Here is a 288,358-nt window from a genome sequence, read left to right as displayed (position 1 = left end):
CCATGTGAATATTGTTAGCCTAATGCAGCCTTTATATTATTATTATTATTATTATTATTATTATTATTATTATTATTATTATTTGTCGCTTAGGCCTACTGAGGACCACGGGGCTCGTATCTACTCTTCGGTAAAGTTGTTACTTTCTTCTTCTTCCAATACTCCTTCATTGCTGACTATGAGCCAGCTTTCTCTCCTCTGTCCACTTAGTTCCTGTAGTCCTTTTACTTGTAAGGGACGTTGGGAAAATTCTCTGTCGGATGGCTCGACGGAACAGTAGTCGGTCATGAGTTTGTCTCAGTGGGATATCTAGTTGTTCCATATCCGACTTAACTGACGTGATCCATTTGTTCTTAGAAGCCTTGCCTCTTCCTGTCATTGTGAATATCCTGTTGGTGAGTCTTTTGGAATCCAGAGGACCCAAGAAGTGTCCATAAAAGGTCAGACGCCGTTTCCTTATAGACGTGACGATGTCGTCCTGGTGTTCATACAGTTCATCATTATGGCGGATTCTGTAAGTGCCTCCTTCCTCTCGGATTGGTCCTAATATCCTCCTCAGGATCTTCCTCTCTTTTAACTCCAGCTTTCTGAGTGGGCCCTTCCTAGCCATTACAAGGCACTCGGAAGCATACAGAACAGATGGTTTGACGACCGAGTTGTAGTGTCTGAGTTTGAGGTTCTTGGAGAGGCACTTAGATGAATGCCCTTTCAAACTTGGTACATCTGGCATCTATGGCTAGGTTCTCGCTCTGATTCGCAGAGATCCATTCTCCCAAGTACTTAACTGCAGGTACTTTTCGTATGGTAGCGTTTGTGAGAGGAATTGTAGAAAGATCCTCCTTGATATTGGTCATAAATTCAATCTTCTGGATGCTGATCTTCAGACCAGTCTTAAACTGCTACACTATAAAGACTCTGTAAGTTGTATTATTATTATTATTATTATTATTATTATTATTATTATTATTATTATTATTATTATTATTATTATTATTATCATTTGCCTTTTTTCGTAGTGGCGAAGTTAGGACTCATGGCCCTCTCTTACACTTAACCACACTTCTTTAACAGTGTACATCTGAGAAAAATATTCATAATCTTATATTACAAACTAGAAGCAACATGGCACAAATTACATAACGTTTGTACAATAAATATTCTTATCAGCCGAAGTGGGTGGACAGAGTCTGTCGAGTATCAGAAACTGTGTGTTAGTGTGATGGAGAAGAATGAATATACAGGGTGAAGCGTAATTCGCGCACTCGGGCGTCGCAGCGCGACTCCTCACGTGCCAGCAATAAAAAAATGTCTGTTACAAAATTTCGTCCTGCGAGTATATCCGGTAGAAAACGGACGTTGAAGAGTAGCAATCTGGCAACACTGTAAGCATATGCAGGGTAACTACCGCTGTCAGCGCGTTCTGGCCGTGCTGTACACTTGGTGCAGTGGGTAGAGTTTCTGGTTGGCATGCAGGAGATCGATGGTTCGATCCTGGGTTGAGGCGCATTTTTTATTTGCTAATTTCCATCTGACATTACCTACTGTAATACAGTAAGACACCGTTTCTAAGGTTACATGTATCCTACATTTACAACATTTTGTAACGCTGAAACAACAAATACCTGGTTAGACTAATAAGAAATAGACAACTGAAACAAATGACCAGTCATAGGACAGAATAAGTACACAAACAATATCACTTTCGATATGCTAAAGATGATAGCACAGTACAGTAACACAACGTCTACCTTGTCATTTACATACTAAATGTATAATAATAATGTTATTTGTTTCACGTCCCACGAACTACCTTTTTTAAGGTTTTCGGAGATGCCACCATACTACATGTAATATGCTCGCGCAGATGTAGCACATTAGCACTAATATTGTCCATATTAAATTCACGCCCACGACGTGGAAAGGGCGCCTTTCAAAGCTGACCAATGAAAACGATTGTTCGTCCATTTCTAGGATCGTATTATGTAAGTGCAAATGGTTTCTAGAGGACCCGCTGCAATCCCTGTTGACGATTAAGATGCCAGATACCATACCACCTGGACTACATTTACGAATTAAAAAACATACGCCTCAACCCAGGATCGACCACTCGACCTCCTGCAAGCTATCCCAAAACTCTATCCACTGCACCAACTGTTCAGTGCGACTAACGTCTGCTGACAGAGGTAGTTACCCTAGATGTGGTTACAGCGTTGCCAGATTGCTACTCTTCAACGTCGTTTTTCTGCCGGATATACTGGCAAGACGAAATGTTGTAAGAGACATTTTTTTATTGCTGGCATGTGAGGAGTCGCGCTGCGACGCCCGAGTGCGCGAATTACGCTTCACCCTATACACACACACACGTGTGTGTGTGTGTGTGTGTGTGTGTGTGTGTGTGTGTGTGTGTGTGTGTGTGTGTGTGTGTGTGTGTTTTGCAAGATTGCTGGGGATAGTACGAACACCTAGTCTCCGAGCCTAGGTAATGAACCGTTTAAAATTAAAATCTCTCGATTCGACTGGGAATCAAACACGGAGCCTCGAAGACTAAAGGTCAAGATGCTGACTACACGGCCATGGAACTAAACATTTAAGTTAAATGACACCTGGAAAGCCAAAGCATATATTTCGATATGATGGTGGTTGCGGTGATTATTGTTTTAAGAAGAAGTACAACTAGGCAACCATCCTCTATCCAAAACTAATCAGAGAGAGAAAATGGAAGGGATCCGACACTTAGAAAAATGAAGATATCGGCCAAAGAAAGACAAAGGCCACGAAAGGCGTGAAAATGAAAGACTCCCTAGGACTCGCAACCTAATACCGTGGGTCGAAAAGAACAAGAGCTGACCAAGGAAGGTCGGAAATGATATATGACATGACGTGATATGGCGTATGGCTTTTAGTGCCGGGAGTGTCCGAGGACATGTTCGGCTCGCCAGGTGCAGGTCTTTAGATTTGATGCCCGTACGTGATGAGGATGAAATGATGATGAAAGTGAGGAGCCTGGCACAAGTAAGTTTAAAATGCCAGGACTCAGCTAAGGGCCCCATGGTCGCCAACCCAGACCCAAGTTAACAGCCTCTTGCGACAAACAGGGGATACCGAGGGTGTTATTATAACGCCCCCATCCACAGGGGAGCGTAATTCGAGAGGAGAGTTACCTGGTTATGAAGCACGGTGACAGTATCGTATTTCCTCGGTTCTTTTCGCAGTCGGGCGAGGTCCGAGGTGTAGCGGTAATAGGTATGCCTGTATGCCTGCCTACAGCCCGAAAGCCTCGAGTTCGATTTTCGACCAGTCCAGATAGCCTCGTGAGACAAACATTTTTAAAACTTGCTTTACGCCTTATAACGACGATGGGATAGGAAAGACCTAGGAGTGGGGAGGAATCGGCAGTGGCCTTAATTATAGTACAGCCCCAGCATTTGCCTGGTGTGAAAATGGAAAACCACAGAAAACCATCTTCAGGGCTGCCGACAGTGGGGCTCGAACCCACTATCTCCCGGATGCAAGCTCAGAGCTGCGCGCCCCTAACCGCACGGTCAATTCGCCCGGTACAAACAGATTAGAGCAAATGTAGGATGTAGTAGTTACGTAGAAACGAAAAGGTTAGCAAAGGATAAGGAGAGCTACATCAAACCACTCTATAGACTGATGACCCAAATAGTAACAACAAAACATTCTTCTTCTTCTTCTTCTTCTTCTTATTATTATTATTATTATTATTATTATTATTATTATTATTATTATTATTATTATTCACGACGTATTTGGTATCCCTTGAGTGATGTAGCATTTTTCCAGTTCTTTTTTTTTTTTTGCTTTACGTCGCACCGACACAGGTAGGTCTTATTGCGACGATGGGATAGGAAATGCCTAGGAAGTGGAAGGAAGCGGCCGTGGCCTTAATTAAGGTACAGCCCCGGCATTTGCCTGGTGTGAAAATAGGAAACCACGGAAAACCATATTCAGGGCTGCCGACAGTGGGGCTCGAACCCACTATCTCCCGATTACTGGATACTGCCCGCACTTAAGCGACTGCGGCTATCGAGCTCGGTCCAGTTGTGTTTAGGACAAAAAACCGGAGCAAAATGTAACTTTACGAAGCGAGTGGTTGCGCGGTTTGAGTCACGTAGCTGTCAGCTTAAATTCGGGAAATATTGGGTTCGAACCGCACTGTCGACAGCTCTGAAAATGTTTTCCGTGGTTTCCCATTTTCACACCAGGCAAATGCTGGGGCTGTAATTTAATCAAGGCCACGGTCGATTCCTTCCCATTCCTAGCCCTGCCCTGTCCTATCGTCATCGCCACAAGACTTATCTGTGTCGATGCGATGTAAACCAAACTGAAAAAAAAAAAAATAATAACATTCTCATTTACGGCTGTGACAAAATGGAAGGTGCTGCGGTGTAGCACAAGTAATGCGTCTCAATGATGCGAAAGACGTTATTCAGAGGATGAGGTGTGCTACAATAGCACTTTCTGGAAAAGTGAGAAAGCAATGGCAAATTACATTATTTCTCATCTTCAATGTACGCCTCAGTATAACTCCGCCATTAGTTTTCCTATAACTGCATAACTTTCGGGGATCATTTGGGGATCCACCCAACCCAACGGTGATGATTTACAGTACAGAAATAATTAGATGGCGTTACAGCTGCACAATCGTTCCCAATCCACATTACGTTTAATACCGTGTAAACATTTTGTTTTGGTCAATTTTTTCCTAGTGAACTTTGAGAGAGCAAAATTCACATCCCATAGTCCGTCCACGAGATACGAACATCAATGTCATATGATTCGAAATTTAGTCAATTTTCTAAGAGAAGAATTACACCAGAGTAGTTCGTATTCCAGGCAAAACCGTACGTCACATGCTCTGCGACGTATCATTGGTAGCCACGTAACACTCCAAGCTTGTTTTGTTTATATTCCAAATTGGCAAGAAACTCGTCAAATCGTCAAGAGATTTGGTTGAATAGAAACTTCAAGGCAAGGTAAAATGTGGGGAAGAACAGAAAGGATGCACACTAGACCTCAGAAAGCCATGTGCGTGTCGCAGGAGAGACCTTGAGCACGCAGAACAAGCAAACAACAGACAGCCACCTGACATCCACCTACTTCAGACTGCCCACACCTCGAACGAAATAAAATATGAACGCTTTATCTTTAAAGTTATGTAAGCATGTAAAGAAAAGAACATTCATCGCACGAGATCGACTGCCCATTGCTAGTCTTCGTCCCTTGCGTAACTTATATATACAGTGAATCACCTTAATATTCGGACATCGGATGGCATGTGACAAACTGAACATTGTATTTGTATTTTCTTGAGCATACAGAAAGGAAAGTTTGACAATACAAAACACCAATGTTTCCAGTATGATTACATAATAAAACAAGTGTATCAGAACAAAAATGACTTGTAGATAAAAAATCAGTCGTCACCTTATCACATAACAAAACCACTTTAATATTCGGACACAAGGATCATAATGACCGAAACTGTAGCGTAACATGGAACTCAAACCAATCTAGTACCTGGTGGCATTGGCACGTTGTTTTATGACGGCTTTCAGTCGTTGTGGCACAGAACAAACTAACTTTTCCGCGTCCTTAGGGCTAATATTAGTCCATTCTCGTATCAGTCTTCGTTGGGAGTTCCTTCTTTGACGTTATTTTTGACTTCCTCGTTCTCTTGTCAAATTCAGTCCATAAATTCTCAATGGGATTAAGATCCGGGCTCTGGGGTGGAGTTTCAAGCACCTTTGGGCAGCTGAACAATAGCCACATTCGGACATTCCACACTTTATGCTTAGGATCATTATCTTGATAGAAATTAAATGTGTCCTGATCCCAAGCTTTCTAGCACTTTTGTGTAAATTCTGCTTCAGGATGGCTTGATACTGTTTATGGTCCATTGTATGTTCAGTAAACGACATTTCACCCACTCCAGCAGACGAAAAGCACGCCCATACCATTGCATTCCCGCCTCCGTGTTTGACAGTTGGTTGCAAATGTGTCGGTTTTAATTTGTCATTTGGTTTGCGCCAAACCATTCTCTTCCCATCCGATCCATAAATATTAAATTTGCTCTCATCACAAAATAACACATGTTTCCACCATTCTGTGTCCTTGTGTACATACTCCAAGAGTCCTGCGCACTGTTTCAGGGTACACTGATTTGCCAGCTGCTTCTTCTAACTCGCGTGCATGTTGTGGCGCACTCAGTTTAGGATCGTTTTCTATTTTTCTTAAGAGAAGTCTTTCTTCACGATCAGTTAGCTTTTTCGGTTGACCCGTTTGCGGTATAGACGCAATCTTGTCCTCTTCTTTAAATCGCCGTACAATGTCATTGACAGTACTCTTACTCATACACAACATTCGCGCAATATCTCTGCAACTGCGCCCCTTTGCATTGTGCAAAATAAACAGTTGGCGCTGTTCAAACGTTGTGTTTCTGCCTTTGCGCCCCACTGTACGTACAGACTAATCCCCGTCGTTCTGTACAGCGCTGCTCACTGCAGTGAAGTTCAGGGATACGTATCCTACTCCTTACTTTTCTCCCTTGCCGCAACTGGGTCAGGTAGTCACGTGCAAATGGAGTAACGATGACGTGTCCGAATATTAAAATGATGTGTAGTATCTCATTATTTCCTTTTCTATCACTATCAGAACACTTCACCAATTCGCCTGACATTTAATCTTGTTGTGATACGTGCGCTAAATACTCACGAATTGTTGGACGTATGTTTGTTGTATACACATTTGTTTACGAACGAATTATGTCAGGAAATATTCCATTATCTGTGTTGTCCGAATATTAAAGTGGCCCATTGCAGATTAAGTTTTAACATCCTGGTCTCCGAGCAGGTCGATCACCTTATACGACTCTACGGCCAGCATTCCCAGTAGCAAGACTAATAACTTCTTGTAGAAACATTAAAATGCCAAAAAGGAATTTTTTTCGGATGGACACCTAATGTGTTAAATCTCTTCGTTTCCCCCCCAGAAATGTGGCCAGTCCACAAAATGGTAATTATGAGTATGATAAAATATACAGACTAAAGAGAAGAGTAGAAATGTACGTGTTCTATTGCTCCAATCGTTCGTTCTAGGGCCTGCAGAAAACGCAGTCACTGGCAGAGTTTCTATCTTCCAGCAATGTATGTTATTAACTGAGATGATGACGTCGAATGACCTCCGGAGAAGCCTAGAGTAGGCCTTTATAGTTGACGCCCATGGGCGATCTGAGCATCTGGATGTGATGATGATGATGATGACTGTTCATAATGATTTTCTTTCGCAGGCATCAGCATAGAAAATATTACACATCGAAAATAATAAACAAATACTTACAGGTAAAGGAGTCAGTAACAAGCCAACCGCAATAACCTTAACAATTATGCACACACCTAAAAGATTTACCACTCTCCACCATGCTTAATTAAATCAATCTGCATTCAGTACAGCATAATATTACAAATTCCATAATTTTATACTTTATTAGTTCGTCTCTGTGGCGTAGTGGTTAGCGTGATTAGCTGCCACACCCGGAGGCCCGGGTTCGATTCTCGGCTCTGCCTCGAAATTTGAAAAGTAGTATAACAGCTGGAACAGGGTCCACTCAGCCCCCGGAGGCCAAATGAGTAGAAGTGGGTTCGATTCCCACCTCAGCCTTCCTTGAAGTGGTGTTCCGTGGTTTCCCACTTTTCCTCCGAGCAAATGCCGGGATGGTATCTCACTTAAGGCCACGACCGCTTCTTTCACTCGCCTATCCCTTCCAATCGCCCCATCCCCACCACAAGGCCCCTGATCAGCATAGCAGGTGAAGCCGCCTGGGCGAGGTAGGGTCCTCCTTCACAGTTGTATTCCCCAACACTCCAGGACACTGGCCTTGAGGCGTTAGAGGTGGGATCCCGGCGCTGAGTCCGAGGGAAAAACCAACCCTGGAGGGTAAAGAGATTAAGAAAGAAAAGAAAGAAAGAATAATGTATTAATTCGCTAATAGTAATTAAACAGCTCCTAAAATATTTCCACAACAGTCTAAAATACAATAATAATAATAATAATAATAATAATAATAATAATAATAATAATAATAATAATAATAATAATAATAATAATAATAACTGTACCGGGCGGTACACCTCCACGCCGCTTATTTAAACCTTGCGCCAGTTGAAACTCCCCTACTGGGAGAAGTCTGAACTTTGTCTTATGTGTTAATTTTCAAGTTACCCTGAAGATGCCACTACTTGGAAATTTTGAAGTTTCTGAACTGTGTTATTTTCGACGTATTTTTGTTTTGCTTGTAGTAAGAAGTGTGAACATTCTCTTCTAGAGGACACTACTGAAGAACTACAACGGTGCACCCTAGTGCGAAGTGAAAGAACTGTTTTTGTTGAGAAAATTTAATTTCAAAAGTTTGTTCTTTGCTAAATTTCTTTCAGTCATTGTTTAAGTTGGCAATATTAACCCTTTCTTTCCCCTTTGTTTTGAATTTAGCCAATCCCGAATTTCTCGAATTAATTTTCAACCAATAATATGTTTCTTCCTCGTATTGTGTAGGGGGTTTCTTGGTGAACCAATAAAATCCTTGTGGGAGGGTGTTCTCATTCCAAAAACGCCTCGAACTTTCCGCGAGAGTATATAAACTGCTGATTTTCGGGTCTCGAGGCCACTTCATTACCATCTTTCTGTGTGTAAAGTACATAGCAGGGGGCGGGAAGCGCCTCTTTCTTCGGGGAGCAGTTCAACACCAAGGTAATGGCCTTTTAATAACTTCTTTTCTTGCTAGCTCAGCAGTTTAACTCTCGGGGCGGGTCCGAAGCGTCTCTACCATGTAACCTTCCCTAAAATGTAAAGACTCTTAGCCTCTATTCTCTTTCAAAACTACATATTGGGATAGAGAGTGCTTAACCCTCTCGATCTCCCACTCATATTGCATTGAGGTGAACTTATTTTCACAACCGTTTCTTCCCTTCTAATGTAACGTAAATTGTTTCCTTCTAAAAGTCACCTCTTTAGTATGGGATTAGCCCTTGCATTAGCGGCCTAGTGCCAGATTAGGGTTTTAAACAAGTGTATTAGAAGTGCAGATCGCCTCCTCTCAATTGTTATTTTAGAGGTCAAGTAATTAACCTTTTTCTCACTTAATAGACCTCAGTAGGTTGGGTATGTTACCCCTGTGTATATGTCCTTAGAGGACAACTTGAAGGTGGAGTTTGGTGTGGCCTTTGATAGGCTTAAAGTTGAGAGCGAGGGGCTCTTTTTCGAAAACTGAGTGTTGTATGCCTCGAGGAGGCTTTACTGTGTAATTTGGAGCAAGTGCTCCTGGGCTTGATTGGGGTCTTCTGCCCCTTTGTTGAATTCTGTATATCGTAAAGTTGGGCTAATTGCTCAGAATTGTGTGTCTGGCTCTCGGAGCCCAAATCCTGTAATTGTACATTCTCGATTAGTGGTTTTGCTACTCTGTACCTGCCATTATTGTTGTTTCTTGTTTTTTGCTAAGAAAATATAACCTTGTTAAATTTTACATTAACTTTAATTTCGTAGTTTGAGACCCGTTCACACCCGCACCTTCTTTCACCTCTACCTACCAGAAAAATACGGTAACAATAATAATAATAATAATAATAATAATAATAATAATAATAATAATAATAATAATAATAATAATAATAGACTACGTTTACGGTTGCACATGGTCCGATGACGTCAGCAGATCATGACGTAACACTATATAAATTAAATTACGTATCATGAATGTCCACTAACATCCCTTAATCATTCAAAATAATTTAAAATAGGATATTAACAATGTATGTTAAGTGCTCAGCCCGGAGGCTGGTGTGATCCTCAACAGTTCCAGCATCAGCTGTCACAGGTCGCCTAGGTGTCAATGAAGAGGCGTACTAGGTAAATGAGAAGTGACGTAGTTTCACGTTGCTTTCCTCACTACTACTACTACTACTACTACTACTACTACTACTACTAATAATAATAATAATAATAATAATAATAATAATAATAATCTATAATTACAACTCCGCGAAGACTCAGAACGTCACCGGAAAGTGACGTAGCGGAAAGTTACAGTAAACAAGCCAGCTGGCTTACTGCGCGACGTCGCACTCCTTGGTGGGCCAGTGAGGAGAAAAGAACCACATGAGGGAGTACTTGATTTATTGATTTATCTTCTTTCCTTTTGATGTGATTTATGTCTTCTAAATAGGTCTTTTCGAGTGTGATTACCATTTACCGTTTTATTCTGTTTATCGACATCCTCGCTAGTAAATAGGGAGTGATTCTTAGTCATTACCGATCATTTATTCTGATGCTTGTTGTTTAAAGGGGCCTAACATCTAAGGTCATCGGCCCCGATCATTTTTTTTCTAAAACGCATTACATTACCTTGTTATTTAACTTCCGTCTTTCATTTCTTACAAGTTTTTTTAATAAGTGTTCTTGACGGGAATAACAGAGTGAAAGTGTGGGATAGGACTGTTCATCGGGAATACTATTGCACGGAGCATAGTTTCTGTTAGGCACGTAAATGAGAGATAGGTCTTATGGTAACGATGGGATAGGGAGTGGGAAGAAAGTGGCGTGGCCTTAATTAAGGTACATCCCCAACATTTGCCTGGACTGAAAATGGAAAACCACGGAAAACCATCTTCAGTGCTGCCGACAGTGGGGTTCGAACCGACTATTTCCCGAATGCAAGCTCACAGCCACGCGCCCGTAACCGCTAGGCCAATTCGCTCCGTGAGTACTTCATTGATATGGAATGAGTGTTCACAGGATGGTTTTACACTTCTCAATAATATACTAAGTTATATGAATTACAAAATAAAATGCATAATAATAAAAAGTGTGATTTTTGATGATGTTCTTTTAGGAACGAAACATGTCATTCTATTTAAATTAAGTTGTTCCTCTTCCAGATATTTTCTAAATACTATTAATTGCTGTAGTTCATGGTGTGGGTTAGTGTAATCTCGTCCGTGTACGTAAACCACGGGCAACGGCTGAGTGGTCTAGTAAGTTGGTCCTGAGAGTGGGGGATACCAGTTGCTAGGGAATGGGAGTGGGCATCTCGGACATACTCTGAGTCATGGCCCTCCTTGTGCTCAGACGGCTAGGACTATACAATCCACGGGTGGTCCATAACCCGTTAGAAGATGGACTGGGACTGTGTGTACGTACGGTAGCATCCTGCTTCACAGAATTTCTCACCGAGCACGCTCAGAACGTTTTAAGCAAGCCTCGGACCTATGGGAGGAATGGAGCCCCACTTCCATCTGACAGGCGAGGGACTCCTTAACTTGGCGAGCTATCAATATTTATTGGGTCCGGCTCCGTGGCTAAATGGTTAGCGTGATGGCCTTTGGTGCAAGCGGTCCCGGGTGATTCCCGGCCGGGTCGGGGATTTTAACCTTGATTGGTTAATTCGAGTGGCTCGAGAGCTGGGTGTGTGTGCCGTCTCAACATTAGAATTCATCAGAGGTAGGGTTCCATCCACACAGACGAGCAGGTTGCCTGAACGGCGTTAACTTAGAAGATCTGCACCAGGCCTCTTCGGAGGCCATACGCCATTATAATTATTAATATTAATGAGGCTTATGGAAAAGAAGAAGTAGGACTGGCTGAGTCAGCAAACAGGATGAGTGTGGAAGCGTTGGGAGTTAATATTCGCACCGGGCGAGTTAGGAGCGCTCAGCTGTGAGCTCGCATCCGGGAGATAGTGGGTTCGAATCCCACTGTCGGCAGCCCTGAAGATGGTTTTCCGTGGTTTCCCATTTTCACACCAGGCAAATGCTGGGGCTGTACCTTAATTAAGACCACGGTCGTTTCCTTCCTATTCGTAGTCCTTTCCTGTCCCATCGTCGCCATATGATCTATCTGCGATGTACAGCAAATAGAAAAATAATCGGATGAAGGGAGATAACAAGGAAGAGATAAGAGATTTTAAAGTGTTCTTGACGGGAAGGGCAGAGTGAAAGTGTGGAATAGGACTGCTAATCAGGAATACCATTGCACGGAACATAGTTTCTGTTAGGTACATAAATGGGCGTGAGATGTGGGCAGACTTGGCAGTTGGAGGAATTAGGACGAGGATTGTCTCAGTCTATTCATCATTTGAGGGTGCAGATGAGGAGTAAGTTGAACGCAGATTTCTTCCATGCTGGCATCGATGCCTTGGTGTATCGCTGGAGCAAGTGTTTGGACAAGATTGGAGACTGTGCTAAACAGTAATACTTATCAATGCCCCATTACTGTGTATTCTTATATCTGCCTATAACGTAAAATTTCTCCGTGCCAGCGCTTGTCACTTTTTTAAGCGCCTGTATAGTAGCAGATGCAAGTTCGAATATTGCGCTAGAGACCTGTGCAGCGCGGCGGATCGATCAGCTGTCATCCGGCAGAAGTGTCAACTGCGGCGCATAGATTGTGCGTGTGTTAGTGGTCTTCGCAAGTCGAAAGACAAGAGATGAATACTACCGTTTGTTTTAAACGAAAAACTCTCACATGAAAATGCCGGAAGTAGATAATCGTTAGGATCACAGTACATCGCCACAAAGATATTTCTTCTGAAAGTACTACTATTACTACAGAAAATTATCATCCCGATCCCTCCTCCTCTGCTCGGTTGGTCGGACGGAATGCAGAGCTGTCGAACCATGGACCAGCCGCGGCCACTTGTAGGCCGAAGCCTACTCTGCATCTGCCAACCCCGACGGTGCGTGATGTTTATCTTGTTGATAACTTCCTCCGAGGATCAGTGGTCGAGTGTCCGTCCTCCGATCCCAAGATCGTGAGTTCAAACACGACAGACGCCCTTGGATTCTTGAAGGGCAAAAAGAGTCCATTTCAGCCCTTCCTATCGGACAATGTCACAATATAACAGATCTCTGGTAACACATTTGGCGTTTACCTGACAAAATTAATTAACACACAGTCAAAGGTCGCCATCTAGTGGAGCAAACCGGAAACTGTCAAGTAGGCAGCCGAAGCCATACAATGATGATGATGATCTCAAAATGGAGAAACCAAGGAAGTTTCATCGCTCCGAGATCCAATGCTGAATAGCCCGATGCTGATACAAAATATAGCCTACTACTACATGTTCATCTTCCCTGCATTCTTCAACTCCATTTTGAGAAAATTATGGGAGAGTACTTTATGTGAAGTCTTGGAACACCATTATTCTGACGTAAACGTGTTAGAACTGGGTCTGCGTCTCAGAAATACGTGCAATGTATTCATGAACTATGCATTCTATATACACAAGACCACCGGGTTGGGTAGCTCAGGCGGTAGAGTGCTGGTCTTCTGAGTTCAAGTTGGCAGGTTCGATTCACTCTGTCCAGTGGTATTTGAAGGTGCTCAAATCTGTCAGCCTCCTATCGGTAAAATTACTGGAATGTTGAAGAACTCCCGCGGACAAAATTCCGACAATCGGCGTTTTCAAAAATCGTAAAAGTAGGTTTTTTTTTAATTTGCTTTACCTCGCACCGACACAGATGGACCTTACGGGATAGGAAAGGGCCAGGAGTGGGAAGGAAGCGGCCGTGGCCTTAATTAAAGCACAGCCCAAGCATATGCTGGTGTGAAATCTTTTTTTTTTTTTTTGCTAGGGGCTTTACGTCGCACCGACACAGATAGGTCTTATGGCGACGATAGGATAGGAAAGGCCTAGGAGTTGGAAGGAAGCGGCCGTGGCCTTAATTAAGGTACAGCCCCAGCATTTGCCTGGTGTGAAAATGGGAAACCACGGAAAACCATCTTCAAGGCTGCCGATAGTGGGATTCGAACCTACTATCTCCCGGATGCAAGCTCACAGCCGCGCGCCTCTACGCGCACGGCCAACTCGCCCGGTTGGTGTGAAATCTTAAGAAAAGTTGTAACATTGAAAAAGGTGGAAACAATTCAGCATCAATCGCTAATGCTTACGAAGCGCGTAAGGTTGATTCTGCGCTCGCCTTCTGTGGCGATGACTGTGGGATCGAATCCTGTCTTGAACGAGCGAGTTGGCCTTGCGCTTAGGGGCGCCGCAGCTGTGAGCTTGCATTCGGGAGATAGTGGGTTCGAACCCCACTGTCGGCAGCCCTGAAGATGGTTTTCTGTGGTTTCCTATTTTCATACCAGGCAAATGCTGGGGCTGTACATTTAAAGTCACGGGGGCTCCCTTCTTACTCCTAGCCCTTTCTTATCCTATCGTCGCCATAAGACCTATCTGTGTCGGTGCAACATAAAGCAGGTTGTAAAAAATATCCTGTCTTAAATGCAAGAGACAAATGCCAGGAGTTTAATTACCGATATTTACCAAGTCCCACTCCCAATTCAAATGAATAAGAAAGAACGAGCCGTATTAACATCTTATACTCAACGTGGTACCAACATCACTGCCCGCATCTTGAAAAAGGCCTATAACGTCATATGTAACAGATGGCCAGCTGATGTTATGTATGAAACGCCCAATCCATATACATCAGCTGGAACTTACTGCGTTCAGCGCCTTGAATACAATGGACAACTTCAGTACAATGAATTCAGCTTTAAAGTAGGTCTGGTTTAAGGTAATTCAAGGTGTACCCAGACGGCTGCGCAACTCGGATGGATCTTAAGTAGCTAGCGATTTTCAATGGAGTTCAAACAATCGTGATCTAGCAATGTCGACAAATTACAGTTTGTAGACTGACGTCAATAACTGTGCTGCTCAACCTAGAGCACAGTGAAAATACGAGAGTAACCCTAATGTTTTGTAGGTGATCATGTCAAGGCGAGGAACACTGCTTTATTTAGACATCACTTCACATTTTTCGACATAATTACTGACGCCGTTCAAATATTTGTCATAGCATAAAATGAAAGTATCGTTACCTTGACTACCACATAAAGTGGCGTCTTACTCGTTGCACACCTCTAACTAATTCAGCGTCACACGTCAGTCCTCCCACACTATTTCGTTAATGGCAATAACAAAAGTTTCGGATATTAATCGAAGCCACGCCGATGTCCGTCTTTCACAGTCGTCCGATCCTCTGCATATTCACGGCACTTGTTGGACAGACATCACATTCTCTCCATTTGCAAATACAATATTCTTATGAACGTTGACAGGCTTTTGACGGATCACTACACGGACCTCCTCCCGTGATAGCTCATCCAATAACTTCACCATTTTGCAACTGTTGCCGTGTTTACTGATTTGTACACCCCTGTGCAATTTAACGTTGTGAACTCCATTCCTTTGTTTCTGAGCAATAAAACAGGGAAACCTACATTCTGACTTACCGTCGTATACTGGTACTAACGGTTTTCTTGTGATATGATGTTATGACTCTTCCTTAATTAGTGGTAGAACGAAATCTATAATATCTTCGTTTTATGTTTCATCTTGTAACGTATTGCTTAAGTTAAGTTTGACGTTTTACATCTTTATATATTAGAACATTTCTCATAAATCTGAGTGTTATATTCCCGACTTCCTTCACCATGCTGGACGGACAGAGTAGCGGCGGCAGTAGCCATTTCAGAAATAAAATTAATCGAACGTTTTACTTGATTACAATTTCGCTTCGTAATAGTTCATTATACAATGTCGTATTGTCCTCGCTACTAACCATTAGATTCCCCCAGAGGCTAACAAATTGAGAGCATGTGTTGGTGATAACAGAACCTCTAGATGAGATTGAATTACTTCCATTTACTGTACCTCTCGGACCTCCCTTGGACAATTCCTACTTTCTTTCGATACAGACAGTATCAGGATTGCAAAGCCTAGAGAATTTTCATTCACACGCCTTTCTTGGCTTTTTCTTTTACCGATACCCTCATTCTTCTAAGAGACGGATCTCTATAATTGCATACTTTGAGCAACACTTAGAGCAGATTATTATCTAGGCGTATTCCTTCTAAAGCAATAATCACAAGATAGCTGTGAGCTTGCAAGCAGGAGATAGAAGGTTCGAATCCTAACGTCGTCAGCTCCGAAGATGGTTTTTCCATTTTCACACCAGGCCGTACATTAATTAAGACCACGCCCGCCACCCTTCCCCATCCTTCCGTCGCCGGAAACCTTTGATGGGTTAGTGCGACGCTAAACAAGTTGTAAAAAAGGTCACCAACACATACCATTAGATACGTGATGAAGCATGTAACAAACAAGTGATTTGTGAGAATCTGTACGGAATTTCGCAAATAACTACAGTACATGTTTCACACAAGCTGTAACATGTCCCTAGAATAACATTGCCCAGAAGTTGGTTTAAATGTGGACTACTGAGTGAGTGGCCGTGCGGTTAGGAGCGCACAGCTGTGAGCATGCATTCGAGAGACAGTGGGTTCGAACCCCACTGTCGGCAGCCCAGAATATGGTTTTCCGTGGTTTCCCATTTTCACACCAGGCAAATGCCTAAATTAAGGCCACGGCCGCTTCCTTCCCACTCTTAGCCCTTCCCTATCCCATCGTCGCCGTAAGATCTATCTGTGTCGGTGCGACGTAAAGCCAACTGTAAAAAAAACCTGCGGACTGTAACACCTACTGATGATAGAAAATAATTTGCACTGTTTTGCATTATGTTTAACTTTAACTTTGGTACTTAAAATGTACAGTTAAAAGTTTATTTTAATGTCCCACTATCTTTGACGGTTTTCGGATACGCCGAGGTGCCGGAATTTAGTCCCAAATGAGTTATTTTATGTGCCAGTAAATCTACCGACACGAGGATGACGTATTTGAGCACCTTCAAAGAACACCGGGCTAAGCCAGGATCGAACCAGCCAAGTGAAGAAAATAAAAATCATATGTGCACTACGTAAGGTATGAAAGGGCACAACAGCGCAACTACTGACACGCATCAGATATTAAACGAAGAATACCGAAATTGTTATTACTTTATAGTGCAACGCTCTGATAGTCTCCAGAAATCTCGCGTGTAAAAATGGTATTTTTAATTAATTTCCTTCAGGATGCATTTTCTTTTCTTTTTATGGCTGGATAAATAGTGTCGAGCTTTAGGAGCTTACTATGAGGAAGAACACGCCATTATGATGAATCAAGTGTCATATGCCACAGCCCGCACAACGATTCTGTAATGAGATTTGCATAACTATAAGCGATTCTGAACTATCGAAACCCCTAAAACGAATGCAACTCTTCTACATTACTGTAGAGCGGCTAGCTAATACTAGCTCCTTGTTCAATTACGTTTGCATTCTAACCTGGTTACCCGTATGTGCCACCTTCTCCGGAGAGATAGTGGTATGTGATGTACCGATACCGGTGCGCCCATTGACGCTCCTCTGTCGGTCTTAATATAAAAATACTTGAGTAAAATAACTTGGGAAAAGTGATTTAGTTATTCGTTTTGCGAATGTTAATTTATGCGTGAAAAAATAAATTGGACATTTCAGTATGTGTGTTTGTTGCCAGGGGTTCGGTTACTATTCTGCAATGGTATGGCTGACACAATTATTTAGTGTTACAGTGTGGTAGTATGGGACGATGACCCATCCGCATACTGACCACGCCGAGTGTTGCTTTAGTTATGTGCAACTGGCTTCACTGCAAAAATATAACGCTACTTATTGTACTAGAACGTTAGTAAGTTATTAGAGGGTGTAATATGTTATAAGCATCTGTTTAGCAGTTTTATGGCGCTCTGCCTCGGCTGTACACGTGGTTCCAGTGCTTCTGTTACGGTTAGGAGGTTAAAATTTAACGGTCTTGGTTCGTGGCTTGGATGGTTTTACTTGGAGTGTGAGTGGGGGGGAAAGTTAGGCTTGTAGGCTGTAATATTCGCTTGGTGGGGGAGGGGGTAGTAGGGATGTGTTTTGGGCCGAAAGTAGGTTTAGAAGTAAATATGGAGAAGAGTGGATGTGTCTTGGCTGGGCTGGTGGGTGTGGGAGGTGGTGAGAGGACTAGGGTTCGAGGGTGGTGAAATTGAGAGGCTTAGTACAGGGGGAGGTTTTGTGTACGTGTTGAGGTGTTTTCACGTCTGCAGGGTGCTTTTATTGCCTTTTTACGGAATGGGCAACCACGAAACGAGGCAGCATGGCTGCCCTGTCAGTTTGCACACCTCATCTGGTGCCTTGGTACCTTACAATGAGTGCGACGGTGAGAGCCACCACATCTGTTGCAGCGGGTGGGTTCTGAGAAAACTTGCATTATATCCTAATAGTGCCTAAAAATCTTTTCCCTGCCTATTAGCATAGACAAATAAAAATGTTTTCGGCAACGATGAGATACACGGGAGCAAAAATGAGAAGCCATGGAAAACCATATTCCAGACTGCCGTCAGTGGAGTTCGAAAATATCATTTCCCATGACCCATACCGCAAAACTAATTCACTCGCTCAGCAATGTTTTACGGGATTGATGACGTTTACAAGACCTTGGGAATATTTCATTTTAATGGCCTTCGTTGCTTTTCCCTTTCTTGAGCCACTATCTTCACTCTTCAAAAGATCAGACTTATTCCTTTTCCACTTCTCATTAGGGCATGATTGTCTAAATGTACTTCTCCTTATAATAATAATCACTACCACTACCAACACAATCCAGAGAGATTAGGGACACGCTAAACATATAATAATAATAATGTTATTTACTTTACGTCCCACTAACTACTTTTACGGTTTTCGGAGGCGCCGAGGTGTCGGAATTTAATCCCGCAGGAGTTCTTTTACGTGTCAGTAAATCTACCGACACGACGCTGATGTATTTGAGCACCTTCAAATACCACCGGACTGAGCCAGGATCGAACCTAGCAAATTGGGGTCAGAAGACCAGCACTTCAACCGTCTGAGCCACATACCCAAAGAACAAAGACAGATTATCGCTTATACATTATACAGTAGGTATGTTTATTCGAGATCATATCTGTCATCAGAACGTGTTGTTAATTATTTCAATTCAATTTGGTCAAATATTTATATATTACCAGTATTGCTTAATCTATTTTATTAAGAGCAGAAGAAATAACTACATGAACTTAGCTCATTTCCTAAGTTCCGTTTCTTATTAGGTGGCACGGGCGTACTACGTGTCCAGTGAAAGTATAGGCAAACAGGTTACAAAGATAACAGCGGAAACTCTCACTAAAATGCAAGTTTTCCGACGAGACAGCGCCACTAACGCTATCCGGCGGCCCGCGGTTATAACTACGAGCTTAGAGCTCTCATCTGTTCCTATTGGCTGCCACGACATAATAGTTGAACCAGATATCTCGACATTTTTCTTGTATACAAAAACGCACTGCTTTTAAGTTTTAAAGGAATTATGGAACGGATTTTCAAGTTAAAATGTTTCATCTGGGGTTATCACATTTTATTAGTCATGAGATAAGGCAAGAAAAGTAACATCCATTTCAGGCCTGCAGCTAGACGAAAACCACTTAAATTTACATGTGATAATGTCTTCAGTTTTCAGATAAGGAATGAAAAGTGAAAAATAACGTAACCTACTGTACACATGCTATTTTCTGCAAACTAAAGTTTGGACATGATAAATTACTGCAACAATTTAAAATATGCAATCATATTAGATATACATTTTTTTCTTTTTTGTAATTAGAGATTAGTTGTGTACAGTGGCAACTATGCACATATTACAATTATATGAATACTATAACATTAACTTGAAATAACATATGCGATATCTTTTGTAATTTGACATTCTTCTTTTTCTGTTGAGATTTAGGCCTATAGGAATCATTTGTTTTAGTTACGAAGGCTTTACTGAGGACTGTAAGGTACTTATGGGCCAACAGACAATAACAACTGACACACATACCGTCTACACTTGAGGTGCTCACGCTAAGCATTCCGTCCAGCGGGCACCCAGCGCTGTAAGTGGGGGGACAGACAGGCGATGAGCGCAGCGTATGCTATTCAGCCACAGTGACATGGCTACGTCACAAGCCATGAAGGTTGGGCGAAGTTCTCCCAGCCACTCTCGATCATTGCGGCGAAACTAGAGTTTGAAATGTAGGCAGAAAATAATGAAAGAAAGAGGGCAGAAATTCACGTCACTTTCAATTTACGTTGTAAGAATAAGTTATTTATGTTTATTGCAGTTTATGTATTTTGACCTGATACAATAAAGAGTTAGGCCTATAACCTCAAATATGTCTGCAATGTACGTAATGAATTACCATTTTCACTACTAACATTTAGGAGGTGCTTTAGAAGAATTTCTAATATAATAGAGTTAAGGTGGAATGGTCTGAATTGGCTGAATGGTCAGCGCTGAGACCTTCGGTTCAGAGGGTACCGGGTTCGATTCCCGGCCGGGTCGGGGATTTTAATCGCCTCTGATTAATTATTCTGGCCCGGGGACTAAGTGTTTGTGTTTGTTCCAACACTTTACTCTTCATATTCACACAACACAGTACACTACCAACCACCACAGAAACACGCAATAGTGATTACATTCCTCCATATAGGGTTGGCGTCAGGAAGGGCATCCGGCCCTAAAACAGGGCCAAATCCACATGTGCGACACAGATCGCACCCGCAACCTCACAGGTATAGGAAAAGCGGTAGAAAAAGAATAAGAAGAGAGTTAAGGTGGATAAGCTGTGACTTGTGGTTTCTTGGGTTTAAATTATCTGATAAACTCACCAACAATCCAATCATGCTTACCGAGAATAACATCAGTTAGGTGATTTATTTGAAGGCATACTGTACATCTATTTCGTAGGTACATTTACACTGTTGTTGTACTTTAATCCTGGATAGTAAATATCTATGTCCCACTGGTGATGAAACTCCCTCGCCATTTAGAAACTAGCTATTACCATCGGACGCCTGATAAGTTTTTAATAATATTTCCAAATTTAGTAAACAGGGAAATTAAAACAACACAACAGCACTGTGCAAAATCAAACAGTAAATTTGTTGAAGTATGTAAATATATTACTTTTTGCTGAATTAATAGCAGGAATGTTACTTTTTCAGAAATGGAAATACCTGTCATTCCCATCCAAGGAATTGTAAATCATAGCTTGTATGCTTAAACCCTATACCTTTGTAAATTGCAACGCGCTAGTTTTCTTTGAATGTATAAATATAAGAAAATAAAACTGACTGTTTATATCGAGTGCAGCATAAATCAACCCGGAATATCTTGCGATTATAACGTTTTTCTCTTAAATACAATACCCCATTCAGCATTTCGCTGAGTAGTGAAGGAGAGCTTCGTAATGACAATCGAACGTCATTGTTCCCTTCCCTGCAAAGTACGTTCGCTCTCTCTCTTCACTGTGACGTATGATTGGTACGTAAGCTGCCCGCGTGTACGCCACGTCATCCCGGACGCACTGGGCTAGCTTCAACGGACGCCGCGCTGAGCACCTCTGGTCTACAATAACATATTCACTCATTAAGGGCTTCATTAACGTCACATCAATACACTTTTACACGGATACATACATTTTTTATTTTTCGGAAATCTGCACAAAGACGCACTTTGCTGGCTGTAATTATTACAACCATACATAGCACAAATACTTCATCTTCGACATTTTTCATTAAAATAATTAAATATTATTCGCATCTGGCACTGAATTACTTCAAAGCTCTTGATGTCCGGTTTTTAGTGTGCACTTCGAGCCACCAGAGTGAGTCATAGATAGCACAAATACTTCATCTTCGACATTTTTCATTAAAATAATTAAATATTATTCGCATCTGGCACTGAATTACTTCAAAGCTCTTGATGTCCGGTTTTTAGTGTGCACTTCGAGCCACCAGAGTGAGTCATAATCGCAAGTTTTCAGGCCTGGTTTCCAATATTATCTTTGTAACCTATTTGGCATAAGCTACTACCTGAGTTGTAAAACACATTTCCTAGTTCTGTATTCTTTAATGCATTGTGAAACATACAAATCTGTTTTTGATAATGACTTGAAATGTTTATAATGGCAATTATCCTTTCGGAATATGGCAACTGTCCCTTTGGAATATCAAGACTTCAATATTATCCTTTGCAACTGGGCAACGAGCACTCAGTAAGGGAACTTAGGCATATATTAGTCAATATTTAGGAGCTGAACGCCGCAACGGTTAGGCAATACGCTGTACAATACAGTATATCGGGAGGAGAGCATACGAACTCTCAGGGGCATGTACTGCGGATCGCACTGTACAACATGCATGACGACAGAAGACGGAAGAAGGAAGACGGATGTTTATTGGCATGCAGAGAACGCTGTTGACCTCATATGCTGATACCTTGCCGTACCGTTCCAATGACTGCAAGACGAACGACCTTGCTCTCTCAACATTTTTACGGCCCCTGAAGATTTTAATCAACTCCAAGGAAAATTTACGAAGCAACAGCAATGCGATATTCTGACATTTCATACAGCTAATCAAGACAGAATGTAACTTTTCGTATTAAAAGCATTCTTCCTATTTTAATTATTCATAAATGCAATAAAGCCTCTCCAACAGTTTCTTTATTTACGCAGCATATCAAACCAATCAGTTAAGTTGGTACTAACATAAGGTGAAAAACATCACAATTCACGGTATGCCATTGTGTCACACAAAAGCTGATTTTTTTTGGGTATAGTTTTACTGGAAAAATCATTAAGGATATCGAATTGTTGCAAAAATGTGCATAACTTTTTCGATGGCCATTCCCAAATCTCCCATTTTCACAAGAATAAGGTATATTATCTCTAAAACTACTGCACCAATCAACTTGGAATTATAATACTAAGTGTACAGGTTGTTGTGCATTATTCTGATCAACAATAATAGCTGTGTTATATAATAAACTAAATTAACAATTAAAAACAAAGATTTATTTCTTGATTAGATTTTTTGGAGAAAGTTTGAGGAAAAACTTGAAATACTAAACCACGATTTTTTTCGTTGGGTTGTAATGTGTGCATTCTTCCCTGCAGGTGCCTTCTCCTTAAATAGTTTATAAATACACATTTTGTTGAAAGTTTAAGGCTTAGGAATATGTCCGTTTGTAATGTTGGTAATAGTGAGAGATGTATCTTCTAATATGACCTCAATTATATATCTTGATACATTTTAATTACAACTGAATCTGTAGTTTTGAAGGTAGGGACATAATACTGGAACGGGAGCAATCTGATGGGTAGGTTAATCAGTGTCACCTTAAAATAAAGGCCATCTAAAGCGAAATATCTGATGCAAGAAATAATGATACTGATTCCACAGAACTGCTTCCCACTTAATCATCTTGAACTATAACGCTTTCGCATGTTCGTTACAGACTGAAAATAAGAGACAAGAGCAGTGGTAGAACAGATCCCTTGAACAAATGTGTTCAATACTACCCTCAATGGATATAAATACATCAGGATGTCTTCCAGAAACATACTCAATTTTACTTTACTACTTTGCCAATATAAATTGCCAACCCAAGAATTTTGGCAGGTAGAAGTGTGCCACACGCAGCGGGGCGTTAGTGGGCTCGAACTGCCCATGCTTCAATGTTTTAAGCGCTTTTACAACAAAAAGATATTGAGGTGTCAATGCCATTACCACTTTTTTCGTAATACTCCAAATGATTATATATACACTCAATACAATAACGCTGAAATCAGGGTGGGTTCAGCACAGAATACACACACGGTGCTGAAGACCACAAGCAACCAAGTCCTAAACAAGAGGAGAAAGAATAAGAGGAAAAACTACATCTACTGCATAAAGTGTTCAACACCCACCACGAATGCCGGTCAATGCGTGCGGGATTTTTGATAAGTTACGGTTCGGTTTCCATGTAAAATTAGTGGTCCCGAGGTTATGGTCACGATATCAACAGTCACGTAAAACACTTGCTTACTATAATACTTCGGCAGGCGTCTCTGTCGTATCTATCTCAAGCTCAACCTCTCTAGGTTTACTTTTGTTTTAAACCAACCCGGCTGGTAAAATATTTGCTTGGTTTGAGAAGTATTTTACTTTCCCGTTTTTCTCCCCTTTCTCTCCTTTTGTTAATGTCCCAAGAAGCTCATAATCTTTATTTGTTGCCCCGTAAAGCCACAACCACTACCACCACAGCTGGTGGTGCCGTGCAGGTGAAACTGTTCCAATAACATTCTATAACGTTAAGAGTCGATTTACAGACACGTTGTTTTCATGTAAGCTCTCTTAAAATTGTCAACTGACTGTGCTCCGATTCCACCCTGCGATTTTTGGTAAGCAATAGCGCTTCGCATCCAGCTCATTAGTTTTGTCCGTAGTATGCTGTATATGCTATTCGAATACTGCTTTTATGCTATACAAATCATTCTGTGCGTTTTTTCATTAATCGAGATTCGCGCCGCAGTCGCCTTGATGAGAAGCCAGTGACTAAGCCACTCGGCTATCACGCCTCCCAAACACGCAAGTTAAATTGAAGGACCTGCACCAGGCTTGCCCCGCGGCATCAATCAATCAATCAATCAATCAATCAATCAATCAATCAATCAATCAATCAATCAATCAATCAATCAATCAATCAATCAATCAATCAATCAATCAATCAATCAATCAATCAATCAATCAATCCTCCTGGCGAATTATTATTATTATTATTATTATTATTATTATTATTATTATTATTATTACGCCTGACACTTCACATGACGTATTATTCAATAAAGCCTTCTCTCTTCTTTTAAGAACGGAAAGTTTCTTTACTGAGTATTGGCTGCCTTCGACCAAAAGTGTGTGTGTGTGGGGGGGGGGAAGCAGTGTAATAACAAGCGAGCTCTGCTGCTCTGGACGGTGATTCATTCCGCCAGCGACCTGTCCCTAGCACAACGCCTGCTGTACACAGAGATACTGCCCGCGAGACTTGTCGAAGACCACTGCTAGCTTGCGTAACACTAATAAATTGTATTAATTGCTTCGGTACGAGACTTCAGCAGTTTATTAGGTTTCCGGGTTATGGAGGTCACACATCTTTAGGAAGCAGGTATGCCTAATACATTACGCAATGTCATTTAGTGTTTTTCGAGGACCATCGTCAGGCTGCATCACTAATGAACTTCACATAGCACTCCAAGAATGTCAAAATATTTGTCTTACCTTGTGCTATGCAGAGAGTAAAAGGAATGAATGGATTGCAAAATATTCATTGGTGTTCCAAATGAAAAGATCTTATTGGGTGATAAGTCCCTCAAATTTCAGAGAACCAGGCGAGTTGGCAGTGCGGTTAGGGATGCGCAGCTGTGAGCTTGCATCCGGGAGATAGTGGATTCGAACCCCACTGTCGGCAGCCCTGAAGGTGGTTTTCCGTGGTTTCCCAATTTCACACCAAGCAAATGCAGGGGCCGTACCTTAAATAAGGCCGCGGCCACATCCTTCCCACTCCTAGGCCTTTCCTATCTCATCGTCACCGTAAGTCCTATCTGTGTCAGTGTGACGTAAAGCAAAATTGTAAATAATAATAATAATAATAATAATAATAATAATAATAATAATAATAAAAATAATATTAATAATAATAATAATAATAATAATAGAGAGACAATGTTCAGAATTTCAAAAACTGGACTCTCGACTCCTGGCAGAGATAAGTACGTTTCCCCACATGCTGATCACCTCACTGTAAATACTAGCTGAGTCGAAAAATGATGTCAGCTGGGAGGTGACATTAAGAATACCAAATGCGATGGATAGAAGACGTCAAACTGGTACAGGTGGAATATTTCAACTGTTAAAGCCATTCACCTAGAACAGAGACGAGAACAGGAAGCAGCGCTGTGACGTCACCTCACTCCACTCGACCTCCTCGCAGTAGACTTGTTTGGTGAGTTGTTCGTGGTGAAGAGAGGGTATTAGGCATGCGGGCAGTGGGGATTTAAGGAGTGAAAATAACACGACACTTACGAGTTTAACGATTCATTTTCTGGAAATATTTCTTTTAAGTGTTTGAATGACAAAATTTGTTCACAGATTATAAATTAATTGAGTTTTACTATAAGAAAATGAATGTTCAGTGTAACAAGATACTTCGATAAAAAATTAAATTCGCTTTTCTTCATATAATTATTTTATTTAGCAAAATATAAATAAGGGAAAGTAATGTAAATAATTATTATGCACATTAATGTATAGTACACCTACAGCTTGGATGATGAATCATTATTCCAGTGATAATTTTCTGAATTATCTGGTATTGTTTTCTTAACAAGATAAACAATACTGGGGTGTAATGGCTGAGAAATATTTAATTTAAGATTGCATGTTAGGTTGTGATCTGCCAAACTTCTTGATATGGACTTGGTACGTTTCTTGAGTGAAAAAAAAAAATCTCGCAAACATGTGGGTGCAAACACACATAACATTTGAGCGGCTAATACATGAGCTCTTGCCTGACGTATCCTTCACAAACGTCTCAACTCACTGAAATGTCCTGGGCTGACCTAGAAATGAATGAGGGCATCAGAAATATAATTCATACATTTCACAATTAAGAATAACTTTATTCTGTAAGAAGGAAGTTAGTTCTTAATTACTCAAATCATCCTTACTTAGATCAATTTTACAAACCTCTGCTATAGAAAAGTGAAAGCAATTCAAAAGCTAGGAGCGGTTGGTGATGATTATTGTTTTAAGGAGAAGTGCAACGAGGCAACGATCCTCTCTTAAAGCTTATCAGAAAGGGAAATGGAAGAGGCTAACCAAGAATGAAGATATTGGCAAAAGAAAGGGAACGGTTACGAAAAGCGTGAAAATGAGACTCCCGAGGCCTCGCAAACCAAATACCGCCGAGGGCGGAAGAGAACAAGCGTTTACCAAGGAAGATAGAATAGGAACGTTAAAAGCTAGGAAGCTGGCACAAATAGGGACACGAAATACCAAACTTATCCAGGAGACCCGTGATCGCCAAATCACTCCCCCACGTAGAGAACCCCTAGGGGTTTCTTCCGACAGACAGAGGATATCGTAGACGTATTCTATGTTCCTATCAACAGCCGGGGACGATGGATTGAGCTATGCTACGCTTCTGAATCAACAAACATGATGGGGCGAGATGGAATACAAGAACGAAGATAAATGCTTGAGGCATCAGACAACAAAGCTAAGAGGCTCAGGCAAAATCGGAGACAACGGTTAGTGTTTTAACGATTTATAGTTCAGAAGTGCCGAGTTCACATTTCAAGCACCTAACCACAGGCCCAATCCGGGTTAAAGAATCCAACAACGAGCGAGGTTAGCGGCGCGTTAAAATAGCGTACCTGTGAGCTTGCTTTCAGAAAATAGTGGGTTCGAATTCCACCGTCGGCAGCCCCGAAGATAGATTTCCGTGGTTTCCCATTTTCACACAAACCAAATGATGGCGCTGTACCTTACCGAAGGCCACGGCCGCTACTTTCCCAATGCGAGCCCATTCCAATTTTTCGGTCGCCGAAAACCGTCGATGTGTTAGTGCGACGTTACGCCACTAGAAAAAAATCCCCCTCACCCGTCTTGCTCCTGAAAGGTCCCGTTTCCCGCCATTCGCTTTATTGACAGTTCTGCAGGATCGGGGCCTCAATGAAAGCGGCTCAACGTGAGTGCACTGGAATCGCCATGAGAAGTGATTCACATTACTACATAACTAGCTGATGTACCCGTGCTTCGCTACGAAATTCTACATTGTATACAGAATTCTAGGTTAGGGAGTGTACACGTTGTGAGCAAGATTGTATTTAATTGCATAGCACTTAACGTTACCCTAGAAACGCGACGGTGAAGTCACCAGACGTCTTTTCTCATATGAAGACTGGGTTAGGGAATTTTCATTGTAATGGTAGGCCCCTTTGCCTACCATCAGTCACAATCAGGTTGGGGAGTTTTCTTTATAATGGCAGACACTCTCCATCTGCCTTTTACATCCTCAGAAAGACCGTCTTAGTAGTTTTCCCAACTGAAATGAACATAGGTCATTACAATGACGTCAGTGGGAACAGCGCGATAAAAAGCAATGCTTTCATATGAAATAATCGATCAAATGAACAACCACACATTTTCTCACTTTTAACGAACAGTACTACGTTGCCGATCTAACATTCCATAGTTCCATAGCGGGAATGACCAAGCCGCAGACAGCCGTGATCTGTGAACACACTTCGTCTTATTTCGGCCGGGTGGGAGTGTCGAATAGTGGAGACTTCCAGGGTAAAATCTATGCCCTTTTACTAATCTGTTTCCTAGGAGTACCCGATGAGTCGGAAAATCTCAGTTCACTACACAGGCGGCGGAAAAATCTGTCTGACTTGGAGGTAAATTTTTCCTCCAAGCCACAGGAGAAACACCCTCTTCACTGCTAATTTGGAATAAAATGAATGTAGAATTTAATAAAAGTGAAGAGGAAGAAGCTTTTCTTAAGAAACGGCTCTTTTCAGGGTTAAATTTTGAGTTATTTAGTGAATTATGATGCTATCATTTGGAATAGGCCTAAATTGTAATTCTAGAGCAGGTACTACTACTACTACTACTACTACTACTACTACTACTACTACTACTACTAAGTGAGCCTCTGTCTTAAGTATGCACACTGCTCATTCAAACCAGCGCGTCAGAGTAGAGATCGAATAGCTGGAATACTATGATGAACCAGTGAGTTACGTACCAGCAGTACGGTATCAGAAAATGTATGAACCAGAGGAATGACATGCTAAAGAAGAAAGTTTTCTAACGCCCCAGCTATTTCCCGCCAATATTGAGTCAGGCTGTTATACTCGGCACGCAGCAGTAATCCCATCTATCGAAGTTGAGCGGCAGCATAAGAGACAAAGAACATCACCACAAACAATGGTCAATGTAATGTTATTGTTGATCAATGTTATGCGCTTTCAATATTGTAGGCATTTACATTTAGTTTTCTTCCGACTCTGAAATACCGCTCTTATCATAGTCGGTACGCTAAAACTGAATAAAACATAAATGGCCGGAAATTGTATTCCCTATAACTTTTGTTATGTAGTACTTTTCGATAGGACCAATAACATAGGTATTTAAAAATTAAATTTTAGGTGCCTTCCCCTAAACTACAATTTTATAAAATTGTTTATAACAGACTGTAGTTTCTTATTCCCCGACTCTATATACCGACTTTCATTTAAATTATGTTAACCCATTTTCATGAATATCTGTGTTATCAAAGCCGCTACGGTAACAATGTATGACATAAATTTAATTATATATAACTTTCGTTATGTAGTATTTATCGATATGACCAGTAATAATATAAATATTTGAGAATTAAATTTTAGGCCTTCCTCTAAACTACCATTTCACTCAGCGTGAGTAAAATTATTTATAGCCTAGATTGTAGTGGCTCATCCCCAGACTTCACATACCGATTTTCATTAAATTCTCTTCAGCCGTTTTCTCGTGATACGTGTACATACATACATACATACATACATACATACATACATACATACATACATACAGACAGACAGACAGACAGACAGACAGACAGACATTACGGAAAAGTAAAAATTGTCTTTCCTTGTTACTATGGACATGACCGATACAGAAATACCATTCTTTTCAAATTCTGAGCAATGTACAGATAAAACTCTTATTTTATACATATAGATTTACTGCATAAATAATGTATCGGTTTAATGTGGATTTCATTGTGAAAAAATCTTGAAGTTATCAGTGTATTATTGATTTATTGAATTTATCTGAAAGTATACAGGTTTTGCACAAGAACAAAGTTCAACAAAAAACAAAATAAAATAAAATTAATATTATATATGATACCAACTACAATTTTAAAGAAATTAAAAATGCACTAAGAAACCACACGATAACACAAAGCAAAAGACAATACAAAATGCAAACAAACTTAAAACACAGATGAGTATAGTGCATTGGGAAATATGATGAATACAAGAAAAAAAGAAATATAAAAAATTTACAAACTGTAAAGGCTCGCTTCTAGTTTCTTATTGAACTCATTATCTGATTCGGTGAATATATCGACTTCTTCAGTTAGAGTGTTATAAAGCGTTGCCATTTTTAAGAAAGGTGAATTTGACTCATGCAATGTTTTTGACCTGTGAACGTGAAATAATTGGTGCTGACGTGATCTTGTCTGCGGAACATGGAATGAAATGCATTTTAACGGGTCCAAAGAATCAAATCGTCCTATTACAGTTTTTCTTAGTATTTGTACAGAAATTAAGGACCGTCTGGTTTTCAATGAAGGAAATTGAAATATATTCCTCAATGAATGTATTGTTATTATTTATTTGTATTTTTCAACAGAGAGGTTTAATCAGACGGTACGATTTCATCACTGTGATCTAGATTGAAATTGAGGATCACGGATCGGATTCAAAAAGGACAAAGCAGATGTGCATATCTGCAATACAAATGGGGCTGGTCACTCTAAAATTCGACCGTACAGCCACCATGCAAACAATATAATCCATAAAGCATTAACCGTCTGGTCCAAGAAATCCAAGATTATCCGGTAATACGTAAGAATACATTGGTTGTGTGGAGAATTTCCAAGGAAAGTGACAGCATAACTAAAGAAATAAAAAGTGACGGACTGTCTTGATAAGTACAGTGCGGTATTTAATGAAATCTTATGTGAACATTTTACGTTGTAGTTGCAGTACATGTTATTATGTCCTCCTTTTGCAGGCAGTCCAAGGGAAGAAATATGGAAAGTTACATTGCACTGTTTCTGTGAGGTGTATTGTTTCAATTACCTGCTTTGACGAGATGACAAGCATGCTCCGTGAAAGTTGTGTATATATTTTTAATCCTACTAATATAAGAATGTAGTGTCTGTCAGCAAATGAGTCTTTTGTTGCGATCTTGAGAAGGTTGATAGTACAAACGATGCGGAAACATCCAGCATTCTGGAAAGTTTTGTCTGTAAGTCTGCCTGTCATCCTTTTGAACCGGATAACACAAGAACTGCTAATCCGTTTTTCAGGAAACTTGCCTGTCAATATTAGAGATATCCAGAATTTCCCTACACTTGATTTTATCTCAACCCGTTAAGTAGGAGCTATGAATTGGCTTTTTAACCTCGAGAATACAACCTCTCAGACAACAGAAGCCAGCAGTGAGTTCAGCGACTTCCCTCGCGGGCTACCGATACCAAGCCCCCTACCGGGCTGAGTGGCTCAGACGGTTAAGGCGCTGGCCTTCTGACCCCAACTTAGCAGGTTCGATCCTGGCTCAGTCCGGTGGTATTTGAAGGTGCTCAAATACGTCAGCCTCGTGTCGGTAGATTTACTGGCACGTAAAAAGAACTTCTGCGGGACTAAATTTCGGCACCTCGGCGTCTCCGAAAACCGTAAAAGAGTAGTTAGTGGGACGTAAAACAAATAACATTATTATTATTGATACCACGCCCTGGACCACTGGTTTCTTGTTAACAACAGTGGTTGTGTTTGATATTTCCTTGCCTTCTGCTCACCGTGCAGAACGCAAAGCCATTCGAACTAAACTCTTTAACATCCTTCACATATGCACTGACTGAAAGATTTTGTCTTCGATTTTGATCGTTGGTCTCACTGAGACCTTTGAATGTAGCTTAGTTTCCTTACATCCGTACCCACGTAACTCTTATCACCAATCATACTGTTGTCAGACTCAGTTTTAGCGGTGTATCACTTGCTGGTAGTTGCGCTTCTTCTCGATCGTGGAGTTGTGTGCGTACTATCAGGGATTTTCTTTAGGTTGATTTCATCTGCTTGTTGTGAATAGTTGTCATCACTCATAGGAAGTGGCTACAGAGAGTTAAACATCGGTATTGAAGTATATATGCTCTACATACCTACTCTCTGTTTTCGGGACCCCTGTGGGTGGGGGCGGTAGAATAACACCCACGGTATCCCTGCCTGTCGTAAGCGGCCACTAAAAGGGGCCCCAGGGGATTTGAAATTTACAGCGTGGGTTGACGACCACGGAGCCCTTAGCTGAGTCCTCACATTGCTTCCACTTAATTGTGCCAGGCTCTTCGCTTTTATCTATCCTATCCGACCTCCCTTCGTCAACTCTTGCTCTTTTTCGACCCCAACGGTATTAGATATCGAGGCCTAGGGAGTCTTTCATTTTTACGCCCTTCGTGGCCCTTGTCTTTCTTTGGTCGATACCTTCATTTCTCGACGTGTCGGATCCCTTTCATTTTTTCTCTCAGATTAGCGTTATATAGAGGATGGTTGCCTAGTTATACTTCTTATTAAAACGATAATCACCACCACCACCACCACCTTTTCTTTCAGGAAATATTCTACACTCTGCCAACAAGTAAATTTGCTTAGCGTATGGCTACATCACTAGAAAAAATATTTACAATTATCCCATAATTAGAAACTGATATCCAGGCCACGAATGTAGTCTATTGATCCCTGCATCATGACCAGGAACTCTGTTGGATCTCCAGGTAAAGCTCTCAGAGGACATTCGCGAACTACACGGTGAACATTCTGATTTTCAGCGCCACAGTCACAACTTGGGAAGTTATTTTTTTCCACTTGTGCAGGTAATCGGCACACTACCCAGTGTTGTTTCTTATTCGGTAATGAACCGACCAGATCTTGTGTGGCAATTCAAAGCCAGGTGGATTGGGCGATATGCACGATATGCCAACAAATTCACAAAGCCAACACATTCCATCATTACACAAAAATACTGAACGCATTTTGATACAGTTGTTAGTGTTCATCAGTTCAATTAATTTCCACGCATCCAAAGCCGCGGGCAGTAACTGGTATGTTAATAAACATAGAATCTAAAATATAAAAGTCAATTCCGCAATTCCATTCACTGTATATGACTACACCGCAGTCACCCACGGCATACAGGCAAAACGAATCAATTATGAGGGCCATTAATGCAAGATTTTGGTTGGTTCAGACTGACGTTCATTTTTTTTTTTTTTTTTGCTTTACGTCGCCCCGACCCAGATAGGTCTTATGGCGACGATGGGACAGGAAAGGGCTAGGAGTGAGAAGGAAGCGGCCGTGGCCTTTATTAAGGTACAGCCCCGGCATTTTTCTGGTGAGAAAATAGGAAACCACAGAAAACCACCGTCAGGGCCGCCGACAGTGGGGTTCGAACCCACTATCTCCCGAATACTGGATACTGGCCGCACTTAAGGGAATGACGTTCTGAAGGGAATTCAAGTATAATGAAGACCGTAACTACTTGTGACCGGTTCAGCGAAGGAGGTTAAATAATGGAAAACGAGTGCGAGATCACGACACTTGTCGAAATATAAACGGAAATTATTATTATTATTATTATTATTATTATTATTATTATTATTATTATTATTATTATTATTATTATTACAAGCTACAGTCTATTGTTATATACTGCTTATTATGAAAGACAAAAGATAATGAGTTTGAATCCACTACATCCATTTGAAAAAATGATGGGCGAGGATCGTGTTCACGCATGAATGTCAAACTATTGAGAATAGAGGAGTCCGTTAAACAGGAATAATAATAATAATAATAATAATAATAATAATAATAATAATAATAATAATAATAATAATGTTTTTCCAACCCTTGTCCCGTTTCTCTACGGGGTCGGGTATGATGTGAGAAGAATCTGTCGTGGCGGATTTTTAATGACCGGATGCCCTTCCTGACGTCAATCTCATCAGAGAAGTTAATGAGATGACATGAATGACGCGATATACTGTATGATACTATGAAGAGAGAGGGTGAAACCCGGCACCGGCACGTGGCCTACTCCTGTCGAATAGCAACAAGGGGTCTGCTCAAGGCTTAACGTTCCCATCCGACGAACGAATCACCATCAACCGCGTCATATGCCCTCACTCCATTTGAGCACTGCGGAGAGGTTTGGAATTTAATCCAGGCTCTTGGCACGCAATCTAGTGATTAGAAATTTCATACCACCACCTCCCCTACCCTGTCGGCCAACATTCTGATGGTGATTTTTTTTCGACCAACAGCACTCGAACTGGCTAACCACGGTGTCAGACCGTATAGACTTCAACTCCTTAACGATCATGGCCACCAGGCGGGCTAACCAGGTATAATAATAATAATAATAATAAACTACTACTGAGATGAAAAAATGAGGACTTCGAGCGACAGGAATACGATAATTATATGGTTGTTGTAGTGGCAGCAAAAGGCGACTTGTACAATCAGCAAAAAAAGTTTGTGAGTCACAGGGCTGGTGTCTAGAGATAGATCCACGAAATTATCCTTGGGTCTTTTTGCATCGGTATCATTGATATACTTGTATTAAGGCAAGTATTCAAGCACAAGATCGACGTTACCTTGGATGTCAAAGTGAAGTCGGCAAAGAGTACTTCCGGACAGACAAGGTAGGCGAGGCTCTTTTTGTATCTGTACGAGCTTCTCCTTATCAATAAGTGAAGAAAAAGAGATAGATGTTCCCAGTCTGTAATCAATGAGACATTGCTACATAAAGGAAAATAAAGAAACCTTTAGCAAGTAGGAGTTTCAAACTGAAAGGTTTCACGCACAAGGCTCTATTGCCTAATTTTTTAAAAGTGGCGTGTCTTCTGCAGAAATTCTCGCCGGAATTCAGAAGAACGCGACTTGATTGAGGTCTTTATTACTTATTTATTTATTTATTTATTTATTTATTTATTTATTTATGTATTTATTTATTTCGTATGCAACATTGGATAATACAATTTAATTTACACATTGTTTGCAAACATATTATATACTCTATAAAAATACAGATTAGGTATTTGATCATTAAGAACTACAAACTGTCAGGGATAAATTACCAACACTTTTAACTAATACACCGCTTCCTCCCTGGGCTACCGGGCGAGTTGGCCGTGTGCTTAGGAGCGCGCGGCTGTGAGCTCGCATCCGGGAGATAGTGGGTTCGAATCCCTCTGTCGGTAGCCCTGAAGATGGTTCTCCGTGGTTTACCATTTTCACACCAGGCAAATGCTGGGGCTGTACCTTAATTAAAGCCACGGCCGCTTCCTTCCCATTCCTAGGCCTTCCCTGTCCCATCGTCGCCATAAGACCTATCCATATCGGTGCGACGTTAAGCAACTAGCCTCCCTGGGCTAATGGATTTCCAACAATGCCCCATTAAATATTCGAAGTGGGCAGTCTATGGCGGTGTGGAAAATAGCCCGAGGCAATCACACCAAGGGTGCACAGATACCTTGTACAAATGTTTTGAGTATTGGCATCTGTCATGTTGCGTTCTTATTTGATGTGATGATGCCCATATCTTCCTAGGTAGGTTGAAACCATATGGGCGCTTAACTGGATCGGAGGTTGACATTCCAACAATGATCCACACAGAGATCCGCCTTCCAATTACATTCCAATTAAAAGCTGCTGTTTCTCAGTATTTTACAGAACTACCGAATGCAATTGATTTGAATAGGAACTTCTGTATGAAAACTGTCGGTATTAATAATCTCAAATATGCCTACAAATGTGTAACAAATCACTGAAAAAGTATCACATGAAAGGAGGATTTGGGAGATGGTTATTAGTTCTGTGCCCCGGAGGTAAAAGGCTCTAATTTAAGTCACAAATGTTACTTTAAAGGAGAGCTAAAAGAATGTTTCTTCAGTGTTTCACTTGCCAATGGTTTAATGAAAAGCTTCGTATATATATTTTACATAATACAGTAATACAACGACTACTCAAAATTTGAATTTTCTTTAATTTGTTGTGGAAATATACTTATTACCTTGGTTAGCTCGCTTATTACTACACGTAGTAGATTGTGCTTTGCACCTCGAAAAAGAGCGCAGAATATACAGTAAACACGTCGAAACCTCAGTTTTGTAAAATATGTTCATAGTGCCATTTACCTCCAGTGCACATATTATTATTATTATTATTATTATTATTATTATTATTATTATTATTATTATTATTATTATTATTATTATTATTATTTTACAATTTGTTTTACTTCGCACCGACATAGATAGGTCTTATGGCGGCAATGGAATAGGAAAGGGCTCAGAGTGAGAAAGAAGCGACCGTGCCTTTAATTAAGGTACACCCCCAGCATTTGCCAGGTGTGAAATTGGGAAATCACGGAAAACCAACTTCAGGGCTGCCGACAGTGAGGATCGAACCCACTATCACCCGGATGCAAGCTCACCGCTGCGCGCCCCTAACCGCACATCCAACTCGCCCGGTGATTTCATGTTTTAATGTCATACCATTATGCCAAGCCAGATAGGTTTTTGGTGACGAAGGGATACGACACGGTCAGGACTAGGAAGGAAGTGGCTGTGCCCTTAATTAACGTACAGCCCCAGCATTTGTTTGGTGCGACAATGACGAACAACGGAAAGCCACCTTCAGGACTGGAGATGGTGAAGTTTGGATTGACCATCTCCCGGAAGTAAACTAACAGCTACATGGCCCGATCGCGCAGACAACTCGCTGTGTCATCTCTGATCAGAGACCTAAAACAAGTCTGAAGTGGTTCCAACAAACCAGAAAAGAACTACAACCATAGAAAATAAATCAAAACTCAATGACGGACATAATTTTATTTCGCATCTTAATAGCATACACTTCAAGGGCTCCCAGGTAAAACGTTAATGCCAAGAATTGGTTTGAGGAAAGGAGGAAAGCTGCTAGACAAAGAATGCTGTAATACTGAAAAAAAAAAAAAAAGTCCCATTAAGTTATTCTGCGTGGTCCTCAGGCGACCCTACATGAATAATAATAATAATAATAATAATAATAATAATAATAATAATAATAATAATAATAATAATAATAATAATAATAATAACTAGTGGAACCGTGTTGCTCCGCAGCATTTCTTATAAACAGGTCAGATAACTCTTGATATGCCTGTCGCAGTCACATTATTTTGCCTGCCCTTTTCAATAATTTTATGAACATTTGATACACTTATTTATATAACACTTCTTTCCATACAATATTCTCTGTGTTTCGACTATTCGGCCGTATCTGGATCTTAACATTTTCGAACGATCTTGCCCGATATAGTGCAACCAGGTTCAGGTAAGTACACTACCCACTTCTCCAAGCATTTGTCCCTGCGCTTTATTGATACCTACTACTACAAATAAAATGTTCTCGTTCCTCCCCTGAAGAGGGAGGCTGGCCTCTTAGACAGTGACGCCGTCTCTCAGGCCGGGGCATTTCTTATGATGGAGATACTCGGAGAAGGTGAGCGGGTTGGCGGCCGCGACCTATACTAGGAACTGTCCGGTATTCACCTTTGTGCAGGACCGGGCGAGTTGGCCGTGCGCGTAGAGGCGCGCGGCTGTGAGCTTGCATCCGGGAGATAGTAGGTTCGAATCCCATTATCGGCAGCCCTGAAAATGGTTTTCCGTGGTTTCCCATTTTCACACCAGGCAAATGCTGGGGCTGTACCTTAATTAAGGCCACGGCCGCTTCCTTCCAACTCCTAGGCCTTTCCCATCCCATCGTCGCCATAAGACCTATCTGTGTCGGTGCGACGTAAAGCCCCTAGCAAAAAAAGAAGCCCTTAGTGCAGGGGAACGGACAACCACGGAAAACCATTCTCAGGACAGCCGACGTTTGGGGCCAGCTGTGAGGTCCAGCCCTGTCCCGTCTCCCGAATGCAGAGGCGTAGCCACGGCAGAGCCGTGGCCACCCCTGCTCTGCTCGGTTGGCTGGTGAGAGTGCAGAGCTATTGGACCACGGACCAGCCGTGGCCACTTATGGGCCGAGACCCACTCTACATCTACCGACCCTTGGTACTTCACCGTCTGTACGTACATCGACCGTTTTGTCTTAGAAACATGCATTAGAACCATTCTGCCATCTGTTGAGTCTATTCAGAAGCTGGGGAAGGTCAGAGAATCAAAGAGCACCGAAAAGTATTCTTCCATCGTGGGAGGAAGTGTATTCTCTCTGGCTTGACAGGCAGTAATCGAAAATGGCTGCATGCAGCGACATTACTACGGATGAAAATCACATAAATATCAGAATATTAAGGAAAGTGTTAGTCGCTTAGCAACCTGCTAAGTACAGAATGTATTACGGGTAGGGTACGCCTTCGCCTGCAATTACTGGAGTGATCAGTTAATGATTTGATTTTATGATTACTCAAAGTTGGCTGAACTTACAGACCCATGAATGTTTCGTGGTTCATCGGCAGGTAATTCCGAAGAGAGTGAAACAGAAACGAAGCAAATCGGTCCAGTAGGACGGACGGACGCATTTACCAAAGCGGGTTTTAGTAAACTCTTTTAATATATAGATAATAATAATAATAATAATCTCTCTTGGCTAGCCGTCCAACAGATCAACTTTCTCTGGGCTGGTAGCGTAGGATCTAGTAGGGAACTCTTTCTCGTCAAGACATTCCGTTGCCGAAATCTTTCCACTTCATAATGTTTTTTACCCATGTATTTCAACACAGGTTCCATTTTTAGTTCTTTCACAATGTCTTCATTCCTTTTATGGTCCATCTTGTGTACCTTGCTGACTACCTCATAAATCTTATCTCTGCAGTAGTCGTTCAAGCTTTACCCCACTTCATTGCATATAAAAGAAACGGTCTAGCTATGGAAGGAAGCAGCCGTGGCCTTAATTAAGGTACAGCCCCAGCATTTGCCTGGTGTGAAAATGGGAAACCACGGAAAACCATCTTCAGGGCTGCCGATAGTGGGATTCGAACCTACTATCTCCCGGATGCAAGCTCACAGCCGCGCGCCTCTACGCGCACGGCCAACTCGCCCGGTGGTTTCATTATCGATCTTACAGTGCCCACGATAAATTTTCAATCTTATCAGATATAATAATAATAATAATAATAATAATAATAATAATAATAATAATAATAATAATAATAATAATAATAATAATAATAATAATAATAATAATAATACCATTTGTTCCACGTCCCACTGATTACTTGTACGGTTTTTGAGAACGCCGATGTACCGAAAGTTTGTCCCGCAAGAGTTCTTTATAGTAGTAAATATACATGAGACTGGATCGAACCCGAATGGAGGTTTGACAAAGAATCCGTTTCTGTCTTTTTCACAAGTAAGGACTATGATCAAATATCTCGTGCACCTTGGTAGCGGAAGAGAGAGAGAGAGTTATTTGTTCTTTCTACCACTCCCACTCGGTTTTCTCACTTCTTGCGCAGTGAAGACGCACCTCGACAGGAGACAGTGTTGACTGCTCGGTTGTTGACCTTCAGCAAGCAAAAATGGAAAGGAAAGAAACTTACGTAAGACGTCTTCCCTCGCCAGGAGTGAGTGTACAGCAGCTACAAAGGGTGAGGGAAGAGCGCAACACGGTAACGTCAGAATTAGTTTAATAATATATTATTTTGACATACGAATATTGACTTTAAAAGGTGTCACGGAATGCGATTATTTATTCACATAAAGTTGTTAATTTGGCAACCAAGATCGTACGATTTATTAGATTCCTCCCTTTTGACTGAAGTATTTTAACGCAATCAATTGTTTTCGTCCGCAGACTATCCTAGGGGAGAAGAATTCATTTTCTCACTTATTGCGTATTATTATTATTATTATTATTATTATTATTATTATTATTATAATCCAAAATCTCATACAATGTAAGGTCCAAAGGGGCTTTCTCTGAACTAGGACCATAAAGGGCTGGCCAATTTGGCCACTTTCTGGAGCAAAAATTAAATTTTTATTCCATTTTAGCCGCCTGAAACTGGGAATTATTTTTTTAAATGTGCAAACCCTGTTTTCTTTTCGGCTAATTCTTTCCTTTAATTTCTTTCATTATTAAGAAAAATATTTAGCGGAAACGAGCACAAAATGTCGTTCGACGTGGCTAACCGAACTGTACAGCACCACAGCAAGTAGTGGTGACCTGCGGAGCAATGTGTAACCTGTTCTGCGACGAAGGGTAGCAGGGGTACATTTTTACCTAAGTTACCCGCGTTCGTCAGTCTGGCAGTCTCACTCAGTCAATGTGTCTGTGTTTAACTTTGTTAGTATGTAGCCAAATACTAAATTACTTTTTAATTATATAATCACGCCGTGCTTCAATTTAATGGTAATATATGCGTAATTGTTGTTCCTTTGGTGAAAGTTTTATTGTATAGTGCTTTTATTATCGTAATTCGCTCAGAGAGCATCACAACTTCTTTTAAAATTTTGATGTCTACCCCTCACCCTCCGGCTATATCCATTGGACCCGGGTAATTTTTGCTGTCTACATATTTTTGTGCCCCTTCACTTTTAATTCCCAATCGCCGCTGCTGCTAGGTAATGCAGTGTTGTGACTTTATTTTTAAACTAATTCTGTGTTCACGGGTAGTACTAATGCATTTATGGCCTTCCTGTTATTTTTAACATATCATTGCGGCCTCTTAGTAGGATACGGTTAGCACTTGTCAACTTTTCTGAATTTCCATTACTTATCCATCTTGGTGACGTATGCAGCTCTTCACTTTTCGGAACACCTTGCGTCAGGTCGTCTTCTCACTCTTTCCGAAGATCGTTTATCCCGTGTAACCAGGTCCTGTTCTTACCTTTTCTTGAACCAATGTCTCAGAGGCAGCGGCCAGATCCTCCTTCACTGCAGGTAATTTTATATTTCCAAGAATTCTGCGAGATATTCTGGTATAAGTCATTCGCGACAGATTGCCGTAAAATATAGGACGGCACCTCCTCATAACAAGTGAGAGCTCTTCAAATTTAGAGTACAGCTCTATATTTGACCTCAGGTGACATTCCCCATCCCACGAGACCGAAACCATTCAGGTAGACAGCGAGGACCTGCCGCGTGTGACATTATTCATGTATCGCTGACGATGGACGACTTGTCGAAGTGATCGGTGCAAGGATGAAATTGCGAACAACGACGGGCATCCCTTGCCACCATATGGTGAAAGATAATGCCAAATCAAAAGTCTATCGTACTTCTGTCATTCGACCTGTTGTGATTTTTAGTCGTCTGCGACTGAGGCAGAGCGAGACGACACATTCCAGGCCGCAGTGGTTCAGTCCATACGTAAACATGGTCCTGCTATGAATGAATTAATGTCTGCAGCACTGCTGCACGAAACTCACTCACAGTTAATGCTGTATAAATATCTACAAACACGACATTACAAAAATTTAGCACTTTAAGGTACAGCGTTCGAGCAGGACTGGTGATGAATAGAGCAGAACGCAGGAAGTCTCAGCTAGCTATCAGCTGCCGGGGTCGTTAAATTGTCTGGCTAGTGACGTCACCGCCTCCGACTGGCAGCCACAAGACGGCGCTTCAGTTAGCTAGTTAAATACATGGTAACGGTTGTACCCGCCATTGTTGGGAAATGGGTTAAAAGGCCAAAATACTACAACTCAATTCAAAAGGCTACCTTTTTTTTTCTTCATAAAGTTAAGACTTCCTGAAAAAATGTGAACGGCTGAATTTAATTTTTTTAAGTCCCGTAGGAAAGGAGATTTCGTGGCTATTCTATACATGAAGATTATATACACTTTGCCGATAAAAGGATACATTCCTGTGTTTTTAGAATGTGTTTGTCGGGTTGAGTGTCTCAGACGCTAGAAGTGCTGGCCTTCTGAGTCCAAGTTGGCAGGTTCGATCCTGGCTCAGTCCGGTGGTGTTTGAAGATGCTCATGCACGCCAGCCTCGTGTCGGTAGATTTACTGGCAAGCAAAATGACTCCTGCGACAGTAGATTAAGTGGTTTGGATCTTGCAGCTGTGGAGCTTGCACTCGGGAAATGGTACGTTTGAATCTCACTGTCCGCAGCCCTAAAGATGGCTTTCCGTGGTTTCCTATCCTATCGTCACCATAAATCTGGTCTGAGCCAGTGCGACGTAAAAAATAAGAAAAGAACTCATGCGGGACAATATTCAGGTACATCGGCGTCTACAAAAACCAATAACATTATTATGAAAGTATTCAATCTCTTTAGGTCTTTTCAGTCGTGAAATTACCAGCGTTTCGCCTCTGTGTGGCAACGGGCTCGTCATTTAGATTGCCACAAATTTCCAAGTGCGTCGTGAGACACCACTGCTTGCATTCTTTGTAGGTCAGTACAATGAAAAGATGTGGGAATCCAACTGACGAGCTCGCTGCCACACTGGGGCGAAATGCTGGTAATTTTACGATTGAACATACCTAAAGAGCGTGAAAACTACAATGTTCCCAATCAGTGAAAATAAATTATGGTTCCCATCTCTTTTGATTAATGTTACGAGGGAAAGGTTGCCTAACTGTACTCCCCCTTAAAATAATAACCACACCGAACAAGTTGGCCGTATGGTTAGGGGCGCGAAGCTATGAGACTGTATTCGGGAGATAGTGGATTCGAACCCCACTGTGGGCAAGTCGGAAGACGGTTTTTCGTGGTTTCCCATCTTCACACCACACAAATGCCTGGCCTGTACCTCAATTAAGGCCACGACCGCTTCCCTTCCACTCCTAGCTCTTTCCTCTCCCATCGTCGCCATAAGACCTGTCTGTGCCGATGCAACGTAAAGCAACTTGTAAATAATAATAATAATAATAATAATAATAATAATAATAATAATAATAATAATAATAATAATAATAATCATCATCATCATCATCATCACCACCACCACCGCCACCGCCACTACTTCTTGTGAGAATCATAAGAACGCAACTACTGAGTTCTCTGGCTAAATAAAAGCTGATTACAGGGAAAATATCATATGCCTTCGGTCAATGAGCATGATGGGTGAGAACCCTACGAGGGAGATCCAAATAAGGAGCAGAACAAATTATTCGTTCAACATGTGTGTTTCAAGCGATGAGTACATTTACCATTATGTACAATTCATTAAATATGTCTAAAAAACACTTAATGAGACAGTTACAGAACATGAAGTAATGGCAATTACTCTACAAATCAACAACCGTCAAGACCGCCATGATGCTTAGTACTGGGCGCACTTCATATAAGAAAATTTTCACATGTTTAGAAAACCAACACAGTAAAAAGAAGATATATTAATAAACCTAATCAGCACATTTTTACACACTGTCATAACTAATGTACTCTTCGAGAAATAAGATAATCAGAAGTTAGGCTATTTCTTTTCTAAAATTAATCATTCTTACCGACTGATTCAAACAAACACCTCCAGCAAATACTGGCTCCGTGAGACGGTAATGATCGATGCGAATAAGATATCACTGTTACGGAGGTTCCTCATTCACCTTGTATTTTAAAAGGGCATTGTAGTTAAGATTATCACAATCTCTTTAAGACCCTTATCAATCAACATGATAAACAGGATACATTTTCTCCACTTTATTCCGAGTGCTTCGCTCAGATAGGCATAAAACAATTATCATAAGAACAAAGACAAATAAGTAATCTTCCATTTGAAGAACAATGCCACACTGCTACGAGCTACTTACAAAACAAGAGAATAGTTGTTATGGTGGAGGTTATGTAGATCAAACTAATAAGATCAACCCTTCATAATGCAATAATTGGAAAAAGAGGTTCCAACCGACGGAAATACAAATTCTAAGATTCTTCATCAAATTGCTCTCCATGAGGTTTTCTTAGCCTCTTCATAATAGAAAATATCTGTTCCCTGCAGTATGTGAGCTATGAGTTACGGGAGAGCTGCCTAACAAACCAACAAAGAAAGGTAAGACTCCCTAGGCTTTGCAAACCTAATATGGTCGATGTCAGAAGACGAAGAAGAGGATTCGATGAAAGGAGGTGGGATATACGAGAAGATCGGTAAGATGAAGAAGTGTCAGACTCAACTACAGTCTCGCGGCTACCACTCAACGCTAGTAAATGTGTGAATTAGGTTGGAGAATATTCTTTAAACGAGTGAAACAGGAAGAAGCCACCAGTACACATGAATAATTACAGCAACACTTATGTTCACATTTTATTCTGAAAAGAAAATCATAAAACTTACTGATACTTCGCCGGCCTGCAGTGTAGTGTTACCGAGCCTGCCTCTTACCCAAAGGCCCCGGGTTCGATTCCCGGCCAGATCAGATCTGGCTCGTGGTCCGCTCAGACGACATGAGTACCGAACGAGTTGGCTGCGCAGTTCTGGTCACGTAGCAGTGAGATTGCATTTGGGAGATAGCGGATTCCAACTCCACTGTCGACAGCCCTGAAGATGGCTTCTCGTGGTTTTCCCTTTTTCACACCAGACAAATCCTGAGTCTGTACTTCAATCAGGTCCTTCCCTGTCCTATCGTATCAGGTCCATAAAACCTGCCTGTGTCCGTGTGACAGTCTACGTGAGCACACTACCGAGGAGCTATCTGACGGTAAGATACTGACCACCGGGCGAGTTGGCCATGCGCGTAGAGGCGCGCGGCAGTGAGTTTGCATCCGGGAGATAGTAGGTTCGAATCCCACTATCGGCAGCCCTGAAAATGGTTTTACATGGTTTCCCATTTTCACACCAGGCAAATGCTAGGGCTGTACCTTAATTAAGGCCACGGCCGCTTCCTTCCAACTCCTAGGCCTTCCCTATCCCATCGTCGCCATAAGACCTATCTGTGTCGGTGCGACGTAAAATCCCTAGCAAAAAAAAAAGATACTGACCCCGGTCTGGAAAATCAGGAAAAACTGCTGAGAGGATTCGTCGTAGTGATCACGCATCACCTCGTAATCTGCAGGCCTTCGTGTTGAGCAGCAGTCATTTGGTAGGCCAAGGCCTATCTTGGCTGCGGCGCCATGGGATGTGTTTGTTTCGTTTATGATACGTCGTATAGTGATCAGCTTGATGCAACCCTCAGCTGTTAACTTCGGCTTTGTAAGAAGAAAGCTTCTCATCTCCAAACGTCTTCACGAGGCTGACAAGCAATCATTCCCATGCGGCAGATAAAATCGTTAAATGTTTTCATACTATCACATCATCACGTCTACGATAAGAAGAATATTTCGATTAATGCAAAACTGAGGCATTACCAGACAGCGAACCGCCCTGAAACCTTATACGCAGCAGGAACTTTGAATCCAGTAAGAACAGGAGTACTTAAAGATTAGAAATGGTGGAACGGAAGATTCTCAGGAAGATATTGGGACCGCAAAGAACAGAAGACGGTCAATTTAAAAGACGAGCGAACCAAGAACTGTATATCAAGATAGAGAAAATTTCGGACATCATGCGGAAAAGTAGGAGCATGTTCTGCGGACATACCCTGAGAATGGAACATTGGAGGTTAACACTGCAAATAATACAGTTACTTGTGAACAAGAGAACCGAAGTACGCTGGATCCACCAAGAGGTACAAAGGGATATAGAAGAAATGGGAATACAGAAACCAGAGATATACAACAGAGTGATTTCGAAGAAGGTTGCAGAGTATGAGAATGAAAGAATATTGGACAAGGAGAAAGATCAGACGAATCGAAGCCGATACTAATCAGATGGCCAAAACGAAAAGAAGAAGAAGAAGACTATCGTAACATGATTTACTAAAAATACACATTCCTGGTTTATTACAATTTGACCACAATTACATCATCAGAAAACACGATATGAAAACAAAACTGTAGGGGCATGGTACGTAGCGGACAAGTAGGCTATGGATCTTTTTCTTAAAGAGGCGATTCTTCCACATTCACGTGTTCGAAACTTGCCTTTAGATTCCTATGTCAAAAAAGAATGCACGATGTGACCCTGAGGTTGATTTTTAACAGTCGGTCATTACTATGCAGCAGTGAAATAACATCCTCAAACTCAGTCTCTGGCAAAATAACAGTTCCTCTCATCGGATTTCAGCACCATCAGTACGTATGGATGTTAGTTAGGTTAGCTACAAGAAACTAACATCATTTTCAAAACACAACTGATTTCTAATCCAAGAATTTGAAAGGTCAATGTGAAAACACAGCAGTTATTAAAATAATGTAAATGGTGTTCAGAGAAGTTATGCTTTACACCAACAATTTGTGGACTGCCATTACTGCATTGTGTACGCTCCTTATTTATCACAGTTGGAGATGCCTTATGAACGTAACGAAACATAAATTGAGATAAGAACTTCGATAACTTCTCATTAACAAAAATGTCTTACTCTTGTCACACTGTTCTTTAAGTCTCCCTTTACCTCTCAAAGTTAATCCAGTGGCCAAAATCTCTATGAATTTACATGTTGATATTCTAAACGCGCTGAGATAAAAACTATCATAAACAATTTTAACTGCCCCCATCAGAATGTTTGCTTGTGAGTCAGTATACACCACTCCACATGTCAACAGAGATGGGAATCACCAGGACAGTAGGCTTTATAGCACATGCTATAACATAACATTAACCGAGCTCGATAGCCGCAGTCGTTTAAGTGAGGCCAGTGTCCAGTATTCGGTAGATAGTGGATTCGAACCCCACTTTCGGCAGCCCTGAAAATGGTATTCCGTGGTTTCCCACTTTCACACCAGGCAAATGCTAGGCTAGGGTTGTACCTTATCAAGGCCACGGCCGCTACCTTCCCACTCCTAGCCATATCCTGTCCTCTCGTCGCCATAAGACCTATCTGTGTCGGTGCGACGTAAAACAACTTGTAAAAAAAAACATGACAGAGCAAAGTTAACAACTATAAAAGAGCAGATGGCCACGCCAACTCCACTTGAAGTGGCTACGCATGAGAGAGCAAACACCGGTAGTCCAACAACAGCAAACAAGCAATAACTAACCATTAGCTACGGTAAATCATACAGCTGATAGCAGTACTACTGACTGCGAACGTAGCTAAAACCTGTGTCAATCCTTCATTCTTTCAGCTTATGAACTGTGTTTTCCCTGAGGTGCCAAAGGTTGATAAGCGAGTTTAAATAGTCAATATCGTATAACAAAGCAAATCCAAATCCCTTTGAGCAGTGCAGGTGTGGTAAACTGAGCTACACTGTGGTCAGAGTGCTCTACCATGGTTGGTTTGTTAGGCTGCTCTCCCGTAACTCATAACTCACATACTGCAGGGAACAGACATTTTCTACCATGAAGAGGCTAAAAGAAAACCTCACGGAGAACAATTTGAGGAGGAATTTTAGAATTTGTACTTCCGTCAATATAGAACCAAATACTCATGTAGAGACAAAACAATCGAAACCAAATGAGTAAAAAAAACCATGCAAGGGAAAATATAGTTTCGTGTTTGATTTATTTATTCATTTTATAGTCTTCTTCTTCTTCTTCTTCCTTTTCTGAATAGGCCTACTTGGGACGACGCTTGCTCAACTGTTGTGCTTCACTACCGTACAGCAAAAGCGGCTTGAAAACAGACCAGTGTAAAGATATTTTCGTTCCGAAGCTGACTCTTTCTTACAGAATACGGTTGATCGCAATTGCGAGCTCACTGCATTAGCTTTGCTGCATCTCGATTCACTTAGTACACTACCATCTTCGCAGAATACACAAACCTAAATACTGGAAATGATCTACCTGTTCCAAATTTGTATTCCCGACCTGACATTCAAATCTCTAAGTTTCTTCCCTTGGCATCACTTCAGTCTTGGTGATGATAATTTTCATATCAAACTCACTTTCTATAAGGTCTGCCATTAAGACCAAGTCGCCGGCATAGACCAAACTGTTTGCTTCATTTCCACCCATTAGCAACAAAAATGAAAGATTGAAAGACGAAATATTTTAACCTTGAATAATAATAACAATGTCCTGCTCCATGGCTAAATGGTTACCGTGCTGGCCTTTGGTCACAGGGGTCCCGGGCTCGATTCCCGGCAGGGTTGGGAATTTTAACCATCAATGCTTAATTTTGCTGGCATGGGGGCTGGGTGTATGTGTTGTCTTCATCATCGTTTTATCCTCATCAAGACGCGCAGGTCGCCTACGGGAGTCAAATCAAAAGACCTGCACCTGGCGAGCCGAACATGTCCTCGGACATTCCCGGCACAAAAAGCCATACGCCATTTCATTTCATATAATAATAATAATAATAATAATAATAATAATAATAATAATAATTGCACCGGAGGTACACCCGCCCCGTGCATTTAAAACTAGCGCCTTGTAGAAGGCCATCTAGATCAGGAAATCTGAAACTCATTTTGGAAAGAGTTTGAACATTTCTCGACAGATGTCGCTACTATCAACTTATGTTGCGCCCTATGGGGTGAAGATGAACTATTCATTTTCAGAGTAATTTTGTATGTCAAGGTTTCCTGAAATGAATTGTTCATACTTCGTTTTTGGTGTTCAAGAGTTATCAATAAGTTACTTCTATCTCTTCGCGCCAACTTAATTTATTGGCCAATTATAAATTTTGTACATTTAAGTAACCAATCATAAAATTTTGATATTTATTAAATTAATCAATGGGAATTGTGGGTGTGTCTGGGTTTCGACCCAGAGAAATCTGGAACCTTCCTCTCAGCTATAAAAGCTGGCACATTATGGGCCATGTTGTCTTTGTGATCGCTCCAGTCTAGAGTGTGTACGTAACGGAGGCAGGGGGAAAGGCTCCCTCGTCCATCTTCGGGAGGTCCAGCAGCTCAAGGTAATGGCAGATCCTGCTTAACAACGTAATAGTCTTTGAAAGCTAGCTCGAGGGGAAGGTTTTAAATTTCTTTCGCAATGTAACTTTTATTTCTTAATGTCAATTTCAAACAAGTTTAAAGAACTTACTCGAACCTAGGGAATAAAGAGTGAGGAACCCCCTTGTATTCCCTCTCAACTTGATGTTGAGATGACTATGATTTTGTAACCTTTTAAAATCTATCTAGTAATTTCTGTAACTTAAATATTTTTCTCCATCTGGTCACCTCTGTAATATAGGCTTAGCCTCTGCAACGTCGGGCCATAAACCCAAGTAGGGTTTTTAGTATTTCGTGTAAATTTAAAGGAGTGCAAGTGTCGCCTCATAACATTTTTCTTTTCGGCCAGCAACTTTAACCTTTTTTTTTTTTTCCCCAACCTTATTCGTTTCATTTTAAGGCAAATCAGACTGTTGGGCAGTTAAGACAGTGAATACTGTTTAACTTTCTTAAATGTAGGTTGTGCATTTCATAAGCCAGGAAAGTGTAAATTTGTAGAGCAAAGAAGCTCTTCCACTGATGTAAAAATTGGGAGATCCGTCCCCTTGACTGTTGGTTGAAAGGAGCCGCAGCGCTTATGTAAAATTTGTAATTAGGGAGCTTCAAGCTCAAAGTTGTGAAATGGTTATTAGTTGATTGTTCTGATTGTTCCCCTAGCTCACGAGCTAGATTTTGTACCTGATCTACCATTTGCTTAGCAAAGTGTAAAGTTTAAAATTTGAAAAGAAAAAAAAAAAAAAAGAAAAAAAAAAAGAAGAGAAAGAAATATAGCTCCCATTTTAAGGTTTTAAATTAATCTTCCGACTTTTCTATATCCACCCATTCATGCTCGCACCTTCTTTCACCTCTCTGCTCCACAAAACACGGTAATAATAATAATAATAATTGTACCGGGCGGTACACCTCCACTCCGCTAATTTAAAAATTGCGCCAGGTGAAACTCCTCTGCTGGAGGAAGTCTGAACTTTATTGACAGTATTAATTTTCTACCTTCTCAGAAGATGTCACCACGTGGAAAATTTTGAGTTTTTGAACTGTGTCATTTTTGATGTGTTTTTGTTTCGCTTGAAGTAAGAAGTGTGAACTTTCTCTTCTAGAGGACACTACTGAAGATCTACAATAGTGCAACCTAGTGCGGAGTCAAAGAACTATTTTTTTGGAGAAAATTTAATTTCAAGAGTTTGTTCTTTGTTAAATTTCTTTCTATCATTGTTTAAGTTGGCAATATTTACCCCTTTCTTCCCCTTGTTATGAACCTAACCAATCCCGAATTTCTTAAATTAATTTCTATCCAATCAGATGTATCTTCCCCCAACTTGAATCTGTTGCGGGGTCCTATCCAATAAAGAGTTTGTGGGAGGGTGTTTTCTTTCCCCTAACGCCTAGAAACTTCCGCGAGAGTATTTAAACTGCTGATTTTTGGGTCTCTAGGCCACTTGTGTTCCATCTTTCAGTGTGTTAAGTACATAGCAGGGGGCGGGAAGCGCCTCTTTCTTCTCCAGCCGTTCAACACAAGGTAATGGCCGATTAATAACTTCTTTCTTTGCTAGCTCAGCAGTTTAACTTTCGGGGCGGGTTCTAAGCGTTCAGCCATGTAACCTTTTCCTAAAATGTAACTACTCCTTTCATATATTCTCTTTTAAAACGACATATTGGGATAGAGAGTGCTAACCCTCTCGAGCTCCCACTCACATTGTCTTGAGGTGAACTTATTTTCTCAACCTATTTTTCGTTAATGTAAAACAAATTGTTCTTTTCTTAAGTCACCTCTTTAGCATGGGATTAGCCCTTGTATTAACGGCCTAGTGCCAAGTAGGTCTTAATCAAAGTGTATTAGGAGTGCAAGTTCGCCTCCTCTCAAATTGTTATTTTAGAGGTCATTTAATTAACCTGCTTTTCTTTTAATAGACCTCAGTAGATTGGGTCTTTTACCCCTGTGTTTATGTCCGTTGAGGACAACTTGAAGGTGGAGTTTGGTGTGGCCTGGGAGAGGCTTAAATTTTGAGAGCGAGTGGCTCTTTTTAAAATTCTGGGTTGTATGCCTCATGGAGGTTTTTCTGTGTAATTTGGAGCAAGGGCTCCTAGGTATGAATGGGGTTTTCTCCCCCTCTGTTAAAACTTGTGTTTGAGGTAAAACTGAGCTGATTGCCCAAGCATTGTGAAGTCAGGGCGCGAAGCCCAAATTCTGTAAATATTGTAACTAACCCCTTTTGAATTGCTACTTTGTACCTGCCATGATTGTTATTTCTTTGTTTTCGAAAAGAAAATATAACCTTGTTGAATTTTAAATTAATTTTACATCGCACTATAATTTCGTAGCTTGAAACCCATTCACACCCGCACCTTCTTTCACCTCTACCTACCACGGAAAAGTCCGTAACAATAATAATAATAATAATAATAATAATTTAAGTAATCCCAATAACATATGAGTTTCCACTTTCTTTTTTCTTTGCTAGTTGCTTTACGTCGCACCGACACAGATATGTCTTATGGCGACGATGGGACAGGGAAGGGCTAGGAATGGGAAGGAAGCGGCCGTGGCCTTAATTAAGGTACAGCCCCAGCATTTGCCTGGTGTGAAAATGGGAAACCACGGAAAACCATTTCCAGGGCTGCCGACAGTGGGGTTTGAGCCTACTATCTCCCGAATACTGGATCCTGGCCGCACTTAAGCGACTGCAGCTATCGAGTTCGGTTTTCCACTTTCTACTGCTAACAGTTTGCATATATCTTGCATCAGTGTCCCAAGTTTATGGCTCAAAATTTTGCATACAAACATGGTTTCCGTATGTATTGCTTGATCTGGTCTGGTAACTTATCAGCCCAGAGGCTCATATAGCACCACTAGAGGTCATGTGGTCACAAGAAACCGCTAAAATTGCGCAAGTTTGCCGTGCGGTTAGGGTTGCACAACTGTGACCATGCATTCGGGAGATAGTGGGTTCGAATCCTACTGTCGGCAGCCCTGAATATGGTTTTCCGTGGTTTCTCATTTTCACACCCGGCAAATGCTGGGGCTGTGCCTTAATTAAGGCCACGGCCGCGTCCTTTCCACGACTCGTTGGCTGAACGGTCAGAGCACTAGCCTTCGGTTCAGAGGGTCCCGGGTTCGATTCCCGGCCGGGTCGGTTAATTGGTTAATTCCAATGGCACGGGGGCTGGGTGTATGTGTCGTCTTCATCATCATTTCATCCTCATCACGACGCGCAGGTCGCCTACAGGAGTAAAAAACACCTGCACCTGGTGAGCCGAACCCGTCCTGGAATATCCCGGCACTAAAAGCCATACGACATTTTATTTCATAGTCCTCACCTATCCTCTGTCGCCATTGTCGGTGTACGTAAAAAATCTAAAAAGATGTAAATCAAAACCGCTAAAACCAATGGCGGTGCTAAAATGAGGTGTACTAGGCAAGATGAGGAGTGAGGTTAGCCATTCCTTTCCTCGCTGGACCACTATGACTAGTCCTATGAATAACAACTTACGTAACTGTACCGAATTTATTAACAATATTTATTTCTAGACTACAAAAACTGTAAAGTACTGTGTCTATTTAGTTCTACTCCTTGTAACTATTCCTATTGTTAATTGTGATTCAGATGACAATAGCATAAGATGCCTTGATACTGTGGTCCGGTAATATGACTATTCATTGGAAATTATGAAAGATGATTTTTTGAATAATAACCTGGTGTAAAGTTTGTTGTCATGAACGTCGCAATGAATGAGAGTTTTAATAATTTTTCGCCGTTTGACATGAAGCCCGGATGGACGTATTTGCAGGACTGACTTTGAATTAATGTGGGTCTTCCTACGTGAAGGTAACTTAGACGAGATGGAAACTTATTTCCATATCTAAGTTGTTAACAGGCTATGTATGTTAATTATCTTCAGATTTTATTTAAGTTCAAATTACATTTTATACTTACAGGTTATTGTTATTTACTTCACAAAATTTATTTTATCTGGAGAATTTTCATATTTCGCCATGCGTCCCTGTCATTTATATTACAAGCTAGATTCAGGTTTTATTTATTTTCACTTTCCCTTATCAGCAATTTAACATATATTGTTCTTGCTTTGAGATTGTACACTTTTCCTTAGAGTAATTAATTCCGGGATTTGGTTATTTTCATTCTCATGTAAAGTTTTTGTAATACTAACTTCCGTTCATATCATTTATTACATTTCATTAATTCCATTATTATTATTATTATTATTATTATTATTATTATTATTATTATTCTACCGCTTTTTCCAAATGTGTGCGGTCGCGGGTACAAACGGTGTCGCAAATGTGGATTTAGTCCTGTTTTACGGCCGGATGCCCTTCCCGACGCCAACCCTTTATGGAGGGATGTAATCACTAATGCATGTTTCTGTGGTGGTTGCTTGTGTAGTGTGTAGTGTGTCGTCTGAATATGAAGAGAAAAATGTTGGAACAAACACAAACACCCAGTCCCCAAGCCAGAAAAATTAATAAAACGCGATTAAAATCCCCGATGCAGCCGTGAATCGAACCCGACACCCTCTGAACCGAAGGCCTCAACGCAGACCATTAAGCCAAGGAGTCGGACCGGAGTTATTTTTTTCTTTGCATTTAGGCCATCTGCGGACCACGGTGCTTGTGTTCTAGCTGTGTTTCTGTCGTCGTCTGCCCCTTTTAGCGTACTGGATTGTGTTCTTAGCGGCCTCTTGAGCCTTCCTGTTGGCCCAGTATTCCTTCATCTTCTCGCTGAATTCTTTCCTGCGTTCCTCTGACCAATTCCCGGCTCCTTTGTGGCTAGCTAATGTAAGGGATGTTAGGAAAGGTTTAGTTTTGACCATTAAATGGTATGCATTCCTGTCAGTTATGGCGGTTTGGTTAATATTAAGCTTTGCAAGTTTGTCCACTTGCTTGGTCCAGGGGAATCCAGTAGCTTTGCCTTTGTTAGCAATAATAATAATAATGATAACAATAATAATTATTATTTTTTTGACTGCTAAGACTCTCCTTCCTTTGAGAGTATATGTAATGGAATCACCGTTTTCCCTCCTTACGTTCTCACCTTTGCACGCTGACCCTCTGGTTCATTTAAAGCAAGACTTGACTCGCCACTTGGTAAATAATGTTCAGGATTTGTTATTGAAGTGTTTGATATTTGTGCATTGCTTTTACTGTTTATGAACCTCCTCCCCTTTTATTAGTGTTACTTTAATTGTTGTTATTTTTCTTCTCATTTCTGCGCTGCATTGCCTACTGTTACTTTCCATTATTTTATGTTAGGGTATATCGCGCCTCGAGATGGGCACTATCGACTGAAAACCGCTATCGACTAGTCGGGCGATAGTCCCTTCGAACTATCGACTAAATAGTCGAATGTTTTCAGTCGAACAAAAGTATTCATTACTTCCTGTCAAGAAGACTGAACAGTCGAATGATTTCAGTCGAATGAAAGTATTCATATAACGCAACTAGTCAGTCCATGAAAAACATTCGAATGTTTTCAGTCGAAACTCTCCGTTTCAAAAGTGGAGAGTCGTACTTTTACGAATTCGGCTCATTTTAACGCAATTTACCAATAATTAGAAATCACTTGTATAGACACGCATTAAAATCCGATTTACGCACTCGTTCGTACACGGGGCTAATAGATAGAGAGCTGCCCTTAATACGAACCAACATCATACGAATGGCCTTTCTTGATGCTAAATGGACAGTGAAACGTAGAAAGACGACAATGAGGCTCTATTCCCGAACAATGTTAACAATAATAATATGTAAAACGCGTTGCTGTAGTACACAATCAAGATATACTGTAGATGAGAACAGCCAAACACAATACTACCGTATTTTCTAGATTATTATTAGTTATTTTTTGCTAGGGGCTTTACGTCGCACCGACACAGATAGGTCTTATGGCGACGATGGGATAGGAAAGGCCTAGGAGTTGGAAGGAAGCGGCCGTGGCCTTAATTAAGGTACAGCCCCAGCATTTGCCTGGTGTGAAAATGGGAAGCCACGGAAAACCATCTTCAGGGCTGCCGATAGTGGGATTCGAACCTACTATCTCCCGGATGCGAGCTCACAGCCGCGCGCCTCTACGCGCACGGCCAACCCGCCCGGTATTATTAGTTATTCAGATTATTATTATTATTATTATTATTATTATTATTATTATTATAGTTATACCATAGCGATACACTATGGTTATACCTTATGTATGAATAGGGCTTAACGTAATTAACATAAACAAATATGCAACGAAATAAAGATCATATAAACGACAAGAGAAAATCGCCATATATCGTAGGTACATATGAAGTTAACATAATTATATATTACATATCCGAAGTGACCATAAACCGATAGTTCCATTCGCTTCCATGTCGCTGTGACTTGAGTGCGACTGAATTCAGTCGACTTGTTTTGTGCTGACTGGACAGTGAAACGTGGAGAGTTGCGTGGCGGGAATGCGACTGAATTCAGTCGACTTGTTTTTTAAAGTAGTCGACTGTTACGATAGTTTAAACTATCGACTAGTTCGATAGTTATCAGTCGATAGTGCCCATCTCTAAACGCGCCTATTGTCGCAATGCTGAAAGAAACGTTCTGGCATTTGTGTGAGGAAGGAAGTAGGAGGTATGATTGCCATGGAAATGTGGGCGGGCCCACTGTGATTGCCATGGAGATAAGTCTGTTGGCCGGCTCGTGTTGCTTGGAGTTGCCCAATCTCTCACTTCTGAGCGGTCTGAACAAATGAACAAGTGAGCCGCAAGCAAGAACAGAATGCAGGAAAGTGGCAACACCGTGCAATGGCACATGCAATGCTCCTCCCTCCAGCCCTACCTGTCAGAATGCTTCTCCTTCAATATTACGGGTATAGTAACATTACCTTCACAGCGTGGTTGCCACTGGTGACCGCTGTGTGAATAGTGGCAGTGCAGTAAAATTCTGATGCAAAAGTCGAACTCGGAACGTTATTACTCAGCCCACCTATACCTCAGCAGCTGTCACAGTCATAAATGAGACTGGGACTACGGTGGAAGTTACATCTTGTTCTGGTCTGTACCTTGAAGCAAAAATACTGCATTCATCAAGAAATGGCAACAGGCAGCATGTACTGCTTAGGGACACAAATGAAATTGATCGATTTTCGTTGTCATTCCTATAAGGGTACAATTTGTACCCTCTTCTCTTCGATTTTAACGACACTAAAGTCATAGAGAGTCATCTTATATATATAAAAAGCAAGATGTCCTGACTGACTGACTGACTGACTGACTGACTGATAATCAACGCACAACAAAACCTACTGGAGATAATTGCATGAAAATTTGAGGACATGTTCCTACCGTAGCTTAGGCGCGCCCAAAGAAAGGATTTTAAAAAATTCCTATTTTAAAGGGGTGAAATGTGATTTTACTTTTTGGTGAATTTCTCCATTTCTGTGAAAAATATTGTACTTATATTCATTCAGATATTTATTTTCATATATCATAAATAATATTTTAAAATTCCGACTTTAAAGGGGTGAAAAGGGGTGATATGTGATTTACATTTGTGTTCAATATCTCCGTTTTTTGAACACTATTGTACATATATATTCATTCAGTCTTCCAAGTTCCAAGTCGTCTCAATAGTACAGCAAAAATCTTGCATTTCTTGAAAAAGTCTACGGAAATATATTTATTTTCAAGATTTTCCAGATGAAATACTTCCCTTGCGCGCATGAATCTTTGGCTTTTGCCAATTAAAAATGGCCGTGGCACTTTCCAACATATAAGTGTACGCGACAATTCACTCCGCTTCCGTGTATTTTAAGACGATAATAAACCAAATACTTAAAGAAAAGAAAATACAATTAACAGTATTTAGGCCTACATATACGAATGTTTGTGAGTGAATTCATGAGAAGCTATCTTACGCTGTGCTGATAGTGCAACGGTTATGTCAACAGACTGCAAGAATGCAGGTTCGAATCTGCCTGATGGCGGCCTTCTTTTAACACAGGAATATTGTTTTATCAATGAGATTTATTACAGTTTTATATTTTTATATTTATAGTTTTATAGTTTTATATTTTATTTATATTTCGTTAGTGAGTTATGCAACCGCTTACAGTTTAAATGAATTGTTTCATCCATACAACTGGTAAAACAGGCTAGGCGAAAGAAGTACCAGTTCGGCGCGCGCATGCGTCATTAGCAAAGCTATCTATGGTTCGAAGATATGTCACTCATATCGACGAAGAAGAGACCGGAGGCAACTTGCATAATATTATCGACCAGTAATGAAGTGAGTGTGATAGAACTCTTGAGCAATAAGCGTTTGAACCTTGGCAATCCTGGCTAATAACTATTCCTCCTCAGAAGAGTACCAACATTTCATATCAGAAGATTCAACGTACTAGTGTGTGATATTTCAAGGAGACAGTCTAAACATTAATGGTGAAGTGTTGCCACATAACATTGTTTCTATTGTAGGTGACGGTGCGTGTCTATTTAGATCTCTTTCTTACATTTTATATTCTACTTAGTTACGGCAATAATGAAGTTCGTAAAGCTATAGTTTCGTCAGTTGTCTCCATTTTGTCCGAAAATCATCTTGGTAATAACTAATCCTCTTCAAATTGTGCCGACTTTTTGAGTCAGAAGATTCAACTTATGGTGGAACATGTGAGTTGACGGCAGCAGGCAAACTATTTCCATTCCGCTTTGAAGTTTATCGTGATCAAAAGTTATACTGGACATTTAGTGATGAAGCTAATCCCGTAAAAAGATCGCGATTTACTGGTAATCTCTCTAACGGACATTTTGAATGTCTGTGCGAAGTAACAAGAGCTTCATTCGTTGTTACAAAAGTTTCTGAAAAACGTCGTACTCAATACTCAAATGCTACGAGTAAAATACAATTTAAAAAAGCAGCAGCCACATTTTTACAGAATAATCCTCCCGCACGTACAACTGCTGGAAGCAAATGCCAAAAGAAAATCCCCGAAGTCCATAGAGCAGCTGCAGACACTTACCAGAAGAATAACCCCAAGGTTCATAGAGCAGCGGCACCGACATACCAGAAATATAATCGCGAATATCAGAGGACAATTCAAATGCGATATGAGCAACAACACCCTGGGGTCCGAAAAGAAAGACGATTGCGTCCATGTAAAATTAAGTTTCGTTCCGGGATGTCTTACGATCCTGAAATAAATTAGGAAGATAACAGCTTGATAACCACTGGTACAATGATCCATAAATGCCAATTCTGCAATGCTCTCAAGTGGAAAGATGAAACACCAGGCATGTGTTGCGATTCGGGCAAGGTTCAGCTGCCACCAGTCTAATCCCCACCTGAACCATTGTACAGTTACTAATGGGTGCCCATCCAGATCATGGTCATTTTATTTTATCGAATTAGAAAACATAGCAGCTGTTTTCAAATGACATCTTTTGGTGCTAAGCAAGTCATCCAACCCGGCTTTATGCCAACTTTCAGAGAACAAGGTCAAATTTAGCATTCCATAGGCAGTTTATTGCCAAATGCTCATCAAAGTCCTGGATTTTTGTAGATTGACTTTAATGAGACGGCTAATGAATTAAATGAAGCAATATATATTTTGATGCAGAAGAAAGTATAAATCGGTCGACACGGTATTAAAAACGGACGATGCTGTCAATTATCCAGTAGAATTCCTAAATACTCTTAATCCTCCAGGATTCCCATCTCACAAACTTCGTTTGAAAGTAGGAGCACCTGTAATGCTGTTACGTAACCTCAAGCCACCTAAGTTGTGCAATGGCACTAGATTGTGTGTGACGGGGTTAAAAAAAATAGAAGCTACTGTTATTACAGGGTGTTCTCCAGGAGAATTTCATTTAATAGCGAACTCGGAATACACGTGAAACTTTTTAATTCCGGCCGAAGCCGGGACGGGAAAACACATCATTTACGTTCACGTCTTACATTTCTTACGAAAGTCGATGAATGCATAAAGGTGGACTTCAAAAGAAAATGGAAAATAAAATAATACAACGGGGCATAACTCAACTATGACGCGAGCGAAGCCGCGGGCAAAGCGGTAGTCCTGTATAAACGAACGGTTCTGTTTTCTATATACACGATCTTCTCGCTGCCAACTGGAAATGTAGATCAGACAAGATCGAAGCAAGAGAAAGGGTGAAATTGTAAAATTTAATTTCTTCCTAGGTACTATTCATTTGAAAATAAAACGGAAAAATGTGCTCAGTCAATACACAGTCACTTTGTGACCATTTAAAACAAGATATGAACTATGGTTTTCTCGTGGTATACACAGTGATTTACAGTGAAATATTAAACAAAACCAAGTACAGAGTCCTAACAGGAGCGTCGAGTGGGACCCAATGTTCATGTTTTTTATTAGAGCAAGGGTTATAATATAACTATATATAAATATAAATATTATTTAATCCTCTTTTTAACGACATTCCGATTTAAAACATTTAATTAACATAGAGTGCACTATGGAAAATTGTTATACGAGAGAATATGTTCATTTGGAAACAAAAGTACGCAAAACTTAACCATATACAGTTTATCTTCTGAAGAAGGTACAGTTTTTGAATTACATAAAGGTAAGCTCTCTCGAATATTTTTATGCGATGCTTTTTGCTAAATGTTCATCCTTACCTAATCAGAGCATTCGAATATAAAATAGAAATACGGAGAGAAGGTTCCGGTTCACGGACACCCAGTCCTCCCAGCAGGATCGATATCCCTGTGCACCTGTATCCGGACTTGACCAGGAACGCACTGACACTAAATCACTCCCGCAACCCAGGGAGACATGCACAAGCTCGGGACATTAAACGAGATTCAAGCTGAGGGTATGATTTCGAACGTAAACTCAATTTGCCACGTTTATAGCTGGGGTGACCGGACGTCCACCTACCTTTATCTGATAATTATGTCCAATAATTTAACTCTGTGTTCAGGAAGTGAAAAAAAAACTCCATCAAGCTTAAAAAGTATTATCTCTTAAAGCAATCATGCGCTTACCGTTGTGACTGCCAATATGTCTAGGTAGCAAGCAGGCAGTTTAAGGATGGTATACCAAAGCAAATACATCATACCGTACTATTTTTTTAATTTATTAAGCTTTAATCAATGTCCGGCTATTTGACTAAATGGTCAGCGTCGAAGTCTTCGATTCAAAGGGTTCCGGATTCGATTCAATGACGGATCGGTCTAGTTAATTCATTTAACTTGGGGAAGGGTGTTTGTGTTTGTTCCAATATACACCACACTAAGCACCACCACAAAAACAAGCAATAATGACATCCATTCACATGGGGTTGACATCAGCAAGGACATCGACCAAAAACAGGGCCAAGTCCACACGTACAACACAGTTCACATTTGTGATACCACCGAAGTATAGGAAAAACTGCGGAAGAGGGTGATAGTTCATCTCAATATATGGTGTTTCGAAGATAAGTACACATAACTCTGCGAAAGTTAGGGATGAATGTGCACAGTTCGTAAAATATGTTTCTTTTTAATTTTGCGAATGGTTTTCCGATGGAGGAGCTTGAATTAGAGTACGATGTTCTTAACCCGTCCGCTGGGGTCGCGCGCGGTGTTTTGTCACATGACGAGCTCAGCTGCAATGACGCAGCGCCTTGTTTATCCTCGTATATTAGATTCCCTTTGCAATATAATTTCTATAATAATACACACTGTAGGGAACTAGAGGCATGTACTGTTGGTAAACAATGCTGTATATGTTTCTGTGTAACACTGGGATTGTTGAATAACAATTTATTTTTATCGGTATTCAGTATTAGTGATGGGAAAAGTAGTTCTTTCTTGCGATCAGGTCAATGTGAACTAGTTTACTGCCAGGAACAGTTCGAAAAACTAGTTCATTTAGTTCACTAGTTCACATCTCCATTTCCTCCAACTTCGCGCATGCGCATGTATATATAGACATGATAATTATAGGTTTCTGGGCTTTTGCCGTGTCAAGTATATAATTTGTTCGACTGTGCATCTTTATATATATAGCAGTTAAAATGTAACACGAAATCACTGATTAGGTCTAAATACATAATTGTTATTTCACAATACACATTGATGGCTTTCAATGCACATAATAAGATGAACATGTCCAACACGTTTTTTCCAACAGCCATGCCGGCATATTCTTATTTCTCTATTTCCTAGCTTTCTCGCCAGATACTTGCACAACAGGGTCGCCAACTAATGTTAGAAAAACTTCAGCAAATTCTAAATTAAAAGTCGGTAAGTCGAATTAACCCCCATAATCCAGTTACAGTTTATTTGTATGATATGTAATAATTTAAATATATTCACGTGCCTAGCAAAAAGAAAATCTTACTTTTACAGCTCCCTCAAATCAGGCGACGAAGGTTGCACAAGATCTGCACCGGGCCGTGTATACGCTGATATGTACCAATTTTACTACCGTAACTTACAAGAATAGACAGACAGATATGACTCATAAATAAACAATGCAATCAAAGTAATTTGTACATAACTTACGCAGCCTCATTAGTCGTCTTCTAGCAGTGGCTCGATTCCCTCCATATCCGTGTAAGAGTCGTCGCCTTCACTTGATGATGATGCATTTTCATTTACCGGTCATCACAGAGTCCGTAATCCCGTCTAACTCCCACAGTTTTCCTTTCCCTTCACCACATGACTGAAATACGCCTGCGGTGCATTTTCTCAGCTGTTACATAAGCAAGTCCGTTAGCTAAGGCATGCAAGTCCCTTAACCTAAAAGTTGTGTGTGTTTTCCTACCTAACCTTTAACAAGGCCCCAATCTGGTTCTATGGAATTCAACTCGCAGTGATAAGGCTGCAATCTTAGGACATAATGTCTAGTCTTCTCTGCTAAGTCATCTATAACACATTTGTCATAATCGTTTTTCAGTAATTTGGCTATTTGAAGAAGTTCGACTTTGACTGCCCCAGGCGCTATTCGTAATAAAAGGAAAATGACTCTATGCTCAGTTAGAGTTAGGTGCAATAATTGCCATACGAAACGATTTCTCATAACAAAATATGATAATTAAGTTTACAATAAAAATATACGGTAATATTCTTCATTGCATTTATTTAAGTTAAAAGATGCCGGCAGTCAATCAGAATGCGACTTTACCACTTGTATTTTTCATAGCGTTAGCTAACCTACTTAACTCACCGAATTTATCAAACCATAAATCATAATTCGTCAGAATTGTCTCTTAATTGTTCCTAAAATCTCCAGAAAAGGCGTTTGTCTCTAACTTTGAAGTTCTGTCGCTAAATGACTTCAAAGAGACTTGTCCCTGGAGTTGGCAACACTGATGCACAGGTCGACTATTCTTGCGCTTGTGCAATTGTCAATTTTATAATAGTTCATTTCGTAAACAAGTTCGTACAGTTCATTTAGTTCAACTAGTTGGTGTATTTCCGAGTTTGTGCGAGTATATAAAAGTAATATTATTACATTTATAATCATGCCACCACGGAGAAGAAGCCAAGTGTGGAACCATTTCAGTGAAGTGGAAGAGGGTAAAAGAGCGAAGTGTGTGTATTGTTCACAAATTATAAGCATTGTCTGTGGTTCCTTAGGTAATTTACAGAGACACATAAAAGTAAAGCACCCGACCGTTTGTACCTCAAGATATGAACCATACCCACAACAACAAGTTAGTTCTGAAGCATCAGATGTATTTACAGACAACATCACCGAAATGCGACCTCCTGATAAGCCTTCCTCAAGCGGAAATGCTACTCAGACAAGTATGGGTGACTATATTAGAGTAAAGAAACCGGTTACTGTACAAAAATCAAAAGTAATTGACGAACAATTAATGAAACTGGTAGTTAAAGGCTACCATCCTTTCAGTATGGTGGAGGAGCCCGAATTTAAAGATTTTGTAAATTTACTGTGCCCAGGATATAATCTCCCAACTAGAAAAACTATTTCCACCAGTTTATTGCCACAATATTACCGCAACACTGTTGAAAAGGTGCAGAAACTCCTAGAAGATGTACAAGCTGTTTGTCTTACAACCGATTCTTGGACATCCATAAATAATCAAAGTTTCTTGGCCGTCACAGCCCATTATATCAATGCTGATTGCCAGTTGAGTACCGTTTTATTAGGATGTGTTGAATTTCGGGACGGACACACTGCTGAAAATTTGTCAGGGCGCTTGAAAGAGACAGTGCGTGAGTGGGGGTTAGAGAATAAAGTTGTTGCTGTCGTCAGTGACAACGCCAGTAACATTGTTGCTGCAATAAGGTTATGTAACTGGCGGCACTTGTCATGTTTCGCGCACTCAGTAAACCTTGTGGTGCAGACAGGGCTGCGCAGTGGTGAAATAAATGTTGTCATACAAAAAGTAAAGGCAATAGTAGAGTATTTCAAAAGGAGCTCGCATGCCCTAGCTAAACTACAGTCTGTACAAAAACAAATGGGACTACCCGAGCTCAAATTGAAGCAAGACGTAGTGACGAGGTGGAATTCTACGCATGATATGTTGAAGCGGATTGTTCAAGCAAAAGATGCTGTAGTTTCCACATTAGCTATTTTGCAAAGCAGTGTTGAAGTGTTGACCCAACATGAGTGGAATATAGTGGAATATGCAACTGAAGTACTTCAGATATTTGAAGAAATAACAGTTGAGGTAAGCTCGGAAAAGTCTGTATCCAGAGCTAAGGTGATACTGTTTGTTCGGGCAATGAACCGAAGACTTATTGCGTACGAACAGGATAAGAGATTTCCTGTTGAAGTAGTTTCTTTGGTAATGACTTTAAAAGAACAGTTGCTGAAGCGTTTCAAGGACGTTGAAGACAGCGAATTGACTGCACATGCGACAATACTGGATCCAAGATTCAAAAAGTATGGTTTCAGCAATGTGTCTAAATTCACCGCAGCTAACGATTCGTTGAAGAAGAAAGTTTGTGCAGTAAATCTGCGGCTGGATCACGAGCCAGCCATTACATTATCTGTGGCAGGACCTGCATCTTCTAGCCTCACGTCGTCACTTTGGGAAGATTTTGACCGCGAGGTAAAAGAAGTGATCGCCCCTCAAAACCCGACTTCAGCAGGAATTGTTGAATTAAATAAATACTTGCAGGAACCTCTACTGGACAGAAGGGAAGATCCGCTGAAGTGGTGGATGGAAAGGAGAGCCGTCTATCCCCGCTTGTACGAGCTTGTAAAAAGAAGACTGTGCGTAGTGGCAACATCTGTCCCCTGTGAAAGGATCTTCTCTAAGATAGGGCAGATAATTACGGAGAAAAGAAATAGACTTACTACAGCAAAGGCATCCCAAATTGTATTTTTGCACCATAATTGGTAACTTTTAAAATGCACTCAATATTCTCCAAATTAATGGTTCCGGTAATTTTAATTATTTCTTATGAGTATTTTTAAATAATAGAAGTTTCTAATCTCTTAAGGTGTATATTGTATATTTCTTGATCAAATTTTCTTAAGTTTATTCATATTTTGCAAACTTGGGCTTTATATGTTTGATTTATTTTTAAACTATAATTTTTTGTTATATAAAAAGTAGGTACCAAAAAGTGTCTTATAATATTATGTTCTACATACTGAAGTAAGAATGCTGTTTTATCTTACAGAAACATACCAACGTATTAATTGTACTACACGTGTGTGTTTTAATATTTCTTTGCCATGTTTATCATAAATTTAGTCATATTTTTAATACTTAGGCTTAATTTTGTAAATATTGTCTGTACGGTACGTAATTTTTAAAAACTCTGACAAAGTGAGCTTAATATACTTTTCCAAGTATTTAAATAAGCATACTGTTTGATTTTATGGAAACCTATCCACATGTTAATTGTACTGCATTATTTTATTTTATGAGCCAAAATAAATAATTTAGGAAACAGGTTGAACGACCTAAACTGCAAACAAAATAGTTCTTTACGAATTGTCATTACAGTTCGTTTACTCTACTGAAGCGAAAGAGCTGAACTGCAAACAAGTTCTTTACGAACTGTATCTTTACAGTTCGATTATTTCTCAACTCACGGAATGAACGACCTAAACTGCAGACAAAATAGTTCTTTACGAACTGTTTCTTTACAGTTCGTATAGGTCTCAACTCACGGAATGTAACGACTGCAGAGCATCGACATGTATTGCAGGTCTTTAGAAATTATATGAGTTTCTGTGCATGTAGCAAATATAATTTGTGGATTCCGCCTTTATTTCCTCTTCTCAGGCTGTAGTTGAAAACGCCATACGGTATACAAAATAAGATGTAATACAGAATTGTACCATCTGTTATTCTCTTGTAGACCAAGTCCCGACATTCAGCCGCTATTAGGCGCTGCAGTCGCAACGTGGAATCTCGTTCGTTTGTTATTTACGTTCGAGAGAACGAGCAGTCGGCAAGAACTTTAGTTCATTTTGAACTGCTGCCAAATGTAATTGTGACCTAGTTCAATAGTTCACTTTAGCGACTAGTTCGATTTGAACTGCTCGTTCACGAACTACCCATCTCTATTCAGTATTCATCGTGTAGTAGAACCGGTTTCGCGGTAAAGTCGACGAGAGATTGAAAGCGCTTGTAGACCTTGTTTTAGATGGTGATTATGGCAATAATGACGTTTTCGAAAACGAATTTGAGGATAGCGCCAGTGAAAGTTACTGAAAAGAGCAGAACATTGAAGAAAGTGAGAGTGAAAGTGCCGGGCCAGGTTCTTCCAAACGCGCGCGGCCGGTGACTGGAAATTGGAGGAAAAAAAGATGATAATCCTGATGCGTATGTCCATTTCATGGATACAGCGGTGTTTCAGAATTATATATATCTAGTCCGCCCACCGTCCGAAATTACGATGTTTTTAGAGTACACGGATCCGCTCTTTTTGAAATGATTTCGAATGAAACTGTTGTACCAAAGCCAGCAGTCACTTAAAGGATGAAGAATGGGTAAGTTATAACCTTCAGTGGCATGAATGCGAAAGTTGAGTGAATTATCTGCATTAGTTTTTATTGTATGCATGTTTTTCTGTGACAGATACGCTCAAACTACGAGCAGCAAATTGAATCTGATTCCACAGTAAACAATGTGGCCATTTATTGTGACTTGAATTGGGTAAATGGTTTGTCCGATAGAGGAGCTTGAATTTAGAGTGCGATGTCATTAGGTAAATAGTGACTTCGTTTGTCTCTCGGCTTATATCATCTGCTGTATGCGTTCGTAATGTGTAAGAAGTTATTCTCAGTACATCACTGCGGCTTCAGAACGTATGCATGCGTAGTACACGTACGCACATTAATGGTGTCCCGACATAAACAATCAACACTGCTCCACTCCAGTACTGAAAAGGAGGGGAGAGAGTAAAGGGATAGTGTTGAAGGCCACTCCAGTACTGAAAAGGAGGGGAAGGGAGTGAACAGGTAGTGCTGAATACACAGTGTGTGTATTCCGGCGTTATACTGTAACATTGTAATAAGATGGCTCCTATCCTATCACAGATGAATCGAGGCCGTATTATTGGCATGTGGGAGGCTCACATGGTCCCCCAAGCAATAGCACAAGCAATACCATGCAGTCTTAAGACAGTTTGGAGATGGATAGAAATATGGCAAGAACGAGGTGAAGAAGGATTGGTATACCCGATATAACGCAGCTACAAAATATTCCTAACTAGTATAAAATACTTTTCGGTTAAAAACCTCCTTTTCCTCTTAATACTGTAATTAATTTTTTATGTTAAAATGCTATTTGTTCGGGGCGTCGACCTATAGAGTTCTTTTGCCCCTACTTGCATGATATATGAACCTGCATGTAATTGGAATTGCGGAAGTGTTGAGTGTTGAATGTGAGGAACGTTGAAGATGACACAAATACGCAGTCCCCAGGCTAGGGATATTAATCATTTACAATTAAAAAACCCTGACCCGGCCGGGAATCGAACCCGGGGCGGCCGGACGCGTTGCCCCGTACACCGCGGGGCCGGACGAGTAGGTCACCTAATGCTGTACTTCAATACACCCGCCATTGTGCCCATTTCGATCACAACGAAGTCTTGTAGCGGGCTGTCTGCATGCAGTCCATGCAGCAATGCGTTAAGCGAGGTGAGTCATTGTGCCTTCGACACTACCCCTTCACTCCCTTACCCCATGTTTTGTACTTGATTGGCCTTCAACACTACCCCTTCACTCTCTCCTCTTCTTTTCAGTACTGGAGTGGGGCAGTGTTGTTTATGTCGGGACACCATTAATGTGCACGTCTCTACCTAACTGCACTGGATCTTCAGGTAGTATGTATGCGCAAGTTGTGTGAAAACGCTCTACGCACAAGAAGCGAACGTTTTTTCACTGATAAATATAGTGGTGTAAGTCAGCAAAACCCTATGTCGTTCATCATTAAATACTGCCTGAAACATCAATGTTCAACTTCACCCCCCCCCCCCCTTTTTTTTCGATATAGGACAATATTTTGTTGTCATATGTATTCAGGGTCCTAACGATAACTAGGAGATAAAAATATGCGCACTTTTCTCCCAAACAGCCTGTATATCTGAAGGAAAATTTAAAATCGTATTTGCGCGTCCGTTCAAACTGCTAACGCTCTTAATAGGCATAATGATGTCGCAATTTGTTCCGCAGGGGGATCTTTAATGTGGCGGAAACCAATGTAACGGAATTACCATAGTAAACATCGTCAAATGTCATCGACCATAGCAAAGACCAAAGCCACTATCTTGACCAGACAACCAGCGACTAACCGACTGCATTACAGAGGTCACGATAGAAAGATTTCATCTTTTAACTGAAAATAGCTTGATGTTGTGACGAATAGCACCTTCGGGATTGATATTTAAATGAGCCCCAAAAATTACTGTATATAATCTTTGCACAGGGTGATCTAATCCTGACAGCTCCTTTAGCACAATCTTGACTGCAATAAGACAGAAACTCTTGGAATACGTGACGAAAAGGTGGAGTACTGAGTAACAACAGGCATCCTCGAACCGGAAATGCAACAGCCAAACCTCTAAGACGACGAGAATGGGAAGGTGGTGCCTACACATTTCGTCGGCGTTTGCAGAGTGGGCTTCGGCTGGTCCGACGACTCTGCACTCCGACCGACCAACCAAGCAGAGGAGGTGTGGCCGTAACTCTACGCCTCTGCATTCGGGAGACGGAGAAGGGCTGGTCCCCATCGTCGGCTTTCCGGAGAACGGTTTTCCGTGGTTTTCCATTCTCCTGCACTAAGGCGAATTCCGGGACAATTCCTAGTATAGGCCACGGCCGCCAAGCCCCTCACCTTCTCCGCTCATCTCCTTCACAGTAACAAATCTCCTGGCCTGAGGGACGGCGTTACCGTCTAAAAGGCACGCCAAGAAATGAAAAATGTTTAGTAGTAGTAGTCTACACATATCTGACGATAGCACAATCGCAATCAACTAACTCATCGATGACAAGAAGAAGGTCATTTACTAACTTTGTTACCAGTACCTATCGCCACATTCCAGTCTACAAATAATCTGCAGCAGAATTGTTCTTTGACACCATCTCTATCGAAATCCACGTACCCAATTCTTCTTTGTAGATACAGTGTTATGGAATTCAGAACACCCTCCTCCAGACTCAGTTCTAATGACTGCCATATCTCTCTCAATAAGATGGAAGCAGAACAATCTACAAAATGTTCTCATTTTAATTTGGGATCATGAGTCAAACATTCTACCACTGGCCCACCCAGCCAGCTTAATATTAATCTTTTCATTCACTAGACAATGTTTCTTATAATTCCGGTATAATTTAAATGGAATCAAAATAATTTAAAGTACTGCTTTGCACGAACGAATCCCAGGCCTTGATTGAAACAGAAGATTTATACAATAATAATAATAATAATAATAATAATAATAATAATAATAATAATAATAATGAATAATTCTATGAGTTTTACGTGACTTCAACAGCTATCGCATTTTAAGGAACCTCAGCCCTGAACAGGGGCCTTTAATGCGCCAGAAAATCCATCGAAAAGAGCCTCGCATTTAAGCATTCCTCAAATGGCAACCTACTGTCCTGAGATTCAACCTTGTAACAATTAAATAAACACACTAAACAATGAAGAAAAACATGTTCATACAAAATCTACTGCGAAAAAAGCTTATGAACATTTAAATCTAATTCGAGTTCTACGTTGTAATGACGGCTGAATAACACGTCGGACACACACGATGTTGTTGGTTATATAGACATTCCCTTTTTCCAATTCTGTGGAAGAAAGTAGTATAACCTATATCGAAGAATGACTACTGCACCTATCAAGTGGAAACAATGGCAGGAGACACTCGAAATGAGGATACAAAGGCTAAGTTAGGATTGTGAAGGCGTATAGCAAACTCACAGAAGCTTACAAACTGAACGCTGAAATGCATAACAGTCAATAATGAAAATGTACTGTATGTATGTTGTGGAAGAACGTCGAATCAGAAAGATGTTGAAACGCAGGCAGCTTAAATTATGTCTAATCAAAATGTTTGCACACGGTGTGAGAGGCCATGCGATCATTATTATTATTATTATTATTATACTCGCTCATTTTCATTTCGGAATTGTATACCCAGACCGCAGAAGCTGAACTAGGGGAAATCAACTTTTCACTCATATGAAATATTCAAAAATAGAAAACAAATATAATATTCTACTTTCGATTAGCAAATGACACTGATGAATGCTACAAATATTCTGATTCTCTGGCTGTTGTTTAGAGTCCTATTGATCGTATCGCTCTCCCTAGCAACGAATATAAGCACCAGTATAGCGATATACTCGTAAATTCAGAAAGACAGAGAATGGCATGATTGGGAACTATGAAAGAAATCAATTATATTTCGAATCTTAATCCCAGGAATTAATTCACAAATGAATGCTCTGCCACTGAACACATTGTAATATATTCCACTTGAAATAATGCTTCACAACGGTCTCACCGGCACAGAAGGTTGTAATATGACCGGTAGAAAATAAGAATGGAGAACTTCAGATAAACCGTCAGCCACATAACATTCTGTGAAAAGGCAGGCTAGCTGAATGCTAAGGTAGCGCACAGGAAGTAAGAAATTGACCGATCTATAAACTGGCCAAGACTGGCTAGTAAGCCAATTCCAACCAGATAAACCCCTGAAGTCAGTGGATTATTATTATTATTATTATTATTATTATTATTATTATTATTATTATTATTCGAGTATTGTGTAACTCGAAGTTACAAGCTGGCTATTACGTCATGCTTGTACGGAATAATACGTAACCGTCAGAGGTAGGAAATAGTGGCAAAGTCTTTTTCAGTAAAGGAACAAATAATGGCTGTGAAAATGAACATTAGTACATTAAACAATGGAACAATACAAAATGACATTCTGCATATGAAAATAGAAGTTATGTAGTAGCACATGCGAGAATTTTTTTTAATATTTCGATGTTTCCGCGGATACAACCTAAAAGGTAGGATATTCTTTTGCAAGTTCGACAAGAAAGCATATTCCTACGAGAAAGTTAAAACGTGTATTTTATAATGATGATTACACAGGGAGTATCTAAACTTCTGTAGCAAATGTCGGGGGGTGCATCATGGGATCAAACAAGAAAAAATATCCCTATAAACATATATTCTACAATGCGTTGTTACTGAGGTACAGGCGTTACCCATGTCAACTGACACAATGATGTTTTTTTGTCGTAATTCGTCTGTTTTCTTCACCAAGGAGGCCACATTTGGAAGTTTTAGCATTATAAACGTGCATAATACACACAATCATTAACAGCGCCTTGGACCCAATGTGTGGTACGGTATTATCCATGCCCGATTGATCGGCCCATACATGCTATCCCAAAGACTAAACAGACCAGCGTAACTGACTTTCTTGAGGGACACATTGCCTGCACTACTAGAACATGTGCCCCTAGCAGTTCGCCGCGCCATGTGGTCAATGCATGATGAGACTCCAGCGAACTTCAGTTTGCATGCACGTTGGTTTTTGGATAATGCCTTCCAAACTTCAGTTTGCATGCACGTTGGTTTTTGGATAACACCTTCCAACGACGGTGGATCAAGCGACGATGTCCAGTGCACTGGCCTTTCCTGTCTCCTGACATTATCTGTGGGAACACATGGAAAGTGTGGTATATGGTATTCCAGTTAACGACATCAACGATCTGGAACAGCGTATTAATAACAGCTGTTCGAAAGGATCCATGTATCTTCGAGCGGCTTCACCAATCTATGTTGAAGCTGCTCAAGGCGTATACTTTGAGCATCTCCTGAGATGTGGCTAATGTACGTCCTGTAACTTTATCAAATGTCAGTAACAACGCATTGTAGGATATAAATTCGTAAGGACATATTTTCTTGTTCAGATCCCAGGAATCACCCCATCCCCCCAACAACCAAACCAATGGCACTACAGCCCTGAAGGGAACTATAAAAGAATTCAATTGTACTGGTATTTCGAATCTTATTCCCAGGAATTAATTCGCAAATGAATGCTCTGTCATTGAACACATTGTAATAGGTTCCACTTTGGATAATGTTTCGCAAGGTTTCGTCACGACAGTCTCACCGGTACAGAAGGTTTTAATCTGATCGGTAGAATATAAGAATGGATAACTTCACATAAACCGTCAGCCATATAACGTTATGTGAAAAGCTGCTCCGCTGCTCAGCCTGAAGGCCTGCAGATTATGAGATGCCGTGTGGTCAGCACGACGAACCCTGTCGGCCGTTATTTTTGGCTTTCTAGATCGGGGCCGCTATCTCACAGTCAGATAGCTCCTCAATTCTAATTACGTAGGCTGAGTGAACCTCGAACCAGCCCTCAGATCCAGGTAAAAATCCCTGTCCTGGCCAGGAATCGAACCCGGGGCCTCCGGGTAAGATGCAGGCGCGATACCCATATACCACGGGGCCGGCGAATTACCCTCTACTCCAACTCCCAATTTTTGTTATACATGTTTAGATACACCCTATATTTTATTCCTTGGATGGACGCGTGATAGCGAGAACAGCCGAAAACAACTTTACACTCATACGAAATGATTTAAAACAGATATAATATTCGCCTTTGATTAACAAATGGCAGTCATCAATGCGGCAATAATTTTTTCCTCACGTGAAGTAATGTTCAAAATCCTGTAGTAAAAATACTTCCTATTTGTGATTAACAAATGACTGTGATCACTACCGAAATAATTGTTCTTATTGCATGCAGTTCTTTTCCAAAAATAATAAGTGTCTGTTTACAGTGTACAGTATAAGAGAAAGTTAAACGATGTACAGTAACTTCTAGACAAAATAAACGAATAAATATGGCCTCACTCCAGACTAATGTTACGTTCCTCATCCAGTTCGTACTCTCGCCGAGGCAGTGAGGGAAGGGAGAGGAGACATGGAAAGTCCACGTTAAACGACCAAAAATTCCTATAGTGTGGCGAGGCGAGTAACTGTTTCTTTATCCGCGATTGTATTATTCAGCCTGTTTCCAACAAGACCAGCATACAGAAACAGTTCTCACTAGCTAAATAACGCCTTCCTCAGCGATGCAGCCAGTTATTCGAAATATTTTTTTTGTTTCCAAGATAGAGGCTGAGATCAGAAGCCTCTGAGTGTCTTTAGAAACGTCAGTTCAATGTCATGACTTCCGATATGATGAAGAACTCATGCCAACGACGTAGCCATGTTGAAACACCGGATCCCGTGATATCTCCAAAGTTAAGCAACACTGGCTGTGGTCACCACATGGACGGGTTGTCCACATGTTGGCATGAAGAGGAATGGAAAGGAACTGGCCGCCCTATCGCATATGAACTTCGGCTCAGAATGCCTTGTCGGTCATCTCTGGCTTCGATGGGGCCAAAGAATAGGTCGCTAACGTCCAGGTTTGGATAAGGCACTTGCTTTCTTTAAGAACCCAAATGGGACAAACTCCGCAACGCCGACATCTCTTAAAATCAAAATCAAATGAAAAAAAAAAAAGCTACTGCACAGCAGTCCCGAAGAGCCTTGTCCTACCAAGCGACCGCTGTTCAGCCTGAAGGCCTGAAGATTACGAGATGATGTGTGGTCAGCACGACGAGTCCTCTCGGCCGAAAAGAAAACGAAGTGACGATAATATTTCTGCAATGCTTCATTACCACCATTTTTAAGACGAGCTCGAGTGCAAAAGATATGTATTGCTTAGCCGAGTAGTATACCTTGGCCGGGCTGAGTAGCTCATACGATAGAACGCCGAGCTTCTGAGCTCAAAGTTGGCGAGTTCGATCCCAGCTCAGTCCGGCAGTAGATTTACTGGCACGTAAAGGAACTCGGTGGCACCTGAAAGGGCTCAAATATGTCATCATTTTGTCGGTAGATTTACTGGCACGTAAAAGAATTCCTGTGGGACAACATTCTGGCCCCTCGATGACATCTGGAGGAACTAAGCACAGAGCAGAGAGGATTGAACCTATGATCGTTGAATATTATGTGTATGTATCGTACAGTACTGGCCGCAATTCTAACAGCGGCTGCCTTGGAGAGAAGCCAGTGACAATATTACTCGGCTGTCCCGCTCTCCAAGTTTTAGACCCGCACCGAGGTGACAGTTATTCCCGCTCAGAGAGTGGGCTATGCGGTTTGGAGCACGCAGTTGTGAGCTTGAATTCGGGATATAGTGGGTACGAACCCCACTGTCGGGAGCCCTGAAGATAGTCTTCCGTGCTTTCCCATTTTCACACCAGGCAAATGCCGGGACTGAACCTAAAAAGTCCATGGTCGCTTACTTAGCATCCTTAGCACTGTTCTATCCTATCGCCGCCATTAGAACTCTCTGTGTCTGTATGACGTAAAACAGAAAGAAAAAAAACAGATTTACAGATAAAGCCTTTATTGTTCGTGACGAAGTTAGGGCTCCTGGCATTCGCATTTAATTGCATACATAGTAATACAATACAATTGATAAGAACTTAAAATACTTAGAACTACAAAATAATAATATGCCTAAGTTAAGGTTTAAGACAAAGAAAAGGTGAAAAATATAGCAAAGAGAGAACTACCTACATTATACGGATTTCAAAAATATGTACTTCATTACAATAACTCAAAGAAACGCGAAATAAGTAAACATACTAATAATAAAAATATTAAATTTAACTCATCTTCATAGTACTTGATAAAAATTATTACTCCAATCTGTACCAACTGTGTTTACTTCTAATGGGTAAATACCGATATTTTAAATTAAATGGTGTTGTTTACATCAACTCAGGGTGGGACAGGGACTTGCACGTCCGGCCCTCCCACTTACTACGATTTGTCCTCCCCGGACTGATAATTCTATCGCTTTTCCATTTAAACAACAATCACCACACCACTGTTTGCCCATCCTTTTCGTCCACATCACTCGGCTTTTCCAGCTGCATAACAAAAGCCCGGGCCAACGCACATAAACGTAAGCCAACTCTTCTGGCATTAGCAGCCGTCATTTGCGCGTACACCCGCCAGTTTCCACTTCACTACTTTTCTCCAATTCACGTCAATCGCGCCAAGGACAGCAAGCAACTCGCCTACTGACGCAGCCTACATACCAACACGGAGGTCTACCCGTTTGATGTCTCTCTTGGTTAGGAGCGCACCAGGATCCTGCCATCAGTTCGCCGGGCTGCAGCTGTAGTCCTACTCATAGCTCAGTCCTGGGGATGGAAGTTCGGACACCGACGTAACTGCACTGAGTGATATACAAATCGTCTTGTTTACATCAACTCAGGGTGGGACAGGGACTTGTACTGAGCACCGCTATGTTCGAATTAAAACATTCGTCTATACAGTTAGGTGAAATGAAATGTCGTATGGCTTTTAGTGCCGGGATATCCCAGGACGGGTTCGGCTCGCTAGGTGCAGGTCTTTCTATTTGACTCCCGTAGGCAACCTGCGCGTCGTGATGAGGAAGAAATGATGATAAAGACAACACATACATAAAGCCCCGTGCCGTACGAATTAACCAATTAAGGTTAAAATCCCCGACCCGGCCGGGAATCGAACCCGGGACCCACTGAACCGAAGGCCAGTACACTGACCGTTCAGCCAACGAGTCGGACTATTCAGTTAGAGAGTATAACACATATTTACGAAGGTGACTTACTTCTCTGTAGAAGAGAGTGATACATTTTAACTATAAAATCCTCGCACTCCTACATTTCTCCGCTACATGGGAAAGCATAGAATCATGGAGAGAGACCGAGCTCGATAGCTGCAGTCTCTTAAGTGCAGCCAGTATCCAGTATTCGGGAGATAGCGGGTTCGAGCCCCACTGTCGGCAACCCTGAAAATGGTTTTCCGTGCTTTCCCATTTTTCACACCAGGCTAATGCTGGGGTTTTACCTTAATTAAGGCCGCGGCTGCTTCTTTCCCACTCCTAGCCCTTTCCTATCCCATCATCGCCATCATCGTCGGTGCGACGTAAAGCAACTTATAAAAAAAATCATGGATAGTGAGTACAGATTCTTTGGTTGTTCCCCTCTTAGTAGGCTTTTACGACATGCAGGGGATACAGATAATGCATCCTTTGACTCCACGCACAGGAGAGATAAATACTGTAGTTCAAATACATCGAAAGAAAAAGGGTGACGCTCATGAATTGTGAGAAAATGCATTCTTGACCTCGTAAATATATCACTAATAATAATGTTATTTGCTTTACGTCTCACTAACTACTTTCACGGTTTTCGGAGACGCCGAGGTGCCAGAATTTAGTCCCGCAGGAGTTCTTTTAAGTGCCAGTAAATCTAATGACACGAGGCTGGCGTATTGGAGCACCTTCAAACACCACCAGACTGAGCCAGGATTGATCCTGCCAAGTTGGGGTCAGAAGGCCAGCTGCTCAACCGTCTGAGCCACTCAGCCCGGCAAATATAACACTAACCTGATAATATTATGCATTATTATTATTGTTTGTTTGTCCAACCCTTGAACCGTTTTCCTACGAGGTCGGGTATGAGGTGAGATGAATCTGTCGTGGCGGGTTCTTTTTATGTCCGGATGCACATCAACCTCATCAGAGAGTTAATGAGATGAAATGAGTGACATAATGCATATGTTAGTAGGACGGGAGATGGTGAAACCCGGTGCTGGCACATAGCCTACTCCTGTCGAATAGCACCAAGTTGTCTGCTCAAGGCTTAACGTAGCTATCCGATGGACCAATCATCATCAACAGCATCATACGCCCTCACTATACATAAGCACTGGGGAGATGTTTGATATTTAATCCAGGCTTTTGGCACGCAACCTAGTGACTAGAAATTGTAAACCACCATATCCTCTATCCTGCCGGCCAACATTCTGGTGGTGAAATTTTTTTTCGACCAGCGAGACTTGAACCGGCTAACCACAGTGTGAGACCGTTTAAACTTCAACGCCTTAACGATCACGGTCACCAGGCGGGCTATTATTATTATTATTATTATTATTATTATTATTATTATTATTATTATTATTATTATTATTATTATTATTAGCCAGCCCTGTGGCGCTTGTCTCTTATTCCAAGGCCCTGGGTTCGTTTTCCGGTCAGTTCAGGATTTTTTTTGCTGGTGGCTTTACGTCGCACCGACACAGATAGGTCTTATGGCGACGATGGGATCGGAAAGGCCTAGGAATTGGAAGGAAGCGACCGTGGCCTTAATTAAGGTACAGCCCCAGCATTTGCCTGGTATGAAAATAAACAACGGAAAACCATCTTCAGGGCTGTCGACAGTGGGGTTTGAACTCACTACCTCCCGAAAGCAAGCTCATAGCTGCGCGCGCCTACCCGCACGACTGATGTACTTTCAGTGAGCGGATTTTGTTGGGATGTACAACTGTGTGCATTAAATAAAAGTATTTCATTTTCCATACTAACCGAAGGTACATCAGAAAAGTGAACAACTGACGCCATCCTGCAGCTAGCGTTCCTTAAACATGTACCGAGCTCGATAGCTGCAGTCGCTCAAGTGCGGCCAGTATCCAGTATTCGGGAGATAGTAGGTTCGAACCCCACTGTCGGCAGCCCTGAAAATGATTTTCCGTGGTTTCTTATTTTCACACCAGGCAAATGTCCGGCTCCATGGCTAAATGGTTAGCGTGCTGGCCTTTGGTCACAGGGGTCCCGGGTTCGATTCCCGGCAGGGTCGGGAATTTTAACCTTAATTGGTTAATTTCGCTGGCACGGGGGCTGGGTGTGTGTGTCGTCATCATCATCATTTCATCCTCATCACGACGCGCAGGTCACCTACGGGTGTCAAATCAAAAGACCTGCATCTGGCGAGCTGAACATGTCCTCGGACACTCCCGGCACTAAAAGCCATACGCCATTTCATTTACCAGGCAAATGCTGGGGCTGTACCATAATTAAGGCCACGGCCGCTTCCTTCCGACTCCTAGCCCTTCCCTGCCCCATCGTCGCCATAAGACCTATCTGTGTCGGTGCGACGTAAAGCAACTAGCCTTAAACATGTAGCCGCCTGTAGGCAATGTTTTGCTGTCCAGAGTTCGTTCCCTACTCAGTACCAGCAGTCACCAACCTATACGCAAAAAATCGCATCATGTGGTGGCGTCCACAGGACTGCCAATTACGTACTTGAGCCACGCTTCTCTCTTTGAACTTACCTAACTGATCTCCCTCGGACAACTTTTATCATCTTCCGATCCCGATGACATCACGTTTGCGAGGCCTGGGCAATCTTCTCGTCTTCCATAACCTCCACATTTTCTCCCGTTCTCTATTTGTTTTACGTCACACCCATTCAGATAGGTCTTATGATGACGATGGGATAAGGCAGAACTAGGACTGTGAAGGAAGTGACCGTGGCCTCAATAAACAGTAGCGGCGATTAGAGGGGCCGAGGGGGCTGCCCCCTCCCTAAAAAAATGCAGAGAAAACATTACATTTTTATTCCATTTTAGCCGGCTGAAACTAGGAATTATTAAAAAAATGTGTTTTGTACAAGCCCTGTTGTCTTATCAGCTCTTTCCTTTATTTTCTTAAATTATTAGCAAAATTAGCGGAAGTACGCACGAAACATCGTTCGTCGCGGCTAACCGATTTGTATAACGCCACAGCAAATAGTGGAGACTTTGCGTGTGCTATGTAGAACAACAAACCAACTTCCAGTCGCAGCGGAAATCAAGAGGAGGAAATGAAAATGGATAGGCCATACTTTGAGAAAGCCAGCGGGATCTATAGAACGCACAGCATTGGAATGGAATCCGCAAGGGGCACGGTGAAGAGGTCGTCCTAGGAAGACCTGGACGAGGACTGTAGAGGAAGAAGCTCTTGAAGCAGGGAAGCCTTGAAAGCATTGGCATGTTGACGACCACAATGGAGACGTTTCACGGATGCTCTATGTTCCAGTGGGAATGAGAGGAATTAAGTAAGTTGCGTGTGCTGTGAGGAAGGGTAGCAGGTGTGCTTTTTTCCCCCTTGCGCTAAGGTCGTGGACACTGAGGTACGATTCACCCGCTTGTCGCGCGTATTCGTCAGTCTGACGGTCTCTTTAATGTTTGTTAGTTTGTTAGTGTGTAGTCAAGTTCCAAATGATTTTTAATTTTATTATCACGCCTTACTTCTATTTAATTGTAATACAGGCGTAATATTGTTCCTTTGCTGAAAGTTTTATAGAACAGTTGCTGGATCAAAATACAAAAAACAAAAAAACAAAAACTACTATTACTGTACTTAAGTTGGTAGACTGTCATCTCTCTGTCGAAATTCACTCACATCAGAGAGCATCGAAAAACTTAACATTTTGTAGCATTTTTTCAGTTTTGATTTATATACGTCTCCCTCTCCTTGCCCCGCCGCTATATCCCACAAACCCGGGTATTTTTTGTTGTCTGTACATTTTGCCCCCCCCCCTCACTTCTAATACCCAATCGCCGCTACTGTCAGTTAAGGTACAGTCCCAGTATTTGCCTGGTGTGAACATGGGAAACCATGGAAAATCATCTTCAGAGCTGCCGACAGTAGGGTTCGAACTCACTTTATCCCGAACGCAAGTTAACGCCCACATGACACGAACCGCGTAGCCAATTCACCTGGTCCTCATTCTCTAGCACAGCTGTGTTCATAGAGAGTAGCTCGCACCGAGGGCTCGTTTGCGGAACAGAGCAGAGCATAGGGCATACTGCTGCGACAGCGTAATACTTCAATACAAAGATAAAGTTGGAATTCAAGAGGACAAATTGGGGCAAATATTCGTTTATAGGAAGGAGAGTTAGGGATTGGAATAACTTACCAAGGGAGATGTTCAATAAATTCCCAATTTCTTTGAAGTATTTAAGAAAAGGCTAGGAAAACAACAGATAGGGAATCTGCCACCTGGGCGACTGCCCTACATGCAGATCAGTACTGGTCGATAAAATTTGGCAGTGTTGCAGAGGTCCGCCTCAGTGGTGTAGTGGTTAGAGTGATTACCTGCTACGAGGTTCAATTCCAGCCCTGCCACGAAATTTGAAAAGTGGTACGAGGGCTGTAACGGGGTCCACTCAGCCTCGGGAAGTCAAATGAGTAGAGGGTGGTTCGATTCCCACCTCAGCCATCCTCGAAGTGGTTTTCCGTGGTTTACCACTTCTCCTCCAGCAAATTCCAGGATGGTACCTAACTTAAGGCCCAGCCGTTTCCTTCCCTCTTCCTTGTCTACCCCTTCCGATCTTCCCATCCTCTATAAGGACCCTGTTCGGCATAAAAGGTGAGGCCGCCTGAGCGAGGCACTGGTTATCCTTCCCAGTTGTATCCCTCCGACCCAAATCTCACGCTCCAGAACACTGTCCTAGAGGCGGTAGAGGTGGGGAAAAACAATTTTTACGTGAACGATACAGCATAATGCTTTTTATAAAATAGTCCACTATCATCAGGAGTATGTATGTATGGTTCAGTCTTCAGCCCTAAGGCTGGTTGGATCCTCAACAGCTCTGCCATCAGCTGTCATAGATGGCCTAGGCATCACTGAAGAGGCGTACTAGGGAAATGAGGAGTGAGGTAGTTTCCCGTTGCTTTCCTCCCCGAGCCAGAAGTTGCTATTACATATCAGTCTGCCAAGCCCACTGAAATGCATGCCCCGACCGACCCTATGAGGAACATTTTCATATCATTCATAGCGGGGACTGGCTGCATAAGGAATGGCATTACTAGCATCACTCATACCTCAGTCACTTTCATATTGTCAAAGCCAAGTATAAGACAGAGACAGATCAATGAAAGTAACAAAATTGCTCTAGGCCATACCAGAAGACATACTGCACTGTAAACATTAGGTCCTGCCATTCGGACTTGCTTCCCCACAGAACAGAACAAATTTTAAGTATTTCTTAAGAAAAAAGTTACAAAAAGGAGCATATTTTAATTTGAACCCTAAAAAAAATTATGTAACGATGAAAATCAGACGAAGTATATTACTATCTCATAAATAAAACAATATTAAATTTATTTTATAAAGAAATGCATATGAAAGCAGTATCAATTTAGAATGCAGGTGCAACAAAATCTAGACTATTTCTGAGTTCATATACTCATGTTCATAAAAAACAGAACACCTTGAAAGACTAGAGATAGGAAGTTCATATTCCAGGACATGTTCATTAGTGTGGTCTGCAAAAACGATTAGAATTTCAGTCACCTAGGTTCAGTATGTGTCATGTTGCCTAGTAGGCACATGGTCCTCCATGGGCACTGATAACTTGTTCCATGCGTGATGGCGTCGAAGAGTATGCGGCGTTAATGGCGTCCTCGGGTATAGTCATCCATGCTGCATTCACCTGGTTCCAAAGTTCATCTGTGGTGGTTGGCATTGGGTCACAGCGCCGCACCCGTCGTTTCACCATATCCCACACATTTTCGATTGGCGAAAAGTCCGGTGATCGGGCGGGCCAGGGACTGGTAGCAGTACCCTGGACACGCAACAACTGTGATTTGTGGTTGTACCCAATAGCATCCCACACCATAAAGCCTTGAGCTGGCGCTGTATGTCTTGTGCGAATGCAGACAATGTGATGCCTCTGCCCCTGTCTGCGGCGAACCAAAATGCGGCCATCATTTTCAAACAAACAGAACCTGGATTCGTCCGAAAACACTATCTGCTGCCATTCCTGTCACTAGTGACGTCGTTCCATACACCACTGCAGTCTAGAATGTTTATGCACATTAGTCAAAGGTAGGCGAAGATGGGACTACGCGCCGGTAACCCAAAGTAATAAATGACGACGGACTCTCACTCTTGATAGTGTACGATGTGTTTCACTCTTCCACTGTTGCGCCAGAGCCGAGGAGGACGCAGATCTGTCCTGCGATGCCATTCGGATGAGGTGTCGATCTTCTCGGGGGAGGAGGGGTTGGGTGGTGCGAACAGAGCCATCTCGTCGTGTTCTACGGCATTCTGTGAACCATTCTGTACATACACTCGTGGCATTGCCGACCCACTTCGTCCCACACGAGCAACAATTTACCGGATGGATGCATCACGTTGTTTCATGCCAATAATGCGCCCTCTTTCAAACTCATTTGACGGTACGGTTCTCGCATACGTCTGCGAGGCATCCTGCACGTCTGCTCAAGTCACATTGATCCATTACCTTCGGTTTATAGCGACAACGAGAGCCGCAGCTACATTTTACCAGTCGGTGGAGGTGCGCCGAGATATCGACGTGGACTTTCAACGTGAGGGCCGACATGGTTCAAATACTAATCAATTCTTCAGAACATACCAATGCACATGTCTTGTGAATATGAACTTCCTATCTCTAGTCTTTCAAGATTATCTGGTTTTTATGTACATGAGTGTATAATTTTTGTGCAAAATTGTCACACCTGTTTTCCTCATGATGAATACGTCTTTTTTTCTCATTAACTAATCTTGCCGATCAAAATGCTCCTCCGAAACTTTGATCACATTTTAAAAATTTTATGTGCTTTCTTATTAACTCCCGTGCTTAGAATATAAGGGCCCATAATCAGAATTATTATTTTCTTTATTGCTGCTGCATTTCCAATAGACCTGTCGGATTTATATTTCACCTCACCTGTCGTTCCAGTGCAGACGTTCATGAAATAAACCTTTCACGTAGACTGAACTTTGCATGCCAGTTACAATTAGAGCACATCCCAATCAATATTTTACTTTTATTGTGCGCTGCACATCCATCAGCACAAGTCTTGCGTTTTTGGCACCACGATCCCAATTTTGAAACTGATGATGTACGCAACTCACTATAGCAGAAGAGTGCTGGTTAATATAATTCTACGCCTGATTGATTGAAATGAACTTTGTCATAGGAGTACATATACGCAGTTAAAATCCTCAATCCGGCCTGAAATCGAACTCAGGGCTCTTCGAACCGAAGGCCACTACGCTGACTATTGAGCCTTCGATTCTTAGGGAATTACTGGTATGTTGTCCGACTCGTTGGCTGAACGGTCAGCGTACTGGCCTTCGGTTCAGAGGGTCACGGGTTCGACTCCCGGCCGGGTCGGGGATTTTAACCTTAATTGGTTAATTCCAATGGCACGGGGGCTGAGTGTATGTGTTGTCTTCATCGTCATTTCATCCTCATCACGACGCGCAGGTCGCCTACGAGAGTCAAATAGAAAGACCTGCACCTGGCGAGCCGAACCCGTCCTGGGATATCCCGGCACTAAAAGCCATACGACTTCATTCACTGGTACGTTTCGGCACAGTCCAGGGGCTACCACATTCACCGCTGTGGATTGCTAAGTAGGAGAGATTATCTCTACATGGTTTCTGTTTGTAGCATCTACATCTTGATAATAGACGTCTGTACTAAGAATAAGGAAAAGAGAAAATCGCCCAAGGAGGATGTATGAGCGATATTTTCAATAGTTTACAAAATTATCGTATGTTTTGCCAGTATTGCACAACTTAATATCGCACATTTTACGAATCAACCCCATAATTGTCGCACAGATTGCTATTCCTAGCGGACACACATTCCTATCTAAAATAAGTTTGCCTTGTGTTCTCTAGTGAATCGGTTTGTACAGAATTGTAATAATAATAATAATAATAATAATAATAATAATAATAATAATAATAATAATAATAATAATAATAATAATAATAATAATAATAATAATAATAATAATAATAATAATAATAATAATAACATTGCTATTTGTTTTTACGTCCCACTAACTACTTTTACGGTTTTTGGAGACGCTGAGGTGCCGGAATTTAGTCCCACAGGAGTTCTTTTGCCAGTAAATCTACCGACACGAGGCTGACGTATTTGAGTACCTTCAAATACCTTCAGACTGAGCCGGGATCGAACCTGGCAAATTGAGGTCAGAAGGCCAGCGTCTCAACCGTCTGAGCCACTCAGCCCAGCTGTACAGAGTTGTAAAACAATGTGAACAATGTTCACTAACATGAACTACTCACGACGAAACATTCCTTACAACTGATAAAATAATATGAGGTAAGATACCAGGAAAATATTCCGCGTGTGTTTGTCTCACTCATATATCCTTGTTAGAGTAATGCAACAGGGCACGCAGACCGGTTGGACAGCTGCAAACGCACACCCCATAACGTCAGCTGAAAGGAAGCCATTGCACATACATTGAAATAAGGAATCCTGTACAATGCAGAATAATAAACACAATACGACATACAACCATACCGTCTTATTTTTATGATAACAAGGTCAACTGTGATGGAAGAGTAACATCTACATAAACACATTCATTTGTTTTTATACCCCGGCATCCTCATTCTTCGTAAGTCTGGGGTACTTTACTTTGTTTTAGCTGATGGTTTAACTCACCATTATAGAGTCAACGATTTCGTTCGTTATATTCGGGAAATTGATCTACGTAAAACAACGTGTCCAAGGCTTTCCGCCGTTGGCCCTTATTCAACGAGAAAAATGATCCTTTAAATTGAACAACCTGCTGGCAATTTGTGTTTGAATACCTGTAGCACAGCTGGCATCGTGGTCGGCGTCCTTTACTTCCACGTGGACGTCTCGGGTTCGGGGCGCACGGGCGCCTAATTCTTATTTTTGTTTTAAATTTCAGCAATAGAACCATTCGGCAGTGAGCATACGCAGTGTTTCGCCCAGAACATTCCATTTGGGCACGCCTTTCCAAGACGCAGCTTAGCAGTGCCAGACTGCCTGAAAGGAATCGATCAATAGGTTGTTTCACTTCGACCCAGAGAGAGGTAGGCGGGTCATAAGCTGAACTTGATAGTTATTTGGTCGAAGGGGAAAGGTGGTTAAAAGCTTTCAGTCAGTACCTGAGCACGATACGGCGGGCCTCTTAGACTGTGTCCTGTCAATCGCTCCCACCTCAAAATGTGTGACAATCGCTCCCAGTCCATTAGTCCAGTCCAGCTGTTCACCACGGACAATTGCCCCGAGAAAGGGCCGTTCTCATTAAAGAGTATTCCTGAGAGTATTCCCCACCACTTCTGCTATTTAAATCCAGAAGTGTTCGGCAGGCCAGCTCCGTACGGGGAAACTGTTACACCGATTCTTAGGTTAGGTTAGCGCTTCCAGTGATTGTTCGTTGAAACTTCCGTATCAAGCACAACTAGAATACACCAAATAATTATAACCAGAACACTATGGACCTATGACACTCGGAATGAAAATGAGAGGAAGTGGAGGTATAAGGCAAGAGCAATTTTTGGAGTGAAAGGGATAGTTCAGTGGAATTTCCCGTGGTTGTTTCACCCGCCGGGCAGTGCGTCACGGGCAGGTGTAAACAGCTAATGGACTGGAGGCAATTGTCACACATTTTAAGCTGGGAGCGATTGTCACTGGTGGCGAATGACATATATACTGTATTCTCTTAGACCAGGGCCTCTCAGGGGTGCACGCACTGTGCACGGTGCAAAAGACGACTTCGCTTGGTTGAACAGAGTGCAGACCCCCACTCCTCGATTTGGAGCAATAGCGCTGTCTCTCCTCTCTTTCCCCACGCCTGTCTCGCTCGCTCCGCTTGTCTCCCTCTTCCTCACTTGCTCCGTAGCGCTCCAAATCCAAGCCGAGTTGAGCCGAGCTTAGCCGAGTAGCCCAGATACTACAAGTATCTGAAGGCGCGGTTTACTAGCGGCCACACAGCGGCGTTTGAAGAGCTCATGTAGAATAGGCCTTACGGCACTTCATGTGGGAGGTACTGGAACATCCTCCAAACAGCACCGACCTGGCACCCTCTTATTTCAATCTCTTCGACGAAGCGTTGGTCCGAGCCAAGCCGAGTGGGACCGATGCACTGTGCACAGGAACTCTGCACCTCAGTTTGCACGCGAGAGATTTTGGGCGTTTGAGAGGCCCTGTCTTAGACGGTAACGCCGTCTCTCAGGTCAGGGAGATGTGTATCGGTGATGTAATTTGCGTAGGTGAGAAGGGTTCGGCCGTGGCCTATAACAGCAACTGTCCCGACATTCGCCTCAGTACAGGAGAACGGAAAACCACAGAAAAGCATTCTCAGGACAGCCGACGGTGGGGACTAGCCCCTCCGTCTCCCAAACGTAGTGCTCCGCCGGAGCCTACTCTACTCGGTGTTGGCCGTATTAGTGATTGTTAAAAGCTCTCATTCCGTACCAGGACAGGGTATGGCGATCTGATGCGTGGAGAAAGTGAGAGACTAGAGGGCCCGTGGCCTATAAAGGGACTGTCCCGGCATTCGCCGTAATGTAAGAGAATGGAAAACCACGGAAAACCGTTCTCAGAACAGCCGACGGTAGAGACAAATGTATAGCTGCAAGGCTAGCCAAAGCTCAGTTCCACCTACTCAACACAGAGATACAACGCCAATAAAGGCATTCACGGCCGCAGATAGAGAAAAATACTGTAATAGAACCAATCTCTACAGGGTGTACAACTTTTTGATAACGGAAAACACTTTTCCTTAAGCAGGTTACCAATCCTTATTTGCTAACACGGCGGAACTGAGCAGGCAGTCTGCCACTGCTAAACATCTTGGAAAGGCGCGCCAGTCTAACGGACGAGCACAAATGACACGGTCTAGACAAGGCCGCACTTAGACCAGGCGAAACACTGCATTTACACACAGCCTAACAACAACCCAAAAGCTGGGTTCCATTGCTATGATTTTTCGATCTGCGGCCGTGAAAGACTTAAGTGACGTCTTATTATTACCTCATCTTTTCTTTTTCCTTTTCTCTTTACTTAATTTATGCGCAGGTTAAATTTAACCTGTATCATACACTCGTTTACTATCGTTCCGTCTTGCTACTCCAGCATGACAAAACTTCGCTTGTTCTGTTATGACGACTGCTGTAATTTTTTTTTTTTTTTTTGCTATTGGCTTTACGTCGCGCCGACACAGATAAGTCTTTTGGCGACGATGGGACAGGAAAGGGCTAGGACTGGGAAGGAAGCGGCCGTGGCCTTAATTAAGGTACAGCAATTGCCTGATGTGAAAATGGGAAACCACGGAAAACCATCTTCAGGGCTGCCGACAGTGTGGTTCGAACCCACTATCTCCCGAATACTGGATACTGGCCGCAATTAAGCGAATGCAGCTATTGAGCTCGGTACTGCTGTAATTATCAATAGAGACGGAGAGAGAGAGAGAGCGTAATCGTTTATGCTTTACAACAAGAAACCAGTAGAAGTAAAACAAACCATAAGTCACTTTCATTTGTAGTAGAATAAATCAGTGTGGGTTACGATTATAAGATAATAGCGTACCTATCCATGATCTTCAAACAAATAAGTTAAAAATTAGATTTTTAGAACGTGGACACATTTTTGTTTTGTAATAAGCGGAATATAATTCCGCGTATTTCTGAGCAAACATTAGTGCTCGTCAATAAACATCAGTGTATTTTCAAGCCAATTAAGAAAAGAGGAAAACGGAAGGGAGAAGAAAAGAAAAGTGAAAATGAGAGATTGGCACTCTTCGAACTTAAGATGCCCGCGTGGCTATCGGGGACGTTGACCACTAGACCAGCCGTACTACAGAAACTCACAAGCAAACTGCCAATATGTATGCAGGCTGTTAAAATTTAAATGACCACTTTCTCGTTAAATAAGTACCAATGTTATTCTGTATAGAGTAATAAATAAGTTACAAGATTGTGAGTGACTGCAAAAAGATCTCGACAATGTCGCACGATGGACAGCAGACGAAGGTATGATGATAAACTGGGTTAAAGGTCAGGTTGTGAGTTTTACTAATACGAACATTCCTCTCAGTTTTAATTACTGTGCTGATGGGGTGAAAGTTCCCTATGAGGATCACTGTACGTACCTGCGTGTTAATATATGGAAAGATCCCAAGTAATTCCATCGGTAGAGGTGACAGTGATATTCAAAATCAAATTAACATATGAGTTCACTTCTTTCCACCCACACGGTTCCTCATAGCGAAACTAGCATTACAAAGCAACTTTCGTAAACTTTGATGAGGCGGATTGTGCATTACATCACCAAAATTTCACATTAAGTTGCTACTCAGCAATTACCCCCAGGTCACAAGAAAATATTCAACTGCTGTTGCCGCATCCACCTAATAAAGTTGATCGGCATTTAAAACACTAATTTAGTTTCTCTTCATTCATATATAATAAATTTCAGTGCTGGAAATAGACATTCAGAAGCGCCAGTATACTTTCCATAGTTCGATTTGCACATAAGCATTATCAACAACTCGTGACTGTCGACGCAGGACATACAAAATGCACGTCTTTGTCAATTCCATAAAGCGAGTAATTCGGAGCTTAGCACCTACACATGTGGTTTAATAGTAGGCTTTGTTAATCAGAGTTTGAAAACGGTAATAAACTAAACCAAATACATTTTTTCAACAGTATTCTAAATTATTTCCTAAGAGCATAAAATACTTTGCCTAAAGTTGTACATACATACATACATACATACATTATCATTATAGACTGTTATGCCTTTCAGCGTTCAGTCTGCAAGCCTCTGAGAATTTACTAAACGTCGCCACAATCCTCGATTTGCAACTAGTGTTGTGGCTTCATTTAGTTCTGTACCTCTTATCTTTAAATCGTTAGAAACCGAGTCTAACCATCGTCGTCTTGGTCTCCCGCTACTTCTCTTGCCCTCCATAGCAGAGTCCATTATTCTCCTAGGTAACATATCCTCCTCCATTCGCCTCGCATGACTCCACCACCGAAGCCGGTTTATGCGTACAGCTTCATCCATCGAGTTAATTCCTAAATTAGCCTTTATCTCCTCATTCCGAGTACCCTCCAGCCATTGTTCCCACCCGTATGTACCAGCAATCATTCTTGCTACTTTCATGTCTGTTACTTCTAACTTATGAATAAGATATCCTGAGTTCACCCAGCTTTCGCTCCCGTAAAGCAAAGTTGATCTGAAAACAGACCGATGTAAAGATAGTTTCGTCTGGGAGCTGACTTCTTTCTTACAGAATACTGCTGATCGCAACTGCGAGCTCACTGCATTAGCTTTACTACACCTTGATTCAATCTCACTTACTATATTACCATCCTGGGAGAACACACAACCTAAATACTTGAAATTATCGACCTGTTTTGTATCACCAATCCGACATTCAATTCTGTTGAATTTCTTACCTACTGACATCAATTTAGTCTTCGAGAGGCTAATTTTCATACCATACTCATTGCACCTATTTTCAAGTTCCAAGATATTAGACTACAGGCTTTCGACACAGTCTGCCATTAAGACCAAGTCGTCAGCACAGGCCAAAATGCTTACTACTTTTCCACCTAACTGAATCCCTCCCTGCCATTTTATACCGTTCAGCAAATTATCCATGTAAACTACGAACAGCAAAGATGAAAGATTACAGCCTTGTCTAACCCCTGTAAGTACCCTGAACCAAGAACTCATTCTACCATCAATTCTCACTGAAGCCCAATCGTCAACATAAATGCCTTTGATTGACTTTAATATTCTACCTTTAATTCCATAGTCCCCCAGTATAGTGAACATCTTTTCCCTCGGTACCCTGTCGTATGCTTTCTCTTGATCTACGAAACATAAACACAACTGCCTATTCCTCTCGTAGCATTTTTCAGTTACCTGGCGCATACTGAAAATCTGATCCTGACAGCCTCTCTGTGGTCTGAAACCACACTGGTTTTCATCCAACTTCCTCTCAACGACTGATCGCACCCTCCCTTCCAAGATGCCAGTGAATACTTTGCCTGGTATACTAATCAATGAGATACCTCGATAGTTGTTGCAATCCTTCCTGTTTCCTTGCTTATAGATAGGTGCAATTACTGCTTTTGTCCAATCTGAAGGTACCTTACCAACACTCCATGCTAATTTTACTACTCTATGAAGCCATTTCATCCCTGCCTTCCCACTATACTTCACCATTTCAGGTCTAATTTCTTCTATTCCTGCTGCCTTATGACAATGGAGTTTATTTATCATCCTTCCCACTTCCTCAAGCATAATTTCACCAACATCATTTTCCTCTTCCCCATGAGCTTGGCTGTTTGCAACACCACCAGGATGATTTCCTTTTACATTGAGATGATGTTCAAAATATTCCCTCCACTAGGGTTGTACTAGGGTTAAATTTTAACTGGCGTACGTCAAGGACTGACGATCTGTTTGGTTTCTCTGTTTAAAAAATAAACAGAGATGAGGGTCCCTGGTAGTCGCTAGGTTCGCTAGAACAGTGACACTGTGAGTTATTGTAGTGTTTGCCCTACAATGTACACATTTTATTCCCAGGAATAAGGGTAGACATCGGGGCGTGGATAAGCCACTGTAAAATAACACACACAAAAAAGTCCCTATGAACATGCGTTCCATCGTCGACTGTTTACGAGATACAAACATTCATAAGTTATACCGGCCTTGTTTATGTACAAGAAATGCCCAAAAACGTGTCACAAGTTTGATGACTTTTCGGCAAATGAACGGCGTATTTTCGAATGTTATCGGACATTGAGTATGACATCAGTGAGGGAATCTTACGTTATTTTGGCATTGGAGAAAGAACAGAAATATATATATTTTTTTGCTAGTTGCTTTACGTCGCACAGACACAGATAGGTCTTATGGCGACGATGGGATAGGAAAAGCCTAGGAGTTGGAAGGAAGCGGCCGTGGCCTCAATTAAGGTACAGTCCCAGCATTTGCCTGGTGTGAAAATGGGAAACCACGGAAAACCATCTTCAGTGCTGCCGACAGTGGGATTCGAACCCACGATCTCCCGGATGCAAGCTCACAGCCGCGCGCCTCTACGCGCACGGCCAACTCGCCCGGTGAACAGAAATAATCGAGTTCGTAATGACTAGATGGCAAATTAAATTAAACAAGACTTAAGACAGAATTCCTGACTCCAAAATGAACTAAATATCTTCTCCATTCCGGACGATAACATAAACAAGCGTAACTCCTAAGTGATTGACCATGGGACGATGTTCATGTTGTTTTGGAGTGTACTATCTTCTGGCGCGGCTTGTGAGTTTTGATACTAGCCCAGGTAAAGAAATCCACTTTCCTTCCTTAATCGCAAATATGCAGGCTGTTCCCAAAAATATGGGAAGTAATTGGAGCCTAGATATTTACAATATCCACGAATTCCAATAAGAGTTTTAGTCAGAGAAGATTTCTTTACCTGCGCCAGTCTCAAACTCACGAGCCGGGCCAGTTCTTCTTTGAATGGCTAAATGCCCAGATTGTTACCGCCAGCCGGAAATTCGTGCCGTGCAGTAATTAGCACCTCTCTCTTCGCGTAGCCTCGCACAGAGACAGAGTACAGAGGGTTGAGAAACTCGCGGACGCCATGGACCGCCACATCGAGGATTGCTTCATCAGGTGCATACTGGTGCTACTGTCACTTGAAATTGTAACCTTACCAGCACACGCGGATGTCTTTATGACAAAACCGTACTGTTTTACCGGCATGTTTTCTCGCTGCTTATAATTCCTATAACCGTTATACAACAAAGCTTACCCTTATGCGGTATTAATGAATTCCATGTTGAGCACTGCTCATGACACCATGCAGAATAAGCGATTAAATATCAAAGTTATACTTGGAGAATTTGGTCTATGATAGTGTGACAATTCCTATTAACACTAAATCGGAAACCCCATTCTAAAAGTTGGTGGACACATAGGGGTTGAAGGGCAGCGCGATTCACCGCGGAGCTGATCTCATCTCCGGTCATCGCAAGTATCTGCTCTCCGGAGACGTGCATTTTGAGACTCATTAAAATGTTGATTTATCTACTAGTTCATAGTGTGAGTTTTGATACTATTTTCTACGAATTTTAGCGCGTGAGTTTTGAGACTCGTGAATTCTGAGACGTAACCGGGATAGGACAGGACATGTGTCAGTGACTCGTGATTTCAAGTAAGGCATTTAGTACTTACACCGAGATAGGGAGACCTTGCTGAAAATCGCCTTCACAAGCGCTAGTCGCTATCACGTCAAGATCTGAACCACCGACCTCAGGAAATAATGAATGACTTCCAGTGACCAGTAGTTTAAATTAGAACTACGAGGACATTATTCATGAAAGACTTTAAAAATCAACAACCAGGGATGGAATCACAGCTTGCCTGGCAACGACCCAGCAACTAAACACTTTTAAATATAGTACTGTCCCATATATTTATAAGTCAATATAGAAGAGCTGTATGGGTCCACAAATATCTGGAGTTTAGCACTAAGGTGGCGCGTGGCACAGTTACGGTAACAAGTTCTCACTCACCCACACTCTACCCACTACATTCAGCTAAAATAGACACCACAGACATTTAGTCGATCATTCGAAAACAAAATTTCCCTCATAGCACGCTGAGTGAAACTTCCTTCTAGGACCAGACATAATATTGCTCAAGATTTGTGGCTCGACTACCAGCACCTGTCTTCACAACCGAACATGGAAGATTTGGAAATCCAGGCCCATCAACAGAACTCCCCATTGCAGAAAGGACCTAAGTACTGCCAATCCTCACAATGCTAATTTCCTAATTTTAGGTAGTTAGTGCTAAAATGTACAGTTTTGAAATGTTGCTACGTTAAGGACTAAACATATATTCATTACTGCCTTTAGCTTAGATTTTCTTTGAATTTCTAATTTTAAAGATTTATTTTTCAGTCTTCGAATTGTAAGCAAATATGTTTGTACTTCTTTCTTGTTCGCATATATTTATATACTGAAAAAAAGAAAGAGTTCAGCTTTACATACAGCACGCCTAGAAGTACGATAATGTAGGTGATAACTGAGCGTACATAAAAACAAAATACCGAGCCAGTTGGCCGTGCGGTTAGGGTTGCGCAGCTGTGAGATTTTATTTGGGAGATAGTGGGTACGAATTCCACCGCCAGCAGTCCCGAAGATGGTTTTCCGTTGTTTCCTATTTTCACACCTGGCAATGTTGGGGCTGTACCTTAATTAAGGACACGGCCGCTAACTTCCCATCCTTCTGTCCCCGGAATCATTCGATATGTCAGTGCGACGTTAAAAATCTAGCAAAAACACTAGCCAAAAACAAAACAAAAGCTAAGAAGTACTAGAAACCCGTTGCTTCATATTCTTCACACTCAGTGTCTTCTACACCTTTTCAGGCTGCTCGCCTTTTCTTTCTTGGTTTAGCTTCCAACATAAATACCTTTCTACTTTCCATTTTAACGCGTCGAGCGTCCAGAGCACGAAACATACCGACTGAATTGCGTTCTGGTTGTATCCCTTGATGTTCTCGTACGCAACTTATCCTTCGTTACGACATCAATTATCACTAGAAATCTGATTTTAAGCAAAATCCTTTTTTTGTTCCTGAAGAGAATTTAAAATGAAGTTGTATTTACAAGTTTCACGTATTTATAAGGTTAAAAACGGTGGTCATGTAGTGCCTAAAAATGCTTAAATCGTCGTTAGAACCTATATTTGCCTATACACTAGAGTCCCGTTAATCCGAACCCCATTAATCCGAAAGTCCGGATAGTCCGAACCGAAAAATTCAATTTAAAAAAAATATCCTTATTGAAATGAAACAACATACTTATTATAAAACGAAGATTTACTTGCATTTTATTAGTCATATTTTACTAGAATAACTTGATCTAAACATAATTACACAGCATAAACCATCAATCACTGGTCGTTTATCTTTACAAAATCTGTTAGTTTCTTTCGCCGTAGTGATTGGAACCTACTCGAAGATGCAGTGTTAACCAGCGTCTCATAAACACCACATCCGTGGACGTAGCAGCGGAGTGTTGCTCGAAGTAGCGTACGGCAAGTTCTAAAAGGCGTCCGCGGCATCTGAATGTGACACTAGTTGTTTATTGTGGTCTTCTTCATCGTCAGTCTGTTCCTCTTCAACTCCAGATTCTTTCTCCACCATAGCTGTTTCTAACTGAGGACAGTCATCTTCCATCCATTCGCTAATGTCATTTTGATTGTCGTTTTCTCCTCTACGGGTTCTTAACTACCATACTGTAATATTATGGAGTATTTTATTAATGTAACTGCTAAAAAATGGACATTTCAAATTACAGTATGTACTGTATTGTAGAAACTGTTTTCCTCAGACGGTTAAGGCGCTGGCCTTCTGACCCCAACTTGGCAGGTTCGATCCTGGTTCAGTCCGGTGGGTATTTGAAGGTGCTGAAATACGTCAGTCTCGTGTAAGTAGATTTACTAGCGGGAGAAAATCCCAGCATCTAGGCGTCTCTGGAGACCGCAAAAGTAGTTAGCAGGACGTAGAAACAATAACATTATTATTAGAAAATATTTTCCGGTTAATCCGAAAATTTCGTAATCCGAACAGATTCCGGTCCCAATTAATTCTGATTAACGAGACTCTACTGTATTCCTAAATTCCTATTTTAAAAATCCCTAAATCTATTAAAATTGTTTTTAATTTATTCCGAGGAACTAAAACATTTGCTGACTCATTTTCTGTTATCTTGAATAGTATATTCTTGAAATGCTTTTAAAACATAATCTTTACCGGGCGAGTTGGCCGTGCGCGTAGAGGCGCGCGGCTGTGAGCTTGCACCCGGGAGATAGTAGGTTCGAATCCCACTATCGGCAGCCCTGAAGATGGTTTTCCGTGGTTTCCCCATTTTCACACCAGGCAAATGCTGGGGTTGTACCTTAATTAAAGGCCACGGTCGCTTCCTTCCAACTCCTAGGCCTTTCCTATCCCATCGTCGCCATAAGACCTATCTGTGTCGGTGCGACGTAAAAGCCCCTAGCAAAAAAAATCTTTAAATCGGGAAACAGTAAACCAATTAACACTCCCCGAAATTCCTTATGAACCTCTTGCATTAAACACACCCGTACTCTGTGTCTCACAAGGCGGCAGTGTCCACTGACCTGATGGAAACAAAACTCTTCACTGCATTCTGTGAGGATATTTTAGTGTGTGCACTGTACCGTAAGTGTCAGCTTACAATTTGTCTTTGATTAAACAATGGTTACAGGAGTTTCCCCACTTCACATCGAATGGTAAAATGATATCATTTGACGTTTGCAGCAATGAGGTGAGTGAAATTTCTTTTATATTTCCCCCTAAAGAGTTATTATAAATTCAGCAAATTAAAAATGGTGTTTTCATTCGGGCTGCCTAAAATATAATTTTAGAAGCTATTTTGTTTCATATTTGACACCCAATTTAGGCACCTAAAATAAAATGTTTAGCACCTAAAATTCCAAGGTCTAGTTATCACAATATCCTGAACTACCAGCTTTAGGGTTTTATATTCAACAAAAATATTTTTATTCACACGGCTCTAAATCGCACTGTTAAAAGGTTAATTTAGATTCTGAATTTTCTCCTTAAATCACTTTCTTCAGTAAATCTATAAGTTGGCTCGATATGGAGCATTTCTTCTTCAGGAACTCCTTGGTGAAGTTTCCTTACTTCTGTTATAGTTTCACCGTGAACCACACAGATGTAGCATCTCATCTCTCTTGGAATCAAATCGGGACATAGCGTTTCTAGGTAGAAGGGGCATTGCAAAATGCAAATTCAGGGCATTTGGAATCCAATTTTGATCAAACAAAAAGCTGCGTTGTATTATAGACATATCAAGGAACATAAAACTCTCGAAAATCAACATTCGAACGCACCCCCTTTAATTATAAAGGAAAAGTACAGTGTACTGTACAGTAAATCTACTTACATACATCCCTCGCATTTAAGAAGTGTTCAAAGGAGTTATTGGGATGGAAACGATGATGGTAATAAAATTACACTCTTCTATGCTAACTTCTATTGAACTTCAACGATCTAAGATTTCAGAAACACAACAGTTTATATGTAAGTAGGATACTTCAATAGATAATAAACATGTTCAATGTATTAAAAGGACATAACGTAAGTTTTACAACGTATATTACTATTATCATATTAATGCCAGATCCATTTCTGGTAAGTCACAATGTTTACAGTTCATTATGTCTTGTGGTATGGACTTGAACAAATTATAACGTTTACGGACCTGTTTCGATCTCTTCCTTGGTTTTGACAAAACGAATGTGACTGAGGTATAAGCGATGCTAGTAATGCCATTCCTTACGCAGCCAATCCCTGTAACAAATGGTATGAAAGTGCCACTCATACGATCGGTAATTTGTAACAGCAACTTCTGACTCAGTGAGGAAAGCAACGGGACACTAACTCACACCTCATTGCCATAGTACACATAACGACACCTAGGCTATTTATGGTAGCTGAGGATGGATCTGTTGGGGAACCAACCAGCCTTCGGGCTGAACACTCAGCATACATAACACATTATTATACGTGACAACACAGTTCTCTAACATGTAGGCTCCCTGACAAGTGAGTGTGCTCCGTTTGGATTCTGCAACTTTTGACACAAGAGACAAAAACAAAAGCAACTGAAACTTGTGCGATTGTGAAGTCTGTATGATAAGTTGCCATGTTACGATACCAGTTCTAGTTCAAGTACTTGTAACTATCTGGGATACCGAATGAGGCGGCGGTTTATGTTAGAAAAATATTTTCCCAACGTGAGCACTGGGATACCAAGGAAAATCATTTGAAAAATTGTGGACGGTAGGATCTCAATCCATAGCGACCATAGTGGTGTTAATGATTGTATTGCTTTACGGAAAAATGTGGCGAGATACAAGGGGATAAAATCAGTTTTACAACGTATATCATCATCATCATCATCATCATCATCACCGCCACCACCACCACCACGACCAGCGCCACCAAGACGAGATCTATACCTGGTAAGACAGTGTTTACAGTTCACTATGTCTTGTAGCATGGGCAATCTCTAATCATAGGAGAAAGATAAAAAAAAAAGACAGGGAAGGGCCATGGCGGGCATGAAATTGAGGGACTCTAATATCCTCCGGGTACAAAAGAAACTAGACGAAGGACAGGAAAGTTGGAAGTAAAAATCTGACACAAGTACAAGAAGTTCTACAGAGTTATGAAATAATGGATTAGGTATATCCAATTTTTCTTATTTAGATTTCTTTATACAGCATTATTTGTAGGTTGATGGGGCTGAATGGCTCAGACGATAGAGGCGGGGCACTGTGTCCCGAAGAGTTCTCTTATGCGCTAGTAAATCGACCGACACGAGGCTGACGTATTTGAGCAGCTTCAAATACCACCGGATTGAGCAGGGATCGAACCCACCAACTTGGGGTCAGAAAAGCTACTCAACCTGGCATGGTAAAATTCCTTATAATCAACGTTTTGTTTATCCAAACCTTGTCCCGTTTCTCTGCGGGGTCGGGTATGAGGTGGGACGAATATGCCGCGGCGGATTTTTATGACCAGATGCCCTTCCTAACGCCAACCTCATCAGGTGAGTTAATGAGATGAGATGGGATGAGATGAGATGAGATGAGATGAGATGAATGACGTGATATATGACAGTGAAAAGGAAGACGGAGAAACCCAGTGCCGGCACATAGCCTGCTCCTGTCGAATAGCACCGAGGGGTCTGCTCAAAGCTTAACGTCTCCATCCGACGGATGAATCACCATCAACAGCGCCATATGCCCTAACACTATATGAGCACTGCGGAGAAGTTTGGAATTTAATCTACGCTTTTGGCATGCAATCTAGTGATTGGCAACTGTATACCACCACCTCGCCTACCCTGCCGGCCAACATTCTGATACTGATTTTTTTTCGATCAACGGGACTCGAACCGGCTAACCACGGTGTCAGACCGTTTAGACTTCAACGGCTTAATGATCATGGCCACTTGGCGGGCTAAAATTCCTTATAATCAATACTGAGGAATATTTTCAAGAGACCAGAGTGGCTTGGGACAATGGCTCTTGAGGTGGGGGGAGGAAAAGAGTAGTATATAACAAAAATCCTCTCAATGGTCGAAAGCAAGCAAACACAAACAACCTAGCCAGTGTTTTTTGCAGTGAGGAAGCAACTGTACGGAATTTATGCTGACAAAACCACAAAATGCCTTCAGCTTTCCAGTTCAGTGTTTATTAAAAAGGAGTTGAAAATCTTTAGACCTACTGACTGTATGTCAACAACCCGGCGAGTTGACCGTGCAGTTAGGGGCGCCCAGCTGTGAGCTTGCATCCAGAAGATAGTCGGTTCGAGCCTCACTGTCGGCAGCCCTGAAGATTGTTTTTCCGTGGTTTCCCATTTTCACACCAGGCAAATGCTGGGGCTGCACCTCAATTAAGGTCACGACGGCCTTTTCTATCCCTTCGTCGCCGTTAAGAACTATCTGTGTCGGTGTGACGTAAAAATAAATAAAATAAAATACAATGTGTGTCAACAATGTAATACTATTAAGAAATATATAATTATTTTATCACATGTTTTCTTTTCCAAGTAGTTTCTATACATTACTAAGTTTCGACAGTCTGAAGAACCTGACAGGCCTGAGTCGAAACTGAAACGAAATGGCTTCAAATATGACCAAAATAATACATTTTAACAGGCATCAGTTTCATATTGCTAAGTATGCGGAGAATATTCCGGTGAGATAATTTGGTAAATATTATTTAGAAGTACACGAAGTAAAAGCACGTCTGCTCTCGTCTTCAAAATTCACATTTGTGTTATCACCATAAATATGAATACATTTATGACTGATACCAGGTGTTTCTGACAAACTAATCAAACTTAACAGATTTTTAATTTTTTCGAATTCGTTATGAAGAATCGAACCCACGTTCTACCACGCGAACCTTCTCGGCTCACACCCAACTGACAGCCAAATGAATTATTTAACCATATTACTCATCTGCAGCCTACATAGACACTTTGATCGAAATATATATTAGTTCTGACATAACGAAAAGCAAACGAAAAAAAATCAAGATGAGGTGAAGAAATATAGGCAAACACAGTGAAGGCAGAGAGAGACTTTAAAATCTTAACATTTCGTTTTAATGGCAGACATTGCCTTTTACTCCCCATGTTTTATTGATGTATGTTATCCACTCCGGGGCACATCTGTAAATCAGTTCCGACGGATGGAGAGTGTGGCGGATAGTATGTTCTACAGACGCACGATCGCAGCACCGGCTGACATGTCCATGGCTGGCACTCCCAGATCAATTCTATGCGGGAGCAGAGCACTGCTCAAACTCACCAGAATATACAGTATATATACTAGCTGATGTATCCGTGTTTCGCTACGGGATTCTCAGAAAGACTGATTTGTGGTTTTCCTAACTGAAGTCAAAATAGGTCATTACAGAAACGTCAGTAGGAATGTAGCGATTAAAAGCAATGGTATCATATTAAATACTTGATCAAATGAAAAAGTAACAAAAATCCAAATACATGAATATCTCTGCGACCATAGCCGGTACGGTAACAATGTATAAGACATAAATGTTCGGAAATTTAATGCAATGTAACTTTAGCTATGTACTATTTATCGATACGACCATTAATAACATAAATATTTGAGAATTAAATTTTAGGCCTTCCCCTTAACTACCATTTTCTCAGCGTGAATACAATTATTTATAGCCTAGATTGTAGCGACTTATTCCCCGACTTTGCCTACTGATTTTCATTAAGATACGGTTACTAATAACAAAAATATTTGAGAATTAAATTTTAGGCATTCCCCTAAACTACCATTTCACTCAGCATGAATACAATTATTTATGGCCTAGATTATATCAACTTATTTCCCCGACTTCGCACCAATTTTCATTATGGCCTAAAGTGTAGCGACATATTCTCCGACTTTGCATACCGATTTTCATTAAATTCTCTTCATCCGTTTTCTCGTGATGTGTGTACATACATACATACGCTACGGAGAGAGAGAGAGAGAGAGAGAGAGAGAGAGTGCATGCCTGAGTATTAGTCAGTTTTAAGAGTTTTTAATATTAATTTTAACAATAATTTAGTAATTTCTTCACATTCACTTTAATTCTATTAATTTATGTAATTTTAACTATTTTAAGTAGCTTAGCATTTTATTTAAGATTTGAATTAGTATATGGTTAAGTGTAAGAGAGGGCCTCGAGCCCTAACTTCGTCACTGAAAAAGGCAATAATAATAATAATAATAATAATAATAATAATAATAATAATAATAATAATAATAATAATAATAATAATATACAGTCCGCCTCTGTGCTGTAGTGGTTAGCGTAATTAGCTGCCACCCCTGGAAGCCCGGGTTCGATTCCCAGCTCCGCCACGAAATTTGAAAAATGGTACGAGGGAAGGAACGGGTCCACTCAACCTCGAGAGGCCAACTGAGTAGAGGCGGGTTCGATTCCTTCCTCAGCCATCCTCGAAGCGCTTTCCCGTGGTTCCCCACTTTTCTTCCAGGCAAATGCCGGGATGGTACCTAACTTAAGGCCACGGCCGCTTCCTTCCCTCTTCCTTGTCCATCCCTACCAATCCCCCCCCCCCACCACACAAGGACCCTGTTCGGCATAGCAGGTGAGGACGCCTGGACGAGGTACTGGTCTTCCTCCTCAGGTGTATCCCCGACCCAAAGTCTCACGCTTCAGGACACTGCCCTTGAGGCGGTAGAGGTGGGATCCCCCGCTGAGTCCGAGGGAAAAACCAACCCTGGAGGGTAAACAGTTTAAGAAAGAAAGAAATAATAATAATAATAATAATAATAATAATAATAATAATAATAATAATAATAATAATAATAATAATAAATAGCACGCAGTCAATACGTCAGTTCGACATCGTCATGAATGTTCGGAAATAGGAGAATGCAGTTCTTAAACAAAAACAAAAATCCCTGTAACTACTCTAGAAAAACATTTTGCAGAAAAGTACCAGTCGGTTCTATGGTGTAGGGGTAGTGTGTCTTACTCTTAACCTGAGGTCCCGGGTTCGATTCCCACGGCTCAGACGGGGTTCACTCACCCTTATGAGATCAACTGTACAGCTGTCGGCAATAGGCTGATTATGTCGTTACGCTGATCACGTGGCAAGTCAGTATCTGCAGGCTTTCTGGCTTGGCAAGCAAAGGTCCTTAATGGGTTGTTGCACTACGGCTTTTTAAATCACCTAACACGAATATTAATGCAGTGATGGTGGTACAAGGCAAATAACAGGCCCACAGAAATTCACGACCTTGAGCGCTGAAGCATGTACCGCAGATATAGCCTACATCTAATGACAAGAGCGTTGTTATTATTATTATTATTATTATTATTATTATTATTATTATTATTATTATTATTATTATTTTCCAATTTGCTTTACGTCGCACCGACAGATAGGTCTTATGGCGACGATGGGACAGGCAAAGGGCTAGGGAGTGAGAAGGAAGCAGCCGTGGCCTTCATTAAGGTACAGACCCAGCATTTGCCTGATGTGAACATGGGAAAGCACGGAAAACCATTTTCAGCACTGCCGAACCCACTATCTCCCGAATACTGGATACTGGCCTCACGTAAGCGACTGCAGCTATCGTGTTCGGTCAGTTATTTTCTTGGCTACACTAAAGTTACTCTTCAATAACACCGGGCGAGTTGGCCGTGCGCGTAGAGGCGCGCGGCTGTGAGCTTGCATCCGGGAGATAGGGGGTTCGAATCCCACTGTCGGCAGCCCTGAAGATGGTTTTCCGTGGTTTCCCATTTTCACACCAGGCAAATGCTGGGGCTGTACCTTAATTAAGGCCACGGCCGCTTCCTTCCAACTCCTAGGCCTATCCTATCCCATCGTCGCCATAAGACCTATCTGTGTCGGTGCGACGTAAAGCCCCTAGCAAAAAAAAAAAACTCTTCAATAACATACAAATTAGCCTATAGGAAAAATATCCCATCACATTACTTTGTATAGAGGGCGAAGCAGATAGATATTGGAAGCAACACAACTATGAGTCCGAGTACTGGTAGAGTTGTGGCCAGGACATCGCTAGCAAGTAGCAGATAAAATATGTTGTTGTTTGAGTCATCAGTCCATAGAATGGTTTGATGCAGATCTCGATGCCACCCTATCCTGTACTAACATTTTCATTTCTACGTAACTATTTCATCCTACATCTGCTCTAATCTGCTTGTCATATTCATACCTTGGTCTACCCCAAGTCCTGGGTGTCTTAAGATGTGTCCTATCATTCTATCTCTTCTTCTCGTCAAATTTAGCCAAATCGATCTCCTCTCACCAATTCGATTCAGTATCTCTTCATTCGTGATTCGATCTATCCATCTCACCTTCAGCATTCTTCTGTAACACCACATTTCAAAAGCTCCTATTCTCTTTCTTTCTGAGCTAGTTATCGTCCATATTTCACTTCCGTACAATGCCACGCTCCACACAAATGTCTTCAAAAACATCTTTCTAATTCCTATATCAATGTTTGAAGTGAGCAAATTTCTTTTCTTAAGAAAGCTCTTCCTTGCTTGTGCTAGTCTGCATTTTATGTCCTCCTTACTTCTGCTATCGTTAGTTATTTTACTACCCAAGTAACAATATTCATCTACTTCCTTTAAGACTTCATGTCCTAATCTAATATTTCCTGCATCACCTGCCTTCGTTCGACTGCACTCCATTACTTTTGTTTTGGACTTATTTATTTTCATCTTGTACTCCTTACCCAAGACTTCGTCCATACCATTCAGCAACTTCTCGAGATCTTCTGCAGTCTCAGATAAAATAACAATATCATTGGCAAATCTCAAGGTTTTGATTTCCTTTCCTTGGACTGTGATTCCCTTTCCAAATTCCTCTTTGATTTCCTTTACTGCCTGTTCTATGTAAACATTGAAAAGGAGGGGGACAAACTGCAACCTTGCCTCACTCCTTTCTGGATTGCTGCTTCTTTTTCAAAGCCCTTGATTCTTATCACTGCAGACTGATTTTTATACTGATTGTAGATAATTCTTCGTTCTCGGTATCTGATCCCTATCATCTTCAGAATCTTAAATAGCTTGGTCCAATCAACATTATCGAATGCCTTTTCTAGATCTACGAATGCCATGTACGTGGGCTTGTCCTTCTTGATTCGATCCTCTAAGATCAGACGTAAAGTCAGGATTGCTTCACGTGTTCTTACATTTATTCTGAAACCAAATTGATCTTCTCCCAACTCAGCTTCAACTTGTTTTTCCATTCTTCTGTAAATGATACATGTTAAAATTTTGCAAGCGTGAGATACTAAACTAATGGTGCGGTAGTTTTCACACCTGTCAGCACCGGCTTTCTTGGGAATAGGTATAACAACATTCTGCCGAAAATCGGATGGGATTTCTCCTGTCTCATACATCTTACACACTAAATGGAATAACCTTGCCATGCTGGTTTCTTCTAAGGCAGTCAGTAATTCAGATGGAATATCATCAATTCCAGGTGCCTTGTTCCTATTTAGGTCACTCACAGCTCTGTCAAACTCTGACCTCAAAATTGGGTCTCCCATTTCATCAACATCAACAGCCTCTTCAAGTTCCAGAACCAAATTATCTACATCTTTACCTTGATACAACTGTTGGATATGATTCTGCCACCTTTCTGCTTTGTCTCCTTTCCCTAGAAGTGGCTTTCCATCTGAGCTCTTAATATTCATACACCTAGATTTCCTTTCTCCAAAGGTTTCCTTGATTTTCCTGTATGCAGCATCTACCTTTCCCAGGACCATACAACCTTCGACATCCTTGCACTTCTCCTTCAGCCATTCTTCCTTAGCTACCTTACACTTTCTATCCACTTCATTCTTTAATCGCCTGTATTCTTTTCTGCCCTCTTCATTTCTAGCATTCTTGTATTTTCGTCATTCATCAATCAGGTCTAGTATCTCCTGAGTTATCCACTGATTCTTAGTTGTTCGTCCCTCCTAACATTTCTTCAGCAGCCCTACTGACTTCATTTTTCATGACTATCCACTCTTCCTCTATTGTCTTTCCTTCAGCCTTTTCATTTAGCCCTTGTGCAACATGTTCCTTGAAACAATACCTCACACTCTTTTCTTTCAACTTGTCTAGATCCCATCTTTTTGCATTCTTTCCTTTCTTCAATTTCTTCAACTTCAGATGGCATTTCATGACCAACAAGTTGTGGTCAGAGTCCACGTCTGCTCCTGAGAAAGTTTTGCAATCCAACACCTGGTTTCTGAATCTCTGCCTAATCATAAAGAAGTCTATTTGATACCTTCCAGTGTCTCCAGGTCTCGTCCACGTATACAGCCGTCGTTTGTGGTGTTTGAACCAAGTATTGGCAAGGACTAAATTATGATCAGTGCAGAACTCAACCAGCCGACTTCCTCTTTCGTTCCTTTGTCCCAATCCAAATTCTCCTACTGTATTACCTTCTCTTCCTTGGTCTACCACTGCATTCCAGTCTCCCATCACAATTAGATTCTCGTCACCTTTTACATATTGTATTAAATCTTCTGTCTCTTCATATATTCTTTCAATTTCCTCATCATCCGCTGAACTAGTAGGCATATAGACCTGCACTATTGTGGTGGGCACTGGTTTGGTGTCTATCTTGGCGACAATAATTCTTTCACTATGCTGGTTGTAGTAGCTTACCCGCTGCCCTATTTTCTTATTCATTATTAAACCAACTCCTGCATTTCCTCTGTTTGATTTTGTGTTGATATTCGGTAGTCGCCTGACCAAAAATCCTGTTCTTCCTGCCAACGTACTTCATTTTTACCAACTATATCTAACTTTAGTATATCCATCTCCCTTTTCAGATTCTCTAACCTACCGCAACGATTCAAACTTCTAACATTCCACGCTCCGACTCGCAGAATATCAGTATCCATCTTCCTGATGATCGCCCCCTCTCGTGTAGTCCCCACCCGGAGATCCGAATGGGATACTAGTTTACCTCTGGAATATTTTACCCGGGAGGAAGCCATCATCAGTACACCATTCATACAGAGAGAGCTGCATGTCCTCGGGAGGTAGTTACGGCTGTAGTTTCCCGTTGCTTTCAGCCGTGTAGCAGTATCAACACAGCTAAGCCATGTTGAGTATTATTACAAGGCCGTATCAGTCAATCATCTAGACTGCTGCCCTTGCAACTACCGAAAGGCTGCTACCCCCTATCGATGAACCATTCCTCAGTCTGGTCTCTCAACAGATACCCATCCGATATGGTTGCACCTGCGGCTCGGCTGTCTGCTTCACTGGGACACGCAAGCCTCCCCACAGCGGCAAGGTCACATGGTTCGCAGGGGAGGATAAAATATGTAAGTTACGTAAATTCGTAATTCAAAAACTGACTACAGAGAGATAGGCATTATACAGAAATTCCATTAACTTATTAACATGTAACAAACATTACATTTTGTATTGAAATACAAAGTCAAAGGGAGGGGGCCTATACTAGGAACTGTCCCGGCATTCGCCTCACTGCAGAAAATGGAAAACCACGGAAAACCATTCTCAGGACAGTCGACGGTTGGGGCCGGCCGTGAGTACCAGCCCTGTTCCGTCTCCCGAATGCAGAGGCTTAGACCCACGGTAGAGCCTTGGCCACCCCTCCTGTGCTCGGCTGGCCGGTCAGAGTGCAGAGCTGTTGGATCACAGACCAGCCGTAGTCCGAGACCCACTTTACATCTACCGACCTAAACGACATCACGGAACAAATTATAAATAGAGGACTGTGAAAGCCCATTGTTAATTCACAGAGGCTTGCAGACTGTAGGCTGATCTGCATAACTGTATAAGTGTGTGTATGTTTGCCCGTCCATAGAGATTCGTCATCACTACTGTTATAAATATCAGCAAAGAGACAACCTGACAATCCACAGCCTGTTTCCAGTCATTCGACCGGATCAGGAATGGAATGAATGAAGTCCCCCATCTAGCGGCGAGGGTAGGGTACTGTGCCGGCTGGCCGAAGCCTGTCACACTCCTCTAAGGCAATGATTCATGGCTGACAGATGAAATGAAATAATATTGGAGTGTGTTGCTGGAATGAAAGATGACATGCAAAACCGGAGTACCCGGTGAAAAACCTGTCACGCCTCTGCTTTGTCCAGCACAAATCTCACATGGCGTGACCGGGATCTGAACGACGGAACCAAGAGGAGAAAGGCCGGCGAGCTGCCGCCTGAGCCACGGAGGCTCAGCAAAGAGACTGAACTTCCGATTATCAACGTTGGGTTGTATGAGTATCAGGTAAGAAAAAAATGTTTTCCTTTCTATTTTAATAGCTCGCTTTCAGTGTAGATATATTAACAATAAAGTAATTTAAGATATTCTCGGTGGTGGTGGTGGTGGTGGTGGTGGTGGTGACTGTTGATTTAAGAGGTCGAAACAATGATATCATCAGCCCATAATATATTAGAAGAAGGGAAGGGGAATTCCAACTTCTGAAAGAACAGAAAAAGGAGGGGAAGAGAGATGAAATGCGAGAAATAAAAGGTCTCCTAGGTTACGGAAATGTAATTTAATTCCGGAAGAGAACCAAGAGCTGCCCAGTGGAGGTCGAATATGAAAGCTGGCAGAAGCAGCCTAGCAGAGGTGAAAGATATGCCAACTCAGCTGGACCTTACAGTTTCCCCATGCAAAATTCAAAAGTTGTTAACACTTCATGGCTTCCTGGTCCAACAGTGGTTCATGACTTCCCACCACAACTCGGCAATACGCAACTAGGACCTGAGGATATGTAACGAAGCTGAGATCGAAATATGAAAATGACAAGTCAGCCAGATGAAAAAGAGAAGCCGAGAACGTTGGTGATTGGTAGATCAATACCGAGCGGCCGAGGGGAAAAACTGTCAAAACCACTGCTGAACACCAAGCGCTTTAACCTGATAGTAATGAGCGAGAGATAATACTGGCGTACTTTCCTCTCTCTGTGTTGCAAGACAGCTTTATATTACCTTCCTGAGAATTACATAATATATACACAACGCACAATTGTCACAATTTCCTGAACGAACCAGCAAAGTAATCTCCCGGACATTTTTTAAACTATAAACCTACCTCGAGGAAATAAGAAGCATAATGAAGAACAATATCTGATAGAATAAATAAATAAATAAATTAAATAAATAAATAAATAAACTGTCAAAAATTTAAATGAAAATGCAAATGGAGCAAAACGTACCTCTGGAATTATATACTGTATAAGAACTATTAAAGGATGTTAATGCATATGAATGCTACCCAAATATGGCTTTCAAAATGTGGCAGCGTTAGGTTCATGTAGAAGGATTATTTGCGCTAATGTTAAAACTGTACTCAAGGGCTCAAAAGGGAATCATCAATCCTTATAAAGTAATAGTCTGCATCGCAAGTTCCTCAAGCAGCGCCTTGAGCGGATAGGTTGGCAGTCATCGACGGGGCATTTAGTACATAAAACATATATTTCTAGGCTTAACGAAAACCGTGCGATCGCGCAAGTACGTCACACAATATAGGCTATGGGTAGCTCCCCAATCTTACGTGTTTTTTAACCTAGTGTAACCGAAAACTTATAAATGCAACGTAAAAAAAAATAAAAGCAAAGAATGACAGACACACATTTTCGAGTGAAGTTCAAAATCTAAAGCTGGAAGAGAAGAAGTCATTCCGAAGGTGAAATTTTCTTCCGCTAACGGTACTCGAACTGGTACTCGAAACAAAAAAAAATCTTGGTTTTTACGTTACGGTTTCAGAGACGTCGAGATGTCGGAATTTTGTCTCGCAGGAATTTTAACGTGCCAGGAAATCTACCGAAACAAGGCTAACGTATTTGAGCACTTTCAAATACCACCGGACTGAGCCGGTATCGAACCCGCCAACTTGAGCTCAGATGGCCAGCGCTCTACCGACTGAGTTACTCAACCCGGCGGGTGGGTTAAAATATCCCATCAGAATTATGGCCGGCAAGGTAGAAGAGGTGGTAGTATACAATTTCTAATCACTAGATTGCGTGCCGAAAGTCTGGATCAATTCCAAACCTCTCCGCAGTGCTCATATGAAGTGAGGGCATGACACTGGTGTTGGTGATTCGTCCGCTGGATGCGGACGTTAAGCCTTGAGCAGATCACTTGGTATTATTCGATAAGAGTAGGTTAAGTGCCGACACCATGCTTCATCCTGTGTCTACCCCATTATCACCACATTTCACAACCAGACACGTAGATCGCCCGGGAGTCAAAATGAAAGACCTGCACCAGGCAAGCTGAAAATGTTCTCGGACATCTCCGGCACTAAATCAGTGGCGTGCACTGAACCCCATCTACCCCAGCGCTGCTAGGGTAAAGAACTTTGTATTAACATTTTCTAATTATTCCTTAGAACGCGTTTAAAATGTTTAAAATTTCCGAACATGTACGCCAAGCGAAGTACAGCTGTCTCGCTCGCACTACCGCAGTTCAGCTTCTCCAGTGAGCTGGGTTTCCTTGCCTGCGTGATAGAGAGCTACCCCCAGCGAAATTTAAGGTCGCTTGGGTGACGCATGCACTTGAAACTACCTCGAGGCGAAGCTGTGGCCCCTCCCCCGACAGCAATTTACGGCGACAGGCCAGCTAGCTTAGGTAAGGGGTGTTAGTTTTAATACTTGACACTCGAAGTCTTCAGCGCCACAGACTAGAGACGTGTCTTATACGTCGTGACAAATATTTTCCCTCGTTTATCGTTGATGCACGTACACTCCACATGCGAGTGAAACTATAAAACTTCAACGGCGGTAAAAATACCAGTTAAATTTTGCCGATTAGTTTAAATTAGGCTTTTTAAGTAAAAAACAAATAGTCCCAGTGTATTTTTGTGAAAACCATGACTGTACAATCACGAAGCGTCACCGGATGAAACTGTAAGTACATTGTTTAAAATATGCTATAGATTAAGTTATGATGGTGTCGTCTCTGCCGTGAATATCAATTTGGAAGTATGTGCGAGCGTATGGTTGAAAATATTCTTGAAAGATCTTTCTCAGGTAGACCTGTCCACGAAAAATGCAGCCTTATAAAATGGTTAATGTTGACTTTAGAGAGTGTAGTGGGGCTACGATTGTTTATATTTAAAAAAAACTTTTTTGCAGCTGGGGTAATGAATATGTTCACCGCACGCCACTGTACCAAATAAATAGATAAATACATAGACGAGGCAAAATAAATTTATGTTCAGAACTACTAGCACAAGAACTATATATTCCTTATGGACTGTTTTGCATATCAGTGTTTAGTGAAAATCTGGCCAGTGTGTCTGAGGAAGGACAGTAAGTTCAGGAACGGAGTACACGGGATAGGCTAAAGCAGGGCCTTTCAAACGCCCAAAATCTCACGCGTGCAAACCGAGGCGCAAAGGTTTTATGCATCGTGCACGGTCTGACTCGGCTCAGACCAGCGTTTTGTCTCGGCTCGAATGCCGAAGCTAGAGGTGGGGACAGAGCGAGCAATACCGATGAGTAATCCGGTTGTAGCGGTAGAGCGCACCACCGATCCCCTCCGCTTACAACTGCGAGTACTCGCGGAGGACCTGAGCACAGTGTAGCGCACAAACACGTACGAAAGTACCTGTATTCAATCTGTGTGTTTCGAATGTACGCATATATTTCCTACGTTTGTTATGTTTTGTAGATAATGTAAAGTCTGTTAGATTATATTTGTGGTGTTAGTGTGATATTTAAACATATTCGTAGATAGTAGTTATATATTTAGAACATTTAAAGGAATTTAAAGAAATTTTTACAGAACGTTGTTCCACAAATGCCACGAAAACCGTCGGATGCCTGGCAGTTTCTTTGACATCACTGATAATAGGAAACACGCAAAATGCAAATTTTGTGGCCGCACATACGCGACGGGTGGTGGCACATCAAATATAATATAATATAATATAATATAATATAATATAATATAATATAATATAATATAATATAATATAATATAATATAATATAATATAATATAATATAATATAATATAATATAATATAATATAATATAATATAATATAATAACTGTATTTATAGAAGCATTCTACTGATAGCTGTTTGGCACTGGGACGTGTAGTAGTATGTTGTCAGATATGTTTTGTAATCACATTTGCAAAGAAGGACATTCCAGTCAACGTTCATTTACGTAATTACTTTTGGCATCCTGTAGATGAAATTATGTCAGTGTTTTTCATTATATTCTGATAAGATTCTTTGTATTCAGGTTATTCTTCTCATTAACAGTGTTCCGTATCACATGAACTTACGAAATAATTGTTAATACATTACTTTTCTGTTAACTTCCAATCCCCTTGTATACAAACCCTTTCGGTAGGTATGCGCCATACTTTGTTTCACTATTCGAATGAGTTAACTATACGAGTTACTGACATTTATTCCACATACTACCTCCTACTCCCTAGCAGTTACGTATACAACAATTTTAGTGAATATATATGCAGTTATTTACAGTTGGTACGTTCTGAGAGAAGGGTATTAATAGGGGGATGCAATACCTTCGCAGTGCCATACCTATAACGTGTTTAAACGTCCCGGAAAGTCGTTAATTAGTGAAGAAAACTTAGTGTGAGCGTGTATTTATGTGAAGCTATAGGTTAAGAAGATCGTTCTTCGGTGTTTTAATTTTGTAGTTTATTTGTGTAAAGTTATATTTATAGTGTAAAATGAATTGAGTTTCTGCATTCTGTGTTTTATTATTAACCACGAATTGTATATACTTGAATTAAGATGATCAGTGAGGGAAATCACCATGCCTTAGAGTTGCTGTGTGCCTGGCTGCAAAGCCAATTATAAACAAGGAGAGTACACTCCGGTATTTGTGTTTCCTTTTGATGAAAAACTAGTTTACTAGTTATGGAAGAAGGCTATTCCGAGGGAGAATTTAATAGTTAATCAAAACACAGTTGTGTGTATCAAGCACTTTCCTGAAAATCACATCCTGAGAGAAATAAGAGTGTCACGTCCAGATGGTGAGGTAAATTTTTTATTATGTCATAAACATGGGTCCCATTAGGTAGGTCCTGTATTTTTATGTAATCAGACCTATGGCTTATCTGATTTTGTATTTGTAAATGGAAGTCTTATTTATGAGTATCACCGAGCTCGATAGCTGCAGTCGCTTAAGTGCGGCCAGTATCCAGTATTCGGGAGACAGTGGGTTCGAACCCCACTGTCGACAGCCCTGAAGATGGTTTTCCGTGGTTCTCCATTTTCACGCCAGGCAAATGCTGGGGCTGTACCTTAATTAAGGCCACGGCCACTTCCTTCCCATTCCTAGACCTTTCCTGTCCTATCGTCGCCGTAAGACTTGTCTGTGTCGGCGCGACGAGAAGCAAATAGCAACAACAACAAAAAAGAGTATCAAACAGCAGTGTGATTTATGTAAATGTTATCTTCTGACAGATTCAGATCTTATATATGAATTATCTCCAGAAGTAAGATATCTGAATTTCCTAAATCGAGGGGACTTAAAGCAAATACAGTAGAGACAATACACGACACTGAGCGAGATGTCGAGGGACAGCTATTGGAGCTCACTCTAGCGGATAGACCTGAACGGTACTGATTCTGTCATAAGAGCACGTGTATTTTTGTGTGAAGTTTTTGGTGTTATTTATGCGTTTTCAGTGAGTTGACATAATTAAATAGTAGCGTGTGTCATTCCTTGATATCTCCTCTCAACATGAGGGGAAATGTATGTGCTGTGTTTGGCTGCAGTAATTACATAGTAGAGAAAAATGCGCGCTCGTTCTTCAGGTTCCCTCGTGACAAGAACATGTAAGTAATATTGTGTTTGCATATATATTCTTCCAGTGACAGAGATTTTTATAGTACTTCATAATCTTCTGACCTGCTCGACCCATGTTTTAACGGGCTTAAAATATAATACGCATATTTTATTGTATAGTGCAGCAGTTAACCTTCAATACTGATGTGTTGTTGTAGGTGTGATCTGTGGGTTGTGAAATGTCACAGTAGCGATTTGGATAAAGTGTACAAGAAAGAAGGGACGTTACGCTTGTATAAGAATTATAAGATCTGTTCAGATCATTTCCAGGCCAGCGACTTTAAAAATCCTCGACTATGCAGCCAAGGGTATGTTACATTTTTACTCTAATTGTACGTAAATATTCCTCAAAGCATCACTATCGACAACATTTTCAAACTTTTCTTTCTTTTATCCCTCTTCTCAGATTAAAGCCGGGATTTTATAGATTTTCTTTCTGTTAGTAGGCTTCATGTTAAGAGGAAAATTGTCCAGCTATTAAATGTTAATTCATTGCATCGTATGTGTAAGGAATGTGCCGTTTTTTTTATTGACAAATGTCTTAATGTGATGATACATTGTTTTTAAATGAGGAAAAAGGGCAAATCCAACCGTAAGATTTCAGGCAGGTATGCTAAAGCTAAGAAAGTAATGCATAAATGAAAGATCAAGCCATTTCACAGCAGTCCATTTCACACCTTGTTTATATGTCTAATTTCAGTCTTTGAATAATAACCTTTTAAATAATTCTTCATTCATTTATCCAGAATTGCTTTAGCAACTTCGAAGTTAATATCTCAATACCACTTTCTTTCTAGACGTAATTTATTTATCCATTTCCGTATATACATTTCCATTGATATTTGAATTTAGCGCAATTTGTTCAGGTCAAGTCACTAGGAGCGCCACCGTCGAATTGTCTCCCATTTTAGCAAGGCGAAATCCGTAAGTGTCGTGTATTGTCTCTACTGTATTTGCTTAAAGTATCCATCAGACATGTCAATAGAACTTAGAATTGAGGTGTACAAAGTATTTTGTGTGTTAGTGTCAGATACATATAAGATGGTATTTCTAAATTGGAAGACCTGGCCGGACAGTGTATATATATTTGGGTGAAAATGTTTTTAAATAATTTTTCCAAAATTCACACCGACTTGTGTATTCAACAAAGTGCTTCAAAGAGAGCAGACCTACTCCTTACTGGTGTAACTTCCTGTAAGAGGTCCAGGAAAGCTGCAGTGTTCATGAAGTGGAAACAGTGAGGTACAGAAATAATTTATATTTGTAATAAATAGTATGGTAATTGGCTGCATGTTTTCTGTCAGTGTGTATGATGTGAATGTTCCAGTTGACCAGAAAATGGATAAAATCGCAAGAATATGTCTCAAAATGTTAGGCTGTACTCACGCAAACGAACGTATATACGCGAGAAATAGAACGTTACGGAGAAGAATATGCATTGTACGTCAGAATTAACAAATATTTGACGATAGGTTTTGGTTTTATAAGGTGTTAACAGTTCTTTAAGTAATTTAAACGAGTGTGTTATTCAAGCGGAGCGTATGCGTATCGCCTTCAAGTTCCCCCCAAAGCGTGACGTCATCAGAGGTACAGTACGGCCTGGACATTACGAAGGCAGTGACTCTGCTCAGCCTAGCTTAGTCGTCTTTTGGACCTTGCGCCACGCAGTGCACCGGTGCATGCACCCTGAGAGGCCCTGGGCTAAAGGATCTTCCGGAAAGAGCGAGGAGGAGGACTGACGTACACTGAAAGAATACAGAAAATCCGGAAAGGCTGAAGAGCGTTAACCGTGGCCGATACGATGGGTGACGACGACGATAATAATAATAATAATAATAATAATAATAATAATAATAATAATAATAATAATAATAATAATAATAATAATAATAATATTTTTTAGCTCAGTGCGTTGCGGTACGACCAGTTCTGGCTGCTGCTAGCTCTGTACTCTGGAGACAAGTCGATTCTAGTCCCCTGTGGGCCATCCTCCATCCCGAGACTTCCCGTTTCAACTCCAGCAAAATGCTGTATGGTACCATTCTCACGGCCACGGCTGCTTCATCGCTATTTCTAAACCGCACAATTATACGTACACCCACAGACAACACCCAAACACAATGGTATTATTGTTCTTCTCTACCGGTTAACCGACACATCAAAGGGCTGCCTAGAAGTGAGTGGAATGGGAAGAGGAGGAAGTGGAGTTGTCAGTTTTCGTTTATAATAAAATAATAATAATAATAATAATAATAATAATAATAATAATAACAATAATGTTATTTTGCTTTACGTCCCACTAACTACTTTTACGGTCTTCGGAAACGCCGATGTGCCAGAATTTCGTCCCGCAGGAGTTCTTCTAGGTGCCAGTAAATCTACCGACACGAAGCTGACGTATTTGAGCACCTTCAAATACCATCGGACTGAGCCAGGATCGAACCTGCAAAGTTGGGGTCAGAAAGCTAGTGCCTCAACCGTCTGAGTCACCCAATCCGGCTTTCTTTTATGCATTGCAGTGTTTATTTGTTTGAAGTGTAGTGTTTTTTTTTTTTAATATTGTGAGTGCGCTAGAAACAACAGCGTAACGACACGGAGATGTATACTCTCTGGAGAGAACAGCTGTTCTTCTCATTGGGACTTTCATTGTAATGGACAAATACGCCATGCTGTGCAACAAATACATATCCTAATAAAATAATGTTAAGTACTGAAATTCAAGTGGGTAGAATCAAAAACTCATCGTCAGCCTCAGCACGCCATAAGAGTATTGTCCGAAGAAACAATGGTCGCTACTATCAATCTCATCTTCGACTCGCTGACAGTACACTGCATAATGAAGTAAATTATTAATGGCGTATGACCTCCCGAGAAGTCTAGTGCAGATCTTCCGAAATGGCGCCTATACACGAAGCTGGTAATCAAGATTCTTAAAGATTCCATACAACGATGACACCAATTCTCAGTTTTGTCGATTCACAAAGAAGTGAATGTATTAAACAGCTGTTATTGCTTTTTATGACTCGCTATTTTATGATTTACGGAAATACTGAGGTGCCGAAATGCTGTCCCTCAGGAGTTCTCTTACAAGGTGATAAATCTACCGACACGAAGTTGACGTATCTGAGCACCTTCAAAGACCACCGGACTGAGCTGGGATTTGGGCTCAGAAGGCCTGCGCTTCTATCGCCATAGCCATGCTGTATTAAAAGGTACGAAATTCACAGTATTTACGGAATATTATTTGGCTGTCAAAATCACGAGTTGTTCACCTTTTTCTGGGGCCGTCTCCTTTCAGAATAAAGGTTCCCGAAGCCTGCACCCTCTGCGTGGCGATCAACACAAGCTAGATCGCCTTCGACATGCTCTTAATTCTAAGAAGAGAAAGATACAGAAGGGAGAGTTGGGAAGTAGTGATAATATAGCAAGTATCCGATTTACAATTACTATTATTATTATTATTATAAACCAAACCAAACCCCATGGCACTACAGCCCTTGAAGGGACTTGGCCTACCAAGCGACCGCTGCTCAGCCCGAAGGCCTGCAGATTACGAGGTGTAGTGTGGTCAGCACGACGCTTCCTCTCGGCCGTTATTCTTGGCTTTCTAGACCGGGGCCGCCATCTCACCGTCAGATAGCTCCTCAATTCTAATCACGTAGGCTGAGTGGACCTCGAACCAGCCCTCAGGTCCAGGTAAAAATCCCTGACCTGGCCGGGAATCGAACCCGGGGCCTCCGGGTAAGAGGCAGGCACGCTACCCCTACACCAGGGGGGCCGGCTTATTATTATTATTATTATTATTATTATTATTATTATTATTATTTAGAGTGCAGTTCTGTCACGAAGCGTAACTCCTAGCGATCGGCTATAAAACAGGCCTTAGTTCCATGTCATAAAAACGTAGATTAAAGTAAAATGTTTTATTTAACCGAATTATTACATTATTATTATTATTATTTCAGATCCTAAACGATCTCGAAACCATTTTATTATTCGATTAATTCACTTGCAGAATGCCGCCATATTTCCATATGACCATAGTTCTTAAAAACCCAACCATCTTCTTTCCTTCCATCTTAACTAGTCCGTTTATTCTGCAATGTCCATCATAGTTCCCTTCGTTAACAAATATCTGCGATGTCCTTAACAATCGAATTTACCAATATTGTATTACAAAAACATTCACCAGTCATCTGTCATTTTCCCTTTCTCTATCATACCAAAATCCTACTCGTTGGCTGAATAGTCAGCGTACTGGCCTTCGGTTCAGAGGGTCCCGGGTTCGATTCCCAGCCGGGTCTGGGATTTTAACCTTGATTGGTTAATTCCAATTGCCCGGGGGCTGGATGTTTGTGCTGTCCCCAACTTCCCTGCAACTCACACACCACACATAACACTATCCTCCACCACAATAACACGCAGTTACCTACACATGGCAGACGCCGCCCACCCTCATCGGAGGGGCTGTTTTACAAGGGCTGCACTCGGCTAGAAATAGCCACACGAAATTATGATTATTATCATACCAAACACATTCCAATGTCATTTTTAAAGTAGCAATAAGTGTGATCCAGATAAAAGCGTTTCACTATAGACAAACCCAATCTAGATCAAACATTATCACTTACCAGGATTATTCTGCTCGGCGCTCCGGTGTACGGCGTAGAGGCACGTACCGGCTATGCTCGTGAACCTGCAACAAAGGAGAATATCGTTCACGAACTCAACGTAACTCGGTTCTACATTACAAGACGGGCGAAAGAACTAGCAATCATTACGCCTCTTTTACTTCAAATATTTACTCACACTGGTTGTTATGTAAAAAAAACCTGTGACCTTTACCATCACGTTACGAACAACACAATGAACATTCTACAGTGTGATATATTTATAACCATCCAAGGGGCTACCACGTTAAACCAGAACCGAAAAGTTAGACCAGTTTGCAAAAAGCATTCTGAACAAAAAGGATAGGCTTAACCAGAGGTTGATGGTAAGAATAATAATATGACGAATGAACGACTCGTGATTGACCAAGAAAAGCTTCATCAATAGATCCCGACATACCAAAGTACGCTGGTCTGGTAAAGGCAGGTATAAAATAATAGTATTATTTACATCATTCAAGAAGTTCCCTCTGTGGATCAGTGGTAAATCGCGGGTCCAAACCCGTCAGAGGTGGTCGGATTTGAAAGGCGGAGTAAATTCCATTTGATACCCCAGGTCATGCATACGTTGTCAGCTTGTAAAAAGATATCTACTGACACATGTGTCTACCTTACAAAAAAATAAAAACTCGGCCATGGATCGTCCAGTAGAGATCTGGTTTACTCTGCCATCTGGTGGAGTAAAACAGAACGTCGAATTTGACGCGCAGGTAGTCTAAACTGTGTCAAAATATCTGCATACTGTAGCTGAGGCCATTCGATTAATATTAGGGTTTTGTGGACCCTGTTGGATCACGCAGTGTTTTTATGATTAATATTAATGGATGGCAAATGAAATAAAATGATGGCGAATTTGCTGGATAAAGAAAGACCAGTGAAAACAGAAAAAACTGTCTTACCCTACGTTTCCCCCGACATGTGCCCCTTATGAAGTGATAGGGGTCAAGAATGAACCATAGCTACTGCCAAGGAAAGGAAATTGTGTGCCCTGGCGAGGCCTGTCGCATTCCCCTGCGTATAAAAGATTAATAAATGATGGGAGGCCAACGTTCCACGATCAGCGTCATGAAGAAGCGTTTTTAATCTTAACAATAACTGAAAATTACAAAAGCATTGTAAACATTCGGAACATCGCCATAAACTTTTCAGAATATTAAATTTAATATGTATTACATTGAAATTTTAAATTTTCCATCGCAAATGTTAATTCGATCAGCGTTGTTTCATTATGTCTTATTGAAATGATCTCCGTTGAATTTAAAACACTCGCTTAAGTATTACTTGAATGATTTTACATTATTTAACAAATCAAGTCTGGCAATAAACTTCCCTGCGGAATTCCCAGAAAAACAAGACCTCTCGCTAATGAGATCCTAGAATGATTAATGACCACGGCGAAAATTTTACTGATTTTAACACGGCGCAAGTTTTACGACACCCAGTATCAGGTTAATTCTTGGTTAGGCATAGAGCTAACCACTGTTTCCACTCCACCAAGACCCTCATTACGTAGCAACTGTCGTAGACGGAGACAACGGTTTTAATTAGGGTGGGTTCGAAGATCAGCTAAGTATACCTTTCTCTTAACAGCAAACACTGAGACGTAACGAGGAAGTCAAAATGGAAACTGTGAACGCGATCCTCACCGAATATATTGAAGAAGACGTCAGTCTTATTAGGCACTAAGAGAAGACAACAAGTCGACAGAACGAAGGTCGAGCAAAACCACAACAAAATAACGTGTCCAATAACTATTGTACATGCGGCTAGGTAATGACGTAGCCCTAAGTGTATTTTGCTGTTAGGACTGAAAAATGTTCTGCAGCAAATTAAATAATAGGAGACACACTGCCGGAAGTATAACTACACTGAAGCGATTTCGCTAACATAAGACCAATAGTAAATACCGGAACCGATTGAAATTCGAATCACAGTCACCTAGACAAAAACAGTCAAATTGATTCTTGAGTAATAAGTTTCATCATTCAGGATAAAAGCTCTAGACCGGAATTTCCGAGAATACTGGAGTTAAAATTGACAGTGACAGTCAACTACAAACTCTAAATAATGCTGTACAAGAAAACAGTGAATCAGGAGAGGCCAAACAAGACTGATGAGCGCGAGGAATGTACTATAAATACATAGAGTTAATGACCGACTCAGCTTAGAACCTTGTCGTAATCGACCATGTCCCACTAGTGAGGAATCCCTACACCATAACCAACCACGTGCCTTATTCCAACCTGGACTTTGGCGAACTAGTCAGGAATCCTGAGCAGGACTTCGCTTGCGGTAGGGATGTTACAGGTCACGGATTTTAGGAGAAATAATAATTATAGCCTATTGTTATTTGCTTGACGTCCCAATAACTACTTTTACGGTTTTCGGAGACGCCGAGGTGCCGGAATTTAGTCACGCAGGAGTTCTTTTAAGTACCGACACGAGGCTGACGTATTTGAGCACCTTCAAAATCACCGACTGAGCCAGAATCGAAACTGCCATGTTGGGGTCAGAAGGCCAGTGCTTCAACAGTCGATGAGTCACTCTGCCCGGATTTTCCGGAAGAGTATCGGATTACAATCATCTGTCTTGAGAGATAACTGTCCTGGGTAAAATCAAAATTGATAATAAATACCAGTTTTCGGTTCATTCAACGGAATATTAAAAAATTACCATGTGTTTCTGCACTTGTCTCTCGGATGTATTATTGAATATCAAAATAATGAAAGGTTTGAGAGCAATTCATAAACGATTCTACAACAAACTCCAACAATTCACAGCTGTTTGGAGTTTGCTGAAGTACTGAAACCTTCGGTTCTGTGGTGTGGCATGGGAAAAGTAGCTTTTTAGTGTACTTATCATTATAATGGTCCTAAATTCAATGATAAACTGCATAATGAGTTTCCGAACTTAAACATAAATAAGGATAACAATAATTAATCAGTTATATGTTCAAAGAGTAATTCAACCGAGCGAGTGGCTGCATGCAGTTGTTAGTTTGCATTCGGGAGATAGTGGATTCGAACCCCACTGTCGGCAGCCCTGAAGATGGTTTTTCGTGTTTTCCCATTTTCACATCAGGCAAATGCTGAGGCTGTACCTTAATTAAGGCAGCGGTCGCTCCCTTTCCTATCCCATCGTCGCGATAAGACCCATCTGTGTCGGCGCGACGTAAAGCCAATGGTATTTTTTTTAAAAAGGTGTAATTCAGTATTTTCCGTGACTCATGGTTGACAGTCAGATATTGCAGATTAGAAGTCTCATATTAACTCTTCAATCTACTTTAACTTCTGAAAAACGAACAAACATTTTTGGCACCCAACAATGGTTGTAACGAATTATCAGCGAGTGGAGGTTCGTTTCCTTTCCACACTGGCACGCAGAGTCATGATTTTAAACCGATTATTTATATGTCGGAAATCGTTCGAAAACTATTCACTCAAAACAAAATGCAGTTTCTGCCAGTATGCTACAAACACTATTATTATTGTTAACAAATTAGTAACATTTTAAGGCTGAGGAAAAGAGTTAATCTATTTCTTTCGTTGATTTAATTATTTGTGAGTGACATTATCCGTAGGATAGCAATTAGTTTCATTTACACATATTTTTTCATGTAGTTTTCTTTTAACCATTTTAATATACCAACTCAAGGGCCAGGTCCTCTCCGCTAATGCTCTAGACATCAGCACAGGGTCTACCCATCCAAGAACCGATCATGTACAATGTTGCTTAACTGTAGAAGTCTCATGGGAGCCAGTGTTTCAACATGGCGAAGACTAAAAGCGAGACACTAAATTACTGATGTGGTGGACGTCGTGATTACTATTTTCTGGGCAACCATCCTCTCTATAATAATTAGAGAAAAAAAGATAGAGGTCAGTCCTTTCGACGAATGAAAGTATCAGCAAAAGAAACACAAGGGCCACAAACGGCGTGAAAATGAACGCGAAAACGAAGGAGTGTATTCAACCTGAATGAGTCCCAAAACCCCGAGAATGGGACTAGCCCAAACAAATCAACCAATATGAGCCGGTAGTGAACCTACGTGGGCTTGAGTCTGTTTGAACCGTATCTGTACGTGCTGAGCTCACTGGGAAAGACAAGCCATACTGAGTCTGAGTTAGCGAAATTAGTTTCTCGAAGGCTCGTGGATTGGTTATGGTTCATATTATGGCCGAAGCTCAAACGCACAGTGTTGTCAAATCAAGTTAGTCACTTCGCGCACATTTGAAAATGTTAATCTAGTATGTACGATACCGCATTTTGCACTCATATGCAAAATAATGTTCTTACTTATCGATGTTCCTCAGCCACCACCAGCTCGACTGAAGTCCAGGAAGAGTTTTCTACAGTCTTCTGCTCCACTTGATTCCGACCCAAAAAGGCCAGGGTTAAACTATGGAAACAAAAGTACCCAGACCATCCGGAACGTATTGAAATTGAAGAAACGTTGCCACCTGGTCACAAAGAGGGATGGTGCATATAGAAGTCCTTAAACAGACTGCGCACCGGAGTTGCAAGATCTAAGGACAATCTCATGAAATGGGGCATCGTGCATGGTGGGGACTCATTGTGTGAATGTGTAGAGGAAAATACTTCTAGGCATCTCTTGGACTGTCGTCGATGCCCAGATTCATGCACAGGGTTGGAACTGGCAATGGCTGGAAACAATGCCATCAATGTAGCCAAATACTGGTCACAACTTTTGTAAATATTGTATAGGTATATAATGTAGATATTTGTTTTGTAATACTTCCTTGTATATATTGGTACCTCTGACACGAATAAATAAATATCGATGTTCCGTAAATTACTACATTGCTGATTACGAATAACTGTATCATATGATATATATATAATATACACACTCATTAACGCTATTGGGGAGCGCGGAAGAAACCTCCACGTGTGCAGCCACAGAATAAATTGTGCAGTTAATTTTGATTAAACAGACTGTGACTGACGGTGCTCCCTGGAAACGGTAGAGAGCGCACATATCTACCGGCTAATTCTTCCATTCCAGAAGTGTTGAAAGATGATTTTTAAAAGGTCCTTTTCAGGACCACAGTTGTCGATTATGTCTATAAACATCGAAGGAATGTCCCTTGTAAAAGAAGAACTCTTGCAGTATTTATGTAAGGAACATGGCTGTGATGTCCTTTGTGTACAAGAAAGCCATCGAGACAATAATCAGAGCAGGCCAAGAATTTCTGGCATGCGTTTAGTGGTAGAGAGACCAAGTCAACAGCATGGAAGTGCAATATTTGTCAAACCCGGTATAGCAGTCCTATCCACTGATATATCTGACTGTGCTGACGTAGAACTCCTTACAGTTGAGTTAAATCATTGCACTGTTTCCTCTATATATAAACCACCAAATTCTGCATTCCATTTCCAGAAACCAAGGAATTTCGACAATCAAGCCGTCCACATTGTAATTGGTGACTTTAACAGCCAAAGCAACGTCTGGGGATATGAACATGAGAATGAAGATGGAGAGGCTGTGCTGGAATGGGCTGAGACCCATCAGATGCTACTGTTACAGGATGTTAAACTTCCTCCTTCTTTTAACAGCGGGCGTTGGCAACGAGGTTATAACCCTGATCTAATCTTTGTTAGCGAAGGAATTGCTCAGCAGTGTATAAAGAACATCGGCACCCCAATACCACACACACAGCATAGACCCATCATGTGTCAGGTATTTGCTGCGGTACGTCCTATGAGCGTACCTTTCCGCAGGCGGTATAATTTTAAGAAAGCAGACTGGAACAAGTTTACTGCATATCTGGAAGATGTTGTATCTGATATAGGTATTTCTATGACTGACTACGATCTGTTTGTAGATGCAGTGAACAAGAGCTCCAGACAGTCAATTCCCAGAGGTTGTCGAATGAATTATGTTCCTGGACTCAATCAACATTCCTCAGCTCTGATGGCTGAATACATTGATCTATTTGAGACGAATCCCTTTGGCGAAGAGACTGTGCAGAAAGGTCTAGAGTTGACAACAATGTTAGCCGAAGATAAACGAAATCGTTGGATATCTACCCTTGAAGAGCTGGACATGTCTAAAAGTAGTCAGAAAGCCTGGCGACTTTTAAAGAGGCTTAATAATGACTTCACAAAAGCCCCTGTACACGTCAATTTGTCCCCAGATGCCATTGCTCATCAACTTTTGCTCAATGGAAAAATAGGGGGTTATATGAATAGAGTTAAAATAGAACGCCGAATAGATAAGGAGTCTAGCGACCTCACTAATAATATCACCCTAGAGGAATTAGAGAAAGCCATAAACAAATCCAAAAATGTCAAGGCTACAGGTCTGGATGATATGAGAGTGGAACAAATAAAATATTTTGGTTCCAGAGCAAGGAAGTGGGTTGTTGATTTTCTAAACAATTGCCTGCAGAGTAAACAGATACCTAAGGTATGGAGGAAGTCTAGAGTGATAGCTATTTTGAAGCCAGGTAAGGATCCATTAGATCCTAAGAGCTACAGGCAAATATCATTACTTTGTCACCTATATAAGATATTTGAGAGGATCCTACTTGAGCGCCTCACATCTAAAGTAGATCACCTTCTTATTCCAGAACAGGCGGGCTTTAGATCTGGAAGGAACTGCACTTCACAGGTGCTCAATTTAACTCAGCACATAGAGGATGGGTTTGAAAGACGTAAAATCACAGGTGTGGTATTTGTGGACCTTACAGCAGCATACGACACAGTGCACCATAGAAATTTGATCACCAAGCTCTATAACTTCACCAGAGACTATGGTTTCACGAAGATTGTTGAAACTCTCCTGCAGAATCGCCGGTTCTTTGTTGAGTTTCAAGGAAAGTGCAGTAGGTGGAGGGACCAACGGAACGGACTTCCTCAGGGCAGTGTCCTCTCGCCAATCCTCTTTAACATCTACACAAATGACCAGCCAAGGCCTTCCTATACAAGAAGCTTCATTTATGCCGATGACCTTGCTTTAGCTGTCCAGTGCGACGACTTTCAAACCACTGAAATGCAGCTCTCAAATGCACTTAAGGAACTTTCAGTGTACTATCAGAAGAACCGGCTACTGCAAAACCCGACTAAGACCCAGGTGTGTGCATTTCATCTTCGAAATCGAGAAGCTACTAGACAGCTGTGCGTTACGTGGGAGGGTAAGCAACTGGAGCATTGTTTTACACCTAGGTACCTGGGTGTCACTTTAGACCGGACCTTAACATACAAGAAACACTGTGTTAATTCTGGACAGAAAGTCTCAGCCCGAAATAACATCCTCCGTAAACTTGGCTCAAGCAAATGGGGAGCCCATCCAACTTTGTTAAGAACCTCAGCTCTTGCTCTGAGTTTTTCTGCAGCTGAGTATGCGTGTCCTGTATGGTTTAGGTCAGCCCATACGAAGCGGGTGGATGCAGCCCTTAATGAAACATGTAGAATAGTAACTGGGTGTCTGAAACCTACTCCCACTGACAAACTCTACTGCTTGGCTGGTATTTCTCCTCCAGACATTCGGCGAGAAGTGTTTGCAAGACAAGAGAGGTCGAAGGTGGATCTCACAAGCAACCACCCGTTATTTGGACATCGACCTCCAGCCAGAAGACTGAAGTCCAGGAAAAGTTTCCTCAATGTCTCCAAGGCTCTGGATAAACCAGCAAGAACAGCACGTTGTGATATGTGGCGAGCAAAAATGGAGCATCTTTCTGATTGGATGGTGCCTTCTGAATCTCCACCCCCTGGTCATCATTTGGAATGGACAACCTGGAAGGCACTTAATCGTTTGAGGAGTGGAGTAGGTAAATCCAAGGATAACCTTAAAAAATGGGGTTATCTGAAAGATCAGTCAGACTTCTGCGATTGTGGGGAGCAACAAACTACCCAACACCTGTATGACTGTCAGTCCTGCCCTGTTCGTTGTACACTTCAAGACTTGATTCAAGCCACTGAAGAGGGAATTTCTGTTGCCCATTTCTGGGCAGACATTGTGTGAAACATGTTTTGTGACATAAAATGTATTCTGTTTTATTTGTATATAATACCTTATTTATATTTTTAAGTTTCTCAACACTCTGACACGAAATAAATAAATAATTAACGCTATTAAAGCGAGAAATCTAAACACTTTCTCGCCATTTCAGTATCGAAATAAGTCATTAACAGCGCGCAGTTGGCAACAAGGCACATACCTGCCAGGATAATGAGTCCCAAACTTAGCTCTTGTTCCGAATTGGCTTAAATGCATTCCAAGCTCAGTTGACTCACTCAGTTCCACGCGCTCGAGTCTACGAGTAAAAACTCAAACCAAGCTTGGTTAGGTTCAATGGGTTCTGAACTCCAGTTACCGTTAATGGCCATGCCTGGCTGTTGAGCTTTCTCGGTCAGGCAGACTGGTTGTCTGTACTGGCAACCACTTCGGGACCCGTTTCAGGCTCAATGAACGCCTTTTAACACCCAGACCTCGGTAACCTAATATCGCCGGGGTCAGAAGAGAACAAGAATTAACCAAGGGAGGTCGGATAAGACAGACTATAAAGTGTGGAAGCTGACACAAATAAGTGGCGGCTAGCAGCCCCTTATGTGCCAACCCATGCTCTCAAGTTCAAAGCCTTTTACGACAGGCAGGGCATACCGTACGTGTATTCTACTGCCCCCACTCAGAGGGGGACTAAATTACTGGGTCTACAACTCATTTCGAATAAAGTACACTTACCAATAGCACACTCGGGCGTTCATTGCTAAATATCAAGTTATTAAATATTATCCAGTAGCAAACATTAAATCCGCCTGCACTGATATTGTACTAGGATAATTAATATTTTCATTATGCTTTGCACCTCCACTGCGTCACGTATCCAAGTATTAGATGGTGAGAAAACGCAACTCGAGATCTAGGCTTACTCGGATGACAGAAAGAGCAATCAATCATGTGGAGCATTCTCTCCCAACCGGCTGTTGCCAAGGGCGCGGCTCTCGCAATGGCGCTATCCCGGTGTGGACCGGACCGGAAACTAACGAACGAGCCTCACTGGATCATACGTGAAAAATAGAACCGAACTAAGAAACGAGGATCGATGTTCTCATTTTTACAGACTACTGAATATGCTATTCGTTCTGGAATATGCATGGTATATCCGGCATCGTGGTCTTCGGTTCAGATGGTCCCAATTCCGATTTCTAGCCGGGTAGGGGAAAGTGGTGGTGGTGTTTTACTGTTTAAAGAAGAAGTACAACTAGGCAACCATCCTCTATATAACACTAATCGGAGGGGGTAGAGGTCCGACACTTCAAAAAATTAAGGTATCGGCCAAATGAAGACAATAGCCACGAAGGGCGTGAAAATGCAAGTCTCCCTAGGCCTCCATACATAATACTGTCGGGGTCGGAAAAGAACAAGAGTTGACCAAGGGAGGTCGGATAGGATAGATGAAAGTGAAGAGCCTGGCACAAGTAAATGGAAGAAAAACAAACTCAGCTAAGGGCCCCGTGGTCGCCACCTCACGCTCCCAAGTTGAGCCCCAGAAGCTGCTTTTAGTCGCCTCTTACGACACCTAGGGTATACCGTGGGTGTTATTCTACTACCACCGCCCAAAGGGAAGCGGGTAGACAAAACAGACACCATTTCATACTGTGGGTGAGGCCATAAAATGCATGCATAATATCCGCTGCCTGGCGCAAGAGACGAATAAGAGGACCTATCAACTTAGCAGTGCAAGTTCTAGTCGAGTCTGGCATTGCTTTCAATTGTAATACGATCCTCACCTTTCTGTTTCCTTATTTCCTGTCCGTCAACTCTCGGTCTTGTTCTCTCCTAACCCCGAAGATTAGGTTTTCCAGGTTTAGGGTGTCTCATTTTTCCGTTCTTTTTCCAATTTCTTTATTCTTCGAATGATCAGATCACTTCCCTCTTCTAATCTAGCGAGAATTCAGAGAGGATGGTATTCAATCTGCCCGTTAGGTCATCATCCAAGAGGCTGGCTGGAACCTCAAACAGAGGTTACACGATTATAAGGAAGTCGCAAAAACAGACGGCGGCACGAAAATGAGGCATACTAGGCAAGATGAGGCATGAAGTAGTTTGTCAAAGCTTTCCTCACTGGACTAGAAAGTACTATTGCAGCACGAATGGCCCTATGAGAAACACCTTTCATAACACTCAGAGATACAAGGAGTGCTGTGAATGTCATTACTCAGCTGCACCCATACTGACACAGCCATGAATGAGATTGGGACTTCGGTGGCAGCTACATTCTGCTCTGGCCTGCGCCAAGAGACTGACGCAAAATTACAGCATTCATTTAAGGAATGGTTACAATAATCACTAATCGAGATTAAACAGTTCTTGAATGATGATTATTAATAAAAAATGTAATAGCGTGTGGCCTCCTAAGAGGCCTGATGCAGATCTTTCGAGCTGACGCCGTATAGGCGACATGCACTCGGGAGACAGTGGGTTCGAACCCCACTGTCAGCAGCCCTGAGGATGGCCAAATGCTGGGGCTGCACCTTAATTAAGGCCACGGTCGATTGCTTCCTACCTGTGTCGCAGTGACGTAAAACAAATTTTTAAAAAACCTGCGTGTCTCAGAGGATGGGACCCTACCTCAGATGAAATCTAATGTTGAAGATGCATGAACACAGAGTCCCCGAACAACAGCAATTAACTAATGAAAGTTGAAATCTCCGATCCGGTCCGGAATCGAACCCGGGACCCCTTGGACCAAAGGCCAGCATGTTAAGCACTTAGCTATGGAGCTGGGTTATTCTTCTTCTCCTTCGTTAACTCAGACTTATACCCTGCCATGCAGGGTCGGCGTTAGCTTCTTCAATTTTCTTCCTCCAGGCGTTCCTGTCCCCAGTTTCTCCTCTCAGTCCCCCCCCCCCGCCCCTCTCACTCTCTTTTTCTCTCTCTCTCTCTCTCTCTCTCTCTCTCTCTCTCAGGTCTTCCGTTAGCGTGTCCCTCCATCTCAAAGCTGGCCTTCCTTGCTTTCCTATACCATTTGTCACCTAGTCTTCGACTCTTCTGCCCACATACTCCTTCTCGTCGCTGCACCATATCATCCCAGTCTAAGTTTTCCCTGGGCATCCCACTTTTACTGTTCCTCTAACGTGTTCATTTATTGTTTTATCCATATTTAATTTAATAATAATTTCGTAACAAAGAAAACAGATGGTAGTCCAGCCAGTGAATGAAGTTCCAAGGAGACCAGGAACCAAGTGGACTGAATTAAGGAAGAGAGCCCACGGAGAAAATATGAAAGCCATATGGAAAACAGAAACGCGAATCATAAAAACACTGCGTGATTCAACAGCGTCCACACGCAAAACCCAAATATTAATCGAATGGCTTCAGCTATCGTGTGCATGTATTTTGACACAGTTTAGGCTACCTGCGCATCAAATCCGACGTTCTGTTTTACTCCACCAGATGGCAGAGTAAACTGGATCTCTAATGAGCAACCCATCACTGAGTTTTAATTAATTTTATAAGGTGAACACATGTCATCAGATATCTTTTTTTTTACAAGCTGACAGCGTATGCATGACCTGGGGTATCAAATGGACTTTACTCCGCCCTTCAAATCCGCCCACCTCTGGCGGGTTTGAACCCGCGATCTACCACTGATCCACAGAGTAGACTGTATGTAGCAGAATGCTAAAACGTAGCACAATTTCATATCTAAATCACAACAGTTGAAAAACATTCGTTCAATCTCTCTTTTCTTTTACATTCAAACAGTACCCTTTTGTTCGGAAACAATTTTTCGTAACAATTCAGCTTTAAAGGAAAGGAAAGGAAAGGAAAGGAAACGAAAAGAAAGTATTGGATACTCGACTCTGTATTTTTTATCCCTAAACTGCACGAAAAAAAGAAGAAGAATGGTAGTAAAGACTGCAAATCTTGCATATACCTTGCAGTATTCAGTGAAATAGGGGCCCCTTTAAACAACAAGCATCATCAGCATCATCATCATATTCACTGAATACAAGTGATTCTACTCTTATAAAATTTAAAAGCAAGTAAATATGCATAAAAGGTAACCATTCATTAGATTTTATATACATTTACTCATTTTAAATCAACTAATATGAAGAACAACAGTTTTGATAACAGCAAAATTTTATTATCTGATGAAGATAGCAGATTTTTGCTTCGGCGTGCTGGCAACGCTGCCTAAGATTGACGGCATAAGAAACTGTGAAACTGTTCTACCACGGACAAATATTAACAATGCCCGAGAATACCATCGTGAAGGACGAACCAGTCTATCCTGTTTCTGTGTTTCTTTTCATAAAATAAAAAGAAAAGCGTCTGGGAGTTAAAACACAATATTTTACGGGTATTCATAGAAATATTACTGTTCTCGGAATCTCAGTACAGTGAACAAGACAGGTAGGTTATCCTACTACTCGATACTCAGAGTAACGGAACTGAATCGCGCGTTTCCGAAATTTAAAATATTATTCATTCCCGGCTTGCATGCGGCCCTTCTTATTTCAAGTTAATTGTAATGAACTCCTGCGTGGCAAAATTCCTGCACCTCAGCATCTCCGAAAACCGAAAAAGTAGTTCATACGACGTAAAAACAAATAACATTATTATTAATTGTAATTATTAATCTATTTCGGCGTATGGCCATTCACGATACCGGTATGTTGAATGTAATGGCAATAATAATTTTGTCGTAACATCAACAATAGAGCTATAATTCATTGCTGGAAAATAGCTGATCAAGTAAAATGGCCTCGAGTATCCACTAGAAACATACCGATAGTTCAATTTCAAAGCAACATAAAACAATACCAATGCCAGAATCTTCAACAGGCAGAAGTATTCAGTCAGCAGTAAGTAAAGATTGTTGGTTACAAGGATAATGTCCAGATGGAGGAGGAGACTAAGGCCAAAGAAGTATTAAAATTTACATATGATAACAATGACATCTACAATAAGATACAAAAGTTGAAAACTAGAAAAGCGGCTGGAATTGATAAGATTTCTGGGGATATACTAAAGACAATGGGTTGGGGTATAGTACCATATCTGAAGTAGGCCTACTTATTTGATTATTGTTTGGTCGGAGGAGCTATACCAGATGAATGGAGAGTTGCTATAGTAGCCACTGTGTATAAAGAAAGGGTGATAGACATAAAGCTGAAAATTACAGGCCAGTAAGTTTGACGTGCACTGTATGTAAGCTTTGGGAAGGCATTCTTTCTGATTATATTAGACATGTTTGTGAAATTAATAACTGGTTTGACAGAAGGCAGTTTGGATTTAGGAAAGGTTATTCCACTGAAGCTCAACTTGCAGGATTCCAGCAAGATATAGTAGATATCTTGGATTCAGGAGGACAAATGGACTGTATCGCGATTGACCTGTCTAAAGCATTTGATAGGGTGGATCATGAAAGACTACTGGCAAAAATGCGTGCAACTGGACTTGACAAAAGAGTGACTGAATGGGTTGCTATATTTCTAGAAAATAGATCTCATAGAGTTAGAGTAGGTGAAGCTTTATCTGACCCTGTAATAATTAAGAGGGGAATTCCTCAAGGCAGTATTATCGGGCCTTTATGTTTTCTTATATATATATAAATGATATGAGTAAAGGAGTGGAATCAGAGGTAAGGCTTTTTGCGGATGATGTTATTCTCTATAGAGTAATAAAGAAGTTACAAGATTGTGGGCAACAGCAACGTGACCTCGAAAATGTTGTGAGATGGACAGCAGGCAATGGTATGATGATAAATGGGGTTAAAAGTCAGGTTGTGAGTTTCACAAATAGGAAAAGTCTTCTCAGTTTTAATTACTGCGTTGATGGGGTGAAAGTTCCTTTTGGGGATCATTGTAAGTATCTAGGTGTTAATATAAGGAAAGATCTTCATCGGGGTAATCACATAAATGGGATTGTAAATAAAGGGTACAGATCTCTGCACATGGTTATGAGGGTGTTTAGGGGTTGTAGTAAGGATGTAAAGGAGAGGTCATATAGGTCTCTGGTAAGACCCCAACTAGGGTATGGTTCCCTCACCAGGATTACCTGATTCAAGAACTGGAAAAAATCCAAAGAAAAGCAGCTCGATTTGTTCTGGGTGATTTCCGACAAAAGAGTAGCGTTACAAAAATGTTGCAAAGTTTGGGCTGGGAAGAATTGAGAGAAAGAAGGAGAGCTGCTCGACTAAGTGGTATGTTCCGAGCTGTCAGCGGAGAGATGGCGTGGAATGACATTAGTAGACGAATAAGTTTGAGAGGCGTTTATAAAAGTAGGAAAGATCACAATATGAAGATAAAGTTGGAATTCAAGAGGACAAACTGGGGCAAATATTCATTTATAGGAAGGGGAGTTAGGGATTGGAATAACTTAACAAGGGAGATGTTCAATAAATGTCCAATTTCTTTGGAATTATTTAGGAAAAGGGTAGGAAAACAACAACTAGGGAATCTGCCACCTGGGCGACTGCCCTAAATGCAGATCAGTATTGATTGATTGATTGATTGATTGATTGATTCATACCAGTATTAATACACAACACAACAAAATATATGTAGAATGGATTGTTAACTTGTGCAAACATGAAAACGATTTAAAGATCATTCCTGATACCGTACAAGATAAAATGTTGAATCTATTAATTTAAATAAATTTAACTAATCACACATGACATTAAACGTTTAAGTTGATGAATACAAAATGTAAAATGAATACAAATTTAAAGAAGGAACCCAGGAATGTAAAGTTTGTAAGAGTAAAATGTCACCATAGAACAAAGGATAGTAAACTCTAAATGTATATAGACATTACTTTTCTTGACATAACTGGCACAATGAGTTTTCTAAACAATGTGAGGGTGGATAAAACCATTAAAAATGACTTAGAAATCAACAATGCATTTTGCACTACTTATAAAAAGCGACCACTGAAAAAGCCAAAGTTTTTTATTGTCCAGGTTAAAATTCTTGCATATGACGACTGCTACTTTTAATAATAATAATAATAATAATAATAATAATAATAATAATAATAATAATAATAATAATAAACATAAAAATGTGCATAAAGAATTATGTGTCTGAATCCTTACTATAGTCCACAAGGGATCTCACATGATTCTTACATACAGAGGAATAATATATTTGTCATGAAGCTGATCACTTGATCTACATACACATCTCCTGTCAGTCATAGCATCTGCAGAAGAGGCTTCTTGTATTTCCTTTTGCTTGCCTTGTCAAAGAGCCGGTAGTTTAACCACTTGTTGCCAAACAACTATGGAATCATTTTGGTGAATACCATTATCTATAACTCAAGCTAGACTCCATCCTGGTATATGATGAATTTAAAAACTGGAGAAAAATGTGCTAGAAACACTACAAACTGGATCCAGTTTATTAGCAGAAAGCACCACACTTGGCAAACAATGCTTCCTTTTAAAAACAATGAAAGAACAGATATATTTATAATACTTATCAAGATATGTATGAACTTATGGAAGAAGGTATTAGGGTTGGTATTAGTATGGTAAGTAATTCATATGCATTGGCAAAGAATCATTATTTCCATGATGAAAAATCTGATCAAGTTGTTAAATTATAAAAAAAGACAAAGGGAACAGGTTTCTGTAATTAATAAAGCATGTTAGTTACATTATGCATATGGATGAAAATAATTTAAGTGGATGGCCTATTATTAATACACACAATAAACCTCATGGCCAATGTTGCAAAAGCTACCAGTTAAAGATCATAAGTGACCTGTGAAGAAACAGAATATATATAAAACTATCATGACCATTGATGATAATAGTGACATAGGATATACACTTGTTGTCAATTTCAAAATAACTTCACAATGCATTTAATGACTACACCCCAGCTCCAGAACATGTATTGCCCCAATAGAAAGATTTATCAGATTATAAAAAACTATGACTGATAGAGGACTGGGGCCTAAGCCATCATACGCATCACAGAAACTAATGTGCACACTGTACAATAAAACTGCATTGTACATTACACATTGTTTGAAGAATATTTTATTTAGTTCAATCAATCAATCAATCAATCAATCAATCAATCAATCAATCAATCAATCAATCAATCAATCAATCAATCCTGATCTGCGTTTAGGGCAGTCACCCAAGTGGCAGATTCCCTATCTGTTGTTTTCCTAGCCTTTTCTTAAGTGATTGCAAAGAAATTGGAAATTTATTCTCGTTTGGTAAGTTATTCCAATCCCTAACTCCCCTTCCTATAAATGAATATTTACCCCAATTTGTCCTCTTAATTCCAACTTTATCTTCATATTGTTATCTTTCCTACTTTTAAAGACACTACTCAAACTTATTCGTCTACTGATGTCCTCCCACGCCATCTCTCCACTGACAGCTCGGAACATACCACTTAGACGAGCAGCTCGTCTCCTTTCTCCCAAGTCTTCTCAGCCCAAACTTTGCAACATTTTTGTAATGCTACTCTTTTGTCGGAAATCACCCAGAACAAATAAAGCTGCTATTCTTTGGATTTTTTCCAGTTCTTGAATCAAGTAATCATGGTGAGGGTCTCATACACTGGAACCATACTCTAGTTTGGGTCTTACCAGAGACTCATATGCCCTCTCCTTTGCATCCTTACTACAACCCCTAAATACTCTCATAACCATGTACAGAGATCTGTACCCTTTATTTATAATCATATTTATGTGATTACCCAAATTAAGATCTATCCTTTTATTAAGACCTAAGGTATTTACAATGTTCCCAAAAGGGAACTTTCACCCCATCAAAGCAGTAATTAAAACTGACAGGACTTTTCCTATTTGTGAAACTCACAACCTGACTTTTAACCCCGTTTATCATCATACCATTGCCTACTATCCATCTCACAACATTATCAAGGTCATTTTGCAGTTGCTCACAATCTTGTAACTTATAACAAACCAACATTTGGGAAATTCTGTATAATGGAATTATTGAAGTTATGTACAGATTTTACTGTGTTAGCAGCAGCTATCTATATTAGGAGGCTGTGGATGATAACATACGTTCTCTGGAGCACAACACTCAAGGTTCACGGAATCAGTAAGGGAAAATAGTTAGAAAGTTGATCAGTATCCGCGTGGTACATTGAGGATTTCTGAGGTCTGTATAACGTTTTGCGTTTGCGTTAGTGATTTTTTTTACGAGTTCGTGCGGAGCATTCAAGCTGTTCGCTTCAGTTCACTAGTGCATTGAGTGTATCACGTGTGCTTCCTATACGTTTGATATACTGTGTGTATCACTTAATCAATATTAATTGTTAGTTACCGGTATTTGTGGGTGCGATGGCCGCCTCCAGCGGAGGAGGCGGACATTATTTGAGTGGTCAAATACCAATGAATCAGGAAGTAGAAGTTTCAATGGAAAATGAATCACTTCAAAGCTCTGAACAATCACCTGCTCAAAAGAATATCAAGTAGATAACGGCACTAGTGTTCAAATAGAACAGGAATTTTACCCTCCAAATCATTATGGCCCATTTAACGTATTCGTAGAATCCAATAATAACCAGCATCTTGGACAATTACACCCTATGGCACTTGGGCGATATTTTCACGAAAATGATTTAAATGTGAAAGCCATCACCCGAAAGGGGAGGAATCGTTTGCAAGTGTCATTTACTACTGCCTTACAAGCTAACGATTGTTTGTGCCATTCCATTCTCGACACATTAAAGTTAAAAGCATACATTCCGTCCTCAAATATACTAAGAGTTGGCCTGATCCGAAACGTTGATAAAAACCTCACGGAAGATGAAATACTCAAATGCATACAATCTACCGTTCCCATTAAGTCAGTACAAAGACTCAACAGACGGGTATTTAATAATGAGAATACTGAGTATCTGCCTACAGGGTCTGTTAAAATTATTTTCCGAACCCAGGCTTTGCCTCAATACGTTTCCCTTTTTAGCGTATATTTACAGGTTGAACAGTTCATTTTCTCACCCATATTATGTCGAAAATGCCAACGGTATGGTCACACAGAAAAACAGTGCAAAGCTCAATTTGTCAGATGCAGAAAATGTTCTTTTGCACATCCTACCAATCAATGTACCGAACAGTTTCAAAAATGTGCGTACTGTAAGGGTAGTAATTCAACCGGATCCAACGGATGTCCAGAGCATAAATACCAACAAGAAATAAAGTTATGAGTACGGATTACCTTTCGTTTGAAGAGGCTAAAACGAAAGTTGTGCTACCCATTTACTATCCACAACAGCATCCAAATCAGTCCCCCCCCCCGCCCCTTCCACGAAATGACCTTTCTACACCCCTTCCCCCAGAAAATCCTAGAAAAAGAAAATTCACCCAAGTGGTAATGCAATCTTCACGACCCACTCCAACCCCCCGGGTTTGATAAGGAGCAATATATGGCAATTTTACGTAATGAACGAACACCCTCACAGGGGTCAGTCTATCTATCCCACCAGGTAACCACTAGTGAACCTTCCACCTCTTCTTCTAGCTCTCCCCTTTCTATGAGTATCAGCAATTCACAATCACAACAGGCAACTATTCTACATCAGAAAATAAGTCAACTTCATCAAGCAATTCTAAAAATCATAGGACTCCTATTACAAAGTGCCGGAGAAGAGGGGCAACTCTCACGTGCTACATATCATTTAAGGGATCAAATAACTAATATGATGGCATTATATAATTCGCATTTTGCAGTGGAATGCAAGAAGCATAGTTCCTAAAAAACATGAGTTACAATTATTAATCCGCGAAACCTCTTCTAATATCATTATCATTCAAGAAACATGGTTTTCTAGCTCTTCCACATTTCGTTTACCGGGTTTCAATCTTGAGTGATAAGATGGACCAGGAAGTGCTGGTGTAGCGATTTTTATTCAACAAAATCTTACCTGTCATATTTTACCTCTCACTTACCAAATTCCTTATACTTTCGCCATAGGTGTTACGCACAATAACATCCACTTCATTAATGTCTAATGTCCTCCTAATGTTTACATTACTGCAAATCAATGGGCTCATTTTTTGTCATTTTGATACTTTAGATCACTTGAACTGTCACCATACGTTATGGGGAAGTCAGCATGATACACCAAAGGGAATTCATCTCCTATCTGAGTTTCAACAATATGATTTCACATTATTAAATGATGGATCTCCCACGAGAATATCCCCCCTGACGCACCTCCTAGTGCTGTAGATCTCTCTTTGTAGATCCCACATGGCTCCCATAATCACATGGCAAACACTATCAGACACATATTCTAGTGATCATTATCCTATATTTATCACACATGGTATTGGAAAACCATGCTTAACGCAGAGAGCAACTCAAATCCGTTGCAATGTCCGCTCATTTCACACTTTCGATAAGCAAACTTACTGCACATTTATACACAATCAACTTAGTAACCTTCAGCAAACTCCTCTCACGTATAATACACTTCATTCTATTATTAATACCTACATTGATATATTTCATCCTTACAAACCTTGTGTGTCATTGTATTTACGACCCTATCATTATATACACTGGTGGGATAGTGAGTGCCACCAATTAGTATTAAAACAAAAACGTTTACTTCAGACATACCGAAATGATATGACATTACAACATTATTTATGTTTAAAGCGTCATACTGCAAGAATGAAACAAGTATTTCATGAAAAGAGACGGACAGCCTGGAAAACCTTCATATCATCTTTGACTTCACGAATGTCCACTGCCTGTTTGTGGAATGCAATTAGAACTCTTACGCGTGCTGCCCAACAACGCCCACATTCACCCATTCCGCGAGAGATTCTTACCCCCTTTCTCATTTCTCTTACTCCAGATTACACGTTCCCTTCCTTTTTCCTCAAACTGTTTCCCAATCTACTCTATATTCAACTTTATTACAACCTATTCAACTTTATGAATTAACTCAAACACTTGTATTTCGACAAGTTCTGCTCCTGGTCCATATTCAATAACCTATACTATGCTTCAATTGTTGCCATCTTCAACCCATAAGATAATACTCGAATATTTTAACAATATCTTAGCTACTGGAAATATCACTACAGAATGGAACATCTTTCATCTTATACCAATACTTAAACCTGGAAAAACGCCAACCGACCCGGCGCATTATAGAGGAATCGTATTGGATTCAAGTGTAAGAAAAACATTCCTAAAAATACTATTAATCCGTTTGGTCTGGATTATGGAATATTATTAATTCATACCCAAATCACAATATGCTTTCCTTAAAGGAAGGTGTACACAAGACCCCCTTAATATTTTCATCGTTGATCTTTTGTTAGCTCGATATCGCAAACATAGTATAATTGTTCTAGTTTTAGATATCAAAGGTGCATATGATTCCGTCCTCTTACATTTACTATGGGAAAAACTTGGATCAGATGGATTTCCGTATAAGTTCGTATTACTTTTATATCAATTATTACTTACATACCGCACTCTTATCGTTAAAACACCACATACTTCACTTGCTGGTCGACAGACGTCGACCGGCTTACCACAGGGGGACGTTTAGAGCGGTGTTCTATTTGCTTTTTATATGCGTGAATTAGAACGGATAATTTCACCATACGCTAGATTTGTGTCTTACGCTGATGATTTTACTATATATATCTCCCATGAGAGCATCCGTGAATGCAGGAGGATCTTAGCTAGTGTAATGCGTGACGTAATTAAGTGGTTGGATAAACATGGTCTACCTCTATCAATTCCTAAATGCACAGCAATGCTTTTTACACACAAGAGGTCGTATGACCACTCCCCCTTAATACTTGATGAATTTCTAGTTCCGTTCTCACTTCAACACACATAACTCGGTATCATATTTGATCATAAGCTCTCGTGGAAACATCATATTAATGCAATTCGGCAAAAATCGGACACGTATATCCAAATCCTTAAAACAGTAACACGTAGAAGTTGGGGAGCAGATCCATTAGTAGCTTTATCGCTTTATCGTGCTACAATTCGCTCTGTATTAGATTATTGTGCATTTTTTATAGATATGGCCGCACCTTCCATAGTTTCACATCTCAATACCATACAATACAAAGCGCTTCGAATATGTATAGGTGCATTAAAAACTACTCCCACGAATGCCTTACTTGTAGAAACAGGTGAATATCCTTTGTGGATTCGTAGAAAGACTCTAGCAGGTAAGTACCTTCTAAAGAAATCTGCTTTGGCCCGGTCACCATTAATTCCAAAATTACAGCTTCTACATGAATACTATACGAAACACCCCCCAAGAGGCGAACGAACCCCTGCTATCCATCAGGCATACAAACTGTTGTGCACACAGAGCGATAAATTTCTACGTTTGCCAAAACTTCCTATGTATTCTATCCCTTATAATAACCTACTTTTCCAACCTAAGATCATAATATCCTCTACAACTCATCTTTTTCCTTTAGAACACAAGGTTTTCATAGTCCTTCCGAATCAAAAAAAATAGAATTTCCTTATCTGAGAACGAGATCAGTATATACACTGACGGTTCTAAGTCCGAAAAAGGCGTAGGAGCGGCATTCTTTATTCCCAATTTCAATATAATTGAAACCTTCCATTTACCAAATAATTTTTCTATATTTTCTGCAGAATTATTTGCAATTAGACAAGCACTTATTAACGTTCAGCAACAACATTATAAACGAACAACTATATATACGGATGCTCAAAGTATACTTTATGCATTAACCTCTCCCAAGCTCTCTTATAATTGGTATTTATACAATGTGAAATATTTATTGTATCAACTCGAACAATGAGGAGTGTACGGTACATAACAGCAGTGTGGATCCCAGGACATTCCAGTATTTTTGGAAATGAGAAAGCTGATTCTGCAGCTAAGGCAGCTAGTACTCAAAATACAGCACCAATTCTTGTAGCCCTTCCTCCTCTTGACTTCCTTCCTGAACTTTACGATGTAGCATACAGTTCGTGGCAAGAGAATTGGCAATATTCCACTCATAAAAAAGACAATTTTTAAAATCAAATTCAGCCGCATATTCCTCATAAACCTTGTTTTTTTATGGATCATACACTCGTCGGCATATCACAAATATCATACGTCTTCATTTCAACCACGCACTTACACCGCAATACAAGTACCATATCCACCTTTCTAACCTCTCTACCTGCGTGTGTGGCCACCCACATGGTGACAGCAATCACATTTAATTTCAGTGTCCACAATTTGATTCTCCCCGTCGTCAATTTATGCAACACCTTCTAAATTTATCCATTCCCCTTCCTACAAGTGTTTCCTGTTTATTGTCAACCCTCACTCTCACTTTAATTGACACATTAAATAAATTTAATGATGAGTCCAAATTGCAGTTGTAAAAGATGAGCTATTCCCTCCTTCATATAGTCAAAATACGCTTCTTGTTTCCACTGTAAAATGTATTCCAACCTCTACAGATAAATACAAGCGAATCATAACAAAGCGTGTGAAATTTTTTACAATAATTGGTCCCATAACATATATTATCTATCTCACATTCAAAATAAAAGGTATATAATAAAATTCCGTATCCAAGACACTTGAGTTTACACCATTGGTGTTCTGTGGTTTACACCACAGATATAGTGACTGGACGAAATTCACAGAGTCCACCCAACACCATCAAGAAAAAGAAGAAGAAGAAGAAGAGGCTGTGGATTTGACCATTGATTTCTGACACGCAATTTCTGTATTGAAATCAACCAAATGGTGCTTTGTCTGGGGTTCATCGACTGACTGCAAAGTTTGTTAGTGTGTTTTACATACGTGATAGTGTTGTCTTCCGTGGCTGAGTTTTTTTAAATATGATGTTTCCACTAAATTCTTAAGTTTAGTTATGAACAAGACGGCAGCCATCTTGTTATAGTTTCTTGTTTGTGTTGATTGTAAAATTTCTCCTTGACCTTTTCGAAAAGTATACTATATTAGTTAACACCACCTAGGTGTACTTTACACCAACTAAGGAACGGTAGCCATGTTTTGTTAGTATTCATACGTCGTGTATTTCCAGTATGATATTCAACGTTTAAGTTATTCTTTGTTATTGTGCGTGTCAGACAGAAAACAATTGCCTGGCGTCTGTGTGGGAAATAAGGTGACGTTATATTCATTGAATTACTTCTCTGTGAGATATGTCATTTGAGGATTCACGGAGTTTACGCTGGCATTTCTGATGTGGAAGTTTAAGTTCTTACTAGCGCTGCTGAGTCGTGGTTGTGTTCATCGTGCGAATTAATAAAACTGTCCTATCTGCGATAAATTCGGTAAAGGTACGAAAGGTCTTCGTATTCATTGGTCTTATAAATAATAATAATAATAATAATAATAATAATAATAATAATAATAATAATATTTGCTTTACGTCCCACTAACTACTTTTACGGCCTTCAGAGACGCCGAGGTGCCCGAATTTAGTGCCGCAGAAGGTCTTACACTCATCCTGATAAGCCTATTAAAGGAGATGGTATGATAACGACATCACGGGATTCTTTCTATGAGGAACCGGCTTCATGTAAGAATAATGTACATATGCTACGTCGTATTCCGAAGGATACTACTAATCAAAATTCATAATGTAGAATATTTTACTGATAGTGTCTACTCTACAGTTCATTTTTGGAAGGTGTGGTCTGCGGGTTAAAATTCACCCACGGTAACCTCTGCTTGTCGTTAAAGACGACTAAAAGGGGACCGAACATCTCCCGGTATAAGGAGACACCCTACACCAGATGCCTACAGTCACCTTGAGAGTGGATGAGCGGGTGTAGGTCTGGGCACTCTATTGCCCAAGGGGTAAGAAATTGCCCCTAAAGGCGGAGGAACCAAGTGTGGTGAACGGCAGTAGAATGCAGAAAGCAACGGGAAACCACTGCATTAAAGGTCCTGAAGGACATCCCTATAAATTCACATAACATGGCTCGGAAATTAGTATCCGGAGTTTCTATTCCCCCAATCGGATTTCCAGGGGGGAATGCTGCGAACATAGTTGTGAACGATTGTGTACTTGGCAGTGCTAGGAAAATCAAAATCTATGACAAATTACGAGTTGCTACTTGGAATGTACGCAGTTTGTATATGAGTGGAAAACTAGCAAATGTGGAAGCAGAAAGATGTAGATTGAAAATAGACATCCTCTGACTGAGTGAGGTAAGATGGACTTGATCAGTAATTCAGAACACGAAGGAAGGATATATGTACTTCTCGGGAGGAACCGACACCAATCACAGATATGGAGTTGCTGTGCTTATTTCATCAATGACTGCAAATTCAGTTCTAGATTTTGTACCACTTAGTGATAGAGTAATGTTGCTGAGGTTATAAACATCACACAGGATCATGAACGTTATTCAGGTACATGCACCAACTGCCGATAAAGATGATGATGATGAAGTAGAAGCATTCTATGACACCTTAGAGGAAGCTATGAAAATAACTAAGAATGGAGAAATAACACTGGTCATGGGTGATTTCAACTCAAAAGTAGGGGCTGGCATTGAAGGCAATACTGTAGGCAGCATTGGTCGTGGTGAACGTAACATAAGAGGAGATAGACTTGTTCAGTTCTGTATGGAGCACAATCTGTCTCTAACATATTCTTCAAACTTCCTCCTCGGCGGCTTTACACATGGATATCACCCGCCGATAATGACGAAAAGATCATAAGAAATCAAATTGATTTCATTTTGGTAAAACAACAACTAAGGAAATATGTGACATCCGTTAAGACGTATCCCGGTGCTGATGTAAATAGTGACCACAATCCAGTTGTAATGGACCTTAAAATGATACGTTTTAGAAAAATTAAAAGAAATGTTAAACCATCCAAGCATATAGATATTAAGAAACTATTGGATCCCAAAATAAGAACTGATGTTGGAACTCCACTGGAAAATAAGATGGAATTAATAAGATACACTGAATCATCAGAGGTAGAATACACATGGAACGCCATTAAAGATAGTGTGATTGAAATCCAGGAAAATGAAATTGCACACTGCAACAACATCAAAAGACAGAGCTGGATGACAGATGAAATTCTAGAACTTATGGATAAAAGGAGAAAGCACAAAAATACAGATCACATTCAATACAAAATTCTAAACAAAGTTGTACGCAGAAAGTGCAGGGAAGCCCGAGAATTATGGATGTCAGACAGATGTAAAGAAATTGAGATCCTTCAAGAGAAACACGACTATTTTAACTTGCATAAGAAAGTGAAAGAACTTGCTGGTTTGAAACAGAGACGGTATGGTCAAATTTTGAGAGATGCCAATAATGAAATCATCTTGGGTGTGGAAGGGAAACTCAAACGATGGAAGGAATATATAGAAAATCTCTTCAAAGATGACAGAAATGATCCTCCTTCACCTGACGAGAGAATAAATGAAAATAGCCCTGAAATAACAAAAAGTGAAGTTGTGCATGCCGTAAAACTTCAAAAGAATGGTAAAGCAGCTGGGCCTGACGGTGTGTACGCTGAAGTTCTCAAAGTAATAACAGAACAGGAACCGGCCTCAATATCTTAACATCATCATTCAATCAAATATATGTAAGAGGAGAAATACCATCAGAATGGCTGAAATCAACCTTCATACCACTACCGAAGAAGCATAACTCGTCTCAGTAAGTTTGATGTCTCACGTGCTCAAAATATTCTTGCGAATCATTCGCACTAGAATATACAAAAATGTGAATCCCACATGGAACAGAATCAGTTCGGTTTCCGAAATGGCGTTGGTACACGTGAGGCACTCTTCTCGTTAAATGTGTTGTTACAGAGGTCCAGAGATATGAATGTTGATGTCTATGCCTGTTTTATAGACTATGAAAAAGCTTCTGATTGTGTCAGGCACAATAAGCTGATAGAGATTCTGAGATCAACAGATACTGACTCCGGTGACTTACGTATAATCAGTAACCTGTACTGGAATCAGTTTGCAAATGTCAAAACTGATCAAGGAACTTCAGAAACTGCTTCGATCAGGAAGGGCGTCCGCCAGTGTTGTCTACTGTCACCTCTGTTGTTTAACATTTACTCAGAGGCAATCTTTAAAGAAACATTGGAAGACTATGGTGGGATCAAAATTAACGGAAAATCATCAATAACATCAGATATGCAGATGATACTGTTGTCATAGCTGATGAAATGCCTGCCCTTCAGTGCATGATAAACTCCTTAGTTCAGCACAGTGAAGAGTTTGGATTATATGTTAACCCCTCAAAAACGAAACTGATGGTGTTCTCTAAGAAGACAATTCGGACAAATCTCACAATAAAAGATAAAATAGTTGAGCAAGTATCTTCTCTCAAATATCTGGGTACCATCTTGGATGACGAATGTAAGTCCAACTGGGAGATATCTAGAATTGAGCAGGCCAGGAAAATATTCATTATCATGAAGAAATTCTTTGTGAGGTCAGATCTCAGTCTCCAACTACGAATTCGTATGATCCGCTGCTATATATTTTGTTCTCCTATATGGATGTGAAAGCTCGACTCTGGATCTAATCATAGACAACCGTATTGATGCCTTCGAAATGTTCCTGTATCGCCGTCTCTTGCGGATATCCTGGGTAATGAAAATCTCAAATGCCGAGGTCCTTCGTCGGATGAAAAAGCAAAAAGAACTACTGCTCACCATAAAACAGAGGAAAACGCAATACCTAGGACATATCATGAGAGGTATGTTATTACAGAGATCTGTTGGGAGAAGAAGAAATTCATGGCTGAAAGACCTTCGAAGATGGCACTGCTGTACTTCAGAAATGGCATTCCATTCTGCGCTGTCAAGATCAGAGCTAGTTACGTGGATCGCCAACCTCCGCTCGGAGACGGCATCTTAAGAAGAAGAAAAGAAGAAGAAGAAGAAGAAGAAGAAGCTTCATCGGCAGTGTCGCTGTACTATGGCTTTATGCCTTAACCTAAGACATAAATATGCCTTAGAAAAATCAACAAACTACTTCTTCAAACAAGCATATAAAATTCAAATATACTGCCAAATGCATCTGTCCACTAAAGATATCTCTGTGATTTCAGCCTTACTTAACGAACGCTCTCCAATTCTTGGAGTTCTATGAACTGTAGCAAGTCTTTGTTGGATATCAGTGGAAGAAAACCCAATGAGACATACATCCACTTCTTTGCTGGCACGGGATGTCGAATCAGGTGGGAAGACCAGACTTTCAACCCTTGAAAGTTGCAGCAATTGCTTGTAGATGGTAGGCAGTCCTACTATTACAAAATTAACTGAAAATAGCAGTAAAAGGCTTCAGGGAATGAGTCCACAAATTCTTTCTTCACAACACCCTTCATCGGTTAAGTTTCCCATTGCAGGCTGAGTGCATGTAATGAGTTTCTAGCGCTGCAGTGAATTACCATTAATAGTAAACTTGGGACATGGAAGGCATTAGGGAAGAGAATAACAATTAATTTGAAAGTTTACTGAAAAGGGGAAAACGAACAAGAAAGAGACACTGAAGTCATTGAAGTAGAGGAAGAACAGTATCCAATTTCTTAGGCAGTAACTGAAAATGCCCTAAAAGATATGAAAGGTGGGAAGGCGGCAGGAGTAAATGAACTGACAGCGCATATGATTAAGGCAGCTGGAATCCATGGACTACAATGGTTACATCGAATACTGGGAGTTATATGGAAAGAGAATAAAGTACCGGATAAATGGAAAAAGGGAATTACAATACCACTGTTCAAGAAAGGAAGTAAAAAGAAGTGCACCAGCTGCCGAGGAATCACACCACTATCACATTGCCTCAAGTTAATGGAAACGATCATAGAAAAGGGATTGAGGAAAATCCTAGAACCCCAATTTGAGGAACAACAGCATGGACTCAGAAGTAATAGAGGAATGATAGACATAATTTTTTCCCTGCGTCAGTTAATGGAGAAACACTGGGAGAAAGGAAAGGACTTGATAGTAGTGTTCCTGGATTTGGAAAAGACATATGGCAGTGTACCAAGGGATGAGATATGGGAATGCTCGAGGAAGCAATGTTCCTGATTCATTAACAAAAGAAACTTCAGATACTGTATGCAGGTTGTGAGAGCAGTGTACAAGTGGGAGGTGGAAGTAGGGAAGGGTATTCAGCAAGACATTTCACTTTCCCCGTTACTCTCCATTACACTTATGGACACAATTATGAAAGAAATCAAGGAAGTAGAAAATGAAGATCTCAATGCTTTTGTTTTTGCTGATGACATCAACATTTGGAGAGAGACTGAAATGAAAGTTCAGAGGAGACTGGATTACTGAAATACAAAATTTAAAGAATTCAAGTTGACTGTAAGAGCAAGTCAGTGGCAATGCAGATGAGCAGGATGCCTACAATTTATAACATCATAATGGAGGGAGAGAAGGTTGAAAATGTGAAAGGTTTCAATTGTCTGGGTAGTGTGATATTATGTTATGGAAGTGCCAAACTAGAAGTATTAAACAAAGTAGCAAAACGATCCACCTTCTTCCACCAAGTACGAAACCTAATCTGGGACAAGGGAGTCCCTCTAAGAGCTAAACAGACAATGTATACAACCTATCTCCTACCAATCATGACGTATAGTCTGGAGACCTGTCATACATAAGAGAGAAGTGAGTCAAATGCAAGCATGTGAAATGAAGTACCTTAGATCTCTAAAAAAAAAACAGAACAGACAGAGACAAGAATGAATATGTAACGAGAGACATGCAGGTAAACTTGACCATGGAGGAAAGGGTAAGTGCTGTGAATTGAAGTGGATAGATCATGTGAAGCGAATGCACCCAACTCGAACTCCACGCCAGTATCTGGAGATGAAGGTGCCCGGAAGAAGACCTATTGGACGGCTTAGAAAGAGATGGACAGACCAGGTTAATGAAGATCTCGAGAGGAGAGGAGTAACATGGGATGCAGTGGAGAGGGAAAAACTATATCAGGACAGAATTCAGTGGAGGCATATCATTCACAAAGTTCCTACCCGGCTTGCTGGAAGGAAATTCTCCGATGATAATGATGAGTAAAACTTCAATAAACTTTCCTCAGTCATATGAAGACAAACTTAAATATCAGTTACAAACAGAAAGGTCGCCAAGTTAAGAAGTGCAGAAAGTTTAATAAACAGTTATATTCCAAGAAAAAATAGCTGTGTAGGTGTGGCAAGAAAGGTGTGTTTTAGTTTCCTTGTTTACTTTATGGTAATGAAACAAATTGGTAAAAAAGTGTGTGTATGAAAAATAAAAATTAAAGTTCTTGAAAGATAAAAGGAACATATGAATAATGTGATGAGTTTGTTCAAGTCAGGCAAACTAAATACAGAAGCTCAGCTGAGTTCACAGTATTGGGATGCTATGATCAAACACTACGTCCAGGTGGATAAAAACAGGTTATGTGTCAGGTATCATAATTAATTGCATACATTTTTGTGGGACTCTGGAATAAGCAATGGGAGGGCATGACAGACGTGAGGAGTCTGAAAATGGGGTCTTTTTCAAGTTGAACTCATTTATTTTCGTTCAGAACCAAATAATGACGAGAAGGAACATCACAGTAGGTCTCAGAGTAGTACAATGGCTGCCAAGTAAATCTCCAAAACTTCTCAGAGTGCACTACTTGAATGTATGCTTGGAGTACATATATCATGAAGTAATACAAGAAATGAATAAAGTTGATTATTTAGCACTCATTGTAACTTTATGTGAATACCGTAATAATAATAATAATAATAATAATAATAATAATAATAGAGAAGACTAATCTTCTATGGTCACGTAGTCAGGATGGACAGCCAGAGACTCACTTCAAGAATCTTCAACACTGTATCTAGAGGGAAAGCAACAAATGCCAAATGGACGAATTTAGTGCGGAAAGACCTACAATACCTAAACATTGATCACATCGACATTTACAACCGAGATAAATTCAGAAAATTAGTCAAGACATCTGACTCTCTCCAGTCACTAACAACTAAATCACTGCGTCCAGAAGTAGGAGTGAAATGGACTCAAGAAAGAAAAGACATCCATAGCGCTAGAATGAAGAAATACTGGGCTAAGAGGAAGAAAAGAGCTCACCAGAGTTAAGAACCACGTGGTCCATCGTAGGCCTAAACGAATAATAATAATAATAATAATAATAATAATAATAATAATAATAATAATAATAAACCATTGCAATGGGATTAATATAATCAAATATGAATAAAATAAAATACTAAAATAAATTAAATTAATAAATATAATTACAATAATTGTTCGAAATGTCCGTAGTATGGGCGCCAGAGTTCAGCAGAATGAATCTCTCGAATTTTAATAGAGCATGATAATAATTCCTTGTCTCCCAGGGCGTGTACATAAAAGTTGTGTACTGGTACATCTGCTTCAGGCCTTACCTAACCTTCTGAAAAAGACTAAATAGGTAGGAACTGCACATAGGTTCATCAATTACTGTGCTCATTCTAAAATAACTAACTATATTCTCAATAAAATCCGTGCATGAGCACCTCATCAACACACCAAAATATACAGTAAATATAATACACACACAATATATTACTGGAAAACTCCATATTTACAACAACAACAACAACAACAATGAAAACAGTGGGAAAACGAAAGCGAGGACTAAGCCACCATTTGCAGTTAGTCCGTTGAACAATGTACATATATGTAGATAAGTACCCTTCACTGTCTCTGTATGAACACGACTTGCAGATTCTCATACTTGGCACTTATTATATCACACAGATACTGCACCTCATAATACTGTGATCACTGACTCTAATACTTGTTTTAAAGATACATTCACTTCAGCAACACACGCTTGTCGTTCTAAAATGTAAATTCTGGAAAGTCTGAGATATATCACCACACAGCTTTCACCAACATATAATACCAAACCGCCACAAGTGATACAATACCAAGTGCCTAAGCATTCCACAGTTGTAGGTACTAACGTTTCACAAACATAATAAGACTGCCTTCCACAAACGTTTCAAGTCCAGTGCAGTACCGTCCAGTGTGAAGTTCATTCCTGTGTCATGTGTACCTCGCCGTATGATCACATGCATATATAAACATCAGCTTCCCCCTTCCTCTCACATGATACCCCTAAATTGATCCTGGCCACCCAGTCATGAATAGATCCTCATGCCAAGTCCACGCCCTGAATCTCTTCCTGGCCCCAAGACAATATCACCATCAATGGACTCTAGGGTATTTCGCATGAGTCATCGGAATTTTTAGACTACAATAACAAGTCCACCTCATCAGACACTGGGGTGCCCGCATGAGTCATAAGTTTCCAAGTTAAAATAGTAAGGTTTTCCCATCAGTTTGTACAAAAAAAATTACTCATATCACATATGGAGACCTTCCAGTTTAAAATATTATGAATAAATACACAAATGAAATAATGATGATGATGATGATAATAGACTAATAAATCGAATACTGACAATAATATCTCTCACTTCTAAATACAGTGTGAGGGTGTGATCAGTGGCATATAGTGAGGTCTACCTTAACTGAGAACGATGGAAGTCTAAAGTACATCATAACGTAAGTATCTGACACAATGTTACATTTTCAAAACTTGAAAGCAGTGGGGAAAAACGTCGCACGTATTTCTGAGAGCTAAGCATCGGAGACTAATATCGCAGCCCAGACTCTTGTCCCTCTCTCCTCTACTCACTCGCAGCGGCTTGCTGCTGTATATTGGATAGGAGCGTGGGCCGGGGGATAGGTGTGCTAGGATTCGGTCGGTCAGATCGCCACTACTATCAACCATACGTTACTCATCTTATATACTTCCTCATCTCATACTTCTGACTTAATCATATAGATAACAGAGTGCTGGTATTTCACTCCCGTTTCCTTCTACATCCTTGTAGGAAGACACTGCAGTGATGCTGTTATAGGAGCAATATAGTTTTATTTTTACAGGTACAACTGCTAAAATGAAATGCAATCTGTCAGGGTCTCTTTGTTGGTTGGAATCGAACCCGTGATCATGGGTCAGACACCACCACTGATCTCCCGAGGAAGCTAATAAACCAGTGAACGATAGGTACGACCGCTGTAAAATTCAGCATTTGCGTTTGATAATAATAATAATAATAATAATAATAATAATAATAATAATAATTGTACCGGGAGGTACACCCCAACGCCGCGCATTCAAATCAGCGCCTAAATGAACTCCTCTATTGGTGAAACAGTGAAACTGAAACAACAACAACTTGGAACTTTAATCAGAAGATGTCATCACTAAAATATTGAGTAATTTTGTTATTGTAAAGTTTCCTAAACTGAGTGAATTTCTCCTGGTTTTGTTTGCCATTCATCAAGAAGTTTGGATTTTCTTCCATAGATGACACTACAAAAACTATGATCATGCACCCCGGTGCGAGGTGTAAGAAGTTATAATTTAAAGAAGTTTTGTATTTCTAGGTTTTTGTAACTGACTGATGTTCATTTATTTTTGGGCTGGCAATATTTCATTTTTATTTCCGCCAGTTTTTGAATCTAGCCAATCCCTAATTTTTGTATTTAATTTTCAACCTATCACAGGCTTCTTGTTCGATTCTGAGTGTAACTTTGAAATTGGCCGATTAAATTGAGAGGGTGTGACCGGTTTAGTCTTGAATGATATCGAATCTTCCCTGAGGGTTTATAAACTGCGACTTTTCACGTTTCTTGACCAATTGATCGACGTCTATCTGAGTGTGTGTGTTAAGCAGGAGGCGGGCGGCCTCTTTCGTCGGCAACCAGAACATCTACAAGGTAAAGGCCACATAACTTTATTCTTTCTTGTTACCTCCCCAGTTTAACCCGAGGGAAAGGTCCGACTCTCTAGTATGTAACAACTTTTCTAAAATGTAACTTTTTCCCGGCTAATATAAAAACTACATCAAATCTTTAACTGTAAATCGGGGATAAAGAGTGAAGTACCCTCTGGAGCTCCCCTTCATCTTGGTTTGAGGTGACTACGTTTTTCTCTAACTGTTTTTCCTACTGTAAGGTGTTAATGTAATTTCTATACGAGTCACTTCAGTAGTTTGGGAATAGCCCCTGTTTCATCGGCCTAGAGCCCCTTAATTTTTTAAGTGTTCATTATCTTTGAGCGCAGTACGCCTCCATTCAGGCTGTGTTTTGGGCCATTTACTTAACCTGTTCGTTTCCGCATAGGCCCTATAGGTTGGGTACGAGATACCCCTGTTTCAAATTGTAAGTTGGGCCATGGAAGGCCAGAGAGTGTAAGATTTTTGAGGTAGTCTCGAGGAGGCTGAAAGAAACGGAGAGTCGGTTAGCTCTTTTTCAAGTTTTGTAATTGTAAAGAGTGCCTCTAGAAGACTAGAAATTGTATTTTGGGAAGCAAGTGCTCCATTAATTAGGGGATTTCTGCCCTTAACTAAATAATTCTTCTTCCATTTGTAAAATTGTAAAACCAGGGGCTTAAAGCCCAAAGTGTTAAGGTTCTGAATCTTGGACTTTTCCTAATCTGGTTTCTAGATTGCCACTGTATCTGATTGTTATTTTTCCCTTCTGGAAATTTGTTAAGTTTGTTTTTTTATAATGAAAGAAATATAACCTTAGTTAAAGTTTTAATTTAATTCTTGACATTGTAGTTGGATCCATTCACTCCGACACCTTCTTTCACCTCTGCGTTCCACAGATACCCCGGAACAACAACAAGAACAACAACAACAACAACAATAATAATAATAATAATAATAATAATAATAATAATAATATTGGTGCATGGCATTTGTGTAGGGTTGGTGGTGTCCTAATGAGGATAAAATGAATGGCGAAGACGTCATAAACACCCAGTCCCCAAGCCAGGGGAATTAACCGTATTAGGAGGTTGATTCTGAAAACTGATCCGGGGTCATTGGCTATTGGCTGCAGCTCAAAACGCAGAAGGCTTGACGTTCACTAAATCTACCATCGAAAAGTGTAACCTAAGTCTACTGGTAGCCCACGTCTTGGTCACAGCATAAGCCACTGATAATCAATCGATCGATCTCCTGGGTGGGGGCAGTAGAATAACACCCACGATATATCCTGCCTGTCAATCAATCGATCGATCAATCGATCTCCTGGGTAGGGGCAGTAGAATGACACCCACGATATCTTCTGCCTGTCAATCAATCAATCAATCAATCAATCAATCAATCAATCAATCAATCAATCAATCAATCACCACTGATCTACATTTAGGGTAGTCGTCCAGGTGGGACATCCCCTAGTCTTTTCTTAAATAATTGCACATAATTTGGGAATGTATTGAACATCTCCCTTGGTAAATTATTCCAATCCCTAACACCTCTTCCTATAAACGAACATTTGAAACATTTTTTCCTCTTGAATTCCAACTTTATTTTCATACTTCTTTCCTACTTTTAAAAGCACCACTCAAGCTTACTCATCTGCTTATAACATTCCAAGGACAGCTCTACTGACAGCTCGAAACATACCACATAGTCGAACATCTCATCTCCTTACTCCCAAGTCTTCCCAGCCCAAAGTTTGTAACATTTTTGTAACACTACACCTTTGTCGGAAAACACCCAGAACAAATCGTGCTGCTTTCCTTTGAATCATTTCCAGTTCTCGTATCAAGTAGTCCTGGTGAGGATCCCATACACTGGGGTCTTGCCAGAGACTTAAACGCCCTCTCCTTACATCCTTACTACACCCCCTAAATAAGCACATAACCGTATGGAGAGATCTGTAACCTTTCTTGACAACCTCCTAATATGATTTCCGCAATATACTTTGCCATGTACTATTCCTTAGTATCTAGTCAAATAATCAGCAGTAACAACGTTAATATTAGGGGGAATTACCTCCAGAAGACCAGAGATGAATGCTAGTCCAGATATGATGTTCACCATGTCAGTTATTTCTCTTCTACCAGACGTAAAGTTTGTAAGAGCTTTACTATACTTTAACTTGCATTGTGGGTGAGGTCAGTAGAATAACACCCACGATATCTTCTGCCTGTCGCAAGAGGCGACTAAAAGGGGCTCCAGGGACTCAACTTGGGAGCGTGGGTTGGCGACCACGGGGTCTTTAGCTGAGCCCTGGCATTGCTTGTGCCAGGCTCCTCACTTTCATCTGTCCTACCCGACCTCAGCTGATCAACTTTTGTTCATTTCAGACCCCGACGGTATTAGGTCACGAGGCCTAGAGAGTCTTTCATTTTCATGCCCATAGTGGACTTTGTCTTTCTTTGGCCGATCCCTTCTACTCCCTCCCACCCCTCTGATTAGTGTTATCGGAGCATGATTGCCCAGCTGTACGTCCTCTTAAAACAACATTCACCTCAGCGCTGTGACAACAATGGTGCAGTACAGTGGCGTATACTGAGGGCTACCAAGGCTATCAGTGAAGCCCAAACCTCAAATGCGAGCGATGGATATCTAAAGCACATTATATTGTAAGCATCTGACACATTGTTCCATTTGCAAACTTTGAAAGCAATGAGAAAACACGTCGCACGTATTTCTGAGAACAAGGCTTCGGAGACTGATATTGCAGCCCAGACTCTCGTCCCTTCCCATCGACTCGCCTCACGCGGCTTGCTGCTGTCTGCCTACAGGTGCGGGGACCGGCGGAGGATAACTGTGCTAGGCTTCGGTCCGTCAGATCGCCACTGCTAACTATCACCATGCGTTACTCATCGTATATACTTCCTCACCTCATCCTTCTGTCTTAAATATATAGATAACGGAGTGCTGGTATTTCACTCCCATTTACTTCTACATCCATATAGGAAGACACTGCAGGGCTGCTGTTATAGGAGTAATATAGTTTTCTTTTTATTGGCAGATCTGCTAAAATGAAACGCAATCTTTCAGGTTTAGTGTTCTCTTTTGTTGGTTGGAATCGAACCCGTGATCATGGGTCGGACACCACCACTGATCTTCCGAGGAAGATAATTAACCATTGAACGATGGGTACGACCGCTGTAAAATTCAACATTCTTATTTAACGATAATAATAATAATAATAATAATAATGGTGCATGGCATCTACATAGGCTTGGTGGTGGCTTAATAAGGATAAAATGAATGGCGAAGACGTCATAAACACCCAGTTCCCAAGCCAAGGGAATTAACAGTATGAGGGGGTTGATTCTGAAAATTGAACCGGGGCCGTCGGACCAAAGGCAAGCATTGTATCCATTTAGCTCAAAGCTAGACTTCAATTTGCTAAACCTTAGGCTACCAACTCGATTGATCAGGTGTTGAGTATTGACGGTGGAAGAGGCCAGGGCAGTAGCTTGTGAAGCAGCCTTGACAACACAGCGGGCAGCTCTGTTGGCTGCTGGATGCAGCTCAAAATGCTTTAAGGCTTGATGTTCCCTAACCCAACTGTCGAAAAGGGGTAACCTAAGTCTAGTGGTAGCCCACGTCTTGAGACCAGCATACGCCACTGGTGCGGTACCATATTCTCTATGCGGTCCGTCCTTAATGTTATAAGTGGCAGCTGCAATAATATCCTACGTAGGAAGAGCTTTCGCATTACTGGCCATCCGCATGGGAGTTTGCAAGACTACTTTTTATTTCTTTATTCTCTCTCGACCGCGCGTCAAATTTTTATTTTATTTTATTTTATTATCTTCTCCATTTTCTACCTTGAAAGCCTTGCAGGCGGCCATGCACCGGGGGTGACAGTGGCTCTTGAGCGGCAGTGGTCTAGCGCCGGGGATGTCTTGGTATGACCGTGACAGGGTAACCAGTGCCGAAAGAGATATGGGATTGCCTGGTGGGTTTAGGGAGGTTTCTCATAACTTCTCCTTTACGGAGGGGTGGAAGTAGGTGGCAGAAGACCAGCCTTTGCACCTCAAGTTATTCTGTACTCTTGTACTAGGCTATGTTCCTGCGTTAGTACTCGCTTGTCGGTCATTTGTCCAAACAGGTAGGTCACCACGGGCTGTGAGGCGGGGCGGAGGTTGTCAACACTTCAACTGGTTCCTCCTCTACTGTAATCTAACTATCAGATGCTTGTAAATATCTTCTCTAGCCAGTTAAAACCGGGGTTGTGTACAACAAAGTGTACTTCAATTTCATCGGGAAGCTTCCCCTTACAGAACTACATAAGCAGGGCTCTTTGGAGCTGCCTCATCTGAATTGCTCCAGTGCCTGGGAGTGTGACTTGACAGAGGCCTAGAAGGGAGGGGCGCGGCCTGCTTGAAGAATATCCAGTGATACAAGGTAATGGCAGAATTTTCCTAAACATGTCATAGCGCCCGCGGGTAGTTGAGGGGAAGGTTTTATCAGTTTTCTTTTAATGCAATTTTGTGAACTGGTGGTTTAAATGTAGGATTTTCGGCTAAGTCTGAGGACTCTGTTCCTATTCCCTACCGGGAAATATGTAATGTAAGGGAAAGAAGGGTGGTGACCCTCTGCTGTCTCCCATTCAACCTTGCAATTGGGTGAAGTTTTCAAACTCTAAATTTTGTAAATATCTTCTTGGCTTTAATGGTTCCTCCTTTAGTCACCTCTTGCAGTATGGGATTAACCTCTGTATCTTTGGACCGTAAGCCCACTTAGGTCTTTGGTAATTTCTATAAGGAGTGTTGGAGTTTCGCCTCCTTGCCTTTCGTTAATGGCCACTTATGTGCAACCTTTTCTCTTTTACTCTTAAGGCCATGTAGTATGGGTAATTATGCCCCTGTTTATCCTAAATTATCCATAAGGTAACTGTTCTTCGTTGCAGCTCTAAACACTTAAAAGGCTTGATATTCACCAAACCAATCATCGCAAAGGGGTAATCTAAGTCTAGTGGTAGCCCACTCAGCATACGCTACTGGGTGTGATATACGTACTATCACAAAGTGATGTTCTATATCTGTTCCAATGGTCATAACCTTGTGTTAGTTGTACATAGGAAGCCGGTTGAGAGATTTTGAAAATTTGTTAATTTGCAAATACTACAACAGAGCGTATTGTAAAACATTTCAAGGAATATTGGGTAGTAATACACAAAAACTTGTAACACAAAATGTAGTAAGTTGTGCAGTGAATGGAGCCAAAAACGAATCCTGGAGAAGTATCATTACGCAAATTACATACATTGCTATGCACACCAGATGAATTTAATGATATGCAAAGCAGCTTATATCAACCACCTAGAGTGCATGTTCTTTGCCAGTTTGTCTGGAATTTGAACTTTTTTCCTACTTCATCTCGGTGTAATCACATTCTCGATGAAGTTGTTAAACGGCTGCCTAGCACCCCTCAGATGTGGTGGATGTAAAAGTAAATTTGTGACCTTGTCCCAAGGTGGTGCAGCTCTTTCTTAGGCATACCACCAACAGAGCTGATCTACATGTACCTATTTAATCACATCCCAGCCCTCCTGCCAATCTTACATTTCTGGCAGTGCCAGGAATTGAATCCAGGCCTCTGAGGATGTGTGTATGTTTAGTCATCAGCCCGAAGGCTGGTTGGATTCTCAACAGCTCCGCCATCAGCTGTCATAGATGGCCTAGGCATCACTGAAGAGGCGTACCAGGGAAATGAAGAGTGATGTAGTTTCCTGTGAGTATAGTGGATAGTATTATAGAAGAGGTACACAGAGAAATAAAACCAGAAGTAGATGATGCAGCATCTCATGAAAGACGACAGGGAGCTGCATTGCCAAATAACAAAAGAGGGAAACAATCATATCGGAAATCATGGGTGCCCAGGCCCGGGGGCAAGGTGGGGACGGTCCCCCCCCCTCTCAGGGAAAGGAAAAATTCTAATATAATCAGGTGTTTTTCTTTCAGGAATATGATTTAAAAATCGGTATTAAGTAGAAGTGATAGGGGATACCGTGTGTGGTATTCTACTGTGGAATGTAAGTCGCCATTCATCTTCCAAAATATTAAAAATATTAGATACCCCCAGGTCTATCCCCCCCTCCCTACAAACTATCCTATGGGCGCCCATGTCGGAAATAGAACTAATATTTCAGTTTACAGGGCATTTGGTTGCAGCAAACATGTTTGAAACAGGGGTCGAAAAATACCGGGCGCCCAGTCGCCATGGCGCCTGAAAATTTTTACCTGGCGCCTGAATTTTCAAATTCGGTTTGGAAAATCTATTTTTTGAAATCCGGAGTTCCCGTACATGTACTTTCCCATTACTTTACAAAGTAACAAGTCGTGTGGTGTTTCACGGTTTTTTCTGTAGCTCATATATTCTAATATGTGCAATAAACATTTTCTGTGCTTTTGGCAGAGTCTTGAATTCTGTAATTGCTCTTCGTACCTTGGAACTGGACGTTTCAGTTCTGCGCGGGAGCTGCCTAACGGCCATGGGAGATATCGTTGTAGCCCGTCAAACAAGTATCCTTTCATGTGAACATATCGTAACACATCGAGTTCTATTACAGATGATCAGCTATCGGTAGCCGAGTACAAAGATCAGACCAGAGTTGTGGAGAAATTCAGAGAACTACTACGTCAAATAATTCCACAAACACTTTTTTTTTTACCGCCATCCTTCCCGTGACTAGCCGTTCCTCAACTATTGCCGCCAAAGCAGTGCTGATACTGTAAATTCCCGTGGAATTCATTCTTTGCATTTAGAACATACGGAATGACGTGTTTATCAATTCTTGTATTTTCACCGAACAATATTTATTCTTTTAATTTAATTACAGCATTTTGGTATTGAACAGTTTGCACTTTATAAATACGATTGTTTTTATTCCTGTGCGTGTATAGAAAATTGGCAACGTAGTGTCAGACATCGAAGCCCGCGAACTCGGAAGCCATTTAACGCTGGTGTATATCTCGTTTCTGTGCTGTACTGGAGAAAATTGGCAAACTGAAACGAACAAAACCGCACAAATTGACTGATGCGAGTAAAAAACAGTGAACTCTTTCAGATTTCTTCGTAAGTAGGGCCCGTAAACGTAACACAAAGTGATACAGAAGGGAGTGAATGTGAGAAAACACTTAATGGAAGTGCCGACTGTAGATTTCAGGACGACAATGACCAGCGTGAAATTTATGGTGTTCAAGACAATGATAGGTCAAACATCAAAAATACGTCGAAATTTCAATTTTCAGGCAAACGGAAATTTCAGCACTTTCAGCGAAGTGCGTAAAGAAAATGAATGTAATACGTCACAGCATATGAATGCATTGCTCATGGCATCTTATCATATTGCAAAAAATAACAGACCCTACACTGATTTTGAAGGTTTGGTTACATTGTTAAGCAAGCTGAATGTTACCGATTCAGAGAAGTATGAGAATGATACACAATGCAGAGAATCGTAGCTTGAATGACTACGTGGCTGTGCTATGAAGAAGGAATTGCGAAATGTAAACTATGCAGTAACTTTCGTAGTATTGCCGACAAACATTCTAAAGGTGTATCCGGATTTTCAGGACCATTTAAACTGGAAATGTTTAAAACATTACTATCCTATAAAATCCTATCCTCACTCGAAGTGTCCGGAGGCTGAAATAATGGCGTAACAGTCCCAAAGGGCCTTGGCCTACCAAGCGACCGCTGCTCAGCCCGGAGGCCTGCAGATTATGAGGTGTCGTGCGGTCAGCACGACGAATCCTCTCGGCCGTTATCCTTGGCTTTCTTGACCGGGGCCGCCATCTCACCGTCAGATAGCTCCTCAATTGTAATCATGTAGAGAGAGTGGACCTCGAACCAGCCTTCAGATCCAGGTCAAAATCCGTAACCTGGCCGGGAATCGAACCCGGGACCTCCGAGTAAGAGGCAGGCACGCTACCACTACACCGCGGGGCCGGCAGGAGGCTGAAAGTTTCATGAAAAATCCCGAATGTGCACTTTTAGTGAGGTGCGTCAAGAAAATGAATGCTAATATGTTACAGCATATGAATGCATTGTTCATAGCATCTTATCATACTGCAAAAAAAAGACAGACCCTACACTGATTTTGAAGGTTGGTTTGCATTGTTAAGCAAGTTGAATGTTACTGGTGGGAAATCAAACAGGCACATGTAGTGTAATTTTAAAAGACGCTGACCTTGAAGGTGACTGGTGATTATTTGGGTTAGTATCTCTTTAAAATATAAATTTCCATTCTTATATGAACTGAGACTATACGACTTAAGGCCACATTTCAAAAATAATACGTAGCTTGATCCTAGTCTAACCTGTGGTGTTCATAATGTATATTTGCGAAAAATGTGCTGGCTCCTGATAAAAAGGGGCTGGCTACTGAATTATTTCTATTTTCTTCTACCCCTGTGTTTGATGTACAACAGTTTGACAGTTCAAAAACCGTTTCTCAGGTAAGTATCTCAATGGAATGGTTAAAGCATACCAATTTTAAGAACAATGGAGGTTACAGAGTGAGCTTGAAGTGTGCAAGTTAGGCCAAATTTAAGATCAGATTCTGGAGCAGTGTTATTTCTACTTCTGACCTCGATGATAAGTGCGGTAAGTCTGAGGAAACTGGTAAACTTTTTGAAATTTTTAATGACTATGCCAATGTTAACTTCCGAATTTTAACTATGTTTATCAATGTTGAAATATGCAAAAAAATTGCATTACAGAAGGAATTAAGGGTTATAAATTTCATGTTGTTGGTCCGTATTTAACTGAGAATAACATATGAGTACCAACACAGTAAAGGTTTCCACCTATTCAATACAAAATATATTCACAATATTTTAAAATTACATGGAACTAGTTTCGACCCATCTAGGGGTCATGTTCTTAGGATTTTGTCAAGAGTGATCTTTGCTTTGATGTGGCTGATGATGACCCCTAGATGGGTCGAAACTAGTTCCATGTAATTTTAAAATATTGTGAATATATTTTGTATTGAATAGGTGGAAACCTTTACTGTGTTGTTACTCATATGACAAAAGGAAGACTGACAGCTTTAGGTGTGCTATAATTTAGTCAACAGGATAGAAAGGAGAGAAAGTGATTGAATTTTTTGCGAGCAAGAAGGAACACAGAATGCACTTTATGTATCACAGCTTCTAAACAACTAGAATAACTCTTCTGCCTCACTTTGTGCATTACTGATGAGTGTAGAACTTTTATTTGATGTTCAGAGAGTCTAGTATAAAAATTTACCAAATATTTTACCAGTAATACGTTAGGTAACCTCATGTTTATCTAAGAATATTTTAGTATCTTTGATTTTAACTTATGAGTTGGGCTTTTCTTTGCTTCGGTAAACACAAAAGAACACATCTCATTGATAGAATGACAAAATTCCTCTAGGATCCTTGAAAAATAAGAGTAGCAATGTAATGGTACACACCAGAATTTGGTACCAGTTACATACAATACCTTCAAGAACTTCCATAGTATATTAGTTAAGTAATAATATGGTAGTTGTTTAAATCTGGGCAAAATTATAATAGTATGACCATTTAAATGAGTTTTTCTTGGATTTTTCTGGTATATACTGATGATGTCCTATGCCTTCATATTTTTAGCATCTTAGCCCCACCTTCCAAAATAGCTTTGATTTATTATTATGGCTGAACAAATATGGCGATAAAAATTAAACTTCTATCAATATATACAGATTCGTTTATTGTAGAAAATGAGGACTTTTATGAGGAATGAAGCAAGATATAAAGCTATTCAACACAAGTGGCTATTCTGATGATGTTTGAACACATATATCCAAGTCAATAGGAAGATTGCTGGTTTGCTTAAAGATGAGTTTTGGACACTACCGGAAGACCCAAATGCAATGATTAAAAAAATTCACAAATTATTTACCAACATGCTGATTCAGGGTTAAGATTTCAAAGATACAACAGACTTCATGTTCTGAAACTTATTAATAGTTGAATTGGCTCTACATAAACAAAAATATACACAACAAATTACATTAAGACTCTTAACTTCATAGACCACTGGATATTTTTGTACCGTAATGCATTTATCTCTTATCTTACTTACAGTCTTTAACAACCTCTTCTGCATCAGTTGAGAAGAAACATACTCTAACAATCCTAGTTGAATCATCAAAATGCAAGTTATGGTATATTTTCTGTTTTGTAATACAGAGCCATTAGTTTCAAAAGCTTCAAAGAGTGCTTGTTCAAAGTTTTGTTTGAGACCATGTAAAGCAGTCCTATTCGAGCTCAGTTTAACTTCTACAATGATTCCTATACGATCTTTCCTGTGTATCAACAAATCTAGTCAAACTTTTTTCTTTGGTACACAACAGATTTCAGAATGTACAAGGAGATTCCTGATGCCATATGCATAACCAAACAGAATTCTCATAAACTTAAGGGTTCATTTTGTGGCTTTGGCACATTTCTTGAAAACATCTATGCTGCAGTAGCTGTGAGATGGTGGTGGTGATTATTGTTTTAAGAGGAAGTACAACTAGGCAACCATCCTCTATATAACACTAATCAGAGGGAAAAATAGAAGGGATCCGACACTTCGAAAAATAAAGATATCGGTCAAAGAAAGACAAGGGCCACGAAGGGCGTGAAAATGAAAGACTCCCTAGCCCTCGCAAACCTAATAGCGTCGGGGTCGGAAAAGGACAAGAGTTGACCAAGGGAGGTTGGATAGGATATATGAAAGTGAGGAGCCTGGCACAAGTAAGTGGAAGCAGTGCCACGGCTCAGCTAAGGGCCCCGTGGTCGGCAACCCACGCTCCAAAGTTCAGAGCCCCTGGGGGTAGCTGTGAGATTTTGAAGAAATTCTTCCCCGCCTCCATTCAAACTACACAGGGCAACATATTTACTAATTTGCTCATCACTGAACTCGTACTTCTCAACATAATAAGACACATTACACAATTTATTTGCAAATTCATCTTTAATTTCACCATTTGGAATTGTCAGAGTATAAACACCTTTATGCTATATCATATTAAAATAACTATGGTCCTTTAGATACAAAAGGAATAAATAGATTTATCACTAGGAGATATGTAAGCATTAGTCATTAATGACTTTAAGTGCTAGATATATTTACATTCCAAACCAACAATGGGATTTCGTATGTCAATTTCTCCCTCATTCTGAAGAAAACTAACAATTTTCCTGAATAATTTTCCTTCCCAAACCACTACTCCAGTACCTTTACACTATGTTTTTCAGCCTAATAGCTTTTTGGTTTGTATTTATTTCCATCAGGACTCTACCCAGAACTATTTTTTATGAGATGCACTCAGAATAATTCAATCTTTAATATGCCTTGCAAGAAAAAAAATGCAGTATATTTTAGTGCCTTGCAGCCCAAGGCTCATCCATGATTGTGTTTAAGACGTGCTACTTCATCAAACGCACTGAAACTGAGGTTTTTTGAGCAACTTATCTACTTCATCTTCTGCAAATCCATAGAATTCAGAGAGTTCTGATTTCCTACGAATGGGTGTCTTCCAATTTTTTTGCATCTGTAGAAAGGATTCTCAACAACAAAATACAAGCATTCGTTAGTCCACCCAAGAAATCTTCATTCCCTTTCATCACACTAAAAACAACCTTGCAAATAAACTTAATCACGTTTTCATTGTAACCAAGATCTGCATCTTCTGAATAGTGTATTAATTTCATAACAGGTGCATCAACTTTATCTATGAGAATTATAACTTTCCTACTGAAATGTTCACGCAAATACTCTGCTAACGTTTCCAAGTCGTCATACTCCTGCTGTTCATCTGAATTATTTTTCTGTGTATATATCTGAAAAAATCCTTTCTCTCATCCTGTTCTAAGTGTTTAGAAGCTTGCAAATATTTATAACAAACAAATACTTTATTCAAAATCTCCCAAATGAACTAAGTAATCCCTCTCAAGTATCACGTTACAATTCCTTAAAACTCACAAATAAACCAGGATGTTGCCCACAGTGTTCATAAAAAAAAACACCTGTTTACTAGCACATTCTTCACCTCATCTTCTGTTCGTTCAAGCTTACACTGACAATGATATATCTTCTGGTTGTCCCAACCATATTTTCATTTCATCATCCCACTTCACACTGATCTTGGGTTTTCCTTCTGTATTCACCTCCATTTCCAAGAAACCTCTTCAACACATAAAAGTCACTGATTTTCCAAACTTATGCAGTGCTGTTATAAGTACTTTCTTCATAATTCCTTCATTTAGTGACTCATAAAGCAAAGTTTTCAAAAGAAGGCTTTTATTTATTAATGGAGCAGAATATACAATGTCTCTGCAATCTTCTGAATCCACATTAATATCTTGCAATTTTGGTATTTCCTGCAAAATAATGAGGTGCAATTAACAATCAATATTTTTTCAAATAATTAAGTGAAATAAAATAACAAAATAAAGATAACTGTAATAATTTTAATTTTGGCTTAAATTATATATTACAAAATAATTGAAAAAAAACCCTTACATACCCACTCATGCCAGATGCACCTTCTCCAGCACTTTCGACACCTAGAGTTTGACTGGCAGAACACAAATCTCTTGTAACAGTTGCACCTGAAGAGCCTCCTGTGTTGGTCTCAACTTCCTCCATACTTATTCATTTAGGCCTATTCAGCATTACACTGTAAAAATATAAAATTACATATACTGTAGTACATTTTAGCCCTTAACTGAAATTATCAAGTTTCCTGATAGCAAGCTCACATTATTTCATAAAAAAATAAAAGTTAATACAAAGGCAGTGTCTCACACAGAGTACAGCATGCTACTCACATTCAAACTCATAAAAGAGAACAATATTATAAATTCTGCTAAGGCAAGTAATTTAAATGAAGCAGCTTAAGAGGTATAGTTATAAAAACTCATAGCATTTAAGTGCACAAATAGATATGATTGAATATAGTAATATTTTTTTTATGCAATAATGCGTGAGTGTTAATCATTACACTGATAAAGTACAACTGTAAGCAAAAGTGACTATTTAAATTGGAATATATTGCAAGATTAAAAAGAATTCAATTATTTAATGGCTTTTAATTTACTAAGTATTTTAATACATAGGCTTGCTGCAATATTATGCTTGCTAAAACCATACTGTCTTGTACAATGACTATTAAAATCACATATTAACATTTCTCATTACAGTTGATTTAATTAGCTACAACAAATTAATGGAGAAAATGTGTTGAATTATTCATATATTTATACAAGGATACATAATGTAATTTAAAATTTTCCACATGCAAACATAGATACTTCTTTTTAGAAATATCATAAATTACAAGAACATTTTCCTTGTTAATGCACAGACTGTATTTACAATTTTGTAAGTATTTCTTCATTTTCTTTGCCAAAATAACACTCCCACAATGGATTACAGAACTTTATTAACTCCTATTCAATTCCCAACAAATCTGTCAATTACTGTTTAATGTTAGGTTTTGTCTGTTCATTTAAAATTAGAATTATTTTGCATTTGCAACTTACAGAAAACTAGTATTTATTTGCATGAAATCTAACATAACTACTTAATCATAGTAGTTAATTTCACCATTTATTCTAATCTAACTAGTCATTATTTAAAACTTTCCGAAGCTACCACTTTCCTAATACAAACTACTTATCTTTTTCTAAGTATAACGAAACTAAAAATTCAATTACTTATGCAACATGTTTACAATAACAAGAATAACTTACATGTTTATAGTCACTATTAATCCAACGTTGAGTTGCAATCATACACTTCATGTAATTAATGAACCTAAAACTGGAGAACATTCATTTTTAATTTTCAACAACTAATAAAATGAATAAGATAATAACAGACAACGGTAAAACATCTTACCTTCTTCATAACTTTAATAAGAATGTTGAAAACCCGATAACAAACACAAACAATCCACCCAGCAGCCATTACAATGCACAAAGGTACTTCCAACTTACGGAAGTAAATTGTAATCTAGGCTATGATAGCAGCATCACTCCAATGAAAACAGTTTCTATTCTCACACACACACAAAAAAAAATCAGTAGGACTTCAATACACAGATTTGTATTATGTTTAATGAATAGATTATTATTTTATTAATGAGCACAGATCTTTTATTTCAATTACCAAACACAGATATATATACAATGTTACATTGTTTGGTATGTCAAACCCTTTTTCATTAAGTGTTAAATTTTCATCAGTGTAGGCCTAATCATTTCCAGGATATTTTTTACAGAATATTGTTTAGTATGTAAATTCTAACAGTTTTCAGGATATTTTTACAATATATTTGGCAATATAAGTAATCTGTGCTCATTATCACAGGGTAACGAATTGTTTGCCCCATAGCATGCTATGATAATTGTTATATCAAGGGGTATTTGTCGATTTGTACGCATTTTTGGGCATTCTAAGTGTAGAACAGCACAGCATATAGGATTTTTTCAAGCTGGTTTACATCACACCGACGCAGTTAGGTCTTGTGGCGACGATGGGATAGGAAAGGCCTAGCAGTGGGAAGGAAGCTGTCGTGGCCTTAATTGAGGTACAGCCCCAGCACTTGACATATAGGATTTTATTATTATTATTATTATTATTATTATTATTATTATTATTATTATTATTTTTTTTGCTAGTGGCTTCAAGTCACACCGACACAGATAGGTTTTATGGCGATGACGTATAGGATTAAACCAGATACAGCAGTTAATTATATGATTCACTAACTGATGTACCCGTGCTTTGCTACGGAATTCTAAACTGTATACAAAATTCTAGGTTAAGTAGTGTACATGTTGTGAGGAAGATTGTATTAAATTGCATAGCTCTTAACGTTACCTCAGAAACGCGAGAGGGAAGTCACCATACGTCTTTTCTCATGTGAAGACTGGGTTAGGGAATTTTCAGTGTAATGGCAGGCTCTCTTACCTACTATGAGTCATGAACAAGTTGGGGAGTATTCATTTTGATGGTAGGCCCAGTTGCCTACTGCCAGTCAGAATTGAGTTAGGCAGTTTTCATTATAATGGCAGATACTCTCCATCTGCCTTTTTACATCATCAGAAAGACTGTCTTTCTGGTTTTCCCAACTGAAGTCAACATAGGTCATTACAATGATGTCAGTAGGAATATCACGATTAAATGCAATGCTTATCATATAAAATAATCAAATGAAAACCGAACATTTTCTCACTTTTAACAGACAGTACTACACTGTCGATCTAGCAGCCCAAAGTTCCAGAGCTGGAATGACGATGCCACAGACAAACGTGAGCACTCATCTGCCATTATTCTGTTAAGTGTGCACACCATTCATTCCAATCAATGCCTCAAAGTAAGAATCGAATAGCTGGAATACTATAATGAACTGGTGTGTTACGTACCAGTAACAAACGAAAATTTATTAACCAGAGGAATGGCATGCTAAATAAGAGTGTTATCTAACTCCCAGCTACTTCCCACCAACATTCAGGCAGGCTGTTATACTCGGTACGCAACAGTAATCCCATCTATCGGAGATGATTGGCAGAAGAAGACACAAAGCACATCACAACAAACAATGGTCAATGTAATGTTATTGTTGATTCATTTTTCGAGCACCGAGCTCGATAGCTGTAGTCTCTTAAGTGTGGCCAGTATCAAGTATTCGGGAGATAGTGGGTTCGAGCCCCACTGTCGGCAGCCCTGAAGAGGGTTTTCCATGGTTTCCCATTTTCACACCAGGAAAATGCTGGACTGGACGGCCGCTTCCTTCCCACTCCTAGCCCTTTCGTATCTCATCGTCGCCTTAAGACCTACCTTTGTCGGTGCGACGTAAAGCAAATTAAAAAATACTCGGTACGCAGAAGTAATCCCATTTATCGGAGATGAGTGGCAACAGAAGACACAAAGCACATCACAACAAACAATGGTCAATATCATGTTATTGTTGATCAATTTTATGAGCTTTATATATTGTAGGCCTTCACATTTAGTTTTCTTTCGACTCTGTGATAGGCTATTAGCGCGTCTTATAAAATTATTTATAGCGTAGACCTCATTCCCCGAATTTAAATACCGATTTTCATTAAATTATGTGCACCCATTTTCTCCTGATTCGGCGCTGATATGGACTTAACCAATAAATAAATAACTAAATAAATAAATACGGTAAAAATGTGTAAGACATAAATAATAGGAAATTTAACACTATATAACTTTAGTTATGTAGTATTTATCGATGGGACCACTAATAACATAAATATCTGAGGATTACATTTTAGGCCTTCCTCTAAACTACCATTTCACTGAGCGTGAATAAAATTATTTATAGCCTAGATTGTAGCACTTTGTTCCCCGACTTTGCACACCGATTTGCATTAAAATAGGACCACTAATAACATAAATATTTGAAAATTAAATTTTAGACCTTTCCCTGAACTACCATTTTTCTCAGCGTGAATAAAATTATTTATGGCCTAGATTGTAGCGACTTATTCCCTGTTTCCCATTTTCACACCAGGCAAATGCCGGGGCTGTACCTTAATGAAGGCCGCGGCCACTTCCTTCCACTTCTTAGGCCTTTCCTATCCCATCGTCGCCAAAAGACCTATCTGTATCGATGCGACGTAAAACAAACAGCAAAAAATGGGAAACCACGCAAAACTACCTCCAGGACTGCCGACAGTGGGGTTCGAACCCACTATCTCCCGGATGCAATCTCTCAGCTGCGCGCCCGTAACTGCAAGGCCAACTCGCCCGGTCGTACCGAGTAATCAGACTGCTGAATATCGGCGGAAGTAGCTGGGGAGTTAGATACCTTTCTTCTTTAGCATGCCATTCCTCTGGTTCATAAATTTTCTGACACTGCTGGTACGTAACACACTGGTTCATCATAGCATTCGAGCTATTCAATCCCTACTCTGTGGCACTGATTGGAATGAGCAGTGTGCACACTTACATGAATATGACAGAGGAGTGTTCACGGCTGTTTGTGGCCTGGTCATTCCAGCACTGGGACTTCGGACTGTTAGATCGGCACCGTAGTACTGTTGGTTAAAAGTGAGAAAGTGTACGGTTTTTCATTTGATCTAGTATTTTATATCATAACATTGCTTTTAATCGCTAAATTCCTACTGACATTTTTGCAATGACCTATGTTGAATTCAGTTAGGAAAACCACCAAGTCAGCCTTTCTGAGAATCCCGTAGCGAAGCTCGGGTATAGTTGGGGACAAAACATGACGGCCTCAGTTCCTAGAAGGAAGCTGGAAGCCAGTAGTCAATTACACTCTGCACCCTGCTGAGTTCACGAGTTCTAAGTGATCCTTGTTTGTTTTGGAGAGGAAGCCAAACCACTTTCTTCCTCACTCTCTGTAGTATTTACCCTTTCTTCGTGTAGGGTGCAGTAGTCGATTTGGCAACTCTGGCTGTAGTAGAGGTAGTAAATCCTTTAAGACGCTAATAGACACCGAGCTGCCGCTGGAAAGTAGTGGTGTGAGGCGAGGTCGTCATGATTTGTCCCCAACTATACATCAGCTAGTACAGTACCGGTATATAGATAGTTAATAACTTACATGTGTATAATAAAGGCAGATATGTTGGATATTGAGATTCAATTGTATATTTGTACTTGTAATAGTGAAATTATCTCTACATTGTGACAATTTCTATTATATCATCTATTTCGGCAGCACTGATTTCACGTACGTCATCAGAATTGTAATGAAAATAAAAAATGGGAGCATGCATAGTAAACGTTATGTTAATACCTGAACAATATTTCAAAATACTAGTTAATAAGTATTGCAGTGTGTCTAGAAAGGTTAATAATAGAAGATTAATGATAATATATAAAATAAATACACTCCATATTAAAGGTACTGTAATTCGTAGCGCCTGTTCTACAAGATACATACAATCCTTTACATCACTTTTACACCTATTATGTGAGGTAAATATTTCACATTTCCGGATCTATGGCGTCACAGCGTTTCTGTCTCGAATACTTGATAACTATGTGATTTTGCATAAGAGATGATCGTGTCTTCTCTGTTTATTAACATGTATTTTGCGGTCTCTACAAGTTTTTTGCTACAGTCAATAATCGCAATAGTAGAGTCTACTACCAGCATGAGCACAGCTAATGAATCTCAGCGACTTATTCAGTCCCACTTATTGATATAGTTAGTCAATATGCTAAAATAATACATTAAGGAAAATAAAGCTGTTAGGCTCATACTTCAGTATGACTCTCATACATCTTTCCTATTTTATTTGATGCCTTTGTATGTGGCGAAGTTAGGGCTCACGGCTATCTCTACACTTAACCACAACGTACGGTACAGAGTCACATAATTTGAAAAATAACACTGTACACAGTCTCTAGAAACTATCTAAATTAATGGAATAAAAAACTAGTTATTTTTAACATTACCTAACAATAGCTCTAAATCATACTTTCACTCATTCACTCTAACATTCATACATGCTGTTCACGTATTTAAGTGGAAACCTCGACAAGACCGTTTAAATGCGGCTAATGAAGTGCTATTACGTATACCGATAGGGAGAGTGTTCCATAGCCGTGTCCCAGACACCTAGAATGAGCAGCGGTATACATAATACGAGTGATTAACTGGTATCATAAGGCTAGGAGTCGATCTAGTACTGTATTATGCCTATGGCTAGACGAGAAGAAGTGAAAATGTGAGGATAGGTATTCAGGTGTAGATTCTTTCAGAAGTCGAAAAATTAGTGTCGCAATATTCAGGTTTCCTAATTTATCGATTTTCAGCCAGGATAGTTTCTCATAATTAGATAGTATTTAGTTGTGAATACGTCGGGAGTCTGTAGTACAGCATAACCTGTGCTCGTACTGACAATATACTATACTACTGAGGTGCATTCTCAATGCCGTACAGTTGTTTGTACCGAGTTTAAACTCAGCAATGTCAGAAGATCATAAACAGTGATGAATGAGACTGAACACGGATGCGATTCCACCTATTTACGCTAAGAAAATAACAGATAGGAAATCTGCCACCTGGGCGACTGCCTTAAATGCAGATCACTAGTGATTGATTGAAAGGGTCAGGAATGGAATGAATAAAGCCCCCATCTAGCGGCGAGGATAGGAACTGTGCCCGCTGCCGAAGCCTGTCGCATTCCTCTGGCGCAATGATTAATGAATGACAAATAAAATGATATTGCAGAGTGTTGCTGGAATGAAATATGGCAGGGAAAAGCGGAGTACCCGGAGAAAAATCTGTCCCTTCTCCGCTTTGTCCAGCACTAATCTCGCATGGAGTGACAGGGATTTGAACCACGGAACCCAGCTGTGAGAGGCCGCCGCGCTGCCGCCTGAGCAACGGAGGTTTGTTTTCTGTACTGTCACTGTTATCTATTTATTATTATTATTATTATTATTATTATTATTATTATTATTATTATTTTTTTGCTAGTTGCTTTACGTCGCACCGATACAGATAGATCTTATGGCGACAATGTGATAGGAAAGGCCTAGGAGTTGGATGGAAGCGGCCGTGGCCTTAATTAAGTTACAGCCCCAGCATTTGTCTGGTGTGAAAATGGGAAACCACGGAAAACCATCTTCAGGGCTGCCGACAGCGAGATTCGAACCCACTATCTCCCGAATGCAAGCTCACAGCCGCGTACCCCTGACCACACGGCCAACTCCCCCGGTACTGTTTTGATTGCAGTGGTGTCTTATAGCTGTTGTCAGGATTTTCGTTTTCTAGGTATTTAGATATAAGCCTGCCTTTTCGTTCTGCTTTGACTCTAAGATTCGGATATTCCAGATCTTGCGAAGCTGTCCTTTACTTCAACAGCGTTTAAAATTGACTTTTGCCACATGCAATAGGGAACATGCATGATCCGGGGTTTTAATTAAAAATATGCTAATCTGATTCAAAATTTCACGCAGAATTAAAAAAATGTGATCAGAATGTACAAATAATAACTCCAAACATGATAAAAATCTAAATTAAAGTACGAAAATGTCACGTCACGCAAGTACGCGATCTCATTGGTCTGGCGTCATCGTACAGGTTGACTGAATTAGCAGACGAAATAACACATAGTGTGCTGTGAGAAGCAGGATATACTTAGCGTATTTCTACTTTATGTTAGTGTCTGGTTTGGTTAAATTCAAAGTCTATACATTGGATAATAATCTGAGTGGTATATTTTAGACTTAAAACGAATCCTGCGCAGACAGTGAGGCAGAAAACTTATAAATGGTGTATAGTTCCAATGAGAAATAGCACATCGCATACCATCCCAAACAAATTGTTTATAAATGTTCCAAAGACGCTAAAACTAGGGAGAAATGGATTTTGGTGAGCCGGAGAAATGCTTGTGATATATCGGAAAAGTCTACAGTTTACTTTTTTAAAGATCATTTTAACGTAAGGTGAATTTGTTTGAATTTTCAGTCACTTTTCCATGTCAGCTGTTCTAGTGGTAAAACTTTGAATTTTAATGTATGATGCTTTAGTTAAATGCTTCATTTACATCTTGGAATATGAAAGTAATAAACAGTGTCTTAATTAATGCTGATTATTAAAGTATTCTCCAAACCTAACCTATGTTTTGGGTGATCCATGTCTAGGTAATAAACCAAACGGGTTATGAACCACATTGACAGCTCTAATTATACCAATTTATCTTGGCATGCGACAGTTATTTATGTCTTTATTGAAGAGCTCACATTTGTAAAGAAATTTAGGCTATAGCTAAATACTCTATAATATAACAAAAAATAGGCGTGTAGATCGTGAAAGAAAACAACGTGAATTTAACAAATATATATCTCTACACAAAACCAATGCTTGTCTGTTGGGGTCTTATAAGTTAACATTGCTCAATTATAACAACTATCATAATATTAGTGAAATAAATAACATAATTGCACACAGGTGAAAATAGTGATGTTGGTGTTTAAAATATTATCTAACTTAGCCTAAGTTTTAGGGTATACAAGCCAAGTCAATAAACCGAAGGATAAAAATACCGGGCGAGTTGGCCGTGCGGTTAGGAGCATGCAGCTGTGAGCTCGCATCCGGGAGATAGTGGACTCGAACCCCACTGTCGGCAGGCCTGAAGATGGTTTTCCGTAGTTTCCCATTTTCACACCAGGCAAATGCTGGGGCTGTACCTTAATTAAGGCCACGGCCGCTTCCTTCCCATTCCTAGGCCTTTCCTGTCCCATTGTCACCATAAGACCTATCTGTGACTGTGATGTAAAGCAAAAAAGGGTAAAAGTCACAGTACCGAAAGACATTCCTGTACTGAACGACTAAAATGTCACCAAGACACTTTTCTTGCGTGATATGCTCAGCTTGTTAAAAGCCAGATGTAATTAATGTTATTGGCATTACGCCCGCTAACTACTACGGTTTTCGGAGACGCCGATGTGCGGGAATTTAGTCCTGCAGGAGTTCTTTTACGTGCCAGTAAATCTACCGACATGAGGCTGACGTATTTGAGCACCTTCAACTACCACCGGACTGAACCAGGATTGAACCTGCCAAGTTGGGGTCAGAATGCCAGCACCTCAACCGTCTGAACCACTCAGCCCGACTTGTGAAAACTAGATGAAGTCATATTTATCTTTATCTTTATCATGTTTAAGTTTTTCCCTCCACCAAGATATTCAATGTTTCTCTTTCATGGGCCCCGGAAGTGGGTAGGCCAGTTGCCCCAACCATAAATATATATTTTTTTCGGGAATGATAGATTATAGACCTATAGTACTATGATCTTTCTTTCTTTCTTTCTTTCTTAATCAGTTTATTCTTCAGGTTTGGCTTTTCCCTCGCACTTAGCGAAGTATTTCACCTCTACCGCTTCAAGGGCAGTGTCCTGGAGCGTGAGACTTTGGGTATGATGATTCAACTGGTGAGGAGGGTCATTACCTCACCCAGGCGGCCTCACCTGTTATGCTCAACAGGGGCCTTGTTGGAGGATGGGAAGATCGGAAGGGATAGACAAGGAAGAGCGAAGGAAACGACCGTGGCCTTAGGTGCCTGGAGGAGAAGTTGGAAAATACGAGAAACCACTTCGAGGATGGCTGAGGTGGGATTCGAAACCCCTCTACTCAGTTGACCTCCCGAGGCTGAGTAGACACCGATCCAGCCCTCGTACTATTTGTTTTCAACTTACATGGCAGAGCCGGGAATCGAAACCGGGCCTCCGGGGGTGGCAACTAATCACATTAACCACTACTCCACAGAGGCGGACTAGTACTATAATGCTACCTATATGTTTATGTTAGTGCTGAAATCCGATTTCTTACTTTACTAATGCTGAAAGCCCGAAATTGAAATGTTATTCTTTAATATGGGAATCAGTCTAGAAGGAAATGTTGAAAGTGATGTGATTTCTATCCATGTTCGTTGTTATCCGAATACTATGAGTTACAATACATTGCACGTATATAAAAGATGCCACTTACAAACTTGCTTTTTATCCGCGAATTTCTGCGGCCACAAAAGTCACTATTTTTCAAGAATGATAACATCTACACATGATAGATTGCCTGACTGTGCTGTTTTGAACCTTTCTTCTGTCATTTTGAAATTATTCGTGATCACGAATAATAAACAATCGGCTTTTAGTAACGGCTGATGCACAATGGCTGGTAGAGCTGCTTGCGGTACTGGATCGTGACGTCACAGCGCGCCGCTTACGTCAGAGGCCGCTTCACTCGCCTTGCGGAAAAGCACTTTCGAACATTTTTTTAATGGTAGAAAACAAGGCAACTTACCACAATGTAATACGTTTACGTACTATTTCATTGGTGTACTTTTCAAAAAAAATATTTTTGAAAATTATGCATATTCCCTATTGATGATCAGAGCCGCAATCTGCTATATTTTGATATCGGAAATGGAGCTTTTCCATTTTTTTGTTGTGATGAAAGAAGTCTAATCTTGATTCCTGTGGAGCCTATCAGGAGACGTCCAGGTGTATAGAGGACATTTCGATTGTTAAACTATGTGTTTGTGATGGTTAACTTGTTTTCCTGGTCAAATTGGATCATTCTATCCCTAGTACCGAGCGAGTTGGCCGTGCGGTTCGGGGCGCGCAGCTGTGAGCTTGCATTCAGGAGATAGTGGGTTCAAACGCCACTGTCGGCAGCCCTACAGATGGCTTTCTTGGTTTCCTATTTTCACACCAGGAAATGCTGGGACTGTACTTTAATTAAGGCCACGACCGATTTCTTCCCACTCCTAGCCCTTTCCTATGCTATCGTTCCCATAAGACCTATCTGTGTCTGTGCGACGTAAAGCAAAAAGTGCGGTGCGTCTATCCCCTGCGTAATTTCTTTCGCCTACGCCAAACTTATATACAATTAGCGATTGCTCTTGAGGGCCTGTTTTTGAGTTGAAGTCTCCTATAACACATCGAGTGCATCGCTCGCTGCCGAATCCGGTATTGCCTCAATAATTCCTATACCACTGAAATATTGCAACGAAATTTGAATGGGATCCGCCTCATTTCGTGCTGAAAGTCGCTACCATTTGCGTCCAGATAGGGTTAAGCCTGATGCGCCATATTTTCCTGGAAAAGTGTCTGATACCAAAGACAGTAAGCAACTCTTTTTAATTATTTGACCACTGAGAAAACGGTACGCACAATCTTTGCTTTTTTGCATAGCAGGTTGACAAGTGCTTCTGGGCAACTCTCTTTCGTGTAAAAGTCCTTCACATTCTGGGTAGTTTTTTCTGACATGGTCGTCCAATAAATCCCTCTTGATTTCCAGTTTCTTTGACAAGGCCCAAATGGTGCAGATGTCGGCCTCCAAATGTTCTCAGAAATTGCTGTTGGCGGGACTTCATCTATTTTACAGACAGGAAACGCTCGCTACTCCACAATGTAGCGATTCATTTTCCAACTATTCTGTGTGGACTCGCATGCACACTGCACTGCACTAACACTCACAAACAACTTCCAGAGCTCGGCCGTCATGGCCTCGCAGGAAGCCAGTGAAGCCTACCTGGTGGGTGCCATCCACGTCAAGCGTGTCACCATCATGCCACGGAGTAGAGTGAGTTACGGAGATTGAGTTACAGTAGTCTCTGTAGCTCAGCTGATATGAGTGAGCAAAGACTGAGGTGTCAGTCTGTTGGAGCCGAGGACTCGCTTCTATTTCCCTGACGTCCTGTGTGTGTGTGTGTGTGTGTCTCGGGGACGGCCGTTGCAGAAGAACCTTGGGTGTTCTGGAGCAGTGCGAAGGCAAAACTGGGTGCCGACGTGTGCAGATTGCGAACGGAGTTCGACGGATTGAGTGAACAGCAGATATTATCGCGAGCTGAGAGACTGGCGTGTAGACTGCGGACCGTGACAGCGCTAACGACTGTGACTGAGCGGCTGAGTGAATGTAGTGTTGTAAGTGATCGAAGACTGCGTGCGTGTCATTGTTGATAAAACATGAGAAACTACGAGAGAGAGCGCGAACTATGTACGTGTGTGCCCTGTGTAAGTTGTGAGCTCGGCAATCGTGTGTGTGTAAATGAATAGTTTTAGTACATAGCTAATAAAATTTTAGAAATAGTACGCTACCAGGTTCTGTCTTATTTATTTACCCCGGCAACACGTAACAATACAATAACATACATAAGGTCTTACTAACAAGTGCAGTGAATCAGCCAGACAATTAACTAGAATACCACAGAGGCTTCAGGAAGAGCCAATCATGAGCTGAGCAAATACTCAATCTCAAAACAATATTAGCCTACTCCAAAATTAAAAACTGCAAGGTTGTAGTCACCTTTGTTTATTTTACAGAGACTTAAGACTCTGTGGACAGGCAAACCCTAATAAGTACAGTTCTCGAAGAACTAGGGCTAAACAACAAAACCCAAACTCATTCTACAAACCCTAACTGACACACATCCTAAGGTTAATATCAGAGGCAAGAGCTCCGAAACCTTCAAGATCAAAACAGGGGTCAGGTGTTGGACTATCCTCACTCCTCTTCAATTGCGTCCTGGAAAAAGTTGAGAGAACGGCGCAAGAAGCTGGCAAACTTGGGTGTTCAGAGTGGGGTCTACCTGTGTCACAAGAGCGAAGGGCTGACAGTAGATTGTTTGGCCTTTGCAAACAAGTCTCTGAATATAACAACAATCCAGGACAAATGTCTCAAAAGACAGATGCTAAACCGGGACTCCTAGTGTCACTGGAGAAAACTACTGTATAGTTCTGAATACCACCCGCCAATGAATAATACCCACACTCCTGAATTTCTAACAACAAAATTTAGAAAAAATAAATCACATGTTTACTCACCTATTTTTTAATTTCTGCAAATGTGTCACCAAACGGCTGATTTAGAACACTAAAAACACCACAATGAGAAATAAAACTAGTTCAATCTACAAATCAGTCACGATTCAACATCAGAACTACCACTATCGGAACTTTGATCACTATCACCTTGCCATACATAGTCGACCTTACTATCATCCACAGAACGTGAAATTTCACACGTCTTGAAACTTTTCCTCACCAGTTGTTGGAGATGCGATCCCATGCAGTCTTTATCCATTTGCATAAAAGTTCCACTTCGGGTCACTTCACTCGTCCAGTAGGAGTCAGTGAGTGATTGCCGGCAGACGCCATCAACTTGGTGTAAAGCTATATCAATGCACCTTTGAAAGGCCGGTTCACACAAACATCCCATGGCTGTAGCACAGAGGTCGGCCCTCCTGGAATTATTGCCACATCAGCTGTTCCTTTACTTATCATTATCAATTCCTTTATGGCGTCGGTAGTATGCCCGCGATACCTGTCAAGCACAAGCAAGTTCTTCTTCTACAATAAAGCTCCTGGGCGACATTGCCAAACATGCTTCACCCAGTCCTCAATTAGCTCACTGTCCATCCAGCCGGATTCTTGGGTTCAAACGAAAATACCAAACAGCAAATTTCCTTTCGGAAGTGTTTTTCTTTTCAGAACAATATACGGAGGAAGTTTGGTTCCGTCAGCTAACATGCATAACATTACCTTGCAGCTTTGCTTTCCGTTACTACCTGACATGATAGTAATGCTTTAGAGCCCTTAATGTGAACCATATTGTCTAGTGGCATTTCAAAATACACAGGCATCTGATCAGCATTCCCAATTTGAGCAAGCAAATAGGAATTTTACTTCTGCAAACGAATAACGTGGCGATGAAAGGCTGTCAACACGGAGATATTGTGGAATAGATGTACATCTGCACATATACAATCCGTTTCTTGAAAAAAAGTTCCTTATTCATCCACGGCTTGCAGTAAAATCCTCCTTTTTAAATCCTTTGCGATCTCTAATGATTTTAGTTGATGCATTTCAGTCGATACACCATAACCTAGTTCACATCTTTCAGTCACGTTATTTATAAAGCCGTTCTTCAATTTCAGGGAACTGTGCACTCTGCCCTTGGCAAGTTCTACATTGAGAGTTACGTTTTAATATAATTTCCTTCTTCTTCCTCCAATCGTGAATACATGATTCATCAATATCATATTATCTGGTGGCGGCACGATTTCTGATAGTTTAAGTTTCCGTTACAACTTAAAGTTTCTCACTCACAGTAAATGACCGCAAACGCCTTTTTCTAATTCATCATGTGTTACCACTGGTGTTCCTTCAGTCAGAACATAAAGTATTAATCAACTGGCACACCCTGGTAACTCAGAAGTGAGCGACGGAGTGAGATTTCAGCCGTTGTAAAGTCGTGTGACATGAAACCGTTGTTGCTGCATTGACACGTCTTCGGAACAATGTATTATGAGACCACGATTTGAAAGGCTTAAATATGACCTGCACCCGATTTAAGGAGCAATATCTCTGTAAAAAAAAAGTGTGGGTGGTATTCGGGATTATACGGTAAGTACTTTACCAATATCAAAGAGGCTAACAGAGAGGTGTCAGTAGAACAGGGCAAATAGAAAATAAAAAGATATTTAAAAAATATTATCCTGAGTTCACATGATGATAACAGTAAGTATCTTGAAGACAAGATTACTTGGATTAGTTGAGGGTATTACAAAATGACAAACAAAATATTATACACCACAATGTAACTGTTCATTCTCTTGAACTTCACACTTGAGGAGACGAAAGTTAACAGCTGGGGACACATGAATATAAATATAAACTATATGTGGCTTGCCCGCAAATTGCCACGCAAATAGAATCAATTATCACTCCATGGTTTCCCGTTTCTCTATGTAATGTTTGGGCGCCAGCTTTACAGTTTTAAACAAAACTGTACAGCAAAATTTATGTTTACTACCATAGAAACTTATACTTAAATCACAGGGGTAGGATTTTAAATAATTAATCATTAAGTATCACTTTGAGAAAGAAGATTAACACAATATCTGGCCAAATTAATTTATTAAACAAAAAAAATGAGATGAGTCGGAAAAGTACCTTTTAGCTTGGAGGGAATTAAGAATTTAATGTTACTGTAATTTACTGTTGCTTGCATTGTCTAATTGTGGCTCACCAATTTGTAGCTTCCATTGAGGTCATCTGTATTCTGTGGTTACTCGTTCCCCTCTTCTCGCTGCAGACTGGCTCCATGGACATCCTTCCTTTCTTCTGCGATATGGTTTGGGCTATCTGGACTAGCACTCCCTAATTACCTAAGTCTTTAAATTAGACATTGGCCCTATACTTGTGAAAATTGATCACTGTTGATCGTATGAGGAGAAAATTCAGTGTTGTGAATTTTTCTATGTTATCAAAAATCTCAATCCAACTTAGCTATTCTACTGATACAATACAGACTTGTACCAAGTACCGTACCGTGGACTTGAACTAACGTAGTTCTTCGTCCAGAATAATATAGAGTATCTCGCAAGCCGTATGCTTGTTTCATCTCACCCTGATCCGACATCACGGCAGCTATGTACTGTGTCTCGAAGCGATAACTCGCTGTCTCAAAAATAAATCGTAGTTGTGTCTTGAAGCGACAACTCACTGTACCAAAAATATAATTGTTGTGTGCTGAGGATTGCTCCGTGCCAGATAATATACAGGAGCTCTCCCCACTCTTGGTAACTGCTCCATGCCAAATCTCTGTACAACGAAGCATCTGATTCGTAGATCTCATATCATATCTTCCCTCTCTTCATTCTTCACAAGTAACCAGTAGGCGTGGCGGTGATGTAGTCTCCTAGCTTGCTAGCCTTGCATGTGGGTTGCTGTATAGTACAATACTCATGAGTTAAACCCAAGTGAGTCATCCAAAATTTCCAGCGTCAAGAATAACTTTTCCGTATACACAAGTATGAGATGAAATGACACAAACTCTGTCTCAACATACTGACCATATTTACAGTATATAATGAATTCATATCTTATAATTTAAATAATGAATGATGTTCTAATATATACAATATGATTCCAAAAGAATTATTTACAACTGAATGAAGTTAAATTAATATGTCTTTATGAATAATAGCCGATGACGGATAATCTTGATATTGAGTGATATCACGTAATTGGACTGTACAATAAATTAGTATGGCTGGAGAAGCCTGGACGGTTACAACATCCTTAATCCTAACCTCATATTTATCTACTGTTTAACAATATGGTTGATGGAAATGGGATGGCTTATTATTTCATATCAACTATTGGGTTTTCAATGGAAGCACCCTTTCAAACACACAAAAAAAAAAAGTCTTTAGTTATATTATACTATGAGTGTGCATAACCTTACATCGATGAATAACAAGTTACTGCACTATTATAGGGGCAGAAAGAAAGGAACAAGTAATAGAATAAACATGATGGGCTCTCTCTTCAATCTATGTGAAAACAGCAGTGGAGTCCTTGTCCTGTGTTTTCTGGTTTGTCCTTGTCTTCTTTCTTCTGTTGCTCCCTCTTTCCACACTGATCTATCACTGTGTTTATTCTATTGTGTGTTTCTTTCTATATCTGACTTTATTTGTTACTTGTTCCTTTCCATGCATTGAAACTTAACAAATTTTAAATTCTACTCAAATTAATGAACACAATCATAATTAACATAATTTAAACATACGGTAATGAAAAAATGAACAACAAATAAGAAATATTTCAACTGAGTTTATTCATTTATTAGCAAATTAAGCAAATAAATATTATTACAATTATTTTCAAAGTGACAAAATATCAATTCCACTCTTGCAGATCAAAGCTATTTTAAGAATGTTCTATATCTTGTCCTTTATTAATTCTTGTTTTGGTCAATGTTATTACTTCATAACAAAATCTCCCTTCCTGAAAACAATATACAATATTTTCAAATCCTTGTTGGAGTTCTAACTCTATGAAGATATTTTGTATTACAACTTTTGGGAAAAAAGAATTTCCAACTAGAGAATAGAGCTAACCATCCAATATTTGTTCCAATGTTCCAAACACTTTGGTGAATCATATTTCAAATCAATTATACTTAAATCCTCTTCGAGACAACATGAAGTCTCCTCCTTTATACTGACTGGTAGGTACTTTGATCAAGTAAGTATAGCAAGTATAAAGCCGACTTAAATATATTTTAATACTTCGTGGTTTACAGATGTTCCAGCTTCCATCCTTTTACGTTTTCTTATAAACAGTCAACTCACTTAAACAGATGTTTATTCTCTCAGAATCATTTAAACGACAGTATCAGAGTTTTCACGTACTAGCCTATGCACTGTTTTATGTCAATCTCTGTTAATTTACTTGTACATCTCCAAAACAGATATTCTGAGTAAATTCTAGGATATGGAGTTATCTATTTCTTTATGACAACAGTTCCACCACAATCCATCAAATAACCTCTTTATCAGATTGGTGTGTGATAATGTACTGCTTTGTTTTTAACTCAATTATGCTTTTGATCTGTTTTCAAGTGATTTATTACAGACCAAAGATTATAATTTTAAGGAGTATTTTTTTTTTCTTTACTTGGGTATTGTATTCTTTATGCACAAGTCATCTCCCCATCTAGAGTGAAGTTAAATTCTTCCCTATCATCTAGAAGCCGACAAGTATTTTACAATTTCAAATGTGGTATTCTTATTCTAATTTTCCTTCTTATGTTTCATTCTACATATATAAGTTTGGTAAGAAAGTAATAGTTCAAAAGCTGGGTACAAAACTGCAAAATAAAAGATAGGAATATTAATCAACAATATTAATGGTTCTGCCAACTGCCATTTTTTGATGGATGCAGTACTTTTGCATCTGTCTGTTGGCACAGGCCAGAACAAAGTGTAGCATCCAATGAAGACCCAGCCTCATCTATGGTTATGGCAATATGGAAGCTGCTCGGGTATTTGGAGCACGTCTGAGTGTTATGAAAGGTGTTGCTCATAGGGTTGGTCGTGCTACAATAGCACTTTCTGGCCCAGCGAGGAAAGCAATGGCAAACTCCCTCACACCTCGTCTTGCCTAGTACGCCTCATTTGGCACTGCCACTGGTTTTTGTGTTTTCCCTATAACCGCATAACCTTTGGTGGTGCTATTTGAGGATCCAACCAGCCTCTGGGTTGATGACCTGACAGACAGACATTAATGGTATGACATATTAGTATTTCATCTGATATGTAAAAATATGAACATCTTCCATTCCCTACCTGATAATTTTCATTCTTGTACATAACTTCTGAAACATTACAAACATTCTTACCAATAAACATAGAAGAATGAAACCTAAGGAAAAAAATAAAACCATGTATGCAATGGGACTTGAACCTGTGAAGACTATGGTATTACATACTGAACCAGGCATTCACTTGTCACCCCATTAGCTTTAGTTGATATGAGGCGCTTGGAATTTGTAAAAGCCAATTTTCTCTAGAATGTCTGGATATTTGGCCCAATGGCTTTGGGACATTTGTATTCAAAGGATCATCTTCCATGTACTATATATATGAAAACAATCCATAGCCAGTCAACCTGAAGGTCTCATTGTATAAAATTCAAAAACTTGGTTTTCATGGTGACTATGATTTTTTTTTTTTTCAACCAATAATACCAAAGCATTTTCTACATCCTCTAAAATTCATTGCCTTCAAAGTGTACACTACATTTTTAAGAATTTATATTCCTTAAAAGCAGTTGCTATTTCTTAATGGATGCTGTATTTATTGACATCTCTTGGAAAAATCCAGAGCAAAATGTAACTCCCACCAAATTCTCATTCATGGCTTTGACTGTATGGAAGCTGCTGACGTATGGGTGGTGATGAGTAATGACGTTCAGAGCACAACTTGTGTGTCTGGATGCTACTCATACGGCCAATCATGCTTTGTATGGTTCATTCTGTTAAGGCTGTCAGCTTCTGTGATTTCCTTATAATCTCATAACCTATGGTGCTGCTATTTGAGAATCCAATCAACCTCCTGGCTAAATACATAACAAAAGTGGTATGTAAATGTTTTTTAAAAAGTTTTTCTGTGTTGGCCTCAGATATCTTTCTGAATGTGCCGAAAAATACCACCCTTATTATTGGATATTAAGCAAAATAAATTATTTTAAAGTCATGGACATCACAATTTCCAATAATTCAAATAACTTGTAAGTGCTATCATTCCTCTCTTGTGTAGGAGTTCTTGATGCTGCATCAAAATTTCTCTAATGCATTTAATCATGTCCACATCAACAGATTTTCCAAAATATAATAGGACATATTTTTTCACGAGTCAAAAAAGGCTGTAAAAGAAGCGACTTAATTCATTTAAAATGAAACATATTTGACTTTTTAAGAAATAGAGGTGATTCAGAACATGTAATTGATGTGGAGATAAGTCCTTTGAACAAAAAATCAATTAACAGTAAATCATATTTATAACTATACAGTACAGGCTCCATTATCCAATATGATTGCATGGAATTCCTAAATTTTAAAACCATTTCAGTCAGTTTTAGCCACATTCGCAACATATGACTAATTAACTTTACAATATTCCTGCTGAAAACTGTCTTTTATCCTTTACATAACAAATACAAATCCTGGTTAAAGCTTGTTTCAACAAATATAAAGTACCATTAGTGATTGCTTATGGGAATATATTGGGCCATATTTATTTATAAGATATGCACAACAGATCTGTATTATTTAGTACTACTTATCTCCTTAGGTCAAATATACAACACTAGACTCTGAAACTGCTAATATGATTAAAACAACATTACTGACCTTTCTATGAGAAGTAGGGTCCTCTTCTGTTGTAGCTTTCTTTATGATTACACCTCCTAACAGTGTATTTCCATCAGAATCTACACAAAGAAGAAATAAACTAGATGAAAAACATTACAGAATCAAATAAAACATATATACTACGAAAAAAATACTGCAAATAATTAGGTAGCATTTGTCATAGAAACTTTCAATAATACCTGAATTCCTATTAACTACACATTTACAAAATACATTATTGGGCATGCTAGTGTGGGGTCGGGTGTTGAACGTGCTCTGTTTTATCGTAGGGATAAAGTAGTATATCTACTGAAATTTGGTTAATGTTGTGTGTATGAGTGTGTGCGATCCATTCAGTGCTATAAATATTGATGTTTATTGTTTGTTGGTAGAAATTAAGATTAGTGATATTTATTTAAATTTTACATTTAGTAGTTTCATACTGTTCTAGGTTACAGAGGTAATGTTTACTTTATTTTGTATATGGGTTGGGGAAATAATATTCCATATTTTGATCTAAATATCTATAGCTTAGTTGGTAGGATACATATAAAGACAGTTTATTATAAGGAATTATACCTTATGCACCTTCCACATTTACATTCATATAGGTACCGTACTAGACAGAACTTCTGTGGAACATATTGCGAAGGAAAAAAATAAGTCCTTAAATACAATACTAGGAACATTGTACATTTAGTTAAAGATAATATAACAATAAGAATTGCAAGAGAATATGAAGTATTCCACTGACAAGATAGTTGGCAGTCTTTCACAGTTAGTAATTTCTGCTACTCTTCTGATTCAAATATCCAGTTATTGGCATACGGTTGAGTAAATCAACTGATTATAATATTTTGATATTTGTAGTTCTAGTCTCCAGCATAGTTTTGAGAAAAAATATTGAGTCTCTGTTTTAGATATCTTCCCTAGTAATTCCGACATTTCAGCAATCAAGGGCAGTTATAATTTCTTTTAGCATACAGGCAGAAAAAGTAAGTCTTAGCATCAGACATTTCGTTTTCACTATTGTTTTCTTGTTATTCTATTGTTTCAGTTTATCTGTTATCAATAAAATTGCAAGTTATCTTTTTTTTAAATATTTCTTCTTCTAGGGGCTTTACGCTGCACCGACACAGATAGGTCTTATGGCGACGATGGGGTAGGAAAGGCCTAGGAGTTGGAAGGAAGCGGCCGTGGCCTTAATTAAGGTACAGCCCCAGCATTTGCCTGGTGTGAAAATGGGAAACCACGGAAAAGGATCTTCAGGACTGCCGATAGTGGGATTCAAACCTACTATCTCCCGGATGCAAGCTCACAACCGCGCGCCTCTATGCGCACGGCCAACTTGCCCGGTAGTTATCTTATTAGATAGTACAGTATATTGTTTGTTGTCTTGGGATTTAAGTTGAACTTAATGGCAGTTTTCACATCTATTACAGCATAGTAAGTTAAAAATAATTCAGGGCCGATGACCTAGCTCTTAGGCCCCTTTAAACAACAAACATTACCATCAAAAATAATTTAAAAATAAAAAAAATGTAAAATAACAATTATGATTTGTCTAATATTTATGTATTTAGTGTAACTACATTTCTATAGTGTTAGCCTGTAGGAGTAGCATACCTGCTTCTTACCTGGAGGCCCCGGGTTTGATTCCCGGCCAGGTCAGGGATTTTTACCTGGATATGAGGGCTGATTCAAGGTCCTCTAAGCCATGCATGATTAGTTTAATTTTTCCTTATTTATGGTTTACGACTCTCAATTACAGAGCTTTCTGACGTTCCCACCTAATCAATACTATATATGTTGTAAAATTTATTTATTCACATCAAAATTGTAATACTAGTTTCGATCCAATTGTTAGCGAAAACAAATGAGGATGATCCATGGATCGAAACTAGTATTGTAATTTAGATGTTAATAAATTAATTTTATTACAGAAATAGTATTGATTAGATTGGAACATCAGAAAAACTCTGATTGAGAGTCAAAAACCATCAATACGGAAAAATAAAACTAATCACACATGATATGGACTGGCTATGTAGGAAATCGGGAGTGAGATTTGCTGATACTAATGGGTAGGTAGAAGATAGGGATCTATGCTCAGATGGCCTTCACTTGAACCGCAATGGTACTTATAAGTTAGAGTTTTGTTTAGAAGAGTTATATGGAGTTTGGAGAAATGAGCTTGACTAGAGAGAGGTGATGAGAATTTAGGGAAGTGGAAGTGAAGTAAGGCTGACGAAGTTCCTAGTGTTAAACTGTAGAAGTATTGTTAAGAAAGGAATAGAATTAAGTAATTTAATATATAAATATATATTTACCATACATTGTAATAAGAGTTGAATCACAATTAAAAAGTTATATTATGGATGCTGAAATTTTTGCACGGAAATAGAGGATTTGTCATAGAGACAGGATGGGAATAATAGGAGGGTAGAATCTGTACGCTATGAAAATATTAAGGATGAAAAACATGAAATTCTATGTGTAAGACTCATCTATAATAGGCAAACTGATATTTTTGGGGTGCATAGAACTGGAGAGAGTGGCATTGACGCTGATGCAGAATATCTCCGTTTGTCAAGTGGTAACTGGGAATGTAATGCAAATGACAGGAAGTAGGATCAACAAATGGAAAATAAGATAATCCAGGAAAGAAAGCTGAATCAGAAAGTGACAGAACCAACTAAGGGTGCTGATAAAACGAGATGAGCTCTACAGAGAAACTGAAGTGATAGAAGGTGTAAGTGATCACGAAGCTGTTTTTGTCACAGTTAAAAATAAATACTGTACAAAGGAAGGTTGTAAAAGAAGGACTATAAGACAAAACTATATGGCTGACAGGAGAGGCATGGGGGAGTTTTTGAAAAGTAAGTTTCAGCAGTAGAAAATTATACAAAAAAACAAACAGCCAATGGGATGGTGTTAAAGCAATTGTTGAGGAGTGTGAAAACAGGTCTATATCTTTAAAGGTGGCAAGGAATGGGAAAGTCCCACTATATTATAACAGAGAAATAAAGGGATTAAGAAGGAGATGCATGTTAGAAAGGAATAGAGTTAGGAATAGTTGTGGAAGTATGGAAAGACTGACACATAAGAATAACATGATAGCAAATATTACTAACAGTATGAATTTTAGGAAATACTGGAAGGGTATGTATAGGTATTTTAAGGAAGAAAACCAGTGTCAGGGAAGACATTCCAGGATCATTAACATGTGAGGATTTACAGAAGGTAGAAGTATTTAGTCAGCAGTATGTAAATATAGTTGTATATAAGGAAAATATCCAGTGGAGGATGTTACAAATACTGGCAAAAGCATTAAGTATCAAAGCATTAAATTTACATTTTTTGAATGGGCAGCTAAATTTCCAGAAAACAGAACTCACAGAATTAGAAAAAGGTAAGACATGATCTGATCTAACAATTAACATCAAACAATGCGAAGGGCATATTTATTGGACTGTTTTTTCTTATATATGTAAATGATTGGACATCGCCCTCTAGTATACCTCTTATCCTTCCCACTTCGCTTGGCTTGCATGCTTCTTTGCGAACATCACATAGGGACTACTTTGGCCTCTGTGGCGTTAGAAGCGTGGACGAGACCCGCACTGAAGGCACGTTAGGAACAAGAAAGAGGGAGTAAACAATGTGTCGAGTGCCGTTTCTTTATGTAGTTTACTGAGATTGTGTTGAGTTGTGATATTAGTGGAAGTACAGACTATTTATTTCATCATAAGAAGGTATGTAATGGTAGTAATTTATTAAAAGAAGTAATTACAAGGCATGCTTGAATCTCGCGCACCGTTCAAGTTTCTCATACCCTTTTAATCTAATTTCTTACTTCACTGAAGGCTATCGTAACATATTTGCTTTAATTAGTTATTGCTTACAATCTTGCCATAGGCTACATTAACTTGGCATATTAATATCCTATTGCAGGTTTCTATTTATCAATAGCAATGGTGTATTGCTGCGTGCCTTGCTGCACAAGCTGGGGTAGTAAAGTGAAAGGAGTATCATTTCACGAATTTCCCAACTGAACTGACCTCAGAGAACAATGGCTTAAAGCTATATCAAGAGCAGACTTCAGGCCCAATTTAAATTCCAGATCTTCTGTGGTATGTAGCCTTCATTTTTGTGAGTCTGACTATCGACCTGGATTGAAAATTAAGAAACTGCAGGATGTTGCCGTTCCCTCTGTTTTCCCTTCTTAACCATCTTACAAAGTCCAACAGATCAAAGCAGAACATAGACCTATTATAAAACATTCAGTCATTGCCAAAGGTAAGAAACGGAAATATGAATCAACTGAGCCAAGTTGTGATGAAAGTAATACTTCAGGTGTTTCCCTGCACGAGTGTCCCACAAATCATGACTTGCATCATTCTGTTGATGTCCAGTGCGACATTTTAGATTAGAAGTTACTCAAATTAGAAACAAATAAATTGCGACTAAAACGGTGGAGAGCGTGGGCTAAACTTTCACGTCTTGAAAACGAACTGAATAAAACTAATCAGGAGTTGGAGATTTATAACAATAATTATAATAAAGCCTTGTCACGAATAATTAAAACAGCCGAGCATGATCCTCAAATGCCAAGTCTTCATTCCTTCTTGAGCAAATAGCGAATTTTGAGAAATGCTCTCCGAGATGGACAGAATCCACGGTAAAACACAGTATAGTTTGGGAATGCATATCGCCCAAAGGTTATAGGTATGCTAGGAAAAATAGTATATTTAGTATATTGCCTTCTAAGAGCACATTGTCCAGGTATTTGGGTGATACTTCATGCGACACAAGAGTTACAAACCTTGTGAAATAGAGATTAACCTTAGAATCTGAACGTTTGAATGAGGCTGAAAGAGTATGTTCCTTGATAGTGGATGAAATGGCAATAAAACAACAATTATTGCAATATGACAAAAAGCTAGATACTTTCTTTGGTCACAAAACCACATCTGTTCCAGATAATACTATATCTGAAATTAAGAACGTCAAGAATGTGAGGGAATCTGAAATTCTCGCCAAGAATTTGCTTTGTTTTATGATAGCGGGGTTATGCACTAAGTACAGACTTCCAGCCGCGTACTTCTTTACCAAACGAATCTCAGGCAAGGAACTGTATAATTTGACACTGTCTGTTATCAGAGAGATTGAGGCTTGTGGATTTCTTGTAATACGTCTAGTTTCTGATAATCAAAAGACCAATGTTAATATGATGAGACGACTTTCCAATAGCAAAATTTTGAAGCCACAAATTACTCACCCAAATGACCCAAACAGACCCTTATTTCTTGCATTTGACCAATGTCACATTTTAAAGAACGTAAGAAACACAGTTTTAGAGAAGACCATGTTTGACGGAGAAGACACAATAAGTGGCTCTCACGTGAAGAATTTATACGAATTGCAAGCAAGTCAAGTGATAAAACCTGTTCGCTTTCTGACTCGAAAAGATGTAAGCCCAAACAACATAGAAAAAACTAATGTGAAACGAGCGAAGGGCATATTTTCTGCACCAGTAATAACAGCTCTGGAATACCTCCAAAAACATTCTGGACATCCAAACGGCCACTTGTTCCAAGACTGCACAGCATATACTTCATGAAAATGATTCAGAAATGGTTCAATATCCATGATGTTAGCAGTCACAACAACGCTAAATTTTGCCCTGACAAGGTCCATTTTTTCAACATAGATGATGACAGGCTTTACTGGCTGGAGAGTGAGTTTCTGGTATATCTTGAGGATGTGAAGGAAGCATGCCATGAGCAAGGAGCGAGTTTTCTCAGCAATGAAACTTACGAGGCTATTTGGCTAACTAAGTGTTCTACAGCTGTCTGTATCCGATACTTATTGTCGTCTGGCTTTCATTTTGTGCTAACTAGAGTATTTAACGATTCCCTAGAAATGTTCTGTAGCATTTTGAGGAGAACTTCAGGCAACAATGACATGCTGGATGACAGGCTGTAGTACTTGCCCTCAACAAAATTTTGAAGATTGGAATTCCTTTGAAACGGCAAAATCAACATACTTGTGAGATGAATGTTATTAGCTGCGTCAAGTCATCTCAATCAGTCCCATCAGAAGTGATCCCTAACATTCCAGGAACAGTGACAGAAATCCTGCAAAATCTTCACAAGCCGCATTGTACGTATACTCACTTTTACAAAATTTATTTACTGTTGGTAACAGATAACAGTATTCTAAATAATAACCATACTGTTATTATGCAGTAAACTTAATACCCTTATTTCTTTTACAGGTCTGGAGGTAGTGTCTATTAAACTTGCATCGCTGGCTTTCCTCAGTGGTTTTGTTGTGAAGGAAATAAGAAAAGAAGTAACTTGTGAATCATGCCGTAGCCTAATTCAACAAGAAAAATGCAGTTCTCCACTAATGGACATAATTTTTAAGCAAGATCGGTGTAATGTCTTCTTCTATCCATCAGAACGGTTGGTGTGGATTATAAACATTGTTAATGATTTTGTGTGTGCAGCTGCAAAATTTGTTAATACAGGAGCTTGTACGACTTTAACTACCGTAGTTCTGCCTGTTTTGAAGAGTTCGGAGGTTTTAAAGTGCGACTCAAATGACAGTTCTAATCATGCTGAGAAATTAGGTCAGGTAATCTGCAGAACTCTTATCTCGAGTATCTTATTAAACATTGGATATGAAGTGACTGAACATTTTGAGAGGGTGAAATTCTTAAACAGTAAGCCGATCAACAGGAAAATCATCAGAATGTAGGCCTAACAGCTGTGGGGAGCTGCGTGCCGCTCGTTCTGACTGGCCACGCTTGCAGCGCTCCGGTGGAGAAAGTGAGTACTTCTTGATGTTCGCATGTATTCTTAAAGTGGGGAGGCTGATGTATACTAGAGAGCGACGGATAGGAGTAAAGAAGTGGAATCAGAGATACGGCTTTTTGTGAATGATATTATATGTACAGGGTAGCAAATAACTCACCAAGCAAGTTGGCTGTGCGGTTAGAGGTGCCCAGCTGTGAGCTTGCATTCGGGAGATAGTGGGTTTGAACTCCACTGTCGGCAGCCCTGAAGATGGTTTTCGTGGTTTCCCATTTACACACCAGGCAAATGCTGGGGCTATACCTTTAATTAAGGCCATGGCTGCTTCCTTCCCACGCCTAGCCCTTTCCTAACGCGTCGTCGCCATAAGACTTATCTGTGTCGGTGCGACCTAAAGCCAATTGCAATTAAAAAAGTAAGTAATTAACAGGACTGTAAGTGGCTGCAAAAGAAAAAACCTCAACAAAGTGGTAAGATTGACAGCAGACAATGGTATGATGGTAAGCGGGACGAAAAGTCACACCGTAAGTTTCACCAAGTGGAAAAGTTCCCTCAATTTTAATTACTGTGTTGATTGGGGTAAAAATACGTGATGAGGTTCAGTGTAAGGACCTAGGTATTAAAATAAGGAAAGATCTTCATTGGGGAGGCTGTAAATAAAGGTTAGAGATCTCTTCACAGGATTGTGCGAGTATTTAGGGGTTGTACGTTTGACCTGATCTTACATCAAGACAATTGATGGAGAAAAGATGGAAGTTTGGAAGAGACATAGTAATGACGTTGACATTGAGAAAGCTTAGGACAGTGTGTCCAGACAGTTGGTATGGGACACATTAAGGAAAAAACAAGTTAACAGAGTGGAAGTGCAAATGGTAAAAGCTATGTACAAAAATTGTATTAGTAGTGTGAAGACTAGTATAGGAAAAACAAAATGGTTTTAAGTTGAAATTGGTCTCGAACAGGGAAGTGTACTATCCTCCATACTATTCATCATAGTCATGGATGAAATTTATAAGAACATTACACAGAGATTGGGAAGACGGGCAACAAAAGCCATGTTGTTTGGGGTGAGGATGAAACGGAAGTGCAAAAACAAGTAGATGTATGAAATCAAGAGACAGAAAAATTTGGGATGAAAGTAAGCACAGAGAAAAGTAAAACAACAGTGATGACAACGGGAAGGAAGGAAGGAAGGAAGAAAGAGGAAAGATAAAACTGAATGGTAAAATTCTGGAAGTGGTTAAAAGTTTCAAGTACTTGGGAAGTGTGATCACAGTAGAAAGATACCGAGGAAATTGGGAAAAGAATACAACAAGCAAACAGCTTCTACCGAGTGTAAGGGGTATTTTGTGGAACAAAGATGTCCTGAAGAAATGTAAGAAAGTATTATATTCAACCTATTATGAACCCATACTAACCTATGCAGCTGGATCGTGGACTACAACAAAACAAGAGGAGAGTAGAATACAGGCAGCGGAGATGAAATTCGTAAGAGGCATCAAGGGCAAGACCAGAAAGGATAGAATTGGAAATGAAGAGATAAGGAAAAGGACAGGAATCGTGAAACTTCAAGACAGGATAGAAACAACAAAGCTAAAGTGGTATGGATATATGATAAGAATGGGAGAAGAGAGAGTGCCAAAAAAGCTTTTTCAGAGAAGTTACCAGGCAAGAGACCACGAGGAAGACCCCGAAAGAGGTGGACAGATTCAGTGTGGGAGTGCATAGAGAAAAGGGGTGGAAAACCAGAAGATGTACTTAAAAAAGGAGAAGAGTGGTGAAGAGACTGGCAGAGATGGAGATCCTTGATCCACAACCTGATGCGGGAAGCTGGAAATGGGAAATGAAGATGATGATCAGTAAGGATGTAAATGAGAGGAGACAAGTCTGTGGTAAGACCTCAACTGGAGTACAGTTCCATTGTATTGGACCCACACCAGGATTACTTGATACAAGAACTCGAGAAAATCCAAAGGAAAGCACCACATTTTTTTCTGGGTGATATCTGACAAATGAGTAGTGTTACGAAAATGTTGCAAACTTTAGGCTGGGAACACTTGGGGAATTACAAGGCGAGCTGCTCACTTAGGCAGGATGTTCTGAACTGTCAGTGGAGAAACGGCAATGAATGACATTAGTAGATGAATAAGCTTGAGTGGAACTTTTTAAAGGTAGGAAAGGTCATAATATGAAGATAAAGTTGGAATTCAAGAGGGCAAATTGGGACAAATATTCATTTATTGAAAGAATAATTATGGAATGGAATTATTTATCAAAGAAAAAGTTCAATAAATTTCCAAGTTCCTTGAAATCATTTAAAAAAGACTAGATAAACAACTAACAGGGAATCTGCCACTTGGATGATAGTCCTAAATGAAGAACAATGCACCTGGCTTATTTATTTATTTATTTATTTATTTATTTATTTATTTATTTATTTACTGACTCATGGCAGAGTTCCTACATTCCAAGTTCTGATGATATAATTATGTTGGTGATAGGTTTCATTTTATTTTATTTCACAAATACAATATTTAAATATAATTGTACACACTAGCATGTAATTATTTAATCAAAATTCAGAAATATCTGAACATGACAATTTTCAAAAACTGGAAAGACACATACAAAAGTCACTTACATTTTTATATTGACTTGTTAGGCTTACACAGCTTCTTTCTTTCAATGCCAATATAACAGCTTTGAATTGGACTACATTTACTGCGTGCCTGCTTTATGACAATCTATTCTTTTATTTACTTGTGAGTTATTATTCAAGGTTAAATTTGTGTATTTTGTTTCAGTTTTTCTTATGAATTAAGAGAAGCGGCAAATTTATCTACTTGTTTTAAAGAGAATAATGTTGGTTGCTGCTAATTACTTCATGTACAGAAATAATTATGATTGTTATTTTGTATTATTGAACATCATAAAAGGTGCTGTGAATACGTAATGATTAATGAATAATACAGGTTCCCTTTAATATTACCCTGAAATTAAGAAAACCCTTTATTATGTATTTCAGCTATTTTAATTTCTCTTTCAAATAATATTTTTCCCTTTATTATTATTATTATTATTATTATTATTATTATTATTATTATTATTATTATTATTATTTTACTTGTAGTATTTGAAAGAGAAAAATACATTATTTGTTACACGACTGATGACTCTAGGTATTAATTTTTATGAATGAGATAAAATTCCTGTATTTTGTGAAGTGAACATAATTTTTTATTCTTATTATTTAACTTATACTTAAGTATATGTATGTAACATCTTCATAATTACGGTATTTCAAAAAATGAAACTTACAAGTTTGTGTTCATCCTCTTCTAACCCTTGTTAGTGTTAAACCACTACATTCCAACCTGAAACTAAAAAACACACATCATTACATGTTTATTCTTACAATGAATAAAATCACCTAATAACATAAAGAAATACATGACAACTTACCTTTACTTACAAACTGGGTAATAAAACCTCAAGGCAAATTGATAGAACCACAATCGGTGACCTGGCAGTCATCTGTTTCAGAGGCACTGTACTATCAACATATGAATCTGAACAGTCAAAGATAAATACAAACAACCAAGCAGTGATGTTTTTTTTTTTTCCTTCCCCCTTTTCCCTAAGTAATGCAAGCAGTAAGTTTGATGATGACGCTAGTTGTTTAAAGGGGGCTAACATCTAAGGTCATCGGCCCCAGCAGTAACTTTAGTCTCGTAAATTCCATTACATGTGTATACAATATTAGTTCAATTAAGACATACTGTATCATGATTTGATTTACTGTTGATGGATGATCTTAGATCTTGTTTTATCTTAACATCTGTGCTGAATGTAAAATTTTTAGTTTTATTCGTGAACCACAGATTTTAATTTATATATGAACTCCAGATTTTAAGGTTATGCACACATATTTTAGTATTAAGCAATGAATTCAAATTTATTACAATTAATAAGCACAGACATTTTGGTCTGATTAATTAACACATGTTATTTTGATTAATTAGCACAGATCTCCACTTTGATCTTTCACATGGATTTTAATAGAATTGTTTATTTTGTTACTGAGCAATGATATATACTTTCAACTAAAGAATATTCTGATTAATGACCTGATATAATTATGTTGATTTATAAGCAGAAATCTTTAAATTGAAAAATGAACAGAAATATTTTTTGTTTCAATAGAGAACACAGATATTTTTATTTTGATGAAAACATTTTATTTTTATTTAGGAGCACACCCTGCACACCCTTTGTTATTCTGATTGCTAAACACAGACTGTTATCCTGATGATGACCACTGACATTTTATGTTACTTGGAAACACAAATTTTTGATGTAATTTATTTTTCATATGTGAACAGATTATTTTTCTTATGGCCTATAGATTGATTTAAAACACATTATGTTATTTTGTATAATGAATGTAGACCTTTTTCTTTTTACTTTTTGTGTATTCAAGAACTCTTATTTAGATAATAGGACTTTTTTTTTTTGACAGATGGGTTTAAAAATAGAGTGCTCAAGAGATAAGCATAAGCTTTTCAACAAATACTACATAACTTATATATTATCCTGTTAATGAAATGAAATGAAATGTCGTATGGCTTTTAGTGGTGGGATATCCCAGAACGGGGGGCCAATGACCTCGATGTTAGGACCCTTTAAATAACAAGCATCATCATCATCATCATCATCATCATCCCAGAACGGGTTCAGCTTTCAATTTGACACCCGTAGGTGATCTGCGCGTCGTGATGAGGATCAAATGATGATGACAACACATACACCCAGCCCCCGTGCCAATGGAATTAACCAATTAAGGTTAAAATCCCCGACCCGGCCGGGAATCGAACCCGGGACACTCTGAACCGAAGGCCAGTACGCTGACCGTTCAGCCAACGAGTCGGACATCCTGTTAATGAAAATCCATGTCCATTGTTTAAAACTTTTAAATCCCCACTGCTGATAGAGTTTCATTCTGAAGAGGCAGAGGGCGTATGTTTAACTTTCATAGAGTCAAGCTGGAGACCGATAAAACAGTTATTTTGGTCGCTGAATATCAGACGAAAGCGCTCTGGAATATACAGAATAATTTCTCGAAGAAAGTAATTTAAGTTGTCTTCTCTCAGGTCAATGAGGAGTTAAAATTTCGATACCACTTCTGTAGCTGTAGGCTTGTATTTGCGAGATGGTGGGTTTGAACCCCACTGTCGGCAGTCCTGAAGATCGCTTCTTGTGGTTTCTCATTTTTCACAACGTTTCTTTGCTAGCCATTAAACACCTCAATAACGCCGACAGGGTAAAGACAAGGACTGGGAAGGTAGGACACCTTGATGTTAATAAGGTACAGATTCCGAATTTTATTTCCTTTCAAGGTCAGAAAGCTGTTGGTTCTAATATTTGTTTGAATATTGTGATGTCGTACAAGGCAGACTAAGGAGCGCCCTTTTTTTTAAATCAGATTCAGAGAACTCAGAATGCTTGTGACCATTTTATAACAAACATTCCAAACTTTCATTCCTTGAGCTAAGTTGACTTAAACTAAACCAGCATTGTAGCTATCATTCTTTGCTACTACTCCACAAAATAATATACAATCTTCTTTCCAGTTACTCTCAACCATTCGTAACAATCCGACCAGAGCTTCAGCTAACCTAATCCTGAAAATACCAAATCACAGATCCAGACTCTACAATAATTATTTTGCTGTCAGTACAATTCAAGACATGGAATATGTTACCCAATGATCAATAGGACACTATAATCTGAACCAGTACTTAAAAATGATGGCAGGGTACTTGGACGGATTAAGTTGAATGTAAATACATGAATTCTGTTTTCCTGTTTGGTTATTTCATTCTGTGAGTTACTAAGTTTCGTGCTATTTTTTTTACTGACAAAATAGGACAACATTCTTTATACTGGGTTATTATATATAAATTTCTCTTTTCCTTTCATTTAATGTATTTTTTATAATTATGTGTACAGTTTACTATGTATGTGAAAGAGAATGTAATATATTGTTAAACTGTATGTACATTATAAGACATGGTTTGGAGGAATAGCAGGCTTCATAGTTTGCACTAAGTTTGACCTACCTATGCCATACAACTTGTCATCTAAAAAATTGTTTTGTTACCGTGTCTCAAGAGGGAACATAGTGTGAGAATAGGGAACATGCATGATCTGGGGTTTTAATTTAAAATGTACTAATCTGATTCATATTTTCATTCAGAATTCAAAAATGTGATCAGAATGTAGAAATAATAACTCCAAATATGATAAAAACCCAAATTAAAATACGAAAATGTCACGTGACGCAAGTACGCGACCTCATTGGTCTGACGTCATCGTACAGGTTGACCGTATTAGCAGACGAAATAACACAGTGTGCTGTGAGAACCAGGAAACACTTCATGTATTTCCACTTTATGTTAGTGTCTGGTATAGTTAAATTCGATGCCTATGCATTGTATATTAATCTGAGTGTTATAATTTGGACTTCAAACGAATCCTGCGCAGACAGTGAGGTAGAAAAGTTATACATGGTGTACAGTACCGGTCAAAAGTTTAGGACCACATTAAAAAATCATGAGGTTCCATCCAGGACCTACAATTTTGCTACTAGACCTCTGTACTATTTTTCCTGAGCTCTTGCATCTAATATGATATACATCGCCTGATTTCAGTGATTTACGCCAAGTTTTGAATAAGTTATACAATTTTAACTGCTGGAAGGTCACATCAGAAAGTCAACATTTTTGGAAATATTATGTACTATATCATCTAATTGGTTTCAAGTATCACCACCAAGATTCTTGTAGAGACTTAGCAATAGTTAGGGGTCATTTTAGTATAAACATAAAAATTCCGAAAAAATGCGGCACCCATTTTTGTGCCTTTATTTTCTTTTCGAACCAGCGCTAAAATAGTCAATTCTTCCTTGTTTTTGTCATAGGTCTCAGTGTGAGCTATCGGCATCAGAAATGTGTTCTTGGATGCCATTCGCAGAGTGCAAATGGATCTATCAGGGCAGATACGTTTGACGCCGACAGCTCGCCCTGAGACCTTAGGCCTTACATGACAAAGGCAAAGAAAAATCAACAATTTTGGCCCTGGTTAGAAAAAACACACGCAAAAAGACCGGTGCCGCATATTTTCGGAATTTTTATATTTATACAAAAATGGCCCCCACCTATCCCTAAGTCTATAGAAAAATCTTGTTGGTGTTACTTACAACTAATTAGAGTGTACAGTACATTATATTACCAAAATGTTTGATCTTTTGGTGTGACCTTCCAAGAGTTAAAAATTCATAACTTCCACAGTATTTGGAGTAACTCAGTGAAATCAAGGGACATATATCCTATTAGATGTGAGAGCTCAGAAAGAAAATTATAGAGGACTAGTGGCACAATTTTAGGTTCTAGATGACATTTCGTGATTTCCTTATGTGGTCCTAAACTTTTGACCGGTACTGTATAGTTTCGATGTGCACTAATACATCGCTTACCACCGCGAAAACATATATTAATGTGGCAAAGGGCCGTAAAACACGAAAGAAATGGATTTTGGCGAGCCGGAGAAATGCCGGTAATATATCGGAAAAGTATACAGTTTATTGCTGTTAAGATCATTTTAATGTAAGGTGAATTTTTTTGAACTTTTAATCACTTTTCCATGAGTGCTATTCAAATGGTAAAACTTTAAAGTTAAATCTATGATGCTTTAATTAAATACATCAAGTACATCTTAGAATCTGAAAGTAATAAACAGTGCATAAGTTAATGCTGATTATTCAAGTATTCTCCAAACCTAACCCAAGTTTTGGGTGATCCATGTCAAAGTAATAAATCAAAGGGTGTATGAACCAAATTGACAGCTCTAATTATACACATTTATCTTCGCATGCGACAGTTATAATCTTATTTCTTTATTGAAGTGCTTACATTTGTAAACAAAATTAGGCTACAGCTAAATACTCTATAATATAATAAAACGTAGGTGTGTACATCTTGAAAGAAAGCAACGTGAATTTTACAAATGTATATCTCTACAAAACCAATTCTTGTCGGCTGGGGTGGTCTCGGTCTTATAACTATGCTCAGTTATAATAATCATAATATTAATGAAATAAATAACACAATTGCACACTTCAGTGGAAATACATTAATGGTACTGCAAATAATAGTGATGTTCGTGTTTAAAATATTGTCCAAACTGAGCGTAAGTTTTAGGTTATACATGCCAAATCAATAAACCGAAGGGTAAAAATCACAGCACCCAAAGGCATTCCTATACTGAGTGATTAAAATGTCACCACGACACTGTTCTTGCTTGATATGCTCAGCTTGTGGAAAACTAAATGTAATTAATATTATTGGCTTCACGTCCCACTAACTACTTTTAAGCTTTTCGGAGATGCCGAGGTGATAGAATGTAGTCCCGCAGGACTATTGACAGGAGGCTGATGTATTTGAGTACCTTCAAACACCACCGGACTGAGCCAGGATCGAATTTGCCAAGTTGGGATCAGAAGGCCAGCATCTCAACCGTCTGAGCCACTCAGCCCGACTTGTGAAAAAATGGATGTCATATTTAACATTTTTCTCCAAAGGTTCTGCTCATTAGCAAAAGATTTAAAAATATTTTAGGCCTAGATGTAGTGTCTGCTAAGTTGATTTACTCACCAGAAGATGCAGCTGAGTCATGACATTCTACATTCTATGCAGCACTTTTCCTCACCCAGCATTAGTGAGACTTTATATATATTATCTGGCCTTGTGCTCTGGACATACTTTGCATTTTACTATGCATTTCCAACTTCATCGCTTCACTTGAACATAACCTAAAGCACTCTAACATGAATATAGGCTAGTGTATTGTTCAATATACAGGATGAACAGAAATTCGTGCACTCGGGCGTCGCAGCGCGACTCCTCACATGCCAGCAATAAAAAAATGTCTCTCACAAAAGTTCGTCCTGCGAGTATATCCGGCAGAAAAAGGACATTGAAGAGTGGCAATCTAGCAACACTGTAACCACATGTAGGGTAACTACCTCTGTCAGCATATATTAGTCGTGCTGTACAGTTGGTGCAGTGGATAGAGATTTGGCTTAGCATGCAGGAGGTCGAGGGATCGATCCTGGGTTGAAGCGTATGGTTTTTATTTCATAAATGCAGTCCAGGTGGTATGCTATCTGGCATCTTAATCGTCAACAGCGATTGCAGCGGGTCCTCTCGAAACCATTGGCACTTACATACTACGACCCTAGAAATGGACGAACAATAGTTTTCATTGGTCAGCTTTGAAAGACGCCCTTTCCACGTCATGGGCGTGAATTTATTCGCAGCATTTCATTTACTAGATGCGATACTAGATGGGGTCCGGAAACGCTTTATTTCCATGTTAGAACTCATTTCCTATAACTCTGCATAGTACATTAACCATGGGAAACACACAGGAACAGAACATACTAGCATACCACATGAAACTCTGTCTTACATGAAATATGGAAGGCTGCGAAACCATACGCAATAAATCAGCGCATCCGGGATTCAATGCGACGGCGGGTTGATGCACGTATCAGTGCAAACGGAGGACATTTTGAACATATATATACTCATAAACACATTCCAAGATCTTAAATTCAGCTCTAGACACACAGAAAATAAAAATACAGCGTACATACTATTATTTCCGCAACGAGTAGAGATGGGCCGACAAGCGCAAACTGGTTTTATACCTGGTGAGTCAGCGGCACCTGATGTTTTATGCTGTTAGGCATCCCACCGAACGTCGCTGGTGTCGTTATGGTCTATTCTCCTTCACCGTATACCAAGCAACGATCGCCTTTAATCACCCACTGCACCATTACCTTTGCAAAAACATGTACCGTATGCGACAGGCATTTACACAATGCATCAAACTGCCATACGGTTACGTAAAAAGTACATGCCAATTATGAGCTTTCAGTAGGGTACGAAATGAACGCTAAAAGCGATGGCATACTGATAGAGAAAGTGTGTGCATTTGTAAAGCGGAAGTAGTAGTCCATCTAGTAGGCTTTCTGGAAACCTACTCGCTGGAGTCGCCGTGGTACTATAGGTTAAGTGCGGTGGTGTTAATACAGCTGCTTTTGGTAGGTGGGTTGGAATCCCACTTGAGCCTGTAAATTTTATTCGCATTTCGTACTTCGAGAATCATCCACAGAGCCAATGTATCCGAATGCCCTCACGTCGTGAGTTAATTAATTAATTAATTAATTAATTAATTAATTTTGGAACTGTTCTAGGCCATTAGGGCTGCTTATGTGGATGTTTTATAAGCAGGGCTCGACGAGGATAGAATGGTTGGGGGTTTGAATTCGCTTGACTGAGCAACAGCCTGTTAGCGCAGTAAGTGTTCGAATAGATGGCCTTCTGCAGTAATGCGCATTTCAGCACGCCGTTGAACTGCCATTCGGGTTGTCGGTGTTACGGATTCACAGGCTTCCGTAATAAGGTTTCGAAGGCTTTCAGGATTTTCCGGTTGTTCGTGTCCTCATACCGAGGTGGTGCAGCTCTTTTCAGGCACACCCCCAGTGGAGGTGAGCTGCATGTACCATTTCAACCACATACCAGCCCTCCTGCCTTTCTTAAATTTCTGGCAGTACCGGGAAACGAACCCGGGCCCCCGAGGACGGCAGCTAATAACACTAACCGTTACGCTACGGAGGTGGACATCCGGCTGCTGAGCGTACACTACATCCTTTGAGTAGCCTCGTAGAAAGTCCAGTGGCATCGAATCGGGTGACCTAGCAGGCCAGGTGACAGGTCCTCCCTTCCCTATCCATCGACCGGGATGTGTAACATTCAGGTAGTTGCGAACATCTGCTGAAATGTGAGGGGGGGCTCCGCCGTGTTGATACCACATGGTTACACGCTCACCCAGGGGCACATCCTCTAGCAGCAATGGTAGTTGGTCTTGAAGAAATTGTAGGTACCGGGCTCCTATCAAATGATCCTCAAAGACATATGGTACAATTAGGTGATCACCCAGTATACCACATCAGACATTTACTCCCAATCGTACCTGAAATGCTGCCTGCCTTACCCAGTGGGGATTTTCAACACTCCAGTAGTGCATGTTATGACGATTCACAGAGTCATTATTATGAAATTGTGCCTCGTCCGAAAATAAAATGTGAGATACAAACGCTGGATCATTTGCCACTCGCGTCGGTATCCACGCACATAAATCAACACGAGTTTCGAAATCTCGTCCGTGGAGTTCTCGATGTAGTTGCAGGTGATACGGACGAAAAAAACTGGAATGTAATATCCTTACAACAGACGACTAGTTGATGTTGGCCTGCTGTGCTACTGCCCGGGTACTCGTGTGAGGATTCTCCCGGAAAATGTCCAAAACCTTCTCAGCAGTTTCACCGGACGTAACTGGTGCCTCTCTAACAGGACCTGTTCGGGAAAGTAACGAAGTTATACGCAAACGTATTAGCGTTTGGTGGTTGTCTGTATGGAAATCTTCCCTGGTACAGGCGCTGTGTTTCCTGTGTTTTCTGTGCGTTCTGTCTTGGTTCACCGTAGATGAAGAGCGTGTCAACATACTCATGTGTTGAATACATAGCGAAGAAATGACCAGGACTGCTAGGCTGCACCAAGTGTCAGGCCACGACACATTCAGCATGCATGCTATTGGTCGAATGTGACACTAATGGCCTCTTATTTGATCCTCAAAGTTTAAAATGTGTATAAAAATATTTATCGCTCGTGGGATTCGAATCCACCTACCAACACAACATGCGTCAACACATCTGTGGTTAGTCCACTACACCACGGTGACTGTTGCCTCCAGTTTATCAGAAAGCTTACTTGATGTAAAACTACGTCCCGCTTCACAAACTCACACGCGTTTTCTATCAGTATGCCATCGCTTTTAGCGATAATTTCATAACCAATCGAAAGCTTGTAATTGGCACTCACATTTTACATAACCGTATGACAGTTTGATGTATTGTATAAATACCTGTCACATACATGTTTTTGCAACAGTCGTGCAGTGATGACGCAGTAAGTGCTTTAAGGCGACTGTAGCTTGGTATGCGGCAAAGGAAAATCGACCATCACCCCACTGACGTTCGTTGGGATGTCTAAAAGCAGAAACGTCAGGCGCAGCGGACTCATCCGGTACAATGGGAAACGTTCCTTCTCCCCCCCCCCCCCCCCCGAAAACGATGATCTAGAGATTTACTTAATTGGCTTTAAATGCTCCTGTAAGTCTAAATTACCTTTTAAAAGCAAATCCAGCGAAAGTGTTGAGGAGAATTACCGAGATACTCTCTTAACTGCAGGAATTTAATTTCCAGTCCCGTTTCCACTCCACTGCGTAAATAACATGATTGTATACTGTAGGCGTGGATTCATTCTCGGCACTCACCCTTACCAGAAGCTAGTCGTTGAATGTTATACATTTCCTTGATCTTACGACCCATGACAGCCATCTCAGTCGCATAAGTGTCGTCTCTGCCACTGATCACAAATTTATCAGCCTTATAATGACTTCTAATGAAAATGAACATTGCACACAGAACTCTGCAGCGAAATTTTTATCCTTCTGGGGAACAGCATTTGTCCACTTCGAAAACGTGTCGCTCTTTTTGGGTGGTACAAAGAAATGTCTTACCTCATTATTCCCCTTGTAATTCAAGGTACAACCCGTTACAAAGCAACAAGGCATGTCTCCGTCACAGTAATAAGAATGCACTCACAGAATATAGAAACTCATTTTAAAATGCCGTGCTGACTAAAAACGAAGGAGCTACGCTGCCAAAACGCCATACCTACTGTTGTCAATGTGAGCGCTATCTCGCCAAATGTAGCTTTTTTGAAGAGGGCCGTAGAATTAAAATTTATTCATCGCCATTATTATTGAAAAATCCGGAGGTTTTTGAGTAGTGAGTTGCCGTTTGTAATATATTTAGCTGTTAAAAATGCATAAACAATACAGCAATGACCTTCGGATTTACTTCGTTTTATTCTGTGACGGTCTGAAGCATTATTTTCAATCAAGGGAATGTCACATGAACATTCACAGATCCATGAACGTTAGAATTACACTGAACTTCCACGCGCAATACGAGGCAGGCCTACTGTATTAGCGACTAAATCGGCTAGCGTCCGCCACACCACAATTTCGGCCAGTTGCCGTGGTGCTTGCCGCAGACAACGGTAAGGCCGGCCGAAAAATAGACGTAGGTCTGTGAGGTGACGCTAGATGGCTCATGATGAGTTTCTGCGAACCTCAGAACTGATCAGACCTGCGCACGTTACAGAGCAGGGTGACGTGACGTAGTTGCTGCCCGTGGTGACCCTGCGGACTGCAGTCTCTTTTCCGCATCTTCCTGCAAGGTTCACGGTGATTTTTGTTGTTCATATTGTGTTTTGTAGTTGGGAATTAAAAAAACTAATTGAAGCCGTGTATGTTCGCAAAGTTTTGTATGATACAAGCCTCCTCGCTTCCAATGGGCCTTGTAGAGTTGCATCCTTCTCTGTCAATTGGGAACATGCATCATTTTCAAATTTTTTTTTTTTGAAAAGTACACCAATGAAATAGTACGTAAACGCATTACATTGTGGTATGTTGCCTTGTTTTCTACCATTAAAAAAATATTTAATAGTGCCTTTCCGCAAGGCGAGTGAAACGGCCTCTGACGTATGCGGCGCGCTGTGACGTCACGATCCAGTACCGCATGGAGCTCTACCAGCCGTTGTGCATCAGCCGTTGCTAAAAGCCGATTGTTTATTATTCATGATCGCGAATAACTTCGAAATGACAGAAGAAACGTTCAAAACAGCACAGTCAGACAATCTACCATGTGTAGATGTCATCATTCTTGAAAAATGTGACTTTTGTGGCCGCAGAAATTCGCGGATAACAAGCAAATTTGTAAGTGGCGTCTTTTATATACGTGCAATGTACTGTAACCCACAGTATTAGGATAACAACGAACCTGGATAGATATCACATCACTTTCAACATTTCCTTCTAGACTGATTCCCCTATTAAAGAATAACATTACATTTTCGGGCTTTCAGCATTAGTAAAGTAAGAAATCGGATTTCAGCACTAACATAAACATATAGGTAGCATTATAGTACTAGTCCGCTTCTGTGGTGTAGTGGTTAATGTGTGCCACTCCCGGAGGCCCGGTTTCGATTCCCGGCTCTGCCATGAAAGTTGAAAACAAATAGTACGAGGGCTGGAACGGGCTCTACTCAGCCTCGAGAGGTCAACTGAGTAGAACGGTTTCGAATCCCACCTCAGCCATCCTCGAAGTGGTTTTTCGTATTTTCCTACTTCTCCTCCAGGCACCTAAGGCCACGGCCGTTTCCTTCCCTCTTCCTTGTCTATCCCTTCCGATCCTCCCATCCTCCAACAAGGCCCCTGTTGAGCATAACAGGTGAGGCCGCCTGGGTGAGGTAATGGCCCTCCTCATCAGTTTCATCACCATACTCAAAGTCTCACGTTCCAGGACACTGCCCTTGAAGTGGTAGAGGTGAAATCCCTCGCTGAGTCCGAGAGAAAACCAACCCTGAAGGATAAACTGATTAAGAAAGAAAGAAAGAAAGAAAGAAAGAAAGAAAGAAAGAAAGAAGGAAAGAAAGATCATAGTACTATAGGGCTATAATCTATCATTCCCCCCCAAAAAATATTTATGGTTGGGACAACTGCCCTACCCACTTCCGAGGCCCATGAAAGAGAATTAAATATCTTTGTGGAGGGAAAAAATTAAACATGATAAAGATAAATATGACTTCATCTAGTTTTCACAAGTCGGGCTGAGTGGTTCAGACGGTTGAGGTGCTGGCCTTCTGACCCCAACTTGGCAGGTTCGATCCTGGTTCAGTCCGGTGGTAGTTGAAGGTGCTCAAATACGTCAGCCTCGTGTCGGTAGATTTACTGGCACGTAAAAGAACTCCGGCAGGACTAAATTCCTGCACATCGGCGTCTCCCAAAAATCGTAGAAATAGTTAGCGGGGCGTGAAGACAATAACATTAATTACATTTGGCTTTTAACAAGCTGAGCATATCAGGACAGAAAAGTGTCCTGGTGACATTTTAGTCGCTCAATACAGGAATGTCTTTGGGTGCTGTGACTTTTACTTTTTTTTTTTTTTTTTTTTTTTGCTGTTTGCTTTACGTCACACCGTCACATATAGGTCTTATGGCGACGATGGGACAGGAAAGGCCTAGGAATGGGAACAAAGCGGCCGTGGCCTTAGGTACAGCCTCAGCATTTGCCTGGTGTGAAAATGGGAAACCACGCAAAACCATCTTCAGGGCTGCCGGCAGTGGGGTTCAAAACCCACTATCTCCCGGATGCGAGCTCACAGCTGCGCGCTCCTAACGCACGGCCAACTCGCGCGGTATTTTTACCCTTCGGTTTATTGACTTGGCTTGTATAACCTAAAACTTTGGTTAAGCAGGATAATATTTTAAACACCTACATCACTATTTTCACCTGTGTGCAATTATGTTATTTATTTCATTAATATTATGATAATTATTATAATTGAGCATTGTTAACTTATAAGACCCCAACAGACAAGCATTGGTTTTGTGTAGAGTTATACGTTTGTTAAATTCACGTTGTTTCCTTTCATGATGTACACGCCTATTCTTTGTTACATTATAGAGTATTTAGATATAGCCTCAATTTCTTTACCAATTAAGCTCTTCAATAAAGACATACATAACTGTCCCATGCCAAGATATATTGGTGGAATTAGAGCTGTCAAAATGGTTCATAACCCCTTTGATTTATTATCTTGACATGGATCACCCAAAACATAGGTTAGGTTTGGAGAATACTTTAATAATCAGCATTATTTAATGCACTGTTTATTACTTTCATATTCCAAGATGTAATTGAACCATTTAAATAAAGCATCATACATTAAAATTTAAAGTTTTACCACTAGAACAGCTGACATGGAAAAGTGATTTGAAAATTCAAACAAATTCATCTTACGTTAAAATCTTCAAAAAAATAAACTGTAGACTTTTCCGATATATCACCAGCATTTCTCCGGCTCGCCAAAATCCATTTCTGCCTAGTTTTAGCGTCTTTGGAACATTTATAAACAATTTGTTTGGTATGGTATGCGATGTGCTATTGCACATCGGAACTCTACACCATTTATAAGTTTTCTGCCTCACTGTCTGCGCAGGATTCATTTTAAGTCTAAAATATACCACTCAGATTATTATCCAATGTATAGACCTCGAATTTAACCATACCAGACACTAACATAAAGTAGAAATACGCGAAGTGTATCCTGCTTCTCACAGCACACTGTGTGTTATTTCGTCTGCTAATTCAGTCAACCTGTACGATGACGTCAGACCAATGAGATCGCGTACTTGCGTGACGTGACATTTTCGTAGATTTTTATCGTGTTTGGAGTTATTATTTGTACATTCTGATCACATTTTTGAATTCTGCATGAAATTTTGAATCAGATTAGCATATTTTTAATTAAAACCCCGGATCATGCATGTTCCCTATTTCATTCTTGATGAGCTCATACACTTCTTTGCACTGATCATGGTTTAATCTCAAAACGTTCGTGAAATTTTATATCTTTTTCACGGGTTGGTTCACGCCGTGCCGACATAGATAAGTCTTATAGCGACGATGGTATAGGAGTGGGAAGGAAGTGGCCGTGGCCTTAAGGTACAGCCCTAGGTTTTGCGTGATATGAAAACGGGAAAACTATGGGAAATCATCTTCAGGGCTGCCCACAGTGGGGTTCGAACCCATTGTCTCCCGAATGCAAGCTCACAGCTGCGCGCCCCTAACCACACGGTCAACTCGCTCGGTGAAATTTTCATCATCACATTCCTTAGTTAAAGCGAATTCCACTTGGCTTAGTCTTTTGTTTCATGTATGCACTTCTTCCTGCTTTTTGTTTCATCAGAGAGATCGACATACCGTTTCGAACACAAACTCGGTTCCGGAATCAGATTCTGAACTCAAACGTTTATTATTATTATTATTATTATTATTGCTATTTGCTTTACGTCGCACCGACACAGATAGGTCTTATGGCGACGATGAGATAGGAAAGGCCCAGGAATGGGAAGGAAGAGGCCGTGGCCTTAATAAAGGTACAGCCCCAGCATTTGCCTGGTGTGAAAGTGGGGAACCACGGAAAACCATGTTCAGGGCTGATGACGGTGGAATTCGTACCCACTATCTCCAGGACGCAAGCTCACAGCTGCGCGCCCCTAACCGCACGGCCAACTCGCCCGGTCAAACCTAATCTAGCAGAAGTATTCATCATCGTTGTCAGAGCTGAATTTCTGCAGAAAATTGCGTATTGAAACTGATGACGGTGGAATTCGTACCCACTATCTCCAGGACGCAAGCTCACAGCTGCGCGCCCCTAACCGCACGGCCAACTCGCCCGGTCAAACCTAATCTAGCAGAAGTATTCATCATCGTTGTCAGAGCTGAATTTCTGCAGAAAATTGCGTATTGAAACTGTGATCCGACCTGCGATGATTATCGTCGTGACTCTCTGTCGCGAAGAATTCGATGTGAGTCATCGTACGTCATCTCACGGACCTGTATCTCATTCTGCGGCCGGCCTAAGTGTACGGGCGAGCGGAGAAGTGATCGCACTTTCTCTTCTATAGGGCCTACGCTATGCACATGGTTTCAATGCCGACTGAAACGCACGTGTTAACGTCATGTCCGAATTTGAGAAAAGTTAGAACACTGGACTTCAATTCTTTCGTTCTAATAGCTTCGGTGTCACGCAGAGCATAGCGACCTTACGACGTTGCCTGAATTTGTGCATGCGTCGGACATGATCAGAGTTTTCCTAATGCTCAATTCTTCCTTTATTTGTTGCCATTTTTGGTTGTAATAATTTCTGTACCTCTTCTATGTGGAACCCATGTTTCCGATGCAACAGACAATTTTGATGACTTTTTTTTTATCATTCCAAAATGTTTACGCTTTAAAAAATACAAATAAAAGAGCGTCCTGAGGTCTTTCATTTAAACCCTAACTCCTTGCTCCGTTTTCAACTTTAGAAGTTATAGCACTTCAAAGTTTCCAACTAAGATGTTCGTAGTCTGATTCTGTGATTGTCACATCTATATCTATGAATTCTGACAAAAGGTTTTTGTTTTATAAATTGCGACACTATTGCCGTGTAGAACGCCGTTCGTTCCGTTACGGATGCGAAAGGGAGCTATACGCGTTTCAAATTGCAGCTGTTTTCGTAACGCTGCTAGAATTGATCTTGGGGGAGGGGGTGGGGAGGGGGGTGTTCTAAATTACCTTATCACGCCAAGAAGGTAGTTGCCGGTCAGGGGATCAAAGGTCCATGACGGGCGTAGCATCATGGGATATAGTTTGACTTCGACTTGCACGACGGAATAAGCTCATGCTGAAAATATGTTCCAACGCATAAACTTCCAGTAAGTAGTAAAACACACGTCGAAGATAAAAGGTAGGCAAGTATTTACCATGTAGTCACTGGGTATGTACAGAAGGTTTCCTTTTTATCCAAGAAGTATTGAGACAGCTATGACACCTGTACATAACGGGCCTTTTTTTAGATAGCCCCGTGCAATACTTAGTATAGGTTACCCGCCACATACATATGTTCACCAGTACTGTATCCCTGCCCCTGTAATCACATGTAAAGGAAAATGAAATTGCGTATGGCTTTTAGTGCCGGGAGTGTCCGAGGACTAGTTCGGCTCGCCAGATGCAGGTCTTTCGATTTGACACCCGTACGCGACCTACGCATCATGATGAGGATGAAATGAAGATGAAGACGACACATACACCCAGCCCCCGTGGCAGCGAAATTAACCAATTAAGGTTAAAATGCCCGACCCTGCCGGGAATCGAACCATTTAGCCATGGAGCCGGACACAGATAAAGGAATCTTCACTACGTCAAAATCACGTTAAAAGAATGCCGGCAACGAATAAACTAAGATTTACAAGATAAAAAATAGGGGGTTAGAGGTCGCTTAATTTTCTATTTGTTTATTCTAACCTGGTTTAAAACCAAATGTGGTGAGACAGTTGATATAGTTTTACTTTAGGAAAATTCAAATTGTACTCAGCAATTAGTTTCGGAATTATGGCTCTTTTTTGTGCGTGAAAAATGTTATCTTTTTTATTTAAAGTGCTCTAGGCGCACCAGTTTTTTTCTGGTTTGAAACTTGGCAGTTAAACTTTGTAAACCCAAAGTAATAATGAGTAACATTATATTTGTTAAAATCATTTAAGCTCTTTAGACGTTTTCAATTGTGAAATAACCAGCTTTTTGTCACAGTGTGGCAGTGGGCTCATCAGTTGGATTACCACACCTTTCCAAGACGCCGACAGCTACTGCGGCCTTGAGACACCACTGCAAGCCTCCTACGTAGGATAAAGCAATGATCGTGCGCTAGGGAAGTATGTACCTCTACTCGAATGAATGCCTGCTTTCGGCTTTTACATCAAGTATTTTTTGTTACGTTTGTTGTTATTATTAGTTTCGTTTAAATCATCTATTGGTTGCGATTGCACAACTATAACCATTTTCTCAAGTTCTCTACCTCTTTCGGCAGCATTCCATCGTTAGCTTACAGTACTCGTGCTCGTTCTTCTGCCGAGAATATTCGTTATCTCGTCGGACAAATCCTTCATCTCCGCAACTTTTCTTCCGAAGAGTCCTCCGTTTCGTATGTCTTCTGCCCTGATAGCACACTTTTCTAGATCCCGATGGAGTTCTTTCACCCATGGAACTTACGTTTTCCTATTCTCCAGAAAGAAAGAATCATTTTGGCGAGCCTTTCTGGTTCTTTCCTTTTAATGTGTCATAGAAAGCCAATCTCTTCTTGTGGTAGTGATATTTTCAAATCTTTGACATAGTTCTTGGTTTGGTCTTAAACGGAAAGTAAATTCACCTGTTGGTTTCCTGGGTTCAAGAATATTTATAAGGAACTTCCCTTTTTTTTTTTTTTTTTTCGATGGAGTAGCAGGCCACCCCTTTCCCAAATAAGCGGAGCGATAAAACGAACTACGAAGGTATGGAAGACTTTCCTTCGGGCTTCTCGGAGGGAAGCAGTGGTATTGTGTCGTCTTCGGATCGGTCATGACATAGTAACGCACTCCTACTTACTGAAGGGTGAAGGCACCCCGGTGTGTATGCGGCGGTCATCTTACTGTAGTATACATCCTTACAGAGTGCATGGACCTGACCGATCTGCGCCGTAGTCTAAAACTCCCGAGTGCCATCTTCCTCATCCTACGACATGACGAGCAGTCAGCAGACCTCGTCATCATCCGTTTTATGAGGGATAGAGGCCTTTTTTTTTTATCGTGAATAAAAGCGTATTTTCTATTAGTATTTATTTTTGTTAACTACGCTTTTATTCCATTGACTATTTTAGTTTGTGTTTGTGTATTTAATGTGTTATTTTAACTTCTAACTTGAATGATACACTTCACTGTACTTCGAGGCAATGCCTTATTCCATTGCAATCTATATTTGCTATAATTTTTCAGAAAATAATGCATTGTGAATTAGATCCACTGATTATTTTAATTTCATAATCATATTTCATCAACATTCGTTTTAAATTCTAGTCAGTCGATATATTATTTTAAAATTTTAATTAATTTAATTTAATTATCACGTCCTTTCGTTCCATTAGGGGCTGATGACCTAGCTGTCAGGCCCCTTTAAACAAGAAGCATCATCATCATTTCTTTGTTTTCCAAATCTGAGAGTCCCTTACTGGTTATTGTCTCAGTTGCATATAAGCATTGAGATTTGACTACAGTACTGTAATTCCTGAATTTGGCCTGAGAGGAGAGTTATTTTGATTCGTAAGTGTTCTGACATAATATGAATGCCGCCTCAATCTTTCACGTCCCCCACCCCTTTTTTCAATCTGTTTTACGTCGCACTGGCACGGGTAGGTCTTACTTACTGCAACGATGGGATGGGAAAAGGCTAGAAATGGGAAGGAAGCGACCGTGGCCTTAATTAAGGTACATTTGCCTGGTGTAAAAAGGGGAAACTAAGGAAAACCATCTTCAGGGCTGCCGACCGTGGGGTTCGAATCCACAATCTCCCGAATGCAAGCTGATAGCCACGTGACCCAAACCGTACAGCCACTTGCTTGATCATCCGTTCTGCAATTGCATCGCATCTTCAAACAGCATCACCAAAGGGAAACCGCATCCACCACAGGGGGGGGGGGGGCCCAATTTACAGGATGCCATTCGGTGTGCTAGTTGAGGTTATTTGTCGCTGGAGGTCAGCGATTGGTGACGTATACAAATCTAGGTCCAGCAAACAGGTGTGCATTTTTTACCAACTGGCGTTTCCCACCACTGATCACGACTGATAGGCCTCGTGTAAACATCTCTTTACTTTCGTGAAATCCCTCAAGACGTCGTAGATGGCATCACGTACAGCAGGAATGACATTTGAATCTGGTGAAACGAAAAACACTGATAACATTCGAAAATTGGTTCCTGAAGCTACAAAAGTTGGAGACATTTCTAACTTCACTCTTGCTAGCAATGCATCGTGTATCACAGTATCAGAACATAATAATATCGCTTTCTTACGGTACCTGCACATACCTTCGAGTTCTTTTTATACATCCAGTTTTATACCTTTTATTCTCGATCAGCAATTGTAACAACTCGTCGCACAACTCCAAAGCAAAATATCTGACAACGTTTTGAACTAAAACTCTTCTCTTCGGACATTTTGACAATGTTGAACTGGACGCCAGCTTGTCCACCTCCGACTGTACTTGCACTATGTACACAGCAATAGCTACTGTACTATCCAAATGGCATACCAGCCACTAATATAGTGTACATAAAGCTTACCTTTATGACAAGGAACTGCCCTACACCGTGATCAGTTATCCTTTAGTCCGGAGCATGGCGTTTTTCGCATGGGCGAGCCACCAGTTCTCCTGGCGCGCGGAAAGGGGATGGCGCGGTATTCCGTGGCATGTTTCGTTCTCTGACCCCGGCCTTTATTTTGTGTGCGCGTGCATAACTTGCTAGTTGACCCTGTGCATGCGACTGATGTCGCAGTCATATTTTAGCTGTTCCCAAATGTGTGTGTGTGTGGTTTTTTTCCTGTCCATAATTTTGTACTCACACAGTGTTACGGCTCGAGCGTTTTCAATGGCACAGCGCATCTTACTCAGAGATGGGAAAAGTACAACAAAAAAGTAATTGGGCTCGATTACAGTTACTTGATGAATAGTTTATTCAATTACGATTACAAATTACTTTTTCAAAAAGTGGGCCTAATTAGTAAACTTACAATTACTTTACAGATGTTAGTCTGAATGATATTTTTTTCGCTAGGGACTGGATTAATACAAAAGTTCACAAGAAAAAGGAATATATGACTTCATTTTGCGCGTGTGTGTTTTTAGCAGAGAGACATTAAGTGGCTATCACCACCAGGCGAGACCAAACACAAACCTTGGAATTTTCGAAATTATCTTTTCCCATCATTTTTATTTCAGTTAATGACTCAGCGTTTGAAATTATTTTCCATTTACTTTGCAAATGAATTAATTGGTTCTTAAAATCCTCATAGCTAATCCTCGACATCTTAAGGGGCATTTGAAGAAATACCTGCATTTAATTTTAAGAACTCCTTCCAACTGCTTTCTTATCCCATCGTCGCCGTAAGGCTATCTGTGTCGGTGTGACGTAAAAGCCACTAGCAAAAAGAAAATTAAGAACATCGGTGGAATGTCTTCCGAAGTATTGGAAAGGTAAGAAAGTACCTCATCCAGAACTGCTGAAGTTATTGGTTCTTCTGTAGTAGAACTGAAAAAGTTATCTTCACCATTTTTTTTTCACATTTCTGCTTCCGTGTGATGTGTATCAATGACTAGAATATAACGACTACGATTTTATTGCAAGAAGTAAATTACAAGTAAAAATTACTAAGAATGTAATCGTTACAAGTAATACGATTACGTTTACTCAATTATTTCCCAACTCTGGTCTTAATGTACGATTCATTTGTGTTAGCTCAGGCAGCTCGTGAAGTTCAAAGACTGTTTCAAGGAAGGTTCCAAGTCGTGAAACAGTCTATAGTCCTTATAACAAATTTCAGGAAACTGGAAGAATTCAACCTAAGAAACCAATGACGCAGCGTAGGGTTCTCACCGAAGAAAAGTTAAATGACATTAGTCATCGTTCGGAAAATTCTTCTTAAAATGACTTCGTAGTCTTGCACATCAAGTAGGAATATCTGTACAAAAGGCTGAAATAATTGTGGCACATGTTCTTCAACCAAGTGACCTTGTGCATAGGCACACATTTTGTGAGTGGAGTCTGGAAAATGTATACAATGGATAAACAGACCAACATTTAATTTTCTTCTCTCGACGAGGCCTGGTTCCGCCTCCATGGATACAATCGTTACTGGAGTGCTGTTAAATATGATTTCGTACATGCAGTCCATGACGCAGTGAAAGAATCATTGGAGTAATTTATTTTTGAAAATAGGTTGATTCTGTTATGCGAATACTACACTACCCCCCCCCCCCTTCTTCTTTTTTACAGAATAAACCGACAGGGAGCATGATTTTGCATTTTTTCAACAGGACTCTGCCGCTACTCACACTGCGAATAATTCAATGAGATAAATTCACCTAGTGTTTCCACAGAGCAGAGTTACTAGTACGGATTTGTGGCCCTCTCTGACATCCCGATTTATCTGCCAGCGATTATTATCTCTGGGGTATAATATGTCAGGAAATTGCCGGGATTCCTCAGAGTGAACTAACGAGGTGCCAAAAATATGCGGAGAGAACGAAGGCGGGTAGCTTCAACATCTCATTTCATAACTTGATAAGTAATGACCTTCTTAAAATTGTCCGTGTTACTGTTGTATCGTTCACCTTCCCGCTCCTGACCTCGACCTGTACGCGGCAAAGAAGCGTGCGCTCGCCTATAATAAAGACACCGTGCGCCGGAGTAAAGTATACCGGATGACCCAGTAGCTGTGTAAAAATATCCTAAACAATATGTAAATGAGTTCTTCTTTTATCCTATTTCACGAAATTATGGATTTCTCTCTTTCTCTTGTATAACCTTTGGGGTCGGCGTCACAACTGGACTAGACAGTTTTACGGCTAGACGCCCTTTCTAATGCCAATCCTTTGTAAAGGGGAAGCATTCAATACTGCGTGTTTCTGAGGCGGTTGATAATGCTGTGTGCAAATTAAAAGATGCGCATTAAGACAAACACAAACGCACAGCCAGAGTAGAGAATTAACTGTACGCGCTGGGGCCTGGGGCCATCTGAACTGAAGGCTTTCAGGCCGACCATTCAGCACCGAAGCCAGACTAAACAAGTTTCTTCGCCAGAGTAGGCCTATTATCAATTGAAGTATAGCGGCGGCGCTGGTGATGATTATTGGCGGGCATCCATCCTCTCGTCCTAACACTGAAAGGAAAAGATGGAAGAAGACATCCCAAGCCTCGCAAACCTAATGCCATCGGAGTCGAAAGGGAGGTCGGATAGCCAAGTAGAAAGTAAGGTTTCTGGCAAAAGTGGAAGTAATGTGAGACTTAGCTGGGGGAACCATAGTCGCCACCCCTGGGGTTCTTTTCACAGTCGCTTCTGACAACACGCAGGGGATAAGCGTGGATGTACTGTATGTATCTACCTACAAAAAACGTTCAAGACAGAAATAATGAATGATATCTTTGTTAGGAGTATATTACTCTTTAATTTAGGCTATATTACACAATACGAAAGAATCCAACAGGAATGCCTGAGAAAGTTCACAAGAAAATTCGTGACTCAGAGAAACATGAAACAGTTCAAGTATTGTTTCCATATCACAGAGTTGCATATTTCAATATTGTATTAAACTTCTCTTATTTCAGAACGTCGAACCATGTACAACGCGACTCACCTTCCTGCCAAGAATCAGCTGTCTCAAGTAGAGAATATCCGTCGTTGGAGCACTGACTACACATTGGTAACACAATTTACGATCATGTTGTTTGAGAGTGAAGCATTATTATTTAACTGCTCAGACGATAGCGACGACTGCTCAAATTGTTTATAGATGATTTAATGGTCATGGGCGCCGGCAAAATTAACTGTAGAGGGACGATGCAGTTTCGGGCGGTCTCGAGAGGTTGGGGCAATTTTAAAAATGTTAAGTCAGATTGACGTACTTGAAAAGTATTTTATCATTTAAAATATGCCCTACTCAGTTACTGTGGGGATGGAGGCACTTCCGTGTATGGGGGCTTGCCCTTTCTCCATCTAATACCCCTAGATCGTACCTGTACAATTTAAGGAAAATAAATAACAATAAAAATAACAAAAAAAATACGTTTTGTTAATCTGAAGTAAAAATGGGATTATAAAATGGTTTTACGAAATAACACAGGCTACTTTGCTTAGGTTACTTACGATTTTCAAGGTTCAGTTTGCAACAGGATTGCAGATATCTGAAATGGTATAGGATAGATGTACGAACGAGGAAATCAACAGAATTCGTATTCTATAAGTTGTAAAACTTTCAGAATGATAGGCTAAGGCCCGTTTGTATAAAGACATCTGACTGGAGATCAATTAAGAACTTAGTTCTGAAAATGAACTGAGATTACGACTTCATCGCGTTGTATAAAACTGAACTTGGTTTACACATGTGTAGTTCAAATGTAATCGGAGTTCAAAAAAGTGGGCGTGGCAACACCGCAAAACAAATGAAATACGAAATAGCTCGGCCCTTTGGATACTACATAAATGGCGGGATTGACCTGGCCGTGACTGTAAACAAATGAAATACGAAACTGCCGTGACTGCCGAAGAAGGAGAAGAAGAAATTTTGAAATCTCGCGAAGTAAACATGGAAGGAAATTCAAAGGAGCGTTCTGCGAATTTCACACCGAAATAAAAGGACGATCTGGTGGATATTGTACTATCGAGGTACAAACATATAATAGAAAATAAAAGAACCGATATGGTGACATCAAAGTTGAAAGAGAAAGCCGTTGACTTGTCAATTTAAAGAGATCTCCAACAACCATTTGAAAACTTCTTGTAGCATAAAATATACACATGGGTGACAGGGGATAATTTCTTTGAGTAGGTTTTTGTAGTGTGTCCCTTAACTTCAGTTCCAGTCGTTCCTCAACATCTTTCGAGAAACTAAAATCTAATTCTGAACATTTGATCACTCATTTCAATCATCGGATTCCGTCTGTACCGAAAGACGCGAGGAGCTCATCGTAAAATCAACTCTTCTTCACCAGACGAAAAGTCGGAATAATCTGACATCCCTGCTAAAGAAAATATATATATGTATTACACAGTTGCTTTGTTTTGTAAACTTGAAATATAATTTAAAATAATTCATTATTGAAGCAGTATCATAAAACTAAGTAACAACGTGTTAGTATGGCAGTAGGCTATTGTTTATATGATATTCACATAACCTCACTTCTGAAAAAATCTAGCGATCTTTAGCAATATATTTAACTACTAGCATTCAAGATATTTATAACTCATCTCGATATTATTAAGGCGCGGTATTCTTACGCAGATACGATACAAGGAAACACTTCTCAAGTCTTGAGGGCTAGTTCAATGTTTAATATGAACGATAATGATCTAGGTTCAAGGAGATTAACCGACGAATATTCTCCAGTCAAATCTGAACTTAGATCGAGACGGGATGATCTTAGATTAGCGTTTATACAACGGAAAATCTAAGTTCAACTTGACTGGCAGCCATTTTTCCTCGTTAAACTCAGATCAAATGTTTTATACAACCGGGCCTAAATGTGTCATTATACTAACATCGTAGTGGAATTGAGAAATACATTAATGTTTACACAAACTGATCTTATATTTTATTTAATTGTTCACATCAGCTCATTCAATTTCAATATATTTTTTTCATTCCTCTGGAGAGATGTTTTACGTTCTTTTTCACATACTTATCAGTTTCATAAAAATCTCTATGCTCGACGATGCCGAAATATAAATATTATATCAAGTTTCATTATGATACAGGTTCTCCACCAATCAGAGTTCAGATTTTCATTATGATACAACTGTTTGACCAATTAGGTAAGGGTAGCATCGCACCTGCGCTCAACGCACTAGCTTCACACTTTTTCCAAAATCAAACATGTCGGACACACATACACTGCTGTTTGTAGAAAGTGAAACACCAAGACCGAGAGCTGTGATCATCACAATGCAATTTATTCCACATATTAGGGACATGACAAGACACAAATGATTACAATTACAGAACTGTACATGCACCGCGACCGTGGAAATTCAGTACGGCGTAGCGCCAACACGCGCTGCAATCACAGCCGCTAGACGTCGTGACATGGAATCAAAGAGCGCCTGAATATGCTGTTGGGGAATACTCTGCCACGCGGTTTGTAGGCGCGTTCATATATCATCACCGGGCGAGTTGGCCGTGCGCGTAGAGGCGCGCGGCTGTGAGCTTGCATCCGGGAGATAGTAGGTTCGAATCCCACTATCGGCAGCCCTGAAGATGGTTTTCCGTGGTTTCCCATTTTCACACCAGGCAAATGCAGGGGCTGTACCTTAATTAACGCCACGGCCGCTTCCTTCCAACTCCTAGGCCTTGCCTATCCCATCGTCGCCATAAGACCTATCTGTGTCGGTGCGTCGTAAAGCTCCTAGCAAAAAAAAAAAGCATATATCATCAACAGTGGCTGCAGGAGGACCTGAACGAACAAGGTGCTGACCGACCATATTCCAGACATGTTCAATGGGTGACATATCCGGCGAACGGGCAGGCCAGGGAAGCAGTGGTATCCGTCGTTCTTCGAAGAAGGCTTGCACATTCCTCGCCACATGCGGCCGGGCATTGTCCTGCTGGAATATGACGTCTAGAACGGCCTGCAGGAGGGCCAATGCTTCGGGCTGTAAAACCTCCCTGATGTAGCGGTAGCTGCTCAGATTGCTCTCAAGACGTAGGAGGCGAGATGGCATGTTATAGACAATTGCGCTCCAAACCATCACGCTTGGCATTTGTCTGCTATGCCGTTCAACAATACACTCTGCCCGATGGCGTTCACCACGGCGGCGTCTAACGCGTATGCGGCCATCACTGTAGGACAAGTTGAAGCGGGACTCGTCCGAAAACACTACATTTTGTCACTCAGCACACCAGTGTCGGTGTTCACGTGCCCATTGCAGTCTACGGCGTTGGTGGTTGCTGATCAATGGAAGCCGGCGCAATGGCATGCGTGCCAGCAGTCCGGCCCTCAGAAGACGGCGTCGAACCATCGATGCAGACATCCCCACACCCGTTGCAGTGCTCCAACATCAATCCAACACCGTGGACGAAGCTGTTCTGTCCGTTACGGCCAAGCAGACAAGATGGCGGTCATCTCGCCCTGTGGTCACATTGTGTCGTCCAGTACCCTGCCGGCGCTGTGTACGGCCCTCTTCTCTCCTCTGGTTCCACATACGACTCACTGTTGAAGCAGCTTACCCTATACGAGCCGCAATGTCACGGAACGACAGACCCATCTCCCGAAGCCCTATTATTCTGCCCCGTTTGAACGCACTCACATGCTGATATTCCCTCCTGTGATGTCTGCGAGGCATAGTGGCACTTAGGTACACGTTTCCACTTCGAATGACGGCTCCGCACTGACTGAGCGTTGCGTAACGCTGCCCTAGCCGGTCACACACAGAAGGGCACTGCTGGGCCTACGTGCACGCCATCTCTCTGCAATTTAAAACACTTATTATGGTTCCACTGTTCTACACGTCCTACACGTCTTCAGACCATTGCTTCTGAGTGTTTCACTTTCTACAAACAGCAGTGTATTAACATCAATCCACCTTCTACTTCCAATATTCCACAACTACACGGCACATTCCCGCAAATTCACTTCACCAACTGTACAATAAACAATTTGCATTTGAAATAAAGCTAGTTATGATAACCTTCTATCAAAGCTTTGAAAACACATGGCATTGTCAAGGTCTCTGATCCACTTACGGAAAATCAATAACCCAGCGCATGCGCTCTGTTTAGTAAACTCAACTCTCAAGCGACATCTCGACAGAAATGTATGAATATTTAAAAAATAGAGTTACAATTATCGTCGAGCATAAACAGTCGTATGCAACTCGCCTATAATGGTATGGAAATTATAAAACTCGTGTCTTAATGATTGCCATTGCCATTATAGGCTTGTTGCATAATGTACTATTGCATGCCGCTGAAGACATTTACAGAAATGAACAGCTCAGTCCTAATCGAGTAAGCGGAACATACTACATTTTTCATATCTGAAAGTATCAACAGAAAGAAAGGGAAGAGCGACATAAAGCGTGAAAATGAAAGATTCCTTTGGCCTCGCAAACCTAATACTGTCGCAGCTGGAAGTGAACAAGAGTTGACCACGGGAGGTCGGATAGAAAAGATGGAACTGAGGAGCCTTGCAAAGGCAAATGGAGGCACTGCAAGACTCAGCTAGAGGAAGCATGGTTGCCAATCCACGCTCGCTAGTTGTGAACTCCTCGTTCCCTCCTTGTAGTCACCTCTTACGACATGTAGGGATACCGTGGATGTGTATCCCACCGCACCTACCCACATAGGGACCTGTTTGTACAAGCAATCATTTTCGTTACCTTCATGTCTGTTACTTCCAACTTACGAAGAAGAAATATCTATTGTCGCGGCCACCAAATTAGGCGGGTGAGGAAAACTGCGCTGTCGTCAGATATGGGAACGGCGAAGCGACAGATGGTCGATAGTCGCGTACCCCCGGGCACGCATTGGCAACGCTGATCGTGCAGTTCTGTCAAACTGAAGCCCATCCGCTCCAGGCCACCTTATCCGAGTCATTCCCTGTCAAGCAGCTGTTGAGCTCGCATCGTAAGTGCAGTTAAAGATGGATAGTGAATGTGAATTGATTTGGGCTCAAGTCAAGAGAGAGGTGGTAGAGAGGAACAAGACATTCAAAATAAAGGGCGCAGAAAAACTCACGTCAGAAGCCATCGATCGTGTGACTGCTGCGGATTGGGAAAAGTGCTTCAATCGCGCGGAAAATGTTCAAACAGACGATTGGGCCAAGGAAATAGTAAGGGACGAAAGAATGGAGCCATTCATCATCAGTGTAAAAGACGAATCGACAGAGATGAGTGATGACAGTGACTAAGGCTGCCTTGAAGCCAGAAACAGATTCTTACTTCATTGTAAATTAATGTAAACCTATTCTTTAAAGTAGTTCTTTTTCTATATTACTCGGTACAATATACAGTATTCAAATATTTAAAGTTATAATGTAATAAAACTGATACGGATTAATATGTAATCCAAAAGTATTTACGGGGTCCTGCAACCTGTGCTGGTGCGCGCGCCCCGAACTGTCTCAGCTTGTGACATTTACATGATCGCTTTCCGGGCCATTTTCCAGGAAAATTACAGGACTCACGGAAATATGTTTCAGATAAAAAAATAAAAGTCAGGCGATTTTTTACATTTTTCCCGCAGACAAAATTTTATTGGCTGAAGAAATAAAAACTTGGTCGCTTACTGAAATTTTCAATACATGATTCTACGGATTTAAACTTACTCGTTCAAGACTTTATTTTTCATAATTATTTAAAGTGGTTTATTTAGAAAATACTTATACCACTGGAATCAGCAGTCTTTTCTGAAGCTTGTAGTATAATTTGTTTCGAAACATTGTATGAAGTAACATCAGGAGCTTGAGAGAGAACAACTTGCCTCGCGCTCCGAAATGATGTGTTCAGTTAGACATTTCTTCGCCAGTTGCTACATAACCTTGGCAACAGCGTCATTTCTCTGACCCGCCTAATTTCGTGGCCGCGACAATAGTTTATCCAGCGTTCACTTCTGTACAACAAAGTTACAGTGGCTCACAGAATTGAGTGTACAAATGGAAGTAAACAGTACAATCAAAGATAACGACCAAGCTTGACAAGTGGCGTATTACTGACGTACCAGGAAATCCAGTAGTAAGCTCTGCCGTACTAATCTGTCTCAACAGAAATCCTATTCCTCTGTTCATGACCCGCCCTGCATATAAACATCGCTACCCCATACACCACAAAATGGAACGTACATGACAGATGGCTGCAACTGAGTGCAATTTGCTTTTACGTCACTCAGATCCTTTCATGACGATGGGATACGAAAGAGCTATGGCTGGGATGGAAGCGACCGAGGCCTTAAGGTAGAGTCCCAAGATTTGTCTGTTTTAAAAATGGAAAACCACGCAAAACTATCTTCAGGGCTACGAGGTAGGATTCAAGCTCACAGCTATGTGACCCGAACCGACTAACTAACTCGCTCGGTGAATGATGCATATGTTTCAATTTTGTATTTCCTATCTGACAGTCTTCTTAGGTTACTTTGTGATAGTAAATATATCACACCCCAGAATTATATGTAGAAGTTAGAGATATTATTGTCAGTATTCGATTTTTATTATTATTATTATTATTATTATTATTATTATTATTATTATTATTATTATTATCATTATTATTATCAGTATTTCATTTGTATATTTTGCCATTTATATTGGTAAGCTGGAAGATATCCACATATGTAGGTATGAGTAATTTGTTTTGCACGAGTGGGAAAACATTGCTTTAATAACTCTGGTAATTTGAATGAGTCATATGGCTACCCCAGTGTTTGTTGTGATGTACTTGTGTCGGGAAATTCATGAGTCATGTATATATCCCAGCCTGATGAGATGAGCTTGTTGTTGTATTAGGAAAATTTGGTGACTCATGGAATATACCCCAGAGTTTGTTATTGTCTTGGGAGGAAGAAGTAGTTCAGGGCTTGGGCTTGAGAAGAGGACCACCCATGATTGGTGGGCAAGCACCAATCCAGACGTATCATCTGAGAGGAGGGGGATGTTGATGTCTATAAAGGTTGATCATACGGCGGCAACCAAAAACATTGTAAGGGACATGTGAAGGTGATTGTAAAGGAACGAGAAGGAAGATAACTACAACCAGTGACACTGTATAAGAGAACTACAACTGACGCACTGTACAGGAAGGAAGTGGTGCTGATACACGGTACTGGAGTGGCACGGCTGCAATGGACTGGACTTCAAACGTTCGTGGAGCGTAGTCTTGTTATGTTCGTGGAAAGTGGCTGATTGTGGAGAGTGCTTGCGCATTCATTAAGTATTGTAGCACTTGTGGCGGCCTAGCATTATATGTTGGTGAAAGCTATCTCAGACTTTCCATAATTTATGTTGCGGATCGACAGACGTGTGTATATATCTTTACAACAAGTGTTAAAATATGTGAACACAGTAGTACAAGGTACAGTATCTGTGTGATGTGATAACTGCCGATTATGAGAATCGGTAAGTCGAATTGATATAGAGACAGTGAAGGGTATTTATCTTCACACATGTACATTGTTCATCGGACTATCTACAAATGGCAGCTTAGTTCTCGCTTTCGTTTTCCCACGATTTTCATTATTGTTGTTGTTGTAAATATGGAGTCTTCCAGCAATATTTTATGTATTATATGTATAATGTTGTATGTTGATGAGGTGCTCATGCACGGAATTTGTTAAGAATATAGTTAGCTATTTTAGAATCAGTGTTATTGATGAACCTAGGTGCAGTTCCTACCTAATTAGTCGTTTTCAGGAGGTTAGGTAAGGCCTGCAGCAGATGTACCAGTACGCAGCATTATGTACACGCCCTGGGATATACAGTTTATCATGCTCTTATCTAAATTCGAGGGATCCATTCTGGTGAACTCTGGCGCCCATACTACGGACATTTCGGTTAATTATGCTTATTAATTTTATTAAGTTTTTGAGTAATTTTATTTATATATTTTTATTCATGATTGTCTGTGTTTGTCTCCATACATTTCTCTTTCTATATAGTCCTGACGCTCAACGCATACCCAAGCAGTATCTTCTGATCTCAAAACTTGGCCCACCCTGGTAATAATGAGGGTTGTCAGTCTGCCCGCCCTACTGATAATGAGGGTTGACAGTCGGACACAAGAGGCGCGTGTCGTTTAAAAGGCAAGTGAGCTCTGTCAAAAGCAAGGTTGTCATATTTTGCGTCGATTATTTAAACATGTTAACATTTAATTTATTCTAAAGTCAAAATATAAATATAAAAACTTGATAATGAACCACAGCACAAACCAATATCGCAGAATAATTTGTTTCGTGCTTAACCCGTGCGGTGGTCGCAGATGTTGACAGACAGAAAGAAAGAAAGAAAGAAAGAAAGAAAGAAAAAAGAGGAAGAAGGCATTGGCAAATAAACTCGACAAAGACTAAACTTAAATTGATACCAAAGTAGGCCCATTAAAATATTAATTTTATGCTGCTAATATCAGTGTCTCGCTTTCAGTAAAAAAAATGGAAAGTGCAACAATTTTTTACAATTTGTTTTATGTCGCACCGACACAGATAGGTGTTATGGCGACTATGGGCTAGGAAAGGTCTAGGAGTGGGAAGGAAGTGCCCGTGGCCTTAATTAAGGTACTTCCCCAGCATTTGCCTGGTGTGAAAATGGGAAACCACGGTGAACCATCTTCAGAGCTGCCGACAGTGGAGCTTGAACCCATTATCTCCCCGATGCAAGCTCACAGCTACGCGCGCCTAACCGCACGGCCAACTCGCCTGGCAAAGGAAAAGTAACATCACGAACTAGGGACTGTGATAATAATAATAATAATAATAATAATAATAATAATTGTCCGCCTCTGTGGTGTAGTGGTTAGTGTGATTAGCTGCTACCCCCGGAGGCCCGGGTTCGATTCACGGCTCTGTCATGAAATTTGAAAAGTGGTACGAGGGCTGAAACGGGGTCCACTCAGCCTCGGGAGGTCAACTGAGTAGAGGTGGGTTCGATTTCCACTTCAGCCATCCTGGAAGTGGTTTTCCGTGTTTTCCCTCTTCTCCTCCAGGCAAATGCCGGAATGGTACCTAAGTTAAGGCCACGGTCACTTCCTTCCCTATCCTTTCCAATCTTCCCATCCCCCACCAAGGCCCCTGTTCAGCATAGCAGGTGAGACCGCCTGGGCGAGGTACTGGTCATTCCCCCGGTAGTATCCCCCGACCAAGTGTCTCACGCTCCAGGACACTGGCCTTGAGGCGGTAGAGGTAGGATCCCTCTGAGTCAGAGGGAAAAACCAACCTTGGAGGGTAAGCAGATTAATAATAATAATAATAATAATAATAATAAATATCGGAGTATGTAGTTCGGACAAAAAATAGCCAGCAAACTTAGCTACTTTTAAAACAAATGCAGTATTTACCTTACCTCTATTCGTCGTCCCTGTCATTGTCCGCTAGGTGAATTACAAATCTATCTTGGTTGCTATCCGTGTCGTGTTTCATGTACTTCTCTTCTGTCTTAATGGTGCTTCGAACACAAGCAGAACACCTCTCAGGACCGATCGTTCCAGCTCCTTCACGAAGAAGTTGACACACACTAGCACTCAAAGTTGGCGTAACATTATTTTTCATAACATACGTCTTCAGCTGAAACCAGATCATTTCTACGGGGTTTAAAATACAGTGATATGGAGGGAGTCGCAAAACTTCGTGTCCACGTGAGGCTGCGATCTCCTCTACAGCGTACCTTTTACTGATATTGGCTGATTTGATTTCCTGCAACATAACTGCCTTGATGGGTACAGGTTTTGGCACTGGAATGTTATTGTACTCCATAAACTTAATAATGTCCTTAATATTAGTGTTCATGGAAGGAAACCTAATCAGCTGCCGCGAATGATAACTTGCGTTGACCATCACGATTACACATTTTCGGTCACGTGGTAGGTTCTCTAGCAGATGAGACCTCAATCAGTTTTCGTAAACTTGAGCTGTCATTTCGTCATGGCTATCAGCTTTGCAGTCTCCAATGTTTTTAGCCGATAAATAAAGGCAATTCTCAACCCAACCCTCACTGCCTCCAGCATGCAATACCATAATACGCTTGCCTCGCGATGTTGGTGCTTTCAGTATGCAATTACAAGTTCCATCATCCCACCCTTTCTTCACAATGTCATGAGTATCGTACCAAGTTTCATCTAGATAGACAACTCTGCATCCCTCGGAACGCAACTTCCGGAGACGGTCTATGAATTTATATCGCCAAGCTACTATTCTAGCAGATTCCATTACAATCTGTTTTTTCTTCAGAATACGGAAACAAAACCCAAGTTTTTTCAACAGCTGTCGTAGAGTAGTTTTTTCATAAGGAAGGCCACACACATTTTTCAAATGTTTTAACAGTTCCTGTACGGTTGGTGACTTACTTTAGTAAAGAATGCATATACCTTGCGTCTCACCAAGTCACAGCAAAAATCATCAATTTTATTAAAGATAACCCTATTATTACCACACTTTTTCGAAGTTGTAGGTCCCCTCTTAACTATTTTACTTGCAGTTTTTCTGTTAAGTTTCAACATTGTAGCTGTCTCAGAAATATAACCCTTGCGAACGTTGTTCTTTATAATGTATTCGTATGCGTTACATACCAGCCGTTGACTTTGCTTACTTTAAGTTTTAGTCGCCTTTCTTTTCTCCGCGGAACGACTACTACCCGGCTGAGTATCACTCGCGGGCGCGGAACCACTGCTGCTCGGCTGAATATCAATCGTGGGCACGGAACCACTGCTACGCGGCTGAGTATCACTCGCGGAGACGGAACCACTGCTGCTCGGCTGAATATCACTCGCGGAGACAGAACCACTGCTGCTCGGCTGAGTATCACTCGCGGACACGGAACCAGTACTACTCGGTCGAATATCACTGTTACCGGTGCTCGGTTGAGGATCGTTTGCCTGCACTGGCAGATTTAATTCAGGATTTTCTGATGCGATAATTTCCAGGTGTGATTCCGACGGCCTCCACATTACTGCGTGAAGCGAAGTGAAAAACAACACACTTCACAAATAGTAATTAACGAAGCAAAGAAATAATCCAAAACTTTCAAACAGCGAGCAAAGCAAGTGTGAATTGTCTGAGCTGAAAAGAGAGACTGACGTCTATTTAACAAGAGGTGCATTGGCAACAGAGCGGTGAGGATTTCTGAAGGGGAACCCGAACTTCCGTTTTAAAGCCCACTGCCGTCATAAATCACCCCCTACTAGGCAAGTGAGTGGCCAGGCAGATCAAACGTTTGCCGAACTCTTTGAATGCCGCTGGGTACGCGTAGCCCGTCTCAGCTATACACACCACACTACCAACCACCACAGAAACCCTCAATAGTGAATAGGCCTACATCCATCTACATGCCGTTGGCGTCAGGAAGAACATCTGTCCGTAAAACAGGGTCAAATCCACATGTGCAGCACAGTTCAAACCTGTGACCCCACCAAGGTTATTTATTTATGTATTTATCGTGTCAGAAGTACAAAGTAAACGAGACAAAAATTAAACAGAAGATATTTTAAACACTGGTTGACCAAAAATTTGCTATTGGTCTTATGGCGACGATGCGGCAGGAAAGGGCTACTAGGACTGGGGAGGAAGCGGCCGTGGCCTTAATTAAGGTACAGCCCCGGCATTTGCCCGGTGTGAAAATGGGAAACCACGGAAACCCATCTTCAGGGCTGCCGACAGTGGGGTTCGAACCCACTATCTCCTGAATACTGGATATTGGCCGCACTTACGCGACTGCAGCTATCGAGCTCGGTGACCAAAAATTGGCCACGACAAGCGCATTTGGAGTTGCCCTCATTAGGTCTTTAATGGTACAACTGACTGAAGGAGGAGGACACAGTAGATGATCGTTAGGCTGCTTAGTACCACACTTGCAGTAAACTCTCTCCACAGGAAGGCCCCATTTCTGTAGGTTGGTCTTGCATCTCGAGGTGCTGGAGCGTAATCGATTGAGAGCCTTCCATGTTGTCCACTTTTCAGAATGTCCAGGAGGAAGTTCTTCCTTTGGAACCATCCATTCTCTCAAGCGTTGACATTTTCCCCGCCACATTGAGATTCCTGCTTGCTGTGGTGTTCCTTAAAGAGCTTCAGGGGTTGTCAAGAAGCTCTTTCTTGATTTCAGCCTAGGATGTGCTGGTTGACAGTCATACAAAGGGTGGGCTTCCATAGACATAGCCTTGCTTTTCTCATACCTAGCAACAATCTCACGTCGGATTTCAGGTGGTGCTATACCAGCGAGACAGTGGAGTTTATCTATGGAAGTAGGTCTTAAACAACCTGTGATAATACGGCATGTGTCATTTAGTGCCACATCTATGTTTTTGGCATGGCTGGACTTATGCCACACGGAGCGTGCATATTCAGCAGTGGAGTAGCACGGTGCTAGCGCGCTTGTTCTCACAGTGCAAGGGTGAGCTCCCCAGGTGGTTCCTCTAAGTTTCAGCACTGTTTCTGGCAGACACTGTTTGTTTAACGGTTAGGCAGTGTTTCTTATACGTAAGCGTGCGGACAAGTGTTGGCTACTGAATGCATGATTCGAAGCAGTGTATCGATTCATTCAAGTGTCCGAGTGAATCGATTCACAGGAACGGTGAGGTCACGGCACACGATTCAGCTTACTCCCAGCGGACAGTGCTGAGTGGCGCACTCACTGGACGTTAACGGGGAGCCGAGCTTTCGCTGCAGCGAGACAGTGAATCATGGCACATCGAAAGAATCGTGAACGAGCGCGGCTCAATGAGACACAAGATACACACGGCTCCTTATCGGCACACTGGACAGTGGACACTGGTGGAGAGCCGGGCTTCCTCTGAAGCAATACATACAGTGCCATGCTACACTGAAAGAATCGTACGCTAAATGGACTCCCGAGCTCAGCTCATTTGAAAATAATACCCACTTGCATTCACTTTCCTCTTCTTACAGGGAGGTTTAAATAATAGATGGATTTATTTTCAGTGTTAAAAAGGTAGTCAAAACATAATTCTATGTTATACTATTTATTAGTTTAACGAATCTTAGTATTATAACTTAGTTGACATTTGACAATTAATTAAACTCGACTCTAGCCTGCCTTATGATTATGAGTCATGCTCATGACCCTCAAAAGTTTTATATTGGGAAGAACGGCTCAGTATTGTCTCAGTTCGTATGTCACACCGTTGCACAAGACTTCAATAATATGTGGACATTAAGCGAGCCGACTGACGCAATAACTTAACTAACAGTATGTTGAATTACAAAACCAGTGGGCTATTGTACATCTCGGGTAGCCTATACAAAATATGACGATTTAAAACAATCCTCTGCTGATAGAAAAATACAGTACATATTTTCAAAAATGACTTAGCGGGTTGGACGTGCGGTTAGTATCGCGTAGCTATGCGCTTGCATTCGGGGGATGGTGGGTTCGAATCCCACCGGCGGCAGCCGTTAAGATGGTTTTCCGTAGTTTCCCTATTTTTACATCAGGAAATCCTGGGACTGTACCTTAATTAAGGCCATGGCTGCTACCTTCCTAATCCAGGACCTTTCCCATCCTGCGTCGCCGGAAACCTTCGATGTATTAGAATGACTAGCATTTTTTTTCTAAGAAAGGAGTTCATAGTATGAAGACCAGATGGCAGCAGCGAACAATGAATGCTGTTGCTGCTGTCTTACCATTACATACTACACAGATGCAGTAGGAGAGGCGACTCTAATGTGCCGTGAATCGGATCACTGTATCAATTCAGTAAAATGAATCGAATGTCCCATCACTAGTGCGGACCAGAGTCACTCCCAGGTATTTTGTAGCCGAACAGTGTTGAAGAGGGATTCCTTCCCAGGTGATTTGTAGGGTTTTAGCTGCTTTTTTGTTATTGAGATGAAATACACAGCTCTGAGTTTTGGCAGGGCTTTGGATAAAGTCTGTTCTACCTTTACAAAACAGTCGGCCTGAGCAGCGACTGCACAATCATCAGCATAGACAAAACACTGGATACCTTCAGGTAGAGGGTGATCGTTAGTATAGATGTTGAATAACAGTGGTGTGAGCACGCTGCCTTGCGGTAACCCTTTCTTCTGTGTTCTCCATCTGCTTCTTTTTCCCTCAAATTCCACAAAGAATCTTCGATTTTGGAGAACATTTTTAATGTTGCATATTAGATAGAAGTCTTTGGTGATGTCATACAATTTTGTTAGAAGCCGATGGTTGACTGTGTCATAAGCTGCAGAAAGATCAATGAAAACAGCGCCTGTAATGAGCCGATTCTCGAAGCCATCTTCAATGTGCTGTGTCAAGTTTAATACCTGTGATGTGAAACTTTTTCCTTCTCGGAACCCAGCTTGCTGTGGTATAAGAGATGACTTTACCTTTCCTATCAGTCTCTGAAGAATGAGCCTCTCCAGGACCTTGTACAGGTGATAGAGCAAGGAAATAGGCCTATAGCTTTTGGGATCCAGCCGATCTTTGCCTGGTTTAGAGATAGCAGTGACTCTAGCCTTCCACCAGATTTTGAGAATCTTGCATTCTTGAATACAGATATTAATTCCAGTAGCCATCGCCTCGTAACAGGATCAAAATTCTTGATCTGCTCTACTCGAATGTCATCTAGTCCAGCAGCTTTTCCCAATTTGCACTTCCTCGTGCTGATTCCAGTTCAGCTTTAGTAAACGGTGGAGATAGAATGTTGCTCTCTTGGTTTTGCTGCCGTGTTGTTGGTTTCTTATCTAGCTTTCTAGATCGGGTTGATTTTCCATTTACTAGCAACTGATGGGCAATTTGATCTGCCTATATATTAGCAAATGTACTGGCTTGGGTAGCGTCATTATTGAGACGAAGTAATAGTCTCCGGGCTTTCCGACTGCTCTTGCTCATGTCACAAGCTGTCATTAATTTTATCCACTCATCCCTTTCAGCCATTGGTACTGAGGAAAGAACGCTTTATGCAAAGATTGATGTTTCCTAGCTAAAAGGATCAAGTTCATATTTCTTACAATATTCTTCTAGCAAAGTGGCCGTTTCAGGTTTAATGCCTTTCATAAAATTGGTTCTGCAACCTCTTGGAATTGATGCCCTTGAAGAAAATTAGACGATATCAACAAACTTGTCGTACTCTTCAGGAACAGGAGCGATGCTCAGAATTTTCTCATCCAGTATGCTGGAAAATCTTGCCCAATTAGCCTTTTTAAAGTTGTATCTTCGCCTAAAACGGACTTCTTTAGGTCTTATTGGTGGTAAAATTTGGCACAAGATGGGCCTATGTTGTGTGTTTGGAATTGGTAGACATACTGCTTTGGTGCATGTATGCATAATGCTTTCACTAACAAAAATGAGGTCTAGATTATAGCCTCGTCCCTATCTTCCACTGTTAAAAGGAGAGAGTTTGATATCATGTATGAGGGCAAGTTGAAAATTTTCAGCCCACAAAAGAACTGTCTCACCATTCTTGTCCTCATGTGTGTAACTCCATACATGACTGTGACTGTTGAAATCACCTATAACAATTGAGGCTTTACTTTTATCAAAATTCTGGGGTGGAATGAAGGAAAATTCTGCTGCAGGTGGTTTATAAACTGAGGTGATTACACAGTTACTTAGCTCAACGGTGATCATTTCAATATTGTTTTCATCTGACTGGCAAACACTCCTGACTTCTAAATTCGGCTTTAAAAAATTACACTTCCATATAAAGCGTGTGGTCTTTCAGCAATCAGTTTCATGTCAGGAACAAATGGGCGCGTCTGCTTCATATCTCTGCGTGTTTCCTGGACACATAGAACATCACACTGCTTGTCCCGACAAAGTTCATACAAAAGTTGTTCTTTACAAGATGCTATGCCTTCAATGTTAACAGAAATGACTGTTAAGGTTGGTTCTGAAAAGAACGGTTTGTTGGATCTCATATTAAATAACTCCGTTACCAAGGTGATTATGAAGTAGTTTCGGGGTCGTTAGGCAATTATTATTATCAACAACGATATACTTCGTATTTTCACTACGCTAGTTACAACAGAAATACCAGGAGCTGATGCCACTTTTCATTCCCTTCATCGACATCAAAACTTTCGACCTTGTCAGCAGAAACCGACTCTTTAGGCTGTTTCACAAGCCTGGTTATTCACTTCTGTTACTCAGAATTATGATCTCATTTCAAGAGGATATGAAAAGTTCCGTTAGTTTCAAGGGCATGCCATCAGAACCTTTTCCAATATAGAGCGGGGTGAGGCAGGACTGTGTTCTCGCTTCACGCTTTTTTTTGGCAGTTTCTTGTCCTTCATTTTTGCAGTACACTTTCGGTCAGCATTCAACTTACACCTATAATGAGTACCAGGTTAATTCCTGAAGGCAGAGGCGTCCGGGCATAGAGTTAACCACTCTACCCCACCACGTGCCGAGGCTACGGATAGTGGAAGCTTTTACCTTCCACCACTGAGGGCCTTCTATGGCCTGTCTACTGTATATTGAGATGTCTTTTTTGACCGGTGAGTATGCTGAAGGATTTTTAATTTTTTTACAATTTACTTTACGTCGCACCGACACAAGATAGGTCTTAAAGCGACGATGGAGTAGGAAAGGGTTAGGAGTGGAAAGGAAGCGACCGTGGCCTTAATTAAGGTTCAGCCCCAGCATTTAACCTGGTGTGAAAATGGGACAACACAAAACCATTTCAGGGCAGCCGACAGTGGAGTTCGCACCCACTATCTCACGAATGCAAGCTGACAAGTAGTATAAGGGGATGGTTCTGCGGGCGCCACCGCTGCAGGTCCAACGCAGAGGCCTCCACCGCCACACGCTCTCGGGAGAGGACTCCGCCGCATTCACTGCGCTGACTAAGAGCGCGACCCTAACCTCACATCCGCCATCTTGGAGGGGCTTAACATAACTTTTTGTGCGTAAGAGAGCTAGCCTAACCTCATGGAAGGGCCTAACCTCAGTTTTACAGCCGGATGCTCTACCTTACGCTAAATACCTCACATGCGCTATCTTGGAGGGGCTTACCTAACTTTTTATGCGTAAGAGAAGTAGCTTAACCTCACGGAAGAGCCTAATCTCAGTTTTACGGCCGGCTGCCCTCCCTGACGCCTAAGAGAGTGAGCTTAACCTTACATCTGCTATCTTGGAGGGGCTTAACTTTTAACGCACAAGACAGCAAGCCTAACCTCATGGAAGGGCCTCACCTACGTTTCACGGCTGGATGCCCTTCCCGACGCCAATTGCACAAGATGACGGCTATATATGGCTCCTTATGAGACACCGCCTAACCTCACATCCGCTATCTTAGAGGGGCTTAACCTAACACAAGACAGCAAGCCTAACCTTATGGAAGGGCCTAACCTCAGTTTTACGTCCGAATGCCCTTCTCGACGCCAATTGCACAAGATGGCGGCTATACATGGCTCCTTATGAGACGCCTTAAGGGCGCTTGCTGCGCAAGATGGCGGCTGCTCTTATGAGACTCCTTAAGGGTGCTTGCACAAGATAGCTTGAGACGCCCTAAGGATGCTTGCGCAAGATGGCGGACACAAGATGGCGGCTATACACGGCTCCTTATGAGACACATTGAGGGTGCTTGCGCAAGATAGCTGCTGCTCTCATCAAGAAAGCTACCTTAGAGGCTAACGTGCCGTGCTGCTTCGATTTATTAAATTTGGGTCTTAAATGCAAAATGTTAAATGTTAAATATCTCGAAAACGGTGCGTCGTAGAGCAAAACGGACAAAATATTTCTGTCTAGTACTTGACTTCGCATTGTAAGGAACATGATAGCATAAGAAAAATTAGTCTAATGATGAGATCAACGGTTCGGTTTCTACTTAAGCCCTTTGGCATTAAGTCAGTTTTAGCTTGTATTGAAGCAAGTTTTCATAACTTGATTAGGTTTTGCTATGATAGAGATTATAACATGCTGTGCTGGTTCGATTAATTAAATTTGGGGCTTAAATGCAAAATGTTAAATATCTCGAAAACGGTGTGTCGTAGAGCAAAACGGACAAAATTTTTCTGCTTAAAACCCAGGTTCGCAGTATCAGGAACATGATAACATAAGAAAAAAGTAGTTAAATGACGAGATCAACGGTTCAGTTCCTACTTAGGCCCTTTGGCATTGGCAACTATCTAATTCTACATAGCTTCTTATGAGACTGCTTAAGGGTACTTGCATAAGATGACCGCTGCTCTTATGAGACGCCCTAGGGATGCTTGCGCAAGATGGCAGCGACAAGATGGCGGTTATACACAGCTCCTTATGAGACGGCCTAGGGGTGCTCGCACAAGATGGTGGCGGTTTTTATGAAGAAAGCTAGCTTAGAGGCTACTGCGCAAGATGGCCGCTGCTGTTATGCATGCGGTAGAGGGCAATTTGAAATTCCACGTGCTCTTTAAAGCTACGTTATTTTTGACAAACTGTCATCTTTAATCAACAGAGCACCGTGCTGCCATCTTTATCGTAATAGCGGGCAATTCGAAAAATTCTATACAGCTGTCATCCGCCATCTTTAATTAACAGAGCACCATGCTGCCATCTTTAGCTACTACCTTTGAAATGTGGTCGCGCCAATTTGAAACTGTATCCAGCTGCCATCGTTAATCAACAGGGCACCTTGTTGCTATCTTTAGCTACATACCTTTGAAATGTGGTGGCGGGTAATTTGAAAAAAAATCCGTTCGCTATCATCAACTTTAGTGCATACGTGAACCTAACCTCTCATCTACCATCTTGAAGGAGACTATCCTTAGTTTACGACAAGATACCCTTCCCGACGCTAATTAGCACGTAGAGGTTACTACATAAGATGGTGGCTGCTGTTATGACCTCCTCTGTTAAGGTACAAGTATAAACATGCATCGCGAAGGCTAGAGTGAGCACGTGCTGCAGTGATGACGTTATTGTACATGTTTAGACTTGGTCGTTTTCTCAAGAGTAAGGAGGCAAAGGAATGCAATAAATATGTATCATGAAAGTAAGAGTGTGCATGTGCTGCAGCGATGACGTCATCATAGTTGTGCACGTTTAGATTTGCAGATTACAAAAGAAGTGAATGAAACATAACAAAACTAGAATCGAACTCTGTACTCGATGTCGTTAACTTCAACGTGCGTTTAGAACATTGTATGCTATTTGCTTTACGTCGCACCGACACAGATATGTCTTATGGCGACGATGGGATAGGAAAGGCCTAGGAATGGGAAGGAAGCGGCCCCGGCATTTGCTTGGTGTGAAAATGGGAAACCACGGAAAACCATCTTCAGGGCTGCCGACAGTGGGGCTCGAACCCACTATCTCCCGATTACTGGATACTGGCCGCACTTAAGCGACTGCAGCTATCGAGCTCGGTAGAACATTGTATGATGCGTTTAGATCACTAAATAAGTAATAACAAAACTAGAATCGAACACTGCACTCGACACAACATGTGTTTAGAACATGTCAGAGATACCTTTGTTCTAAGAAGATCAGATTGCCGCATATTCCTTGTAGGGCTAAAGGGCTAATGGGCAACAGGGCTAAAGGGCTAATGGGCTAGGGTGCCTCTCCTCTCTTATCCGGGCTTGAGACTGGCTCTGCATCTAGAGGCGGAGTTAACACCCTAAGGAAGGGAGAATGTTGGAAAATAATCTATACGAATATAGCTACTCGATCGACTATATACTGCAGAAGGATGACTTAGGTGAGGGTAAGCGCTGGGATTGTAGGAAGGTGTTTAAGCTGTTGTACTGTCGAGAGAGAGCTATTACTACTAGGTACACTCAGTATATTTATGTGGGTGTGTGGTAGTGAACACAAGGTTCTCTGTGCAGGGGAAGAGGATTTGTTTAATAGTCTTTCTCATAGTACGAACAGATTGGAAATAACAATTTTGTGGTAAACTATTTCTTTCGTTAATATTTAACTCTGCATTTTACATTTTGTCCGCTCTTTAGAAATGCTTTTCTTTACAACTTTGTCGTGGTTTGCAGGCTTAATGTTGTTAATCGTTACTTCCAGGTACCGATAGTTAACATGTTTTCCGTATGCTACGAGTTCTTATTTTCTCATTAATAATACACGAACTTGTTCCATTTCTTTGCTATTTTGCTTTACATCGCACCGACGAGGGGATAGGAAAGGCCTAGGATGGGAGGGAAGCAGCCGTGGCCTTAATTACGGTACAGCCTCAGCATTTGCCTGGTGCGAAAATGGAAAACCATCTTCAGGGCTGCCGTCAGTGGGGTTCGAACCCACTATCTCCCGGATGCAAGCTCACAGCTGCGCGACTCTAACCGCACGGCCAACTCGCCCGGTACACGAAGTTGTTATTACTTCAGAAAAAGACAATGTCATGGACTTGGGACTACTTTGACGAGCTTCCAGACAAACGAGTTTTTATAAAAATGTTATTTGTTCGGGGCGTCGACCCATGTGGATCTTTTGCCCCTACTGGCACCATATTGTGTGAACCTGCGTGTAATTGGAATGGCGGTCGTGTGGAATGTTGTGTGTGAGGAAAGGAAGATCAAGGACGTCACAAACACCCAGTCCCCAGGCCAGGGATATTAATCATTACAATTAAAAACCCCTGACCCAGCCAGGAATCGAACGCGTTGCCCCCTACACCGCGGGACCGGACAGACAAACGAGTAAAATGCACACGATGTGATAAAATATTAAAAAACGATAGTAAAAATACATCGACTATGCTAAGACACTTAAAAATTCATAATGTTCGTCCTTCGTTAACGAAACCATTCCAGATGAGGGTGAGACAACTCCACCAAAAACGACGTCGACATATGCAGGTAAAACATCCTTAAATAGGCTCCCTTCTTCAGGAATATCACAGGGGACGGCCGCTCGCATTAAAATGATAAAGGGCTCAGAATGCCTGGGTCTACAACGTTACTCTACTGTTGAGGTATACTGTTTAGGCTATACCGATTTTACTTACATAAGCAAAATATACAGAAGTGCACAGCAAATACAGGACGAGGTGGTACCGCCTAGCTCAATAATCTAACACAGCCTTCTTGAGGTTTCTGGGTGATGTGATAACAAGCAAGCTGCTAGGTAGCCGCACGCACAAAAGCTCGAGCAAAGCTTGATCTTGCTCGAACTCTGACGTCATCTGTTCGAGCAGCTCGAGCCGGGCTCAAGCACATCACTAACTGGTGAGTTTCACGCTGTGACGGTAGCGGCGCTAGCCTTCAGTCCGGGAGGAAGGGGGACTTTAACCGTATATGATTAGTTCCAAGATGATGATTGTTATTTAAAGGAACATAACATCTAGGCCATCAGCCCATTAATTCCAACAGCTCAGGGACTAGGTGTTTGTACTGTCTCCATACTTCTCTGCAATTTACACAAGTTCATCCACTTTAGGAACAGGCAGTTTATCACGTAGCAACACCACCACCCTCCAACTGCCTGAGAACAGCTGCATCCGGGCTACAATAGCCATGCAAATTTACTGTTATCTTCACCTCCGTAGTGTAAGCTTAGCGTTAATAGATAGGCCAGGGTTCGATTCCCGGTACCACCAGAAATTTAAGATTGGCAGGAAGGCTGGTACGGGGTTAAAATGGTTCACGCATTCACCTCCATGGGGGTGTGCCTTAAAAGAAAGACACCACCTCGGGAGAAGGACGTGAACTTACATTATTCTTATTAGTTTCGGGTGAGTAAAGTATGGACTACGTACGTAGGTTAATCAAAAGGGTTTGCAGTTTTGGTTGTTCAGGCAGCTTGTGCATTCTTGAGAGCTTTCTTCCTTACCCATATCTCTTTTGGCTTTGCTGTTTAGATTCTCCTAATATATTTGGCCTCAATCCTTTCTTAAACACTACTTGTGGGATTATAATACCAATAATAATATTATCATCATCATCATTACTATGACAAAAAAAACAGAGAGCATGAATTTTGACCCAACATGTCACTAAATTCTATCCTCTGAAATGAGACATGGTAGGCAATATGATGAGTGATACAGTTTACAAAACAACCGGAAAATGCTATTACAGCACGACTGAACCTCTGAGTTGCACCTCGCACAACATTCACACACACTAATGCACTATGAATGACATTAACTCAAGACCACTCATACCTCAGCGGAATGCATGCTGTCACAGCCATAACTAGGATACCGACTTCAGCAGAAGTTCCATTCTTGCTCTGGCCTGTGCCAAAAGACAGGTGTAAAACCTCTGCACCCATCAGGAAATAGCCACATGCGGAAAGTGTCTTATGTGTCTTCAATCATGAAGGAAGAAAATTCTCGAACAAATAAAATATACAGTAAAAGAAAAGTTGGTGTCGTATTGGAAGAAAAAATTCAGACACAAAATATCTATCTATATATATACATTAGCGGAAGTGCCCGTTCTTCGTACGGGTTATCACAAAATGGCTTTAGTTACTCATACTATCGGTGTGACTGACTTCATTAGATATTTATATCACTGGTGTATTTACTTAAGTACGTAGAAATTATTTGTCATGTTTGAAATTTAGTGTAAGTATACTGCCGCTAGACAGTAGGCCTACCACAAATATAAATATTGTTGAACGTATTTGTTTGATCCGAGATTTCTTAACTATTGCAAATGATCAAGGAAATAAGCGATGCATAAAAGAAACGACTATAATTATCGAGAATTATAATTATCAGGGCTTATCCCTCATGTCGCACATCATATAATGAATAAATCTGAGTGTAAATATTGAAATATTTTGTCAAGTCATGGGTTCGACGTCTTGACAATTGTGTATAGGCCTATACGTTGTTTTCATGGTCGTAAAAGTAGACCAAAATATCGGCACTAGTAACATCAATAATCCTACTACTCCATGATTTGAGAGCAAGTAGTTCAAACTATAGGTAACAGACTCCGCAAAATGCTGAAACCTAAGCCAGTACATTCGTAAAAACGGAGGCCCGTCGGCAACCGCTGGTCGCAGTACTACGGAGATCTCCGAGGCTATTATTTTTATACTTCACTCCCTTTCCATTCCCGCCCAAAGGAGTGCTATGAGCGTCTTACACAACAGTTTATTTTTTTCCAGATAGTAAGTCACATGTGTATCAATTTTGGTTGGCAGCTATGGCCAAACGCACATGCATAATCTCGCTGCTGTAGAATCCTGGAGCTGACGTTGCCATGGTTACGGCCGTTCGTTTCTTTATCCGATTCGTAGAGCAGGAACAGCGTGGTTCCAATATCTCCATAAGGGTTGGTTTTAGGGCCATACAACATGATTTTCGGGTCCGTAGGGCTTACCGAGTTTGGTCTTTGCGTCAAAGGGCTTAAAATGAGCTTTGTGTCGTCCTTGTACGACAAATTCGATTTCGTCTATATTAGCCTATTATTCTTATATTTTTGTATTTCCCCCCCCCCCCCCCCGCCCCCGTTGCCTCCCACCTCGAACTGTTTTGAAAGTAAAATACAGCCCATGTTTCTCACTGGCAATGTAGCTTTCTATAGGTGAAGTAATTTTTAAAATCGCTTCAGTAGTTTTTGAGTCTATCCGTTACAAACAAATATACAAATTTTTCCTCTTTATAATATTAGTATAGATAAAATAACATGTCCTGACTGACTGATTCATCATCGCCGAGCCAAAACTACTAGACATAAAGAAATGAAATTTTGGGGGTGCATTTATATTACGGTGTAAGTGCTCACTAAGGGAGGAATTTTGGATATTCCGTCGCTAAGGGGGTGAAAAGGGGGTAAATTGTTTAAATGAGTATATCTATATCTCAGATGTAAAAATTGGTATTTGGAATCTCCTTTAAAAATAAAGAAACACGTTTTCCCCGGAAAATCCCACTGAGGGGGGTGACAAAGGGGTTGAATACCTTTTATGAGGATACTTATAGCCTATCTCAAAAACTGAAGATGATACAGACATGAAAACTGGTATTTTGAATCTCATGTAAAAATAAAGAATCACGTATTTTTTTACTTTGGAAAATCCAATTAATGGGGGTGAATAGGAGTGACAAAGGGGTGAATTTTTAGAAAAAATATCCCTTCAGTATATCTCAGAAACGTAACATGTTACAGACGTAAAAATGTATATTTGGAATCTCCTGTAAAAGTAGAAACAGACAATTCGTTTTCGGAAAATCCACTTAAGGGGAACTGTAAAAGGGGGTGAATTGTTTTTTTTTTTTTTGCTAGGGGCTTTACGTCGCACCGACACAGATAGGTCTTATGGCGACGATGGGATGGGAAAGGCCTAGGAGTTGGAAGGAAGCGGCCGTGGCCTTAATTAAGGTACAGCCCCAGCATTTGCCTGGTGTGAAAATGGGAAACCACGGAAAACCATTTTCAGGGCTGCCGATAGTGGGATTCGAACCTACTATCTCCCGGATGCAAGCTCACAGCCGCGCGCCTCTACGCGCACGGCCAACTCGCCCGGTAGGGGTGAATTGTTAAAATGAGCATATATATAATATATCTCAAAAATGTAACATGTTACAGACGTGAAAACTGGTATTTGGAGTCTCCTTTAAAAATAAAGCAACGTGTATTTTTTGTTTTCGGAAAATTCCCTTAAGGGGGGAGTGAATGAATTGAACTATTAGTCGAATTCTTTATATGAGGATACTTATATCTCAAACACAAAGATGTTACAGACGTGAAAAGTGGTATTTGAAATCTCCTTTAAAAATAAAGAAACACGCCTTCTTTTGTTTTCGAAAAATCTACTTAGGGGGATGAAAGAATTGAAAAATTAGTTGAATTATTTGTATGAGGATACTTATGACTATAAAATGTTACAGACGTGAAAATTTGTATTTGGAATCTCCTTTAAAATTAAAGAAACACGTATTTTTTGCTTCCGGAAAAGGCACTTAACTGGGGTAAAAAGAAGCGAAAAAAGAGTTGAATATTTTTTTATGAGGATGCTTATATCTCAAATACTGAAGATGTTACCGACGTGAAAATTGGTATTTGGAATCTCCTTTAAAAATAAAGAAACATGTATTTTTTTGTTTTTGGAATATCCATTTAGGTGCGAGTGAGGGTGGGGGATGGAATGGTAATGGGGTTGAATTCTTTTTATAGGGATACTTATATGTCAAAAATTGAAGATGTTACAACGTGGAAATAGGTATTCGGAATCTCCTTTTAAAATAAAAAAAACCCATGTTTTTTCTGACTTGAAAAGAGACTATTTCTTACATGTACAGTTCTATGTCGTGTGATCATCTGAGCCCCAAAAGGCAATACCACAAACGTGGTTTACAAAGAGTTTCTGGGGTAAATGAAACTATTTTTTCGGTGAGTTTTAATACTTAAACAATTAAGCAAGAATAAAACTTTTTAAACCTATTTGAGATTTTCAGATGTCTTAGTAGAGTACCGAGGAACGATTATCAAATTACGAAATCCACGCGAGGGAAGCCGCGGGTAACTGCTAATATATATATAAAGAAGCATAGCAGAGGGAAGTATAAGCAGTGATATGCTTTTATACTGAGACCTCAAGAGAATTGGATAGAATCAAGAATAAATAACTTATACTTCACCGAGAGAGTTGGCTACGCGGATCGCTTCACGTAACTGAGAGCTAGCACTCGGGAGATGGTGAGTTCGAACCCCACCGTCGGCACCAGGATAATACTTTTCCATTTTCACACCAGGGAAATGCTGGAGATGCATAAGGCCACGGCTGCTTCCTTCCTAATCCTTTCCAATCCCATCGTCACCAAAAAGCCGAACTAAGTCGGTGCGAGGTTTAAATACATGAAAAAAAAAAAAAAAACCTTCGAATGCACCAATCGAGTTGGCTGCGCGTTCGGCCCGTGTAGCTGTTGCTTGCATTAGGGAGATGAGTTCGAACCACACTATCACCAGCCCTGGATATGGTTTTACATAATTTCCCCAGTTTCACACCAGGCAAATGCAGAGGCTCGGCCCCGCGGTGTAGGGTAGCGTGCCTGCCTTTTACCCGGAGGCCCCGGGTTCGATTTCCGGCCAGGACAGAGATTTTTACCTGGACCCGAGGGCTGGTTCGAAGTCCACTCAGCCTACGTGATTAGAATTGAGGAGCTATCTGACGATGAGGTAGTGGCCCCTGTCTAGAAAGCCAAGAATAACGCCCGAGAGGATTCGTCATGCTGACCACACGACACCTCGTAATCTGCAGGCATTCGGGCTGAGCAGCGGTCGCTTGGTAGGCCAAGGCCCTTCAAGGGCTGTAGTGCCATGGGGTTTGGTTTTTAAAAGGCTGAGGCTGTATCTTAATTACGGACCACGGTGGCTTCCTTCACGATACTACGAGAGAGAGAGAGAGAGAGAGAGAGAGAGAGAGAGAGAGAAAACCCAACCGCCTGGTTTTGTGAGCAGAAAAATAACTGACTTCCGGGGACAGAAAGCACTAGGATTTGAAAGATACAGAACCAAGGGAGGCACATGAAATAGAGAAAAATGAGCAGTGATTAAAAATAAGGGTTACAGGAACAACTGGGATCAGTTGTAAGGCCATCTTAAATATTATTTTTCCTTCTTTTGCAGAGTATGCCACACATGACTGAACTACTATGCAGTGCAGTAAAGGTTGCACGTCAGTTTACTCCAATAACGAGGGGACAGTTGGACTTCCCTTTAAAACAACAATCACCAGTCACCATCACAACTGCTTCAATCAATATCATGATGAATGTCATATCTGACAGTAGGCAAAGGACAGGAATATCCAGACCAGTCACTCAAGAAAAGAATGGGAACATTGTACTGCATAAGTTTCTCGCAGGTGCACTTTTCTCAGATATAACTGAACCTATAGATAATGTTTGCTGTGTGTATCCAAGGGATTTGTATTTACACGGAAGGTGAATTATACCTTGATATTAAGTCTGTTAAAATGAGTTCTTTCTGTTTTTGAGCGACTGTATCTTCTCAAATTACTTATAACGATTCATGCTGTACAAATGACAAACAATATCACCATAAGTTAGGCCAATAATAAGGGGGTACCTGTAAAACTTAGTAGGAAAAGGGAAGATTCTTTTTTCCTATACAGGACATTCCCAAAAATGTGGAAATGTCCCTACGAACATAAATCCTATGGTCGATCGTTTACGAGTTTCAGACATTCCAAAGTTGGATTTATTGCCCTACCTGGTACATCACACTTCGAGTAGCTGTAGCCATGTTTGTGTGCACGAAGTGCTCAAAATGTACGGTACCACCAAGTTCGATGGCTTTTCGGTTCCTGAACAACGTACTTTCGAGTGTTTCGTGCATGGCGTTATAAACGAGAGAATTTTTTCTCCATGGAGGAAGAACAGACATCAAGCTCACAATGATTAAATGGTAAATTAACTGATACGGAATCTAAATTGAAATGAAATATCCTCTCCATAACATAACAGACATAACTCGTACCGAAACGATCGGCCATAGGTCTAGTCTTGTTCAGAGGTGCACTATCCATGCCCCGATTACTTCCCACCTTTCTGAGAACATTCTGTGTAAGACATTGCTTCTACACCATCGCACATAACCGTAATATTAAAACACATGGAAGGGACGGATAGGACAGAGGCCTCAGATAGTTGTAATCAGGCCACAGCGAAATTCGGCGGTCATATTGGTCAGGCAAAAATATTATGATTGTATGGTATCGAAGATCGTGGGAGCAATTCCTAGTCCCTTCACTGTGACACGCGTCACAAAAACAAGTTGTCAAAAACAAGAGTTATCAAATTGAATACTGTGTAGCACACGAGGCGGATAGCCGTTTTGATTGACTGACACTGCAAATAATGAGTGCCTCAGGCGAATAAAAGTGAGTAGTCATGGAGGGTGACAAACTTCTCAAGCCTCACAAATCCAATGCGATTGGGGAAGAAACAGCTGTTTTGAATAAGAGAGTAAATTTTGTAAAAGAACAGAGACTTCTGCAGGTTGTAACAAAAGCTTGACTCAGCTAAGGCCCAATCAACGTTACGGTACATATCTCAAAAGCTACCAGCCCCTTGGAGGACAACAGGGTTCTTCCTTAAGAAAAAATACTCGCCCATCTTTGCTATTGTAAGAAAAATAAAAGATCCTTCTTCTGTGACCCCGCTTCCATATTCATAATTCACAGTGAGCGATAATGGTGATTTATTAATATATTTTAGGTTTTACTTAGTCCTAGCATACTTGATTCCACAGAACTAATAACTATGACGTACGGTCCACTAAAAGTAAATAGCGGTAAAAAACAAGATATAAAACAAGATATCGATATAGAATAATGTCCTAATGACAGTAGGCAACATTCAGTGACTTTCTTGGGCTACTTCGTTATTGAATCTCACTTTATTCCTACCAAAACATTATCCCCTTATCTAGAATTCAGACATCATCTCTCTTTCAGTAGTAGCTCATATGCGGTATGGAAGAGCTATAATATATGGTAATCCTTTCAGTCCCCTATTCCTTAACATTCATTATAATAAACAGTAAAATTAATTCACATGTATATATTCTCAACTCCATACACCACAGCTTATGATAACCTGTTTAATTACAATATGTCATACATTAAAAAGAATCAAAACATTACGAATTGATTCACTATTCACAACCACCTGTCTTTAAGCAAATAATAACATGCCAACAGCAGGGTTGAAGCAGCAATTGATACTAAAGGTACTGGTTACAAAGGCTCTCCGGGGAGATAGATTCGAGATTCAAGTAGGATATTTTCAAAATACTTACAGCCAGAAATGCGTGGTGATACTGGTTGTGGCTAATCACTCGAAGAATATATTACGGAAGAGATTTATCAACTTTTCAGCTTCTTTTAGCAATTAATTACCACGAGAGAAAAATCACGATACAAGCGAATACCCCTGACACCATACAACAGCTTTCACATTAGCGAAAAGCTCGGTATAGTAAAAGGAACAGTAGAGGTCGGAGAATGCAACACAATGGTGCATATCGAGACTCTCTTGTTTCCCAAATCTACAACCTTACCAATTTAAAAGAAATGATATATTTAATGAATTGGCAGCTTAAGATTTGTAATTCACGGTTAGAAAGATATATATAGATATTTATTGAATATTATTTGAAAAATAATAACGATTGAATGAGGTAAGTATGAAAATCGCAAGTACAAAGTTAACAGTATGTTGGTATCAGTCGCTGACCCTTCTCAAGTCTCAAGAGCAGTTTCACCCAGTTTCACCCATCAGAAATCAATCAGACCACAACTTCATAACACGTCCATGTGTCTGAAAGCAATGATGAGATTTCTTAAGAAAAGTAAGTTACTTATCTACAGTTTAAAATTCCATTCCTGAATAATGTATTATGTGTAAATATGTGATATGACCCTTATATTTCTTATTTTTTGCGGCTTGCATGAAATATATATAAAATGTTTTCATTCTATAAACATTTTTCATGTAGTGTTAGCTTCGCATTTTTCTATAAATATCATTATATTACTGTTTATTGAAATAGTAGTAGTGAATTTTAATCAATACAGGCATTATTTATTATTTGTTATAAATTTGTTAAAGTCCGCCTCTGTGGTGTAGTGGTTAGTGTGACTAGCTGCCACCCCCGGAAGCCCGGGTTCGATTCCCGGATCTGCCACGAAATTTGAAAAGTGGTACGAGGGCTGGAACGGGGTCCACTCAGCCTTGGGAGGTCAACTGAGTAGAGGGGTGTTTTTTTTTTTTCTAGTTGTTTTACGTCGCACCGACACAGATAGGTCTTACGGCGACGATGGGACAGGAAAGGTCTAGGAGTGGGAAGGAATCGGCCGTGGCCTTAATTAAGGTACAGCCCCAGCATTTGCCTGGTGTGAAAATGGGAAACCACGGAAAACCATCTTCAGGGCTGCCGATAGCGGGATTCGAACCTACTATCTCCCGGATGCAAGCTCACAGCCGCGTGCCTCTACGCGCACGGCCAACTCGCCCGGTAGAGGGGTGTTTGATTCCCTCCTCAGCCATCCTCGAAGTGGTTTTCCGTGGTTTCCCCACTTCTCCAGCCAAATGCTGGGATGGTACCTAACTTAACGCCACGGCCGCTTCCTTCCCTCTTCCTTGTCTATCCCTAACCATACCCCGACAAGGTCCCGGTTCAGCATAACAGGTGAGGCCGCCTGGACGAGGTACAGGCATGGGCGCCCATACCCGGGGGCAAGGTGAGCACGCCCCCCCCCCCCAGCTCTCAGGGAAAGGAAAAAATCTAATATAGTCAGCTGGTTTAAAAATCGGTATTTTGTAGGTATGGTAGGGGATACCGTGTGTGGTATTCTGCCGTGGAATACAAGTCGACATTCATCTTCCAAAATATTAAAAAATCTACTTACCCCCAGCGCCCTCCCCCCCCCCCCCTTACATGGGTACTGGAACATTCTCCCCAGTTGTATCCCCGACCCAATTCAATCGCTGAGTCCGAGGGAATTCCCCTCTTGGAAATTATTTAAAAAGATTTGTAAATGTAGTATTATTGATCTGTGAGAATATCAGAGGATTTGCTAGTTTGCATGTGGTTAGAGTTAGGATATACGTTTTGACACATTTAGACTTTCTTATCCCCCCCCCCCCCTTTTTTTCCTTGTGGTTTTTAAGCAGGGAAACTGTCAATGTTAATAATGGAAATATTTATTATTTTATTAAACCGTTGTCTTGTAATTCAGGCCTAAGAGTTGCAGAATATGGAAAGATCAAGTTCTAACATACCGTTTAAAGTGAGCTTAGTTGATTAGGGCCTAAATGTAAAAAATGAGTCCAGCTTGAACTATAATGCCTGACATGCTTTTGTTATGATGCATTTATTTCCAAGGGCTTTCTGTAGTTGAAGTAGTAGTGTTTAGTTTTAGACTTTCCTAGTTTTAAACTGTGTGGATAAGTTATTTGTGTATATTGCTTTTATTTTCAGTTAATCGTGCTTTGAATCAAGTATGGACAAGACTTTTGGAGATGAATTTTGCTTTTTGCACTAAAGGCCATCTCTTTATGTTCTTTGGAATGATTGTACTCATTGGTCTAATGATGATTCATAATTCCCATAATTCCCATAATAATTCCCATAATTCCCATAATTTCCAACTTCTCCAACTTGAGCTACAAGAAGAACAGAAGAAGTTAAATCACTGTAAGCAGGAGCAGGAATCATTGTCTTCACAACAACAAGGTGAGATCTCAGATTTATACTTCTCTGATCATCTTTAAAGCAGTTTCTTGTCATATTCTGTCTTTCATGACCTTTTCTCTTCAAACGTTATATTTTATATCTATTGATTTGCATAATAATTATGCACAATTTTGTAGGCCTAATTCTTAATACAGTTACCGGGCGAGTTGACCGTGCGCATAGAGGTGCGCGGCTGTGAGTTTGCATCCGGGAGATAGTGGGTTCGAATCCCACTGTCGGCAGCCCTGAATATGGTTTTCCGTGGTTTCCCATTTTCACACCAGGCACATGCTGGGGCTGTACCTTAATTAAGGCCATGGGCTCTTCCTTCCAACTCCTAGCCCTTTCCTGACCTATCGGCGCCATAAGACCGATCTGTGTCGGTGCGACGTAAAGCCCCAGGCAAAAAAAAAAAAAAAAAAAAAATCTTAATACTTGGTTAATTTCAGAATTTAAAACATTGCATTAAGTCATAGGAACAGTAACTTAATTGAATAACGATTTTTATTCTCAGTTGAATTTGATGTTCTGTGCACTTCAGCTATTTGTGGTAGACTTCTTTTATCTTCCCCACTCTCAGCACACTCTTGATGAATCCTTCACCGGGCGAGTTGGCTGTGCGGTTTGGAGCACGCAGCTGTGAGCTCGCATCCGGGAGATAGTAGGTTCGAACCCCACTGTCGGCAGCCCTAAAAATGTTTTTCCGTGGTTTCCCATTTTCACAACAGGCAAATGCTGAGGCTGTACATTAATTAAGGCCACGGCCGATTCCTTCCCATTCCTAGGCCTTTCATGTCCCATCGTCGCCATATGAGCTCTTTGTGTCGGTGCGACGTAAAGCAACTAGCAAAAAAAAAAAAAAAAAAATCCTTCTTCTCTTCTATACTAGACACTTCTCTAATCATCCTGATGGTTGGGGAAGCTTACCCTGTTGTCTTTCATGGCCTTGCATCTATTCTGTATGACATTCATTTTTTAAGAGGGTAGGGTGCTAATTTTGTATTTCAGTAGGGTAATCTGCAGTCATATGCAAAAAGATTTTTTAAATTTTTTTAATTTCAACTGTGGTGTTGAACACTGGCATAGCCAAAGGGGGGCTTCAGTGGGGCCAGCCCTCCCCAAAATATTTCCTGAAACTAGAGCAAGGATCAGCCATTGTTTTACGTACGGTATGAACAAATTAAAAACTTACGCCAAAATGTTAAATTAACGTACCAACAAAAATCTACTAGCAAGGTTCAATAGGGCTAATCATAATTCTCCATATATGTACTGCTTGAATGAAAGGAAAACACTTCGGATTGTGATGCACGGGGATATTTCCCTGTAGAGGCCTCAGTATTGGGAATGTAACCGTGTGTTGACAAATGTCAAGACAGGAAAAGGGCAGAATAAAAAATGAAATGAAATGGCGTATGGCTTTTAGTGCCGGAGGGTCCGAGGACAAGTTCGGCTCGCCAGATCCCAATCTTTTGATTTGACGCCTGTAGGCAACCTACGTGTCGTAATGAGGATGAAATGACGGTGAAGACGACACATACACCCAGACCCCGTGCCAGCAAAATTAACCAATTAAGGTTAAAATTCCCGACCCTGCTGGAAATCGAATCCGGGACCCCTGTGGCCAAAGGCCAGCACGCTAACCTTTTAACCATGGAGCTGGACAGGAAAAGGGCAATTACAAAGGGATTACTCAGTTGGGATCTGGAACGTGACCACCAGGATAACTGGGGCCACGGCCAGAAACAGTTGCAAGCTTACAACATAGTGTCAGCTTTTGCACATCGCTTCTAAGAAACAAAATGTCCTAGGGATCCTCGGGTTGTACCGTGGTTGAGAGATGTGCTGTGTTTAAGTTGCACTGTTGGGAAAACTGTGACAGGTTTTTGACCTGCACGTTACTTCCCCATTTTGTACCATAAAAGTAACTTTTTTTTTTGAAGAGGGCCGTTTCGTCACTGAGAAGCCAAAACTATGTACATCCTCGGTAAGTTATGAAAAAGTTTTTTTTTTTTAAATTCTAACAGAAGCAAGACAATCGCGGATGCGTGCCTAAGTTCGATATGTAGGAAATGCCTGGCGACTGATTGGAACCTCGAATTGCATATGAATTATAACACAGTAGAGATTTCCACCTATTCAATATTAAGATGTATTTACAATATTTACATTACATGGGACTAGTTTCAACACTCCTCAGGGTCATCATCAGCCATATTAAAACATACACAATGTATGGCAAAATCCTAAAACATGTTTTTTAACGGTAAGAATCTTGTGGGTGTATAATTTACAAAATGAAGTGTGGTTGAAGGGTTGCAAATGAAAATGAGAGATATTACGTGTGATGCAGGTGAGTAATAATATTATAACATGTTTAGGATTTTGCCATACATTGTGTATGTTTTAATATGGCTGATGATGACCCTGAGGGGGGTTGAAACTAGTCCCGTGTAATGTAAATATTGTAAATACATCTTAGTATTGAATAGGTGGAAATCTCTACTGTGTTATAATTCATATGTTATTCTCAATTCAATACGGACCAACAACATGAAATTCATAACCTCAAATTGCACCATCAGAAGTGCGTGTAAATATTTTGTAATTGGTGGGCGTGATAACTCAGTTCTAATGGTTCTATCTTCTCATCAGGACGGCCCAGGCTTGAATCGCCGTCTATGCATGGGAAGTCACGTTCTATTGATACGGATTCTACTTAAAACACAAGATCCCATCCCTTACCTTTCTTTATACTTTTGAGCTATAACCGTGTCGTTTATGGTTGTGTATTTTGAGTATCCAACCATTCTTCGGGCTTACCTTGTACCTTAAATGGTGAGTGGATGCAGTGGTGCACCCACAAAATAATTTCAGTGGGTGGGGTGTAAGTCGAGGCCAGTAGCGTGGATACAACTTTCCCTTGGAAGGGGTTGTGAAAAGATTTTTTATTTTTTATTTAGAATTTGCTTTACGTCGCACCGTAGGTCTTATGGCGACGATGGGAAAGGAAAAGGCGAAGAGTGGGAAGGAAGAGGCCGTGGCCTTAATTAAGGTACAGCTCCAGCATTTGCCGGGTGTGAAAATGGGAAACCACAGAAAACCATCTATAGGGCAGCCGACAGTGGGATTTGAACCCACTATCTCCTGGATGCAAGCACACAGCTGTGCGCCCCTAACCGCACGGCCAACTCGCCCGGTAGATATGAGAAAAAGCCGGTCCTACCGAGTGCGGTGATGGATCTTCAGTAGATATTGATGGTTTTGATTGCTACCATGTACAGTCATAGCTTCTGTACTCTTAACATAAACCGGCTGCATTATTGAAACTGTTCGTAAAAATTGATATCGTTCTTCGTTTGTGAGGAAGCAGAATTTTCATTTAATTTGTCTTAAAAAAAGGAAGCACTTTGGTACTACACCCCATGAAGGTGGCTACTTTCCAGGTCGTAGATATTTTGATTATGGGAGACTCAAGGCCAATTTCTACTGCACCTACAAACTAGGCTGTTTCTTCCCCATCCCAACTCTGTCAGTACCGGGAATCGAATGCAGGATGCCTTAAGTTCAGGGATTTTCACCTGGATCTGAGGGCTGGTTCGAGGTACACTCGGCCCACGTGTTTATAATTGAGGAGCTATCTGAGGGTGAGATGGCGGCCCCGGTCTAGAAAGCCAAGAAGAACGTCGGAGGGGATTTGTCGTGCTGACCACACGACAACTCGTAATCTGCAGGCTTCCGGGCTGAACATTGGTCGCTTGGTAGGCGATGGCCCTTCGGGGCTGTTACGCCATGGAGTTTGGTTTGGAAAAGTGAACAGAGAAGGAAGCGACATACCTGCAAGCCCCTTTAGCTTCCAGCTAGTTCTTCTGTCTGGCCTCCTGCATTTAGGACAGTTGGAAAACGTACGCCGTAATAAATGGAAAACGTACGCCGTAATAAATGCTCCTCATAAAACCTTTGTAAAAATGCTAACGACATCTATTTATAACAATAATCACAAACGCCTCTTTTTCATGTGGCTCAGTTGGTTGAGTCGCTGTCCTTCTGAGTCCGAGTTCGCAGGTTCAAATCCTGGCTTGGGTCGGTGGTCCTTAAAACGGTGTTTAAATGGCAACAGCTCCGTGCCGTTGGTTTTCTGGCGCATTAATAAAAATTATACACACGAATATTAGCGTCTCAAAACTGTAACTTTATACTACTATATTCTGTATCTCAGGCTTGCGAGGGAAACTAATTAACAATTTGCTTTACGTCGCACCGACACAGATAGGTCTTATGGCGACGGTGGGATAGGAAAGGCCCAGGAGTGGGAAGGAAGCGGCCGTGGCCTTAATTAAGGTACAGCTCCAGCATTTGCTTGGTGTGAAAATGGGAAACCGCGGGGAGCCATTTTCAATGCTGCCGACAGTGGGGTTGGAATCCACTATCTCCTGTATGGAAACTCACATCTGCATGGCACTAACCGCGGGGGAAACTAATAGGACAAGGTAAACCCTACCTAGCATATGTTGTGACATGTATTTTTCTTTACCAACTAGCAAAATATCCTTACCCATACGCTTTACATTCTATATTTATTTATTTATTCATTTATTCATTCATTCATTCATTCATTCATTCGTGTATTTATTTATTTATTTATTTATTTATTTATTTATTTATTTTGGCGACAGTCGCCACAAATGATCTATTATTTTATTTATGGGGTGCAGTGGAATAGGAAGAATGATTCTAGAATGTGTATTTAAGTTGTGAAATGATGATAAAAAGATGAATTTAGAAGAAATATACTGCGGCTGATTTTCAGCTACCATTCTCAACACCATCGTTAAAGTGTGTAGCTGCTGATGTTTATCAGACATCAGCCATGAGACAGCCTGATAGTATGGGGTGATATGAACATCGTACCCGATATTGTAAAGAAAACGCAAGCAGGAATTCAGTGCTCGTTGAAGTTTAACCCTCCGTTAAACACGCGCTTTGTTGTAACACCGCTACACGCGCACGGACTGACATTCCGCGATTGTTTGTAAGCTTTCATTCCTTTCATTTCAATTCTTTTTTTTAAGAATTCCTTATTTCTCTCTTTTGTCAATCTGTCTTACATCGTAATTACTTTATTTGATTTTATTTATATTGATAAATGTGTATACAATCTACATTTACAAGAACATTTTAGTCCTTTAAATAAATTAGAAGTTATCAACTGCAAATCACAGGACTTATCAAAACTAATTGTAAATGAACAATAATTGGTTATTAATTTACTCCTTGGAATAAAATTGTAAGCGTTACATTCTATTAATTGATGTATATCACACGGAAGAAGTCACGACATCGTGATGTTCTTGCCATGGAGTAAGTGCATTTCATCCACCTTATAAACGCCCGACTTCGTGTCGTCATAGAAGGTAACCATTGAGGGTTTTGATCCATCTGAATCGCCATCAATACAATGGTCTTCATGGAAAGTAGATATAACCAATACAACTTTGTCGTTCCTTGACTTGTATGACACAAGGGTATATATAACGATTTGTGCATGTTACCATTTCTTGTAGCATTTCGTCGGTAAAGAACAATTGCAGAGCTTTAACTGGCATCTCAGTATTCATGGCAACTCCTACTACTCCAGGGAAATGTTTTATAATATTATGTTCAGGTTGCCTGACCCTTCTATTGCAGGGCGATGATTCCACTCGGCCCCGTCCTTTCCAATATATATTCCATGCTGCTCACTTTCAGTCACGTCCTCTTCGTACGTGGATTGTTTACTCTCAGAATTATGATCACTATCGTTTACGATGTCCAGATCACTATAATCACTTGCACCAACTTCTTCATCGTCCAATGACTGCTCGATTTGATCCATAACTCTCGGAATAAATCGCACCAACTCCTTGGAAAGAGGACGCAAAATAATTATTCATAGCTCATTTTGTAATATCGTGTTTATCCCACTGTAAATAATCACAAATAGAAAATATATCAAAATGAGCCCACTACTACACTTGTAGGTAATAAAAGTATATAATTTTATAATAAATAGTAATGGAAGAATGAATGACTTACCAAAAGAGTGAGTAAGATTAACAACTCACCAATACACGCCTGCGGACTCGGACTCTGCAAGTCTGCAGTTGACAATATAAACTTCCGTAATCAACAGCTCGGCGATTACTCAGACATTCTCACGCCGTCACGGCCTTTGTATTGTTGCAAAAGGAAGCTACAAGAAGGCAGCCCGTTCTGCCCTGCGTTTTCGGCCTTCGATACCAAAGAATAATAAAATGCGGACTCTCACTCCGCGGCGCGTGTAATGGAGGGTTAAGTGTTTCTTATCTCGTCGTGTCAACTAAAACAACGTCACAATAATCAAGAATAGGGAGAATGAGTGTCTGTACGAGTTTGACCTGTAGCTCAAATGGAAATACATCCCTCTGCCGTTTAAGAGGGTGAAGCACTCCAAAAATCTTTTTACGTATTTGGTTCGTGTAATCAGACAAATCAACTGTTTCATTCATCATTACGCCAAGATTTTTAACAGATTTACTGTACGGAATAATGTTACCATTCAGTACGATAGGCGGGATTGCGACATTGTTTGAGCAGCTTGGTAATTTTCAGGATCCAATTATGATTGCCTGAGATTTTGTGCAGTTTAGTATAAGAGAGTTTCGTTGCGCATATATATTGAGTCAATGTATAATAGTTTATTTAAATCCGCCTTGATCAATACACTGATTAAATGAAAGAAACATTAATTAAACTATACATGTTTCGGGAAATCTCAACCATTCCCTTCATCAGTGGTTAGATCAAAGAAGGGAATGGTTGAGATTTCCCGAAACATGTATGGTTTAATTAATGTTTCTTTCATTTAATGAGTGTATTGATCAAGGCGGATTTAAATAAACTATTATAAATAGTTATATGATACATTGAGACCAGTCAATACGGACCAAACACAATATTAACCTATCATGGTTAAGTTTATTAACAGTATATATTGAGTCGTCGGAGGTCATTGTTAATGTTTTGACTTGCAGTGTCGATATATTTGAAGATCGTCAATACAGAGGTGGTGTGTGTTAATTCCTGTCACAGATGGTATTTCATTGGTGTAAATACAGAAAATTAGAAGCCCTGGAATACTGCCCTGTAGGGGAACACTAAGTTTCATTTTCCATTTAGGGGCCTTGTCGTTTACTGTTACACGCTGTTGACGGTTACTCAAGCAAGAACTAAAAACCTCAAGCGCAGCCAGGTCGAAATTTAGCAGTTTCATTTTCTTTATCATAGTCGGAATTACTATAGTGTCAGAGTCACTACTGAAGTCAAGAAGGATAAGTATAGTGAGCAGTCGTTAGTCCATAGCGTTTCTAATGTCTTCAGTAACCTTCAAAAGTGCTGTCGCAGTACTGTGAGCCTTCTTAAATCCAGACTGCAAAGAGTTCAAAAGAGCATTTTCATTTGGGTATTACAGACCTTGCTCGTATACTAAACATTCAAAGGCTTTAGAAAGCGCTGGGAGTATAGACATAGGACAATAGTCAGATGGTGATTGTGGGTCTAAACTCTTTTTACCGGGTGAGTTGGCTGCGCGGTTAGGGGCACGCGGCTGTGAGCTTGCATCCGGGAAATAGTGGGTTCAAATCCCACTGTCGGCAGCCCTAAAGATGGTTTTCAGTGGTTTCCCGTTTTCACACCAGACAAATGCTGGGGCTGTACCTTAATTAAGGCCACGGCCGCTTCCTTCCAACTCCTAGGCCTTTCCTATCCCATCGTCGCCATAAGACCTATCTGTGTCGGTGCGACGTAAAGCAAAATAGCAAAAAAAGTTTTTTTTTTGCTAGTGAAAGAAAGTCTTGTCTATAATAAAAGGAAGTACGGGTAGAACATACTGGGCACACAAAGTTATTCGTGACTATTTTAGAATTAAAAAATACACTAGTTTGATTGGTTTCACTTCAAGATTCGCAAGTAATCAAAGGTAAGCAGGACCTGTGACGACATGATGCATTCGGCACCATGAGCCAAGTGACAGCGGATATAGCTGATGGCGGCTCCTGAGTGTCAGGTTCTAGACAGAAGTGCAGTGTGCCAGTCCTGCCACATGCTGCTCGTGTTGGAGTGTTCCATGTTCTGTCATATCCTCTTTGTTCTGTGAGTTCCGTTGCACCGGCCAATGACCTTCGGTAGTAAATCGGTACATGCGAGTAACTTAATGTGTTCTGTTTTCAGTTCAACTGTTCTATAAGAGTGTTTTCATTGAAGCGTAGGAATATATACCATACAAAAGACTGTAAACTTTCCGTGATGTCAAACTGGAGTCCTATTTGGGACTTTTTTACTAGAATAAAACCCGACAGAGTGAAATGCAATATATCTTTTTCTATTTTGTGTGCAAAGGGATCTTCAACCGGCACAATGACGAGACATTTCAGACTTAAACATCCCACAACAGCCATTTATCAAAGTACGTTCGTATCGGTGCATCATGACTCAGAAGGTGAAAAGGCAACAACTGAAACTTCAAGCCCTGTGCCTTGCCACATCTGTTCAAGCAATAACTGGACAAACCTATCTTCCTGTGTCGCTAATGGAAGCTGTTTCATCATCACCACCACCACCACCACCACCACCACCACCACCACCACCACCACCACACACTCGAGTTAAGCACATTAAGCAGAGGGAAGGTACAAAGATTGAAACAAAATAGAATACAAGCCTATTCATCCAGACCTATGTCAACAACTAAGAAAGAGAAACTTGATGAACAGTTGTTGAAATAGATTGCAAAAGACTTTTTACCTTTCAATGTAGTTGAGGCTGAGGAGTTCCAGAATTTATCGATGTTGAATCCTAATTATAGTCTCCCAAGCCGGAAAACACTTTCGAATAGTCTCTTGAATAAACTTTATGACACAACATTGCAAGATGTCAAGGCTAACGTGTCAGAAAATGCTTTGTATGTAGCCCTCACAACAGATGGGTGGACTTCATTGAAAAATGAAAACATTGCCGAAGAACTCAAGAAAGTTGTAATAGAATGGGATCTTCAGGACAAAATCGTGGCCTGCACAACAGATAATGCTTCAAATATGGTTAGTGCGATTCACCACGTTCCGTATTTGAATCTAGTAGCACAATCAAGCCTGGAAGAAATGAAACCAACACGAGAGAGGGTAAAACGTACTGTCAAATTCTTTAAAAGGAGCCCACAATCCTTGGAGAAACTTCACAGCACTCAAAAACGGATGGGCTATCCTGTTCTGACTCTAAAGCAGGACTGTCCAACACTGAGGAACTCTACATACGAGATAATGAATAGAGTCATTCACACCAAGGAACCACTACAAAGTACTCTTGCAATAATGAACAATAATTCTGTGGAAGTTTTAAACAATGAAGACTGGTATATATTTGAGAAATCAGTTGAAATTCTATGATGCTTTGATGAAATGACGAGGGAAGTCAGCAGTGAAAAGCATGTTGCCCTTTCAAAAATTGGATTGATGAGTAGGAACCTTCGAACTCGTTACCACCCGCTGCGAGAGATGGAATATGACAGTCCGGCCATTTCTCGACTCCTTGGCAAGATATATGAAGAACTGACAAGTAAAATTTGCAACAAGTACCGCAATATAAATATATTGTGGGAAGCAACACTTTTAGATCCAAGATTTAAGACGTATGATTTTATGAAGGATGTAAGCAAACTTAAAGAAATAAAGGAAAAACTTATTAATGATGCTGCTACGGTTATTGGCACTGCACACCAACAGACAGCTGTTAACACATCAGGTGGAACACAAGAGCCCTCATCACATGAGAATCAGGCATATGGGTCTACAGTATCATTTTTGAGCATACTATGGAAACACTTTGATACAGCCGTTGAAGAGCTCGTTCAAGCACCAACTGTTAATCCAAAACTGTTAATCATACAGATGGACAAGTATATAAATATGCCTCTCTTGCATAGGCTTAGAGAATCCTCTTCAATGGTGGAATGACAAAGATACCTTGACTTAATGAAGAAGGGACTTTGCATTATGGCAACATCAGTTCCCAGTGAACGCGTGTTCTCAAACCAGGGACAGACCATCACAGAAAACCATACACGTCTAAAAAGTGACAAAGTTTCTAAAATCATGTTCCTGAATGCAAATATGCCGTGAACTTTTTTGAGCACCATTTAAAGTGTAGTATTGGAAGATTGACATGTGTCGGTAGTTTCACTTAATTTTTATTTTCGTGTTCTCCTTGTACAGTATACAGTGTTTAATTTTTATTTTGGTGTTCTCCTTGTACAGTATATAGTGTTTAATTTTTATTTTCGTGTTCTCCTTGTACAGTATAAATAGTGTTTAATTTTTATTTTCGTGTTTTCCATGTACAGTATATAGTGTTTAATTTTCTAATTTCCATTTCTCCTTGTACAGTATATACTGTTTAATTTGTATTTTAGTGTTCTGCTTGAATATTGTGTATGTAAATAGAATAACGGTACTGGCGAATATTTGTTCAATTGTGCGAGTATATGCTTAATTAGTGAAAATAACATTGTGACATTTGTAAACACGTCTACTGCCAGTGTAATTATGACAGGTGTATTTCAGAATGAATGAATACATTCTTATCCTAAAAAAAAAACCAAAGACATTTTAGACATAATATTTCTGGGTGCATATTTCACATTTCTGACTGGTTTTTCATGTGCCGTGAAGTTTTATCCTGGCCCTAATTACAATACCGGCCGATACATTCAACTGGTGAAAGTATCCTTGGATTAGTTACTTTTAAACACCTGTTTTGCCATTGTAACCGTGCTATCTGTATTTCATATTGACTGAAAAAATCTTAACCTAAATGCAACCTTTAAACGTGATTATTGGGCGCGAATTTAAGTGTTCCGACTGTTCGTTCACGTTCCGTGCAGCTTTATGCTGGCCATGGCCATTACACACAGCACGTTCGATACAGGCATATTCCCGCTGGCGCGGAGCATGTAATGTTGCCTCTCGAAGGTCCTTTACTGCGCAGTTACAGTCCCGTGTATCATGTGCCCACTGCACACAGCCAAGGCTAACTAGACTATCTAGAGCGGCCTTCGACACAGCACGTTCGGTACAGGCACATTCCAGCTGACGCAGAGCATGTCATGTTGCCTCTTGAAGCTCTCTCTCTCTCTCTCTACTACGCAGTTACAGTCCCGTGTCCTGTGTGGCGGCACTCTGTACCGAAACACTCCGTCTCAAACTCCTAATGTTGCGGAACTACTGAATGTTCCAGTCTGCCCAACCCTACTCAGAAGGCTCCATGCTTCCCTGTTTGAGTGAATGAAGTCCATTCTTTCAACTGGATCTGTCCATTTCCACCTTTGAGATAAGTCTAAGCTGGTCAAAAGTTCTGTAGCTATCTCTTGGTCACTACTTTGCTGGAATTGTTGGTACAGTGTTTCTCTTTCATCGCTCCATCCTGGGACATATTCTTTTCTATATACTCTTGGCATACATTTTTTAGCTGTTGTTACTGCACCAATGAACCAATGGTAGTTGTTATGAGATGGAGGAATCCAGCGAATGCACTTATCCAGTTCCCTTGAAAACTTCACCCAGTCAGCTTTCTGGAAGTTCCATCGAGCATGTGGAGTTGATCGTATGATGGGGACCGTTGCAACCAAATTGTATCATTACAGGTCTGTAGTGGCTGTGGGGGAACGCATGTATCACTTTTCTTGTGGCATTGATCGGGAAGCCTCTTTCATTGCAGGTAAAAAAACATAAGTCAGGATTTGAATCCTTACCCCAAGCAGTTGCCCTGAAAGTACCTTGATCTTTGGCATCTACCACTAGATGAAGATTGTTCACTTCAGCCCATTCTGCGAGCATGCTTCCGTTTCATCACTGTCAGAGTATTTCCAAAATTCATGGTGACTATTGAAGTCCCCTATATAAATTGCAGGATGTTCTGCAGTTTGTAAGACAAAATCGGGTCAGTGAAAGCAGAGAATCCCAATTGGCCATGTTATACTGTACCATATGTGAAATGTTTATAAGAGGGATAATTTTAGGATCTTCGATATGAAATGCCAAGTGATATTATGATATCTAGAGGTTATATGTTAGCGTGATATATTAGGATATGTATTAAATATGGATATAATGACAGATTGAAGACATGTTGATGTTATTTGAGAAAATATTGATCTGATACTACAAATATTTGGAAATAATGTTATTTGAGCATCAGATAAGATATATAGGTGAAATATATGAAAGAATATGAAGTGATGTACGGCAAAATGAATTATGATGAAGATATAACGATGTTGTATGTTGCGAATGAAGGATATATTGAAGGAATATGTAATGCTACGACAAAATATGAGATATAAATGATTTATTTGAAGAGTAAGAAAAGGAATACTGACCCACAGCAGGATCATATATGTTTATTATGCAGTGGCAGCGTATTGTCTGAGAATCCATATCCTTTGTTAATGGTGACGTGATTATACACTGCTGTTTGTAGAAAGTGAAACGCTCAGAAGCAATGGTCTGAAACACGCCAAAATCAGAGAACGTGTAGAACAGTGGAACCATAATAAGTGTTTAAAATTGCAGAGAGATGGCGTGCACGTAGGCGTGACCGGCCAGGGCTGTGTTACGCAATGCTCAGTCAGTGTGGAGCCGTCACACAAAATGAAAACGTGTACCTAAGTGCCACTATGCCTTGCCGACATCACAGGAGGGAATATCAGCATGTGAGTGCGTTTGAACGGGGCAGAATGATAGGGCTCCAGGAGATGGGTCTATTGTTCCATGACATTGCGACTTTTACTGGGTACGCTGCTTCAACAGTGAGGCATATGTGGAACCAGTGGTGAGAAGAGGGCCGTTCACAGCACCGACAGGGAACTGGACGACATAACGTGACCACAGCGTGAGATGACCGCTATCTTGTCTGCTTGGCCGTAACGGACAGAACAGCTTCATCCACGGTGTTGGCTCGATGTTGGAGCACTGCAACGGGTGTGAGGATGTCTGCATCGACGGTTCGACGCCGTCTTCTGAGGGCCGGACTGCTGGCACGCATGTCATTGCGCCGGCTTCCATTGACCAGCAACCATCAACCCCGTAGACTGCAATGGGCACGTGAAGACCGACACTGGTGTACTGAGTGGCAAAGTGTAGTGTTTTCGGATGAGTCCCGCTTCAACTTGTCGTACAGTAATGGCCGCATACGCGTTAGACGCCGCCGTGGTGAACACCATCGGGCAGACTGTATTGTTGAGCGGCATAGTGGACAAACGCCAAGTGTGATGGTTTGAGGCGCAATTGCCTATAACATGCAATCTCTCCTCCTACGTCTTCAGGGCAATCTGAACAGCTACCGCTACATCAGGAAGGTTTTTTAGCCCGAGGCACTGGCCCTCCTGCAGGCTGTTCCAGATGCCATATCCAGCAGGACAATGCCCGGCCGCATGTGGCGAGGAATGTGCAAGTCTTCTTCGAAGAACGCCGGATACCACTGCTTCCCTGGCCTGCCCGTTCGCCGGATATGTCACCCATTGAACATGTCTGGGATATGGTCAGTCGGCACCTTGTTCATTCAGGTCCTCCTGCAGCCACTGTTGATGATTTATGGATGCAAGTACAAACCGCATGGCAGAGTATTCCCCAGCAGCATATTCAGGCACAATTTTGATTCCATGCCACAACGTCTAGCGGCTCTGATTGCAGCGCGTAGTGGCGCTATGCAGTACTGAATTTCCACGGTCACCGTGCATGTACAGTGCTGTAATTGTAATCATTGGTGTCTTTTCATTCTCCTAATATGTGGAATAAATTGCATTGTGATCACAGCTCTCAGTCTTGGTGTTTCACTTTCTACAACAGCAGTGTACATACATGAAATGTTATTGTAGATTAAGGTCATCAAAATAAGTTCTTATAAGATTGATTGGTTATACACTTGGATATTTTAACTTAATATTTCTATTTCAAAATCCTATTTTTCCCAAATAATGATGGCATAATGTAGAATAACATAGATAATTATTTTCATATTGTGTGATAAATGTAATTGAGAGTAGATATTACATAGTGTCTTCAAAAAGTACTTTCCCTAGGCAAAATACTGTACTTGGAATAACTCGCTCATTAGGTCATTTATCGATAAATTGGGTCACATTTGAGAATCTTATTACCTTGTTATACAGTATTGTACCGGGAAATGATTATGGGGCCAGAGCATGGGAAGGATCTCGGGTAGTGTGCGGTTACTTATTGGAGCAGGTACAGAGAAGGATATTTTCTCAGGGCGAATAACAGATGGTAAAATCTTTTTGACAATATTTATTGAAATTTTCATGTAAATCACCCTGCAGTTGATTTGTCAAAATTAAATTTTCCGTCAATCTTTTCAAAAGGCAAAAATGAAATATCGGTGCTGTTATATTCTGAGACATCCATTTGATGTTAAAATGTCCAAAATGAATACCAATTTTCTGAGGTCATAAACACCCTCAGTTCATCTAGGATCACTTATATAGCTTTAAATTCCAAAATAACACTTTGCACATAGTACTTCATTTAACCAAATTGCATAAAAATCAAGTCCATCACTTGTGATGCAAACCTACAGTTTTTCTAAGATTTTTAAACAAAATATTAACACATACTTCCATTAATAATCTGATAGTTCAAGTAAAAGTTTTCAATCACTTGCTATATACTCCTATAGTTCATCTAAATTGATTTTATAAGAAAATAAAGTAGTGCACTTGCTTTATGGCAAATCCTATAGTTCGTCTAAGTGAAATGACTTCATTTTATAAAAGATTTTAAAGAGAAATCTACAGTTCAAAAACAAGACATGGAGTTTTCTTGAATTATTAGGAATAGTAAAATTCACACGAAGCACTTTTCTGTTGACGAATATAGCACTATAAATGATTGAGTGCTTTGTTAAAAGTCAGTTAGTGTCTAAGTGGAATTACTCACTCAAAAAATATAAGGAAAACACTAATATCACCTGTAATCTGCTTGTAAGGATTGATGAAGTACTGTCCTGCGGCTTGGTGACTGGAACTTTCTGCAGCGTGCAGCCAAGACTCGATCTCATCACGAGCAGTGTGGCACGTCCAATTTACTGAAGACAGCACGTTATTATTCCTCGTCGAAATCATGATCATTCTCTCGCTGGATATCACGATTGAAGAAACCTCGTTTAATCCCACGCTGGAAATGACGTTCTACGCAGTGTAATATCACGACACTTCACCAAGATTTCCGATGTTCTTTTTAAAGGGAAATGTTGAAACACGGAAAGTTTAATTGGCACAATATAATGGGTTGTAGAACTCTTAATTATCATTAAGATTGGTATTTTACACTGACACAAGTTCGTATTCTCACTTTTTGTTTTACGATGTTAAATATGTGACTCAGAATATCACAGTCTATGCTATAGTATGATCCATAAGTCAAGTTAATGCAGTAATGACCTACAGTCGTTTTCAAAATGGAAAACACAGTCTTTCACTCACTGTTTATAGAATAAAAAATTGAACACTGTCACAGTTCATAATAGTCACTGATTATGTCTTAGGTTTAATCGTAGAATAATCATTGCATTCCATGAAACACTCGAGAAAATGCCATCAATATCACTCCTATAACAGTCTCTGGAATAATAATGTTCATAGATTAAGAAGCTTTTATGACTGAATTTGCATGACACGAGTTCGTATGGCCTAATATTGTCATAAAAAGTCCTTAACATTCAGTTAGTTTTTCAGGGTGATAATCGAAAGTTCGAGAAAATACGTGAAAAAATAGTCACATTTAGTCCCGTTATTTGTTGAATATTTAGTGGAATGGTATTTCACACAGTTCATAATCGTACTAGTATACGAGAAATGCGTCTCAGAATCAATTAAATTGTCATAAATTGGAAGTTCATTTTATCACACACAATGTCCTAGAATGTTGTTACTGTCAATGACAAAGTTCAAAATTACGAGAGATTGACAAAGTCCGCAATTGCAGGTTATAAACTTCATTTTCCTTGTCCGTATTGAAGATCTACTTGTGATACAATTCCTTTAGTTTTGCCAATTGCCACCTTTTCAATACAATAAAAATATATTACAAACTTACATATTTATTATGATGTTTACATGTTTACCATACATCATAATAAATATGTATACTCCGTACGGCTCTACTTCTAAATTGACGTTTTAGCAGATTTTGCCTCTGTCTGGTGGCTATGCGCTGAAGCATAGACATCCAACCAATCCCAAGCTGCCACATTCATATCGATTTATATCGGCAGAGCACGATCTCGAAACCCAGTTGCCAACTCTCATATTTACATTCGCCACGTGGTTAACCTATCTCGCTCAGCGTGTGTGGTATTCGGTACGGTTCGCGATCTTTTGCATTTTCCTTCAATATTTAGTGTGTTTTTCATATTGTTGGAGGGTTCCAGTGACTCTGAGATCAGTAGTGTGTTCCCTTTGTAGGCCATAACCTCCTTTCTGTGCCAGCCATTAGCCGTTAGTGATGTATTATTTCCTCATTCTCTTTTATTGTTAATAATATATTCTCTTTTAGTGCCAGATATTGTTAGAAAGTGTAGTTCTTGTGAATTTGTTTTCAATCCATATTCATTCATTTTTCTGAGTATGTATTACAATTTAAAAGGGCTGTTTACCGCAGTCATATTGCATCAGCTGTTCTCGCAGGCGTAGCGCGCTGGCAACAGAGGGAAGGCGATGCTCAATTTGTTTTGCAAAACTTCAATTTAGAAGTAAGGCCGTGCGGAGTATAAGTTTGTAATATATTTTTATTGTATTGAAAAGGTGGCAGTTGGCAAAACTAAAGGAATTGTATCACAAAGTCCACAATACCATCAACTGGTAAACTAAACACTTGAATTCCCAATTATACTTCAATGCACAGTCTCCATTGTAAATTCACTTAGTTAAGACACTTGCAAATCTTACACAATGATGGTTTAGTCGGATAAAATTTTATAACATTTCACACGCTTCGATGCGGCTGAAACTTCACTTGCGACGTCCTCGCACACTTTCAAATTTCTAGAGTGTAACTTTTATGTCTCTCGCGAACCGCGACGAAGCATACTGACGTCTTGTCATGATCGTAGAGTTTAAGATACACGGACTATACCTTTGGTTCGTCGACCTATTTATATCCGGCTGGGAGCCGCACTCTGAGTCAGGTAACGGAGGGGTGATAATACTTCCCAAACTTCAACTCGTCATATCTTTGAAACCACTGGACAGATTAGTCTCAAATTTGCAGGGTTGTACTTTTAAAATGTGAGCTACAATTTGGTGTTAGTCTCTTATTTATTGGTCCAGTCGTTGAGAAGCTTAAAAAAAAATTTCGAGGCGTTTCTACGGGGAGGTAGGCTACAAGCAGTGCTGACTTCACTCGACCTATCCTCACTCATGCTGTCTTCCTCAAGCTGTGCAGTAGGGACGAGGACATTCTCTCACACAGCTGTTCGTACGTCGTAACTTATAATACCAATATAAATGGTCCGTTATTGGACATTATACATTTTCCAGCTAACTCATTCTTGGTTGCCAGCGTTTCGCCCTCGTGTGCTAGGGTGGGCTCATCAGTTGGTACCTAGCACACCTACCAATACGCTGGCTAGTGCATACCGTGGAGGCCACTGCGTAGGCTAACTGGAGCCACTGGCAGTGCCAATGCACTAAGAGACTTTGTCTCATTATCAAAAATTGATGCCTGCTTGGCCATCAGATGATATAGATGTTGATTCCCATAGGGAATCTGAAATATTTGTCCTGAATGAGTAAATTTATAATACCAATATAAATGGTCCGTTATTGGACATTATAAATTTTCCAGCTAACTCATTCTTGGTAGCCAGCGTTTCGCCCTCGTGTGCTAGGGTGGGCTCATCAGTTGGTACCTAGCACACCTACCAATACGCTGGCTAGTGTATACCGTGGAGGCCACTGCGTAGGCTAACTGGAGCCACCGGCAGTGCCAATGCACTAAGAGACTTTGTCTCATTATCAAAAAGTGATGCCTGCTTGGCCATCAGATGATTTATTATTTTTCTTTATGAGAATGTCATTGAATATAATCATTAACCTATTTCAGTTGTGATATATGAACTAATAGCGTGATCAATGCAGGTAATATGAGCACAGATGAACATTACATATCAGAAGAACAAAAATTAATTAATTTCAAAACTTATTTTCACAATTTTACCTTTTTTTTCATCTACGTAATTATTATTTTCTAGAATAAATGATATTAAGTAAAGTTTATATGATGTGTTATTTGATGTTTTCCATTATAAGAAAGGTCAGCTTACATTTAAGCCATAGAAATATCCATTATCTTGCAATTTTAATGATAAGTCAGATGGAGACATCCATCAATCCTGATGATAGATATATATAGCGTATCAGCGTTGTTTGAATCCCACGTTAAAAAATATTCATGAAGATAGAAATAATGAACCCTGAGATCTAGTTGGGATATCTTTATGTCACCTATCCTGGACACGGAAAGGGCGTAGTGGATAAGCCATACTACATTGTGACTGAGAGGGGAAAAAATTAACGGCCGAATATGCCAAAAGTGAAATTAAAAATTTAGAAAAACGTAGTCACAAGAAATCAAAATGAACAAGGAATACGAGGGTCCACATTCGCTTCCTTGTGACATTACACCCACTCAAGTGGTTAAATCCATGGCTTGGAAACTTAGAAACCCTTCATTAAAAAAATTAGGTTAGGAAACCCTACATTAAAATTAAGTAGACATGACACAACCCTAATCGTTGCATGGTAGAGGGGAACGCTGGATCTTCCTGTTGCCACACGAAAGTAAGTTCACATGATCAGGATGAATATAAGCTGCTTGCCTTAGATGCTGCCTCAGCTCGCCCGCTGCCGTGAGGGAGATCCTCATGCGTTAATGCATCATTCAAGATAGTCTCTGGTAGGCCAAAAACTGCCTTATTTATAATGGTGAGCTGGTCTGTGATTGGTTGATTTAAATTTGAAAGTTCACTAGGAGCAACTCAAGAACTGGAGAATTAAACCAGGGAGTGTCAATGCCTGACCATTACAATTCTCCTAAAAGAAGGCAGTAACCAGAAAGTTCAAGCATCAGCTCCTAGGTACCACCCACAACCAAAATGACAGCAGTTGGCAGACTTCAGAATTACATAGTTTAGAAGTTCAGGTTTTCTCCACACGACTTGACCATATTCAGATGTTTAGGGTGGTCCATAACACTAGGGAGAGGCCTTACTTATATTATTATTATTAAAATTAAAACAACTTAGGCTTGTAGATTAAATATCGTTTTGATGGAGGCCTTTTCAATCTGGCAAGACTTTACTCACAAAGACGTCCTCTGGTTACCCGGGTGACAGAACTGCACTATGCCGATTATACCGCATCTCCTGCTCTAACACCTGGGGAACTACAACAGTCAGTCAACCACTTTAAAACTACATGTGATCGCTTTGCCTTGCCATTAATGCGAAAAAAAAGCGAAGGTACTTACACAACCTGCCCCAGGATTAACTCTTCCTGAGTTCAGTACCTCCATCTTAGACATAACACTGGAGCAGGTTGATCTCATTTCATATCTTGGAAGCACCTTGTCTAAACGGTATACCTGCGAACAGGATGATAACACTAGGTTTACCGCAGTGGTCAAAATGACCGTTTTCAGTTTTATTTTCTCTATCACTCTTGTTATACGGTTAGAACATACAAACCCTTTGGTGGTTTTTATTGATATTAAGTGTACTTTTCGGCATACAGCTTCAAAAACCCGTAACTCCTTTCTAGTTAGCGCTATGAGGTCATACATCTACTTTTACTGGACAGTCATTTTGACCGGTATTGCAGTAGCTACCCGATCAGACTTTTGTGGCATTCATTTAGAACGGGATGTCATTCTAACAAGTTGTTACAGTGTACTTTATTACCGTAGTATCGAATAGAACATATTGTTGTGCTGCAATGGGACAGCTGTTGGCTCTTTTCAAACAGTGATACAAGTACACTGACAGGAAAGTATAGTCAGGTTTCTTGTATTCGATGGAAAATCTACCAGCAGGGATCACCTGAAAATTGATAGATTGGCGCTTGTATCTGTTGTGCGGGACAAATTTATATTTAATTTTACTATTTGCTTCAGACCAAGTGAGAACATTACCGTGGATGAACAACTCTTTCCATCAAAAGCTAGATGCCCATTTATGCAGTATATGGCCAATAAACCAGAAAAGTTTGGTATGAAATTTTGGTTGGCTGTCGATGTGGAAGTCAAGTATGTTGTAATCGGTTTTCCCTATCTTGGAAAAGATGAAACGTTACCCACCGATCGGACCCTAAGTGAACACGTATTATTGCGTCTTGCTGAGTTTTTCATCAATCAGGGAAGAAGTGTGCAATGGAACAAGACAATTTAAAGGTATGCAATCTGTAGAAAACTGGTCTGTGGTTAAGTTCACTTCAAAGGTGACCAAGTAAAGTGTGTGTGTACAGTGCGACAAATAAGTTGAAAAGCAGCAAGTGACATTCATGCAGATATGTATATAATGTAAGCTGAAGTGTGTAAGGAGAACATTCTGCCTAACTAGTGTACTTATTTGTTTATTTGTGTATTCATAATAGTGTTTACAAGTAATGCATGATAATAATTAAATTATGGTCTAGGATGTTTTTATACTTAATTCGAACTTTTTCTGGCACCAATATCCTCAACAAACTAATATGTGCCACTATCAGTCAAAATGAGTGTTTGGTAATCCTAGTGTTAAAAGAATTGGGGCTGCTCATGCAGCATTCGGACTGTTAATGCACCAAGTCTTCATGAATAATGACCTAAAACTGCATACCAAACTCATGGTGTACAAAGCTGTTGTCATTTCCACGCTACTGTATGGCTGTGAAACTTGGACACACTATCGCCGTGATATCAAAATACTTGAGCGCTTCCACCAACAAAGAAATGAGATCCATTTTGAATATTAAGTGGTAGGATTATGTGACCAACAATGCAGTTCTTGACAAAGCACAGCTAATTAGCATTGAAACAACAATCATCGCTCATCAACTTAGATGGTTAGGCCATGTTTACCGCATGAGTGATACCAGGCTTCCTTGCCAAATTCTTTATGGTGAACTTTGCTCCAGCAGTAGACCTCGTGGAGCCCCTCTTAAGCGTTTTAAAGACCATCTGACACACACCCTGAAGACAACTGGTATAAATATACAAACATGGGAAGAATGTGCTGTGGACCGTTCGCTGTGGCGGAACACCACATCCACCAATGTCAGCTTGTTCAAAAGAGAACGCTGCAGACATCAAGAGGCCAAGTGACAAGCAAGAAAGCTCCATCAATTACAACCCCGCCCTCCTGCATCCATTCAGTGTGATTTGTGCAGGCGTATGTTTTTATGCCAAGATAGGTCTGTTTAGTCTTCGCAGCAAACACATCCATAAACTGAGTTGAACTGCTCACTTTATGCAGAAAAGTTATATATACTCCGATCGAGTTACAGCCGATGACGATTATTATTATTATTCCTCTGTGGATCCTCTGTGGCTCAGACGGCAGTGCGTCGGCCTCTCACCGCTGGATACCGTGGTTCAAATCCCGGTCACTCCATGTGAGATTTGTGCTGGACAAAGTGGAGGCGGGGCAGGTTTTTCTCCGGGTACTCCGGTTTTTCCTGTCATCCTTAATTCCAGCAACACTCTCCATTATCATTTCATAGCATTTATCACTCATTAATAAATTACCTTGGGAGTGGTGACCCTATTGTAATAACAGCCTATATATGTTTCATTCATTACATCCCTGACCCGGTCGATGACTGGAAAACAGGTTGTAGGTTTTCATTTTATTCCTCTGTACAGTATTAAATCCACAAAAGGCCTCATCTGTGATTGTAAGTCTTTACTCATTCATATCCTAAATGCAACACCTTGTGGATGCAACCACTCTGCTCCATCATTTGCTGTCCTTTCCAGTTTCATAGTTACCACTTCCTTGTCTCTTCTCGATGTTTTCAAAGTACTCCTTCCTAAGATGTCCCCTTCTTTTCTTCCCCAGCACTTTCCCTTCAAGAATGTTAAAGACAGAAGTGTTATTTTTGGTAATACGTCGAATAAATTTGGTTTACCTCTTTTCCATTTCCTTCAGTAATGTTCTCTCTTCATGGACTTCATGCGATGCAGCATTTTCGCGCCCAACTCAAGGAGGCGACCAGCAGCGCCAACCGGGAGGAGAAACTACAGCGGCTGGAGGAGTTTCAAGAGAAAGTGTCTGGTGAACTGAAAGACATAAAAAACAATATTTTAAAAATAGAGGAAAAGCTGGACGAGCAAAGAGAACGGATAGACGAAGCGGAACAATACAACCGCCGAAACTGTCTAATTTTGCATGGCGTCCTGGAAGCACCAGGTGAAAACGTGTACGCTACAGTATTATCAACTATTAAAGAAAAACTGGATATCGAGCTTAATATGTCAGACATTGACCGTTGCCATCGCCTAGGTGTTCCGAAGCGAACAACGGCTAATGTGGTTGCCACGGGTAAACGCCCACTGATTATTAAGTTCTTGCAGTACCAGGATCGTGACCGCATTTGGAGAGCTAAGCGTCGGCTAAAAGGCACGCACCTTCTGACGGAATCGCTCACGGGTACCAGGAAAAACATTTTAAATCGTGCACGAGATCACTTTGGCTTAAATCGTGTCTGGAGCCAGGACGGTCGCATTGTTGTGCTATGTGACAATGGACGAAAGGTGTTAATTACTACAATGGTACAACTTGTTAGTTTAATGTAAAACATGAGTGAGCATTGATACGGACTCATTACTGAGATGGCATTAATGGTTAATGTTGTAGTTTTAAGTAAATGTGCGTATATGTGTGTGAGTGAATGTGATTGTGCCCCTGGAAGTACTTGTGGTGAAAACAAGGTGAGTAAGCAGAAGTCTTTTCTAGATAATGGCTAGTCACAATACAAGTGCTATTTCTACCGATTGTAGTGACCTTGATGTCAGTGACCCGCTCCCACTCCCTCCCCAGTCGCCCCCTTCACCCTACCCTTCAACAGCGTCAGTGGGAAACATTCTCAGAGAAAGTCTTTCAAGATATCGGCGAGCCCTACAGTGTTGTCATATTAACGCGCAATCGTTAATGGCTCACATTGACGAAATACAATCCCTCTTTCATGATAGTAATACCTTGCACTGCATATGTGTAACTGAGACTTGGTTACAACCCGCACTAAACTCGGGCCTGGTTGAATTAAATAACATGACTTTACACAGTCTAGACCGAAGAAAACGTATAGGGGGAGGGTGTGCTATATACTGTCGTAATGACCTCAAAAGTAAAATAGTGGCTACTTCAGACCAGACAATTCCCAGTCGACCTGAGTTTATGTTTATAGAAGTTTTGGCTAACAATCAAAAAGTACTGATCGGAGTAGTTTATAAACCCCCAGACGTAAGACATATATCGGACTTTGAAATTTGCTTAGCCAAGTTAATTCCACTGTATGAAAATATAATTATACTTGGAGATTTTAATACAAATCTGCTGACTGCGACAAACGACTCATTACATTTACAAAATATGTTCTTTAGCTTAGACGTGAACATCCTACCTCTAAATGCTACTAACCATCTACATACAGTAAACCGGACGACTCATACTTTGATTGACTTGATCATAACTAACAATACTCAGAAAGTTTTAAATCACGGACAGCTTGCAGTGCCAGGCATTTCTACCCATGATTTAATATATGTCTGCTATTCGTTAAAGATGCCAAAATATGAAACTAAATATATAACACGCAGGGATATAAAAAATCTGGACAAGGAAAGAATACGACACGAAGCATATTATCTGCCGTGGAACGATATTTTACACATGGATGATATTGACGTAAAAATAAATAAACTATCTGATCTGGTGTTGGAACTGTATGACAGATTTGCTCCCAAGAAAGAGATCCAGGTGACTCGACCACCTTCTCCGTGGTTGACTAGTGAGATTAAATCAGAAATGGCAAAGCATGACTCATGGTACAGAAGGTTTAAACGAACGGGTAATGCTAATGACTTTGAAAATTACCGCGTTCTCCGCAACAGGGTTAAACAGTAAATATAAACACATATGTCAAGTATCGAAATGCAAGAACTCGACAGAAATATGGAAACAATTACGAACAATGGGTATAGGTCAAAATTTACTAAAGCAGGCGCCGAATGTATCCCTTGATGACTTAAATTTACACTTCACGTCGGCCGAATCCACTGTAAGAGCAAATAATAATAATAATAATAATAATAATAATAATAATAATAATAATAATAATAATAATAATAATAATAATAATATTCATTTTATGCCAATTCAAGATATATTTGTGTTTAAAGAGGTTGGTATAAATGACGTAAAACGAGTTATGTATTCTCTCAGATCAAATGCTGCTGGACACGATGGCATACCTCTGTCTTTCTACAAATACATCATTGGCGCCATTCTGCCGATCGTAACACACATTATTAACTACTGTTTAACCCAAGGAATTTTCCCTACGGCGTGGAAGGATGCCCTCGTCATCCCAATCCCAAAAAAGGATGGACCCAGTATTCCTTCAGATTACCGACCAGTCTCTATCCTACCACCCTTGTCCAAAGTGCTGGAACGCCTGGTACATGAACAAATCCTTATGTACTTACATAAATATGCTTTACTCGACTCTTACCAATCAGGCTTTAAGGAAAAAACATAGTACCATGACAGCTCTGCTGAAAGTGACAGATGACATTAGATATGCAATGGACAACAAACAAGTGACAATACTTCTCTTTTAGATTTCAGTAGCGCATTTGGTACTGTCGATCCTAGGTTGCTTCTTTCCAAATTACAGTCCTTAAACTTTAGCCAGAAAGTGCTGGAATTTTTCTATTCTTACCTCACAAACCGCCGGCAGTGTGTGGTTGCAAATAATAATAAATCAACGTGGCGAACAAAAAATATTGGTGTTCCACAAGGGTCAGTCCTTGGCCCTCTCCTATTTACTTTATATATAAATGATATCACCAGATCAATTAAGCACTGCAAGTACCATCTTTATGCTGATGATCTGCAAATTTATTACCACACTAGAACTAATAATATACAACAAGCAATATGTAATGTAAACGCTGACCTTGAGCAAATTAATAGCTATGCTATTAAAAACAACCTTACATTAAACCCCCATAAAACGCAAGCCATTATCATCGGTACATCAAAGAATCTTCACATTTTAAAACAAAATTGCATTCCTCCCATAACTTTAAATAATACTGTTATACCTTATTGTGAATCAGTTTCTAACCTTGGTGTTATTATAACGGAAACTCTAAACTGGACAGCGCAAGTTAAGAATATCTGCAAAAAGGTTTATTGTGGCTTGCACCCCTTAAAACATTTCAGAAATGTATTCCCTCGATCACTAAAAATTCAACTTGTTCGGTCATTATTATTTCCCATTTTTGACCACTGTGATGTAATTCTTACAGATATAACAAAAGAATTAAGCTTGAAACTACAACGCACTCAAAATGCTTGTCTTAGATATGCTATGGATTTACGGTATGACGCTCGAGTTTCTCCCTACTATAAACAATTATCTTGGTTACGACTAGACGACAGGCGTAAACTACATGCAAATACTCTTGTGTACCAGGTACTTTTGGAAGACATCCCTGCTTATCTCTCCAGCAATTTTCGTCACCTTGGTTCTTTACATCCTCATGACATTGAAATAATAACATTAAGTTATTTATTAGACCACCTAATCAATACAAAATCGTCTTGGATGATTTACATAAATTTGTTAGCTAATAGTGGGACATGTTTCGCCTTCTATGAAGGCATCATCAGCCATAGTCTTAACCTTAAATTAAAAATAAGCGTCTAAATAACATGTAGTGATGAAATGAATTTTAAAATCTTGAAGAGATTTGAAGTAAAATAACATTAAAAATAACAATGATGGTTTGAAAATACAATGTGATGAGATACAATAGTGGAAGTATTAACAAAATTAACCTTAGAAGGCTGCTAAAATAAGTACAATGGAATAAAACAACAGATTGTTATACAACAAGTAGTAAGATTGCATAAAAGTAAAGTTGATAGTAATGGCGGTTATAATTAGACGATGGCGAAAAATCTTATGTAATCAAAGTAAAGAGGAGAGAGTAAAAGTCAAAGTTAGTCGAGAGATCCGAAGTTCATTATGATCTTGAAGATAAAGGATGAAAGTCAGATGCATATGGTGAAGTTGTAGAACACGTTGAGGATATGAAGTTGGTGAATAGAAGTTGAAGAACAGTTTCAAATAGGATCACTATGGACCATCTCAAAATTTGAAGTGATGTTCAAATGTTGTAAATTGTGAGTTTGTAGATATTCTAGTTGAAAAAGCATATACAAGTGGAATCTGTAAATGGAAGCAAGAAACGTAGAGTTAATTGTGTGAAAAGATATTTGAAAAATCTTGAAGTAGAATCGTATGCACTTACCACTTGACGGTGACAAAGATAGCTTGTAATATTATGAGTAAGAAGTATTTGCAACAGTAGACTTCTTGCTACGTGTGTTATAACTGAAGTTTTGTGTTGGAGGGGGATCTGTTTGCGTTGACGTAACTATTAGAGGGGGGCTGCTATTGGTGGGAGGGAAGGAAGAGAGTGTATTACTGCGCGTGTTGTAACGGTGTAAGGCTATTGGAGGGAGCGATGTTCCGGTGGGTGTGGCTATGGGTTTATTGGTTGTATTTGAATTAGAGGTACTAGCGGTGGGGGGAAGGGAGGGGGGTATATTAGCTGTAGGGGAGGTGGGAACTCTAATTGATGTGAGGTTGAAGATTTTTAAGAATTTGTTGGTGAGGGAAGTTGATTCTCGTAATAAAATAAGAATCTGTTCATACAAGGGGCTTTTTTTATCAATAGTGTCATTTAGATTTTTATCTTTATTAAAATGTTGGTCGAGGAAAATAAATAAGTTTTCATATTCTGTCATGAGTTTGCTTTTATCAACTCTTTTTAGGATATGGAGGTCTTGTTCTATTGTGGTGAATTTATGCTCGGTGTCCCTCATATGGTTGGCCATTGCGGAGAATTTGTTGTGTTTTTGGGCATTGTAATGCTCGGCGTATCTGGTAGAGAAGCTGCGGCCAGTTTGGCCAACATAAGAAAAATTACATGTAGAGCATTTCAATCTGTATATTCCTGATCCAGAGTAACTATTGTCTGTGATGTTGATAGAGTTGTGATTGAAGAATAAATTGCGATTAGTGTTTTTTGTTGTGTAGGCTATTTTTATTTCGTGCTTCATTAATGAATTGGTTATCGGGTAAATGCTATGGTTAGTGAACGTGAATTTAGCGTATTTTGGTTTGACGGGTTTTAATGGAGTTAAATTGGTAGCTAGTTTTAGTTTGGTTTTATTGATGATTTTATCAATCATATTCGTGTTAAATCCATTGAATTTAGCTATTTCCTTGATGAATAGTAATTCTTTCTTTAAATTAGTAGAGGACATAGGGATCTTTAATGCTCTATATATTAAACTGTGATAAGTGGCTTTTTTATGTGAGTTGGGATGTAAAGAATCATTTTTTATGGTTGTTGGAGAAAAGGTGGGTTTTCTGTATATTTGGAAGTCGAATTTGTTCAATGCTCGTGTGATTTTGATATCTAAGAAGTTTAGAGAGTTATTGAACTCATCTTCTTTAGTGAATTTAATATTATTATCTAAGTTGTTGAGGAATGATAGTATGTTATTGCTGTTGTTGATTTGTTTATCAATGATAGCTATGGTATCATCAACATAGCGATGCCAAAGACAGAGTCCGTTGATGTTATTAATAATCTTACTATGTTCGAGATTATCTAAGTATATGTCGGCTAGTATTCCAGATAACGGGTCTCCCATCGCTAGACCTTCTTGTTTGTAAATTTTTTTATTGAAGGTAAAATAGTTGTTGTCTAAAACGAAATTAAGTAATTTTAACCATTCATCAATTTCGATTTTACTCAATGTGCTATGTTTCAACAGATTGTTTTTTATGATGTTAATAGTATTGTTGATAGGGATATTAGTATACATGTTGGTGATGTCAAAAGAACATAAAACGTGGTTTGGTTGTAGACTGAACTTATTTAGGGAATTACAGAGTTCGATCGAGTTCTTTATGGGGTTGGAGTTGTGAAATTTGAAGTGTTTTTTTAGGAATTTGTGTAGGAATTGAGAGGTTTTATAGGTAGGACTATTGATACTATTAATTATAGGTCGAATGGGGACATCTTTTTTATGAATTTTGGGCAGTGATCTGACTGTAGGTAATTTTGGGTTCATTACAGTTAATTTCTGATAATCTTGATCATTTAAAATGAAGTTAGAATTTTTCAGAAGGTTCTTTAAGTTACGCTGTATTTTGTTTGTAGGATCTTTGTTAATTAAGGTATAGGTATTGTCTGAAAAAAAGGTTTCAGTTTTATTGATGTAATCTTGTTTGTTCATTATTACTATGGTGTTGCCCTTATCTGCTTTTGTAATTACTACGTTGTTGCTATGGATTTTGGATTTCAGGTTTAGAATTTGTTTCGAGACATTGTGGTTATTATTAGATGTTATCTCATTAATCAAAGTTGGGAGTTTCTTTTTTACTTCATATCGTACGTCATTCTGTTTATCAATTGGGATTTGTTTATCGATATTAGTTTCGGTTTCAGCGATGGTAGTGATGATGTCTTCTGCCTTTTTGTGATTAGGCCAATTATGTTTGATGCCTTTATCTAATAGATTTAATTCTTGGTTAGAGAAGGTTGCATTAGATAGGTTGATTGTAGTGGGAATGTTAGTCAAATGGGAAGGGGACACTTTGTTGTTTGTATTTTGGTCAGGAGTTTTACATTTGTTTTCTTGAAGACTAAGTAATTTATGGTTTAGGGTTTTCTGTTTCTTGTCTAATACGTAAGATAGTTTGAGGTCAGTGTACCTTAAAAATGAGCTCCATTCAAGTGGGGGTAATTTCTGAGAGATGGTCAAATGAGTCCTATATAATTGTAAATTTAGTAAAGATTTCTTCTTGTATAATAGTTTAATTTCATTTTTCAACCATATGTTGTTTACTTTCTTTTGAGTGGCATTAGATTTTGAATAGGGATGACTTTTTCTTTGTAAAGATTTGAGAAATTTAGGTACCAACTCTAATTTCAAGCAATCTTTAAGAAACTTGATATCTCTAGAAATCTTGCCTATTTTAATTTTTAGGTTTAAGTACTTGTTAGGTTTTACTAATGCCTGGTTGGCATTGACATTACATGTAATAAATATCATTTTTGGTCCGTATTGATGATGTAGATTGAAATAATAACATTAAGTTATTTATTAGACCACCTAATCAATACAAAATCGTCTTGGATGATTTACATAAATTTGTTAGCTAATAGTGGGACATGTTTCGCCTTCTATGAAGGCATCATCAGCCATAGTCTTAACCTTAAATTAAAAATAAGCGTCTAAATAACATGTAGTGATGAAATGAATTTTAAAATCTTGAAGAGATTTGAAGTAAAATAACATTAAAAATAACAATGATGGTTTGAAAATACAATGTGATGAGATACAATAGTGGAAGTATTAACAAAATTAACCTTAGAAGGCTGCTAAAATAAGTACAATGGAATAAAACAACAGATTGTTATACAACAAGTAGTAAGATTGCATAAAAGTAAAGTTGATAGTAATGGCGGTTATAATTAGACGATGGCGAAAAATCTTATGTAATCAAAGTAAAGAGGAGAGAGTAAAAGTCAAAGTTAGTCGAGAGATCCGAAGTTCATTATGATCTTGAAGATAAAGGATGTAATCCTCATGACACTCGCTCAGTGTCCCTCCTAGAAATACCTGTCCACCGAACAACCACATACCATCGATCATTTACTATCACCGCTTCAGGATGGTGGAATGCTCTTCCCAAAGACATCAAGGACGCTGCATCAAAAAGTATATTTAAAACCTCCTACCAGCAGTTCCTCGTTAAGTGCTTCCAGCAAGGTACAGTACCTGTATGAGTGGAACGAGTGATTGTGTGTGAAAATGATATGAGATTATTGTACAATAAATTAAATATTGGTTTAATATGATTATGGAATAATAACAATATGTGTGTGGTTAAGTGTAAGAAAGGGCCAAGAGCCCTAACTTCGCCACAGAAAATAAAGGCTTTATCTATCTATCTATCTATCTATCTATCTATCTATCTATCTATCTATCTATCTAAATCTTCTAGGATTTGTTTTTCCATCCAGCAATTTCTTCTACTTTGTGCCATACCCACATTTCTGCAGCTTCAAGGTGGTTCCTTTCCAGTTTATCCAGAGTCCAACTTTCACTTTCATAGAGCAATATAATCCATAAAAATTACTTAGCAAAGGATGTTTTGACATCTATATTAATATGTTTGCTGGTTAAAATGCTTTCTGTGTCATAAATGACTTTTGCTGGTGCTATCATTCTCTTCACTTCCACTAAACATCAGTTGTCCTCCATGATCATGTTGCCAATATAACAGAATTATTTCACCTGATCAGTTCTGGTGGTCAAGCTGCCTCTGTGGATCAGTGGTAGACTGTCTGCCTCCGGATTCGAAGATAGCAGGTTTAAATCCGACGGAGGTAGTAGTATTTTTGAAGGGTGGAAAAACGTCCATTTGACACTCCATGTCGTATGATGTGGTGGGCATGTAAGAGATCTCTGGTAACACATTTGGGATTTACTCAACAAAATTCATTAAAACTCAGCCATAGACACCCAAGAGAGATTTGGTTCATTCTGCTGTGTCTATTGGGCTTGAAGTAAAACAGAGCATCGAATTTAATGAGCAGACAGCCAGATGGCGTCACATTAAAATGTCTGAATGTTCCCACATATATCATGTGATATATAATTATTATTATTAGTTCTGGTCAATTTTTTATTGGTCTTGATTTCTTTAATTCACTTTTGTACTACCATTGCTTTCATTGTCACTTTTGTTAACTTTTAATTTCCATGTTTTAAACACAATTTACAAAGTTTATTATTCACATTGTGCATCTCCAGGAGTTGAAACCTAATCCTATTTTACATAAAAACACATATTTTCACAAATATTCGATGTGAATACATATGTTAAGAAAATCCATAATAAACTTATAAGTTCTTTGTTATAAAATGTTGCTAATGTTCTAATTTTATGATTATGGTGTTGTTTTTAACAGTGTATCTTATGCAATATTTCTGAATGTTGTGGCTATTTATGGACTTCCCTCCAGAAGTTCAAAGACGTTCTGGTTACTGGCTAAATGTACCTTTAGACAGGGATTTGATTTGCTGCACAAGATGTTACCTTTCATGATTGAGTCAGCCAGCTTTGGTTTTGTTTATAGAATGTCAGGGAAAAGCAATTGCGGAGAGATAAGGTGACTGGAAATACCATAAATTAAACTGCGCACCATTTCCATTGGGATGGTGTCACTTGTAAGAGTAAGGTTAGTGTTTGGGTCCATATATCATTCCATGTTTATGGGATTTTGTCTGAATTTCTAAGAGGGAAGAAGGTTTAATTTCAGCATCTGCTGCTATTCTTCTTAATTGAGACAGTGATTCACTGCAAATGTGTGCATAACCTGCAAAACAATGCTGAAAGTGAAGTAGAGTCAAAGATCATGTCTTCAACAATACTTAGAGGAATTTAAAAACATTTTCACTACTAACGGAAAGGTATTATTTTGCCAACAATGTATTGCTTCTACTTACTGATAGTGCAGCTTACATGAAAAAATAGGCTGAAGGCCTTTCTGTAAGCATTCTGACACGTAATGTGGCATAGTTCATGCCCTACACAGGTTATGTGAAACTGTAAGGGCTCAGTATTCTAAAGTGTCCAATGGCAAAGAAGTCTTTGTAAAAGCGCCCTGAAAAATCGATCTATTTAAAGACAAAAACCCAGGTCTTGCGCTTCCTCCTCTGCCCATTGTCATGCGGTAGAGTTCCTGGCTTAGCGCAGAGGTACACTTTGCAGCCAATTTTGGAAGTTTTGCATCCATTGTGAAATGCAGTACAGTAGATAAAAACAACATTCTGTCAATTGAGATTCTTCAAGAGTTACTGAAACACAGCTCTTTTTAAAAATTGGCATTTATATCTGCCAATCTTTCTTGTGTAAAACCATACACATACTTAAACAATCCACTAACCTGTTGTCCAAAACAGAAGGAAGTGAATGCTTTTGAAAATAAATTAGATTCTCTCTCGACTTCTCAGGTACAGGGAGGGACTGTTGAAGTTCAAATATAGGCATTTCTCTAGACAGTGCTCTCGCTATTCTTCCGGGTCTGGGCATTCTGGTAATAGTAATTCTAGATGACTAACCACCAATTCTTGTGGCAAACCTCAAAATGTAGCTTCATGTTTGGTCTGTTATAACTGTAAGTTAAAGGATGATTCACCAAATTCTGTAGCTGATAATAGATCCCAGTCTGAATCTAGGGTCAATTTCCTACAAATTTGTGGCATTTCTGCTATCCCTCCTTGTGATTTACCTTACATATGTATGTATGTTCAGTCCGTCAGCGATTCCGCTGGTGGGATCCTCAACAGCTCTGCCATCAGCTGTCACGGATGGCCTAGGCATCACTGAAGAGGCGTACTAGGGAAATGAGGAGTGAGGTAGTTTCCCGTTGCTTTCCTCACCGAGCCAGAGTTGCTATTACATATCAGTCTGCCAAGCCCCCTGAAATGCGTTCACCAACCGACCCTATGAGCAACATTTTCACACCAATCATAGCAGGGACTGGCTGCATAAGGATTGGCATTACTAACATCGCTCATACCTCAGTCACTTTCATATTGTCAAAGCCAAGGATAAGACAGAGACAGATCTATGAAAGTAACAAAATTGCTTTAGCCTACACCAGAAGACATAGTGCACTGTAAACACTAGGTCCTGCCAGCAAAGGCATAACCTTACATATGCTTAGAGGTAAATAATGAACCTGTCTGTGCATTGGTAGATTTTGGAAGTTGCATCACATTGATGAGTGAGAACTGGTATAACTTGATGAAAACTGTTTGCAAGTTCCCTCCATTGAAACCTGTATCTTTAACCTGCCATACTGCTATCTCTAACTCGTTGAATGTGATTGGATATCTAGATGTCAAGATCAGAATCCATGATTTCACGTGGAAAATGCCCGTGCTTGTTACAAAAGATTTATTTTGTCCTTTCATTTTGGGTGCAAATTTTATTGCTAAAACTAGTATGATTTTGGACCTTCAGTTCAACGATATCCTTTTTAAATTTTCCGTCAGAATCTTTTAAGTTGTGTAATCACTCCTCTATTCTTCCTTGTCATGTCAATGCTGTTTCTGAACATATGGGTGAACCTAAAGCTTTTGATTTTGATCATTTGCTTGATGATCAGGCCAACCAACCAACTTAAGAATTGCGGTAAGTTTCCAGATGTATTTACCGACAAGTTGGGTGTAACCAATGTTTTGTAGTACAAAATTGATGTTACTGACAACGTACCTGTTCGTTCTCCTCCGTATCAGTTGTTGCCTCCCAAAATGAAAGCCCTTAAGGCTATTATTGATCAAATGCTTGCTGAAGGTGTAATATGTTCTTCTAAATTTGCTTATTCTTCTTGCATATTCCTTGTCCCTAAACCACAAGGGAGTTTCAGGTCTGTCGTTGATTATTGGATACTGAACAAGAGAGTTGTACTTCAATCTGTTCCTCTTCCTGATTTTCACTCTTGTTTCTCATGATTTGCTAATGCCAAAATGTTTATACTTTTGATTTTAACCAGGCATATTATCAGTAGAGACGGGAATTTGCCTATTTGCCTATTTTATTCCTGTGTTCAGAAATGTAGGTTTTTGAGATATAAATCCGTTTTAGGGTCTTTTTAGCTATATTTCGTTGGTTGTATTGTGCCTATAAATGCCTATTTCAGGGGTTTGTGCCTATTTGGAGCATAATTGCTTATTTGATGTCTTTTGACTATTTTAAAAAAGCCGATTTTTTTCCAGTGCATTATATTGTACCTAGTGTGCTCGACAGAATTATCTTCTCTTTTCTCAATATCTGTTTACCCCACGAACAAAAATGGGAATTCTCAGAAGTCACCAGAAATAGTTCTAGGGAAATTTCCATCAGGAGAAACAAGGAACAATTTCACCTCGAAGCCTTCAACCTATTCAACCTTCTAAGACATATGCGAGAACCAGTCAACGTCGAACTATGTTGCACAACCCATATGCCCTGTACCTCCCTCTCGATGCGAACTGTTGTACGCGTACGCTTTATCTTCAGAACGTGTTCTGATTTATTGTGAAGCAGAAGAAGAAGAAATGTATTAGCGGCAGTACCCAAAGAAAAATCGTTGAAGTTCTACTGGCTGAAGCAGTGAATCACAGGGGATCCCAATTTCACTACGAATGGAAGGGTAATCTGTCATGCTTGCTATAAGGAGATTAGTTCATTTGTTCCTTTGATCTTTTTTGTGATTGAGACTTATGATCGCATTTTATTGTAGCATACATAGACCTAATAATTTATGTATTGTGGGAAGTTGTTTTGTTGCAATGCTGTATTAGTCGTGAACTGCCAATAATTTATATTGCTAAAATGTAAATAATCATTAAATTACTGAACGATGAGTTAGAACGCCGATGGTCTCTTGTCACAGAATGGATGGGAATTAAATCGGTATTTTGAACTGTGATTCATTTCCTATGAAAATAGAGATTTACAACTGAAATGCCATTTTTAAAACTACTCCCTTTAAAAAAATCGTGAATTCTATTACATTTCCGTCAAGCTTTCGCGAAACACACGTTACAGATCCAGTGTAGCCCGGCTAGGACGATGCCACAGCGTATTTTACAAGGCTGCCAAGACTATCTCTATAAGACCAGGCCAGCGAAAAGACCGTTGGTCTGGATTGGTGAGGTCCGGTTAGTAAACGTTATGCTTGTTGGAGGGGGGGGGGGGAGTCTGAGGGGCTTAAGTTCCCAGGTTAACAGTTTTTTTGCTATTTTCTTTACGTCGCACCGACACAGATAGGTCTCATGGCGACGATGGGACAGGAAAGACCTAGGAATGGGAAGGAAGCGACCATGGCCTTAATTAAGGTACAGCCCAGCATTTGCCTGGTGTGAAAATGGGGAACCACGGAAAGCCGTCCTCAGGGCTGCCGACAGTGGGGTTCGAACCCACTATCTCTCGGATGAGAGCTCACAGCCGCGTGCTCCCAACTGCACAGCCAACTCGCCCGGTACCAGGTTAACAAGCCCCTTAGCCTCTTAGCAACCCAAATTATGACAAAAATAAGGTCATGCGCGCATGTCAAGACAATTTCAAATTACGCGGTTTTTAATTTTCAACGAGGGTGGTGGCCTTGAGGGCACACATGATGCAGGATCTATTGCAGGCAACATAAAATAGTATTCATGACAGCTGGCCCGGCTGACCAAAGCCGGCGAATAGAAACAAATGAAATGTTCACAAATCTGAGATTTATAGTGCCTCCGTTTTCATTCTTCTATATAAGTAAGAACAAATACAGTAGAGATAATACGCGACATTTACGGATTTCGCCTTGCTAAAATGGGACCATTCGACGGTGGCGCTCCTAGTGACTTGACCAGAACAAATCGCGCTAAATTCAAAATAATATCAATGGAAATGTATATATGGAAATGGATAAATAAATTATGTCTAGAAAGAAAGTGTTATTGAGATATTAACTTCGAAGTTGCTAAAGCAATTCTGGATAAATGAATGAATTATTTAAAAGGTTATCATTCAAGGACTGAAATTAGACATATAAACAAGAAGTGAAATGGACTGGTGTAAAATGGCTTGATCTTTCATTTATGCATTACTTTTTTAGCTTTAGCATTCCTGCCTGAACTCTTACGGTTGGATTTGTCTTTTTTCTCATTTAAAAACATTGTATCATCACATTAAGACACTTGTCAATAAAAATATCGGCACATTCCTTACACACATGATGCAATGAATTAACATTTAATAATAATAATAATAATCATAATAATAATAATAATGTTTTTTGTTTTACGTCCCTCTAACTACTCTTTTACGGTTTTCGGAGACGCCGAGGTGCCAGAATTTAGTCCCGCAGGAGTTCTTTTACGTGCCAATAAATCTACCGACATGAGGCTGACGTATTTGAGCACCTTCAAATACCACCGGACTGAGCCAGGATCGAACCTGCCAAGTTGGGGTCAGAAGGCCAAGGCCTTAACCGTCTGAGCCACTCAGCCCGGCGAATTAACATTTAATAGCGTGACAATTTTCCTCCTAACATGAAGCCTACTAACAGAAAGATAATCTATAATATCCCGGCTTTAATCTGAGAAGAGGGATAAAGAAAGTAAAGTATGAAAATGTTGTCGATAGTGATGCTTTAAGGAATATTTACGTACAGTTAGAGCAAAAATGTAACATACCCTTGGCTGTAATGTCGAGGATTTCTAAAGTCGCTGGCCTGGAAATAATCTGAACAGATCTTATAATTCTTATATAAACGTAACGTCCCTTCTTTCTTGTACACCTTATCCAAATTGCTTCTGTGACATTTCAAAACCCACAGATCATACCTGCAACAACACATCGGTATTGAAGGTTAACTGCTGCACTATAGAATAAAATATGCGTATTCAATTTTATGCCAGTTAAAATATGGGTCGAGCAGGTCAGAAGATTATGAAGTACTATAAAAAATCTCTGTCACTGGAAGAATATATATGCAAACACAATATTACTTACATGTTCTTGTCACGAGGGAACCTGAAGAACGACCGCACATTTTTCTCTACTTCGTAATTACTGCAGCCAAACATAGCACACACCTTTCCCCTCATGTTGAGCGGAGATATCAAGGAATGACACACACTACTATTTATTTATGTTAACTCACTAAAAACGCATAACACCAAAAACTTCACACAAAAATACACGTTCTCTTATGAGAGAATCAGTACTGTTCAGGTCTATCCGCTAGAGTGAGCTCCAGTAGCTGTCCCTCGATATCTCGCTCAGTGTCGCGTATTATCTCTACTCTATTTGGTAAGAATACTGTTAGGGCCAGCTTGGTGGGTCGTTGGCAAGCATAAAGGATAAATCTTTCCACTACGCTACTCCTGTATCATTTCACGCCTTTTTTATTATATTTTTCACCTGGTGAACTCGACACGATACTGCCAAATTATAACTGAAAATTCTTGAGGACATTTCCATGTAAATCACTAATTCCCTTGTTCCTACTTTAAAGTTTTGTACTTCTGGAAACATCATCTGTAATAGTCTTTTGTTTATGAAACATGATATATGCTAAGCGTTGTTGCCACTTAGCCCAACTGTAGAAATTTAAGATATAGGGACAATGTAACTTATGTCAATTTTATAATTTTTCAGATCAAATGTGAGAAAAATACCACAAAAGATCAACTTAGGAATACTGCGATGCATCTGATACGAGTACAGAAATCTGTATCTTTCTACTAATCCACTTTGGGCAGCGACCAACAACCATTGTCTTCAGACCTATGCACTGCATTGTTAGGAGCTAACATGTCCCTGCATAAACCGGAGCATCTTCACATTTCAACAAGCTGCCGGGAGCAATCGCCAAGTTCGAGAAGAGTGGCATGCCCCTGATGGAGTAATTTAGGATTGTGGAAGAAGTCACAGGAAGTTTTCAACGAACCTTTGGGAAGGCAGCCGCTGTTAGCGAAATAAAACCTGATGAAGTGCATTGAAGTTTTGTCCAATCACTTCATGTGATGTTGGGATATCTTTTTCTCAGTAAAAAAACATTATGCACGAGAGGAGAACAAGATTGTGACCGGAAAACATTGAAGCGTAGCTTGTAAATTCCTTTTATAGTAATTGAGTGTGTCATTAAATTAGAAGTAATTTTTTCATGCCTACTTTGATGCCTATTTTGCACGTTAGTGCCTATTTAAATGCCTATTTTGGCTAATTTAAGAGCCTATATGCTTGCCTATTTTAACTGTTTTTAGTGCCTGTAGTTCTCGTCTTTAATTATCAGACACCACTTGCTGAGGAATCCAAGCACCTCACTGCTTTTGCCACTGATCGGAACTTTTATGAATTTGAACGTGTTCCGTTCTTATTAAGTACATGCGCTGCTGTCCTTACTGGGTTACTAGATAATGTTTTGTCAGATATTAAATTCAAATTTATATACAATTACCTGGATGATTTAGTAATTTTCAGTGAAACATTTGAAGAGCACCTTGTCCATCTCAATGAAGTCCTTGCAAGACTGTGTAAAGCAGGTCTAACCCTTAAGGCTAGCAAGGTTACTTTCGCACAACCCCAGATGTCCTTCTTAGGGCACATTGTGTCTGAGAAAGGTGTCTCTGTTGATCAATCTCGTACTGCAGCTATCCAGAATTTTCCTACCCCTAAAGTTGTCAAAGCTCTAGCTAGGTTCATTGGCATGATAAATTTCTTCCATATTCCCCAATTTTGCTGAAAGAGCAGCTTCATTAGATGCTTTGAGAAGAAAAGAAGCTTTCTATCACTTCAAATCTGCCTTATGTAACGCTCTTGTTCTGGGTATGCCAGTTTCTCTAAACGTTTCATTCTTCAAACTGATGCCTGATCGACAGGTATATCTGGTGTTCTCCTTCAGGAATTTGAAGAAGGACATCGTCCAATTTCTTATGCTTCCCATAGTCTGAATCTTGCTGTACGCAACTATTCAGTTTATGAATTAGAAGCCTTAGCTGTTGTTTTCTCTTTGGAAAGATTTAGGATGTACCTTGAACATCTCTTTTGATCTTGAAACTGATAATCAGGCACTGAGTTGGGTACTGGCCAAGCCACGAAGGGCTGGTCCTCTTGCGCGTTGGGCAGTACGCGTCTCAGCCTTTTAATTTGAGGCTCGTCACATGTGTGACTCTGAAAACGTTGTTGCTGATAGTCTCAGTCGAATGTTCTATCCAGGCAGAACTGATCCTCAATCACAGCCTGCAGATCCTTCTCCTGAACAAGTTTCGGCCTTTGTTAATGTAGTTCTCACTAATTTGCCTCTTCTTTTCAAAGATATTGCTGAACATCAAGAGGATGATGCTGAATTAAAGGCTATTATTGACAGGATTAAATCTGATGAACATGTCAAATCTTATGTTCTTAAGAATGGAGTTCTCTGTTGTGCTGCCCGTTGTAGGAGGGACCCCAAAATAGTCGTTCCAGCTAACTTAGTTTCTGCTCTTTTTAAATATTACCACAAATCCCCTGTGGGTGGACATCTTGGTGTTTTTAAAACTAGAGAAAAAATCCATAAGCATTTCATCTGGAAATCCATGGATGGTGAAATCCATACCTTCATCAAATCTTGCAAAACCTGTAATATTAGTAAACCTGCTCATAATACTCGCCTAGGTCTGTTGTTATCTGAGCAAGCTTCTCGCCTTATGGAGAGGCTATTTATTGATTACATTGGTCCTTTCCCGAGGTCACGGACCAGCCGTCGTTTCATACTTGTGTGCATTGGTGCATTCTCGCATTTTATGTAGCTGTTCCCTACTTGTATGGCTAATGCAAACACTACTATTTCTTGTTTGAAACAGATCTTTACTTCATTTGGGCCCTGTCAATTTTTGGTGAGTGACAATGCCAGGGCTTTTACCTCTGTGCAATTCCATAATTCATGTTTTGATTTGTCAGTTTCTCATGTAACTACTACCCCTTATTATCCGAGGCCAAATTATTCTGAAAGAGTCGATCAGAATCTTAGAATTGCTCTTATTCCTTACCACTCTAAGTGGGATTCATCGCTCAATTGGTTGTCATTTGCTTTCAATACTGCCGTTCATGAAAGTCATAAACAGGCTCCTGCTTCATTAATCCTAGCATTTACCCCCAATTCTCCACTTTCTAATCTGTGGTCGATTCAGACCTCCTTCCTGACGTCGCCAGTCCAGAAAGTTTATTACGCTAAAGTTCAACCTAACTACAATCACGGACGAAGACCACATGATTTGTCTGTGGGTGACCAGGTTTATGTTAAGACGCATCCTGTCAGTAGTGCTGCGGACCAAGTCATTATCAAGTTAGCCCCCAGATTTCGAGGTCCCTGCACAATTTTGAAATCCCTAACCCCTGTGTTATTATTAGTCAGTGATCGTGAGAGAAAGAGGATCAGTCGCGTCGACATGTCTCAAATTCTCAAATTAAGATCCCTTAGTTATGAATTGATCCTTTAGTAACCATTTGTGTTTTAGTTATAAGAAAAAAAAATTAAATGGCGTATGGCTTTTGGTGCCGGGAGTGTCCGAAGACAAGTTCGGCTCGCCAGATGCAGGTCTTTTTGATTTGATGCCCGTAGGTGACCTGCACGTCATGATGAGGATGAAATGATGATGAAGACGACACATACACCCAGCCCCCATGCCAGCGAAATTAACCAATCATGGTTAAAATTACCGACCCAGCCGGGAATCGAACCCGGGACCCCTGTGACCAAAGGCCAGCATGCTAACCATTTAGCCATGGAGGAATTTAGGTAGTTATAAGAGAATCTTAGTTGTTTATTTCCTTTTAAAATGCTGGCCAGCTAACATTTGGATATTCTTATATTTCAATTATGAGTTGTTTAGTAGTTTGGGAATTAGAATGGTCGTTTGTGACCATACTAGGTGTCTTTCTTAGGTGTTTATTTCCTTTAAGTTTAATGTATTTTATATAAGGGTTAGGTTATGTAAGATTTGCATTGATGTTCATAACTAGAGATTTTATCTGTAAAATTTTGAAGCCCAAGGGTAAACTCTGGTAGACTTTCCTTTTAATCTTTCACCATTTTTTGAAATTTATTAATAGTACTTGCCCCGGGGGGCTGGGGTATCCTAAGCCAATAGTGTGGGAGGAGATCTCCCTATGGAGGTTGTCGAGCCACCAGTTGGGTGACTGATTTTTTAGTTTTTTAGAAGAAGTAAAACAAAAAACAAAAACAAAAAAAACTAAAACCCTACTGAACACTTCACCTTTCTTCAATATCTTCCATATTGTTGGATGATGACTTCATTTCAAAATTTCTTCCTTCTGCTGCGGATATGTTTGTGTTCCAGTGCCTACTATAACTGGGTCCATACGAGATGCAATCTGCCGTGTCTGTTTGGAGAGCACAGTAAACTGTGTGGTCACTGTCATCCGACAAGAAATGGAGTGGCCTGATGTTCCTAGTGGTGGCAGTTATTCTATACTGCATCACACTTCACTGGTGGTTACTGGTTATTTTGATACATGGGTGAACTGACATGAAGTTCCTAACAGATCTGGTTGGATTGATGTTGTATGGAGTTGTTGGCGATCGGCCGTAGTCAGCAGCTGCATGTGGTCAGCGACACCTAAAGTTTGGACTCTTCGACCTGTAATGGACGTTCTTCTCAACGCCAAAGACACAGTGGTGTTGAGTGTCAGATGTGATAGACATCAAGTCAAACACCCCCCCTGGTTAAGTTAAATTATTTAAAAAAATTTTTTGTTTGTTTTTGTTTTGTTTTGAGCTATGCTATGCTTGTCTATTACTTTATTTTATTTTGAAAACCTCAAGAAAAGATGTTTAAAGTACTTTACGGAAGGACAAGAGTCATCGTTTTCATTTTGATTTTGTTCTATTTGATTTTGTAAAATATGTTCATTTGTTTTGCCTTAAAAAATTGACTGAGGACCAAGAAGAAGAACTTTTGGAAAATTGTTTAATACTGTAAAATTTATCTTATTTTATTTTCTGTATGTGAAGATATTTAGGGTTATTTAATTACTCTGCACCTCCTCCAAATTTATTTGGTTATAGTGTAAACATTTTTATAATGTAAATAACTCTGTAATTAGCATCTGGATTTAGGTAATAACTTGTGTGGCAGGGTGTAGCTGCACGTGTCTGCGTTGGTAAGATGCTTGTAGTGATTTCCTGTAGCATCAGAAAGGAAGTTTCGGGATGTTGTAAAGATTTTTTCTCATCAAAAATTTTGGAGCCCTGATTGGCTAAAATAAAACAATTTCTAATTGGTGAATGTAAGAGCCATGAGTGCGCTAATTAGTTACCTCTTGATTGCCCCATTCCCGGCTCCTGGCGACTTGGCCAGGGCCAAGCTTGACTCCGTCGTCTTTGATTTGTGACTGGTGAAGGGAGCAGTCGTCTCTTCTGTCTGATGGGACTACCGGCCTCCGAGGTGAGCACTATTTGGTTCATGTTTGGGATTTTAACCTTTAAATGTAAATTCTTTTTAAAAATTTATTTCCGTGCCGGAGTTTGCCCGGGGTATCTTCCATTCGCCAATTTTAAGTTGAAATGACTTAGCCCTCGCAGTGAGTCATACCTCCTTTGTTTTGGAGGCATTCCCTTTTTCTTTGATTTTATATACTGTGTAATATGTAAATTTTAATTTCCTCTGGGATTATCTTCAGTAGTCCGTCCTGTGAATATGAACTTCATATCTCTGGTCTTTCAAGGTGTTCTGTTTTTTGTGAACATGAGTGTACATCGTTCATTTGAGGTTGTAGAAATATTTTTTTTGCTAGTGGCTTTACGTCGCACCGACACAGATGGGTATTATGGCAACAATGGGATAGGAAAGGCCTAGGAGTTGGAAGGAAACGGTTGTGGCCTTAATTAAGGTACAGCCTGGTGTGAAAATGGGAAACCATGGAAAACCATCTTCAGGGCTGCCGACAGTGGGATTCGAACCCACTATCTCCCGGATGCAAACAGACAGCCACTCACCTTTAATCACACGTCGAACTCGTCCGGTTGTGGAAAATAAACCAAACCATTGTGCTAGGTAGCAGGATCTCCGCTTACAACTGCAAGTGCTCGCGGAGGACCAGAGCATAGTATAGCGCATGACACATGCTTAACAAGGGGAGATCACGACGTTCAGATCACGGGTTATCTTCTAACTTTGTACACTTTTAGTAGTCCATTAGGACAACATAATGTGCAAGTAGTAAGGCGTATTTTAAATAGTTCTATAACTACTTAGGCATTTTCGAGAAAATCTAAAGAGAATTTTCGCGTCGAATATGTACTGATGCGTTGCAGTCACAAGCGCTAGATGGCGACAGTCGAGTGATTACCGTTCAAGCTCCGTAATCGCTGAGTCACTGGATCGAGTCCTGCTTGTGCAATGCAGTTCCGGGTACCTCACCAGATTTCACTGTCAGGTACAAGGGATTTCGCAAATCACGACAGGCATACATTTTCAGGAAAATTTTATGCATTTGGTCGTTTACTTGTTGATAATTATATTTTTTTTTTTGTAGTTCGCCTCTGTGGTGGAGTGGTTAGTGTGTTTAGCTGCCACCCCTGGAGGCCCGGGTTCTATTCCTGGCTCTGCCACAAAATTTGAAAAGTGGTGCGAGGGCTGGAACGGGGAACGCTCAGCCTCAGGAGGTCAACTGAGTAGAGTGGGGGGGGGTTCTATTCCCTCTGGCCATCCTCGAAGTGGTTTCCCACTTCTCCAGGCAAATTGTGGGATGTAGGCGCCTACCTAACATAAAGCCACGGCCGCTTCCTTCCCTCTTCCTTGCCTATCCCTTTCAATCTTCCCATCCCTCCACATAGCCCCTGTTCAGCATAGCAGGTGAGGCTGCCTGCACGAGGTAGTGGTCATCTTTGCCAGTTGTATCCCCAACCCAAAGTCTCGCACTCCAGGGCACTGCGTAGATAATACACTCCAGTAGCAATCGTACTTTGCAAATATATGACTATTTGAGCAAATTATATCCTGAGATAGATTCCTTTCTCTTTCTTGCTTATTAGAACCTACAGATTACATTCTGATGATAACTTGATTTCACAGGGACTGATGCAAGTGCGATAAACTGATGTAACTTGAGAAAATATTCTCTCAGCCGTAGGTAAATAATGCAAGTTTTGGGCTCTAATTATTATTATTTTATGATTGTTATTACTTGTAATGTATGGCTATGAAATGTTTACATCCTATTATTATTATTATTATTATTATTATTATTATTATTATTATTATTATTATTATTATTTATGTAGTTGAATGATCGCATTGTGTGTGTGTGTGTGTGTGTGTGTGTGTGTGAAGTTACGTCATGAAACATGTACTGTATATAGACATTTGTATGTAAGAACCTGTAATTAATTTATTCTTACCTGTATATATAATTTGTAATCCACTATGGTCTTTTGAAACACACTGTAACATCCAGAAAGGTACTGGGTACACGAGAATTATGGAGAGTATTCTGTACACTATATCTATGTATTAAGCACTCTAGAGTTTACGAGAAGGTATTTTGTTTTACATAAAATCAGCTTCATTGTCTGTATCGTACTTTAACAGATTCACAATTAAGTATTTTTTATTTTCCACCTTGTCGATACATTCATTGATTAAGGCAACTTATTGGGTAAAAGTGCTACATGAAGTTTTTTTTTTTTGCTAGTTGCTTTACGTTGCACCGACACAGGTAGGTCTTATGGCGACAATGGGATAGGAAAGGCCTAGGAGTTGGAAGGAAGCGACCGTGGCCTTAATTAAGGTACAGCATTTGCTAGTGTGAAAATGGGAAACCACGGAAAACCATCTTCAGGGCTGCCGACAGTGGGACTCGAACCCACGATCTCCTGGATGCAAGCTCACAGCCGCACGCCTCTATGCGCACGGCTAACTCATCTGGTACATGAATTTTTCATGTAAACAGTGTTATGTGGCTGAAGATATTAATAATATACGAAACCTGTACCACTTTTAACCAATAAGTTACATTAAGCAATTAATGTATTG

General features: G+C 40.3%; 2 long non-coding RNA genes across 2 annotated transcripts; one reads left to right on the top strand and one right to left on the bottom strand.

The window, feature by feature from the left end:
• Nucleotides 1–159,101: 159,101 nt before the first annotated feature.
• Nucleotides 159,102–241,078, bottom strand: LOC136875459 (uncharacterized). The gene is made up of 4 exons (XR_011018397.1): nucleotides 240,908–241,078; nucleotides 161,892–161,961; nucleotides 160,664–160,816; nucleotides 159,102–160,517 (listed from the first exon to the last, which is right to left on the bottom strand). It is a non-coding gene; the product is annotated as an uncharacterized lncRNA (long non-coding RNA).
• A 284-nt stretch (nucleotides 241,079–241,362) lies between these two features.
• Nucleotides 241,363–281,824, top strand: LOC136875458 (uncharacterized). Its single transcript, XR_010860439.2, has 3 exons — nucleotides 241,363–241,459; nucleotides 243,092–243,346; nucleotides 280,980–281,824. It is a non-coding gene; the product is annotated as an uncharacterized lncRNA (long non-coding RNA).
• Nucleotides 281,825–288,358: the final 6,534 nt, after the last annotated feature.

This window comes from Anabrus simplex, chromosome 6 (genome assembly GCF_040414725.1).
Source record: "Anabrus simplex isolate iqAnaSimp1 chromosome 6, ASM4041472v1, whole genome shotgun sequence".
Taxonomy (NCBI): Eukaryota; Metazoa; Arthropoda; class Insecta; order Orthoptera; family Tettigoniidae; genus Anabrus; species Anabrus simplex.
The sequence above is the reverse complement of the archived record's forward strand: the minus strand, read 5'-3'. Positions and strand labels throughout refer to the sequence as shown.